Genomic DNA, 288,358 nt, shown 5'->3' with positions numbered 1-288,358 from the left:
AGGATGAGCCATTCCATCAACTTTCCTCACCTCCAGGGATAGAGATAAGGCTGGCTGGCCTGTAGTTTTCCTGGGTTCTCCTTCTTGCCCTTACTAAAGACTGGGGTGACACTGTCTTTCCTCCAGTCCTCAGGCACCTCTGCTGTTCTCCATGACCTTTCAAAGATGATCAGGAGTGGCCTAGCAGTGATGTCTGCCAGCTCCCTCAGCACTCATAGGTACATCCCTTCAGGGCCTGTGGGGTTGTGGGTTTTCTGTGAAGAATTTCAGTTGAGGAAAATTGTTTCATCTTTGGAGCTGTTGCAGAATTCTGCTTTTTTAATTTTCTTTCTTTTTTTTTTTTTTTGGACCTGTTTTTGAAAGAAAATCTGCAGGGAGAATCTTGCTTGATGACTGATTATTTGTTTGCTAATAATCTTCTAATTTCCTTTCATCAGCTAATTCCCTCCTGGTTAAATTTTCAAAGCCTCATCTACTAGGATCTTCTAGAAACCCCACTATCTCTTAATTACAGTTTATCTTTGAATCCCTGCAAAACAGCTGTAAAAGTAACATCTATTGAATGTCCTGGTGTTTTGGGATTTTTTTGAGTTTGTATATATGTTTTGATAGTACCTCCTAGATTTACTTAGGATTGGAAAAGTTAGCTTCAGATATTTGTGCAATTTACCATCACAGTTACTTGAAGAGACAGGACAGCTTACTGTAACTTCAGTAAGGTATCATTTAAGATTTTCCTCTCTGTTATTTCCTTATTTACAAATTTATTAATGTCGTGGTTTAAAACCAAAGTGCACAGCTTGTGCACTCATTCTTCCCCTTTCTCCCCCAACTCCCAGAGAGTTAGAAAGGAGAATCCAAAGAATGTAGCCACCATGGGTTGAGATAAGAACAGTTTAATAACTAAGGTATAACACAAATCACTACTGCTACTACTACTACAAATAATAATGATAGAGGAAATAACAATTGAAGAGAATACAACACCTCACCAGCCACCGACCCATAACTCACCCCACCCTGCCCGACTGAGCACCGACCGATACGTCCTCCATCCCCCCAGAGCTCCAGCCCTTCCGGGTCTCTCTCAGTTACCTCCTGGGCATGACGTGCTATGGTATTGAATACCTCTTTGGCTAGCCTGGGTCAGGTGTCCCGTCTCCACCTTCCTCCCAGCCTCCCTGTCTTCCCTGGCAGAGCATGAGGCTCAGTCCTTGGACAAACCAAACATTTGAGCAGTAACTCAAAACATAGGTGCTATCAGCAACCGTTCCCAGCCCAAGAGTCAAAACACAGCACTGCACCAGCTACTAAGAAGGAGAAAAAATGACTGCTAATGCTGAACCCAGGACAATTAAATAACTTACGAATATACTTAACTACATGACAGGAATTCCAGTAGTTGCATATCAGGCAAGTTGCTTGTAGGCAAGTAGGAAATCTAAAGATGCTTTCAAAGAAAGACAATCAGAAATGGGGCTTTTTGTATGCTAGGTTACTTTAGGTTTATATTTGCTGTCTCTAGCTAACATACCTAGGTACACATTCATGTTGTGGAAAGCTTTTTTGGTACCAGTCTATTTCTGTATATGAAATTAATTTCCTACAAACAAACACTGTTTCATCATTCTGATATAGGTATAAGGGATAGAGAGTAATAAACCTTTTCCTGGAGCTTAGGGATTAATACAGGCAATTCTATTGGAAATAGGTCTTTACTAAAGAATGATCTGGCTAACATTGTGTGTTTCAAAAAATGCAGCTGTCCCTTGCAGGAAATGCCAGTTTCATTTTAATCTGATTTGGTTTTATCATTCATTGTTTCTGTTCTGATTTAAAACTTTCTGTAGGCAAACCCCAAGAAAGCCCTCTCCATGAAAGGTTTTGCTACTACTTCCTTATAATTTTCTCAGAAGGTTTATGTAGGGTTTTATACCGTACTCATCACTATAGCTTCTCTGAATGCTTTCTGGAGGATGCTAAGTGATGTGTATAACATCTGTTGTCTTTCTGATTGTCTTTCCCAGAGGGAAAACTGTGAGTGCAATAGTATGTTTACTTTTGAAGGAGTTGGGGGATGAGAGACAAGTTTGTTTAGCCTTTGACTGAAATTCCTGGTAACATACTGACCCTTCAGCAATTCTTCCTGAATTACTAGGCAGTTTGTGGCTGCTATTTTTTGTTGTTAATTCTAGCAACAGTAGAAGGCAACAGCATTTCAGTATTTATTCATGTTCCTTTGAGGAGCCTTAAATGACAGCTGACTTCTCTGTTAACTGAGGAGCATTAAATGAAACAGTCAGACGATAAAATCCAACTTTCCAATATTTAATAGTTCACCTTAAGGTACTTACTGTTTATATCACCTCCTAGTTTCTGCTATATTTATAGTCTCACTGTATGACTGATGCCACATCTAACTTGTTTGCATCATATGTGGAGGGTATCTGATCCCAAGCAAGGAGAACCATGGCTCAGGGAAGCCATTGGTAGGACAAACTCTGCATACAGGCTTGTTTCACTCTCATTGCTCACACTTTTTGGCAGCAAAGATAGTTTAACTTAGCAGTATCGAACCCACACATCCTAAATATTTTCTTGCCTTTTAAAGATTGAATCACTGTTGTCAGTAATGGTCTGTCTAGATGCAGGGAGCTTTCTCTTTCAGCATGATGAATACTCAGCTATACCTGTTTTCGCATTGCAATGGCAGTTCTTGTTGATGACAATAACCTTTCTCTCCCTTCCCACATCAACTTTGACCTCATCATGGACCTCTAGCATGGACTCTACCTTTCAGAAAGGTAGGAACAAAACTAAGATCCAGACAATCTAAAGGTTAGCAAAAATTTCTTGTTAAATAGGTTTTCTTTGGTGTTAGTGTACATGTTAAGTTCCAGACTTAACATTCTTACACAGAGCTTGAATCCTTTTGCCTTTCTCAGTTTTACTTTTTTACTCTAAGCCTCTGGTATTCATTACTGTATGGTTTGGTGCAGAGCCAGGCTTTGGGATTCAAGAAGGCTATTTTGCAAGCTATTGAAGTAAGAATTAATGAACACATGCATTTTCTTCCTTTTTCATTTTTGTTTTCTAAATTAGTCTTGCAAATGGAGCATTGGGACTGTAATTGCCAAGATTTCTTCTTCCACACCTACTCCGAAGGCTGAAGATGAATCATAGTCTTTGCCAGAGTGGCTTGGGGCCTGGCAAACCTGGTGGTTTGAAGAGAAGTCTTCATAGGCATTATCAGTATTTTTAACCCCTGCTGTCTGTCACAGCTCTGGGTTGTTTTCTAGAAGTTTGTTGCTTTTTTGGGCTGCTTAACTGATCTCTGAGATGTGTCAGCTGATCAGGAGTTACAGCCTAGCTAGAAGTACCTAGCATGGGGCTGATTTTGGTACTGAAAAGGAGAGGAAGAGAGAAAATGAACCTGCTAAACAAGAAAAGATTGCACTTTTTGTAGGTGGAGATACTAAGAGATGCTGCATGGCAGTCAAGGATTAGAAACCACATAGGAGGAATAGAATTTTAAAGGCAAATGAAAGAAGGCATTTACAGAGAGTAAGGGGGTGATCATAGGATGACAGTATTAGTCAGAAAAGGGAAGAAATAGTTTGCACAATAAGGAGGAGGAAAACAGACATGACAATCTCAGGTATAGGTCATGCAGAACTATGGAAATAGGTCAAATGAAAAATCTGATTTACAATTATTAATTTATTAGGGAAAGCATATTGCACTTAATTCCTGCTATAAGCTTTAAAATATATTTGTAGTTCTATCAGTGTATCTATAGGTCTGTGTTTTAGTTTGATTGGGTTTTTTTATTTCATTAATATTCTAGGAAGCGCGTTCTGGTGACATACTGCTTATGTATGGAACCCCCTTTAGTCATTATAGGTGTCTTCTATCATGAGATGCTCTGGAAGACCTGAAGGGCTGGGTAGATAATCTTTACTTCAGGTAAACATTTATTATGTCTTTCTTTTCAATGAATGGGAGTACTTTTGCCTGCAATACATCCTTGCTGTATTTATTCCTCATATGCTCTGTTGTGAAAGGTCCTAATTTATTCATCTCATGATCGAATTTTATATCCTTTCTGTTAAAGTTATTCTGCAAGTGATGCAGTCCATTGGATTATGGAATTAAGAGTGCTGAATAGCATTTGTTACAGTATAGAATCATTGAATCATAGAATGGTTAGGGTTGGAAAGGACCTTAACATCATCTAGTTCCAGCCGCCCCCTGCCATGGACAGTGACTCCTCACACTAAACCATGTTGCCCAAGGCTCTCCAGCAAAATAGTTCTAGATGCCTCTTTTTAATACTGGATTCTTATCACTTACATGGCTGTATGCATGTAGAGCTCTTCTCAAAACAGGCATTTTTTTCCGGAAGGGTTTCATCTGACTTTGATTTGTACCAAGTAATACCTTACTGACAATTGATACCATACAGAATGTTGGCAGACTGGGTGTTAGATTAAGATGAGAACAAGAAAGGATTGCAGAAAAGAAAGAAGGATGGTTAAAAAAAAAAAAAAAAAAAAGAAAAAAAAGAAAAAAAAAAGAAAAAAAAAAGAAGGCAAGAACCAGACTTTAATATCACAGTCATTTGGGATTTCAGTCACCTTGAGTTACAAAATGTTCCTTTAGTCACACTGTTTTAATTGGAGTCTTAAACAGTTTAACAAGAACAGTTCATGCATAAGTCTTTTTAAAAAATGAATTTTGAAAGGAGAGGTAATGAAAGAGAATGTTGTGAGAATGCAAAATAAACTTTATGAACATGACACTATGGGAAGCATTGTGAGACATGTAAGTTGCTGTCTACCTGTCTAGGCAGTGGGTTTTTTTTTTTTAACCTTCTTGTATTATGACTTTATTTCTTAGTCATCGCTGTTCAGCTTCCTATGTGCAATTTTAGACCTTGGCTCCAGGATCCAGCTGTGCTGGTTTCCTACCATCAAAAAATAGTTTCAAGTCAGTGAATTCAGGTCTGGTATTGTATCCTAATGGTTATAAATGCACGACCCTTATACATTACTGTTCCTTATTGTTGAAAGCACTTAACACATCAGCCTTGAGGCTAGAAATTCTTCTACATGCCAGCAGTTGTGGGTATCACTGCTTGTTTTGTCACTGTGCTATAAGCCAGTAGTACTAACAGTTCCCCCTGGTTGTTCTTTTACTGTTTCTTGCCTGTTGATGCAATTTGCAAGTTAAAATCTGCATATCAAACAAACAAAAATCTTGCACATATTATATCCACTCTTTAATACTTTATCCTTCCTTTCTGGATTCTGGTTTCATGTTTATGAATTGCAGGTATTCCTAATGCTTCCATAGACAGATCTTTACCTGAAATGTGCTTGTGTTTTGCAGTTGGCATGCTTGGATCATTGCTTCCTTCTTGTTGTTTAATAATTTATAGTTCTGAAATATTTCTGATTATTTATCTTAGGGGAATTGGTGCAAACCTGTTATATAATATAAATAAATACAAAATATATATAATAGCACTGCAGAAAAGCTTCTGCCAAGGGAAGGCCTGTGTTTCCCTTGGTGAATGAGCACTTACCTCTGTAGCCAAAGGAATTCTGCAGTTGGACACCACATGGAGTGCCCTATACCCAACACAATTAGCTCTGCCCTGCGTTTAGGTGGTTCAAGTTGCCTATGTATTCTGACACCTAAATGTACTTGCTGTTGTACCTAAAATAAGAGACAAAAGCAAACAAAACAACCTACAAAAGTTTATCTGACCAGACCAGAGAACTCTGTTCAGAACATGGTCAACACAGGTAGGCAAATCAATCCCACTGTAATTTCACTGACTCAGCTGGAGTTGCAACAGAACTTAATTTAGGTATAGTTTGCTTCCTTTAAAAAGCAATAAAAGGAGAGAAGAGAGTGCAAGTGCAGCTTTTATTATTCCAAGTGGTCAAAGTAACACTTTTTTGTTTTTAACAAGACGCTGACCCTGATACTAGTGATGTAAGAAATTTAAGGCAAGAAAGATCTCCTAGTGTTTTCATGAGATGGCTTGTAGAGACTGGAAATCTTGTCATAAATTAAGGATACTCAGCTTTTGGGACATAGAAACTGTTTAATTACTTCCTAGACTTCTTTAGTTTTGCATCTTTGACAGTAACTGGAATCAGCTGCTTCCAAGAAGGTGCAAGGAGCTTCTTACTGTATGGTAGCTGTAGTTTCACCTGTTGGGTAGATGTTTTACATCAGTACTGAGAGGATCTAGAGGAGAGGGGCACAAAATAAGCAAGAGAGAGAAACAGACTATGAATGAAATAAGCTGACCACACACTGGCACAATCCTTTACTGGTTATAAGTTCCCACCTCTGAATTCACCTTACCTGAATTTCTTACCTTACTTTCCCAAAAGACATCTGGTGATCACTGTGGTTGATTGAAGTGAAAAAGTCCCATGAGCCTGTTAGGACATATCTTATATTAAAACTTTGCCAACTGTTAGAGAATGGATGGCACAGGTGTCCCTGGAGTACAAAGGTAACGGAAAGGGCTGGATGTGGTATGTGGTGTGAATGTTAAAAGAGGCTTGGAACTAGGAGAGCAAGGCGGACATGTTCACTTAGTCTGTCTGATGTAGCTCAAAACAGAATGCTTCATGTTGAAAAGCAGTTGAAAAGAAATATTCCATGGTAGATGAACAATAATCACATTTAGAGAAATGTCTACCAGCAAAATGGAAACATATATTGTTAATAAGAGCATCCTGCCATAATATTCTGGGTTTTTTTTCAAATTGTTTGTGGATGCTGCAGCTGCCATCGTGCCCAGAACTTACCTGGGCATAACATGTGAAGGCAGAAGTATCATTATTCTGATATTTATCACAGCCTTTACTGCTCAGTCCAAACCTTAGCTGACATTTCATTAATTTGGACAACTGTTGCGTGTATTATGTATCTGTGATACATGGTTAGGAAAAAAATCCATTTACTTTACATATTTCAAGACATTAAAATCAATATGCTATATTCAGTACTAAAATGAATCTATGAAGTGACATCAATACTCTTTGTTCTGTCTACAAGAACATAAGGAATTTTTAGAAGCTTGTGTGGTTTTTTTTTACAGAGGATAAGATATGAGCTGTAGGAACCTGCAATGACACAGTTTCATCAGAAGATTCAGTAATCTTTGGTTTATTTTGCCACCAAAGCCCCAGGATGAAATTAATTTTGTCTGACTTGTACTAGTCCACCTTATTGTTTCCATGCACTTTTGCATATGGATATGAAACAGGTTTTAATTTCCAAAGCATTTAAAACTAATAAAATATGTACTAGCACCACAAACATCTAAAATTATTACAATTAGTGTAACGATTCCCAAAAAAAATCCTACAAACTGTTGAAAAAGCATGACTTGGAGCCAATTGATAATGGCCTTCTGAAGAGTACAATGAAGGCAAGTGTTTTCTATCTTGACCATAGTATGGAAATTTAAGTGTATAACCAGAAAAGAACATTTATGATTTCTGACTCAAGAAATTTAGTTTCTGTTATGGGTCCCTGTTTATCTGACTTTGTTTGTTTCTTTGTTTTCCTTGGATCTGTCAAAGAGAAAGGTTATCTTCCTGGATAGGAAGGTTATTTTCCTCGAAAGGAATCTGGATAACTGTTTGGTGTGGCTTTTTGAGGATCTATACTGTATTATTCCTATGCAGCAGGACTTCCTGATGTTTTCCTGTGGACTGGGAGGGATTTTCCAGCCCCTTTCTCTTCTTGCCCTGTGCTGCACAGTGTTGTTGCAGTTGCTGGTTGTCTTGAGGCTTATTTTGTTTCCCTTCTGTTTTTTATCCCCTGAATCAGCTAGACTGTTTGCAACTAGAGAGAAGCTACAGTCAGGGTCTATGGGTGCTCCTTGAATTATCAGGTACCTTTTTGGTGTGCTTTTTTGGTTAGGTTGTCATTGTCTTACTCCAGCTCAGCAGGAAATTTGCTTGGAGAACTGTACAGCTGGTTTTGTTGCTTGATTTTTTTTCTGGGGTTTTTTGTTCTTTGGTTTGGGGCTTTTTTTTTTTTGCTGATTGATCTGATTTTTGCAATGCCCTGTAATGTGAGTCATGAGCCTTTTCAGATCTGCTCAAAAACTGTGTTATCTAAATAATCCAGTGCCATTCAGGGACCTGAGTCTCTTCTACTCTCTTCCTCTGGCACATTAAATTTCTGTGATTTTTTGTGTGTGTGTGTCTGTATGTTTTACTGAAAGACATGTTTAATGGTGCTGTGTGGAACAGATGTTGTGAATAAGACATCTGTAGTACTATTGCCTCTGATTGTGGGAATCTCGTCTAAGTGGCCTTAGGGATCGTTCTTTACCTGTGTTACAAGAGATTTATCTGAGTAAAATTTACATGCTGTAGACACTGAATGCTAGCACCTATCATTACCCTTGTGCAAGAAAGAAAGATGAGTGTCTTCTAATGGAGCTTGGAGATAAAAAGGTATTTCCTTCTACCGCCTACCCTCTTCCCCATCCTGTTAGTCCTCCCACAGGAATACTGTGTTTCTGAGATCTGTGGGGGGAAAAAAGGGTAGTAATTTAGAGGCAAACATAGGGTCACACTTTACCTTCTTCTCCTCTTTGATTTGTGTATGCAGAGAATCATTGAAGAAACCCTTACAAAGTTGTGCTGTGTTAATCTGGGGGGAGGCTCCATCACAGCCATAAGAGTCAGAGGTTATGGGGGAGCCGTGGCTTCCTTCTGGTTTGGGGGTTACCTTAGTATCTTACAGAATGCTTTGAGGAAGGCATGGGGAAAGAAGACTACAGGAGGGTTTTTCCAAACAGCTTCCAGCAGGTTTAGCTGTGATAGGGGATAATCAGTGGCTGTTCAAGTCTGAATACAGAAAAACTCCGGCTGAGATTTGACATCTTCTTTCTGAATGGGGGCTAAACAGGGAATATCAGCTTTGATCTTACAAAAATATGGAGGCTGGAGGCTGGCTTTTAACTGATGACATTCAAACTGTATAATTCCCCAAATGCTTGTCTATCAGACACTCATCACTTTATAAAAGTCATAAATAATCTATTATGTGCTATAGTTGAATTTATAAAGGCTGAGTTAGGGAACTAATTCAAACCTGTTTATTCAGAAAAACACAAACTGTGTTTTGAAATGATCTCTCCAGAAACTGGAATCTGAATCCATAGAAACAGATACTGCATACTGGAGTGAGCACAGCTTCTGTTGAATCATACTGTATCACATACTGAAGAAAATGCACTGTTTAAGGAGGTATACATTCAGTGGTTACCAATCAGCTTATAGCCCCATGAGGGGCTTCTTTGAAGTATGTGAACCTTGAGATACTTGTCTTTTCTTAGATTCAGAGTACAGCAAGAAGATTAATTTGTGACATAAAATACTTTGGAGGTTGTAAAATATTCTAGTCCTTCATAAAATTTCTAAAGTAGTTGTTCTGTTTCCTGTTTTCCAGTGATTGATGGTGGGTGGCATGGGGCTGTTTGATGATGGAGTTCTGAAATAGAGCACCAGACAACTTCAGATATACCTGACATTGGGAGGCAGGGCTTATCAGCAGTTCTGTCTTGTTTTGTGTTGAAAGGGCATAGGCAGTATAGGAATTATAGACATTAGGAAATTTCATTTTTTATGTGTGTTATCTGAACAAACTTAGCACAGACATGGCAATCCAGTCCCCATTGTTTAAACAAGAGACAGATGATAGTCTAATGTTATGTGTATAGTTAAAAATGTCCTGATAATTAAAGGCATGGGGTGCATACAGTATTGATTTACAAATTTGTTTTGGGCCATTCTTTTGTCTTTTTGATTAGTGACACTTTTTCTCTGTCCTTTCTTATGTTTTCGTGCTTTGCTTCAATTGTTATATGCGGGTGGACCTTCACGTCTTGTGGCTTTTTAATGTCTTGATAGGGTAACATAGCTCCATTATTTTCTGTCAGTTTTCACTTGTTGCCTGCCTTTGCGGTGACCGTCATGTCTCTCTTCTCTCCTGATTCTTCGCCATGCCACAAGTGACAGTTTTGACACAATATGGACTAAAATGGCAATGATGGACAAAAGATAACTTGTTTTCCAAAACAAAGAGCAGGTACTGCTAGCACCCATAGCACTTGAGATAAGCACTTGGCTGAAGAAAAACAGACTGATAGTGAATTCCAGAAAAGCTAAGATCATGAGAATAGAGAAAGGAAGTTACTCAGCTCTCACATATAGCATTTCCAACATTTCCACTTTCAATCTGAAGATAGTATATTAGACTGTCATTACCTGGACTTGTTGGGCTTTAGATTCTGTTCTTCTCCACAAATTGCTTTTCTTTTTCTTTCTTTTATTGTAGTTATAGTAGTTTTCATACTCATGACCAGGGCTTCAAAGCTTGCAGAAGATACGGTAAGTCCAAAATGCTGTGTGCCACCATTTTCATGATGTAGACTGCCAAAATCTCATACTGTATTAGTTTGTCTCTTAATGCCACTTCTGTTGAGTTATAGGTTGAATTCAAAGTTTTGGCCTTGCACTTAATTTACAATTAATCGGTTTCATAAGGAATGTCATGAACAGTATCATTATGTCAACTGTATTCCACCTGAAGAATGGAATTGATAAGTGTTGAAGTGAAAATAGTGTTTGCAGGAGATGGGTGTTTGCAGGAGATGGGTGAAGTCCTTTGGGGTGTGATCAGAGTACTTACAAAACTTTGTGTTTAAACCTATCTGCCTTTCCTGTGATACAAACACAGACTACTTAGCAATAGTGATAATGCTTTGCTTACACTTAGTCTTGTCCACACCAGTTCAATGTCCTGACCATGATTAGTTCTTTTTACATGTTATATTTATGCATGGAGGGTGGTTCTATTAATAATCACATTGCCAGGTAGGTTAGAGTTTTAGTAAAAACTACTGTGAAGTCTGCTGTGCTTTATAAAGGTGAATGGGTTTCAGTGATGGAACAACCCCTAAGGTAGAGCCAATTTCTGCATTGTTGTAGCTGAACAGAGCAATCATTCCTGGGGAGGATACTTTTTGTCTGCTTTCTGCAGTCAGTTGAACAGAGGTCATATTTGTTGGAAGCTGTTTAATTGTATAGGCAGCACTGCTCAGACCATGGAGCACAGCTTCACGCTGTTCTCTCAGCTGTCTGCTCCTTCTGCAATGATTGGCTCTGCTCCTTTTCAACTGCTAACATCTCACTACAGGCCTTCCTGTGAATATGCTGCCTTATGGCTTGAGACCAATGTGTGGGTACTAATCACCATCTGGAGAGAGAATGAGATTCAGGGCCAGCTGAACTTGCCTGTAAGTAGCATTTGAAGTGGGGCATAGGAGGCTATACATCAGGTCACTGCTTTTTTAGCCTGAAAAACTGCATTCCAACACTGTTCTCTGACAAGAAGTGGCTCTACAAGTTCCTGCAGGAGCTATGGGAGCCACTTGCTTGTACTGGGACAGGAGTAGCTTGTACTCAGCAACCGCTCCAAGTAGGGCAGCGTTTCCTGTTTCAGCTGATTCCCAGGAGTGTTGTGGAGCAAAGTGGAGTGGGGTGGGAGCAGCCGCCACACAGGGGAGCAAGATACCTTGAGTCAGCAAGACATTTTTGCCTCAGCAGGAGGCCTGATGGGCTATATTTTGCCATCACAAGAGACAGTGGTGCACCTGATGAGTTCTGGATTGTGTCCCCATCCAGAACTGTAGAATCACATAAAGGTTTGGGTTGAAAGGGACCTTAAAGATCATCCAGTTCCAAGCCCCTGACTGGGCAGGGACACCTTCTACTAGAACACGTTGCTCAAAGCCCCAGCCCGCCCGGCCTTGAACACTGCTAGGGATGGTGCATCCCCAACTTCTCTGGGCAGCCTGTTCCAGTACCTCACCACCCTAATGGTAAAGAACTTCCTTTTATCTAATATAAATATCCCCTTTTTCAGTTTAAAGCCATTCTCCCTTGCCCTGTCATTGCAGATTTCTTGTAGGCCCCCTTTAGGTACTGGGAGGCTGCTGTCGGGTCTCCCTGAGCCTTCTCTTATCCAGGCTGAACAATTCCAACTCTCTCTCTCAGTCTGTCTTCACAGGAGAGGTGCTCCAGCCCTCAGATCAAAATTCACGTATCTGTTGAATACAAGTTTCAGGGAACTTATTAATTCATGGCAGAATATCTTAGTGCCTTTGAGCAGAATGGTTAATTTCCCCATTGCTGTCAGCTGGGGATGAGGGCTAGTATCACATGCTTGTGATTTTTTTTAATCCTACTCTGGATGCTTCCATAACCTAGAAAGGAAAATAAAATTGTATCGAGTATCATACCAGTATTTTCCATTTGTTAAAGACATACTTCTACATCAGGAATAACTTACTGCCCCATGGCTTATCTTACAATCTGCCTCTGTCTTCCTTTGCTTAACTGGGTCTAAGAGTATTTGCAGGGGAGAGGCAGGGAAGGAATGCAACTGCTAAGCTCCTTATGGCCCACATCACTGCCTGGAAGCATTCTCCAGCTGTTAAGATGGATGTTTCATGTACGTGGAAATAGAGGTGGATTGTTTTCTGTGTGAGATGTATGGTTTTATAAGAAAATGCATGCACCTCCTTCTGTGGAGTTGTATGCATTTCTGAACAGAAGCATTTGAATTATGTTCTAACAACCCATCATATATCCTGTTTGTTCTGATTTCAGTTAAGTTGTGATAATCTAATAGGGTATTTTCCTGAGTACCAGAGTTATTGGCACCATCCATATTTTTCATACAGCCTAGATATATACCTGAAGAGTCATTTCTTTGCAAGAGTTAAGAATGTCTATATCCTTGATAAATCTGTTGTGAACAGCAGCAAAAAAACTGTGAAAGTTTTGATTTGTTCTGATATGGATGTTTTATTGGAAGATGGACAATCCTTGCCTGCTTTCTCATCCTCTTTCTTCTTAAAAAATTTGTTCTGCAGGGTAGTTCATTATTGCTACCTAGGTTTTATTCTAAGAGATAAGATGAAGTGCTTCTTCAGAAACAGAATTAAATCACTTGGATGAAAAGCAAAAGTACGTCATGTTGCCTTTGCTGAAATCCTGAAATGACTATATTTGGGATATATCAAAACACGCCTCCCTATTTCCTAGATTTGATTCTTAATTTTTGTTGATTAGGTACTATGTTCAATCTGTTGTAGGTAATACTGCTGACAAGATCTGTGATTATGTTTTATGTAGGTAGATCTGTATTCTAGCATTTTGAATTTTGTGAAACGTGCATAACTCAAGCTGAAATTAGCATAAGTTAAGTCTGCCCCTAATGTCCCTGAATATGTGTAGTCCCAGGAATACACTGATCAGAGCTCTCCTGCAATTGTTCCTTGCACATACCAGGAATCATACTAAGTGCAAAAGACTAAAAAGTACAGAAAGAAGTAATCTTTGAGAGCATATTTTCCCCAAAACTTGAGGCATTTGGAAAATGCTGAAGAATTCTTAATCTTAATAACCTCTACTACCAGCAAATGGCTTTGAAAACTACTTTGAAGCTCTGTGTTCCAAACACCCTTACTACCTGGTCACCCTGAGAAATAGTGGCTTGCTGTCTCTGTGGCTTCAGTAATTAAAGCATTAGAAGCTTGTATTAAATTGTATCTAGACTTCTCACTGTTACGTATTGTTCTGCCTAAAGAAATTTATATTAAAAGCCCAGGTACTTTAAAGTGTGATTTCGTATGTTAAAACAATGCTGATGTTGGAACAGTGAGGCTGTCAAAGTTAAGAAATACTGCAGTCAGTTTTCTCTGCAATCTTAAATTGATATTCGTGTACATAAATGCTACAGTACACTAATTTATTACATGTTTTTTTTTCCCCTCCAAAAGGCTCCAGCCACATGAAGTCCATGGAGTGGAAGTTGTATAGTTCATAGTTGCAGAAATGAGAGGGTGTATGGGGAAAGGATGAGGGGTGTGTTAGAAGAACAGTATCACAGATAAAGCAAATAAATGCCACTTGTAGCCCTTGTAGACTGTTCCTGCATCTGCCTCAAAATAACCCAGTGAAGTTTCTTAAATTCTGATAAGTAGTCACTTGGTGTAGGTCTTATTTTCTACAAACCTAATACTGTAAAAGTGCTGAGCTCCCACAACCACAGCTGATGTCTAGTTGAGCTTTGCTTTGACATACAAAGGCTGTGTAACCTGATAAATCAAATTTTGTGTTTCAGTTTAGGCCAGGAATTCTTGTGTGTTTCGCTTTGACACTCTGCATCAGTTCCGTTGTCTGAAAAATAGGGGACAGGAACAAAATTGACTGGAATAGCTGAGATGATCAAGGGGAGACTACTGTAGAAACAAACATGAGAAAATTAGCAGCTCTGTAGTTTGCATAGGAAAGTCTGTTGTGTAGTTAATGAGACCAAATGCCAAAATTTGAGTGAGCATAACCAAAAGGTTATAATGACTCACTCTGAGCTCTGTGTATCCTGGGTCCTGAAGGAGACAGGAGTCCAACTGAAAAAATGGATGCATATAATTAAAAACCATACCATAACCTCCCTGTACAGTGAAACTGAATTAAGGTTTTTGTTATTGCTTATTCTGAACTCTTGACTCTTCAAGTTGATGGCCTTTTCACCTTAGACATTTTATTTCCTGTAATGAAAACTTTATACTTAAAAAGAATGAGAGTATATGAGTAGGTATGTGTCTGGATATAAATTCCCCCAAATTTTTCTGGATAGCTCTTACATGTAAAGAATATGCAGTGCGGACATATAGATGGTCTTTCTTCCAAAGGAAGTCCCCATTTGATAGCTTTGTTACTGTTAATAACCAGGTTGCATCCGTGCTGAATGAGCAGCTGCAAAGAATCGGGATATTGGAGATGATGCTTCCCCCTGGGTTGCTACAATAAACTCTTGTTTTGGTGCTTTGATTTAAAGCACTGAAAATCTCCAAAGGAATGTGTCAGGACACTGGAGTATTCTTTTCCATTTGCAGTACAATGGAGAAAATATTCTTAGGCTCTCCAGAGAGATAAATATGAGATTGTAATGCATTTAACTGTATTTAAAATGAAAGCATGTTGAAAGCACTCTATTGAATATTAAGCAGATCCTATTATAATGTACTTCAGATCAGAGTATAGGATTTTTCCCGAATACTTTGCAAGCTACTGCTTATCTTAACTACAGAAGACACTCTATACTAAGGCTCATTTTGGCTATAGATTCAAGGATCCTGGGACTAATACAGCCTCTAGGATGACTGAGCTGCAGTAGTACTTGCTGAATGATTCATTGAGCAGTGGTCACGTCAGCTTCAAAGAAAAATACTTTTTCTTTCTGCTCACTGAACAGAAAGAGCTGCTGTGAATATGGGTATTGACAAGAGGCTAAAGGAATCAAATGGATAATGTGTAAAGGGAAGGGAAAACACATCCATCATGTTCATGCAGCTGGTGATAAGTAATATTGCTGTAATACTTTTCCAAATTAGAATGGTTTACATTTATATAAACCTCACACCCTGACTGAGCTCAAAATACTACTTTAATTCACAAACAGTACAAGAACTGTGTGTGTAAGCAAGGAAACATACACAGTGAAGTCAGGAACACAGGGATCCTAAATGCCAGGAATGGACTCTGCAAATTTATGTATCATGTAACAACCAAATGAAGCACTTTCCAAATAATTAAATACATATTGTTTTAGCAAGCCATTACAACAAGCAGCATGCAATACAGGCTTTGGACCTAAATCTTCAGTGCTAGATTTACAGCCTTTGTTATTCGGTGTTGATGCAGGTACCATCACACTGCAACCAGTATTGCTTTCCCTCACAGTAGGAGCAGTAAACTGTTACTCTGGGTGGAGAGTCACAATAGAGAGCCATGCAAGGAAGCCTGTGCTGCAGGTAGTATACAGAAGCATCTGGATTTGGGAACTGGAAAATAAAACAACTCAGATTTGAACCTGGCATGTTAGCATCAGTAGATGGGGAGCTGTGCAGTATAAATGGAATGTAGAAAAAATAAGTTCCTTAGTAAGAGCTTCAGCATATCTAAAGCCAGCCATTCCATGTGTTTGCATTGGGCCAAATTTGGGCAAATTTCAATGGGACCAGGAAATAAATATCATCTTGTCAGGATTGCTAAATGTTTAGGTCCTCCTCTGCCAACATTTCTAGAAAGACCAAGTCACTGACATTGCAGGTTTGCATGTCTTTGGGGTAGATTCATTAGACCAGGTGCTCCTGGCTGTCATCCAGAAGAGAGCTGGCATCATAACATCAATTACAGATAATCTTAACCAATATTCATTTTCTTCTTTGTGTTGGCTTCTGATTCTTCTCCATAGTAGCTCCTTCTACTGAGTGGAGGTAGGAAAGCTGCAACTTTTATGACCCCCAGCACTACCACCAGCATTAGCATTGAGCTGTAAAAGTGACAGACCTTTATCCAGGAATCAAGGCAGCTCAGTGTTTCAAGGCTCTGTAACTCTCTTTTCTATATTAGGCTTTTGAAGCATAGCTGGCTGTTGTTCACTAACCTTCTCTCAGACACACTCATTTTCACCCTTTAAATCGAGCCTTAGTGACCAACTCTGTGGAAGCTCATCCCCTTTATACAGTCTTCCAGCTATTATGCCTGAGGCCAGCGAAGTCAAATGATGTATGTCTCAGGCAGGCATCTAATCAGAGTGATTTGTAGCTGCTCTGAGAGGAACCAAAGTCCAACTGGTGCCCCAGTGATAAAAGCCCACTGATTAATCCCAAGGCTACACTTTGCTGTGATTTGCCATTTGTGCAGAATAAATAAAACATGACTATTTCATGGTCAACTACTGGAAAACGGTTGCTTGTTAAATTCTCTCACTCACAAAAATGAGAGAGAAAGAAAGAGAACTTGTCTCGGATTCTACTGTCCCTTTTTTTTTTTCTCAACTACGCTTGTTAATGGGTAGGTTTGGTGTTCCAGAGTGTTTCCTAATGACTACATGATTTAATACAGTAGGTGCTGGTGGGTTGATTTAATTTTTTTTTAAATTAGTTTAGACAGGACTATATACTCATCCATAAATCCCTTTAAATGCATGATAAGCATATCAAAGGACTGGCTGGCAAAGAGAAAGCAATCTTTCTGGAAGCCTGAAATTGAAGAAACTCAATGAGAACTGCTGCACAAGCTACTGCTCTGTGTCTGTGGATGTTTGACTCTTATGGAGCCTTTCTTTTTTTCTTGAGAGTTCTTTTGCCAGAACAGAAGCAAAATATTCATATTAATATTTTCTTGTCTTGCAAATTTATTTATAACCTCACTGTATTATAAATAGGGCTTACAAATTGTCTCTTAGGCATAGGTGCTTTTTTTAGGCATAGGCCCCCTTGCATTGCACAACATGGTTGTAGTCCTTTGGCCTAAGAACTGGAAGAGATTTTCTCTACCATAGCCACTAATGAAATTGAAGAGGGTAATTTGCATAAGTAATTGGAGAAAGAGACTAGTTTGCATCACTTTTCCTAATTATTGTGCCTGAACTTCACATGAAATTTTTTATATGGGTATAAAGGAACAGAACAGTATTTACTATATCCTGAGTGAGAAATATATTGTTGAGGGAAAGCAGTCCATTGCTTTTGTTTGGGTTTTTATGCAAACAGGTTTTCTTTTTTTCAGTATCTGGTTTGCTATTAAGCTGCCTTAATAGCAGCCAAATAGCAGCAACCCAGTTCATGGTTTGATGAGAGTTTACATCTTAAATCTGGGATGTTTGTGAGAGATTAGGGTGCTATCAGGATACCTTTAGAGCCAAATATGAGGTCTTTCGTTGCAAAGGAAACTGCATTTTCATGGACAGTAGAAAAGGTACAAAAAGGTTTTCTGTGGTGGGCAACTACATGACTGGATGATATGAAAGGTAATGTTATTTTTGGAGGAAAGAGTGCAGAGATGGGATGCCATTTTATGGCCTGAAACAAGAATGAGACTGTAGTAGAAGACAGGTAGTATTTCCCCTACAAGCTAGAGCTGCTGATGGGCATCATTGGCCAATGTAACTCTGACTGATGACTGCAAGCCATGGCTGGGTATGCCACAATGAAAGACGTGAGAAATAGGAAAGGGTGTTTTTTTCTGCAAAGTGATTTCATAGAAAGGAGAGAATACTTCAAAAGACCATTGTTCTAAGGACTGTAAGAAAATGGCCTTTACTTCTAGTGTACTCTGGATTCACTGTTTGTGTTTTCCTAAGTAGTACTGTGTTTGAGAAATAAATGTCTGTAACAGTTAGTTATGTTTGACACTATAGCTTAGTGCTGTAGCACGAAAGACTTGCCTGTTTAAGTGCCTAGAGCAGGTGGGTGTTCTATCCCCTTGGATTTCTGGTGTCTATTCAATCTACTTTTGTTCTGTAATTTTATTAAGGGCACCTAGGTTTCAATCAGTCATTTGTTCCTAACAACAACATGTGACAGAAGAGTTGGAAAGAAACAGCCTGATCTGGAAGGAGTCATTCTTAATTCTGAAGAGACGCTTCACTAATGCACCCATCTCCAGAAGATGTGAGCACCTCAGTCTCTGAATAAGCCCAGGGGAGTTCCAGATGCTCAGGTTGAAACTAAAGACTAAAGGACCCAAATCAATTTTCATGTCTGAAAGGATTTGCTTTCTGTGTGCCAGGGCAGACTATAGGATCGATTCAGAACTGTAGGGATCCTTTTTTCTCCCCTATTTTTCTCTCTGCTCAGTGGCTGAAACAGTAGGTAACACATCATTCAAAGCTGGCAGCATTGATGTTAATGGTGGCATGTCATTTTAGACAAAAGAAATGCTTTGTTGACAGTATAGTTTTTTGCTTTATGATTTGGGCATGTTACGTGCAAGAAGATGTATGTAGTGATGTCAGCTATGAAGGTATTACAAGAGCTTTACAGAGGTTTGTGACAGCTGGCAGAATTTGTCTGTCGTCAGACTCATACCCACATTTTATCTTTCTCAAGAGTGGTTCAGCCCAGTCTTTTAGAGATTTTTACATACTTTTGTAATACGGTGTTAATACTTCTCAGCGAGGAGTTTTGGAAAGTTAAAAACTCTGAGCCTTTCCCTCTTCGGTCATCTATAAATTCAGCAGTTCTTTGTCCCATACAAATGAAGAATATTATGGGGGGAAAAAAAAAAGTTTTTCATGGGTTTGAATTTTGGTTGTTAAAAAGATAAATCTGATTTTTCAGTTGATTCCTGGGGCTGTTTGAACACTTGCACATCAAATTACTGTTACTAAAACAGCTTTTACTGAAGATAAATCTTTGCTGTGTCCTGCAACACAATGTTAGTAATGCAAAGCCTCACTGGAAAGAATGAGTTTGGTAAGCATTAGTATTTTTTTTCTACTTATCCAGTTGACTGCCAACTGGAAAAGTAGAAAGAAATATTGTATTTCTTGTGATGGAACCTTTTCCTCTTCTAAAGAGCACAACTGTTGCAGTCTTCCCAGGATTTCCTCCTAGTGGGCTTAATGTCACTGAACTGTCCAGGAATGACAGGGCACTGCAGCCCCAGTCTGCCATCACAGAAGGAGCCAACATCATTTATTAAGAAAGAAAAAAACACTTTTCCTGAGGTCCTTGCTATTGACACACACAAATGAAATACTCTGTATAGAGAGGACAGAGAAAATGTCTAGCTTTTATCATTTAGACCTCATGCTTTTTTTTTATTTTCCTGCGTAGATTTGTGTTGACTCTCAGGTTAGAATATGTTAGGTTTCCTTAAGGCTTCTTGTCTCAGTTGCTAACAGCAGCCGTCAATTCACTAGAAAGGCTAAGCGATGTGACTGAGCAACTAAGATTTACAGAATGGTACTGTTAATCCACTGTAGTTCTTAATTACTAATTTAATCTGCAAATGAATAGGTTTCTCTTCTATTAGCTTGGAAACTAATTGGCAACTGTTTCTGCCCAGCATCCCCAAAAACATTATAAAAAATGTATTCCTACCTACAAGATTTTGAATGTTTAGTTAGCCTTCCTGTTTTCCCTCATCCCATATGCTTCTGCAATTATGCTGCATTTGGCAATAATATTGTTAGTGGGAAGAACCTTTGAATCTGTAGAAACATTTTCCTTTTTTGTTTGTCCATGAAAACATCTTTCTGAATAGCTATTAGCTGGGACAATCAACATAATTGAGCACTACCTGCACATTCTCTTAAACCTTTTGTAAGGACAAAATCAGACTCAGAAATAATTCTGAATTTTTGCTAAATGTAATGTCAGAGATTCTCCCAAGTGAAACTACTAATCTGCCTGTGTTTTCATTTGTTTTCTGAGGTACCCATCTCCATCTATGACTGCTCTGCATGTTTGAAATGCTTGCTTTGTCTGGTTTGTACTAGCAGAGCAAGATGCTTTAGGGAGACTTGTATTTTTGAGTTGGTTACCAACTGGTTAAAGAGCCATCTGTTCCAACATGGAGGGTTTCTCCCTGGATGACAAATTGTGTGAAAAGGCATTATGAGATTGCTGGAAGGAGCATCCTGCTCACTGAGCCAGAACTGAAGCATCACCAATGGCATCCTTGCAGAATGCACCCATACCTACCATGGGAGCTTTACTCATGCATCAATTGCACACAGTGCTCTTGCTGAAACTTTGCAGTAATGCTACTTCTGGGGGGTCAGGTCATCAGCTCCTCAATTTTTATTATTCCTAGGATCTCTGCCATCCTGTAGGTAAATGTTGGGGTGAATGCTGCTTGAGAATCAGACATAGTACAAATGTACATGTAGAAAAACATTTGAAGGAAAAAGATGTGCACTGGGGGGTTTTGTCATGGTGATGTGTCTAATTATATGCTCACTTCTTAAATGCTACTCCCTTTTATAGGATCAGAAACTCCATGCTTAATGAACCATGGCTTCAGATAAGCCATTGATACTGCTAGGGTAAGAAAATCTCTGGTATTCAGCATTTGCATTGTGATGCATCCATAATGTGAATACAATTGTAGGCAGTATACATCAAAGAAAATACAAACAAATTTAATAACTAGCTTTGTTCTAAAAGTGCTAAATCTGGGTTTTTCCATTTTGTAGGAACTTTCGTGTCTTTAAAGTCTTGTCTCAAAGCAAAAATAAGAAAGAAGAATTTTTTTTTGGGGGGGGAGGGGGGGGAAGTTTGTAAAATGCCTTCCCAAACCAGTGTTTATTAAAAAATAGTTGAATTTTAACAATAATGGTAGTGAAATTTTAAATTTTACTTTTACTTTATTTTGAGGAACTGTTTTGAAAACAGAACTGTTTGTAATGAATCCACCTATTTTTTTCCAAAATTAAGTACTATTTTTAAAATATGACATTTTGACAACCAGGCATTTTCTATTGGGGGGAAATAAAACCCAAATAAGCCCTTAGTTGGAAATTTTTTGGAAAAGCCTTAGTTTTATCCAGGTGGCTGTCTTGTAACTTATTCTTGGGCTCCACTAAGGGCTGATTACAAAATGTCAGCATGGCACATGGGGAGGTCTGGAATCCCCAGAGCAGCCAGTGGTGAGAACACACATAAATCACGCAGCTCCTAGGCTAGAGGGGAGTAGAAATGGCACCACTGGAATTACAAATGAGAAGTCTTAGCTAGGTTAAGTAAATGACATTCTAGTTTCTTCCTATCAATATAACAGTGTCAGAAGCAAAAAGAAAGGTTACTTACAGGCATTGGCACTAGCAAGGTGGAATTTCCTGAAGATTTGCATTAATTCATTACTATGTTTAAGACTTCCAAATTGGGCTTTTTTTATGTGACACCTTTTATCTTTTTAAGCTCCTTCAGTCTGTGTGATAATGTATTTTTTAACACAAGTAGTTAGCCTTTAACCCTTGAGAGAAATCAGATGAATCTGGTGAGCTGATTTAGAACTTATGCTTTTGGTTGTCTCATTTGCTACACAGAATTGTAGGCAGAGGCTTTTTTTAATCCTCCCAAACTCTATCTGTGTGTGTTCTAATGTCTCCTCTTATCTGCTTGAATGATCCTCTCTAGTGCTGCTTTATGCAAACCAGAGCACAGCCATATTCTTCTCAGAGTCTGAATGAGTGACAGTACATACTTTCAAGGTACACTAAATGATAAATGTGCAATTTAAGCAAAGCATTCACACATTTGAATGAAAGACTGCAACTGTTGAAACTGCAGCTGCTGACAGGAAATTGATGTACCAGATGCTATTTACCTAGCAGAAATTAGTTCTGTGTGATCAGTTTTATTAAACTGGATGGAAAAAGCAAGGATTCCCTCAAGAGGGTTAGAAAAATGTTCCCTTCAAAGTTACGAGTTAAACATGCTTCTTCCCCATGTCATTGCTATTTTCCCATCATGTCCCTTGTTTTTGGGTTGGTTTTTTTTTTTCTGGAAAATACCACTAAAAAATAAGCTTTCCTAGTTGGCATTTAACTCCGTCCAGAGCCTCCCCTTGGGCTTTGGGACCAACTGATCAGTGACAAGAGGAGTTTCTGCATTCAGAACATTCTCCTGTGGGGCACAGGCAAATGCACCAGGACTCCACCTTTTATTTGCTGAGCACACAGGCCAGACATCCTTCAGCAGAGCATAAAGTTATGTCTGACTAAAAAGGTTATTTTCTATTCCAAATCCGATAACTTTTTCCTAAAGCAGACAAGTCCCTTGGGAATCTCACTGTCATAATGTGGTTCAGGTGGTTTCACACTCAAATGCTTCAGGGCTGCTTGATCTGTTAGAGTTTTCCCTACTGTGGGGATGTAAATTAATTTTATTAATACAGCACTGCAGTGTGCAACATGTGCACAAACTTGTTATCTTTGTCATATTAATCTGTGTCTCAAAGCATTTGAAGCCTTTTTCTAGAAAGAAGAAAGTATGCATGTGTCAGATTTCTGGAACTGGAAGGGATAAAAGCAGCTTTTAAATCTGAGGCTAAGATAAGGTTTTTAGAAGAGTATTCTAGTAGCACAGACCTAGCGTATAGTACAAAGTAATGGAAACTACTCCCCTTCTTATTAAGTAATCAAGAACAGGGACTGGAGCCACAGTTTTGCCCAAAGGGAACCCAGCGGTCATAGCTTTTCCTAATTGTGCCTGAGCTTTCATACACACGTGAGAGTAGATACATGATACTTACATGATAGAAAGTGCCTCAGGTTAGTATGAAAGACCAGAGTGTATCTATTTTATTGAAGGCTAAAGTGGCTGTTACCTGGGTGATGTTCCAGAGTCCAGTGCTCTTGCAGAGTAGGGGCTCTTCAATAGCTCACTAATCCAGCCATATGTTACATGGCTACTTTCCTGGTAAAATGTAAAGCAGATGGATTGTGTTTTTTTATCTAGCTATGGTAAATCTATCTGGGAACTAACCTTGGAACTAATCACTTGTATTTTTCAAGTCTGCATGCCTAAAATTAAATGCCTGCATCCACATCAATCACTTCAGGTACTAGAAGATAAAAATGGGCCTTGCTTTTTAGAGCTGTTAATTCAGTGATGGGACTTGCAAAGTACCGATGTAACAATTAATGGCAGATGAAAGTACTCAGCACTTAAAAAATTCAGGATTTTAGGCAAACTTTCAACAGACGTGTTTGGATGTTGGGCCACTGTCTTTCTTTAATATAAAGATTTTCCTCCTCTTCTTTTTTTTTTTTTCTCCCATTTACTTCAGGGATTTTTTCCTTCCTTTCAGTCTCTATTTCAGTTGCCATGAATCTAGCTTATTGTTAGTAAATAGCAGGAGAACAGAATAATGGAAGTATGGTGGGAGTGTTATTGAGAGATTGTGTAGTTCATCAGTTCTTTCTAATGAGGAGCACCAATATTAAAGTCAAGACATGCAACAGAGCACAAAGTAAAAGCGGTACCTGCCTTGTTAGCTTGGGGTGTGTACCAGTGAGTGTACTACCAGGAAGGCAGTGCTATTAGGAGTAACAAAGGGATGCAGTCTGGAAAAAACCCAAGAAAACACCAAAAAAAACAAAAAGTTGAAGGCTGAAGCAGAAGGGCATCTCTTCCATTCTAAGGAGACCTCAGCATAAACACTAACTTACACTTGGCCTTGTTGAACTTCATGATGTTGTCATTGGCCCACCTCTTCCTAAGTGTGTCAAGTTTCCTCTGGATGGCATCCCTTCCCTCCAGCATGCTGACCACACCACACAGCTTGATGTTGCTGCAAACTTGCTGAAGGTGTACTTGATCCCACTGTCCCTGTCTCCAGCAAATACGTTGAACAGCACGGGTCCCAGTACTGACCCCTGAGGAGCACCACTTGTCACTGGTCTCCACTTGAACATTGAGCTGTTGACTGCAACTCTGGAAGTGCAGCCATCCAGCCAATACCTTATCCATTGAGTAGACCATCTGTCAAAACGGTATCTCTCCAATTTAGAGACAAGGATGTCTTGCGGTTCACTGACAAATGTCTTGCCTGCATCTACCTGAGAAGTCCAGGTAGATGATATTTGTCACTATGCCCTTATCCACTAATGTCATGGCCCCATCACAGAAGGCCACCAAATTCGTCAGGCCCAATTTGCCCTCAGTGAAGCCATGTTGGGTTTTTTTCCCCAGAAAAAGGCTGGAGATAGTCAGATTTATTATTTTTATCTCTGCTCCATAACAGGATCAGCTTTATTCAAGTATTCTTGAACGACATTTGCCTATGGAAATAGCATAGTAGTGTAGCCAGTTAAGAAGAGTTTAGGCAACCTATTCCTTAGTTTGCTATCCTTAGTATTCATCAAATTTTCTCAGATATGCCTGTCTGTCCACAGCCTCTCTCCTATTAGTGCCTTTGCCTTCTCAAAGAAGCATTTTATTTCTCTAATGGTAGTCAGAGCACAGCAGTCTCTCACTCTGTTTGCAGTGTTTCAGCATCTCACCCAAGTCATTCTTGTCTTTGACATGTATGGCCATGATTTTAATGGTCCGAGTTGTCTCTGGCATTGTGACAAATGAACCCACAAACCTCATTTTTCAAACCATTTCAGTTTCTAAAGGTTGATTTCAGGTTTCCAAGAACATATAGAATCTTAGAACAAATATGAATTTTATTAAGTCAAAGCAATAAACAGATGAAGAATACTTTAATATATCTGCTGTAAAGTATCACTAGGTAGATATGTGCACAGCTCATTCACAACTCATGGTTATGACATTTCAGCATTGCTTGAAACCTCATGAAATTAAAACATATAAATTTGAGCTACCACTACCACAGTAAAGGTAGGAATTGAGAGTGCAGGTGAGTTGCTGTTGTTATCTGATTGCCAACAAAAGTGGCAAAGCCATAAGTGTTGTCACAGTTAGTAACATGCTGGTCAGGTAGCTGAATTCCTTATGTTCAACTGCACTGCTGAATATGGGTCAAGGTTGATGATGTGAACGAGCAAGTGTAAACTGGTTTCTGAACGGATGTGTAAACAAGTAGTGACCTACCTGTTTCCTAAATGGCATTTTTTATTTACTGCACAGACCAATTACTCCAAAAGCACTTCATTCCATCTCTTCAAATAATGGTAAACATGCTGTTTTTAAACAGCAAAATGTGGTCAAAGCAAATGTGTCAAACCCTACTTTGGAAAACAGCTGTGAACTCCATCGTGCTGATATTACTGTTGGGAAAGTGCTGTTCTCTTAGTTCTGTTGCTGAAGACAGAAACAGGTATCTTTCAAAAATGCCATGGAGAGTGCCAGAAAAATGTGAAGATGTGCATGTTAGGAAAAATTTAGTATATGTTGTTGTCAGCTACCTGCAAGTGAAACTGAAGGTGAGGCCAATCAGACTAAGGCTGATAAAAGGCACTGCAGGCTTGCTTTCATTCAATTCTAGGATACAAAGAACATGAAACTAAGAAGTTTTAGTGCACAGCACTAAACCACTAAGTTTTAGTGCACAGCAGCAGAACAAAGGCATCTAGAGAGTATATCAAGCAGATACCCTCCCTAATGGTTTCCTCTGCCTTTTAAAGGAACCCAGAGACTCAGCCTAAAGAAACTCTGCTTAGGAGCAGCATCCTCATCTGTTGAATTTCTCCTGGATACTCTCGTGGGCAACCAACTTGAGCAGATCCATGGGTAAGATGGGGCTCTATGAAAACACGAAAAAACTGCAGCAGCTTTTGAACAGCAGCTACAACCTGACAAACTCACTCCAGGCAGATACGCCTTAGGTGAAAATCAATAAACACTGGGAAACAGTTGTGCCATAAGCATGCTTTAGTCCCTTGTATTTGTGAGTTGTCAATTCATATCTCTGATGGACTGTGGGAGAGAACACTAAATACAGTCTGGTACCCCAGGACACTGAGCTGTCTATAGGTGACAAACAGAGCTGAGGCTTAGTGAAGGAGTAAGACACCAGGGAGACGAAGTGGATGATGTAGATATGTATGTGTATCATATGAGGTTTGAAACACAAACCAGATGAATGTAATTCAGGTGGGTGCAAGAGAAAGTCCCAGGACAGACAGATGTGCACAAGCTCCCAACAGTGTTGGGCAGGGAACACTCAGCTTACCCACATGATTCTCTGGAAAGCGAAGAGGCAGTTGTCTCCTAGAGAGTAACATGATGGGTAAGCTATGCCATGTGCTTACTAACACCATGAATTAGGAGCATGAAGACTGTTTAGGAGAAGTGCTCATAGCAACTAAATGCAGAGCTGTTCCCTTTGAGGTGTTACTTCTGTTCTTTGTTTTGCTGCAAGTACTTTGTGAAGCTCAAGTGTATTTTTTATTGTTTTCCCTATCCATAATCCAAAGATTAATAGTATTCTATGCTTTAGGGAAATCTGCAGATACTAATGGATTAAATTGCTTAGCTGTCTGTAGGTTGGATGTGATCTAGAAGCAAAACATTTTGTTCTACAAAGCCTGAGAAAGTTTCTTTCACAGGAATAAGCTACTTATCCCACTGTAATATGTAAAAAAAGTATGAAAAAGGATGTTGTTTGCTAGCTATTGCTTCTCTAAAACTTGTCAGCCAGGTGAAACAGTGGAGAAAGAGGATTTGACCAGCCTTTTAAGAAAACTTTGAGTCAGTGATATAAATTAGATTTGGGAAATTACCAATTCTCATATAAATTCAATAATTCCTAAGTATTGCCAGGAGCATTAAAGTCAGAGCAGGTCACATGTGATACTCCCCCATACTTAAGTACCATTTTTATAAGTAACAACAATGGAAGATTAGATTTTCTTCAGTTTTATTCTTTTGGGCTGTAGAGGATATACATGTATTTGTATTGACTGGGTGTCTGAATTGGCAGACAACACATTAGAGGCTGGTTTCCTTGCTAACTAGTGCTTAAATGCACAAGAAAACACAGTGTGTGTGTTTAAAAAAATAAATAATCCAAACCTCATTTGTACTAAATGATTGGAACGTCCTTTGCTATTCTTAAGTCTTTAAAAACAAATCTGAAATAAAGAGCACAGTTCTTCTCTGCAGCATGCATTCTTAGACCTTTCCCCCAGTATTTTACTTTGATGACTTTGCAAGTGGCAGAAGGTAGACTTGCAGATCAAGCTTGAACTCAAGATCAGGCTATTGAGGGGTTTATTCTTTATTTATGGAATTGTGATATCATACAAATTATGTGGCAGTACTGACTCATCTTGCTGCCTATGGATGATCTCTTCTCCTCTCAGAGGCAAAGGGGGAGCATAAGAATAAATACATCCATATTGTAAAATACTTCTCAAAAGCATTCCGATGACAGGTGCTATATCAACACATTGAAATAAGGCTTTTCAGCTGTTTACAGGTTTAATGACTAGTATTTGCTTTGTTTTCTATCTGCATTGGTCCAATCACAGAAGAAAGCAAAGCAGATTGTGTGCAGCAACTCAGAGGGGTTGGTTCGTGGCTGCTCTTTCAGGTCAGGATTCTTTCCTCAATCCGTGCTACCTGGTCGAGCTCCCTGTTTCCAAACCGACAAAACAGGTACAGGTATCTCAGGTCACCCAGCTTCCTTATCATTTAGCATTTTCACCAAGCTGAAGCACAAATAACAGCTTTACTCCTGTGAGTAAATAAAAGCTAAGTCAGTGCCTGGTGATTCCTCTGAAACCTCAAGGTATCTTGTCACATGACTGATATATTTGATTAAACAGCACGCATAAGGCTGTTGTTGCAGAAGAATGATTAAGCCATTATCTGAAAGACTCTGACTCAGGATATAAACAATGCAAGACCAATTGAGAGACCCTGAATCATGAACTGTGACATGATATATCCTGAAGTTCAATAAGCTAATGGTGCTATTAATGACTAAGCTAAAGCAAGCAGAGGTTTTGTTTGCTTCTGATTTCATGTCTTACACCCTCAGTCTCTGCAGGTGGCTAAACATACAAAAGCCCTTCTGAAGCAGGGGGCAGGAGAGGGAGGAATACAGAAGAGAAGAAAGTAGAAGCAGAGAAGCAAAGGGATTTATGTTTTTGTTTACATCTGGAAATTTTCCTGGTGTCTCTAGGGGCAATGGCATTCACAAGGAAGGAGGGAGGGAGAAAGACCCACAAGCTCTTGTGGGGGAGGGGAATAAAGAATAGGGGGCAGATAAGGAAACAAAAGGCAGAATATAAAATACAGACAAGGGAAGGAAAAGGCATAAAGAAGAGACTGGGGGGGGGGGAGGAGTAGGGCGAGAAGAGATGTCCGAATGGTTGTCAGTTTTTTTTATTGTCTCTCCTAGAAATACTCTTAGCAGTACTGGCAGTAGTGCACAGAGGTTCCTATAGGGAAAAAATAAGGCAGTCAGTAGGTTGTTTACAAATTGTTCTCCTGAATAATATATTAAAAAAAAAAACAAGCTCACCTGAAATTTTCACATTAAATGGCACAAAAGAATTTATTGATCTAAAGTAGGCAATTCTCCCTCCCTTTTAGGATATGATGATGACAGGAGAAGCTGAATAGCTTGCTCCCTTTGGAAAACTATGTTATTTCATAATAAATAAACTGAAATTTTGGTGACAGACCTGACAGGGTTTTTATCTTATTTTCATCATATCTGAAAGAGAAGGGAAGAAGCAGTGTTAAATCTCTCTTATTGTTTTCCTTAAATTAAATGAAAGGAGTAGGGAGGGGGAGGGAGAAAAGAGCTCACTACTGAGCAACTAGATTATCCTTCCAGTCATTTCTATGGCAAATGAAAGTGCTTCTCAAGGATAAGTAACCTAATGAAACCTTATGCAGTGGTCATGGGGAATTGCTGCCAGAACCATGGAGAAGTGAGAACAAAAGACTGAATATTAATGGGAAATGTCATTAGGTGTTTCAGTGTAACAGGCAGGGTTTTTCCTGATACATAAATGGTAATTCTGTGGAACACACAGTAGTGACAGTTCATCTTTGCTTAATGCTGTGTCCTTTACATTGTGACAGAACTTAATACTAGGGGGAGAAGAATGCTCACTCAACTCTCAAAGAAAAATGCTAGTAGCCAAGGCCTTCTGTTTGCCTTCAAGTTGGCTATGAATATATAATAATGTTGGCTATGCGTGAAGTATGAGGAGATATTCATAATGTGGAGCTGTCTCTTTTTATTAGTATTTAAATTAAAGATAAAACTACCCTGCATGACCATGTGCAGACAAAATGAACAGTGAGAAAAAGAAGCTTTTTTAGTTCTTCCTCACATTATATTTACCTGAATAGAAGTTAACCAGCTATCAAAACTGTAAAGCACTGTCTACAGTTAAAACTCTTAATGGCTTCATTAATACTATGAATACCAAGCTTCAGGAACAGGGCTTTAGTGTACCTTGGCACCTAAGGAGGGGCTGTTTGGGGAGCAGAAAACCAAGGAGAGCTTGCTTCAGAACTGCTGTTGCTGTTGGTGTACTTAGTGTTGTAACATAGCAGGATATTACTGTCATAACTGATTGGGAGTATGGAAGTCTCTCCCCCTGAGTGGTGGAAAGCAGGGCTTTAGTTTGCTCACCCTTTTCAGTGCTGCTGCATGTAAGCGATAGCAATGACCAAAGCTCTGCTGTTGGCATGAGTTGTCTGACTGCCACCGGTTTGTTAGCATAATCTGTGCTGGAAGCCTCACCTTCAATAGAGCAGTCACTCCTGCAGTGAGCGGTGACTGTTTGCTTTTTTCATTAAGCTGTACAAAACTGGGAGTCTCTTTTACTCAATCTGTATATTTAGTGGGGTGGGCCTTAATCCAAACTGGATCTCGAGGAACTACAAAAAAAGGCAAATAATGTCTCATAGTCTTAACAGTTACTGATCAGAATCACCAACCTGCAGTAGTACTACCCTGGGTATCTCTGCAGAGGAAGATCAAAAGGAAGTTGAGAATTGGAAGTAGATCAGACTACTGTAGGAATGGAAAAAAGGCTGCTTTCAAAGTTCGGAGTGCATCCTAGGAAATGATGTTGCTAATTATCCTGCCAGTAGTATGATAGCTACTGGGAAATTGAATTAGTACATCAGATAATTTCGAAATCTCCATGGTTTTCAGAGAAGAGATACAAAATAAAGGAACTCTCATGGGATGAAGCTATGCTGGGCCAGCCAATATCCAACAGGCTTGAGAGCCAACCATATCGTCTGCCCTTGTGGTTTTCCTTTCAAGTGTTTTCAAGTTGGGTGTCCAGTAATTGATCTGGGGTGCCAGCTGCATCAAGGCAGAGTGTGTCAACATGCTTCAAACACAGCATGCACACAGGAAAACAGAGTTTGGAATACAAGAAAAAGGCACAGAATTCAAACTGAAATTTGAACTGGCAAATCTCCAAATCTGGTTTCGTTTTCTCAGCATGAGATGCACTGGCTGGGCAACAAACTCATCACAAGCATTCACCATCAGCATATCTCCCTGTGAATGCTATGTTTCCTTTATTAGTGGCTAAGTATAAAGTCCTCTCGGGTTGATGGGTTGAGGGCATATCTTTCTGTTCTCGGGTAAACGGTGCTCTTTTAGACCAGTGTCCTGCTGCTGACAAGGTCCCTTCATACTGTAAGGAGGCTAATTATATCTCTTGTTGTATTTAATTGTCTGGTTTGCTACCACACGTAAGTAGGCAGGTTTATATATGTAGCTGCTGTTTGGTTGAGTACTCTGGATGTGGTGTCTGTGTTTATGTGTGTATTTACAACAGCTAAGTATGTACAGGCCTCCCAGATCTCCGTGCCTAGCAACAGAATTTCTATTCATGGTAGGGAGGACCAACTTAGGGGCTATATTAAGTAAGTTGGATATATAAAATCCATCAGATAAAACAGATTACATCTAAGGATGCTGACGAAGCTTGCAAATGTTGAAAAGCTGAGTTCTTATCTTTGAGAGGTTGTGGCAATCGGGAAGCTTCTGTAGACCAGAAAGAATGAAATGGTGCACCCATTTTCAAAAAGGACATCTGGGAAACTGCAGGTTGGATAGCCTTACATCCGCTATGGCCTGAAAATTACAGATCACATTCTCATAAACAGTATTTCCTGGCATGTGAAGGATAAGAAGGGCATTGACAACAGCTAATGTCGGATTTGAAGGGCAAATTGCAGATGATCAGCCTGAATGCCTTCCATGTTAAAATGACTGGCTCTGTTGAATGAGGGGAGAGAAGCGGATTTACGTTAACAGGGGTTTCCAGTCCTTCTTGTGTAGCATCCCCATAGTGAACTTGAAAAAATACAGAGTAATAATGGATAGAATTACAGAATGGACAAAAAACTGGCTGGACTGTCAGGCTTAAAAGGACAGTGATTAGTACTTTGGCTGCAGGCTCATTGTAAGTGATGTTTCTCGTAAGTCACTTCTGGGACTGGTAAGACTTAACATCTGCAGCAACATTCTTATCAAAAGGACAAAGCGTGCCCTCAGGAGGTTCTCAGGGGATGCTGACATGGGGAGAGCTGTTGACATGCTGGAAGGTTACAGTCTTTCAGAAGGGCATCCTGACATCTCCCTCCTGGCATGCACAAGGCCCTTGTTGAGCTGGAGGGATGGCATGTCAAGAGCCTCAGGAAGCTCAAGGCACAGCTTTGGGCTGGCAGGCCAGTGGCAGACCTGCTGAGAAGGAGCTGAGTCCCAAGGGGGCAAGAAGGAGAATGTGAGTTAGGAGTGTGCCGTTGTGGTACTTCAGGCCACCCATGTCCTGAGAGAGAGTGTAGCTGCGAAGTACAGGGAAGGGACTATTACTCTGCTCAGCTGCTTTGGAGGCTTTATCTGGAATATCTTGTGTCTAGCTTTGGGACCCCCTGGCACAAAAGCAGTGTTGGTAGCCTGAAGAAAGTCCTGAAAGGCCACAAAGGTAGTTCAGTATGGCAAAAAGTGGACTGAGGAGGTGGAATTCTTCTCTTCAAATGCTGTCCAGAGGCCACAGAGAAGACAGAGGCAGACTCTTCTCAGAGGCATAGGCAGCAAAAGGACAGAAGCCATCAAGCTGGAGCAAGGGCAGAACTGGCTGCGTGTTAGGAAAAATGTTTCCCAAAGAGGGTGGTTAAGCCCTGAGCCAGTTGTCCCAACAGAGGCTGCAGGAAATCTGTCTCTGGAAACACTCGGGACTTTATGGGAAGAGGTCCTTTGCCACTTGATTGAGCTTTCATCATAGCCTTGCTTTGAGCAGGTAGTTGACCAGAGACTTTCAGTGGTCCCTACTGATCTGCATTCCTCTTTGAGTCTGTGTGGGGTTGGTTTGTTTGATTTTTCACAGGGTCCAAACATATGTGACGCATGCAGGCATACGTATGAACAAATGGACACACATTACAGAGTAGGTCTGTAAGTTCAGGCAGTAGTGTAATTGTTGTGTCCATGTATCTGGACTTCTAACTTTGTCTTTTGATATTTTCTAAAGGAACTTCCTTCCCCTTTTCAAGACCCTCCTCCTCCTTCCAGGGTTTCAGAAGCCATTCACAGAAGGGACCATTTATAGTCAGGACTGTGAAAGCAGTAAAGATGTGGGTAAGGGAAAATCTATTTGCTCATCAAAATTTCTCATCTTGGAGGTGAGCCATTTAGCTGATTACACATGCAGATGTGTATGCATACACACAGGGGTTATTTTACTTTGCCTTTAACATCTGCTGCTGTTATTTAAGTTGTGCCCACGTATCACTCTCAGGCTTATATATTAGATAAAGTTGTTTGTACAGCCATCCTATTTTCAAGCTTTTGTTAACCTTAAAACATTTTCAGTGGAGTTAGATGCAATGATGGTGCAGTATTTTGTATCCTTTTAATTCCTTGGGCATGAGTCTTTCCAGCCCTTTCATCATTCTCACTCCCATTTCCCTGATTTGTTGTTGAAAAGTTTGCTAAAAGCACTGTTCATTTCTATAACCCATACTGGAGTTTGACATTTCTCTTGTGGTGACAAGAAAAAAAAAGACAAAAAAAAGATTGTATAAACAATCTCCATTTAAAAAGGGAAAGCAAATGCACCAGCATGTTGTAATGAGAGCTATTAAAATAATTAGTCCCTATCCTAGGATGATTGCAAAAGAAAATAAGTAATAAAAGCGAAACATGTAACAACTGGATTATAAAATGAACAACCAGCATAAAAATTGAATGAGTCAAAAGTTTAAATCAGAATGTGACTGAGCTGAAGGATAGTGTAGGAGGAAATGTAATTGTGCTTTTTCTATGGCAGTTTACTTGAACTAAATGTCTCTGGAAGGCATCTGAGACTTGTGCATAGAGCTTGTACGTTCCACAATGTATCACCATGTTTGATTTCAGGACAGTCAATGGGTCAATCTTTGCTTAAGGCAATCACAGCAGGTTTGACAAATGCTTAGGGGAATAGGGTGAAATGTCTTAATTCCTGCTTTGCTTTGATTACATTACTATTGCCCACTGGAGAGGTCTGTGTTCACTCATGCTATGTTGTCCAGTACTGCCCACACTGGGAGAAGTAAGATAGATACTACAGGCTCACCTCCAGTATCAGCAGTTCCTTCAGTCTCATGGGCCTTGCCAAGCACCATCTCACTCTGATGATTTCAGTAAGCTGCTTTTTTGTTGCGCATATCTCCTTGTATAATTGTCATACTCTTGCCTTAGAATAGTATCAAACAAGAAAGATACTGTTCTGTTGATGCTGATGGCTCCATATTACTAATGCCAGCAATGTCACTTTTGCAGTAGCGTGTTGTCTGATGTTATAAGCTTCCATATGAATATTGTAATGAAAAAGCTCTAATCTTTGTTTACATGTGCTGAGAAAATGTTCCTGGTAATGCCGTGTGAAATTTCAAACATAAACTAAGCAGATGGATATCTTGTCCTTTGAAACATTAGCTATTTAAATATAAATATTATTACTATTTACTATACTTTATGAAACCATTACTTTAGAAATGACCACAACTTTTTTATTCCATCTCATGCTGCAGAAGCCTCTGTTCAGAGGCCATCTTTGCACTGTCGACGTGTAAAAGGGGTTGAGGTGTGCTTGGGCTGTAATCAGTAGGTCAAAGCAAACTAGACCAATCTAGGGCCCAAGATATCCGTCTGTAGCCAAATCTCCCCAAATACCTGTATTTGTGCAGCGTATTATGTTTTGTAGATAGCAATAGATTTGAAACAGTTCATTTAGAAAACTCTGTGTGTATATTTCTCAGCAAAGATGTGGGGGGGAAAAAAGTGAGATCAAGCTAAATAGTATTTCAAGAGTCACTAACCAAAATTCCTGAAGAGCTGAGACCTAAACCTAGAAGGAGCTCTATATGGCCTCTTATTTAGCCCACATTTTTAAAGGAAAAGTGTGCTTACACTATTCTTGGGGAAGCCATACTATTAAGAACAATATTTTCTGTGAGTTAAAGCAATCTAGCACCACTGCATGCTATAAATAATGGTTCTTAAACTTTTTGTTCCTAAAGATCGAAAGATTATATTCATGTAATAATCCTTATAGCTGAGTAGACTTGTCCTGCTTAGTTGACGTTGTCTTTGAAGTTTTAGAAAGCATTGATTAGTGTGCTTCAGTAAACTTTCATTTGTCTTGACTAGGGAAGCGAACCTACAGCAGCAGGTTTAATCGGAACTAAACCTTTGAGTCAAACGGAGGCTACAAAACTGAACGTGCAGGACAAGTTACAGCACACTTAAGGTCTGTTCTTTCAGCTGTTCCAGGGTGTGGTGTTTGGGGAGGGGAAGAGTGTCTATATACATACTTACATAGACTGTCTAAATTATCCCAAGTGCGTAGGAGGCTGGCAGTCGTCCTGTATGTACTTGCCTATGTGACCTTGCTCCCAGGAAGATTTACTTTGGGGATGTTCTGTTTAGCAAGGTAGACACCAAAGGGACAGGCAATGAAAACTCAGCAGTGGGCTGTTCTTAAGCTGGGTTGCAAATTGTGGGCTGTGATTAATCCAAAGATTTTCATGTTTCACATAGGGCAAATACTCATTGGTCTTCAGTGCCTGTTGCCCAGTTGCTTGGCAGAAAGCCAGAGAATCTTTCTTGGATCATAATTTATAAGATAAAATAAGAAGTTCTATTTAATTTAAATTGACATGTTTCTTTCAAAGTGCTGTACTTTCCCAATTATTTGAAATCAGTCTAATCCTGTGGCAAATCAGCTTTAGGGGAGGTAGCTACAACCACACTGACATTTACATTTCATTTGTATACTGGGTCTGAAGTTATGTCTGTGCATTTTACCAGTGGCTGCAGAAGATGAGAATAGCTTTAGGAAAGAGTCTGCACATTGATGAAAGAGTAGGATATGCACTTTTCATAACTGTATTCCTGACTCATTATTCACAGCTCAAAGAATTTTCTTGTGGTTTTTCATTTCTTATGTGGTTGGTGTACCACTCCCACCTTCCGAAAATCTCAGCAACTCAAACGCATAATTTTCTAAAGTACAGGCTGTAAAATTAAAGGTTACATTTCAGTTCCACAAGTGAACTAAGTTACCTGGCAGTTTTAGAAGAATGTACATATACGTAATGGTTCAGAAATTAGACACAGAAAAACCCAGCTTATAACAACCTAACAGTAAAGTTCAGATTTAAACCCGTTAACAACAGAGAATTAAGAAGCTGATACTCTAACCCATCATTCCACTCACTGTCCTGCAGTGTTTGTTTTACTGTATATAAAATCAGCTTGTACCCTAAGGGGCCTGCCCAGCTAGGGCAGTAGAAGGATGAAGTAAATATTATCAATCCTGTTAAAATTTTAGGTTTCTTGACCCTTATACCTTTTACACTTTTTTTAAGTGAATGTTTAATTTGTGAGTGGCCAGGGAGTGTTAAACCAAAACATTTTATTTGCCAAGATAATTTCTTCATGCAGTACTCCAGAGGACATTTATTATCCCTGTCACCTTGTAAGTAGGATACCCTGCAGTTCTGATTTTCACATTCCTATGAGTTAGGGAAATAACTTTTATCCTCATTTTACAACTGAAGAACTGAGGCACAGGGGTTCTGAAGGTTCAAGATGCTAAGCATGGTCACTTTCAAGGGCATCTAGTTTTCAGGCTAAGAGGCTTTCAGTATCTTTAAGTTATAATGGAAAAAATATGTAGGCTGAAGAAACAGACTCTGAGAAGTCTTTATCACTGGTATGAGGAGAGTGCTGTATTGCTAATTTTTCAGTAACATATATACAGGAGATGAGTGAAGGAAATCGGGCCCTACATCAGCCTGGGGCCCTGAGTGAGGCTTGCAAGTCTGTTGTGATGACAAAGCTGTGGTGCTCACAGCAGCTCTGCAGAGTGCCTCCCAGAGCACTCTACTGCGGTGAAGCTCCTGTTGCAAGCAGCATGGTGGAGAGGGCAGTCCTGTCTCCCTCCACAGGAAAAGACTGGATGCCTGGGAAGCTATTTTCTGAAACTGTGATACAAAACAGAGAGAGCTGATCTGATGGCCTGTAAGCAAGAGTAAATGGGATTCAATCCCATGCTTGTGTGTGGGATTTGTGAATGTCTGAATACTGATAAGATTTTTTTGATTGGTAGCCTGGTGCAAAATTGATGGTGCACTGTTGACAAAATGTTGGTGGTTATTCATAGGTATTAAGATTGAATCTGATGTGTCATCTTAATGGAACCTCTGTACTTTTTCTTTGATGTTTTAAAAATTTATCAGAAGCACATATATGCAACAAAAATACTTTGAAAAAAAAGCTAACAAAATGAAGGATTGAGTCCAACCACTAAACCAAAAAGGCTACTTTGAAGGTCTCTTCAAAGCGCCATTTACACTGATTCTGAAATTAGTCCTGTTTTGCCTGAGAGCTGATATGAGCTGATAGCAAGAAGTTTGATTGTCTAGAAAAGGGTAAGTACTGGTGTTTAAGGCCATTTGCAAATCAAGACTTTTGAGATGGCTTGTTAACTGGACTGTATTGGAAATAAAGTGGAAGTACATGAGATCAAAACAAATAATCTGTAGCCTGTAATCTGCCATGACCACCATTCTGCTTCCACTTTTATTGCAAATTAAAAATGCCCATAATGTTATTCTCTCACAGTTGTGTTGTGCATCTTCCCCTCGTTTAGACTAAACATGCATTTTGGTAAGTGGGAGAACACAGACTCTTCTCCCCAGGAGAGGGTATTTGAGCAAGGTGTTTGTGAGCAGGTCAGAAGCCAGGTTCACATGCTAACAGGGGCATAACAAGACAGTAGTGACAGAATTGCTGTGCTTGCAATCTGTTCTCTGAAGAGAACAGATCCTGCCCAAGGACAGCCACCAGTTTTGTGTCAGACTGAAATGCTGTTGGCAGTAGGCAGGCACATGCCCATTGTGGACTGTGTGTGGTCTGCAGGCTGTGAGTTGAAGCCCAGTAGTCATCTGGCTATTTTGGTAGACATAAGAGGTTGCAGCAGTTCCAAACTTAGCTGAAATTCAGACTTGACTGTTTTCCATACATACAGCAAGACTAGAGGGACTGCAGCTTAGTCCGGAGCCTGCCTACATAAGCAAAGCGGGCCTTGTGTAGCCTAGGAGAGTACAATAGGCTAATGTATGCTGAGTGTCTAAAGCTGCCTGAACAAAGGAGGCTGGAGTAGGGCAAACAGTGCTACCAAGCACATTCTTTAAATAAAATGGAGACAGAATAGACGGATGTTACTGTCAGTTCTGTAATGCACTCTTTTCTTTTCCTCCAGCTTTAGGGAGTGTGCTTCAAAATTGTGAGTTGAGTTTCACAAAGGCTATGTGGCCACAATTTGTCCCATAGTCTTTCCTTGCTCAGTGTCCTTGCCACTGATTCTCTGTCTGGCTGTCACTGTGCTAAAGAACTAAACTTCTGTGGTGATCTTTATACTCTTTTTTTTTTCTGTGAGAAAGTTATAAAGTACCTTTTTGAAGGGTAAAAATGCTGTTTCAACAAAGAAATAATAAATGTATGTACAGATGGGAGCTATGCATTGATGTATCTGTACATTTATTTTTGCCTGTAGGGCTTTTTTAAATCTATTTATTTTAATATTAGGCTGAAGTAGGAAAATAAATGGTAGTAGAAGAAAACTTGAATCCACAGAAGGTGTTTTTTTTAAGAGATTGATTTCTGGGCAGTGAATAAACATTTCTGACTTAAGGTGTATTTGATTAAAATATGGAATATAATTGCCTTCAAAACAATGTTTAAAATACAAGCATCCATTGATCTTTTATGCACAGAGCATGATATGCCGCATCTTATATACACACAATATAATAAATGTATAGCATTCATCAAGTTGTAACATGTTTAATCTCTGAAAACAGTTGTTATATTTAACACTAATGGGTGCTAGGACTATTGCCCAGACATATTTATAATTTAGAAGGCAGGTAAACCATGTAATATGTACACATAGTCCCATATTTAAAATTAACTTTATATTTTTGAAAGCGTGTATCAATTATTACGATTTCATTGGAAATGATGCAGCTTTAGAACACGTTTTAAAAAAAGAAGCATACAAACCCGCCAGGCTCTTCTCTTTCTAGGTCCTTGGAAGAACGTCATATAGACAAGACTGTAATGTGTGCTTATGGTTTTCTCTAAGAAACTATATATGTTGCGTTGTTTCCTGATGGCAATAATGAACTGGTGCGTTTCTGTGGGTAGCCTTCAGCATTAATCTGAGAAAGGTATATATTATATGCAAGTTGCATAAAAAAAAGATGTTTCTATGAAGCCTCTAAATGAAGTTCACTGGTTACATCATTCATTCACTCAACCACTTCTTCCCTTTGGTTTCCCCAGATTATTCAGAAAAAAATGTAGTTTTAGATACTGTAAGCTGTTGTTGCTCAGCTGCTTCGGCTTCTCCTTTGGAAGTCAGCTAACACACATTTTAGCTAGGTTAGAATCATAGAATCATAGAATAGTTAGGGTTGGAAAGGACTTCAAGATCATCTAGTTCCAACCCCCCTGCCATGGGCAGGGACACCTGACACTAAACCATATCACCCAAGGCTTCATCCAACCTGGTCTTGAACACTGCCAGGGATGGAGCATTCACTACCTCCCTGGGCAACCCATTCCAGTACCTCACCACCCTAACAGTAAATTTCCAATTTAGTAGTTATAATTTTGTTTGAATGAAGCTGTAAATACTGAGCTGCATAAGGTGTGTATATAGAGACTGTCAACTAATGTAAATCAACATAGCTAAAGTCAACAGAACTATGCCAGCTTGCATTAGCTGAAGAACTGGTCCCTGAAGTCTGCAATTTAAAAACTACTTTACCTGGTCTTGTGCTAATATAATGTAAAAACCTGTCAAAATGTGAAAAATGTTACAGGCTTCTAATTCCATTTTATTCTATGTGTTTGTCTCTCAAAGCCTTTGAGTATCAAATTGCAAAATGAATATCATAGTGGCCTAATTTAACTTCAGAACAAGGAAATATTTTGAATTCTTGGTCATGTGAGACATTTGTGACAAGTAATGTCTCTTTAACATTTCAGTGTGTACCCCATTCACAGCTGTTGCAAGGTACAAAATACATTGCATCCAGGCTCTGCCACCTGTTGTAGGCAATTTGGAATAGAACAAGTTAATGGAGATACAAGAACATGTTTTGCCTACTTGTAATGATATTATCTGTATTTCATTTAGCAGCCACTTTCACCCTTTCCTTCATGGCAGTGTTTTTCGAGATAAGCTCCTGTTTTTGTAGCAGTGAGACTAGGTTAGTAAATTGAAAATTCGTAGGTACGTTTTCCTCAGTCTTTTGTCCCTTTTTCTTTATCAGCAGCATTAGGTCCAGATCCAGATGAACGTCATTGCTTCTAAACTAAAAGTGAGCTCTGGCAGCATGCAAGCACCATCTCTAGTTTTGCCTCTGCAAGCATTCTCTTCTGGGAATGAGAGGAAAAGGGGCACTGATGACTACCTGCTTTCTATTCAGCTCTGCTCAGTTAGGTGCAAGACAAATAGATCTGTGTCACTTGGAGTATGTGACAATTGCTGATGTATGAGTAGTAACACACACCTGAATAAAATTCTCTCCCTTGAAATCTTTCCTATTCTTGAAAGTCTTCTAGAGTTCTGGCTAGTGTTTTGAGAGAGGCCAGAATGTCCTGCCTGTTTCACTTTGCTGAGTCTGTTACCCCTGTAAGTGTCAAACCCTTTGTCTCACAGACTTTCTTTTACACTAATTTACATCTTTTTCTTATTTTCAGACTCTTGAGGAGAGTGCTGGGAGTTGGTAATAGAGTTCAATGACTAAAGGTGGTCATGACCTGTGGCCTGTTACAGTAAGGCTGTTCCAGCTGATGGCCCAGCTTTGTCCTTTCCACCATGGTAAAGTTTTCCATCACAAAGTAGTTCTAATCTATACTGGCTTGCTAAGTATCAAAGTACAAAATATATCCAGAGCATCAAATAGAAGCTGTACATTGATGAGCAGATCAGCAGACTGTCCCAGTATCCCTGACCTTTTGTCACTGAAGCTTTTGTAGCCTGCAGATTGCCTCCAGCTCTTCCTTTTTCCTGTCCATGACATATAGACTGGTTCTAAATCTTAATGTGTCTCCAGCCCACTACCATGAGAATTAGGTTTTTTTCATTCTGTCCAGAGAGCTGTAACTTCTGTTCAAGCTCTTTTCTTTACTCACCTTGATTAATGAAATCTTGCTTTCTCTGACCTCCTGGATTTCTTTGTCATAGTTTTCTGAGCTACAGAAAGCACAACTGCTGAAGTCATGCTTCTGCAACAGTTAGATGTTATGGCAATGACAGTTAGAAAAAGTTGCTCTTCTACCTGATACAAATCTGTCTTACATGCAGAAAGGAAATATATTTGTTCATCTCGTCATCCCTTAAGTATTGCAGAGGACTGGGAAAGGAAGACCAAGGACACTAAAATGATTTCCCTTCCTCACTGTCTCCAGTTTCCCTTTCATTCTTATTGCATGGTATTCCGCCTTGAGTTTGAATTATAGCTGACACTAACACTGTAAAAGCCAGTCTGGGTTTGGAAATTACTTGTAACTCAGGTCAGTGGTTTATCTTTGAGGATTTCAGGTGTTGCTTGAATGAAAGCCTGGATTAACTTTATGGCAGAGACATGCTTACCAACTGCCAAAGGAGAAACAGTCCTGTCTTCTGAGCAATATCAGAAGTTGTGAAGCTTTTCAGGACTGATATGGTTTTTGTTGCCTGTGCATCCTGTAATTTGGTGCAAAGGACTGTGGGGAGTTTGAAATGAGATCTACTGAGCTAATTTTGGGAGACACCACACATCCATCAGATTACAGTAATTTTAATATCTACCCAGGTAGTCTGGATTTTAACTTGAAACCTGCAAAAGAAAATCTCACTTGGTTGTCTTTTGTCTTTTAAGAGCTGATACTATAATTCCAGGTGTGAGAGGCTTTTTTTTTGAAAGATAAATTTGCTAATTCAGGGTTTGACCTTTCTGCAGTTTATACCATCAAAATCTTTTATATGCTGAGCTTAAACAAATTGCAATTGTTGAGTTTGGTGACTTTTTCCCCTCAAAGTTATCATCACTGTCCTAGCTGATTCCCTGGGGAAAAACTTGAATTAAGCAAAATGCTACAATTCTACATTCTTAAAAGACTAAAAATCATTTACTAAAGCTAAATTTAAGTCAAAGAATAAATAGCTCTGCATTGTAGAAATACTTCCATAATGATTCATAGTTCTCGCACTGCTTTGCACTTCAGTTGAAGCTGAGCTGCAATCAAATTTTTAATGAAAAATAGCCAGTATAGAAAATGTAATACAGACTCAAAAATATCTCTCTCAATTGGATTGTGTACGGTTACTTTTTTCTCCTCTGCAAAAAGCAACACCCATCTGTACTCATGCTGTTATATCAATTATATAGTAGCGTTACTACTGACATGTAAATAGTTTTATAATTCATAGGGTGTATATGTGGGAAGTTTTCGTGTAGGGTCTAATTTATAAGGTGGCTTGCTATTACTTCCTGTACCTTGGACATCTCTGCACTTAGCTGATACGAGTGTACTGTACATGTTGGAAGCAACAAGCATAAACCAAGAGTGTAAGTAGTTGCAATAGCTCACCTAAGGATAACAGCATTGCCCAGAAACTGCAGAGTAATGTGATTTAATACAAGTGGTTCTCAAATACCCCATACCATGGTGTGCTCTCAGCTCTGGCATATTATATGGCACAGCTTTGGATAGGTACCTGGGAGGTTTACAGCTGTTTTTCACGTCACCCATAGCACAGGAATCACTGTCAATCCACAGAAGTGTTTTGAGATCTCAGAAATAGATAAACACAAAGATGAGAAAATATCCAGGATCTCTTCAAATTTATTTGTGATCCTACAAAGAAATTATGAATATTTAGCAATTGTGGGGATGAAATTTGACATCTACAAGAATGCTGCTCTGTGTGTAAGCATGTGTGACACTGACATAAGCATACTTATGATATGTTAGCCCAGTCTGTTGAGCTCTTACTTAGGATTTTAATAACTGCTGAATATTATAATTAATTACAGGACAGCAAATCCTTTGTTTCTGGGCCTTATATTTAAGAATGTATTTGTGTCGTAGTTTAAACCAAGTCCCCCAACTCCCTGAGAGTTAGGAAGGAGAATCCAAAGAATGTAGCCCCCACGGATTGAAATAAGAACAGTTTAATTGCTAAGGCATAACACAAAACCCCTACTGCCATTTACTACTACAAATAATAATGATACAGCAAACAGCAAGTGAAAAGAATACAACACCCCACCAGCCACCGACCCATAACTCACTCCACCCTGCCCGGCCGAGCACCATGTGCTCCCTCCTCCATTTTCCTCCAGAGCTCTACCCTCCAGCCTTCTCTTTCCCAGTATGCATCCTGGGCATCACGTGCTATGGTATGGAATACCTCATTGACTAGCCTGGGTCAGGTGTCCTGTCTCTCCTTCCTCCCGGACTCCCCTCCTCCACCTGGCTGGAAAAAACCTTGAACAAAAAACACCCTCAAAACATGCTCAAACCATGACAATTTGTCACCAGAAGAAGCAAGTTTCAGTCACAGAGAAATGAGTTCGGGTACAGAGCCAGTGGAAGGAATATGGTGATTTGATACCTGTCCTTGAGAAAAGCTGTTGGACTAAGGGCAGAAATATTTATACCGTTGTGAGCTATGAAGTGCAGGGCACATTAATAAAGGTGTCTCAGCATTCCATAGGTACTGAGAGGTGAAGGCTGAAGCTGAAAAAGTGTACATCTTGAGAGTGTGTGTGCAGTTACTTATCCTTATGAGCAGGATATCTTTGACATACCAAGGCAGGAGCTATGAATGCTAGTGTTTCCCAGACTTTGAACCTATGGACCACTGTCAGCCTACATTCTTAGGGACACAGGTGGAACCACATAGAACTGACAAACTAGTAAATGTTACTGTTCATAGGTTTTGTAAATCAGCTGCAGAGCACGTGATATGGCCGTACAGATTACAACTGGGACCTGATGTTTTAGAAGCCTGGCACATACCATGGTGCCCTGGCATAATAAAGAGTGTATATGAGCACACTGTACTTGATGTACATATACATAGATGGGTAAGAATGCTGGACTAGCAGGCAGCATCTGGGCAACTGGATCCTCTCCTTCTTGCTCTGGCAGACAATGATACAGTAGATACCAGTTGAGGAGAATCCAGGGATCATCCATATTCTCAACAATTTTCAATTGAAATGACAATTGAAATATCAATGAGATGTTCTCTCACCTGAAAGCTGCACCTGTAATGTGTCACATGCAGAAAGCAGGAAAGTGGAGGTTATTGCTAGCCTTCCAGGTCTGTGTGCTAGAAAAATATTTATAAAATTAACTTCTGTGTGATCCCAAGAAGCTGGTCATGCCCTGAATTATTGTTAGGGCAAATAAAACCCCTCTGATCCCTGCTAATCTGACTTGGAGGACAGATGTCCTCCTGATCCTAAATCTGATGAATGGCTTAATCCTTTGTGTGTGAGCAGGACACCATTCATCTGAGAATTTTACGTCACTAGGAACACAGCTGTACTCTGTTTACATCCTGGCTTTTGTGTCATCCCATTTCCAGAAGCCAAATGATAGACTAAGGAAGGAAAAGAATATTCCTTTCTGATGCACAAAAGTTAGAGTCTTGAACCATGAAGTTAATAGAAGTGGAGTGCAGACGTCCAGCAATCCAGATGGCTCTCAGAATTCTTTGCATATGCTTGAAGACTGGATTCCCTAGGTATCATACCACAGAATAACTTCCTGGGTTTAGAAGTTCTCTTAATTTATAATCCTGTCTTGTTTCCTACATTTCTTTCTCCCATGACCACATTTACAAGTCTTCTCCAGAATTTCATTCTCCAATAGATAAAACCTTTCATCTTCTTAGTTCAGATTTATCTGTGACCAGTTTATTGCAACAAATGGATCTGCCAGACCAAATGCTGAGAATTTCTGAGCTGAGATGCTAGGAGGTCAAAATAACCATGTAACTTTTTCCATATCTACCTGCGTCCAAGCTAAATTAGTAGTTCAGATATGTAAAATTTTACAAATTGTAAGCTCTCGGTGATATTAAAACACCTGAAATCTTGAATGGGAAGATTTTGAATGGAAAGCAAAAGAGAGGCCTTGCAGATCTGGTGTATCTGTTCCCACAGTGCTCAGCAAGTGCTGAGTTCCAGTAGTCTCTGTCATCTCATTGTTTTCCACAGTGCTGTGTCATGGCTATTTTATATAATGTCCTTAGACAATATCTGCCAGTAAATCTACTTCTTTTTTCTTCTGCTGTTTTTAACCATTTCTAATCTATTTATTAGTATTTCTCCCTGCTGTAATTGTTTCTTTTGTCCCTGAAATTGTCCAATGACTTTAATTAAATCCATGAGCCTAGAGAATTTGACAATTTAATTCTTTTAAATGCAGCCTTATTGCCAAGCAGTGTTTCCCTGCAGCCCTCCTAGCTGTTACTTTTATAGAGGAAACAGCTTTGGGTGTCATGCCATTAACTACATTCAGATACTTTTCTTCAATGGGCATGGCATTTAGCAATAATTGAAATGAACTAATTAAAATGTCCAGCTAGTGAAAAACAAATGCAAACTAAACCCAGTCTAAGTAAAACCACAGTCTTCAATGTAATTGTTTTTTAAAAAAAACCCTGATAATTAAGCAAGGCCTGTTATATCAAAAATATGATCTGTACATACCTGTATGGTCTGTAATTGCCACACTTGATAAGAGGCGGTTCTACAATTTAGGATTTTTATTTTCTTTTTTTTTTACACAGGATAAATATCATCTTTCATGGTCCAAATCCTTTATGTTTTCTGTAGAATACTTGAAGTGAAACAATGCATCTTTTACCACTGAAAACAGAATAAATGGGTCCCTGAAGGATTTATTTTAAGTCAGATGCATTTGTCATTCTATATTGATAATCTTTGCACTTCATTATCATATTCAACTCACCATTTATATGCAGATGACACAATCATTTATGGTAATAGATTATACTAGAAGGAAGCTTAATATTATCTTCAAGCTGATTTAAATGAGCTTTAAGATCATCTGGTATGATCTAAATTACTATTAAATATTAATGAAACAAAAATCATATTATTTGGCTCAAAACAGAAGTTGGGTAAACTGAACTGGCAATCAATGTGACCTTGTAGAGAGTTAGCAAATGTCAGTTGGGAAGAATATGGATACATCATTTTTCATTGTAAGAATAAACTATTGATTAGCTGTGAAGATTTGAAAGAAAGCCAAGAACTTTATTTGGGCTCAGAAAATCTGTTGACTTAGGGGAAAAGATTTCTTTTCTTGCATTTTCAGTTTGTATTATGTACTTTGGGTTTTGCTGATTGCCGTGTAATGTTTATTAGGAAAGATAAAGCATTTTTAACTTGGTTATGTAGGCAGATTTGCTTTGAATTATACATTTCATAAACATCACTGGTTGTCATTTTAGCAATAATTGGCAAAAAAATTGGAAAGTGTCAACATTGCATTGGTACATTATCCTTCTACGTTCTCTCTCCTCTCATGCCCTGTCTTTCTACAAGTTACAGTCTTCATTCTTCCATGTTTTCTGAAATAGAAAAAAATAATAAGAAAACTAGTATCTCTGCATCTTCATCTGGAACCTTACTGCTGTGAATTTGATAAAGCAAGTCAGGCGATTCAGGCAGATGCAGCAGTTTAATGTGTTTATTTTTACATAGGTCTGATCCTGTGATGTCCTGACCATGGGTCGGAGCAATCCCAGGCACAGCTACAGGTTGAGCAAAAAGGAAATTCAGAGCAGCCCTGCAGAGAAGGACTTGGGGGTGTTGGTCGATGAGAAAATGAACATGAGTCATCTTCAGTGTGTGCTTGCAGCCCAGAAAGCCAACCGTATCCTAGGCTGCATCAAAAGAAGCATGACCAGCAGGTTGAAGGAGGTGATCCTGCCCCTCTACTTTGCTCTTGTGAGACCTCCCTTGGAGTATTGTGTACAGTTCTGGTGTCCTCAACATAAAAAGGACATGGAACTGTTAGAACAAGTCCAGAGGAGGGCCACAAGATTATCAGGGGACTGGAGCACCTCCCATATGAAGACAGGCTGAGAAAGTTGGGGCTGTTCAGCCTGGAGAAGGCTGCGTGGAGACCTCATAGCAGCCTCCCAGTATCTGAAGGGGGCCTATAAGGATGCTGTTGAGGGACTCTTCATTAGGAACTGTAGTGATAGGACAAGGGGTAACGGGTTGAAACTGAAACAGCAGAGGTTTATATTGGATATAAGGAAGAAATTCTTTATTGTGAGGGTGGTGAGATACTGGAATGGGCTGCCCAGGGAGGTTGTGAATGCCCCATCCCTGGCAGTGTTCAAGGCCAGGTTGGACAGAGCCCTGGGTGATATGGTTTAGTGTGAGGTGTCCCTGCCCATGGCAGGGGGGTTGGAACTAGGTGATCTTGAAGTCCTTTCCAACCCTAACTATTCTTTGATTCTATGATTCTATGCAGGTGGATTCAGTGGCAGTTTATGTCAATTCCCAAGATGACAGATAAGGAACTTAATACTTTCTAGGAGATGTTCTTAGAGACACAAGTTTATAAACCCCCAGTGAAGAGACAAAAAACCACGACCTCTGTGTTGTTCAGTTTATTAAAAATGCAGATGACCTCCTGCATTTAAACACTGGAAATCCACCTCCTTTATGTGTAGCAAGATGTATCACACTAATATAGCCATTGTTCCAGAAATGCCAGCTCTTTTGACATTATAATGAATCTCATGGTATGAGGTATTGTTTCTTGTTACCCTCTTTCTCTGCTAGACATAATCAAGATCAATGTGGAAATGTTTTCTGTTCACGGCATCTACTGTTTCCTCTTAATATATTCCTAGGCTGTGTTGCATCAAGCTGGTTTCCTTTGGGCGTTTGCATTTAGGAAAGGGGTCACAGCCATTTATTTAACCTTCATCTGGGTCTTTGTTACTCCTGCTAAAGACCTTCCACATAGTGTCAGAAGATGGAGACTTTCTCTGACAGCAAGAAAATACACAGGGAAAAAGGAGAATGCAGACATTCAATTTGTATATTTGGGAATGAAGCAAGTTTAGAGTGGCAGAGCACCTGGGGAACTGTAGTCCAGGACAGAAAGCTGAGTTAAAAAGGACAGTGAAGGCTAAGATAATTTGCTGGGTCTGGGAAAGTCACTGTGGGAAAATATGTATAATTAGGAGGCAGAAGACTCTAGATGAGTGAAGGAATAAGTAGTAAAGAACTAAAGTAGAGGAGGAGAAAGCAACGAAGTAGATGATTAGTGTTGGAGAAAATGAGGCATGGGGAAGATAAAGTTTCTTGTCAAGATTGCCAGAAATTTGGGTCTAAAGGAAGCATTTCTTGAGTGATAAGTTGGGGCAGTGAATGCCAAATAAGACTATCTGATATCCAGTTCATTAGCTTACCTGGAGCAAAAGGTTTGGATAGGAGCTGCTGAAATTACAGATTGAAGAAAGAACAGGGGAGAGGAAAGAGTTTATATCTTCCCTGCTGCAGGCATTTGAAGAAATGTTGCTGGAATCTCTGTCAGAGCAAATACAGGGAAGAGGAGATTTGTGTTTTATTTAAAGATATTTTCTAAGTCAAAGTTAGTGTGTCACTTGTTTCAAGTACAGATGCCTTCCCAAGGAGATAACCAGACTTCTGTCAAAATAAAAGGTGAACTGTTTTTAGAATTATCCTTGCAACCAATTTCAAAACCTAATTCAGCAGATTTGGTCTTCGAATTTCTTGATTAGGCAACACCATTTTCCCAGTATACCTGGACCTGTCCTTGCAGAACACTCAGATGAATTTTCATGTCCCTGTGTGCCATCAACTTCTTGAGAAGGTGGGAGAATTCCCAAGGAGTCCTGCCCTAAACAATACACCTGTACTTTTGTATTGTCAGTAAAAGCATTGTTCTACACAATAATCACATAAGGAGGAGGTCCTTTTGAGCCTGTGCATGTTATCCAGTGATAGCATAAGGTTCCTAATGAATACAGATATTCTTCAGTGTGATTAATGTTTTTACTAGCTGCTTGCTCTGTAGGTAAGAAGCAGCCCCATGTTGAAGTCACAGGTGCTTGGGAGTGCAGCTGTGAGTTCAGTAGCTAATGAGCTCTCTTTTTTGCTGCTTGGATGCCCATTGCTTCCAGATGGGTATGGTTCTTCCAGCCAGAGAGTGATGATGCTGCATTGCATCCCTGGGCTTGTTCTGTATTCCCAGAGCTCCCTTCTTCTTCGACACATGAACCAAAAGCCCTCTTGCAGATAGGTTTTCTGTCTCACCCTTCTCTGATGATAGAAGACCATCTTTTTTTCACTGAAGGGATTCTTTTCCTCCTGAGTTTATTACTATTCTCTGATTTAAAAAAGATGCTCCCTTCACATCCCTGTGAAGCTGAGGTCACCTTCAATGTACATTTTCTTCTTGTTTGAGAAACCTTCTCCGTTACAGTCCAGTTAGAATTCCATTGTTTTATTAGTCAGTCAGCTGTGCTCTTACCCTATCCCTGTACCACTTCATCCCTGCTGGCCTTTCCATTATCTGACCTACCCCACATTTGTGTATTGCTGTCTCTAATTATTCCAAACTCTCTTATGTTTAACATTATACATGTTTGATTTTCCACTTTCATAACTCTTCCTCAAATGCTGTGCTTGATTTCCTCACTGGAGTTACTCTGGCCAAGGTTTCTGAAAGCATTTACTTACTATTGGCTTTCAGGGTTATTGACTTAACTACCTCCAGTCACTGTATCTGAAAGAAGCCCCCTTCCTGCATAGCCCAGCTACTCACAGAACAGTTGGATCCTTTCCTTGCTGTGTAACTGGGAAGCCTGAACTTCATGTGAAGAGGCAGCCCAGGTTCAGCATAGAGATAGTGAATCCATCAGGTTGTACCCCCAAGCTCAGCCTGGCTCACCATTGCATATGAGGAGGAGGCAGTCCCTCCATCGCTAGCCTGTTTTATAGTAAATGTTGAATGTTTCACATGTATCTAGAAATCAGGAACTTCTGTGGGAGAGGGGAAGATAGAGAGAGGGTGAGTGAGCATCTGTATAGAGTTTTGCTGGGGCTCACATTCCTACTCAAGCCATATGCTTTGACAGCACACTAATGCTGCTCACACTCCTTTATTATGGAGAAAATGGAAACCTTTTCAGACAGAGATGCTTAAAATAGGCTCCTAAATCGATGCTTAGGCATATAAATGGAAGCAGTTTGATTTTCAGCAGTGCTGAGTGTTGTGGTGATGCCAGTGTGGAAGAAAATGCTTTGTGTACAAAAGCCTATTATTAGAAAATGTGGAGGTTTGAGAATTGCTGTTTACAGACAGCTAGTTATAATCAGAGTTATCTTTTGGGGGGTCAGCTGGGCTTGGCTCATCATTGGCTTCCATCTTTCATGTTTTTATTGATGATCTGATGTAAAAGCAGTGCCTGTTATTATTAGATATTTATGCCTACTGTTTGAATTTAGCCTTATTGTGGGATTGGAACAAGAAAACGAAGGGTTCAAAGTTTCAAAGCATCACACTTCTGTTATGTCCTTTATAGAGATGAGAAGTCTGCTGCTATCACACTGATCCTGAGGCTGATTCCAGCTCTCCCAGAAGTTGATTCACAAGGCTTCTAGTTTTTACCATAGCAGCCCCCAAAATCCTTTCTTAAAAGAGCACAAGAGTGTAAGAAGAATGCAGGTAAAGTTACTGTAACCTTAGCCTTTGCATACCACTATCCATGTTTATGTCCAGAAGGACCTTTGGTTTGGTTTTGCTTTTCCTACATGGGTTCTTGGAGACCTCACAGTAGAGCAGTTGCTTTCGCTGATTTCCTTCTGCCTGCTCCTTGTCAATCTCTGTGAAGACTTCCCATAGAAATTACCCTACTATGAAATGAGCAGGCTGCTGTGAGGAAGCACTTGTTTTTCTATGCACACTTGAGGGATGGTGAATGGACCAGGATGCCAGATCTAAGCGCTGATACATTCACCCTCAGATGTAACTGATATTATGTGAGTTATTGCTATATCTGCCTAAATACATGGGTTTGCACCAAGATTTAGTCACTGAAATGGATTTTTGAGGTGTCCAGAAATGCTGTAAAATTAAAACTTTTTTTAAAAGTCAGTACCACTGAAATTGGAAATGTGAAATGCAGCAGAAAATTCAAACCACACCATAGAGGACTGTTTGCCCTGTCTGTGTGAAAGACACCCTAGTAAAATGGATACATTTCATAACGGCAATTAAAAATATGGTTGGGTTTTTTTTTTTATTTCCTTTGGAAAGTGAAAGAAACCTGAGGTAGGTACTGGCAAGTGTAAGTCCTAAGTTTTTTCCCCTCCAGACTTCTGTTTGCTTCTGATTAATTCCTCTTTTTGGATCATGAAGACTATTTCAGTTTGGTTTTCATTGCTTCTTAGAACAGATAATTTCATACTGCAGCTTTCACTCATGTAAGTAATTGAGTCCATGAGGTTATTTGTATTAGTATGGCCTGCAGGTTAGGGTCTTAGAATGTAACCAAATTAATCATAGTTTAAAATAATTGCGATTCTCATATAGTTAGCACACACTTTTACAGAAAAAGTTTGTTGTATTCTTTCTATTAATGCAAAACTTCAGTTTAGATACCAATCAGCTGACTCATACTCAGGAGCCAAGTTATTCTCTACGTAAAGATTCTTGTGCAATGTCACAGGAACTTATTTTCTTGATCACATATTGTAAACTGTAAACTTATTTAATTCCATGTTGTGCCAAAAATAATGGATCAGATTTCCTTCATATTTCCTTCATGTGTTTAAAATGTTTTTATATAGTAACATTCTGACTATGTTTTGTATTTTATTTGGAGGGGGTTTGGATTGTTTGCTTCTTGAATGTATAATAGCAAGTTGAAGATAACCTTTTTATGTTATAAAATTTGAAGAGATGACAAGGAAATCACCTTGAAAGTTCACAAAAAGGTTATAAAAAAGATACAAGGAATATAAAATGTTTTAATAAGATTTATAGTAATTTGCTGAAAGCATTTAAATATATTGACCCTTGTGTTACTATAGGCCTTTTATTATTAAGTGAATACATGCTTGATTTTAATTGCTTCTTTCATGTAAGAGTGATTTTATGAACTTGAGCTTATAATTATTAACTTTGAAATCTTAGATATCATGGGCTGTTGAGATAAAGTTAAATTCAGATGAAAGAAAGGTGAACCATTTGTGATTGAAACAGGGACATGAAACAGATGATACTGATTATAGCAGTGGGTATAGAGCTAAACTATATCCCGAGAATGACACCACACAGACTGCGGCAGGTTTTCTTCTAGCTCAGATCACTGAGATCCCAAACCAAATATTTACATCACACAAGGCAGCAGACCAATGGCCAGCATTAATGTAGATTATTCAAAAAATGTGAAGGGGACTTTGCAGGCATGGTCAGACAGCAAAGTCCAGATCCTGAACTCTGCCCCTGGCTCCGTGTTATTGAACGTCTCGGCGCTTCTGGTTTCCATTTATGAATTGAGACTAATATTTGCTTACTTTCTCAAACACTTCTGGATCCAAACTTGCTTGATATTAATATCCTGTTTTCAAGCCAAGTTCTGGCAAATCTCCTTTGTACTTCACTCTGGCAAGGAAGTGAGGCTGGGGTGACCTGACATACCCTTGTGTAGTACTGAGGGAGCTCAGGACTGCCTTACAGCTGATATATGCTGTCCACCAATATAGACATAGTACTTAATGCAGAGAAGACTTGAGACATCTGTGAGCAAAAATTAGAGCCTTTTAACACACTAGGGGCAGTATGATCTGTATGCCCTCCTTACTGCTTTATGCACAGCAGGGCCTTAGGTGGGCACTGGGGGACCTGCCCACCTGCTCTGCTTAGGAAAGGGCAACCCCCCAGGCCAAGGTGATGAAGAAGATGAAAGGTGGCAAATGTGGCCCATTAAATTGAGGCGAAATTCTGGAGACTGCCAGACAGACCCCTTTGGATGAGGCTGCCCTGCATGCAGGGCTTGTTTCAAAGCAGGCTTTGAGCAACCTGGTCTAGTGGAAGATGTCTCTGCCCATGGCAGGGGGTTTGGGACTAGATGATCTTTAAGGTCCCTTCCAATTCAAATCGTTTTATGATTCGATAACAAAGTGGGCTGCAGCCACACTGTGAAAGTAAATGCCTTTCCCCCACAAGAGTTTCATGCTCCCTTTAAGAAGCTTTTCATAGCACCAGTGGCCAGAGATGCTGAATGGCTTCCCAAGTTATGAGACTTGTCTTTTAAAGCTCATGGCTCTGAAGTGATTTGTTAAGCCCTTTCTTGTCTGGTATATTTTTAACCATACAGGGGCCCTGAAAAGGTTTCTTCATATGCATCACCCTTTAAAACCTCTCAGGGACTCTTATGGACTTTACATCCTGTTGTACCTTGGGGAAAAGCATGCAGAGATCATGACAGCAGGCAGTGTTCAACTTCATGAGGTCCCCTCCCCACTCTCAACTATTTTCTACTTTTGGGTTTCTTGGACCATAGCTGCTACTGAGTTGGAGCTCCCCTTTCTATTCCAGCATTGTTCAGTGGAGGCAGAGCAACTCAAGCAGCCCCTAACACAGATCCTTGGATAAAAGGCATTATGGAAATGCAAAAGGTGATACTATACTTAAGTATCAGTGCTGTTCCAAGTGTTACATGATAAATAAATTGATTTCTCATTCTTCTTTCTTTTTCACACAAAATAACAAAATTCTGTTACAGTAGAAGTATTAATTAAATCAAAGGTTAAATTGCTTTTGTTGGATAGCCCCATTTTCTAATTCGAAATCTTAAAATAGTGACATTAGGATCATTCTACAATAATAGGCCATAATGGTGTCAAAGGGAACAATTCTTTTCCTGGCTGATGTTCAGTAGTAAAGAAAAACAGCAAGAACTTGTTTACATGCTAATGTCATCTGTATGAAAATCAGGGAAATGCTCTAAAGAGAAGATATTATTACAAAGGCATAATTTTCCGGAGGCAAAAAAAAAAACACAGGAAACATTTTATGGTCATCACCAGTCTCTCCATAAATCTGTAACATCAGGCATGCTGTGAGGTTGGCATGTATGCTGATCTAAAAAAAGCCTGAGACCCTCAGCCTGGAGACTAAGAAGAAGGGGAAATGCAAGCAATGTGTCAAAGAATTTGCCGTCTGTACTGAGCAGAAACCAGATGTTTTTGCTAGTAATTATTATTATGATAATTCATTTAAGTAGGAATAAAATAGGGCATGATTGTTTACTGCAGCCTGTTTTCCCTAGACAGGCTGGGAAACGAGGAAAAAATCTCAGAGGTTTTACTCCTGGTTAAATGAATAATTTCTTCATTTAACCAGGAATAAATATGGCAACAAAAGTAGTTTTCATACATATTGCACAGTAGCTGTGCATAGAGATTGTGTTTTTTTTATTCAAGAAAGCCACTAGAGGCTGAAGAATGTTCAATTTTCAAACTTTCAATTTTGGGGGGGGGGGGGGTTAGACATTTTGCCTCCTGCTGAAATAGGAGCTGAGCAGTGGAAAAACTGGAATGACCAAAGACTGGCAAAGTGTTAGGAATAATCTACCTTGGTAAGAATAGGTGGTCATTTTGGGTGAAAATCATCTGTTGGGGATGGATAGTTCAGGAAAGCCTGTTATAGGTTACAGAAAGCTTCTGTAGGTTATTGCAGGGTATGTATTGGATTCTGCTCTAGTTTCTCTTAAAAATGTTGATTTCAGATGTACACAAAAAGTTTAGAATTATTAAATCCTTCTTGGTTCCTGGTATTTCATTAGGAACTCTTAGTAAGCAGAAAGTAATTTTTTTCCTCCTCCTCACTCCCACACAATATGAGTAGCTATCAGTGTGGGTTTTTATATAGGTTAGAAAATAGTGTCAAGCAAATGCTAGGCAAATATAAATCTGGTAGATCTGTTTAGTCTGAGAAGGAGAAGTATAGCTTTCAGCTGCTATCCCTTCTGCAAGCATTAAGTTAAAGCATTAGAGAGAGTTAAATAAGTCCTATAGAAAAATTAAAATCTAAACAGAGTCTGGAGGAGTTTAATCGAGCAAGTGCATTATTGGGAGTCTCTCTGATGGTGAAGGTTAGTTTATCACCCTGAATCCAATCACTTTATAAAAAGCCAGCGTGGGTTTCATTTACTTTGATGAGGTTTATTGCAAGATTCCAGAAAATCAATTTTACTGTGAGCCATATTAAACCCAGGGGAATATAAACACTATATGTACTACACATAACTTTTTGTTATTGCTTACTGGATCACTGGGGAAATTATATGTTTACCATGAAGAAGGGTTATGGCTATGTTCGTTGTCTTGGGTAACTCCCAGCCTGCCCATCATAGTGAAATAAAACAAAATGGTAGAGTTCAGAACCAGCACTTAACTTGTCTTCATACAGCCTGAGGTATAGAAACACTCAGCAGTAGTGACTTGATTTTCCAAAGGGCTTTAAATAACTGTTATGTTATATACTATCACTCTGTTCTTGTGCAAAGAGATGGTAAATGCAGTCAATACATATGCTGCTGCTGGTTGACCAAGACAAGGTAATTCTTGCTCCTAGAGCTTTTTGTGATACTAAGGCAGAACTGACAGGAAGTTAACATGGAAATAGTTAAGTTTGATCTGCTTGTTAGGGACTTTGAAGAACATTTGCAGTTTGCAGGAATTTCTATTGTGTGTTTACTCTCTTTCTATCTTCCCTCCCTCCCTGTTTTACATACTTGTTGAATTTTATATGAATTAAAAAATGTTAGGAAAGTAATTTTGCAGAAGATGATTATGTTCCCTCTGGCTATAGCAGGTCAAAAACTCGTTTGGGGTTGCACTGAATAGATGGTTTCCTCTTTTACAGTTTTGTGCATACCAGTAAGGTCATAACATCTTTCAGTTATTGGTAATTTTTTTTTCTCCTTATCAGGCTTTCCAGATTATGACTACTTATGCTGAAGCTGGCATAATGGACTAAAATTAGCGGTTTGACGTGAAGAAACTTAGTTTGCAAATAAATATGCAGAAGTAATTTCCCATATAAAAAGGTACCAGAATTCAAGAAAGTCTTTCAAAATCAGGGGGGTGTCTCCTATTTCATGATGATTTTCATTTTTTTTTTCCCCCGCAGTGTTAGGCATTACTGTACTGTGACAGGAAATGCACAGCTCTCCGTGCCTTCAATGGTTAAACTGAAAGAGCAGAGCAATGCATCTGTCTGTCAGTCCATCTAGCTATATTTTTCCATGTGAATTTCATAAGAACTAAATGGGCCATCTGAAAAGGTTGTTAAATACTCAGTTGGGTCTAGTTTTTAGGGGAAATGGAGAGCCTAACACCCTTAGTAACTTTTAATACTACTTCCATAAGATACAATGCATGTTAATGTTTGTAGTTTTATTTGTACATCATATTTGCTTGGGCCAAACTCCCTGTGAAATGTGTTTGGAATAAGAGAAGAAAGAAGTGAGATGTGGTCATTATTTAAAAATATAAAGTCTGTTATGGTTTATAGATGGTTGTAAAAATATTGTAACAATAAATATGGAAAAACAATCTCAAAAAATATTCATCCCAAAATTCCTTCTGATACCTACATATCTCTGTATTTTTATTTAGGTGTTTCCAAGGCACTGCATATGTATGAGTTGGAAGAATAATTGACAAAATTTGATCTACAGCAATATTGTCAGTTATCTTTTTGCCTCTGTGTATGAAAAGTTACTTTAGTTAATGATGTTTTATTAAAATTTCATATAATGACATTTTTTAAAAGCAGATGACAGACTCTAATACACAAGTTCAATAAAACATGGACACTCATTATCTTATTGCCACTTTCCCTTCCCTCTCTCTTGTACATTGTATTTTTAAATGTGAGTTCTTGAAGTGTCATCCCTTTCTTTCAATCCTATATTGCAATCATTTTTGTTATGACACTAAGTAGAAGTGTGAAAATGAGCAGGAGTGGTTAAAAAGGAATGAGCACTTCTTATTTTGTGGTGTTCTTTTGAATCTGGTCACTGCGACTTTGATATAGAGTGAATGTCAGAAAAAAGATGTGGGTTTGTCATGGGCAGCCTTAGATTTGGGTTTGATTTTGCAAATCCAGAATAGAGTTTATGGCTTTGTGTTTTGAACTGGCTGAGTTCATTTCAGATTAGATTTAGCTCAATGGTAAGGAAATCAGGCTGAAATACCAATAGCTTTGAATAGCCTATCCACAACATTTCTTGCGTTCTTTGTAGTTGTGTTTTCCCTTTGTATACAGAGCATTTAAGTGAGTACAAACTAGCCTAGGGCGGGTGAATACAGCAGAAGATGCTTTCTGAATCAGGAGCTTGACTGTGCCCAACTTGGATGTATTTCTGAGGGTACAGCATGTGGCTTGGGGGAAGTCAGTATCCTCAGTGAATGCGCAAAAGCATGAGAATCTAACACCTAACACATTAAAATGCTCTGGTATTGATATCTATACATATCTGTTGATGTGTAATATCTAAAGACAAGTTTGTATGCATGTGAATATCATACAACACATACAACAGAGTAGTAAAATCCCTTTATTTTTGGTAAAATGTTTTGTTCTTTCCTTCATTCTTTTCTTTATATCTGTGCACTAAGGATCTATATTATGCTTCAGTAGCTAAACAAATTATGCAAAATTATACACCATGAATATTTTATATTCCAGAACCCTGAAGCAAGGACTTTCAATGCCTTTATGTCTGTAGCAACCTGTGTCATACCCAGATGAATTCCACAACTGATAAGCCCCCATTCTTCCTAAAACTTTACTCAGGTCTCAATTTTATTTTTTTCTTTACATTTGTCAATGATTATTAATAGGAATGTCTCAGGGGGTTTATTGTATGTAAGAAAATGGAAGTTGCTGCAGTCAACCTTCCTTCTGCGTAAAGCAGGGAAGTTATTCCCTTTACAATTCTGAATTTATTTAAAATTTCATAGACTCATATAAAGAAAGTAATGTGGGAAAGGCAGGGCTACGTTTAAGAAAAAATAGCTAAGCCACACTTCAGCTGATGCTGGCCTGCATCCATTCTGGTATATCTCTTTCTTTTTTATTTTTTTGTATGCCAACTTTATTCCCTTAGAAGTATCTTTCCCCTTTTTCTGTAAAACTTTAATTACAAAACCACATAGGCTTGTGTAGCAGCTATGGCGCACTGGAACATGAGAGCAGTTCATAGAAAATAACTTGATTTTTTTTTCATTATTTAACTAGTTTTCGATAATGTTCTTGTCCTGTTTCCGTCTAATACTAAAGAGCTGGCATCTTGAGATCATATGCATCTGCCTCTGAAGTGGCTGGCAAAACAGAAATCTTGTAATTATAACTTAACAAGGATTCTTTGGCACTGCTTACTGGTTCCCGGGATGCAGTGCCTGTGAGTTAATGCCGTAATTTTGACTCCAAGTGGCACTGAAACAGGGTGTGGGCACTTTTCAGTGTGCTCATTAATCTTCAACGTGTTCCAATAACTGTATATCATATATTGACAAATTCTGGAGTGGGATTGATTTTTTTGGGGGGGGTGGGGGGTGTAAAGTGTGCTATTTACTTTTCATTTAATACCAATAACTTTTCAAAAACATGACTCATTAAAAGTCTTCACTAACTCATCCAAAGAATTGCAGCTTACTTACCCTTGGAAACAGTTTTGAGGGCAGATGTACCTGTTTTGTGTCTGTCCCATGCCTTTTGTTGATGCAAATGTAGTCCAACATAAAGTGAAATGTATCAGCTACAATAAAAATATTCACTGCCATAGGTAATGCTAACATATTAAAACATTTATGCTTTTATGCTTTTATATGCCTTTTATGTTTTTATATGCTTTATATGCTTTTATATTTGGAATGGAATGTGCCATTACAGACAATACAGTTGAGAGAGGTTTTGAAAGTTTTTTTATGGAATTTAGTTGATTTAGGTATATACTGAAACACCTTAGCTTGAGCTGTGAAGAGTAGCTGTATGCTGTGATGTCTCTGGCTTATATGTCTCATGTCTCATGCTCATATGCATGTTCACCACAGGTGTTTGCATGGCGGTCAGTTAGAAAACACTTCAGAGCTCCAATATTCCTTGATTTGGTCTCCTTATTTTGGCAAAATTTGCAAGGATTTTTACTCAAGTGAAATATATGTTGTTGTTACTGTCTGCTGGCCACCAGGACAGTACTATTCTAAATTTAGCCTGTGTTATTAGGTAAGCAATAAGCAATATATATAACTGTCTCTTACTGCCTGGCAGATTGTGTACATGTATCAATTTAGAATCCAGTATATTTATAGAAAGGAGGAATGACATATTTTGTTTTCATTTTACAAAATTAATCTGTGTTAACAAAAAAGTGTGTAGCTCAACAGTCTTCTCTAAAAATGGTTTGATTGTGCATTTTTCTTTGTGCATTTTAGTGGTGTTTTGGCTTAGGTTTGACTATACAGTGTTTCAGGGAAAGATAAAAACCAGAATTTATATTGTTCGTTATTTTTATAGCTCAGTGGAAAGTGCAAATGGCATTCATAAAATGTAGATAGCCAGATAAAATTATAAAATATTATTGAGGAATTAACTCGAGATCCAGATCATATGAAAGCAATGTTTCCATTTTTCTACAGGATGGGAATTTAGACTCAGAAAATACAATGCTAATATTAGTTTTCTGATGATTTTATAGTAATTTGTCTTTAAATAGTTTTTACACTGAAATATGGAATAGTCACTAGTGTCATAACTGATCCTGTATACAGGATACAAGATTGGAGAAATATTACCTGTAGACCCATGTAAAATACAAGGTCTCATGAAGAAAAGTACTAGTTAAGCAGTTCTAAATCCAACAGCTTTTTGGAGAAAGAAATGAAACGCAATGTTTTCAATGTTTTTAAGAGATGACCTCTGGCTTAGCTTGTAAGACAAAAGGTCTAAGGCTACTGTGTGACGGTTCTTATATAAGTGAGAAGTACTGAATGCTTCATGTACCTACTTGAAAAAGCAGATTGCAATGGTCTGTCCTTTGCATACTTACCAATGCAATATTTATAGTTTGAAAATTAAATATTTCAGGGGAAATAAAAATGTACACAACTTTATCCAGAAGACTTTTACAATAGAAAAGTGAGATTTTGGACAGCTTTTAATGAAATACTACATGTATTGGTTGCATTTTTGATGGGCTTTTTAAATAGCATTTACATGTGAGCCTGTTGGAATAGCACACACAGCTATAGGAAAATAGTGCACATTTTGATTGTTGAGGTTCAGTAAGTTGAAGCTTTTTTAACTTTTACACTAAAAAGCTAATATTTTGTTGTAAGCAAGCAGTGGAATGAAGAATCATAGAATAGAATCATAGAATAGTTAGGGTTGGAAAGGACCTTAAGATCATCTAGTTCCAACTCCCCTGCCAATGGCAGGAACACCTCACACTAAACCATGTCACCCAGGGCTCTGTCCAACCTGGCCTTGAACACTGCCAAGGATGGAGCATTCACCACTTCCCTGGGCAACTCATTCCAGTGCCTCACCACCCTCACAATAAAGAACTTCTTCCTTATATCCAATCTAAACTTCCCCTGTTTAAGTTTTAACCCATTACCCCTTGTCCTATCCCTACAGTCCCTAATGAAGAGTCCCCCTCCAGATACTGGAAGGCTGCTATGAGGTCTCCACACAATCTTCTCTTCTCCAGGCTGAACAGCCCCAACTTTCTCAGCCTGTCTTCATATGGGAGGTGCTCCAGTCCCCTGATCTTCCTCGTGGCCCTCCTCTGGACTTGTTCTAACAGTTCCATGTCCTTTTTATGTTGAGGACACCAGAACTGCACACAATACTGCAAGGGAGGTCTCACGAGAGCAGAGTAGAGGGGCAGGATCACCTCCTTCAACCTGCTGGTCAAGCTCCTTTTGATGCAGCCCAGAATATGGCTGGCTTTCTGGGTTGCAATCACACACTGAAGCCGGCTCATGTTCATTTTCTCATCGACCAACACCCCCAAGTCCTTCTCTGCAGGACTGCTCTGAATCTCTTATCTGCCCAACCTGTAGCTGTGCCTGGGATTGCTCCCACCCAGGTGTAGGACCTTGCACTTGCCATGGTTAAACTTCATGAGGTTGGCATCAGCCCACCTTACAAACATGTCAGGGTCCCTCTTGATGGCATTCCTTCCCTCCAGCGTATCAACTGAACCACACAGCTTGGTGTCATCGGCAAACTTGCTGAGGGCACACTCAATCCCACTGTCCATGCCACCAACAAAGATGTTAAACAAGACTGGTCCCAACACCAATCCCTGAGGGACACGACTTGTTACTGGTCTCCAGCTGGACATTGAGCCATTGATCACAACTCTTTGCATGCATCCATCCAGCCAGTTCTTTATCCACTGAGTGGTCCATCTATCAAATTGATGTCTCTCCAATTTAGAGACAAGGATGTCTTAGACTGGATATATGGAAGAAGTTCTTTACTATAAGGGTGGTGAGGCACTGGAATGGGTTGCCCAGGGAAGCTGTGAATGCTCCATCCCTGGCGGTGTTCAAGGCCAGGTTGGACAGAGCCTTGGGTGACATGGTTTAGTGGGAGGTGTCCCTGCCAATGGCAGGGGGGTTGGAACTAGATGATCTTAAGGTCCTTTCCAACCCTAACTATTCTATGATTCTATGTCATGCAGGACAGTGTTGAACGCTTTGCGCAAGTCCAAGTAGATGATGTCAGCTGCTCTGCCTCTGTCCATCAGTTCTGTAGCCCCATTATAGAAGGCCACCAAATTGGTCAGGCAGGATTTCCTCTTAGTGAAGCCATGCTGGCTGTCACCAAGCACCTGGTTGTTCTTCATGTCCCTTAGCATGCCTTCCAGGAGAATCTGCTCCCAGATTTTGCCAGACACAGAGGTGAGACTGACTGGTCTGTAATTCCCTGGGTCATCCATTTATCCCCTTTTTCCAGTCATCAGGAACTTCACGTGACTGCCACGATTTTTCAGATATGATGGCCAGTGCCTTAGCAACTTCATTCGCCAGCTCCTTCAGGACCTACGGATGGATTTCATCAGGTCCCTTGGACTTGTGCATGTTCAGGTTCTTAAGATGGTCTTGAACCAGATCCTCTCGTACAGTGGGCCCAAGGTCTTCATTCTCACAATCCCTGTGTCTGCCTTCCAAGACTTGGGTGGTGTGGTCAGAGCATTTGCCAGTGAAGACTGAGGCAAAGAAGTCATTAAGAACCTCAGCCTTCTCCAAATCCTGTGTAGGCAGTTTTCCCAATAGCTTCTGGAGTGGGCCTACATTGTCCTTATTCTGTCTTTGAAGAAGACTGTGCCCTGATCCTTAAAGTGAAGCAAGTCAGAAGATGTTTGGTTTTCCTAAAGGCTGAGCATTTAAGTCAACTGACAATTTCTTGCCCCTCTTCTGAAGAGAACTGCTATTCCCACATTTTTCAAAATTTTTCTTTCCCCTGTCTTTCTCACACTGTATCTTTGATACATTAGATCTGAGATATTCAGGGTCATGTAAAACAAATAGAAGCCCAACTAGCAGTAGAATCCAGTGGAAGTTCAATATCTTCCTCCTCAGAAATCCCAGCATACATGATTACTGTATCATTTTTCTTAAATCTTTGGCATTGCTATCGATTGTAACAAAAATCTTTAACAGTTGTGCTGTCAGGGAGTATAACTTGGGTGAGGAGGAGTTTAGATATTTGAAAGAGGATGATTAAATGGTCAGAATTAGATTGTGAAACAGATTCTAGCTGTGGGAGGATAGAATTTGGCAATAACAGATTGGCAGGACAGAGGAATTCGAAGCTTGATTCTGACTTCTCCTATGATTCAACTTTATACCAGAGCAGGGGGAAAAAACTTGAAGAATGCCTGTGAGGATCAGGAAGGAATGTATACCTGCTCAGGGAAAAGGATTTCAGTTTGTCACTGTCATTCACCTTTTTGACTTCATGTGGGAACAGGTGGGAAGATAGGAAGATAGGAAGATAATCATCTAGATGGATTTATTAACAGCTATAATACAGAGGTTCCAAATGGAGAGATTTGCTAAGATATACATCTTAAGGGAATTGAACGTGTAATAAAATCCTTTTGAATTTAGATCATTGGAACTTGGGTTCACTGATAAGTTACTAAGTTCAAACCAAAATCAGTGTATTCAGTGGTATTTATGCATTAGTACTATGTTCCAGGGAACTCGGGTATTCAAATAGTTATTTCAAGCCTCTTTCTTTTTGTTCTTGAGATAGCAGGGTTCGTTTTTAGACTACATTCTTTATGTTAACTCAGATTTAAATGGCCCCAGTTGACCCTAACATCAAAATAAACATTTGTATGTATTGGATACAGGTAAGAGCATTTCTTGTCTTTTAGGTGCTAATGTGTAGTTCTATGAATTACCTTTTCTAGCTCTAGGGACAGAGGTAAGGTATCGTGGAGTTTGAGATTTAGCACCAGTACTGTTTTTTAGCAACTGTACCAGTACACTGACCGGACATTTAAAACTGGCCAGATTCACCACCTGGAGTTTAATATGCTTTTTAAATGAGGTTTTTATTTGTAGTGAGAAATCAAACAAACATTTCTGAGAGATACGGAATGCCAAGATGGGTTTCTTTTTTTTTACCTTTTTCTTCCAAAGTTCTAATCAGGGATTGGTGAAGAGAGTGTGAGGAAGCATAGAAGAAGTGGAGGATCCCCTCGGTCAGTTAGTCCTTGTTTTAGATAGTTGCTAACCCATATGGTACACTTGGAATAGCTAAATTCCAGCACTTAAATGTGTGGAAGTGTATGAAGCATTTGCTTTTCAGTCTCTAAAGATGTGGCAATGCATAGAAGTCTCTAGATCTGTGACTCCCTTAGGTCATCCATTACCTATTGCAACTTATTTTAGAAGGCAATAGCTGAACTAAAATTCTTAGTAAAGAGGACATAAGATAAGATGCCTTCAAGTCATTTTAGAAAGTTTCCTCCCTCCCCATCTCCCACAGAAATTCAGCTCTGCAACCAGGTTGAATTTGTACTGGTTTTCAGCTAGGAGAGTTGGAAGGTCTGAGGGTGACTGATCAAGGCTGTTTCAGATAGATGAAGCAGATGTACTACGGGAGTTCCCTTATACTGTGAATCCAGTAATAAGCTTAATATAGTGAGACTTTGCTGTCCCTCACATGACATGTTGAAGGACGTGGTGTATCATAAAAGGTAGAAGCACTAGATTTCATTTCCTAATGTGTACATCCATATGTATATGGCGACAGAATTTTGCCTTTGAGGCACAAAACTTGTACAGAATTTAAATTAACTTCAAACTGAAATAATTCATGGTTCCAAGCAAAACTAACATAATGGTTATTATAACCATGTTTATGAAATGCTAAACTTTAACACACAGCAATCAGCCAAAGCTATAAGGCAGTGTAAAAGACTACACACTTAATAATTGTAAATGTTACATGAGTGCGAGTCGCTTGATTAAATTTATTAGAAATGTGTTAGGAGCATTTTAAGAAATAAAGCATTTATCACAAAATGATGATTTCTTCACTTAAGCTCATTAGGAAATCACACATCAATTCATGCATAATTACAGGGGAATTTCTGCCACTCACTACAAATCATTACCACATTAGCTAAAGTTGACTGAATTTATCTGTGATTTGGAAAAGGTGGTATCTAAATAGGAGAATTAGCTTATACAGAGGATGAAACTACCAACGTTATCGCAAAGGACTTAGCCTTTTCTTACTTATTTGACAAAGATGCACCTTTTAACTCCTTTATATGTAAAGCTCGTACTCCGAATGAGCTCTAAAGCTTTTCTTTCCATGTCAGAATCCCATATTATGGATCCAGTGCCAGGTACTTAATGAATCGTTGCTAGTCAAGGCACGTTTACTTGCACCAGACATACTCATTGTTTTTAATGATCATTGCAGTTTGAGATTGAATTGAAAAGGTTTGGGGGAGGCTGGGAGATGGGGAAGGAACAAGTTTTGCAAGCAGTGGTAAGCCAGTTCCACAGCAGCAGAGCAGAAAATGAGCATTCTGCCAAGACCCGCAGCATTTACACTGCACTGTTTACATTCCCACAGTGCTGACAGTGGACATAGCTCTCCTGTGGCATGTTGCACCTTCTTTATTTCACAAACTTTGCGTAAGTTTGAGGTCGATATGTAATTGGTAGCATCCAAGCTAAAGATGTGACTGGTCACAAGGTGTTTCTTTTACAGATAATTTGCATGTTTTCTGTTGGTTAGTTCACAAGCACTCTTGTGAAGGGGTAACTCAGGCTCAGAATAATTAGGCTGTGTGCTCCTCTGCCCAGGAGGTGCATAGAACTGTGGTCATTGACACTCAGGCCTGTAGATTTAGAGAGAAATTTCTCTGTAACTTTACAGCCTTTCGTTATGTGGTACATGACTTAGTTCAACCATTTCCCTATTCTGTATTCAAGTGCTGTATCATTCCTACTGTTGGAAAGTATTTATGTCACAGTTACTGAGTCTCATTAGAAGGTTTGGTTTTCTTTTGGTGGGGGTTGTCTTTTTTAATCTGGGACATTTCTGTGATATGCCTTACTCAGGCAATAACATTGGAACCTTGCAGGAAACAATGAGCTGTGCATGGAGAGGTGAAGTAAGGCAGTTGAAGAAGGGGTGAGGGAAATCAGGTCCTTTTTAAATTGGCTTCACTGTCAGAAATAATGTACCTGGAAATACAGTCTCAGTTTTGTAGTAAAGTACTGATACTTTGGTTTTGGCAGCCCTCCTGAGGGGTTCTTGTGTGTCCTTTTTTTGGAGTCTTTTGAATAAGCTTGGGATCTGCAAGTTGAAAGTTATGCCCCTCCTTCCACATTAGTACCTCACATTTAGAGACTGAAGCATTGTTTCCTGTTTCTTTCTGAGTTCATCTCCCTTGCAACATGTGAGCCACTTGTGATGCTTTTGCTACTAACTTTTTATTTCATGTACAGGTTCAAATACAATCTTAAGAGCTGTTATTTTCTGAATAAGATGTAATCTTGAATCATACATTATAAGTTGAGAATTTTCAGTGGTAGTAGTACTTTTTCATATGTTGTTTTTCACATTCTTTAGTAAGGTAAGATGTGAGGTTTCATGAGTTGGCTGTGTCAATGAAATGGCTTGCTGCTGCCAAAAGGGGTAGTCCTGCTCCCTCCTTCTTTCTGGTTCTTGTCTGACCCTTTGTTGAGCTGACTTGGCATACTAAATCACCAGAGAAATGTTCACTTTTTCAAAAACAGAAAAAGCTTTCCTACAAGTGTTGCAAGCTGAAAAGCTCATTGAAAAGTCCATCCATTTCAGTGCCTTTGAATTAATGATTGGTTCGGGTGTCTTAAGAAACCTCAGGTGTGTATTCACAATGTCTCTTGTGTGCATTTTAATAATAATTTTTATATTAATGTTCCTCATTTTATTACCATAAATGATAATTTCATATAAGAATTATCACTGCTATTGAAATGGATTAATATGTTATAAAAGTAAAGTAAATTTGACAAGAAATCTGAGATAGCTAATGCCAGTTCCACTTTTAAGAACTATAAGGTATCCAACTACATCCTAAATTTGAAAGTAAATATATATTTTATATCTTGTTAATACACACATTGTCTATCCTTTTAAAATGAAGGTTAGAGAAGGACTTCTTAATTTGTGCAATTCTTAGGCTTTTAGAGAATTTTCTTTCTTCAATCTTGGAAGAGTCATTTGTAACCAAATTAATGATTTGATATGCTGAATTTGATGTAATGAATTAGGTTCTTAATCTCATTGCATGTAAAACTCATGATATACGCAGAATTCATGTTTTCAGCTTTCATTGCTACTGGAATTTCAGGTTGGTTTTTATTAATCTTGAAGTGAGCACTGCATCCTAGGTAGGCAACAGTATATTTGACAAAGAATGCCAACTTTGGCAGTGGATGAAAACATTGTAATGATAAAAAAGAAGGGTGGGGGGAGGAACCCAAGAAACCAATCTTCAGCAGGCATTCTACTGCGGTGACAGCAGCAGTTTAGTACATTGTATCAAAATGAATGGGCTTTGCATAATTGATTTCAACATAGTAGTAGCCTGAGGTCTAAGCTGCTCTAACCCAGAACTTATTAGCCATGCTACAAAGACGAGAGAAAACTCTGCAATCTGCTACAGGGGAGGCAGAGAATAGCATTGCTATTAGAGTGAAAGCTTTAAAAGTAGGACAGAGCTACTAAGAGAAACCCCTTTTGTATATTTATTGGGGTTATTCTGTTCATCTAATTCAAATTTCATAAAAAGCTATTTAAAGGTCTTTGTGCAATACCGAATACTAAGAATTAAAATCTTACTACTCAGTAGGTTTTATTGCATAATTCTAATGGTATCCCTGCACAAGTGTAATAGCTGTATTGTGAGATCTCTTGTAACCAGGATGCATTTTGAATAATCTCAGCAAAAGTACAGATGCACAGATAAGATGCTCTTTTGAGATCCACTTTGCTTGCTTTTTATAGCACATTCACACACTTAAGAATGCTACTTTTTAGTTAATAACATTACATTCTGGTGTGATCAACAAGTGTGTTTCCTGGAGCTTCCTAAAGAGAAGAGGATTATGTGCATCACAGAAGGACATATAACTGTATTACAGAATGAGAAAACACTAGTAGTTGGATGTAAATTTAATGTGTTGACCAAAGGAGAATACGTAATTTTAATGTCCTATTTCCTTGCAGCACTGTAAAAGTATGTTACTGTTTCTTCTCTGCTTTGCTTTGCCTCTTCCGGATAGGTACTCATGAGTGTATGGAGAGTCTGGTTTCATGCAGCAGGCACCTGAGAATACAGTGATATATTTGGCAGGGGAAAAAATAGCTTAACTTTTCTGACTAGAATCAAAGATTTCAGGTGAAGGACTAGGAAACAAGATTGGAATTAACTGATATGTTCAGTGTCAGGATTCCCAGGCTATTAGACTTCTTCTTTAGAAGACCATGACAAAGCTCTTCATTAGTGTTCATTACGCTTCATCCAGCAGTGTAAAATATTGACAGTGGCTCCTTTAAACTTGAGTATTCTGCCTAGATCAGCATCAAGCACCTTAATTATGCCCTTGCATATATGAGGAGCTAAATGATATTAAGAAGAATATTGTACATTTATCGGTAGTGGTAGTGTTTAATCTGAGTGAATCCAATGCTGTGACTGACTGAATGAGGTTCAGTACTCTATAATTAGCAGACTTTATAACCTATTTTTTAAAAGTTTGACTAAGGAAAGTTTGAGTAAAGAGAATTCCATGTTACTGGAAATGTTTTATTCATTTATTTTTTTATTTGCACTACTTTCACAGAGTTTTTGTAACTTTTGCAAAACTGTAGAGGTTGCTGAAATATCTTGCAGGTTTGGTGGATAGTTGGAGAAATTAATAATAATAATAGTAATAAGCTCCTGGAAGAGTGGTTGCAAGCAGTTACAGGCCTGCCGACTCTGGTTTTGCTTGTTTGCAAAGAAACCTAAGACAGATTTAATACTTTTTTACATTAAAATAAACACTAATGGAAATTTTGGGTTAGTGTAACATGCCTTTTCCATCAGAGAAGCCTTACCCAATGTTGGTGAAAAACCTCACAATTCCAGTAATTCTTGATGTGGAATTTTTGCTCTGCCTGGCAGAACAAAATAATGCTGACATAAAATGATGACTAAATTTTCGAGGGTGAGGTTTACAGTAGCTGCAATGGCAGGAACTTGGAAAAAGCAATTAAAAAGCTGAGTGTGTATGTGCTAATTATGAATGAAGATACTGAAATCTGGTGCTTTCTGTTAGAGAGACCTATTTTAAATTGTATGCAACTTTTCAAATTATAAGCATTTGGGATGAACTTCTTTAAGCCAAGCATCTGCCTCAGGCTGCGTTGTGGGACAGTTTCAAGTAAGTTAGTCCTTTTCTGAGAACAAGGTTAAGAAGTAAAGATGTTTTGTCTATCTTGAAATAAATGCATACCTGTTTTGCTTTTGAAGCTGTAGTCTGTTTACAAGCCGAAACTTGAAATTTCTCGGGGCAGCCATCCAAGTCTACATTTAGCTATGTTAAGTTCTCCATTTTTGGTCAATCTGTGAGCCTCTGAAAATCTACGCTAGCTCGCACAGCAGGCAGACTTGTCAGAACCTAATGGCTCAGTTCAAGATTCTCAGAGGTCTTCAGTCTTCTGACAAGCTGTAGGTTTGGAGGGGGGCAGGAAATTAGACATTTAGGTAGGAGCTGTAAGCCTAAATATGTTTGTGCATATTTCTGTAGGGCTCTGAAGACTCTGTTTCCACACAGCATGTTCTGTCCCTTCGGGTATTTTTGATGCCCACTCTGAATATGCTTTATCTTAGGGCTTTGGGGTCTGAGTTGATTGCTCTCAATGTTTAATCTTTTCCTGCTGCAGCAGTGTGCAGTGCCAGGACTGATTTTCCCCTTGTCTTCTAAGAGCTCCTGCCATTGCAGCCTGAAGGAAAGCTGGCATGGCTGCATGTAGAGAGGGGGAGGTTGGGTGCAGGATGCCCAGGAGGGGCCTTTGGGAACTGAGGAGAGCAAGGAGGGAGACAGGAACTGGAATGGGGAGTAAGAGAGTGGGAGCAGGTGGAAGAGAAAGTGATGAGGGTCTTTGGAGGGGCAGAAGAGGGGGGAATGGTGACTGGTGTGTGGGAGAAAATATAGCACATAGGGTGAGGGCCAGCAGAATGGAGATTGAACAGGGTCAAGGGCATGGGAGAGCAGAAGCAAGCAAGATGGATGGAATAAAGAAAAAGGGACAGGAGCTGAAGTGAGTGTGAATGGAAATAGAGGGAAAGAACAGGAATTGTAGCCTTGAGTATGAGTTTTTTTCTCAGCAAGTAAATACTCGAGAATGAAAGAAAGCCAGAATTAAGCTTGCTTGGGTGGTATCTCTCATGTGCAGGTTAAATATTTGGTTTAATGATATATTTGTAAATATGTGCTTCTGCTACAGTGTAGGATCTCTGGGGCTCTGATCCTGCCTGACTGTGATTGCTAAAACACAGTGTATGTTTCCAGCAGGCTAATCGTTTTGTTCTGTGAGAATAAATATGCAGTCGCTACTGTTTCCTAGTTGCATTACAATATTTACTTGTTAGCATTTGTACTGAATCCCTCTCCCGTTCATTATTTTGGTATTTAGGTGTGAGGCTCTTTGTGTAGACCTGCAACAGGGGGCTTCCATAGCTGTTTTTCTCTCTGCTAAAAATGATAGCTGTAATGAAAAGCTCTTTCTCCCATGAAACCATCTTTGCTTTTCTTCTACTCTACCCTAGCTGCAGAGATATTCAGTACAAAGAAAATTAGTTTAGCAAAAACATATGTATACACCCAGATTAAATCTACTTCTAGTCTATGATCAGCAGCAAACTGGTGCATTAGTAATAAAGTGGGCCTCTGCCATGGGGCAGAACTGAACCCACAGGCAGGCTCATCCTCCTCACTAGTGCCAGCACTGCTAATTGAATAGCTGCCATGGAGGGTTGTTTAGGGAGTGGAGCTGTGTTAGTGGGAGGGGAAAAAATCTTCCTGTTTGCTGAATACACGAGTAGATTTGGTTACCTCATCAGCTGTTTCTCCAGCATTTTATATTATTTGTTCTCTTATCATTATTTCCTTCTTATCCACAGCTAACTCCCAATAAAGGCACCTTACCTATAGCTAAGAAAGAAAAAAGGAACAGATACTCTGCCCTGAGAGTGGTCTGATAAGGATTAATGTAAAAGCTGTGTGACTGGCATTCCCGTTCTCCCCCTCCAGCCTTCCTGTGCTCACTCATGATTTAACATTATTTCCTTAGGCAGAAAGTGGTCTTGTGACCTGGAATACTGAATTTACATCTAAACAGGCAGAAGATAGTTTATCAGTGTATATTCCCACTCATTCAACTCTCCTTGGTTTTCTGACTAGTCTCTTATTGAGTCATTTCAGAAGGCAAAGAATCAGCCTGCTTGAGGAATACCTGTGGCCTTCTGTTGTCTTTGTCATGATACAAATGGAATTCTTTTCCTGGAAAATAAAATTACTTACAACTGAAATAAACTCATTTTGTGAAGAATGTTTAGGTGATGATCCCCTGGATGTTAAATGATTTTCCTCTTCAGGCTTGTTATTAATTAAAAGAGAAAGATTCCTCCTCATGGCTTCTCTCAGCATAACAATAAGTTTGGCTCTGCCATGGATGACTTTCAACTAGAAATTGTCTGTTTGTTGTTGGCACATTTTGCATATTGTATGGCATATAAATGCCATATGTGGCATATACCAACATATGTGCCATATTAATGGCGTATAAAAATTAATTATTTTAGCGTGCTTACTTTGAGCTATGTTGCTTTCAGGTATTCATAAACAGAGTTGGCTTAAGGCATCTCAGAGGTGAAGTCAAAGGTGTGATTCTCTGCTCTAAGGATGAAGGCCAGGACAGGAATGCCATTGCTGCTGTAGGTAGATGAGAAGCACTGATGTGAGGTACCCTTCCTTCCCTCTCCAGGTAACTGTTGCCTAAATACTGCAGTCCCTTCCTTGCTCGGTGAGACAGAAGCAGTTGCTAGCATAGCTGTTCTTGCCAGAAGTGAGGTATAGTAGGAGCTGGAGCTATAGTGCTCTTCCCAACAGTATGGTAACCTGTATGGAATGGCTTGCTTTTCCATGGGTAGAAACGGCCCTCCATAAGCAAACCTTTACACAGCAGTTGGTAGGGAAAAAAAAATTGTTGTAAAGTAATAGCAAATAAGAATAAATGACCTGAATTTTTTTAGTGTAGTGGTTTGGCTTAGTTTTACCCAAAGTTTCCGAAGAATCAAGCTAATGGAGCCCTTTAAAGTTCTTGATGTCATGGTTCAGAACAGCTAGTAATTGGTGAGTGGCAGACAGGATTTTTTTTTTCTACCTAAATCTCCCTACTAAATATTTATTTCTGCCTGTTGTTGTCTGTATGCTCGTTGATCAAGAGGGCTGACTAAAGAAGACATAGAATCATCATCTGCTAGAGAAGGTGGCTTCCTTAGAAGCTGTGGAAGTCTCCACATAGTTTAGTTGATACCTAAACTTTGGCTTCCAAGTCTGTACACAAGATCCTGATTTTTCCAGGGTTCTGAGCAGCTGTTGGTCCTTGGTAGTTCTGATATCCAGACCAGCTACATGCATGCCTAAGTAGGAGCATGTTGACCTTTTGTGGTCAGTGATACTACTGTTGTTTCAGAGTGTACCTTACCTGCTTATGTTCTTAGGTGCACATGTATTGAGTTTAGGAACTGAAAAAGAAAGTGATTTTATAGCTGTCTCTGGGTTGTACTCTTTGAGTACATACTTTTGGAAGTAGAAGAAGAGCATGTAGCCCTGCTTATTTGCACTTGGTTTTGCTAATTTAAAGGAAGAAAAACTCTGAAGAAGCACAAACGAGGGAGGATAAGTGATTTTCTGAACTTTTGCATATTCAGTTACCAGTAGGTAATTATTCTGAGAATTTCTTAGTCATATACCTACTTGTGTATCTTGAACTCCAGATGTTAATTCAGAAGTGTACTAATTAAACAATGACTAGCCTTCCAAACTGCCCCTCTAGAGAGATTTCAAATCCAAAGCTGCACAAAGAAAGCACCAATGTGTTAATTTCCTGAACAAAAATGTTGCACAAAGCTGCCTTAAACCTCTAGTCCCCACTTTGCTATAAATGTGGTTTATTTGAAGAAAAAAAGTTGTTGAATACGAGACAGTACTGAGGATTACATGGTAGTCTGTTACTAATGCTACAGAATAATCTCTGTAACTTCATAGAGGCTTGCCTTTCCCAAACAATGATTTAACATCTTGAAATCAAGTTTATATAATTGAGTTTCCCCATATAATGGATGTGGTTTTAGGAAAAGCACTGGTAAAAGCTATGCATTGATTGAAATGAAAATTCTAACCCACCTTCAGCAAAAGTGTAGATATAGGACGTAAAACCAATTTGTCCCTGTGGAATGCAGTAAAATGCAAGCCAGCCATTAAAACTCTTAGTTCACTTATTTCCTCTGTAGGTTTTATGGCTATTAAAAAGACCATCTTTAGGGCTAAGTGCTAAAGAGGCTCTTACCCCAAACACTATTCAATCCTGCTTATAAGAGGTATGGAGACCATTTCTGAACATGTAGAGAACAGGTGCATGGTCAGTACTCTTCCCCTCTCTGACTACCAGGAAGTTCTATAAAAAATCTTTGTCTAAATAGAAAAACCATGAAAGAAGTGCCATGCTAAAATAGTAAATTTACAGATAGCAATGGCTACTTTGTTCAAAGAATTTATTTTTAAGGATAGGTATTAGTAAAGGACTACATAGTTAGCTGCAATCAGCTAGTGATTCATTGAACAGAACTATCTACTGCTCTTACAGCTAACTCTCAACAGTCCATTGCTAAATGCTGGTATTTTGGAAGGACTTCTTGACCTCAGCAACCATGTTTCTGTAGTTAATGGCATATATTCAGCTGGAGCTGCTGCTGGCCCAGAGCAGGGATTCCAAAGTGCAGCGAAGAATTGCCTGCGGAAGTCATGGGAAAAAGTGAGAAGTTTATGTTGTTAGAAACTGCAGCAGTGTTTTGAGGGTATCATAATACTCACCTGGAGCTTATAGAAACCCTTGTCCTTTGATTTTCCTGAGGACATATGGAAGAAGGTGAACCAGATAGAAGCATGTGTATGTCAATTTCCCTTATTCAGCAGGGATCCTTGTTTCTGATGACCAGATTTTTCCCCACACCTGGATAAAAATGGGTGTTCAAGAGAACAGCTGTATCATCTTCTTCCCTGACAAGATGAGCAGGTCAGTGTGGTTCAACTGAGAGTCCATGGGATGATTTTGCCCCATTGACTACTTTATTCTCCCTAGAGGAGAAAGGGATCTATCCTATCAAGAAATGCAGCTGAAGGGGTGGCATGCTCCCTCTTTTGCTTGCTCAGCTTAACAAGGAGCATTGGGTGGTGACAGGGAAGGCAGGAGGAGAGCAATGAGGAAGGGGCTGTTGCTGGAAAGGGAAGATTCACTGCAGCAGCACCTACTCCCCCTATCAGCAGCAGTAGCAGCACCCTGAATCTCGAGTTGCAGCAGCAATCCCACCATTTCTTAATGTGCTGCGCCTAGAAAAGACCCATCACAGGTGACAGTGAACATGTCTGATCAATCACAAGTCTTTCAGACACATTCACAGTAAGCACACCTGTGTTGTATCTGGTGGAATGGTTTTGTGAGCATTGTGCATTTCTGGGTTTTGCATCTGGCATCCACTTTGTCCCTGAGAGGCAGCAGCAGTTCTGTCCTAGTACAGGCAACCTACAAATCCCATCTGGCCTTAAAACAGGAATGTCAGAGACTTCTTAAGAGAACCCTGAAGACTGTAAGTACCTGCTTGATAGATTGTATACAATAAGTGCAGAGTGACAGTGCTGTTTATGGTACACTGGTGTTTGCAAACATCTTTTGGTCATTTTAGCAATGTGTGATAGTAATATAGCCTAGCAATATTTCCAGATCGTGTGCAGGTATGTGCTAGATCAATGATGTGTACAGAAGAGAACTTTCTTCTGCCCAGAAGAGGATGGTCAGGTATCTGCAGGGTTTTTTTCTGTATTGGTTTGCTTCCGGACTGGCAAGAGCCTAAAAGATGTGTTTTCATGCTAGGGGAAAACAATTTGACTGCAGTTCTGTATCTAGTTTAGCACTGAGACTGTAATTGCCAGGTTAGATTTTCCTTACCAATTAACAATTTCTCTGTACTGTGAACATTTTGGATGAATTCTTACAAGTGATTCCTGTTGATAAATGTTGGTAAGGACTTACCCACTATGCATAGTAGCTATTTTTATTTTTTACATTACATAGACTTACATAGTGCCAGTGTTGTGCCTTATTTGGAAAGCTCTACCTAGCAAGGGAGCCAGTGGGTAGTCCAGTAGATAGTATGCTAAAAGTAATGTTGCTAATGCAGAAATTTAAGATGTTTTGATGTAGTTGCTATGGATCTCCTGAGTCGCTATGTGCAGAGCTTGAGCTTTTGCTGTCTTGCATGTTGTTTATACCCTGTAAAGATGGTAGTCCTAACTGCTACCAAATCAGAGTGGAAGCATTTTGCACTTGGGTTTGTTCAGGTGTGAAGTAGTGCTGGAGGGGAGAGGCTCTAGAGAATATAGCCATCAAATTCAGTCATTATCTGCAAGAAGAACAGACGCTGCAGTCTAGAGGCAGGCAGGAGTGTGAACTGCTGTGGTGCACATTCATCACAGTATGCTGCTGATGCTACTTAAAATACTGACTTACAGACACACTATTCCTCAGTGCTCCTGAACAGTGCAGTGCTGCTTAAACTCTGTGGCGGGCAAATGGTTTCAGGTGTGGACAAGAATATTCATGCACTCAGGTCTCACACCTGCAGGCTTTTGAGTGTAGCCCCCCAGAGAGGAAAAATTAGTCTATTAGCTAATTTCATCACAGAATACCAAGCATTTCATAGCCATTAAAATCCTTGTATACTGTGGCTTTCTGGCTGTGTTCCAACTTTTACTGGCAAACACTTCCTTCAAATTAGCTGTCTTTTAATACATCACTTTTGCAAGAGCCAGGTGATGCAAAATTTCAACTTAAAAGAATCTATGTTGTTGGATTTTACACTTCTTTGCTATATATATTGAAAATATTCCTGACAGCCTGATTTAGCTGGAAAGAGTTGGAAGGGAGTAATCCAACAAAAATAAAATGGTTATTTTGATTGTTAAGCACTTTGTGCCAGAAAGGACTGAATCCTCTTCTCATTTTGTACGAAGTTAGTTGCTGGTGCTGGGCTACTATGTAGGCAACCCTTGTGCACACACAACAGTAGCTTGCACAGCCAGCCTTGAGGATTGTAGTTGTCTTTACTAAGAAGAGGGGAGTTGCACTGTGTATGGTGGATTTATCTACAAAATCTTGCAGAAATATGCTGGAAAGGTTTGAATGTCTTGTGAGCAGTGTGGCACTCGTGATAGTGATCAGAGCTTATCTGAAGTGACGCTTTATCTATAGTACCGCTTATTCAGAGAAATTAAGCTCAAGACATGGTGCAGACTGCTTATGGTACAACTAACTGCATCTGTGTCTTTCTCATAGAGACCACTGAATCATATCCCAAATTCAGATTGAATCATTAGATCTGTACAAAAAGGTTAGAGGAAAATAGGTACAGAACATGAACAAAATAATCATCATAGCAGAATGGGAACATGAGCTCATCTTCCTGTTTAGCTGTGTTTTTCAGGAGCTTTGTTAAATATAGGCTTACATTTCAGATGACGCAGATCATCCTCTATGAAAAATCAAGGCTTTGTAAATTTGCCTCAGGTTAGACATTCCAAATCAAGACTTTCAGATACCAATGTTCCTCTTATTTTTCAGGGCTGGGAGAGATGGGATAAGGCCTCCACTTACACACATTACTATCACATCAACCTCTGTGGGCCTTTGCACTGATCAGAGATTTCTCAGGCATCAGTCCATCCTGGACAGATCTTTTTCCATGTCTATCACCCTATTTTTAACCTTCCTCTGACAAGACAACTGCCTAGAATCTTCTTTGCAGGGTATAGTTTTCAATCCTTCTGATTCTAGGTAAGTAAATTGGGAAAAAAAACCCAAACTCCTAAGGTCAAAAAATGTCCTGAATTATAGAAGTTAGATAGAAGGTTTGATTAAGATGTTCTATTTCCACATTTGGTAGAAACACTTTCTTGGTAGCAAAGTGTATTTCACAACATGGAGTGGTTTGAGGATTGCTGTTTGTACTTGGTATAACTAGACACATGCAAAATTGCATAATACTGGAGCTGTTCTCTACTTAGCTGAGACTAATGTTATTAAAAGAAATGGTGGATAAATTAGGAAATGAACATCCTGTTGCCAGGTCAACCACATTCCTTTTTTGTAAGTATCAGTGTGTATATGAGAAGTATAATACATAGTGAAGACAGACAAGAGCTGCACACTCTCCATAGCACCATGGGAGGCAAAGGTTGTAGAAAATGCCTCTAGCAACAGTGACCTAAACCCTTCATTGTCTTATCACTCTGTGTATAGTGAGAATGAGGGTGAGTTATTAGAAGGATCAAAAGGCAAAATTCTGTTTCTTAATTAACTGTATTTCAGTTTCCTGGGGAAATACAATGTATTTCTCTGTGTTTTCTCAGATTTCATTGGTGATGAGAGACAGTGGATCAAAGTTATTGCCTCAATTTTCAACTGCCCTCAGTTTCTTTGTGTTTACAGTAAATGATTTACTGCCTTTCCAGGCTTTGACTTTAATCCTATAAATGTTGTTTTAGGGTTTCATTACAACTAACCTTCTTGTGAAATCTACTTGATATGCAAAAAAAACCCAAACAAACAAACCCCCCCCCAAACAATCAAGCAAACAAAAAACCCAAAAGAGAAAAAACCAAACAATAAACCCTCACAAACTTACTTTTCTTAACTTTTGTACCACCAAGCGAAAGGTTGTGTTGTTATGATGAAAAAGTGTAGTGCTCAGTCTTTCCTCTTTCTAGCCTGACTGTATTGAAAGTGTGAAGAACAGTGGCTCATCTGTGTAAGAAATACTGATGTTTTAAATAGAAGATTTAAAGCAAGTCAGTTGCACCATTAAACCTATGAAGTGCTTATTTGGAGTGTGCCCTATATCCTATTGGTACTGACTTCCAGAAAACTAGGTATGATTCTAGCTGTGGTCTCTTGTTTCCCATATGCACAAGGGCTTGCAATACTGCACTGGGGAGCATATGCTTATGCTTGAAACAGAGGCAGTGCCTGTCTCTCTTCAGCAGGTATTCTTGCAGTCTATTAAGAGTGGCACAGATGGACTCCAAAGGGAGTCTTTTTCAGTCCTTTAACCATAATGATACAAACCAAGATTTTTTTTAGAAGTGAGGCTTAAAAGTTAAGCTTCCAAACCACTGCAGTCTTTTTTTTTTCTGCTGAGTACCCAGCAGTTCTTGTTTTAATCTGCAGAGGACTAGTAGGTGCTTAGCATTTAAGAGAGTCAGAGTACTTACCTAAGTACCTAGGTACAAACACAAGTCTGACAGGCACCAAGTTTTGAAACTGTTGCCTACTGGGTGTAGTGTGGGTGGTCAAGAAATTTTAGGTAGGTTCCTTGGGGCTGCGAGAGGGAACCATCGATATAAACCACTTTTTTCCTTGCTGACAGTAACTTTATGAAAAGTAGCTGTTGATCTGTTCTACTCTGGTGTGTTTCCTTTTCCCCTCACTTGTTTCATAAGACATTCTTCATTTGACTGTGGGGAAATCAAGCCTAAGGTATTGTTGTATCATGTGTTACAGCTGCTCCCTATCATTTTCTTTTCTATTTGCATAAATCAGAACAGCATTGAAGTACTTTTCTTTCCACTGAAGATTTCTGTTTTGGTGAGAAGGAAAAGAAAACCAACAACTTGTCTCATAGGTTTAGAAACCTGTAGTTTCATCTTTACAAAAATGCTTTACAAAACAAAGGGAAACAATGGCTTTTGCAGAGGTTGTAAAAGAACCTGGGGGAACCCAGGATATTTTATTATTTCAGAAATGCAAATTGTAGTGAAGAAGGAACATTTTTCTACATGTGAAAGATCTTTTTTCTTTCACCCAGCTCTGAAAGTAGTGATACATTATTTGTCTTCTGTTTAGGATAAGCACATGATTGGCATTAAGTGTTCAAGTGTGTGTCTTTTATCTCCCACAAGTACTGTTTTCCCTCTTTCTTCTCAGTCAAGTCATGTTCTGTATTTTATGCAACCTAGGAAAGGCTCTGTGTTCTTAATCTTGTTATCTGCTTTCTCAGCATTTTCCAATTTTTCAATTGCCTATGGAAGTGGAAAGGTTAAGATACTGTAACTGGGATCTGTGGTGGCAGAATCCTTCTTTGCAAAACTGCTTCTTGCATTTTATTCTCAATTTGCCTTTTGTTCTATACACTTCAGCTGCAAGATAATTACATCTTATCTTAGATACATGTCTTCTTCTGTAGATGAACATAGTGTGTTCGTGGAACTGAATATAATTCAAATGTATGTAGACAAGATACAACAGATGTGCTAACCTGTGAAATATATGATGTAATGTTACTAGTTGGAAAATATGAACTAGCATGAATTATTCAACACAAAATGTGTCCTAAAATTATCCGTATCCTCTTTACTGAGTTTATGTATACACAACAGCATGTTACTGAAGCTTCAAGGTCTTTGTTTTGATACCCAGAAGTGTTGTTTGGGCTTGGATTTGCTTCTCTGTGTTCGGTCACACCCTGATATAAAGCTTGGAGTAGAGAATGTTCCCAGTAAAACAAATTAAGTCTGCAGACTGTGTGCTTTTACTAATTATTTTCCATATTCTCTGTTAGATAGATACTCTTCAGGTTGGTCTTATTGTTATGGAAAATTGTCTTGATAAATGAGTAGCTCAGAGCAACATCTGCAATTTATGGATATAGAAAATGCATGTAGTCTTTCACTGTCTTTACAGATGTGCTTTAGGGCAAGTGAGATGTTCAGATAATGGGAAGGGGGAGTGTTAATAAATCTCAGTCAGGAAGACAATACTTACATATTTTCTTTAAAATAAATTCAAAGCTGAATTCTAAATTACTTTTTTAGGTATCATTGATGCCTTTTCTTCATGCTATTGCTACTGTTAAATTGAATGCTAGATAATACACTTGATGTGTAATTTAAAAATACAAGTAATTAGATGGTGAGATTTGTTTTTCAAAACAGTATATCACTCAGACCCCGTAGAAACGCAGACTAGTGCTTTTGATTAGTTTAAGTTGCTGCAAGAATTAGAGAAACTATTAATGTATATTGGGAAAATGACTGCTGCAGTATTAATAACATTATTGTAATCTGTAAGGACTGTGAAGAAAATGAGCAACATAGAAATTGCTGCTGTGGAAGAGACTAGTGATCCGTAGAGTCCTGTATCCTGTCTCTGACAGTAGCCAGTATGCGATGATTCAGAGGAAGAAATACACACAGCCAATCGCATTATAGTGTACCACAGAGGGAAATTTCTTTCTGGCCCCAGATGGTGCTCAGTTTATGCCTTAAAGCATGAGGATTGATAGCTGTTGTAAATTTTACCTTAGCTAGTGTAACCAAATTGGATTGCTCCTTGTTGTCTATAACCTGCCCTTCACCTGGCCTTCATAGAATTACAGTCCTGTCCCTTATTGCTGAATTCATAGCTTTTACATTTGCCTGTTTAAGCAGATGCAGTAGTGCAATCCAAGGACTTGTGCCGCTATTCAACATGATGTCACACGCCATTGTAGTTTTCATTTGATAACAGCCTCTTCAGTGCTTTTGGTTAAACTGAAAATGATTTTCCATGGGGCAGAGCAGACACTGCACTTGCTCTTTGTCAAGTCTCTGCCAGCTTGATAGCAGCTGTTTCCTATTCTGAACACAGGAGTCTAAGTCATGGAAAAGGTTGAAGAGTATGCCTAGATCTGACACCATAAGACTTTTGTGTAATTTCAGGGGCTTGCGGGGATTAAAATTGGGTTCAAAGCATTACCACACCTTGCAAATGTTGACCTCAGCAACCTCTGAAGGGAAAGTTAGTGCTGATCATTCTGTTCTTTCACTTTCTGCCTCCTGCAAAACTGACATTGTATATCCTCAGCTGAAGACACTTGAGTGCTAGGTGCTGTTAGAGGAACAAGCATCGTTTTATTGACATGCATATGTGATGTTTGGACCAGAACTTATATGAAAGGTCCCTGGATTCACCTATCACAAAAGCATAGACCAACGCCTTTGTATTAAGACTTGGTAGATTTCATTTGTTGCACACCCACCTGATAAAACCCTGTAGTCTGAGAGAGGCTTGTAACCTCTGACAGTTTACTAAATAGTTATTTATTGCAGACAAAAACTGACCTGATTTTAGGCGGGCATTCGTAATGCAAGGCAGTGCAGGCTTTTGAAACTGCTTGAACTGATATGTTGGTCTTGTCGGGTTCAGGCCAGTTTGATGGATAGCAGCACAGCATACCTTACTGGTTTGTGTGTTGCCTTTTATCAAGTCTTTCCCTGTGTCCAGTGTAAAGAGAATCTGCAGCAGTACTTCTGCAATTACTGTCCATCTTGTCTTCGCCTCTGTGAGTGAAGATCAGTCTCCAACTTCACAGATAGTGTTCAAAAAGCAGCAAGCAGTTATCACAGGAGGCAGATTTTGCTCAGCAGCCTATAGACTTGTCATTAGGTGCTGCCTTTTAGCCTTCCAAAAGCATGCTCCACTACCATTTTGCTGCTTCTTAGGAGATAATTAAACAATTTATGTCTTCTTGCCAAATGACCGGTCAAAGCCAGGGAATCTGAGTTTCCTGAATGACAGTGGACCATTGTAGCATTCTTGTGAGAAAAAATTCCCTTTCTCATGGAAGAGGGAGGTCCAGCTTTGTTTTAGACTCCTTCATTATTACTGCTGTTGGATGTTCCAGAGAGATCATCTAGGTTTTAAATCAACAGGAAGAAATAAACTTTTTGTTGGTTGGTAAGTGGCAATGTGTCACATGGCCCATCTGCAAACCTCAGCTGATCACATCCAGCAGAAATTGTCCTTGAGTCAAACTGTATGTGCTGGCACATTGCCTCTTTCTTTATAGCTGATTCCAGTTCTACCAGCACTGCATAGTTGAATGCTTGCTTGAAGTTGTGGCATTTTGTAGGTTAGTGAGGAAGTCTGTCTTTGTCCTGTGAGGGAAGGGAATTCTGGTGGTGATACACTGCTGCCTAAACTTTGGAAAAGGCTTATGTTGTCCTGGACTTCCACATGCAGTGATGGTCCTCAAGGACTTGCATGGTCATGTCCACTCACTATGGTTTCCTTTTCTCAGCTGAGAAACAGGACTGTAGCCAGAGAAGCTACTTCAGTTGAAATTCCTTCTGAAGCAACCTTAAGCTTTCCCCTGTAATACTCCTCCCTTCTATCAGCTTGTATTGGTTCAGCAATGGGGCAGCTCACTCGGGGTCATCTGGCTATGCAACTAGGAATCTGGATGCAGGAGTCCTTGTGACCAAGGACTGCAGAGAGACAGCATTCATTTGCAGCCGTGCTATCTGACAAGGGGAACGTAGTAGGGTTTTGCAGAAGATAAATGAAGTTTTATATAACAGCAGATGGACTGGAAAATTCTGCTGGCTTAACCTCAAGTCCCAGATTTCCTCACACCTCTTGAGTTTTCAATATAGGTCCACAAAACACTTTCTCATAGTGTATAGGTACGATTCCAAAGTAGTTGTAGTCAGTGGACTGAGTACCTTGGGGTAAGAAAATCAGTTCAATGTGGTTTAAAGATGAGATGCACCGATTTAAAGACAAGAAATAAGAGAAACCAGCTCTGTATATTAGACTAACATTACATAAACACAAGAAAAACACTTCTAAGCTTTCAGTGTGCAAATTGTTCACTAAGTAAATGCAACATTTCTGTAAAGGCCTGGCTCTCTCGCTTCCTCTATGATACACTGTACCATGGTCTTAACTGCTTCACATTCCTCCTCAGTTTAATTACCTTTTCTTATGTTAATTTACAAATTTTGAAATTCAGAAATCTCCAGGCCATAGTTTTAAGAAGAAGGCATATTTTTATATTGAATAATGGGGTTAAGCCTGAGGAGGTTAATGTGAATTCAGGACCTTCTCCAAAGTCTTGCAGTTCAGTTTTGTCCCCTAGGCCTGGCTGGGCTTTTGTGACACTGATGAACGAGTGCTCAGACAAAAAAGGTGGGGGAGGGTTGTTGAACTCTCAGGACCCATCATGGGTTGGAGGCATGTCCTGCAGTGGCAGTTATACAGCTAGAATAAGATGTGCATGTCCCTGCTTACCACCCAGCAGTGCTGCATTTCTTTTGCTTTGAAGGAGCTGGGGAGAAGCTGCTGTGCCCTGGAGCACCCTAGACTGTGGGAACTGCCAGCAATGTGCTCAACGGACAAGGGAAAGGATTTAAAACTCTGAGCTCCCCTTGGTAAATCCCTGCCTACTTCAGGCAGGTGAACACAAAATCTTCCTTTCCCGTTCCATGCAGTCTTTTAGCTGCTGTTGACCTCTGCATCTTGTTAGGGTTGCTTTGGCCCAACAGCCCCTCCTTGTCACAGAGGCAAATTCTTGCTTCTGGGATTAGGAAGTCTCCTGGTTCCCATTGACCTAGTGGTTAATCTCTGCCATAAGAGTGAGATGCTGCAAGTCAGCTGTGTGATGGCATCCTTCAGTTGTCTGAAGCAGCAGCCTCCTGGCCCACCTGTTCTGCAATTCTGCAAGAATCCCAGGGCAACAGCAGCTCTCGCTGCATTTCGGAACATTTCTGAGCAATACCTCACATGGCTTTGCTAGCTTCAGAATAAAATGATGGAGTGGCATAACTGCACCATTCAGGCAGAGCTCGGAAAAGGGGCCCTAGTGCAATGATGCTGAAAGAGTTAAGATACGCTCACAGCATGGTTTTTCAAAGCGATGTGGTGAACTTTCCTGCTAGCTAAGGTAAGAGAGCTGCTGTTTTGCATCATGTCCCAGCCAGAGCTGTGAGAAAAAAAAAAAAAAAAGCATATCCTTTCTCCCAGTGGTGTGTATTATCATCCCTTTGCAGGGAAGGGACTCATGCAGTGGCAGTGTCTTGGATGCTGCAGGTTACCCAGGAGAATGTGTATTATGCAAGTATCAAGTTTCAGCATTGCTGGATTTTGTTTGGGATTTTTTTTTCTGCAGCATAAGAGCCATGTTAAATTGATTTACATGAGCCATGGAAGTTGTTCAATGGGAATAAAGCTAATTTTCCCTTCATTACACTCTTCTCCTGTCTCTGCATGCATCCAGGGAATCTCAGACCTCCTGGTAATCCCAGAAATGCATTCACGCAGAGAGGTGTGGTTTTGTGTTTGATGTGCAAAATGATGGTTCACTGTAATCTTCCTTTCTTGTGTACTCACGAGGCCAAACTTCATTTTTGTTCAGCTTGTCCCTGAGTGCTATTGGAATGGACTTATTGTGTGAAATAACCATGAGTGTCGATCTGTGGTATTTCAGCTCAGAAGCTAATAGTACTTTCTTGAGACAGTCTCCCTCAACTGTCAAAGCCATAATACTGCTGAGCAGTCTCGCCTGGGGGCATTTGGGGAGTGAGCTGCTCTGCATAGGTGTGATCCTGATGTCAAGCCCAGACAAACTGAACTAAATACACATTGAAATTTGCTGTCAATGGTAAACATCCTTTCAGAAAATTACTTGCTTATTTTCTTTTCTTTCCTTTCGTTTTTCCTTTGTCTTTTTTTAATCCTATATGGCAAATCTAAAAATCTACATTCATGTGAGTAGTTACCAGCTGTCAGAAACTTCCATTCAAGAGAAACAAAGTAAACCCACTTGCCCCCGGCCCGTTCACTTGTGTGCTAATAGAGTCAACCTAGATTTGAAGCCATTTGATAGTAAGAAGTGCTGTATGACTCCGAAGTACTTCTTGTTAACACTAAGTAGAGGGGAGACAGACATGTCTGTGCTATATTTAATACTGAAGTATGGACTGCATGAAGTTATTTTCCTTAACAAAGTTTAACTCATGAAAATATTTAATGTTAATGTCCAGATGTATGTTATTAAGACTGATAGTTTATTAATTTGTTTGCTCTAATACTTTTAAACCATGCGTTGTGTGTACTGTGTTTAGTCAACTGTACTGATAGGGGAAGGTCTGTTACATCTAGTCTCATTAGTGCCCTTGATTTTATAGAAATAAGCACACTTTGGAAAAAAAAACACTTCAGGCATTATACACAGAATGTTTCACCATCCTGGAATGCTTCTGGAGAATGTCTGCATGTTCATTCGCTATTCTGTCTTTATTTATCAGTATTATGCACTAAGACACCATGTCAGTGTTCCTATGAGAAGGTCACCTAATGAAGTGAAAGCATTAGCACCCACTAGTCTCTTCTGAACTGCTTTTTACTGCTTTTGATTCCTGAAATATTATAAAGAAAATAAAATTGCAGGCTTTGCTTGCTTTTTTGGTATTCCATGGATATTATTACTATTTATATATTATAAACAAAATGCAGGCCAGCATATTCACACACATAAAATTGAAAGTGTCATCTTGAGACTCTTACGGGTGCAGGCTATATTATATCAAGCACCACTGTTGATGTAGAGACTGTTTTCTTTTGAATAGGACACTTTGAGCACTTTTCTACCTTTGCTCCCTGTCACTGCAACCCTGGTGGGCATCATTAGTGCATAAAATGCATTTAATCTTAGTCCTCCTTGGTGGTGTGGAGAGATAGAGAGTACTGCATCTTGCACCTAGCAGCATGGGTTCGGTTTCTTAGCTTCAGATGCTCTGATTGGCTCCTCTGCAACCAAATGCTTCTAACACCTGGGAAACTGATGCTGATTTTCAGCCTAATGTCCAGTTTATACCATTTTGTTCTTGTGTCATCTTGTTTTCCTGCCTGTTTTACCCCATTGTAATTATATATAACATCACAGTTGTCTGTCAAGCTAAACATCTCAGCTTCTCTGCCCTTCTCTTGTAAGATACGTATTTTTGGATTGTTGTGGCAGCACTTCTTTATCCTGTTCTGGTTTGTGAATCTCTGTCTTGAATGTCGAAGGCATTATCACACGCAGTTTTTGAAAGAAAGCCCTTGTACAGTGGCATTAATACTTTTCTATCTACTAAAAATGCCTTGATTGATGCTTCCTAACATTACATTTGTCTCTTTCATAGCTGACTCTTACAGACCATACATTCTCCACCTTAATAATGTCTTATTGATGAGCTCTCAGCTTCTTGCAGGAGTTTTTGCAGTTAGCTCCCAAGTGCAGAATCACAACATTTTTTTGTTCATGTGGGACTCATTTCACGTTTCTATTGTTCTTGTCACCAAAGAAATCCGTTTCTTTTGGGGTAGTTATTGAAATTCTCCTCTGTGTTGGCAATGACACCCCACATCGCTGACTCTCATTAGTCCATGTGTTCTTACCAAGGTTATTAAAGAAAATCCTAAACTAGATTTACCTTTGGAAAGCTCCAGTAGCCAAGCTCCCTGCTGCCTGGCATTCTTCCCCTTAATACTTCTTGTTGCTGTTTTTCCTTCACACAGCTGCCTACCCACTAGCTACTACTTTTTAAATTGACAGATGGTTTCCACTGGAAATGCTTTACTGAAGTCCAGCTGTAGGAGACTGAATTTCTTTTGTCTTTGTCTAAAATATGGATTATCTTTCCATGTCAGCCTGGAGAACTCTTTGAATTTTATTCCATTTTGTCTTTATGTTCATGTCACTTGTTAACCTTCCTTTCAGAATTTGTTCTAAATTATTCCATACTCATGAAGTCAGACTTGCAGGACTATTCATTTGTATTACTTTCCTATTCTTACTACAGGCATTACATATACTTGTTCTCCAGTCAAATGGTAACACTTCTCACTGGATAGACTATTATAAAAATACTTGCTACAAGACCATAGCAGACTATTATTTCTATGGCATATCATTATTACAGAGCTGTGAAAATGAAAAGTGTAGTTCTGTTCAGCTTTATTTTCTGAAAAGAACTTCTAGCCATGGTGAGATGGAGACAGCTCAGTTGTATGCTATATGGGTGAGAAATCCTAGGCTGGCTTATTATTTAGCCTTTAGTCTTTTAAATGTATGTATTGGTTTTCATTTCAGTGGCTGTTTACAAAGACAGATCTTGGAATAAGAATGGAAACAAAATGAGTACAGTGGGTACCATTAATAAAGAAGAAAAAATCTACTGTTTTCATTATATACAAGAAAGGGAAATTACTTTGGTATCTCACTTCTCACCAGCTGAGTTGGTAATAGAAATTGAGAAGCACTGAAATAACATTCTTAAAAGGCTGTTTTCATTTTGATAGGACTGTCTTTTTCTTGAGCGGTCATCAGCTATCTTGAATGTGACCTGACATGGCAGTAAATGTTATAATCTTTTATTAACATAGGCGTATGATGATAAATTATGCCAGCTATATATTCATTCATGAATTGTGGCCAGCAGAATGTAGTCACCGTATCAGTCTAGTTTAAAGTCTTTCATGGGAAATACTTTCTTTTATTTTTTTTTCTTTTCTCTTTAACTTTTCTGCTTGAACTTAATCTTAGAAAGGTAGAATGCCATCTTCTAAATTGAGATTTGGACAGTGTTTAGACAAGACCTGTTCTCTTCTTAAGAAAAATGCTGTGAACTATGAAACAGCCTCAAGTGATGGGAGGAACACTGTTTTACATTGTGTCGTTTGTGTCACAACATAGTACTTTGGTGTCTCCTAGTATTAGGTGGAAATTGCTGTTCACGCACTCATGCCCAAAGCAGAACATGTAGTCTTGAGTCACTGGTAGTCCATCCATGAAGGTAACTGGTAAAAAGCTGACATCAGGGATGTTGCCACCAGATGGTCCAACTATGGACCAAAGGATGTTCTTTGTTTCCACTCCTTCCACTTTAGTTTTCTGCACATGAATTTCATGGATGATGGGATCTGTTTAAGAGGCAGTCTTACTCGTTTCAGCTTAACTATAGCAAGCAAAATGAACATAGTTATCAAAATTTAGTCCATTTTGGTTCATCTTCTGCCTTCTAGAGACAGAGATTTTGGACATCTAAAAAAATGCCAACATGAGTATTTGTTTGTTTTTCCTTTTTCAGAGCTTTGAAAATGGGGGGGAAGAAACCGCAATGAAATCCTAAGTAAGGTTATTACCTGGATTGGATTATGTGATCAACTCTGGAATAATAAACATTACTAAAGGAAATATATAGGCTTGTTTAGAAACTCAGTGAAAAAATATGATTTGTAATAACACCTCAGCCTCCAATTTTGTGTTGATGGCAGATAACAAATAGTAGAAGAATGTTTCTCAGCTTTGTTGCCACTGTATAATGCAGATCTCATGCACATATTTGATACATTTTTAAATAAAAGAGGCCGTTTGATAAACGGGTAGCTCACTATTGCAGTCACACACAGAATGGACAGCTGTACTATCATTTCCCCATCAGTAACACAGGGTTTACATTCACGTCAGATGCTAATGTAAATGTCTTTACATTTTCCATTTGCTTAGGTATAAAATGATTTGGGTAATGGATTCTTTATTGCACTATGCCTTGTGTCTGTGCAGCTGATGTTATCTGGTACCTTACCTACCATTTTCTGTGGTAGATAAGAAGATTGTATAGCGTAGAAAGCTGTAATCTAATAAAATTTTTTGAGACCTTGAAAAGGTGTTTTCCCTTTCAGATTTCTAACTCAGTTTAAAAGTTTGCATGGCTTTGCAGCTAAGTGTTGACAGGGATCTGTAGCTTCTCATCCATTGGGGTATTGCACCTGAAGAGGTAAAGAATAAGAAACTATGTAAAACTTTTTTTCTTCAATTATTTTTGAAAGATTTCTGATTCTCTTAAGGCAACACCGAGATATTTGCGCTCTTATTCCCACTCACAGGAGACCAATCATTACATGCTTCTTGGCTGGATCCCATACTTCATTTATGGATATTCACAATTTATATAATAATATGCAGGATAGAGACGAATTTCCTATAGATCTTGTCACCTTTGTGTAGAACCTGAAAAAACTGTGAAGTGCAAGGAAGTGTTAGCACTAAAGATACCCAAAATATACTGTGCTGTTGCACTTTGGCAAGTACCTAATGGTCCAGATAAGCTTCATATTGTCATGTTAGACTTGTTGTGCTTCTCTCAGGACTAGAGCTGTCAATGGGTTGCAATTCCTTTTGGTATTATGTTGTTACAAAATAAAATCTGGTAAGTGTAAGTGAACTCTGTTGCATGTAGAGATAAACTTAGCCTTCTATATTTATTAATCTTTCTCTGAAAGTGTTGTTTCAGACTTGTTAGAGGAGGAAAGGATTTTCTAAATTACTTAAGTGACACAAGGTCACAGATTTCATTCAGAATCAATTTATAAATCTGAGTTTTTATTAAAAAAATATAAAAAATTCCCCGTGTACTTAGATGAAAGTCATGAGAGTTGGTTCCATATCTCCTTAGCCTTTTAGGGGCAGTATGGTGAGTTGTCATTTTCCCCAAATCCCAGGTTCTTTGTTTGCACACCAACCATTTGGCAGCTGAAACTTCTACATTTCTGACTTGTGACACCTCATGAGACTGAATTCCTGGAGCTGCTAAGCCCGCAGCTCCTTAGTGCTTCAGTTCCCACACTCCTCAGCTATACAGCAATCTAGCCGCTTTGACTTACTTGAAAGGAAATCCTGAAATTCTTGTTTGGTAGGAAACACAGATAATTTAAATTTTTATTCCTTTAGGGAACAAATGTTCCCTAGCTATATTCCAAAGGTTGATATTGTTTGTGGAGAAGAAACATGAGAGTTCCTGCCCAGCTATGCTCTGGAGTCCCTTAGATGACTTTTGGAAATCCCACGCTGAGTCTTTGGCTGCATTCATAAAGGATCACAAGCAGGGAGCAGTTATTGCCAAGTTTTTTGTGGTAAGGAGGAGAGTGATGTATTGATGAGTTAAATTTGAACTTTTCCTTCATTTTACCATTTATGATCATTATTATTGCCTACACTAGAATAATTCTCACAGTTTGGCCTGCAGCAACAACTATTCTGTTCCATCTGTTGGAGAGATGTAAATTTAAACAGGCAGAAAAATACCATCCCAACTCAGTCCATGTATTACTATATGAAAACAAAATTTGCCATTTTTCAGTATAAAAAAAATTTACTTTGGAAAAAAAGTTTTCTATATCTGCTCATCTCAGGTGATTTCATAGCTCGTTCTCATAACACATCCGTTCAGTGCTTCCAAAGAAACAAAAGAGTGGCAGGTGGTGTAGTGCAGAGAAGGCTCTTATGCCTGCTGATGCATTATCTGTATCAAATAAACCTCTACTGATTTTACTAATACAGTGGTGAAACACCAGAAACTGCCTGAGGCGCCCCCTCTGTTCCTTTGGAGCAATGGTAGCATTGGTGGCACCTTGCAACAGGAGAGCAGTAGGGGGAAAATGATAGGCAGATAAGGTAGTAGCTGCTGCCTAGTAAGTAAAATAGCAAAAGGCAGCAAGTGCCTTGTGTTCTGTGTTCCCACTATGGTAACTGCAGCAGTTCAAGTGTTGTGGCTGCATGAGTAAAACGTTAGCATCAATTTGAAGGATGTTTTAGATCATACCTCTTCAATGTTCAGTGTAAAAGCTGAAGTGACAAAATCCACATCCTTCCAATTCTGTGTGCCCTTTTTTCTTTCCCTGTCCTTATTAACAATTTCCCTATCTGCCCTGCCCTCTCTTTTTAAGCAGCCTGTCATGCAGAGATTGTTTCTTCTGTTCCTTCCTGGTAAGGATATTATATTCTCTTCCTATGGCTGTTAAAGTGATGCACCTTAAATCTTCCTTACAGTGTTGCTCTGCCTGTTGGAAAGCAGGCTGTGGATATAAGGCAGTTTTGTTTGAAGTGATAATTAAATAAGAAGCAGTATATTGGGAGGCAGAGCTGCCAAGTACCTAAGAAGGGAGTGGAAATTTTAATCTTTTCATGGTCTTTTGCCACCATTTGCTTAGGAAAGTAGAAGGCATGGAGTATCTACCATGGGGAAGGAAATCCTAAACAAAGTGTTGGTTTTCATCTAAGCTCTTATTTGCGGCCCATTACAAAAAGTACAAACCTCAAAAGCCACTCTTCAGTTCCCAGTGAAGTTGACATTTGATTATTTTTGGTTTCCACTTTCTTTGACAGCTCAGCATCAGTCCCACCTCCACCTCACACAATTTTAAGATCCTGTTCAGTAAGCAGAACAAGTATAAACATGGTTCTCTACTCTGGTTATCCTGGGAGAGAGAGGAAGAGAGGAAAAAAGGCACAACAGCCTACTCAGTGGAGTTGTAGTAAGACAGTTCACTTTTCTTTAAATTTGGAGTGTTGCCTTTGAAATTCTTTACGCTCTGGTCAGTTCTGGCTACTTTGGAGTCCATTCCTTTAATTTTTCTCTTCCCAGCCTACATTCCCTTCCCTCCACAAGCACTGCTGGCACTGTTCCCTCCTGTTTCTCCCTTGCCTACGCTCTCAGAGTATCATTGGCTCCATGCCTTACTCAGCCAGGATAGTGTCATGAATACTGCATACTGTTCAAATGTGCATGTCTGATGTGCAAAGTTCTAAAGTAAATGCTTCTGTAGATAGAAACTGTGTGGGGAATATCACAAACCAGAGTCAAGAAAATTGCGGTGTTTTCTAAAGAGAGAAAACGCATTGAAAATAGTAATTTGTAAATGACATATATGCCTAGTGAGTGAATCATAAGTGTTCTAAAAGCTAGGGTTTATCATGAAAATCATGTAAAATAGGGACCTCACATTTATATGTTTAGCCCCCATCTCCAGGGCAGTTCATCTGTACCTCAAACATTATTATCGATGTTTATCTAACCTTTTCCAAGAGATTTCCATTATGGAAATTGAGCAATATCCCTAAGCAGCATATTTAATACGCTGGTGGTTTCTTGTATCACTGAATGTGGAGGATATTTTACTTCATTGTCTTTGTAGCAACACTTCATATACGTGTTACATGTTAACTGACTTCTCAGTCTCTCTTCCTCAGATGGAGCACCTTTCATTCTTTCAGTGTTTGCTCAGAGAGCCTTCTATGCAGACATTGCTCATCGTTGTCTTCTTGCTTCTAAATTCTAAGTGGTGTACACAGAGTGGATTTGTTGAAATGTAGAGTCCTAAACTGAACAAACCACTTCAGAGGAGGCTTTATTAGCTCTTAGTGCCATAGTGTTTGGGGGGAGTATTTTCTTCTCTCTGCAGTATGACAGTGTTGATTGATGCTTGATTTCTGAGGCGTTTTAACCCCTTAGGCTGTCTTCTGTGTCCTAGCTGGTCATTTTGCATTCAGTATTTGTGCAGTTGATTGTTGTGACCTTCAGCTGGCTGACAAGATCTGAAGTATAACACTTAGTGTTTGTCTTTATTGAGGCATATCCTATTTATTTCAGAACACTTTTCCACTTTCTTAGGATTGTTTGGGATTCTAATCCTGTTCTCCAGCAGTTTTTGCCCTTTGCAGTTTCATGTAGTCTGCAAACGCAGCAAGTGTATTACATCACCCAAGGCGCTGATGAAATAACTGTATGTTACAAGTCTCAGACAACAAGCTGGTGATAGCTGTCCTTCAAATACAGTTTTTCAACTAGGAATGTGCCTGCTTTATATTTCTCATATTCCCTTTGGTTCACTATGAAAGTGTTGCATGAGGTAGGTCAGGGCATCGTTGGTAGGTTTTCTAGTAATGTCATATGGGTTTGAATTCATGTCATTTGTTTTGACTGCTACTGATCACCTTGCTGTCTTCCCCATGTCTGTAGATAAAATCTTTGTTGTTCTCTAACCTTGTCAGCAAATACAGGTAGGTGTACTGAAATCTGATTCTCTCTGTTCTTCATTTCCTGTTCTGTGTATATACCTCTTTCCAGTCTTTAAGTATCTTTTTGTCTTCCACAAGTTCTTGAAGACTTTTATGGAAAACTTTTCTTGCCTACAAGATTGTTGTCATTGCTTATATCGTGCTGACACTTTCTATTTGGGCTTCCTTGTAATTATTTGCTTGTAGGTGTCAGTGTGCAAGAAAATGTCAACCTTTCAATTAATATACTTTTTAATTACTATTACTGCCCACTCTTATTTGGCAAAGCTGTTCTTTGATAGCTTTTTGGGATGAAGGCTGTTCTTTTCAGCTGCTTGTGATGTGCTTTTCTACATTATTCTGGAGTCTTGGGGCTAGGTTTTGACCTAACCTGAGTGCCTCGGTACCTTTGGCTGTCAGGAGATGTGATCTTCAGTTAGAATAAGCCAAGAGCATTTAAACTGGCTTAAGGTAAATCATCCTCACTGTGCCCCAGGCCACATTTAGGAGGTGAAGCCATCTTTGCTTTTACCCTTTAAGGCAAACTCAGCAGATATCTGGCTCATCTGGGAAATGAGCTCACTGAGTTTACATGAAATACTTCATTTACTTAACTTTTCTCTCCTTCGAATATAGTACTTCTTTAAAGCGCCTTTACAAAGTGATCTTTCTTCCCTTTTACCGCACACTATAGGGTGAAAACCTTGCCCCACTGAATTCAGTATGAGCTTCAGTTAGGTCAGAAATTTTACCCTTCAATTTAAAGTATGGTTATATTGTGCAAGTCTTAAGTAATGTGCTTCACTTTGCTAAGCTCACTTTTTCTTTCTAACCACTCTTCAGTCAAAAGTAAGTAGAGAATAAGGAGAGCATATAATCTTGATTTTTGTACAGGCAAAAACCATGTTGTAAGATTTTTTATGTTTTCAGATCAAGGCCAAATCCTCTGCAGTCTATTTCATTCAGTGTTAAATAAATCTGGATAAAGAATGGATTTGCGTCTCAGTGAACAATCCCAAGAAATCTGAGTTGAGTTGATGACCCTGACATTGGCATTAGCTATCATCTTTCCATCTGTAAAGTGACGATAATGATACCAATATTTCTTTAAAGCCCTTGGAGATCTTTGTCTAAGAACTTTTGGCTATATTCTGTAAGTGACACTTCTTTACTTTCCAGAAACCTTTTCAGGCCTCCATTAAAAAAATAAATGTGTTCAGCTTTTTGTACTGGCACTTAGAGACCTCAGTGTCACTAGACCTGTGAGATCTCTTCCAGAAACTAGTCCTTTTGCAGCCCTTCATCTTCCTGCTGAGCTAGAGAAGCTCGATATTTTTGCCTTCCAGCAGAAACATCTACCAGTATTGATGCTTCCAGGGAGTGGGTGTGACAGTTGTCTTGCACTTAGAAAGTAAAGCGTGTATAGGACTCTCTTAATAGAGCAGTTGTTTTGGAGTCCCAGTAGAAAGCCAAGTGCCTTTTAGAATATATTTAAATTAATGAAGGGATTAATGGATGTTGGTGCTTAACAATAGCAGAGAGCTGCTCTTAATGACATAGAACGGTGGTTCAGAAGGGAACAGGTCTGACTATGCCATTACATAAGAAACAATGAGAACAGAAACCAAATTTGCTTGAAGATAAAAAATTCTGTGTTTGTAGGAGAGAAAACTCAGCTGAGAAATCTTGCTATGTTGTGACAGCTTCTGGACCATCAGAGTGAGGATTTTCTAATTATCAGGAGGGTTTTATTTGGAGGGCTTTTCTGGTAACAACTGAGGGTTTTAAATGAGAAAAGCAGCTGTTACATAATATTTAGCCCTGGAACACCCCGAGGTTTTTGTGCAACTCCCTTGGCATGGAGTCAAGTAGGGATAAAGTACTTGTGTTTCTGTGTTTCTTAAAATTACTTTTCAACACATTGAATGGGTCTGGAGTCTCAGGAGAGCAGTCTAGGCCAGACTGACAGTAGAGTTGCATCATAGGCTGCCATCCCAATGGAAACGGGAAAAAGCAGACAACTTCCATTAGAGGCTACCGCTGAGATTTCAGCAGCATGTCGAAAGTTCTGTTTGTGTTCCAAAGAGTAATTGCACATCACTAGAACATGGCCCACTTTGCTGCATGGTAGAAGTAGTCAATATGGACATGGTGGGGGAAGGAAAGAGAATTGCATACTGCAAGGGGGAAAGGCTCTAGATCCATATTCCTATCTCATGCAATACTCTGTGAGATACTTCCTTGTGGAGGACTTTAAAAAACATGTATGCTTCTATTCTAAGTGATTTACAGCCTTATATGTTTTCCAAGTTTCTAATGTAAATTGCTATTCTGATATCTTTTCTGATGCACTTTTAAAGCCAAAGTTTTTTCAAACTGTAGTTGCTTGTTTTGAGAAACCATTCCATTCCCTTGAAATTTTTACTGTGAAACATTTTCATCTCAGTTGTCTGATTTTTTTTCTTGATTTTTTTCTTGTTATGCTTAGATCTTTGTCATTATTTTAATCCACAAAATTCCTAGCTTCACATCTGCAAATACATGTAGATTTTATGTAATCTAGTTTTATGTCCTTTTCCTTTTAGGCCTCTTGGGGTCATTGGATGTCTGCCCTGTGAATCTTTATATTGTTTTCCCACATTAAGATGCTTAGCCCTGAATGCATAGTCCTAAAATGATCCATTACATGTACCTTTATGTACATCTTCCACTTATGCCTCCCCTTGTGCAGCCTAATCTCTTATTTGTTAGTTTGCTTGCCAATTTGTGTTTCACAAGTATCTTTCCCAGGTAATTCCTGAAAGTTTTTTTACCTTACTCTGGTGCCAAAAAGCAAGTTAGCTAATTTAAGCTCTTAAGACATTAGCACAGAGAAATGATTGAAACATTTATTGTGTAGCAGAAAGCTTTTAGATTAACTGTTGTTCAATTCAAACATGGTTGCAGGGAAAAGAAGGTGGGAAGAAAAGAATATCTGGGTAATCTCTGCACTGAGGAAAACCTATGGCAGCCTGTGACTGCTGTAATGAGCCCTGGGGCCACTGGCAGTTGGCATCTTTCAGCTGCTCTGCCTTGTGCTGGAAGGCTGGACCACCACGAAGCAGCTCCAAGGTGGGTAGCAGAGTGCAAAGGCTAATTTAAAACTACAGCTGCATTTTGCTCCTTGTCTTTGCCAAGTATTCTGTGGTGAGAGCTAAATATTGCTATTGCTGCCCCACCGAGTGTTCCTTCTTAGGAGAGTGTAGGCCTCAGCTCAAGGGCATGCACTTCATGCAGCCCTTTATAAGTGTACAAGCACTTCTAGCATTACTACAACTTATGTTTGCTTTGCTCTTTTTGTACAAGCATGAATGATCCTGCAGAATACAAGATGATAGAGAAACGTGGCTGCTTTCATTTGCTTACATTTTTCAAGATGTAACCTTTTATCTCTAGTGGAGTTTGCTGCCTCCCTAAAGCCTGGTGTGGCATTTTTCTTTTCTCTTAGGCATTCAGGATATTTTCCCAGTCCACATTTCCTTAGCCTGTTCCTCATAGTATTTTCCAGTGAGATCATTAGTGAGATATATAAAGGGGGCTTATAAGAAAGAAAGACTTCTTACCAAAGCCTATGGTGACAGATCAAGAGACAAGGGTTTTAACTGAGGGTAGATTGAGACTGGACACAAGAAGTTTTTTTATGATGAGAGTGGTGAGACACTGGAACAGGTTGCACAGAGAAGTTGTGGATGCCCCTGCATTTGAAGTGTTCAAGTCCCTACTTATCACAGGAGGATTGGACTAGATGATATTTAAAGGTCCCCTCAAATCCAAACTCTTCTGTGATTCAGTCCTGGAAATAATTTGAGCTATTTGACAGTTATTTGGATGTTGGAACTGATGCCTGTTCTTTGTTTACTGTTGTAATGTTTAATATCCAGTGCTAGTTACCTGAATTCAGTTCTTCCTTCTTTTTCTCAGCCCAGCCAGACCTTGGCTGAAACTGTTTTCTTTCTGGGTACTAATGCTTGATTCAGTTGTACAGGTTCTCTCTGCCTCTCTTGTCAGCCTAAGAGGAAGCTTTCAGGAAAGTGCTCGTGGGACCTTGGGTTTCTGTCATATGCTGCTGGTTCAGAGGAATGCTTTGTGTGTGTTTGCCTAGCTAGAAGAAGAAAGTATTTTGATTTCAAACCATTGGAGAGAGTGTGTTCTGCAAACCAAACTTCTTTTTACCTTGCTGCATTACTCTCCTTGATGGCATATTGATTTACTTTACTCAGCCAAATTGGGCCAGGCCCAGCTTTTTGCCCAATTACATGTCTCAGCGTCTTGCACTTTCACATCTTAAGCAGGATTCAGACTTGTTCCTCCATGCTGGGATCAAGCTCTGTAACTGCTCTTCATAATGAGCAAACACGGTACAGATATACCTGGAGGCAAAAACAGTGGGTTCCACCCCAGACATTGAACACCTTCTCAGCAGCGTGTGGGTTTTCTACTCCTACGGCAGCTTCCTGCTTTCCCATGCGGCATCATGCAAATGAACAGGTCTGGGAACAGAGATGAGTTTGAAAGTTGTAGCTGTACAGGTGCTTGAATCTTTTTCTCTGCAGAGATTGTGTTGAGGATGTGCTAGCTAAGGCATCTTGAGCATAGGTCTCTCCAGCCATTGCATTACCTTCAGAAGGTTTCTTTATATAAGAGCAGCAGGTGGTCTTGGTGTTCAGAGTCTGTGCTGGTTGCCTAGCCACGGATGTTAAGTTGGGGCAAAATTTCAGATCACTTTTCTAAGAAAACCAGTTCAGTCTGGTCCAGTGTTATGGTGATGTTTGCTGAGATGGTTAAGCTTCTTAGAGGATGTGCTTTGAGCTCCGAAGCTGATCTTGGTGCTAACTGTTGCCAGAGGGATTTAGCTATCTGAATGGGTCTGTGTGGCAGATGAACATGAGAATAAGTAAGACAACAGATGCAGGAATAAAAGGAGTTGAGATGAGTGCAGCACCCCCACTTCCCTGGTGGGTTTTAATTTGAGATACTAGCCTGGCTCAGTGTCTCCTGAGGTTTAGCATCTCTCTGATGCTGGGAGGGGCAAACCTGTCTTGCTCCTGGCCACTTGCTTCCCATGTGTTGGAAGGTAACTGACTGCCTTGAGCCAACTCAGCTCACTAACCCTGCAGTAAATGAGCTGTTTATAAAACTGTGAGTTCTCCAACTGTCTCAGCAGATCAGCTTGGCACCAGAGCTGGTTCTAGAGGGTAGCAGGGTGTGTCTTTTAGGAGCGAGACTCTGACTGACTGCAGCCCTGTGAAACAGCCACCTGTCCTAACTCCTTCTCCCAGACTGAGGCTTGGTGCTTGACCAATGACTTTAGACTGCCTCCAAACCTAATAGCATCATCACTGATTTAGCTGTGCTGCAGGTGAAACTCCAGGGGTGTATTACAAAAGCTGCTTTGATGATCATGCTTTATTTTTGACAGAATAGTTACTGTACTTTAAAGTAACATTTACAATACATATGGCTGTATAATTTACAAATTGCATATTGCTAGCCTAGATCAACTAATTTTGTATTCAGATACAAAATGATAGTTGTGCTGATTTGTTAGAGCATGGACTTCCTGTCTGAGAAATAGTGATGTTTTCCTAATTTCTCTTGCTGGAGGTTGGTCATACCACATTGTCCTCAGCAGAAGACAACACTTCCAGCAGTTTATTTTCTTATAATTATTGCTTGCAGCTTTTATGCAAGTAATAATTATAAGAAAAAAGTTTCTTTACTGGCCAATTATCCAATTTTTTAATTCTTGGTCTTTGCTGGAAGATAAAATGAAGAGAAATGCAAAAGGAAAAAGGAGTCATTAATGTACTCTTTGCTTCTAGCTTTCATTTCATTTGATTGTAAATTGTTTGCAGTAAAATTGCAAATTAGTAGCTTAGATAAAGCTGTATAAATTCCTTCAATATCAGATTTAAATGAGGAGGAATTGGGCCTCTAACCTTCATAGGGTGTAACTGTAGCTGGATATGTTCCTAGGGGCTAATTCCTCCCTATCATTTGCTTGAACTCTCAATTGCTCACTGTTTAATGCATAATAGGTGAATGCTGGGAAATGCCTAAGAAGATGTGAGATGGAAACTTAGGCACTCTCATTACTAAACACGGATGTCAGAGGACATCCCACAGCAGGCTTCTGAACAGAAGTGCCTCTCAAAACCCCACACTGCTTTCCCACAGTAGTGCAACATTTATATCCTGTGTTGGCAGAAGGCGAGACAAGGGTTACACTGAAAGTAGATTTTCTACATTTTGTAATAGGAGCAAGTTGGAATAGCCATCCCTTCTGGAAAAGAAAAACACCACAAGAACTTCATGATTGTCTCCCTATGTCTTACCTAGGTACAGGAAAAGTGTCCTACAGTGTAGGTAAGGTAAATTTGGTTTAGTGTGAGGTATTACTACTGTCACTTTATTTATTTTATGACTGAGATAACTTCTTCCTGTTTATCACACAGCTAAAAGAACAATTCTTCAATTCTCAGGCCTGTGGAACAGTGTTTTGTTTCACCTGACTTGCTTTTACCAAAAGCCAAAGTCATAGGAAGTATAATCTTTGCAGGCAATAGTCTGAACTTTTAGAGAACAGCCATGGAGAGACAGAGATCCTTTTATAGAGGGTCTGTTTGGTGTTTGGTGGCTATGGGCAGCCTAGAGGAAATGGTCAAGGGCTGGAGGTACATCTGCATGTGCTTGTTCTAGCTGGGTGTATGGGAAGAGGGCACTTCTGTGATGCAGAAAATTTAAGCCCTGATTTGTGTGCATATAAATAACTGGATTCAGGTATTAATTAGCTTCATTTGGAGAATTGCAAATTAAAGGAACTCATACCTTCCTGTCAGAACAATTTTGTCTGCCTTGTGCTGTCTAATAAATCAGGTTGCATAAAGGGAATATTGTGCGGGTTTTCCAAGAGCGAATCAGAATATTCTAATATTAAACCTGTGTGTTTCTTTTCTTCTCTGGTGCGCTCCTTATGTCTATGGAAGAGTTTCTGCTCCCTTTAATGGCAGTTTGAACTGCCTTTGTATGATATGTGGTGACTCTTGTTAGCTGTGTGGGGCATTAGTCTGGTTGTCAGTGGGGAAGGCTTCTTTACCTCAGGCATTTGAGATACAATGCTAGCCACATGTCGCGCTTTTTTGGACTTTGAACGTCTGTCTAATTCTAACTCATTTTCCCTGATCCAATGATCCTTCAGCCTGGAAAGGCTGGGCTGCAACACTCATCTGTCATCAGCTTTGTTCAAGCCGTGGGGAAGTAGGGTAGTTACTGTTCTGTTTGTAAAACAACAAGCAAGAGCAAAATTCTTGACTAGAATGAGCAAAACTAAAAACAGAACCATGAGGCAAATCCTGTTTATCTTTCTGACTGGGTAAATGCAGTCATACAGTCTATGTGGATGGTATACGCAGAGCTGGGGTGGGAATATGTTTACAAGGAGATCCTCTCACCTGCAGTTGTTAGTAGTATCATTAAGCTGAACTGAAACAAACAGGGAGATAAAAGATACTGGGGTTTAGGTTTGAGTTTTGGTGGTTTGGGTTGATGTTGTGTGGTTTTTGTTTATTTTTACTGCTTTTTGTTCTGCAAAGATGAGAATGTCTTATCTGTGGCTTTGTTTCTTTGGACATTTTGTGTCCTTAATAGTTGCTTATCTTTCTGAATTAACTTATGCTGGTTTAACACTGTGCAGAAACCAAGCATCAGAGAAGTGCTGGATGTCCCTGGCCTTTTTTCAATTATATAGAGATATATTGTGTCACTAGAAGAGTTAAATTTCACCAGTGCCAGTGTAGTATACCTGGTATGCAGTCACCTCATATGCTGGCTCTGCAGCCTTTATTGCTTATGCTGTCAGCGCATATTAAGAATTAGTGAGCAGTGCACACTAGATTGTTTTAGACACGGTTTATATTCTATTCCTAACATACCCTGACAGACTGTGCTATCCCAGCTGTGCCGTGTTGGTAGTACCAGAAGGAATATCAGCCACTGATGTTAAGTTTGGAACACAGGTTCATTTACAGCCTCAAATTCTTATTTATACTTCTACAGAGCTTTATGAAATCAGCGTCTGCTGGGATGATAACTTCTGTCCGGAGGTGAATCTGTCTAGAGGCTTGTTGCCAAAAGTAAATTCCAAATTCTGCACCGATTTAGCAAACCATGTATCACCCATGTTTTGTAATGAGGAATATTTTCAAACTTGCCTTTTTCCTAAGGAGCAAGAAAACTGTATTTTTAAAGAAAACACTATCTTTTTGCAGGCAGCATAAGAGAGAAGGCTTCTTCCTGCTTCCTGAATTAGGCAATGGTTTTTGCTCAGTTGTTTGTGAAATTGGTGGTAGACCAGTCTGTGCTTAGAGGGCCTGATCCTAGTGCTGTTAGACCATTTGGATCATTTGTGGCTGTGGATAGACTAACGTTAGATCTTTCATGTTCAAGCAGACAAATAAATTATTTTTTTCGGAGTGCTCTGTATTTGTTTCTCATCTGTCTTACATTTCTCTTGTATTTATAGAGTGATGTGAAAAAGGCTCCAGCTTGCCAACTCAGAGGGAAGAGAGAGAAGCTGGCTGTGACAGTTTCAAGTGGAGAAGTCTGCAAATAGGGAAAGATGGGGAGGATTAAAAAAAATGTGAAAAATAGGGACAGGATTGGTAAAACATGAAAAGAAAAACATAGGGAACAGGACAAAGGAGGAAATGAAACTGAAGGAGAAAGGAAACTGAAGTGTGAGTGTCAAAGAAAAGAGAAAATGAGGGAAGCAAATAGAGGAAAACAAAGATTATGTAGTTATCAAGTCTTTTTAAAATATGTAAAACCAGAAGTGTTTCAAGATGTGAATATGTATATATAGAAATGAATATGTAGTTTGAGCCTTTTAAAATACAGACTGTAATCTTAAATTTTTCAACTCAAATTGAAGACCTGTGGCTTAGTGGAGCCATATCCCGTTTAGTTATACTGACAGATGGACACATTAGTGATACCACACATAGAGCTTCCCTCTGTCTTACTGCTCCTGTGCCCTGGGTTGTCCCTATTCTGCTATATGGCCAACAGTGATAAATGGTGAGGTCTCAAGAGCTGGTTCTGCTGATAAATGACTGCGGGTGAACAGGTGAATGGACTGAACAGTTATCTGCTTTTGAAATGTAAAAATGCATGTGAGACTGAAGGGTGGAGACAAGTACCATCATGCTTACCACATTGTTCTGGATGAAACTGGGGTGTTTGAAGTGGGGCAGTAGTCAGCAGAATGGTAAAGACAGCATCCAGTACATGCCTAAAGCATGTGCTAAATAGGCAATAGAAACATCAACAGAAACAATCAAGAAACTTTTCCCCTGGGGACAACATCATAACACGTTTCTATAAAACTTGTTTGTTTGGGAAAATGTGTATGCTAGTTAATTGAAACATTCACTCCTGTCAAGTGAGAACTGACGGGAGGAACACCAAAACAGACAAATAGCAGCAAACTGTCTGCAGGCGCATTTTTGGAGCCCTGTCTAGTCTACAGCATTTAAGTTCTTCCTTTTTACCAACCTATAATGTGAAAATTTCAAACCAGCTATGAAATATATCAAGAACTTAAAAGCAAATAACAGTTTGAAAAGAGAGGGAAATGTGGTACTCAGATCTTCTGTGTATCAGGGTAAAGGAAACATGTTTTGTATTGTTTGTGTGTTTGCAAAGCTGTGGTATTATTAGAAATTAATCTCAAACTGAGGAGCTCAAAATAAAACTCCCTTTTAGGAACAGTTGTACTGCTCAGTTCACCACACTGATATTTATGGCCAACTAATCTAAATTTCTCTATTCCTTAGAAACCATCAGTCCTCTTGAAGGTGGGAAGCATCTTCCTACACTGTCAGATTTGAATATTTAATCTAGAGAGTGAACTTGAGTTGAAATGCAATTCCTTTGGCAATGGAAACTGCCTTTGAAGTTTTTGGATCCTTCTGCATTCCATGTTTCCTGTTTTAAATTGAAAGAACAAAGCACTCTGGAATAGTGCACTGTAAGCACCCTGTGAAACCTGCATGTCAGACATCTGGCCAGCTGACATGAGGAGCCAGACAGAAGGAGGAGGTCCAGGGGCATTTCATTCATCTTCCCATCAAACAACCTGCCTGAGGTAAGAGAAGTTCATGCGACTCAGAGCTAACACGATCGGTCGTATACTCAATTACAGGGCAGCCAGTCTAAAGGGTTCATTAAAGAAAGCTTACTCCTGTGCTTTGTTGGCCAAGATGATGAAATATCCCATACTAGCTGTTTTAGGACTTAAAACTATGATCTCTTGGACAGAAAAATCCCCAAATTCATTTCACCTCCCTTTCCTTTAATTCCGTAGGTCATTTCTCATCGAGCTCACATAGGCTTTCCTGTTTTTCACTGTCCATATAGATCATGACCTCTCTCAGCTTCTAGGCGACAAGATTCATGATCCTACTTAAAATGTGAAGCATCTTAGGATGTGCCTATTTTACAGGCTTGAAGAAACCCAGGCTGGATGAAGTTTGTGACATTTAAATCTTCATGTGTGAAAAAATAAATAATTAAAATCAACTTGAAACTCATTTCATTACACTGGGTCTAGAATATTATTTTCAGTCTAGACTGAGGGTGGAAATAATTTTAGCAATACTGATGATAAATGTGTCATACTGGGCTGAATCACGTCTTCTACCTTGGAACATTAAGTGTTAAGACTTGAGGTTGTGTTGTCCCTGTGCAGAAAGTGGCAAAAAGTACAGAATAGATTCCAGCAGAACAGAGATGCAGAAGACGAATCAGGCAGCTTATCTTTCATCAGAACTATTGCTGCCATGTAGGGTTGAACAAAATCAACTTGTGAGTAGGGATCAGGCAGTTGAAGTTGGATCTAAGCAAGGCAGAGGTAAGGATACAGGAGAGCTGGAGGATGCCTTTGGCCAAGTCTCAGTTGTCCTGTACAGCGAGTACACTTGGGTGCTGCCAGATCTTGAGTGGCAACCTCTGTGATTAATGATTTCTGCCATCTCTAGTTGGTGGGGAGAGTCTGTCCTAGCTTAGTTACGATTTTATAGGACTCATGTCCCATCCAGGCTGGAGCAATGCGGTGTACATGGGCTTAAAGCCATTGGTCCTTAGGCAGCTGCACTCACAGAATGCTGCAGCATTTCTCCTCATCAGTGTGTACTCATGGCAGCACAATGCACCATTTCTTTTCTCTGAAGTGCCGCTACAGCTGCTGGGCTGTTTGGCAATCTGAACAGGGAGCAGGAGCCTGTAGTAGCTGCTGACTTTTTGGTGACACCTGTTTTGTCAGACTATCTCAGAAGGGATCTGGAACAGTTTTTATGTTAAAACATCTATTGTATTTACAAACCTGCGCTGATGCTTGAAGAGGGGTTTGAAAAATTGTATATGTCATTTTTAGGTGAAGTTTGAAAAGCCTGGTATATATCATATAGATCATAGACTTCATGTATAATCTTAAACGTCATATATCATTGTAAAAGACGAAACATCACATAGCATGTGTATCTGAACACTGTCAGGGATCAAGGTTATAGATAAAATGGCAGGAGATGTGGAAAAATTCCCATTTTATTAAAGATTCATATAAAGATCATTATGGATATTGCCCTTCAAGTAACTAACAGTTGTTTGGTCAGAGTGACTCAGGTAATTACTGGCAAGTTTTGTTTGTTTTGTTATTAGAATCTGGTTCTTTCACCTACCTAATTATAGAATTCCATTATTTCTTTTTTGAATGATTCAGGTATTGACTTGCTGGTAGGAAATCTTGGCTAGACTGATGCTGAGAGGTATGTATTTCTTTTAAACTGGATTCCACAAGCCAATCAGAAGGAACATGTCCATAAGCATGCTGAAAGAGTTTTTCTCTGGCAAAACCTCTATAGCACTATCAGGCAGGTTCTGTTTTTCTGCTGCTATCTGGATGGGAGCTGAGTGCTGCTTATGAACCAGGAGCCAGGGGTGCTGTGGGAGAAGGTTTGTTGAAGGTTATGCTTGCACTAGCCCTTAGCGCTGTGCAGTAGAGACAGAGCTGTACTGCCAGTTTTGCTGGTCCTGAGGACCTAATGTCCACCTGCATGTATTTTTGAGGTGTTGGACTAGCTCTGGTTTGGTCCCACATGTTCATGCAGTGGTTCAAGTGCCTGGGGTGCACTCTTGGAGAGCTGCTTCTGATTTAGTTACACCCCAAAGGAATCCTGTCTCTGGGCTCCAGGGCAGCACTGTGCTCTACTGGGAGAGCTGCTGGTCTGAACTACAAATTGGCATAGACACAGCTGGCCTTTCTGAGTACCTAAATTGAGACCATAGGAACAGGCTCTTGAAGGCAGTGGCAACACTAGCTCTTACTTACTGTTAGCTAAAATCAAGGTCCACTAAGAATAATACTGATTAAAAAATTTCTTTTAATGTTGTTCACTTGGCTTCAGATACAGGAGAAAATGAGGAAGCTCTTTCTGCTTTCTGGGGCTAAATCAAGAATTAGAAAGGGGATCCATGTTAAAACAAGAGGGTAAGATGACAGAAACACCACCGCAGTTATCTCTCTGGGATAGCTGTGGTTATTTTGACATAGCTTACCATGACTAAGCCATTAGATGCAAGAAGTGCCTGTGCATTGAAAGCATAAAGCAGTAAGTCTTCTACTAGCATTATTGAATGTTTTATATTTAAAACACCACCACCCGCCTTAAAATCCAAATCTAATTAATTACACAAAAGGAAGATGCTTCCTGAACAGTCATGGTTGGAGCATGTGCTGCCAGAACGGACTTTGTCTGAAGTGAACTGTGTTAGGGTGAGTGCTTCAACATAAAGCAGGTAATAAGGAGATGGTAAAGTGAAAGTGCTTCAATAGTTTCTTACACATGATGTGTTTGCTATAGGCCCATTTTTGAAATGCCGTTACTTAAATGAATAGATGAACAAATTTGTGCTTATTGAGCTATGTTGCTGAGATGTCCCATCAGCAACATCAAATCCTACAAACCTAACCAGACTTCTCACAAAATAGAAGTCTGCAGAGTGCTACACCATTAACTTTGTGAAGTTATTTTACTGAAGGAGAAAAAAAGACTCCAAAATTACTTTTTTAAAAGTACTGTGTTGGGCTTTGTATTTAGTCTGTTGTATCTACACTTTGCAGCCACTGTTTTTTTCTTTTAACCTAAATCTGGGATGAAGGGAGCTGTATAGACGCTGTTTGCTTAGCAGGTTCAAGTTATTCTGCATGAATGTGAACTTAAGATAGTGCTGAAACTACACTAACAACGGGAAAACTTCTCAATTCTGGTTAAAGCATGTTTTGCTCCTGGTCATATTGGCTGCTTAAACACACCTTGAACTGATGTGGCTTTGTTAAGTTTTCTGTCATTTTTCTCCAGCGCAGTGTTACTCAGAAATCTCTCCTCCTGCAATGTCAGGCCAGCACCGTAGCTCTTTGAATACATGTTGTTGCAATTTCTACAAATCATGAAAGAGAATTACATAATCTTAAAAGCTACGGCTCTGCTCTCTGCATTCAGTTATTCGTAGTTTTACCCTTGTATTTCCATCCCCTCCCACCGTAAGTTCAGTGCAGCCTGACATACCTTCTGTCATCCGGCGGGCTGAGTCCTGGCCCATGTTCTCATCAGAACAATGTGACGTCCTGGCAATCCTTCACTGTCATTTTAGGAGAGGATTAGTTCTTGCATTGTTTTCACATAAATACTGAGCTGATCATAGCTTTTATTTGTCAGTGATCGCCGCATTTTTTTCCCCTTAAATGCCAATTCAGTGAACAGATTTTTATGATTTGTAGCTCCTCAGTCATCCTCTATGGCTTTTTAATCTCTAGGGCCAGATGGAAGCGTCATCCTTCAGCACTGCTTGTTTTGCATAACACTGGGATTGGAGCTACATTTGAATAGCACATAGTCATAGATGTGGAAGTATATAAATATTTGGCTTTTCTATCCATGTATTTTCTCTTCTAATGTTTTGGTTTGGTTTTCTTCAATGCAAGTTTTCTACAGGGAAAACTGTGACAAACAAGTAAATATTCTGCCCTGACAGAAGAGTCTTACACAGGAAAAAATGGTGATTTTGGTCAAGGAGATTTGAGAGAAAATGACACTCAAGTGGTAAGTTTCTAAGACAGCTGATGATTTGACTTACCTTGGTTACAGGGCACTGATAACACTGCTGTAGGACTGATCCAGAATGATGTGGGGTTTTTTTTACTTCTTCTTCAGAAGCTTTATTTTAAGCTCTCCTACAACCTGAACTTTGATTTTAGTTGTATTTATGGATTTGTTCTCTGCTGTCAGACTGCAATCAATTGATTGAAATCCATAAATAATAAACATCAAGTTTCAATTTAATGCAGTAACAAGATGCTATCGGAAGAAGTTTTACGTACTTGAACAGCTTTTTATAGCCAAATCCTGACACGTTCTTAACGATAGGAAGCTAATGGCTTTCCCGCATGTTTGTGAAGCCCATGTGACAAATCCTACACGGTAATTGAAGGAGAGGACACTCGCACACCTGTTTGTGGAAGGGTTACATAAAAAGTCCTGCGACATATTTTAGCATCTACCAGTAAGCTGAGCAACTTGACCTGCTTTACCCTTCGCAGGAGAGATGATATTGAATTAACAACGAGGAGAATGGAGGGGGGAGAAAAAAAAAGACATACTAACATGAAAAAACACATTTTATTGCACTTAAGTTATAAGAAAATAAAATTTCTAAGTGAATCAAACCATAGACACAATCCCTTTAAAGGTTGTTTTCCTCCATCATGTCAGGTTGTTACATAACTAAAATTAACCAACTGGAATCTGATTGTTTTAAATCAGACTATAAATAAAACAAAAACAAAACAAAAAAAAGGAGGAAAAAAAAGATCGCCTAGGATACAGTGTTAAACCACTTTCACAGTTCAGCTTGAGTTGTGGCTCTTGGAGAATGAGGCAAACCATTTGACTCTTTCGTTTCTCATTTCGTTTGCATGTGACATCTTTACAAAAACATGAAGTTTTTGCTCTGTCAGTTCCTCCCAGCAATAACTGTAACAGTTGTTTCTTTTTTTTCTCAAATACTGTAAAACACTAAGACTGACCAGCAACTTTATTTCCATTTTTGTATTTTATCCTATTTTTTAAAAATTTTGTCAGTTTTTTTTTTACTGTATGTTCATTCCATTCACCACAGCCCTCACAAAGAAAAATTTCCCCACAGAACAGGCTGCAATAGCTTTGTTCTAAGGAATGTGTTTTTAATTTTTGCCCAGAAAAAAGAAAATAAGCTTTGCACACACACTCAATTCTTTATTTGCAGGCAAACTTCACTCTTAATTGTCTGAAACTCTTCCACTCTCAGCCTCTTAGAGGCACAGTTGGCTCAAGTTTCAGTGGCAAAAAGTCTTTTTCTGTAACCAAACTAGAGCAAATTTGGAATTCAGTCTGGGACTAAAACGTCACAGCAGAAACAAAAATAAAAAAAAATAATTTGCTTTTCTTTCTTTCATTTAGCAGCATAAATAAGTTTGGCCACTGGGAATACAGTACAGGGGTGGGACAACAATCCCATAATTGAAGACCTACTTCTAGCACCAGCATTGCGAATTAAATCCATCAGAGGACTCTCAAAACCCAGGACAACTTGCCACCTCAGAGCAACTTATGTGTTGAAGAGTGTAGATGGAAGCAACAGTAAATAGATTAAACAGAGGCTAATACTGTGATTGACATTGGCAATGGTTGGCAAAATAAGGGAAAAAAAAAAGAGGAATCAAAGGAAACAAAAGAAAAAGCTCTGATAAAACTGTACAAAACAATTCACAGTAATATTTTAGCTTTTCCACACCAGGAATGGACTCTTTGTTTTTGTTTTGTTTCACTGCAGATGCTCTCTAGTTTTTGAAAGTCAACCAGTGACTGCTCGTCGAGGTTGGAAGGGACCTCTGGAGGTTGTCCGGTCCAACCCCCTGCTCAGGGCAGGGCTAAAGGACAGCGTGTTGCTCAGAGGGGCTGCCGGGACCCAGGGTGGCCCAGGGGGGCACGAGCAGGCTCGCCTGTGCAGCTTCTTTCGAGATCTTTGTGGTAAAATAACCTTTTAATAAGAACTGTAACAATATTTTTTTCACCTCCAAACTGCTCAAGGAGCAGATGGAGGAAAGTAAAGAAATAATTGCACCTGGTTTCATTTCAAAAGTCGCATTTTTGCAAAGCTGCCCCGGTCAAAAGTGTAACCTTTTTATGTGACGAGACAGCAAATGCCTCTCTTGTCAGTTAGAGTTTGTCATCTTTGTCTTCTCCTTCGTAGTCTGTAGGTCTTTAGGATCTGCTGCCCCAAGGCAACATCCTGCACCACCAAGGACAAGGGATATTTTTTTCTTTTTTTTTCTTTTTTCCTTTTTTTTTCTTTTTTTTTTTTTTTTTTTTTCCAGGGGGAGGGACAGGAGAACATCGTCTGCACGTTTGGACAAATTCATCTTTCTGCCCTTCACTTCATATCCACGTCAAAGTCCAACACCAGCAGCTTTGTTTCCTCAGTCCCATTGCGGCTCCCAACCGCACACACCAGCTTTGTGTTAGAAGCTCTGATCCGCCACACGACGCCTCCACTTCCCCCGCTCTCCAATGTGACTAGATTTCGGATAAATTCACCCGTTTTCAAGTCCCAGAGTTTTACAGTCCCATCATCTGAGCTGGTAATTACAAAGTTCTTGTTGAACTGTAAACAGGTCACAGCACTCTGATGCTTGTTGGGACCTGTAACGGTAAAACAAAACATTTTCATGTATAATTAGCAAGCAAGGTCAGACAGCACTGCCTATAGAATAAATACCTAGCTATTTGCATACAGCTGTTTCTATCTATTAGATGTGCTAACTCAATTTTTGTGCATCTAGAGGTACAGAAGCCTTGCTATGCTTTAAATAAGTGAATGCAGGTATAGAAAAGTTGCCCAGGATTTCCTTCTTTGTTACAGTGATCTCATTGTGTTGTGTACAAGCAGGAGGGCAAGCGTGCACTTGGACGATGATGAAAATGAACTTAACCATCCATAATGAGGTGACTGCTGTAAGCGTTTGTCTCCAAGTCCCTCTGAAGTGTTACTACGAGATTATCAGTAAATATTGACAGTTATATATCGACATATAGACTGTTAAATCAGCAGAATCTGCTTTACAGGGAAATTTAATTTTCTGTTTCAACCAGCAATGCTGCATATGGTATATGGGAATGATATAAGGACCTTTTTTGTGGGGAGCAACAAACCAGTGTGTTCACGTTCATGATGCCTGAGTGGCAACTGTCAAAATAGCAACAATAATCTTTCTTCTTTACTGAAATAAAGAAAACATCTTCCACTCATTTGATTTATTGCAACAGACAGTGTACTTTGCCTCCCGATTCAATTAATCAGTGAGCTTTGAAAAATCCAAGTGACCCCTAAATAAATACGATGACTGTTTTGAGATGTCACTTCCTACATATTTCTGTGGCTTATTAGGCTAATACACCCATAGCAAATTGCTATCAGTCCAGACCATCTGCCTTTCATAATAGGCAAGTGATCTGAATAGATTAAATTAAATACATTTTGTTCTTCTAATTCAGGGGAAGCTTATACTGCTGTCATCAGAAAAATATCTAAGATATAAGTGGTCTGTGCTTGTTTATTTGTATGTAATTATTTTCAAGTTGTTTTTTTTTTATAGAGAATCTGCAGCATAGATTACTGCAGACAGCTTGACTGAAGGCCAGGTTTGATGAAGCCTTGGGTGACATGGGTTAGTGTGAGGTGTCCCTGCCCATGGCAGGGGGGTTGGAACTAGATGATCTTAAGGTCCTTTCCAACCCTAACTATTCTATGATTCTATGACATGAAGGTAGTTTAGGCTCACCTTGCAATGTCTGTAAACATTGTCCTGTTTTAATGTCCCAGATTTTGACTGTAGAATCGGCATTCCCAGACACGAGTATATTGTCCTTGAGTTCCATTCCACTTGTGAGAGACTGGTGGCCTGTTAGCGTGTGAATGCAGTTGCCCGTCTCCACATCCCAAACTCGGATGGAAGTATCAAGAGATCCACTCACAACATGGGTACCATCAAACTACAAGAAAGGTAAATCTATTACAAACAATTACATTAGGATCTTACAAAGAAGGTTATTAAGCATTTAACTCACTAAGTGCAACATTAGATACTATATATACACTATGGAAACTGAAGGATAATGTAAGAATTCAGGCTAAGTAGTTAGGTATCAGAGCAGGTGTTTAATGGTCAGTGTGATTTCCTGTAATAGACATGGGCTATTGTGGTACCCAGTTGGAGGAGAAAACTCTGAACCACTGGTCTTTTAGCTGTAATACAACTCCTTTAAGCACAACAGAATCCTGACTGGACCACAGCATACAACAGTAAGAGAATGTAGTTTTCCTAATAAAGATATTAACAAGCCAAAACTGCTTTCCACAAATAAGAGGGACTTTAAGCTGGAGAAGGGCAAAAGCATTAATGCAGGATCATCTACAGAAAAGCAGAAGTGTAGGAAAGTAGAAGGAATATAATTGAAAAATGCTGAGTTTAGCCATTTTATAATCATAATTGTGTGCAGTAAGGAACTTTAACTTCCAAATCATTGTAAGAAAAGGCAAACAGGCCAATGTGGGTGTCCAAATACTTGGATTTTTCTGAGCATGTAGTATATATAAAATAATGTAGAATGTGAACTTGTAGAGAAATCAGCTAAGAGATGAGAGACACTTTTGACCAAGAGGACTGAACATGCAGAGAATACAAAGGTGGAAAGTAACTTGAGTGATTGTGACAATAACATAAGAGTCCAGAATTCTCAAAGAAGGAAAAGAGCAGTAGAATAAAACCAGTGGGCTTCAAGGAGGAATACTTCAATAAATTGAGACTTCCTTCCCATGAGGTTTTTATCTATATTCTCTGAGGGGAAGAAGAGTTCAGGAGAGTTGGCACTTCTTAAAGACACAAACTATCCTTGTGTGAAGGGAAGATAGGAAATGTAGTAAATTACCAAGACCCACTTGGCTAAAGCACAAGGAATTGTACAAAAAGTAGAAAGTAGATCAATAGATGTGTTTAAAAGAGCACACTGGGACAAAATCAGAAAGGCAGGGCATAAACCAAGATAAAACTAGCAAAAGCTGCTTTACTATTCTGTAGATAAAACCAAACCAAAACCAAACAAGAGGACAGCCAAAATAAAAAATAGCTCACTTATGCTCAGTGGGAAGGAAACAGCACGTGAGGCCAGCTATTTGACTTGTTTTTTGCTTCAGTCCTCAGCCATCTGAGTGTAGGCTCACAGCCTTGACACCACTGACAACTGAGTACAAGCTTTTGCTAGAATGGGGAAAAAAAATCCACATAAGGCAAGTTGTTTTAAGACAATCTCAGAGACATCTGCTGCTATCTTTGAGAACCCATGGAAAACAGACAAGTTTCAGATGGCAAATACAGTTCCTTTCTTTATTGAAGGAGATGATGATGGGAGATGGGAAATTATGGATCGGTCAGCCTAAGCTCAATTTTCACAAGGAACTAACAAATTGATCTGGTTGCAAGCCCTTAGCAATGCAGTAAGTAGCAGCAAACATAGATTTGTGGGGAAATGATCTTAACCAGTATGATTTATTTTTTTCTGTGGCAGAGTAAAAAAGCCATGTGAAATGGCTGATGTCTTGGCTGTATTTTCAGAAAGAGGCAGGCAGATCTGAGGCAGGGATACTATCCTGCTCAGAACTTTGTTCACAGCATTATTAGAGATAGCAGAAAGAGTTGCAGGTGGGCTCTGGCATTTAGTATTTTCATTAGGATTTGGGTGACATTTGAAAGAGTAGAACTGACCCAAAGCAAAGAGTGTAAGAGTCAAGAGAAAACTGTGAGGATCTCAGCTTGGCAGGGTATGAATGTACAGCTGCAGCCCAGGAGAATGGAGGCTGGGCAGGAGCCTTTGTTGTAACGAGGGCAATATGACACGCGTAGGCCAGGTGGACTGACTGGTATCTAATAATGGCAGAGAAAGAACCCAGTTAAGGGAACTAAACTATCTGAGACTGCTTCTTTTTATAAGACCTGCAGAAAACTCCCATCTTGGACCTTGACGGTCAAAAATGGTTGAGCATGGCACCAGTGTTCCAAAGAATGCAGAGAGCAACTGGCACACACACAGACTGCTTATCTGCTGCATGCACTGCATTTCTGGTGAAAATAAACCAAAAAAAAGACACTTTGGTATCTGAAATAGGGGTATGCTATGTAAGGCACATAAAATAATTTTTTCGCTTCTAGTATGTGTTGGTAAGACTTTGGCTGGAATTTTGCATCCTGTTTTGAGTACCCTGAGTTCAGATAAAAGGATGAGGAGTGTTAAGCAGCCCAGCAGACTCACTGGGTGGAAGCACTAGAGAATGTTCTTCTCCCCTAAATGGAACTAAACCAGATTTATGTAACATTCTGAATTCTTTCCCCTTTCCCTTGCAAATTAATTGTATTCCATGTACATAAGGTATTCGGAAAAGGGCTTTAAGGCTGGGCATCAAGACAAACTTTGTCTGATACTACCACAGTCAAACAGAGAACTGTTTGGATCAGTGGCTGAGCTGTATCTATGAACCCAGAGAGTCTGGGGGTTACTTCAAAGGCAGCTAAGGAAGAGTAAGAAAACACAATGCGGTCAGTAGTCTTCAACCTCTGTGCAAGGAGCTCTGGAAAATGGTAGGGGGTGTACAGTTGGGGAAATACTGAGGTGTAACAGAACCTGCCATTGCACAGGGCCAGGGAGGACAGGCTGGTTATTCAGCCTGTTCATTCTATTTATGGGAGTTATGATGTTTGGGGCTATTCAGGCCAAAGGGCAGGGGCTCACCCTGCGATTTTAAAGAGTCTTTCTGTCCTTAAAACTGAAAGCACCTGCAGCCTCTTGCCCCTCTCCAATTTGTTTCAGAATGCCAAGCATGAACTGTATGACTGTGTAACATAACCCAATTATTTGATCCGTTATTGCTAGAGTATCAGAGCAAGATATGAATATTCATAAGGCAAAACGAGCCACTGGTGAAGATAAGGCAGAATGACATAAACTGTTCCCAAACTGCCCTAGCTGAAACACAACCTTTGGAATACTTTTAAGAGATAGGTAGGTAGTACAGCATTTTTAACTTGCTTGCTGCTTGTCTACAGAGTACTCCTCAGCATATGAATGTAAGAGAATTGCTGGAGATGTTTGATAAATTTTACTACATATTTAGAGAAAGGAAACCAATTATGTATTTTGTTCATATTTTATCTATGATGGTGAGATACACCTTATGAAAGACAAACTTTATGAAAAATGTCTCCAGCACCACGCTTCACTTTCTGAGCCACAGACTAGTTACATGCTGAATGCAATTTCCCCATTTTGAACTGTCTTTGTTGATTTGTTTTTCAAGTCCTGCCAGATTGTGGTGAGAACAGGCACAAGCATGAAATTAATTTCTTTCGCCTTTCAACGCCTGGAAGTGATGCTCTGACTCTATGAATGAGCAAGACAACCCTTTGGGTTAGTAAAGGTAAGGAAAGTCTACATGAGGGCTCTGTGCATCTTTGCCAGCTTTGTTCTGATGAGCAGTCTGGGTGAGTGGAAGGCAATAGAGCCATGCCACAGAGCACTACCACAATAACCGACATCTACAGTAATATGTCGCTGTTGACAAAGCCTCACAGTTGTAGATCTGGCCTCTACTCAGAGAAGAGGAATTAGAAGGCTGGAGATTTAAACTGGAACATTAAAATTTTAGGTTCAGTCTTACTGTGAATTATAGCTTGGAACTGGAAGATGGGACTACAAAATAAGGATAAACAGATCTGCATAATTCAGAACATTAATCCAATGACGGTTTTGGCACATTTTCAGTTACTGTATCATCTGATTTATTTAAAACAGTAAGTTTAGAATTTCTTTGGGGAAAGCAAAAACCATAGCTCCAAAACACACGCAGGATTTTAAAAAATACCCAACCAAACAACCCAGCAACCACAAAACTATTTAATTTGCTGGTACAGAGATTTGGGCTTTATTGTACTGGGTGCTTTAGAAAATGCTCCTCTGAAAAAAAGTATCTGTTTCTAAATAAAGACAACAAATAACTGCTGTAACAAAATGAAAGAGGGCACTATCGCAGATGCCTCTGTGTTCTTGTGGCTTGTGTCATTCTGGAGTAGGTACCCACAACTTAATAAACAAGGTGAAATAAACTGACTTCAAATGTTACTTAAGGAAACTAAAGCAGCAGATGAAAATCACATACCTGTAATGAGTAGACTCTGTTAGTATGCCCTTGCAGTGTGTGCAGACAGGTCTCTGTCTCTGGATCCCACACTTTGACCATAAAATCATATGCACCACTTACAACCCTTCTGCCATCATACTGAACGCACCGAACTGCAGCTACGTGGCCCATCAGAACGTGTAAACACTGGCCCGTCTCTATGTCCCAGACTCTCAGGGTAGCATCTCGAGACCCACTGACCACTCTGAAGGAACAAGAAAACCCCTCCTGTACTTAGCATTGGACATAAAAGTATTACAATAAGTCAGTTACGTGTTTTATTTTGAGACGTGAGATAGCATTAGTCCACTACCCACCAAAGATCCAGTCTGGCATTTTATTAGGGTCAAAAATTACTTCAGGGTTTTTTCCTTCTGCACTTTGCTCACCTCCTCAGGATCTATTTGATATAATTAGCAATCAGTATTTAAAAAGGCATTTAATTCCTGAACAGCAAAATGATGATGCCATGAGAAATTATGTGGGCTCTTGTATCTGTCTGTGAAAGCTTATGAATATGCTGAGCTCCAGTCAGTGCTAGGAGCATTCTGTTTTAAAGACTAAGTTAACTAATTATAACAATTAAACAAGATCTTCAGAAGTTTCAGTAAAGTAACAGTTATTCTGCTTGATTCTTTTCAGTTTAAACTTTTTAAGGCTTCTTTTTAGGCAAGTATTAATGGAACTGATAAAGATAAAACTTCATCCTTCTTTGACAAAGAAGGAAAGCAACCAACAGGCACTCTGTCAGCAGCTCCGTACCACAGCCAAGTAAAGGAGTTTTGCCAGCAGTCGCTGCCTGGATCAAGACATGGTTTACTATTGCAGGAATTATGATATAATCAGCTAAAATGTACAGAAAAGACTGCAGTGACAATACTTAAACAGTCATTCTGTAAAATGAGTACAAGTTTGGGGCACTGACAAAAAGGGGAAATTATTTAGAGTGTGGGAGACTGGTTCACAGCGTAACAAAGAACTAGTTTTGAAATAACACAGAATGTGACTTTTATAAAGTACATAACTCAATTTCTGTTCTTTAATTAGCACTCTTGTGCTTTTGCTCCTGTTAATCATCTCCTCCCTTGTGTTATTTATGTAGTATAGTTTGAATGGTTCACCTGGTTTGTATTTCACCCCATCTTGGATGAGCTACCCAAGTTTAACAAGCATTTGCTGTGAACACAAGTGTAAATTATATGCTGAACAGTGACTGTAGCATTGGACAAAGCCTTACCTTTTCTCATGAAGATGCATGCAGCGCACAGTGGAGGTGTGTCCGTATAAGGTGTGTATGCATTCTCCAGTCTCAGCATTCCAGACTTTCAGCGTTCTGTCTGTAGATCCACTGATGATGATATTGTCCCTCATCTGTGATGACCATACTCCGCCTGTGTGCCCAACCAGCGTTCTCAAACACTGAAAAGAGATATTATGCTTAGTTACCCTTTTTGACAAGAGTTGAATGGAAACTTAAGAAAAAGCAGTCTAGGAGGTAACAGCAGTCTCTCATAGCAAGAGCCAAAAGAACCCCTGGAGACTGCTTTGTGACTGAACAAAAAAAATCCTACCTTTTATAAATACTCATCAAATTTCTCTCTGTGTTGTCAGTACTTCGACTAGAAGGAATTTTCCCTATAATTTTCCCCTTGATTAACTAAACTGTCTTCCCAAATTTCTCAACACAGGGCATGTTTTACAGCCCTGAGTCATTTTCCTGGCATTCTTCTGAGTCACTGCAGGTTTTCTAATAGCTTTTTGAAGCATAAGCATTACAACTGGAGAGAGCATTCACCTTGTAGTTTTACCACCCATCCATAAACCATATACTTACTGTGTTTTTCTGTTTAGCTGAGAAACATGGCATTCTATAACCCTTAGCTGCAGCATCAATACTGCCAAGTCCTGTTTCAGACCTTTTTCAGACTTTACTTTTGGCCTGGAGAGAATCCCACACGACTTGAGCACAGCCTACCTCCTTTGATGTATGACACGATTTCTCACCACGCACAGACAGTGTTTGCTCACACCTACTTCTAGAAAACCTCCGTCACTCTGGAACAATGACTTGTCTCCATGTCTCAGCCTGTATTGCTCACAAGTCATGACTCTATATGCTCTCGCACCAGGCTGCAATAAGTGCTAATTAGCACAGACAAGAAGAGATCCTTGCAAGACCCCTCTAGAAAGCTACTCCATGAAGATTCTGCATTTAAATTAACAACATGAGCTCTATAATTACTCACTTTCTAACCCACTTAAGTATGTGCCATGCTGATTTTTGCATTGTTCTATTTTCTTCAATCTGTCATGGGGATACAGTCTTGCAGTGTACATAGCCATCTACTGCTACACTATGATTTTTATCACTCAAACCTGTAACTACATGAGAAAAGAGGTCAAGACGGTTTGATGATCTCTTTTTCTGTAATCTAATGCTAAGTGGTATTAATTGCTGTGGCCTCCCTTTAACTGTTAGTTGACTCCTCTTGACGTAGTCCAGTATATTTTTATCTGAGATAATGTATCCTAAATACCCCATCTTTCAGTCACTGACATATTTCAGCTTTCTGCCATCCTTTGGATCTTCTCCTCATGCTCACACCTCTTGAAAAAACACCAATTTTGCCCCACAAGTAACTTCACAAAAAATTATGGAATTCAGACTATCTGGATCTACTGTACTATGCAAAACTGTAACTCTGGTAGCTGTTGCTTAACATCCTTGTGAGTTCGTGCTGAAATGACGTGTTCTATTATCATTGCATGCTGTATTTCCATCACATGAAGCTTCTCCCAAAATAAATATTTTTCTGCATCAGTGATAGTATACTAATTTCTGTAGTTAATATCCTGTTCTAACATCCTTGAAAATGCCTTACTCTTTTGCTATACATAGATTTCCTGGTCCTTAACATTTTTACCAGTCTTCTGCAATTCCTGGCTCTAGCTTAATTCACTGCTATCAAATCCATCTTGCTCAGTTCATAGCTGTTATTCACTTTTACAGCTCCTGGATTTTTTTAAATCTCATCCGATTTGCTCATATTTTAAGAAATCATCCTTCAGCAAGAACACAGAATCCTTATTTTGGGCTTTACATCTGTCAAGGGAATTATTTAGTCGTGTTTATTTGCACAAACCAACCTTTAGGGTTTTTTGTTTTATTAATTCTTCAGCACCAGTAAGCACAAGGGCTGATACAGCATTCTTCCATCCCTCATATACAACTTCTGGTTCTCTTAAAAGTTTGGGGTAAATGCTCACACTAGGATTTGTAATTACTTTCACTAAATTACTGAACAGGAATTGTGAAGTCATGCTACTATGATCAGTGTGATTTATTTAAAGGAACATTTTGCTTTTGAGAGGGTGTTGTGTAAAAAGAAGTGTTTTTCAGTTGGGTTTAAGCTGCCTTTTTCAATTAAAAAATGTAAATTTCAGTAGGGGTTCCTTCATTAGACAAGTTTGTTGTAGGGAAGCCAGCAGAGGCAGGGTGAGCCTGCCCATGGCTTTTAATTTTATTCTTCTCCACAACAGTATTTACAGTCCTGTCAAGGATCTTCTAGGCATGCAAAGACAAGTGCTTAACATATTCAGCTTCCAACGTTATAAAGTGGATACCTTTTACATCTTAAACATGTTATATCCTCAATAGCTGTCCTGTTGTTCCCCTAACTATAGCATTAAAACAAAGCTAAGTACATACAATACTAGTCCAGAGAGAAAAAGCACTGTTTCCCGGAGGCCTTTTCTGTATCCTTGGAGCACGGTCAGGCAGTCACCTTAAACCGAAAATTCTGTGTGCTGAGTAGCTGACTGCAATGTTCTAACATGAGTGAAATGTTCAGTACTGTCTTTTTGATTGCACATATTGTTTTGCTTCCCTGAGCCAAAATTAAATTATTGAAGCTTATTAAATTCCTGCCTGAGCTGGATCTAATTTAATAGGAAATATTTAAACCTAAAGCAAGTTACTATTTTTTTTTGGTGGCTCAGCAATATAGTAGCTCAGAAAGAAAAATACAAACTCTGTGTTTGAAATCAGAGCCAGTAAGTTGAACACCCCATTTCAGTCACTTGAAAACAACAGAAAGCATGCTGGAAGACAAGTAAGAAAGGGAGATCCGGAAGGGGAAAAGCAAGCTAAATTAAGCTTTAAAGGAGATGAAGTAACGTATCTGTCGGAATTCTTTAGAATCCATGTCACAAACGACTCGGCAAGAATAGCAGAATTGCCAGGAGAACAAGGATCTATGCCAACAGTAACATGAGCAGCATTGCAATTTCACATCAAGGTGACTTTTTTCAAACTAGACTATTTCTGTGTAGGAAAAGATGACCCAAACGTTTACTGGTGTTTTTTCCAATCCTTGCACCAGACAGCACTGAAGACCACCCTGGAGCACACTCTGATGGAACAACAGCAGCAGTTTTGCCATACTGGTGGTCTACCTGTATCTCCCTTCCTGAGGAATTCAGCAAAATAACCGGTTTACCTTGCCTGTGACCGCTGACCACACTTTCAGTGTGTTGTCATCAGAGCCGCTCACTATTCGGTTCCCGCAGAACTGAAGGCATGTGATCACGTGGTCATCATGGCCCTTGAGCACCTGATGATAAAGAACATGAAATGTACAGTCACAACTTAACATAGGAGATTAGAAAGAGCACAAGGAACAAAGTGCTCTCCCCATTCATGAATTATAAAATGCTAGTTGCTTCAGTAATAGTAAGGCCCCTTGGTCCCGTGTGTCAAGTCTAATTTGCCACCAGCTGGAACCAAAGGAGGTATTTTCCTTCTCTCATGCAGTGATGCTGCATTGTTTAGCAAGCACACCACCATTACTGCAAGTCTCCTAAGAGTACTAGGAAAAATCGCTAATAAACGCAGGCTGAATTAGTACCTGGACATTGCTCAATTCCCCTGCAGTTATTCCATCTCTTTATTTTTCAGCCGAGTTACTTTTACCTTTGAAGAGTTGTTTGAGTCTTGGAACAAAAAGGATGGGGTTGTGGTATTTGCTGCATACTTTTATTGCACTGGTCAAGGGCTGACTATATCTATTTTTTTCTTTCCCAGCCAAGCATTGTAATCTATTAAATGACAGGCAGCACTAAGTCAAAAACTAGAAAACCATTAACTCAATTAAACACAAACAAAAGCAATAATTTAATGTGCTGGCAGTGGGGATTGGAATGTTGTTTTAGAGAGGTGTGATTTTCATTGCTTGATTTGGGAGAAATGGCAATTCACAGTGTATTTTATTGCAATACAGCAAAAAGAACCCTTTATCAGAACACAGAAGATGAGGAATTTTTTATTTAAGTTCTCGGAACACTTTTCAAGACGTTCATCGAAGTGAAATGGGCATTTGGATAATGCCCGAGGCTGTAATTTTCATAGTAATTCCAAGATAACTTGACGTGGCATATCAAGGCAAGAAACACAGAGCCATTGCCAGAGATGTACATAAGTCACAGCCAAATAAGCAGCAGGCGAGAGCCATGGGTTTTCCATGGGAATCTTTTGTTCTGATTTTTGTTATTCTGTTATACAGTCCTCAAGAAAACAGGCAAATTGATTTAAAACCTTAAGAGGTGAGGAATGTGGGTTTCCTTTGTGGTTCTCAGTGCTTCCTCAATACCATGTTTGCTTAGATACTTCAAAATCTTAACATGGAATGAAGTTATTGTCTTGTACTGCTCAATTTAGAGTATGTCTAAAAATAAAGCACAAAACGATCACATATATCACATATGGAGTATTTCTGTGTTGTGACATGGCCCAGCTCTACAACTACATACATAAATATATATGTATTTATATATATATTGTATATGTGTGTGCATGTTTAAATATAAGTATTTCCAATAGAGTTTCTGAGATTGTCTGTCTCAGAGACTGGCGTATTTATAGGAATTCACTGCATTGTACAGGAATTTTTCAAACAGCAGCAAAAGAATTCTGCTGTATTAAGAAAGAGTCACATTTCAATTTGCTAATGTGGTGCCCAGAAATTAATTTAAACCCAGGGTAAGCTGAAATACAAAGTAGGGTTTGTTTCTGTACCAAAAGTTGCTTTTTGTGCATGGTCAGTCTGGCTTGTCTGAAAGAAACAAAACAAAAAACCCCAAAGAAAACCTACGAGTTGATCCCACTTTGTTTGTGGCACCACACATACAGCTCAGAAACTCACCTTAGGAGATTTAAGCTCCCCTCGTCGCCAGTTGGTATCAATCCTGTGCTGCCTAATGTAGGCGCTTTTCCATGGACTGTGTATGAAGCCTGGTTTTATGACTTTCCTCCTCTTGATATGTAATGGTTCATCAATACCTAAAATGAATTTTAAAAAAGGGGGAGAGAGGGAGAGATGAGGCCACCCCAAAGAAAACAACTTCTCTCTCTCCTAAGGCTTCAATCCATACTGCACTGACATACCAACCTCCTGTACACTGATATTTGCACTGTGTGTCAGCAACACCACCCTGCTCCTCAGCCCTTCATACTATGTCTTTCCTTCTTGTTTAAGCTAAATCATTACTGTACTCATGGCTGGAAATGCTCCAGTTCATCATTCCTTGCTGGCAACCTACCAGCATGGTTCTGGATCCCCCATTCTGAGGCAGCGTAGCAGGATATTGCCTTTTTCAAATGGGTGTTGTCCAACAAACACCAGAACCACTTGTACGCTCATTTTGAAACCCTTCTGAAAGTAAACCTTTCTGTCTGTGGCCACCCATCTTCACTGCCTTTGAGTTCACCATGAGCCTTGGTATGAGTGAGCTTTTAATTCTTTTCTTGATTTGAAAGGCTGTGTGCTTTTGGCAATGTCCTCTCCTAGCTGGAATGTAAGTCCAGCTCTGTCCTTTCTGAACTGACACATGGGCAGCAGTGCTTTCTTTCAGCCTTGCTACTACAGAGACATTTTTTTCTTACAGTTCTCTCACCCATCTCTCTCTTTTCTCCACCACAGAGCAACTCTCTCCACCACATCTCGTTACTACCAAGAGCCTTGTCTCCTGCCAGTATGTGGATTTCACTCTTCTGCCTTTGGCCTCTTCTCTGGTGTCCCCATCTGCAAGCCTGGAATTAACTGCTCCTTCATACGACTGAGCACCTCGCTAAGTCTAACCAGTCTACCATACTGTGGTGTTGGCCTGGGCTCTCATGCCTGCCCATATTTCTTTTTACTTGTAAGATCACAAATGCAGGCTCGTTCCCCTTTCAAAACTTCTCCTTTTTCCTCACTCTGACCTCCTAATGCATTTTCACTGAAGTGTTAAGAGAATAATCTTTAGAGACTTAAGGTTAGATACCTGGTTTCCATTGCAGAGTAAAATTAGTTGGTTTAGATACCTTTACAAATAACCAGGTATATTCATACTGTCATGGTCTTTTAAAGCCTTTGCACTGACCTCTCACAAGTTCTTGTCCCTATACTCTGATGCAGCCTGGGCAGACCCTAAATTTGCCTTTGTCCAAGAAGGATACTGCTGTGCAATCCCATGCCTGTGCTCTGCTCCCAGAACAGACTCCTTGTTCATGTAATTAATTCTCCTTTAAAAATAAAAGCTTATGTACTTCTTGTGCTCAAATACCTGGTTACTGTCCTGGGAGCCTTTTCTTGCCCATTCCTACTACTGCTGAACCACCGTTACCTTCTTAATTTGGCATGAGCAGGCAATACTGAGCAGGCTTCTGGACTGTGTGTCCCTTGCTAAGCTGTCAAGTTAACACCTTTTTCGCCCACTATGTGCCATTTCTCTGTTCATTTTCCTACAAATAACATGAAAATCGCAGCATCCCAACCACCAAAATAGTTTGTCCTCCATGTTATTTACAAAGTGCAAGACCGTACTCCTGGCATTTTTTACATCTCAGCTCTTGCTTGCTTTGGTTACATTTTAAATAAAAATAACCCTTAAAAAGCAAAAATAATTCTATTTTAAAAACATGCACCTAATATACTTTATAAATAGGATGCTCAAAATTACTTTCACGTCTAGTACTCCATGGATTATTTCTGCTTCCTACTTTCAACAGCGATACGTACCAGGTAGCTCAAAGCATCCCAGCAGTAAATTTAAAATCACACCAATTGCCTTCATACAACTTTAAGATTATGTAAATGAACTTTCTACAACAGCAACACTTTGACCATTACATCCATCTTTTTGCACAGCCTTACCCTCCTCTTTGCATTTCTCTCTCCAGAGAAGATTATCTTCAGCCAGAATTCTCCAGTAACGACATGTCTGGGCTGCCTGCAGAAGGTCCCTGGGTTCCAGGAATGACAGCACATACAGTGCCAGCTGTAAAAAAAGAGAAAGAAAGTGTATTTTCTGCATTTCTTTTGGAAGGAAAAGTGAACTGACTCCAAGTATGATCACACATCAGGGGCTGAAATACAGAAAATTGAAATGATAAATTATTAACCAGTCTCAGAACCGTAACAGAGCTACAGTTTATTCTGGTGGGCACAAGGAAGTCTAACACGGAATGCAGGAAGACTGAAACATCACTTTGGTACTGTACTCAGTACACTACTAAAAACATATGGGAGATGCAGTGAGCCCCAGAAGACAAACAGAAGATGAACTTTTTCTGTGTGACAGGATTAAAGCTTATTGGGAGAGCTGACTAAGGTAAGCCATGTAATGCCCATGATAAACCCCCCAGAATCTTCACATCTCCAGGTGTACTGAAGTCTTAAACAGGGCAGGAACATCTAAAACACAATCCAAAACAGAAGGACAGCTGTCATTAAGGATAGGATGACCAAGTACAGCCTTTCTACTTGACAGCAACAATGTGTGTCCCCAGTCATGAAGAATGAAAGTGTATAATCAGGGAAGGCCCTTCCATGGCTAAAAAACTCTGCAGAAATACCAATATTGATAAAAAGGGATGCAGAGAACTACCTGCATGCTGAAACAGTGGGGTCTTTGTCAGTAACTAACAGGATGTAAAACTGGATGATCTGATTTCACTGACAGGTTTTGCTTCTGCTTGACGTATCTTTTTGTGTTTAGGATTTTGTATTTAGTTTTTAGCTCAAGTTATGATGCATATAAATAGACTCTGCCCTTCAAAGCAGCACACACTGAAATTCAGTAAGGAAGCCATAACGATAAGCTCTTGACCTCAGCAGATTTTTGACCTTATTATGTGAGAAACATTTACTTTCAGTAACCTAGACCAGCCAGTGACGGAGCAGGAAATAAAAATGCAGTATGCCAGAACTGTTTGCATTCTGACCACACACATACCTTGTTTGCAGGTCATCACCTGCAGCTCATGTTGAGCACGTAGGACTTCAGATTGAGGGGCCTGTGCTTTAAATTATGCATTAGGTCCCATATACACCCCAGGTCATAAAGCAGAGGAATCTTTCTTCTGTCCCTACTCAGGGAGTCAGCATTTAGGATTGGGTATAAAGCTCTGTTACAAGAGCAACAACCGTACCCATCCTTTTAGACTTTCTGTCGTAACTCCTAATATGTATAATTATTTAACAAGTGCTGTTTCCTAACACACATCAGACAGGCCGTCCCATTTCTGCTGGATGTTCCTTAACTGACAGCAGAAGTTGTTTGAATATCACATGTCCTGTCTATACAGATGCGGACGCTTGCTAAGATTGTGTTAATTAAAACCTGCGAGCCAACTGGTTCTTTAACAAGTTACATATGGGTGACATTTATTTTAGACTGTATTTATCTAAACAGTCATCAAGGGCCAAGACAGCCTGCAGCTGACTTTAAGATTAGCAGTGCATGGAAGATGATGTCCCTTTGTCTCAGCTCGTGGACCTAGTTCCAAGAAAAATTCAGGTGGCAAAGATCTGACCTTTGACTCCACTGTATTTAGGACTACTCTCCACTGGAGCGTTAATAACACCTAATAATAAGCAGTCTCTTTCCTTTTCCTTCATGCACACACAGAGCACCAACAGAAATGGCTGATTTCAGCTAAACTCCTAATCTGTTGGTTTCTAGACCTGGTTTCACAAACAAGTAATTTCAATAATTATTTCTAAGGTCTCAGCAAGAAAGCAGGAGTATTAATTTCAGATTAATTGTTTAGATTGCATGTTTCCTCAGGAGGAAAGCAAACATCTCCTTGGTTATTCAGCTATTAAGTTACTGTCTTTGCATTGCCGAAAACATTCTTGAAGGAAAGCCCTCCTGTCCAAATCATCTCCTCATCCCGGTTTGCACCCAACAGCACTAGAGATAACTACAGATGTTAATGCGTAGCGACAACTCAAAGGAGCATGGTCTCCCAGGATACTGGCTTTGACAGGGAAGCCTGTTTACAGAATTACTGACCCCAACAACTTGTTCTTGCCCCCACAGCTCAATTCGTCACCCCCTGCTGCAGCCGGCATCTGCAGCTGGGGCAGCATCACTTAGGAGATAAGGGTGAAGAAAGAGCTTCAAAAAGGAGAGGAGATGGTGGAGTTACCTCAGTGGGTTTTTTTGTCTAACTCAGTTCGTTTTGGTGACAGTGATGGAGGTTTGGGAAGCAAAGATTATTTAAGACAGCTTCACTGGTGAAGTCAGCCTTTCGTGCAGCTACTATGCATCTGAAGATATTCTGGTGTCAAGTAAAAACAATAAAACAAACTAAACACAAGCAGCTTACAATGGAGTCAAGAAACATAAATGAGAATGAAGGTTTTACAGCTAAATAGCTTATCTCTTCTGTGAAGAAATTACTAAAACTGAACTAAATACATGGTCATCAGTTATAGCATAACTAGATCACTGCTTGTTCTTTAATTAGTTTTGCCACTAAATCATGCAAAGACAACTGAGCTGTGAGTTACAGTTATCAATTCTGTATTAAATGTCCAGCCTTCATAGATGCAGAAGTGGCAAAGCATCTTCTGTCTTCTCAAAGTATGAAGGAAAAGTTCTTCTACCTTTAAACTAAGGCTGCTTTGGGCAGCTTCTCTAGAAACATGGCAACCATGCAGAGGTCCTCCTGAACTCTTCTCCTCCTCCAGCATCCTTCCCATTTATGAAGGAGGCTGCAAGACCAAGTGCTTCTGTAAATACTAATCTCATGTCATGTGTCCTATGTTAATACTTGTTATATAAATTGCTTCCAACCATTACAAATGCTAACCAGAAAGGGAAGGCTGTGATGCTCCCTGACTTGTGAAGATATGACAGTGTATAAAAGGAAAGAAGGATCTTACACATCTAAGCATTCAAAAATAGGATAAATAACAGAAAAAAATGTCAAGAAACGAGATACAGAACAGTCTTCTGGTAATAAGACTATGTCGAACACAGTAACCAAATACTAGTACCAGAACTTGCTTTATAATCTGTTAGCAACTGAACGCTTACAAAGACTTCAGCCCTTATGAAAATTTCCATGTGGAAAACCCAGCATGCAGTACATCTGGAAAAAGAAAATGGACTTTCTCCTACTTCAAATAGCAAACCAATTTGCTATTCCCTAAAATCAATCAAAGCCAGAAGTGCCATGTCAAAATTCACTAAAACACATTCATCTAACAGCAAACTGAGTTTGCAATCTTTCATATCCACCCTTCTGTTCTATTACTATTCTGTGGACATTATTTAGTGACACGCTGAAAAGCACACACGCTGAAATCTAAATCTTAGTTTCTCTAACCTGATACAACATGACCTGATTTGCAGCAATGGATTTACTGTAATACATCTGCTTAATTAGGGTTTGCCTTCATCCTTGGTGAGAAGTGCTCTTCTGGGTTTACTTTTTGGGTTTTTGTAGAGATTTCAGGGCTCAGTTTGTTTAAAATAAATTTAAAGATAATATTAACACCCCCCCCCCCATCACTTAAAGCATTAAACAGTAACACATACACTTACAGAACAATGTGCAAAAGGCCTTGCATCCAGAGGAAATGTTTGTGTGTGCATGCACTAACAGATTTAGTTCTGTCAGCCCAATTAAGGTACAGAGGTATTTTTAAAGCTACTGAGATTTTGTTCAAAGGTATTTCCAGGTTATTTTATATTTCCAGGTATCTGAATGCCTATCAAGAGGTAAAGGTATGGTCATCTGAACTTACAGTAACCATGTTACGACAGTGTACCAAACTGTGGATCTGTAACACCAGTTTACATCACTACATGGGCAAATCTGAGTGCTGTATTTAGCAAGGAAGTTTTTAAAAGGTGGCAGCTGATGCACGGTATTGTCCAGCATGAAACTGTATTTCTCACCTCTTTTGGGAGCAAGGAAATGAAGTCTCTTTGAAACTGGGGCTCTATTACTTGCATCATGTGTTTTACTTGTGTTGGTTCACAACTATCAATGAGTTCATCTAAAGCAAGTAATTTCTCTGGTCCACTCCAGCTCTGCAAAGAAAAAGTAAGAAAGAAACAGTAAGGTCAGTTTAACACACTGATTTGGTTTATATCAGTAAGTGCTGTCGCTTGCCAATAAGGCAAGTTAAGTTTCCTCATCGACCTATAGACAAGCATATAAAAAGCCAGGAAGATAAATGCTCATGTTAATTACATAAAAATGAGAAGCTCATCAACACAGAATATTCAAAATTACTACATTGATTCATAAGCTAAGACAGGATTTGTTACACACACACATACAGATTAGCAATTAAACAGATAATAATATTTAATAATAATAATTAAATTAATTAAGCTTCTTTTGAAGTTGATGAAATCTACACACATTACTGACAGTGAAGGGGTTGCAACAGAACGCGTTCCCCTTCCATCTCTCCACTGTGCATTGAGTGAGACGACAACTTCTAACCTTTCTGTTTCATCTGGCAGACCAAAAACTTTAAATGAAATGAGCGGAAAAGGAAACTTTCTGTAGAAGTGCATTAGCTTACTGCCTGCTCATTACTATGCTATGTCCCTAAGTGACAATGCTGTTATTTCAGAATCCTGGCTATAAACCAACGTGTATTTTGCAAGTATCAATTTACACTTGAATAAACAGGGAATTTCGATTGGTAATTTTCTTACTTCACATTTTTACTAATGGGCACCATAAAACACAAAGATGTTAATAAGGCACTCATCTGAGAGCAGAGCAGATCAGCAGCAGCATTTGTAGAAAAGAATTAATAACTAAATATACTGCATATATGAAAAGCAAGTCTTAAACTCATCTGGGCTCATCAAAGAGTTTTGATTTGCTATGTGAAAGCAATTTAAAGAAAAAAACAATTTCTACAGGAAAAAACAACAGCCACCACTAAGTGATGGAGCAACAGAATTAGAGCATGAATAAAGCTTCAGAGAGAAAATGAGACATAACAATGAGACATAACATTTTCTGAGAGCAGATTCACATTCATACTCTTGCATGTCTCCTAGAGTGACATTTACAAGTAAATTAGCACATACAAATGATATTGTAGTTATGGTAAGAGGCTAACTGAAATGAAAAAGAAAAAACGTAAGATACCTTATAATTAAGAGTTCTGTATTAATATGCCATGTATTTCAGGACCTTTGTTGCTTATGCTCTAAATTTCTGTTCTCTGGCTTTGATTCTGACAATCAAATCCGGTCTCCACAATACTACAATGTTTGTATATTGTGAAGTTTCTGCAGAACACGAGGCAAGGAGAAGGTGGAATTTTTGAAAGCAAACACGAAGCAGATAAATACCCACCTTTGCTTATATAGAAACATCATCATGTTGCATCCTTTCTCTCTAATTAGAATGACAAAATCCTCTGAATATCAGGAAAAGTGTCATTTACACACATGATGATCCACCTGACTTTCACAGAATCATAGAATGGTTAGAGTTGGAATGCGCCTTAAAGCTCTTCCAGTCCCAACCCCCTGCGGTGGGCAGGGTCACCTTCCACTAGACCAGGTTGCCTAAAGGCCCATCCAACCTGGCCTTGAACACTGGCAGGGATGGGGCAGCCACAGCTTCTCTGGGCAACCTGTGCCAGGGCCTCACCACCATCACAGGGAAGAACTTCTTCCTTATATCTAATGTAGATCTCTCCTCTGTCAATTTAAAGTCATTCCCCCTTGTCCTGTCACTCCATGGCCCTTGTACAAAGTCTCTCTCCAGCATTCTTACAGGCCCCCTTTAGGTACTGGAAGCTGCTCAAAGGTCTCTCAGAAGCCTCTTCTTCTCCAGGCTGAACAAGCCCAACTCTCTCAGCCCGTCTTCATGGAAGAGGCTGCAGCCCTTGGATCAGCTGCACAGCCCTTCTCTGGACTTGCTCAAGCAGGTGACCCCATTCCACCAGGGCAGTGAAAGCAGCTTTGAGCTACCCTAATGACAGAGCAAGCACCTGCTGGGATGGCTGCGAGCAAGAAGGGAGTGCATAGCTACGTGCTCTACGTTCTACAGCAAAAGCGTGGCAGATGTAGCCACCCTATAGCCCACCCTAACAGAGGAATGGAGGGGGAAGGAAGTTCCTATGGCCCGAGCCTTTCTGCACACTGTTGGCAACTGGCAAATGGTCTAAGTGGGCAAGCAAATGTTCCCCATCCGTGTGTGTGTGCAGACTGTCACCATCTGAGATGAGGGTTTTCCTTCATCATATCCAGTACCTCAGAATATTAAAAAGAAACAAGAATGTCTCAGCAGAGATTGCAGCAGTGCTGTTATAAACAGCTTTTATTATAAATTTCTTTCAACAGAAACATTTGCCTCACAAGCGGCTCTCCATAAATCATGCACTGAGGAACTGTTTATCTCACCAACTTTCCCACTGCTGTTTGTTTCATTAACCCAGAGCTTAGCCGGTGCTCGGTACAAACGTTTGCCATCTATAATCTCATCTGTCAGCTCTGCTTGAATTTAAGAGAATTAAAAAAAAGGGAAAGTAATACCTGTGCTACTTCCTTATAATATAAATTTCCAAGGTCAGTCTTCCCTTAATTTATAAACAGCGACATTTATTAAATTAGAACAACTCAACCTGAAGAGCATTGTTTTTTGCTGTGGTGAATACTGCTCACAGTTATGAGCACGTTATTGATTAATAATTTCACTGTGTGCTGTCTTCATCTGTAGCTCCCGTAAACAGACATTTCTGGGTTTAACATAAAAAACAGATCTGAACAGAAAAAGATTAAAAAATGGGCAAGAGATGCTAATGAATAAAAGCAGTATCCTCATTCATCTGTCCATTCATCATTAGGGGAGGGCTACAGGCAGCTTCCTAAGGCCCTTTTTAAACAATCAGCTGCTACAAAATGTTTTCTCTAGGACATTGTCCCCTTAGTCTTTCAGTTAAGCAAACAAACCTCCAGCTACAGTCAGTAAGGGGTCTCTGAGGGATATGCTTGGCATGGAAAACTGGGATGAAGCCTTGCCAGATGAACACAACTGTTTGTGTTAACGAAGGCAGGACTAGTAAATTACTGTTTCTGGGCCCCATGGCTTGATCTGTCTGCAGAAGAAAATATGCATCTAGCACATGGAGCAGAGGGGGCAAGAAACAGCTTTGTGGCTTCGATGAGAAACAACACTGAATGAAGGCTGTGGAAGAGGAAAAAAAGAAAACAAATGTGTGCCAAGCAGTCTGCAAAGTTTCAAACATTGTAGATGACGAGACACTTCTGAGGCACGTATTCCTCTTCCCTCACGTTTATTCAGGGAGGTGTTTACTTTACAAGGCTCTTTGGCTTGTTCATACCACTTCTTGGTTCCATTGTGCAGTTGCTGCAACCATGGCACTACCCATCCCTTTCTTTTATCCTTTGCTATTTGGTTAAAAAATCCTTCTTTTCCTTTCAGGCATGCAAAACTTTATTATCAATACGGACAACTTTGCTGCTTCTACAACTTCCACCTCATCCCTCCTGTCTGACGTGCCATCTATCCCTTCATTACCTCCTCTTTCTGCACCTCCACTCTTCCATGACCTACGCGTTCCTATCACACATCTCTCATTTGCTAGCTCCAGTTTGCAGAATTACAGTTTGTAGCAATTACATGCTTTTTCTACAATAGGTATATTTAGAACACCTATTTTAAAGGGTTTCATTGCAGGGTGCTGTTCTCCATTACTGAGTTCTGTCAATGGAGGTCTGTCATTACACGTTTCCTCTTCTGAAGGCTGCCTCTGCCCAACTCTTGGATCAGTTACTGAGAACCCTACCATCCTCCACCTTAAAGGTATCTCAGTCCAGATAGAAACAGCACACAAGCAAAACCCACTGAAAGGAACATCATTTACATCAGCAAGCAGTCTGTCACAACAGGGGAGGTTTGGGAGCAGCAGGTGCTGAAGCCCCCACATCAACCCATCTCTATGACCTTAGTCTAGCCCCTGGGGCTTAACACCAGCACCACATGCAACTTGAACCTGTCTTCAGGAGGTAGTGACTGGTTCAGATCCATTTGTCCAAACTATGGGTTGGACGACATAGTTTTTCTTCTCGAAGTCTAGTTTGTGTGTATGAAAACAGCCCTGAGACCTGAAGCAATGAGAAATAAGCAGGAGTGATCAGAAGATCTGTTTTAAGTCTGCACTGCTCCTCTGAAATAAACTGTTAATGGTGATACAGCCACAAGAGGTATGTAGTTGTAGTGTGGATCTCTCCCATTCTACGCAGGGAGGCTGTGCAGAAACATCAAACCCTTGACCTGGCCCCACCATGAGATACCGAACAGCAAATGTGGCAATGCCAGTTAAGACAAAATCTTTCTGCCTGCTTCACATAAGAGGTGGACTCCTCAGTTGCACATTTATGCATTGATGAGCATCTTTGGAAGAGTAAGAAATGGAGAATGGGAAGCAATTGGAATTCAGGTGGCTTAACCAACTCCTTATGTAGAAGCAAGGAATGGTACTCTTGCCAGCAGCCAGAAATAGCAAAAGCATTTTGCACACTATCTAAACTGGTAAGAAAAGAATGCTTCCAATTGTAGGTAAAATAATAGCATTCACCAGTTACTCAAAGTGATTGCCTGTAGTTGCTGTGTATGGAACAGCTTTTCAACATCAATATTCCAAGAAACACATTTTTTTATCACATTACTTAAATAAAACCCAGCACTCTAAGTATGTGAAGTAGGAAGAATGAAGAGAGAACTTATTATATTTAAAGCAGTACTATCTCTGACTGAGCTTAGCATGCAGCTGAGGTTTTTTTCCCCTTATGGCAAGCAAATTGGTGATTTAAAAAAAAAAAACAAAAACAACCTATCCTGCTTCAAATAAAATAAAATTCCTTGTAAAAGAAGACCTCTTGTTAAAGATACACTTGGGCACTGAGTTTAAAAGATCTTTTAGTGGCTATTAAAAAGACCTGAAGCCAAAAGCCACTGCGAAACAGAAAAAATAAATAGGCCTTTAAGAAATTAAATGGTTTGAACCTATTAAAATGCTTTTCTATTTTTCTTTCCAGACTGACATTTCACTGAAATCAACAGACGTCTTCATTTTTAAAGGGAAGGCTCAACTATGCTTTCAAGTGTTTCTGCATTAGTTTTCTGTCACTTTAAAAATGAAAATCTTAGAACAGCAAAAGATAAATTTAACACATGAAAGATGAATTTTTAAAACCCCCTTTAAGGCCATCTGATGTTTTCTTAATATTTGAACAGTGGTCTTGCTTTTTAATTTCAAAAGGTAACACAGAACGACTGAAGGCCAAGGTACAGGTAGGAGACCTCCAAATAACTGAGTATCACTTGTTCCTGACAGCTTCTATGCCAGAGGACAGTTCTGCCTTGACACAGCGCATGTCCAGCCACCATGCCCCTGGAAATTTAACTTTAAGATTAATTGGAAATATACTTTCACATAAAATTGGATGGTGCTATAAAGCAGCCTTAGCTGGCATACAGTACGTAATGAAGAAAGTGCTCCCGTTTCTGTTTCTCTACAGGAAAAACTTTGTATTGCAAGGAAGATTCTACATTTGCTATTTAATTCTGCCCTTTGGGCAGAGTAACCTCCCTTACTTTAAGAATGTGCTTTTATCTTTTGACTGTTTAAGACTTGCCCCTTTCATAAAACTCACGGGGAAAATAAGCACACAGAAAATGAGCTGCCTTGGCATTAGCCAAGGAGATATAACACTGAGGTACAGCTACGTGACTCTGAAAGCTTTTGGTTCTGAAGTAAGGGACTCTCTTCTGCGAATACAATAGAAACTGCCAGTGACAGAAGTGATCAGTAAGTGCTACTCAGTGATCTCCAGTTATGAGAAAGGCCTCTCCCTCTAGTACAGATCAGCATTTAGGCACATAGTACTGCAACCAAGTATTTTGAAAAGTCAAAAGTATCTAACCATGTATTTATTAAAGCATGGTTTCTACATTACAAACCCCAAGTTTAGGACCCTAAAGCAATAATAACTGAACTATAGGCAGAATTTCCATGGGCTTATAGACTTCTTTTCCTTATCCTGACCAAACAGCCAATAGCGTTGCTTTTACTGTTGAGCACGTTGGCACCATTCTCTCAAAACATTTCAACCTTTCATAATCTTTGTTTAAAAAATATGAATCTATTGATAACTAGCAGTCTTATGCAAGAAAATACACATTGTAAATTGAAGATAATTGCTACAGCTAAAAATAGCTTTTGCTAGTGCAAAGGCTGTAATGCTACAAAATGTTAAAATACAATGTAGTATTAACATCATATATACAAAATACTATTCAAATAGGATTCTTAGGGGTTAAAGAGACATATTTATATGAACAGTCTCAAAAAAGATACAGCATAATAATTATATGTGAATATTTTAAAGAAACTGAATGATGGGTACAAGAATATCTTAATTCCAAACTTCTACTGTTTTAAGAAGCATGTAAAAATAAAGAGTGAAGGAGTTCTGCATTATTATTTTAATGTTCAGAACTGACAGTGATTGAGATCAGTGGTATTCTGTGGCAGCATAAGTCAAGCCAAAAGCACACTTCTGCCTGCTAAATTGTATGCTCGCTACTGTATCTACAATATTGCTTCTATCTTTACCTGATAAAGTAACTGAAACAATGCCTGTATTAGTCCTTCTGAAAACGTTTTTAGAAGTAACAGTTTATTAATCATGATAGGAAGACATAATATTTCCATTTCTCAAATCAATGACTAGGACTTATCCCTGCTTTTTAAAAACACAAGAGCAAAACTGTGCAGTAAAGAGAGCTCCACAGTACAGGTTACAGAACAGAAGCAGAGGCCTGCTCCAAGCTGTGTTTGTATTAACACACACAAAAGTGGCTTGGGTGCTATAAGATCGGTGTCCACACAGATTTCAGTTTCAACCTGTGCAAGTGGTCTATAGCACTGTCCTTCACACCTTTTCTTTTGTCAGATTATGTTTTAGGCATTGCTGAAGGCTGTTGGCAAGATACAGAAAACCTCTTTTGCTGCTCCCTTCAGCTGCGTATGCGTGTACTGGCTGACACTGTGTTCCATATACAAAGATCAGTAAAAATACACACTGAGTTTCCTTTTCATCTGTTTTTGCTAAAGTTTTATTTCTATCCTTAGAAGGTATCAGATTTATGACAAATTTAGTGCTATACCTGCACTGAAGCAAACCATGTGCTAAAGCTTAGCTTGAGGCCATGGAGGCAGCTATTACATGCTGGATAGACTTTGCAGAAGATGCAAAAGCATCAAACAGGAAGGGTTATTTTATTAAGAAACCAGGAAAAGCAGTTATTTTTTGTGTGTCTCTGCAGTAACTACCTGAAACAGGGAACAACAATTCCTCAAAAGTTGGTGCCCATTTGTTTTTGCAAGAGTCCACAAAACCAATGACAGAGATATTCGGGAATGGATGAGGAATCTAGCTTATTAAAGCAACCTCTCACTTAAACCATGGAGACAAGCTGCTCCAGGTGTTTATTTCTCTAAGCATGGGTTACCTGAAACATTTTCAGCCATTCCTGAAGACCCGTCGGTGGCTGCACAGATGTAATGCGACGACGTTGCTGCCCCTGGCCATTGGCTGCTCTCAGGTCCCCAAAAGTAGTAGGTGTGGCAGAGCACGGCACCAGCCCCGTAGTACTACAATACAAACAAACAGTGACAGTCACATGTGAAAAGTTACTGAAGATTTGTAAGTCTACTGAAGAACAAAAAACTCCAGCACAGAATTTGCAACTATTACTTAAGACTCTTTTAAATTCATGCAAAAGGAACAACATGAAAAATAGTTCTGCTGGTCACTCATGAGGTCAGATCCCTCACCTTCATAAATCAGTTTCTACCACTGCAGTGCTAATCCTCCAGCTAGGGGGGAAATGGGGACCACCTCTCAAGGCAGAAAAATTACCATTCTGTTAACTGGTCAGTGGGTTGCCTTGGAAGATGCAGATCTGCATATTCCTTTCCTTGCCAGAGTATTCCCTTTTCTTTTGAGCTCTGCTGATGCCTTCTGATGTTTATGGTGATGTAGCAAAGCCAGAGCTCAGTTTCACCTGTATGTAAAATGTGCTAGTGCTGCTTCATAACCAAACAGGAAAAAAAAAAGGTTATCTGTTTTTAGCTCTTAATTTGTTGACAAAGAACTAGTAATATCAAGCAGTTCTAATGGCTCAGTGGTTTGGAGTTCGGCTTTGAAACACTCTATGCAGTCTTTTAAAGTTTGCATGTTGATGGACTGACACAGGAATTAAGGGGGGGCGGGTGAGGTGAAAAGGGAAAAGGAGCCAAAGGTGCTCTCTGAATTACAGTCTGATGTTTTCACTCTGACATGTTAAAAACCAGCTCATTCAGACAGGATGGAGCTTTCAGAAGAGCTGGGATTAAGCTGCTATTGTAGGAGTCTAAAGAAACACAGCTGACTGGGTTTTCTATATTTTTTTACATAACGTAAAGCACTCCATTCACAGCCTATCAAAGTTGTGCTCCCTCGCAGGAGATGGGGAAACTCCAGTGGCATTTGCACAAGCATGAAAATTTTAAATACAATGTGGGACTCCAAAATACCTTTTGCTTTTGTGTACGATAAATCCAGCTTTTAAGCAGATGTGAGCTTCAGGGTTTTACTGACTTCTCAGGGGCTACAGAAATAGCTTCAAACGATGCAAGGCAAGTTCATTTTAATATTTATCTCAGCATACTCTAGGAATATTTTGCTCTACTCTTCCTTGTTCTGAAGGACAATCACAGCATGTCCTAGCCTTTACCCAAAGTGGTAAAGCAAAGATTGGTTTGAACAGGCTTATTTTTAGCTGCTGATTTTCTGAGTAATAACAGAAACAGGAGCCAATATAAAAATACTGTTTCTCAGATGAAGGATCCTCTCAATGACATTTGTTTACCGGCTTTCCCTGTTACATGCAAAGAAAGTTCATCAGGCTTGCCATAAAGAGTGTCTGATCCTAGGGAATATAGAAAATAAGCAGGTACAAGAACTGCATCGTTTGCCTAAATGCCATTTAAATAAAACATAACCAAACAGTTTAAAAGAGAGAGGACTGGATGTTATTTAAAGACTCTTTTATGCCAATAATGGCTCAAAATCCAAACCACATTAATTTGAAAGTATTCTTAAAATAAAATCTGGGTTTCCAGCTTACTCATTCTCAGCACCTGTACAGAGATGCTGTATCTTTGTGCAGGTGCTATCACTTAAGGTCCAAAATAAGGCTCTTAAAATTGACTTACACTGGATCAGTGCAGTATGTAGCCTTAAGCCTGCCCCAGCAGAACAGTTACATTTCAATTTCTGTTGTTTTCAGTCAAAACCAGGATCTAAAAGCCCCTTTCCTTTGCCCTGAGATTAAACCACAAGATTTTCTGTTTGTACTTTGTTTTTTCTGTCTCTTTATTTTCATGTCTCTGAAACAATCACCCAGGTTTCTGTGGAAGCTAGACAAGTCCAGTGGTTCCTCTGAATCTGACAGACACACCTGACAAAACACATACTTCCTTTGTTGCTGAACTGTTTATTCTTGTGGGAGTGCCTGAAGAACTGCTGGCCAACAAGAGTGTTCTTCCATTAGACTGATTTAGAAACTCAGAGAAGCTACCAACTTGAGACTCGAGGGGGACATGGAAGCTGCAGCACGTGCTTCTCAGCAGCAAGACATCACCTCTACTGCAGCATTTACATATGTGAAAAGCAACCCTGGAACCTGTTTACCCACAGTCCTGACTTTTCACTCATCACCTGATAAATCTCTTAAAGGAAGAGAAATAAAATACAAACTACTTTTGAAGAGCCATCAGTGACTGAGCACTACTACTGCATGTTCAGAAGAAGTAACATCCCCAGACAGTTTGTGTAATGCTTGTGGGAGGGCTGATGCTTCTTACAGGTTAAAAACGTAAGATGGTGTGAACTCAAACAGGCTGGGAAGCAGCGTCACACCCGAGCATGATTGTTATGGCAACTCTACAGTCAGAACTGCAGTTTTAAGGTGTGCACCCACGGCCCTGTTCTACCACTGCTGCTCACGTTTAGGAGAGCTTTACCCCACAAAGTATCTGACCGGAACAGCAGCAGTTGTGTGTGTGATCTGGTACCATTCAGGAGTAGTAAGGAAGCAAACTAGAACCCCTAATGCTTTAATACTGTGGATAACAAGTACGTGTGTGTTCCTGTTAAGATCAGATGGTCTGCTCTGCCTACATAAATTTCCATTCTCTCATTCCCGTTACCATAGCAAAGTGATACATTTGATCACAGTTTGTAATAGTCTAAGGGTTTATCATTATGTGCCTTTTTAAAAATCTGATTGATTTTATTCCCAGGAATGCTTCAGCCCTCAAAAAAGTCTCCGAGTAAATGGGTATGCTATATTTAGAATGAAACACAAACCTCAACTGAAGAAATGCAAGTCTGGCTACTTCATTAAAACTCATCTTCAGTTCATGTCATTTAAATTAACTAAGCAATATATGAATGCTGATACCACCACTTCTTTGCTGTACAGTGCTTTAACATTAAGAGAGCCATGAATCAGGCTTAGCAATTGGAAAGACAGGATATATGCAAGAATCAGGATCCAGTGATCTCGTGTTGCATTTAATTACCTTGTGTATTCTGAGACTTTGCAGGGTTTCTTTCCCAGAGAGAAAGAACGGACCTCGGAGCCATGGTCCAACTTTCTCTTCATCTGTAAGGTGAAGGAAAAGAGTAACAACATGGATTTAGCGACATGACCAGCTTTACTTACAAGTACTTCTGTAAAATTAATACATTTTTACCTTTTACTTCAATACTGAATTTCAACAAAGTTGACACTCAGAAGATGATTTAAAGCAACACTGTAGTTCCTGGCTTCAACAGTATTTGATACATCTTCTATACAGTACACGTACATGTTATTGCTGGTTTAGTGTCCATAATGTATTGGAATTACATTTATATCTAAATTTCAAATGTGAGAACATGTGCAGAACTCTGTGCTGGTTTATTTACTAAGCTGTTCTCCTGGGAAGGGATGGAAAGAACTAAACCAAACTCCATTCTTTGTGTTCAGGTTCACTGCTAAGTCTCTCATGGAAATGGTTAAATTTTAGGCAGCCTGTCTGCATTATAAACCAAATATTCATTCTGGGGCCTGAAACAAACAAACACACAAAAAAAAATCAAATCAATTTTTTTTTCTTGTCTCTCTTAAAGTTGTATCTTGAGAACATTTCTAAACCTGCCTGACGGATTAACCGACATTTCTACAAGAAGGGTAAGAATGAAACCCACTGCGCCTCAGTCCTGAATGTCACCCGCAATTAGACCTGATCAAACCGAAATAATGAGCAGGGCAGCTGCTAGAAGGGAAAGCCAGTCTGCAAAAATTACCAAAGAGATGGAGAGCAGTGAAAGCCGCATTTATCCAGTCAGACACATAAAGATTACTTTCTACATATTTGGGTAATCTTTAACCACAGGCTCTTGGACTCGGCGAGACATACGTGTGCCAAATGCGATTCTTGAGGGTTTGTTGGTTTTCTTTTTTTAAGATGGGATACGCCAAAACACTTCAGCCAGCAGAAGAATGCCTGCTGCTGTTTACAACTGTGAGCTGCAGAATACATGAAGCACTCGTACAACAATTCAGACTTCAGTGTGACCATTTGCTCCCTTTTTCAGATATCTTTAAGACACAGTTTAAAAGTTGGCATCCTTCTGACACGACTGATTTGATCTTTTTTAATGCTATGTTATACCATAGCTCTTTAACCATTTACTATACCGATCTACCTACCTAAAAACAAACCCCCAACAGGATTCACTAAAGCTTATCGTCCATATACTTCTGTTGTGGGGTTTTTTTTCTTTTTTACTTTTAAAACCCCTTTATGGTTTTCCCAAGAAACAGACGCTGAAGATCTCGTGCTTTGCCTCATTAGTGATTACAAAGGAAAGCTAACTACGACTAACTGGTCTCATTTTTACCGTAGCAGCTACAGGGCAGCCAGAGGAGCTTGCCTTGTGGCTGTGTCTCCTTGCCCATGCCTCGCATGGGACACTCCACAGCATTTCACCGGAGCAGCATTCAGCCAGAACCGCCCTGAGAGCTGCTGAACCACCACCAACCTCACCCTCCCCGCTTCCCACGCCCCGGGAAGAGCAGCCCCTGGTGCTTCCCCCAAGAAAACCAGATGTGAGCATCCCTGAAAAATATTTGGATATCATCTTTCATTGCTGGGCTAAGCAAGTGAGCCACCAACATTACTGGGAGCATAAATATGATGTTTGAGCATTAATTTCAGATTTCGTGATAGACTTCTCAGAAAGGATTTTTCTTGTTCAAGGGAAATATTTATTTCCAGCCTGCCTTCCCGAGAGGTTATCATCATCACATCCCTCTTCTGCTTCTCACAAGAGGGAGATGTAGTTTCCCAAAAGCACACCTTAAAATAAGAAGTAGGAAGCCTGCAGCAAGCAGAGTGAGCAGCTGTAGGGATTTACTCTTGTGCGGTAGCAGAATAAACAATATGCAGTTTCCTATTTCACTGCCTAACAATGATTTCACCATTTTCTTGCGGTTGGTCTGGGGCTTTTTTCAGGTATTTCAGGGAACTTTCTCATGGGATCCACTGCACCGCCAGACTTCCAGCATCTCAGAACGTGCTAAGTAAATACACGGTCAAAAATGCCGTTTACCACAAGGAGAAGATAAAACTTTCTCTACAGCAGAGACGTCTGGTGACAAGATTCAGACATTGCTAAGGTGTCTGTGGAACCGAAAAACAGAAACCGCAGAGCAAACACCCCCGTCACTATTTAATCTGTCTCTGGGAAACACCGCTCCTTTAGACAGCGTTTATTTATCCAAATAACTGAGATTGCAGCATATCAAAAAAACACTGAGAGGGGCAGCGAACTGTATTCCGTATTCCGCATCGCCACCCGCCGCCGAGCGCTGGCAGCTCTCCCCGGCTGCACACCGCAGCCTCAGCCCCGCGCCTGCCGCACGTCTCCGCCGGCGCGGAGTGACACCGCGGGAGATGCGCGCCCCCCGCAGCCCCCGCCCCTCTCTCCTTCTCTGTCTGCCTCCCTGCTTCCGCGGGCGCGCAGCCGGGGCGGATGGGTGGGCAGCCACTCACTTTGTAGAAGATCATCTTGAGGGTGCCGTAGAAGCCCATGGTGTCGGCGCGCTTCCCCTTGCGCGGCTGCGGTGCACCGCGGACCCGGCGGCCGGGCAGGCGCTGGCAGTACAGCCCCTTCTCCGGCAGGTAGGTCACCGCCTCCCGCGCCGACATGCTCGGGCACGGCGGGCGGCGGCGGCGCGGCTCGGCCCGGCTCTGCTCGGCCCTGCCCTGCCTGCGCCGTGCGGAGCCCGGCTCCCCCTGCCCGCCCGTCCTCCCTCCCTCGCTGCCCGCCTCCCTCCCGCCCCCCGTCCGTCCCTCCCTCCCTCCCCTCCGCCTCCCTCCGCAGCGGCGGCGCGGCACTGCGGGCTCCGCGGCCGGGAGGGAGCCGCGGGCCCCGGCGGCGACTGCCCGCCCCACCCCGGGGAACGGGTGGTGAAGATCGGGGGTGGGGGATAAAAATAGCGCCCAGTGAGTTGGGGTTACCCTTCCCTCCCTTTATTTCCCCCCCTATTTTCCCGTCGGAGACCGGGACCTCCCCCCCCCCATTCCCCCGGTGCCGCACAAGCTTCACGGTTTTCCAAGCGGGAGCAAAACAAGCTCATTTCCACTAATTATAATTATACCATCTACCATCGCCCTCAAGCGTGCCTGGCTGGACTCGTACGTGAATGCGTTCCGTGAACGGACCCAAATCAGTCCTTCAAAAGTGCGGTTCGTGTGGAATAATTTGAAATACAGTTCCACCAGGGGAGGGTGTGTGCATGTGGGGAGATGCTGAAATACCCTCTGTTGGCTACACAATGGCATAAACGGGGCTGAGGGACCGCAGAGTTGTAAGAACCGCATCCAACAATTACATAATACGCGTTAAAAGACTAAAGGCACAGCAAAGCGGCGGTGGAGCGGGTTCCCCTCGGGTTTCCCAGGCAGGGAGGCAGGCTGCCCGCCTTCCCTCCCCTTCCCCTCCTCTCCCCGAGCACCTGGATCGGGCTGCGCGCACACTGGCTCCCCTCTCCGTTAAAGCCAACCCTCCGCCGACACCAAGCCATTTTAGCTCGGCTCTTCAAATTCCGTGTGAAGGGTTCTCACCTGTGTTTCAGTGCAAGCATAAGGAAAGCCTCGGGTAATTACTTGCTAAAGTAACGCTCCTTTTTCGGTCTCCTACTCTGTGCGCACCAACAAACCCGTTCAATTCACCCTTACGGTTTGATTCAAGGGCACTGTGGTTCCTGACATATGGTTGGGCTCTCAGACAGATACCTGCGATCAGCACAGCAGCCTGGCAGCTTGTTTGGGTATGGTTTTTTTTAACTCAGAGGGACTCCTGTTTCTGCAAATTTCCTCGGTTTGCATTTTTTTCCCCTTCCACAAAGTTTTGAGCCTTTGAGCCCAAGTGAGGAGCAGAGCAGAGCACAGCACTCCCATACACATACTCAGCACATGATGTGGAGGTGCCACATTCCCCACTGATTTTCCCCAGTTGCAGTGAGAACTGGAGTGGCTCAGCAGCCCTTGAGACCGATGTGCTCAAGCAGAAGCAAACATGTAGTCAGCTCCCGTCAACCTGAGGGGAAACCATCTTTATCACCCAGAGCATTACAACAAAAGTAGGAAAAGGAACATACATCTAAAGGAGTGGAATTACTTTCTGTAAAACCTGTCAGCTTCCCATTTTGTGCTTAAAAAGCCCAACTCATATGTATTATTACCCTATAACAGCTAAGCATGCCCAGTGTTAGCACACTCAGGTAAAGCAAAATCACCACCCCTGTAGTACGCAAGATCTGCTTAAATATGGGTTTACAGATCTCCCTCCAACACTGAGTGCTCATAGTCTCTCTTGTCTCCCAGTGAAAATGGTTCTGCCCATCAAATCTTGGCATTTATGCCATTACCCATTAAACTGCAGTGCTGTATATTTTATGAGAACAAAATGGTCTTGGGTTGACTTCATACCTCAGAAATGAACAGAGCTGCACATCCCTGGAGACTATTACTGTCTTCCTTTGCTAGCGCATCACATGCAAAAGGGAACGAAAAAACCTACATGGGCTGCATATACACATTAAATAATCACAGGAAGGAAATTAATACGCAAATCATCAGAAAGAATTGAACATTACTGCTGGGGGGATTTCAAAATGCTTCATACACATGCATGCATAATGCAATGTAATGTTCATAGTTCTCGCTGCCCCTTCACCAGCCTGTGAACACACTCAGTGCAGAGGGGAAACACCCTTTCTCCAGCACCACATTGGGCACTGTCAGGAAATCCTCAGGGATCATCCTCTCCCCAGCCCAAAGGCAAGTGGAACCTGACAGCATAGTGAGATACAGCTTTTGAACAAAATGTGCTTTGGAGTAAGCAGTCAATGAGTTGAATAATAATTAGAAATTACTGTTTTCCTCTCTTTCAGAGTACTACTAATGCTGATCCCTTCTCTTTTGATAATGATTGGCAGATAATCTCTCATGGTAGAAAAACACTGACTTAACTGTTAATCTCTTTGCCTCAGTCAGGACCCATGCAGTAACCCAAATGATCATTAGCTAGTAGTAGAAACTTGGCATATCAGGTACTTATTTGGCACAAAAGGTTTTGGAGTTTACCTTATTTTAGAAACAGATACCACAGACAGATTTTGACATTTGAATGGTGGCCATCTTTTATCTAGCAGTCTGCCTTTCTCACAGCAAGAGACAAACATTCCATACGGATACAGATATGGCTCTCACTTACTTAGTATTTTTCCTCTATCGTGGTACCACTTTTGTTTCTCTACAAAGAAGCATCCTCTCTACCTCAAACTAAGTTCAACGGTATCTGGGTAGTTGCAAGACCACTCTAGTTGGGTGTCTGCTCTTCCCCAAAATGCCTAACCACAGCTTGGGCCCTCCACAGTTGACAGAGAGGAACCTGCTCCAGTAGAGTTTGAGGGCACCTACTGTTATGTTACTGTCACTGTCCAGAAAGGGCTTTCTCTGTTTCTCCTTTCATTTTCAGGACTTCCCTGTCCTCAGGTAAGTTGCATCATGAATACACCAAACACTCAATTGTAAGAAATTACTTAAGTAGTGGGAAACTGGCAAACGTGGGAAGACTGAGCACCTTTACTCTGTGCCTTCCAGGAAAATACAGTGGTAGGGGAATAAGACCCCAACCCTTCAGATGCTTTTGAGGGCCTCACAACAAGTAGCAGAGATGATAATTTATATCGCTACTGACATTTGCAACAATCCTTATTGCAGTAACTTAATATGGTCTAAGAATACTTAATGGTATGAAGTAAATCAAGGTACACTGAGGAAGGCTACAGTTGATAACACAATGCCAAGAGGAAAAAAAAAATAAATCCAAAGTTGCTGTATTTCTTTCCCTATTTGACACATTCAGCTTCAAAGCTTGGTTTTATTTTAAGCTGAAGATGATTTTTCAAGTTTCTCAAACCATAACCAGCATAAAATTCATGACATTTACAAAAACGCCTGTACCAAAATGACACTTTCCAGTGGACAGGAGTCCAATCCTATTTCCTGTCAGTTCTGCCAGCTCTTAATTAAAAAAAATTCACACCATCCAATTCTTACCCTGTTGGCACCATTTCTAGCACCTTTACCAGTTTGTCATGTGGCCTGCTGTAATTAAGACCGTCTATTACTTCTAATGAAAGACTAGAATGAATTACAGAAATCACCCGCAGAGCTGTATAATCCCCAGAAGAACAGAGATTACAGTGCAACAGACCAAAAAACAACATTTTTCTTGGGTTTTTTTTAGTTGGAGAAACATTTTTGAGAGACCACAGGATGGGCTGGCCGTGGTAATGGCCAGTCAGCATTCTGGAAGTACACTGGTGGTTAAACCGTAGAATGCAAAAACCGTATTTGGCATTTCACATACACATATGCGTGTTAGGAGCATAATGTGTGCAGGAGGAACTGCGGAGCAATATGGTTTGGTATCTCCATTAATATTGGTAAATGCATCATTCACGACAGTGCCAGAAGGGATTCTGTGTACTCTGCACATTTAGCAGACGTTTAGCAGACTGACTCATTTAGAAACATTTCAGAGGGATTTTTGTGTGTTGTCTAATAGGATTGCATTTTTTCCCACCAGGGAAACCAAACACTCTAATCAAGTGGGGCCAAATCCTTATCTGTGCAAGCCTTACCCTGGAGAGAGTGAAGATGACCGGAGAAGGATAGTCACACTTCTTTTTCCCTTTCTGAAGTATAGACCCACTTAGGTTTTAAACACTTCCCTTCTGCTTGGTAATCTAGTTTGGGCAGCTGCAGCAGCCAACGCTTTGTCTTCTACATTTGACCTCTTCATCCAACCACATACTTCATTTAATTTGCCAAATGCTCCCATTCAAGCAAGAATCTGGGCCCACAGAGAGGTACTTCTGCCATCTGCTTTAGACATTTAACTACAGCTTAGCTTAGCACACCTACATTTAAAAGCCTAAGTTCCTCATTCAGTCGATGAGAAAAGCAGATGCTAGAGTCTAACTTGTATAGAAAGTCTTAGAAGAGGAGAAAAAATGCCATACAACAGCAAGTGCTAAACATGTTCCAAAGTAATGCAGGGCAGGCCTTTCTGCTACAAAAGGGCACCACTATTATTGTCAGATCTTTCTTTTTCTTTCTGAATGGATGATGAAATGAAACAAGTGACCCACTGGGATCTTAGAAATCCCACGTTCTCATGGTTTCCCCTGGTTCAGCTTGGGCTAGGCACTGACATTAAGGCTGTTATATCACAGAGGTGTAACTGTGTTTGTGTAGAACATAGAGTTAGTACTGACGTAACAGAACAGACTGGAAGAAATGAATTTAAGTGCACCAGTTTGTGACCATTAGCTGCTACGTTCTGAGCATGAAGGAAGATCTACTCTTTGGAAGCAGTTTAGATGGAGAAATTTCTACTCAATTGGCTTGCACTGCCTGCAGCAGGCTTACAAAGGACCACGCCAGCATGTTTCCCTCAACATCGTTAGAGAAAGAAATACAGGCTTATGATCTTGTGCAGTCCAAGTCAAACACAATCCTCCACATTACAGTGTACACTGATCAGCAGCTTCCTGATCAAGGACACATTTTTGCAGTATTGATAAACTTAAGGTTTGGGATGGAGTAGGGAAAGTCACAGGAACTACTATGGAAGGACGGACACGCTGGCACTACAGTAAATTGGAATAAGTCTTCTAAAGCTTACCTGAGTGGAGAATAAGTGCTACAAAGCATGATAGGTATTACTGCATTGTTTTATTAATTGCATAATGCTTCTTGGCAAAGCATTTGAAGACTGCTTTCAAACTGGAATTTCCCACACGTTACTATTATTTCCATGCAAAGTAAGGTAATGTAGTTAAACAATATTCTAAATACCCCTAAGATTTGCTTTTGCAGGGAAGGTAACGGCATAGACAGCAACTGAAAAATCAGATTAATATTTCTTAATAAAGCCTGATTTTATTAAAATAGTATGAACTCTGATTACAAACAGTTTTTAAAATTATATATCTGTAGCAGAGATTTACATTAAACAACTTCCTTTTAACATTTGCCTTTAAAAAATATTAAGTTTTAAAATATATTAAAAGTGTGCTAGTTAATGGCTGCAAAAATAGGTTTGAAAAGGATTTATACATGAAGTGTATGTTACAGATTTCAGCACTAGATATTAAGAATAAGCTTCAAATTGTTTTAAGAGCAGGGAGACTGCAAAGACAGGCTTAATATAACATGGCATCACCATGTCTCCAGCAGAGCAGAACTCCCCTCTGAAGGTCATACTTCCTGTCCTCTTTGTTGGTTGCCTGTAGTTGGGCACAGAACTTGCAACATATGCTTTGATGCGTAGGCTATTTTGAAGTACAGCCAAAGCTGTCACACACCCATTTATATGAAGAGGACAGTTCCACACACTGTTTCTCGGTGGCAACACCAGCTTAAAGATGTCCTAGTCTCACCTGCTCATTCCCACCCCTGAATGGCTCTTGCCCTTATTTCTACAGGAACAAACATCCATAGAAATGCTCTGTGAACCTGATTCATTAAGTGAGGTGAGGAGAAATGGTTTTAAGTTTTTCCCTTTGGGTTATTTTTTTTTAGAACCAGTTAGTGGCTTAATTTTCCACCATGCCGTCACAAACAACTGAGCCAGAAGCAAATGAGCAATTCACAGGCAGGGCACTAACTTCCTGGGCCAGCTACACCACTGAGAAAAAGGTATGAAGAGCTGTGACCTGAGCGTCCCATGCAGAGAGCATAAGCCTATTATTTACACCTAGAGGCATCATTCTCTCCACTACAGTTTGATGTGCATTTAAGTCAGCACAACTACTAGAGGGAGGGGGAATGGCAGTCCCTGCACCTGTGGCTGCCCTTGGCCATTCATTTCTATGACTATGTCACCTTCTCAGGTGTGCTACCACAGTCTTCACTGTATGGCTGTGTGGTCAACCAGGGCTGGCAATTGACTTTTTCGCCAGGCTATTTGTCAGCCACTTCAGATTCCCCATCTCACCCATTGAAGAGCCATGCAGATGTCCATCCCAGCATAGCAAAAGGTACAGCCTGCTTGCCTTTGTAACCTCCTCAAGCCCCCAGAAGAGCTACCTTGATTGCTTGCCAAACTACAGCCTCAGTTGAAATGGCAAGGAACTGGGGTTTAGGCTTTGTTCACCCAACCTCTGGGGCTGTATTACTACCACAGAGAGACTTATTTGCATTGACAAACATACTTAAGTCTCTGTCAAATGGAAATGGATGCTCAAATATTAAAGTTTTAACATAAAACAAGCACAACAAGGTGAACCACAGGCAGGGGGTATAATGTCAACCTTCCTTAAACATGTCATGTTAAAACTCCAGGGAGCTTGTCTCATTAGAACTGTATATTATTTCACTGAAAGAAATCCCTAAACCCAATCAAAAATATTTTCTTCCCAAAGCATTTTTTTTCCTTGTTAAAGAAAATTGAAAATAAAAATATTAGTGGAGCTAGGCTTCACGTCGCTTTTAATTCCCTGTGACAGTAACCACATGCAAGCTTCCTACAGAGAAATCCTGTATGGTTTGTTTCAAAACTAGCAATGTTATCATATAATAAACATTTTTCATAATGCATATTCATAAGGAGCAGAGTTAAAGTTGCTAATGCAACCCGCACTTTCATGTACTTGACCATTTTCCATGCAACAGGAACATTACAAGTTGCTTTTTTGTTTTGTTTCTCCTCAATATTGTTAGATTATTCATTTTTCAAAGGAAGAAGGTGGTATTACATATAATGCATCTTGCAAAACATTCACTAATGGCAGCAGATCTTCATAAGGACTGCATCTCCATTCATTGTGCTCCCATTAAAGTTAACTGTAATCTATTTATTATATCATTAAACTTAATATATTGTAAGATGAATTCTATTTATAGATACAGTAATGGCCGTGCTAATCACTCAAGTTCACATTGAACAGGGCTGTGCTTCCGAGACACAGCAGCAGTTGCTTCAGACACCAAAGCACCTCCCCAAGTTTCCCCAAAGAGATGACCTTGCATACTGCATCCTGCACAAGCCCAAGTGATACTGTACAGGTGGCTGTGGCCAGCCAGCCTGGTGTCACTTTACCCCATGGAACAGCCCCTCCAACCAGTTGGCACCCACCCTTGCTCTGTGGAGGCAGATGGCACCATGCATCCCTTGGTCAGCTCTTTTGGATATCCTTATACACCACTGAAGCCAAGGGCAGGGGCTGCTGCACCAGCAACCAGATACCACTTGGGCACAGAGTATTCAGTCTGGGACAATACAAAGACAGAAGTCCACACCTTACTCTTTAGGTGCTTACATGTTGCTTTCCAAAATACCATTTTTAGTAATTTTATCTTATGTTCCTATTATAGTAACTTCACAGATCCTGCCTGCGATATAGTCTGTAAAATCAGAAAACCATGCACCCGAGACTCATTAAATCCTGCCACAGCAGCACAAAGCACAAGCCCTTCTTGCTGCCCAACAGATATTGACCACAACATCAAAAAAAGAAACAAAACCGAAACCAAACCTAACAAGGATCAGTTCTTTTCTACAGTATTTCAACCATAAAGCTGAGTTGGTTTTGTTTATATTGACAAGAATGTTTCCAAATTGGTGAAGCGTGCATTTCCGCCTTTGAACACCAGTGGTCAAACTGTTTTCACTTAAATATAAGCAGGTTGGGAAATCACCTTTGTATAGAAAAAGAAAAGTCTATTTGGACTTGGAAGGCTTTCTAAAACATCCATCCTTCGCACTGAATACAAATAGAGCACTGGTATCTACTGCCTGGTTGCTGTCAAGTTTTCCATTTTTACTGTCTTTGGAGATAGTTTAATTTTGATTGCCAAGAGAAGTGCTTACTTATCTGGCATAGTCTACAGAAACCTATTTACAAAATAGCTGTTGTCCCTCACTTGTGGTATATGAGAATGATAAGGGGTTAGTGGTGAGCCTTTAGGCTACAGACAGAAGAATTCCTGGAATTACAGACTATACCAGAAGGAATTAGGAACAATATGAAGAAAAAAAAAACTGTTAAAAATGTCAAATCTCTTTCCCCACCTGCGTTACCTAAAGAGAGTATTAAAGGTTACAAACCCAAGCATTCAAAGGAGTTTGAAATGACAGGTGTAAGATGCTTTTGCTCCTGAAAAGCTGCTTACTAAGACAGCCCTGTGCATGGTGCACACTAAGTAAGAGACAGATTCTGTGGAAAAAGAGTGTCTGAGGTTGTCATTTAAGATACATCTTTACCCGTTTGTGCACATGCATCAAGTTTGCAAAGGCAAACCTGTGAACACTTTAGGCACGGCAACCTAGCAGAATTTTATAATGTCAAGGAAATTTAGTTCCAACCCCGTCCCCATCATCTGGCAACACAGCGACTCCCTGTTCAGCATGCCAGTGGCATGGTACAGCCTAAGTCCCCGCTGCTGCAGGTAACCAGTGGTGAGGAATACAGCAGAATGCCATCCTTGGTGCAACAGCACTAGAAAATGAAACAGGATGTTCTGATGAATATGCATCAATCTCCTGGTCTCCCCCCATCACTTCCTTATTCCTCACTTCTCTGTAATTACCAGCTACAGGGTCTTCCATTCCTCTACCCACTGCTTCCTGTATCAATCTTCTGGCCCAGCAATTCTCCATTTAGTTTCCTTCCTCCTGTCCTCTCCATGGTATCTCAGTCTAACAAGACTTACTGTCCCACCTTACTACCTTTCTTCTCCATCCTCTTTCACGTTGTCTCCTTCCCTTGAATTCAGGGGAAGCCGTTTTCTATACTATGTCCAAGCATCAGCAAGGGGGGTGTGTGTCTGGACTGCAGGTCATAGAGAATATTAGCTTTTCTCCTCCCACACCAGGCCATATCTGCAGTGCAGCTGGAAGCAGCCAATATGGCGAAGATGCAGCTCTGCCAACATTGCCTTTGGCTACAGCATGCTCCAGTGCAGGTCAGTGTGCTCAGCACCTGGTGGGACATATTCTTCACTGCCCCAAGTGTTTCTGGTACACACAAATGGTCATTTTTTCCATGACACACACACTGCCCTATTGGTAAATGACAGCAGTGGTTATAAAGGGGACAATGACACTTTATACCTGCTTGATCCAGCTTCCTTTTCTCACCACAACCCATGCCTAGAGTAGAGCACAAAGAAAGGGATTTACTCATGTTCCACAAATCCTCATGACTTACTGCCATGACAACTCTACCCTCTCCAGAGGCCTGGGAGAGCCGCATGAGCTGGTTTCTCCTGAAAACATTCTTTCCGCCACAGGGGAATTGATGCCAAACCTTTGCACAGCAGAAAGGAATGCTAGGCATGCCAGGGTCACGCCAGATGCTTCGAAGCCATGCTAACCCACTGTCATTAACCTTATGCTGTGCAATTTCATGTCAAAAGGGGCTACGGGCAGAGTAAGCAGGTCGGTAAACCTGCTCCATCTAAACAAAACTCTTCCCTGAACAGGTGCTTCCAGTCTAGAAACTGTACAACAGCTTGCCTGCCTCTACGAGAAACACAGCACTGCATAATTTAGGGTAAGTAGTCCCTCATCCAAATTGCAAATCCATTTTTTCACACTGAATATAGCATCATTTAGGTAAGATTAGGGATAAATACCTCTAATACATTCGAGCCCAGAGCAGACATTTCTAACAGAGATCGCCCATCAAATGCAAAAAGTATGAAATAAGGTGGCACATTTCATAGTGTGTCAGAGAGATTTTCAAACACAGTGCTACCTGTATGAAACCTAAACACTACACTGTAAAAAAGGAAATGGCCATACCTGTCCACTGCTGTGTCTAAGCTTTTTGGAAAGCATTTTATTCAGTAAAATCTTATGCTCCTTTTATCATAGTGTAATATTTATAATCGAATTAAAAGATTACAAGTCAAAAAATCCCATTTCTACCCTCAAGGAAACCTGCATTGTGCAACCTTGACATAACCTCAGCCATCACATATTATAACCATTTCTGCAAAACTTCTGTCAACTTGCCAGTTCAGTGTGAGGCAACTGATGTGCTCCTTAAACCAATCCATTTGCTGCGGGATAAAGAGCAAGTCAGTTATCTAAATTCCTGGATTTTGAAACTCACAATTTCATTATTTATAGACAGGATGGAGTAAATTAGAGATTTCAGAAAATTTTGGCTTGCTGTTCAATTCACTTGTAACCACAAAATTAGATGGCAACCATGGTTTTAAAGTCTGTAACGTTATGGAGACTCTTAGTATTTCACAAATCCAATTACTGAAGGAAGCGTAGCCCATCTAATGTTACTGATTTAGCAAAAAAAAAAAAATGAAGCCAACAAAATGTACAAAGAAGGAATGTCTAGGAATAGTCCAAGTCACCAACGTGGTCGGCTGTATGGGGACATAACTTAAACTATTTTAATACCCTAGAAAGATGCCAAACTATTATTTGACATTAGCGCATGAAAAGAGGGATTAAAGATGCTGCAATAAAGCCTGTGTAAATATATGTCCTAATTCCTATTCCTTCTCTTTCACTGAAAGAAACTGCTAAAGCATGTTCTTAGTTATAACATTCCTAAAGTGATGCCAGTGATGTTCTGACAAATCCCTAGGGTTGTTTTTTTGCCCACTTTCCTTTTATTATCATATTCCATCTCTAATATTTAATCAGTGCCAAACCAGTTTATGTATGCCAATCTTTCTCACAGAAATGGAAAAAGAAATCCTGCTATACATCGTAGGCCTGCTGATGCGACAGGGAGAGACTGAATGAAGTGGGAAAGGGGAGTGGGAGGGAGGAGTACAAGAGCACCAGTCTGCAGTGTGGTATTTAGCAGAAGTCTCAGTTTTCTGATCAGAAAGTTGGCAAAAATCGAAGTGCAGACTACCATTAGGTTCCTTGTAATTTAACCTTCAACGCAAGCTTTGCCTATTGTGTGGTCTCTTCCCTTTAGTCTAATTCTATATGCAGAACAAACTAGTGCGTTGAAAACTGGCCAGATCCGAACAATCCCCATTTTACTATCTACCTCCAACAAACGTGCTACAAGCCACTGACCAGATCATCCGCTTATCCACCAAAATTCCTATCTCTATGCAGTTATTTAAATCCAGTCCCAGTTGTTCACTGAATTCCCCCCTTGGGACAAATTGGAAAATGTTCATTTTTGTCCCTTGTTTAATCATAGACAACATTTAGGAATATTTGATTATAAAGAAAATACTGGGAAGAGCTCATTTGCTGCTTGTATAAATATATTTCCTCATTAAAGTTTGATTAGAACAGTCTTAATGGAATACTACTACCTCATTCATGCTTTTGAATAAAGTGATTTAAATTGGCAAGAACTAAGTTTAAATACACTTCTTCCCAGCTAACTGTCGACAGCAGTTCTGCAGCCTGCAGGGACAGGTATGACTCATGCCTACCCTGTTCTTCAAAAACTGTTTTAAAATGCGGATTTTTTTCCCACTGGTTTATTGTGCTTTACAAGTAACTGCAGACTGAAAGAGACTAAAATTAGAAGGCAGACCACTATCACCAGAGGGATTAGAAACTCCTAGGCTATGTCAATTCAAAAAGCTGAACTGGTTGACCAATACAAGGGTTTCTTTTATGTTGGTTACTACTAGATTTCTGGAAAGCTTCATTCAAAGTCTCTCCTGGTTACAAATTATTTGAAATCACCTTATTTAGGAACAGCGGGTGGTCTCTGGATTTGCATGCAACATTACACTGAGCAACCCTCTTCTTCTCTGGTACACAAGCCTGAGAAAATGAAGGTGTTCACACTAGCTTGATTAAGTCAGCACGAGAATGTACCTGGTCACAAGTCATCTGCCCAGTTTGGGGTTATTTTTAACCACAACTACAGCAACAGTCTTTTCATGTGCCTTATGAAAAGCATGCTAATATTTACTGATTCCGATTAACACAAAGCAAGACAGCTTTTTGGTAGAAAGCTAATTTAAGGAGGAATCCAACAGCCTCAAGTTTATACTGAGCAGTCAATGTGTCACAGAAAATACTGAAGATACAAACCTCCCCTGTAATTCAGAGCGGCATTTTAGGTACTAGAGACTACTGGGTCAAAAGCTGAAATAATAAGATATATTTCAGCTTAACATTTGGATGTCAGTCTCCTTATAAGCACAATCCTTCAAAGAATTCTCTGAAACCCTGCTCCTTTCAGACACACAACCCTCAAATCTGTGGCAAGATGTGTGGGCTACTAAGTAGTGAAGAGCACACTAGGTGCTCTCAGAGTAATATCTCATTAACCAGACAATCTGAATGCACTTTATGCTTTTTTATGCAAAATACAGAGGGGGGAAAAATGCTAAGTACTTAATTTGCCATATCACTGAGAAAAGTTAAATGTTTCTCAGCAGGTGAGGATACCAAGAAGCAGGAACATTTACTCTAACTGGGATTCGTTCACTTTCCCGTTCATGACAACTAGTTACATTACTGTATTACATGCGTCTAGTTTAAGAATGGATTTCTTTTTCTTTTACAGAAGGTAGACAGCTGGCTGCACTGTGCTGCACTCTGAAAAGAGCTAGAGAAATGCGAATAGTGAGCTGAGTTAGCTGTACATAGACTAAATGTGAGAAAGAGAAAAGAGGAAGACTCAGCCAAAGCCTGCATTGATCTGAAACATGGGTCAACAGTTCCAAGACACAAAAAATCCAATTCATTTCCCATTTCCAAGCTCCAGGGAACATCTATTACAATCTAAAAAGTATCTGTTTTGAGGAGCTGTGATCCTAAAGCTGTTCTCCAAGCAGAGGCAATGCACACCAAGGTTAAAGAGATACTTGTAGCAAAAGAAATCTCACCTCAGAAGAGAAGGAAAAAAAAAAGCTAGAAAAACAAATTATAATGCCCCCTCCAACTCCACAAAAACTGTACTTTTCTGTTGCAAAAGGAAGTGGAGCTCTAACTTAGAAGTTTAGCAGATGCCCAAGTATGAAAATGGGAGTACCAGGTTGAAGAGCAGTCAAAGACTCTGAGAATAACCAGCAGGCTGAATCCAATCCTCATTATCTTTTGGAAGACTATTTTTTTTATCTACATCTGGCAATTTAGTTTTTTTATCTACCTAAACATGCAAATAAGTAAGCAAAGTGTCTTCAGCTCCAGAGAAGAATTTGTGCTCAAGGACATGTTATACCTACAGAGATCTCGACTGAGGTACTGTCAGACTTAGCATTTGATAAAACAATCTATAACTGGTCTCCAGGCAAGACCCCACCATTTAACCAGCCAGCTGATGGTGTCAAGAAGTTTTCTGAGGGTAGGTTGAAATTAGATGGACAAAGGGTGCTGCAGTATCATCTAGCGGGGCTTCTCTCATGTATCATGTACTCTCTAACCTCAGTTTGAACAGCAACACCTATATCTGAACAAGTCCCATCCTGCCCAACAGAAACCTTGGCCTGAAAGAAATTATCAACTGATTCCTTCCAGACAACACAAGAATTTCAGGAATGCAAATTAACCACTCTATGCCCCCAACAGGTCTTTCTAAGCCTTCATCCAGTTCTTCTGTCTTTTCATCTCCCCAAAATAAAACCACAGTTCCACACTCTGGAAGAGCGCACAACCAAGAAAAAAATTCCCAATGCTCAGATGTCAAGTCCCCTTCCCCCCAGCATTAGCATCTTCAAAATGTTTTTAAATGAAAGGAAAAAGAGGAGCAGCTTGCAGTAGTTTCCATGTAATGCAATTATACAACCTTTTATCTGTGTGGATGCCAGCACAGAATTGCATTATTCCTTTCAAGGCCTTTGGGAATGAGGTGAGAATATTATCTTGATCTGCATTAAACCAGTAACAGTATTGAGCATATTTGCTTCTTCATGTTAAACTAATTTTAAGGAGCTCCTAATACATTTGTTAGTACTTTTTGGGAGTGATCTTGAAGCTGGAAAGGAAGAGAACAGATAACTCAATGAGCATAATAACAGCTTGTCAAATAACATCACTATTCCTTATAATAAAATCACCCATTCAAAGCAAGAACTACTGAGAGATATGGTAGAGACCCCAGGTCAGTGGGACCAAGTGGAGGAAGGGACCCACCACCTTAGGGCTTAACTAACCTAAAGGAGGAAAGGGCTGAAAACCTGGCTACAAATCAGACTGTTTCTTCAAGTTGCCATTTCCACCTTTTGATTGTAAAGAAACCCTGAGGCAATGGCTGGGAACAGCAAGTTTACAAGTGTACACTCACTATAAAAATGCTCCTATACAGACCAGAGAGGATGACTTCAGACTACATCAGTAGAAAACTGTAACCAACAAGGAAATAAATCTTTGAGAAAAGGAGAATACCGTAATTTTCCCAGTTCAAAACCCATTTTCAGCTCTATGGGAAGATGACCACTGACAAACATGTTTTACATGAAGAACAATCCTATACCGAAGGTCTGTCTACTCCAGAAACATGCTTCATGCCTGCTGCTATCTCCTCCTACTGACAATCCCACAGCCATCCATAGATTTTTGTCTTGTAAGACAGTCTACCTTTCATAAGCTTTTCTGAAACAAGTTAGTTAAAACCAACTCTTGACTTGGAAAGCCATGGGCATATCCTCTTCCAGATATAGCTGTACCAGAATAAGTGGTTACTCTTCCCTCCTTAATTTCAGTCAATGAGCTAAACTGGCTTATACAACTATATATAGGAGCAGATTTTTGGCAATAAATGCACTTTTTTTCCCTTAAACAGGCTAAGAAGTAATGACATGAGCAGCTTAAGTGGAAGATCTGAAACAGCAGAAGTCTGCTGGCAGGATGCATAACAAATACCTGCAAGTAGCCTGAAGGGTAGCAGTTTATTCAGCCAACATAGCTGAGTTGGAAGATGACACGTTCACAGTACCAACTGGTCAGACTCACAGAAGCCAAATTACACTGGATTCTTTATTGGTAGAATGAGTGATCCCAATTCATTGGGAACTCACAGTACTGCCAGAATTTGAACTGAGATCTCTTAAACCACCACTACTGCTACTTTAACCATTAAAACCTCCTGATTCCAATTCTGCAGAGTGGCATACTGGACTTTCGAGAGTGTCTTTCTTTGAGGAATACTAGAGGTAAATGACTTAATCCCATATCAAGAGACCCATTGTAAAATTCGGTTGTGTTTTGTATCCCCTGCTATCCACAGTCACAGTACCTTCTCCTGTACTGGCAGTCCCACCTCATTCACACACACACACACAAAACCACACCTATTGTACAATGGGTCAGATCAAGTAATCTGCAGCTGCTTTGAACAGATAGATATATAGTACTGCTACAGTGCATTTCACTTACTCAGTTCAAAAGACAACAAAGTCTTTGGTCTAATTTATTCTTTTCTTTTTTAAAAGGAGTCCTGAGTTCTGTTTCTAGTGCTGCTACATGCGACTTTGTGCAACATCCCTTGACTCTCTGAAGGGGAAACAACAGTCACCTACTCACAAGGTAGATATACAAGAGGCCTAACTTCTGCAAGAATTACATGCTAGTAAATATACATGGGTCACCTCATAGAGAGCTAAGAGCATCCAGCTGCAGTGAAGACTTGCTTTCTCAGTTTATGAGATAGGTTAGAGGAGCAGTGAGAAACAAAAGTACGAGATTTAATTAGTACTAGCAGACAAAGGGTAAACTTTTCAGGGACCCTGGATATGTGCTCTGAAGCTCACCCCACAATAATTCCCTTACTATTGCTCAGGCCAACTAAATGAAATTGCACTTTGATTCTGCAAGCACAAAATGATATATCAGAGAGGCAAACTCTAGTAACTTTTTATTGATGGGGTTTGGAAGCATTTCTTGTTTCACCAGATGGAAAGGTTTTCCAGTGAAATCAAAGTCATTCTGCTAGATATTACTCATAGCATGCATTTGCACCCACATAAAAGTGTAAGTTTCAGAACTAACTAGTTTTTATTAAGGATGTTACGTACTCTATGTACTCTAAACCCACTGCCACAATATCTACAATATCTTCAAATGCTTCCTTCACCACCTTCCCCATACTGTGCACTGCCATGACAATTCACAAGATGATTTTACTTTAGAGCCCTAGCTCCTGCTATACCAATTCCAACAGAGCCTCCCTAAAATAGCGACAACCCTCCATCCTGACATGGTTACATTACTGGTGCTGTACCTGTGGAAGCAGTGCCCACTGTGCCCCAGGTGGTAGCATGCTTCCTCAGTCCTCTGTCACGCATCCTTTTCGCCTGCCAGCAAAGCAGTGCTTGTGCAAACAGCCCAACCTAATCCACTCCAATCAAAAAAGCCAGATTGGCACAGCCTTACTATTTAAAATATCCATTTCATTTTGACAAACAACTTCGCCAGCATATTTCAGAGGGCATTCCCTTTAAACAGAGGACTTGTGCTGAGCTTACCCAGGCAAACAATCTATGAGACTTAGACATGTGTTTATCAATGACTGCAACCGTGTAAACTAAGCCCCTGGATTTTGCAGAGATATGGCTGTGGAGCATTAGCATATTTCTTCTACCAGTTGTGCTGTGGGATTAGAGCAGCCAAACAGCTGGACAAAACAGTATCTTAAGCTGCTACAGCTTCTTGTTAAGACTGAGATCTTTGCCAGCAACAGTGCTCTTAGCCCAGCTTTGCTATAACCAAATGAAGAATTTGGTTAGCTGAGAAACAGCAGGTAAAAACTGGGATATTTCAAGGCATAAGACTTTATGGCTACATCAGCAAAGCTATTATGCAAATAATCATCAGTTCTATGAAAAGGACTCTGGCAAAGCATCTGCATCACTTTTTCTTTAACCAGAAAATCTCTGTATGCTATCATGAAGGCATATTCATGATCCATGTGATTTGTCTGTAAAAGTATACACTGTCACAGATGACCTCTGAATGGATATGAAGAAACAACATGATAGGCTATAACTTGGACCATACTTTGCCAACAAAGATTACACACACACACACACAAAACAAAAATGGCAAAAAAAACTCAGCCTAATCTGTTTACAGAAGTTTAGGACATCTACTGACTTGAAGAACACCTTTAAGGTTGTACCTGCATGCTCTTTAAGAAACCCCTCATGTACAGATATCTGAAATATGAAATAAATCCTGGGAGGGAGAGTTCAAATATACAAAAAAGTACAAAGTCAAAGACAGTACAAAGAATTCATGACCTTTTCTCTCTGCATGTCTTTTTTTGAAAACTCCCATTTGAATACCCGATCTTCAGTTTGGTGGTTTGGGGGTGGATTTTTTCCTCCGTTTTTAAAAACATCTGTTCACTGTCACGTAAACAGAACAGGCAATTCCTCTCGCAGCTACTTTAGTGAAGTCATCATCATAAACTAGTTTTTCTTAAAATTGCAGCAGACATGAGATGAGAGATCGTTACTTACCTGAATGCAGTGGTTTATTTGAATAATTCTTTCATCAATAAATCACGGATATCTTTAAATACAGTATACATCTTGAGATGAGAGAGCTCCTCTTACTCCATAAACAATTTTCCTTTCATTTTTGCTAGGATCAGTTTCTTGTGCCAAAATGTGTACTGAAAAGCAACTTAATACGATTTTTCTTTTTTTATGTAAAATCCTCAAGACAGTAATTACAGAAGTACCTTACTGAAAGAAAGCAACTCTCACCCTAACTTTACCACAAAGAAATATAGCACAAGAGCTACTGAACCTCAGATAATGGTCAGATACAGCTAACTTGTACATTTGGAAAAGAAAACAAAAGAAAATAGGAAAATACATTGGCTTTGCTTTTGAGAGCTACGAGCAAAGAATTTCTATACTTACTGTTAACCTGTGTCATATCTGAATTCAGCCATTATTATTTATGTCCTTTTAGTTCCAAAAATGAATAGGAACTTTACTCTCAGAACACCAGAAGCCATAAAGACAACACACAAAGAACTGGGAATGTGATGGACCAAGTAACAAGAGCATAAGCCTGAAGTTCAGTACATGCTTCTTTCCATTATCAGTGTATGGTAATTTTCTGCTATTTTCTGCAGAGGCTTCTTTGAAGAGAACACTGAAGAGTGATTATACGTCCAAAGCTTAATAAAATGTCAAAATCCACTGCTTCATTGTATCTGCAAATTATGATGGTTTCCCTCCTACACATGGGATAGGAAAGGATGCAATTTTGCATTCATGGTGTTCCAAGTACTGTGTTTTAATTTGCAGCTTGTTGCATATAAGTTATTTGCCAACCAGAAAGGAGTTATTATAACATCACATTTTAATAAAAATGGCATTTTTGTTCTTAAAAATACTGCTTCAGATCTTGAATATACTTCTAGAAACTGAAGATTTTTCATGAATTAGTGGCTCTTACTGCAAAAGAAACACCATGGCAAACAGCTTATGTCACCGCTATGACAGGGACAAGAGACAGCAGACTGTGTTCTTCCCTGTAGTTTCAATTCTGCTCAAGTTGAAATGAGAGAAAAGCCCTTAGGGAAAGAAACTGCAAAATCTCTGCTTTGGCCTCAAAGCTTCTCCCCTTTGACAGGGCCAAAGCTCATGCCTCCAAAGTCTGTGGTCTGTCTAATGCCAATGGAAAAAGCAGCTGTACCCAACTGAGGTGGTCCTGCCTCCACCTCCCACCTCAGGTGCTGCTTTCCATGCTAGATGGGAATTACAGGCAAACCAGACCTGCCAATCACTGGCACCAAAGCAATGTTCATCCTGCTCTCTGTAACTCCCACTATGTGACAGTTTTCACAGTCAAGGTGAAATATGTCCTAACATATAGGCTGATATTCCCTCACTTATTTTCTATAGCACAGATAACATCTTTTGACAATATAGAACCAAACTTTTAATATTGATTTCTCTGTATTCTGGATAGACCCTTTTTCCAATGTGGCCCACCACTTGCAAACTCATTACTCAAAAGAAATAAGCTCCTCAGTTAAGATGAAGTAGGTTTCTCTTCCTTTTTTAATCATGCTACTATGTAGAGATCGTTATAATAGCATTCATTCCTCTCTGCTGTAGAAAAAAGAATCACTCTTTGCACTTAAACAACCAAAAGCATTGTAAAGATTCTACACAGTTTATGCAGTTCTTCTTGTAGAAGGAACACATCAAACGGAAAACTTCTGTCAAGAATGCACAGCTAAATGTTGATGGCCAATCCAAAGGTATTTAGCCAGCTTTTGTGCACTGGCTGCTGCATAGCTGAATAGAAAGTCTTACCACAACCTTCTTGCCAGGAGATTTAGCCCTCCTATGAGTTGGGCTTTGATGCATCAGAGGAAAGGATAATTCTTGTATTTTCTTTGGAAACAATGCAATTGTGATTGTGAGACATACTTCTCTGAATTACATGTATAATACCAGGTCTCATAAGAGACGCTCTAAACTTCTAAAGCTTGCCTGACTGTGACAGGAGCTATTAAGAAGTCTGCTTTAATGGATAAGAAATATGATAACTCCCACAGAGAATCAACTGGTGCTGTGCTGGAAGGACTGAAAGTGCAGTTCTACCACTGTGCTTGTCCTCACAAAGGAAAAAGAAAACATGGTTCACTAAGATTTCCAAAAGTGTCTGTCCTGACTTTCGTTGAGACATAGATGAGTGAAGACCTTCAACTACTCATATCCCTTCAGAAAGAATTTACTCCCATTAAATTGACAACTTGTTGATATTCTCAAGTACAGGTAAAAGAGCATTTGTAGTGCAAATGTTAACCACAATTTATAACCTGATGACACTGAAAAGATCCTTGAAGTAACAGATCTTCCTGGTGGAGGCAGAAGCATCAAGTAATTCACTACCAACTTGACCAGCCCGAGAACCATTGCTCAATCAGCCAGTACAACATTTGTCTGTGTTAGTCCTGCTTTGAAAAATGACATACTGCACCTAGGTTATTGTCAGCTTTGTGAGATGGTTTGTTTTCTCTCAAATCCTGACAAGCAGGGAGACCAAATAATAATAATAACAATAATCTTACTGCTGTCCCATGCCCATTTTCCCCTCAAGGCAAAAAAAATAACTAGCAGCTTATTCAGTAGATTACCAGGGAGCAAGGATACCCATGGACAGGGTTTCACACCAAAATCCAATTTCTGCCTGGTAAACTCTGCTGCCTTATGTACATTTTTCATCTGATTTATAGCATCTACTGCAATAGGAAATTTCTATAACCAAGCGGATGGTGATTATCTTTCTGCTTTGGAAATAGCTGAATTCCTGATGGCTATTACTTATAAATTCCTCATCAGATGACATTTTCAGCTAACCAGAATAAATCTATTAGCTCTAGTTTCAAGATCTCAGTGAATCACTGCACTACAGACAATGGAGACTGTACTCTGTACTCTCTATTCTTCCTGGTACACACTGTCTAAAGCACTGTGGACCAGAGTAAGTCCTTTCCATTATTTGCAAGTGACATCTGTCATAATGATTTGTCTGTTTCACAAATGGGGGATATCTTTTTATTTCTCACATTGTTTTCAGAGGGGACAGCATGTTTGTTTTGTTGTACTTCATATTTTGAATTAAGATCATTTTCAAGTCTTTTATCAACATTATTCTCAGAAGACTTGTTCCCCACAGTATTCTCTTTCATTACAGGCCTTCAGGCTGACTTCTCTGACACTGTGTATCCATCCTGTGCTTACTGGAAATCATGATATGCTGAAGTAAGTGTGTCAATCTGATTCAGCTTTCCATCCATCCATCTGCAAAACTAATGTGAATTAGGATGGTACTTCCTTCTCTCCTAAAGACAATTAAAGGATGTAGGAACAGAAGTGACTGAAACAGTCACTAGTCATATGCAAACTGAGAGAACAGGAGATGCATTAGTATTATGCTAATAATACTAATCTTGAAGAGACTTGATTAAGAACAGGTTGCATAATTCCATTCTGAATTTTTATAAAAGATCCTTCATAACCCAAAGGTACTTCCCGAGATTGCTCAATACCTGAAGCAGGATAAAAATACAGCACCTCTGACTTCTGTGCAGCTTCACAGAACGTATTTACAGGACAACATCTAATAATTTTATTGAACCAAAGTTACAGACAGCTAGTTGGGGACTGACTCAATGAAGAGAGCAGCATCAGTGTAAAACTAGTCAGCAAAGTGGATTACAGCAAGGCTGGTGAATAAGGCTACTAATCATCTTCCTTCAGGACTCTTGCACTGTTGCAGGTATACCTTGCCTAGTGGCATTTCCACCTGCCGTACATCTGGGTACACTTCTGCCTCAACAATACACATCAAGGGCCAACAATGTAACAATTTTCCAATTAATTTAATTTGCCTCATTTTTTTGAGAAGGTTTTCTAACTGAATACTAAGCATCGAAAAATGAGTCATCACTGAAGCAACACGGAACTCTTGAGTTTAAAGTACAGCTGTTAACAGTCTCCTGAGGTGCAGGACTCAAATTTTATTTATGTATTTAACTAGGCAGCTTCACTGTGCTGGACTATCTGTCCAAACCCCAACAATAATCCCAACAGGAAAACTAAGCTAAAAGCTACAGAAGCAGACAACCTTTTCACAAAAGTGAAAACTTCAAGAAGACATTTCTCTGCTGTCAGCGACTGACAACTGTGGTTTTTCCCATGGATTGCAAACAAAAAGAAGCATCCACTGCAGAAGATACAGGACCTCAGTGTAACAAAGACAGAACTACACTTATAAACACTTAAGTTTCAGTAATTTCCATCCTTTCACTGAAAACTGATGTGTTCTCATTCCCAGTCAGCTGCTTCAGATGTCGATTACTCATTCCACTGATTTCTCCACTGTTTTCAGTTCCCATAGGTAACTACACGATTGTTCTCTCTCCGACAGTTTTATCATGAGCTCTGAAACAAATCAGTATAAAATACCTTTAGTGGCACAAGGTTCTGGATGGAACTTCATGCCACTTCATCTACAGCAATGCCTGCTATCTGACTGCTTGTTAGGAATATTTCTTTTAAGTCTTTAACACAAGCTCATCTATTATCTTGAGGCACATAAGATCCTACCACAAGCTTCATCACAAAACTCACACGTAAGCAGAGTTACAGGCTAAGCCAGATAACCCAAGATCTCTGAATCTGTTCATATCTGTACGTCTATCAGTTCTGAGCACCAAAGGTTAAATGGACATTAAGAAACATTAGTAGTCCCATGCATTATCTTTTAAACAATGTGGAACAGACAAACTATACACCTGTAAAAATTATACTAATGCAAAGGAATTATGTTCATTTTTCAAAATATTTAAAATAGGAACATGCAAAAGGCTTTCCAAAAGATGGCTCTTAGATATTTGTTTCAGTCATTTGAGATGCCCTACCACAAATACAAGTACGACATCATAGATCTGGAAGATTCTAACTTGTACAACTAATGTAATGGTTTTGTGAAAAACCTTACAGGCACTCTGACTTCTTTTATAGCAAAAGCTTAAATTATTTACTGGCCAAATACTCCCACTGAGTTAGTTTTATACATGAACTGAATTTAAATTAACATTGAAATTACAGCATGCTTATAAACATCCCGACTTTGATGATAAAGTTCCTTGTTACCACCTACCCACAGCCTGCAAAGTACCTAGTGCTTTCTGCGATGCAAGAACAAACCACCAAGTTAATTTACAGTTGCCCTTCTTAGTTTACTTCAAAGAACTTCTGAAATACGCATCTCTACTCATCAAGCCACTTCACAGGAAACTTTAACATTTCCTTAACTTTAAGCCACAAGTGCTGAGTAGACTCCTTTACTCAGCATGCTGCCCATTTGTCACACCTACCCCAGGCAGCTTTTGTATCACATCCTCCCCCGTGTTCTCTGGTGCCAACAGAAGATGCTACTGTCCCACTGCCGAACCAAAGGAATGATCCATAAGGAGAGTTTTTAAATCCACTTTAAGCAAAATTAGCTGGGTTAGCGCAAATCACCCATTTAAACTGGCTAAGCTTTTCTGGCTGATTGCCCCACAGCCAGTGTGGGAGCTTTGCTGGCTCCAGTGAGGCCATAACTGCTAGCAAAGGGGCAATAGCAACTAACTAGGGGAAGATGAAGGTTTTCAGCAGCATGGATTTTAGCCAAGTGAATGTCTGTCTGCAACCTCTAGCATGTGATTTTTAATCAAAGTAGCAATACTAGCACAAGCAGTTGTTGGAGGGCACTTACAGCAGCAGAACTGTTTGCATCCACTCTACATGTGCCACAGACAGATGTTCACTCTGAACAACTTGGCCAGTTAATGATGTTTTACTCCCAGGTATTCTATCACCTTTCTGCAAGACGTCACTGACCTTAGAGCTCTGCTGCTCTTTCATCTCCTTCATGCAAAAGATTTTCCAGGTAGCTTAAATCACTTCTGATAGCCTCTTAAACTTAACTAACTTTGCCTAAAGCAAATTAGAGCATTTACAAGATCCATTTACCAGCAAACAGAAGGGAGGAAACAACTTCTGGCAGAGCAGCAGTACTGGAAAAAGAGGAAAAAAGGAGGAGGGTTGGTTGAAGACAGACGTGCAAATGGAGCCCCCAGTCAGCAAAACTGGATGGAGAAGATGTCAGATGTTGATAACCTCTTCTTGTACTTTGGTATAATTGCATTTTAAGAGAGAAGTGCAAAAGCAAAGCACTAGAGCTTATAAACTCAGAGAGTGGAGGGGAACTACCCCTGATGCAGCAGCTTTCATAACAAGGTCTTAGTTTGGCCATCATTTTTTGCTGCACTGCAATACACAAAGCATTCTAATAAATTATATTTGATTTAAAGAATTTTAAGAAGTTGCAGTTAGTGAATTCTGCACTTAACTCTTGACAAACACAGAGTGAACGTGCTTAAATTCTGAAAGCTAGTCAGTGAACAGCATTTAAAATGCAACTCAAAACACATATAAAGCCACACCTCAACCTTCAATTTTATCAATGTAACTTTAAACATGATTACTTTAACTCATTTAAAGCAAAAGTCTTTGCATCACATTATCCACATGTATAGCTCATGTTATAAAGCAGCAATAGTTATCTGCAATTGAGCAGTGTTGTTCTTGAAAATCTCTACATCTACGTTGTATCTATTCCTGCAATAAAACTCTGGGCAAACAGTTAAGTAGCTAAGAAGCATCTCAACTGATTTCTTCTCCCCAAAACATAAAAATCTGGCCTATGCTGTACAAATACCCATCAGCTCATCTTCTGACTTCCAGACATTGGTTTTAGGAACTACAAGTTTACTGTGCTGCAGGACCAACATTCACAGATACAGTATGTCCCTTTATTACCAGTAAAGCAAGGTTTATGGGTAGAGGCAGTATCTTTCACTACTGCAAGTAATATAGTTGGGGTTGGGGAAAGGGGAAGAGAGCGAGAAGTTGAGCTGACAAGGTTTTGGATATGCTTCTGAGACCACCTGGCCTGCTTTTAGGTATGTATCTGAGACTTTCTGGTTCCCCCTGAGCAGAAAGGGTAGTGTTAGTAATGGAGAAGGAGTTTGTTTCCAATGGGAAAAAAAGGGTGAATCAAGGGAAGAAAACCCAAGACTATTCTATGATTCTAAGATTACAACATGCCATGAAATCAATAGCTCTATTGAGTCTATGGTTTTATTGTCCCATGCTCAATGCTTTGGAAAGAATTTTGCAGCTCTTTCTGGAGGGTTAAGACTAAGAAGGCCAGAGACAGTCTGGGTACTCTGAGAAACATTAACCCACTGGTGTTTCCGTCCTTTATCAGCTGTCACAGCACTCAGTCTCCTCAAGGTGACTGCTTAGTCACCCCTGGGTGTCCCAAAGGCCCCAGAGCACTGCAAGAAATGCACCAAATTCCAGGAGGAAGACAGGAATTTGATGAACCTGTTACATGGGTCATGCATCAGACCCATGACAATACCAATTACCTGTATTTCAGCCAGTAAACGATTAACATGTATGTCTCAATGCAAAACACCTGTTCTCAGCTTGCATTTAGCCTCAAAATTTCCTGCTTCCATTTCAGGCCTGGAAGAGCAGCCCATATGCCCAAAGCTTGCTCCCCCTTCCCAGCTACAGTAATAGATCCAGCAGAACACGTACCACCTCCAGACACAAACTTTCTTCAATTATCTGTTCAGATCATCTCAGCCAGTACAGTACTATCCATATTGCTAGCAAGAGAATCAGTTTCCATGTATATGCAAAGAGTTGGCTGCTGGCAAAGATTTATAAAATTGTACATAATGTGAAGTTCAATCACAACATTAAAAGGGAAATTATTTTTCCTTTCATGAGATCTAGGATTTTACCGTTTGTTCATTCATCTGCTTTGGCAAAAGCTCCAATCACGAACACAGTATATAACCCTATGGTTTTTTAAAACCTCCCACAAACCAAATCAGGAGATGCTAAAGGAAATCAACCATAAAGTGGGAGCATCAGGCTAGTATCTAACATTCTGCAAACAATCCATTTGTCACTTTCATGGACCGGGGTTAATTAATATTCTATAAAGGTCTTCCAAAAGCTGAATACCTCTCAAGTTCTGAATTCATGGGGCTGACCTTAGACTTTCTCAGAATGATTTTTAATGCAGTCTGTTATCAGCAAAACCCGTTTAAACACATGTCCCATCTGCCAGTGCCCCATTTGCAAAAGAGCTTCTTATACTTGCAGACAGTAAAGCTTCTGCCTGCTTCCCTCTCTCCTCTAAATACCAGCTGTATGGTAATGAGCACAAACAGCTGAAAAATACTGCACAGTAACAAAGCTGGTACGAAGCGGGCAGAACAACGCTTCCACTCAATGAAGCAGTTGTAGCATGAATTTAGCAGATTAGCTATTGAACAGGGGTGGGGGGAGGTTTGGAAAAATGTAAAGGGTCTGCACAGATAGCAAGAAAATGAAAAGAGACCAAAGGGCCACAAGCTACCAAAGAAAAGCCCAGATTCTAAAGTACTTTTGTTGAACTGTATGAACCAATTCTTTAAATTTTCTAAGGCTTATTCCTTGCTTACTAATGATATGCCAAATGCTATTCTGATCATTTGCAAGTTCAGTTAGTTTTTAAAGGAGGCAACTTGTTAATGAAAGTTTTCCATTCATTAACAAATCTCTTCATTGGCTGGGGGCAGGGGAAGTCTTTAAGAACAGGAACACGCTCTCCTACTTCAGTTTCTGGTACTATCAGCATGTGTGACCAACAAGCACCGTATTAACTTTCTGCATAATAGCCCTCTCAGCCTACCCATTTTTGCAAAGCCATTTTTTAAGACGCTGATAACATCCTCACTACCCTCCAGACACTGACAAGCTTTTTAAAGCAGTGAGCATAAAAGACACTCACTTTTAAGAAAATCTGTGCATCACTGCATCCAGCTGATGTGAATGCAAGGCACACAGTTGAGTATTTGTTTATGCAAGTAGCTAATTAGATATACGCTGTTTGCGTAAAAACTAAATACTGCACATGCACTTTTGCACTTGAAACTGCATGCATCTATCTACTAGCAGTTGTGAAAGATGCATGCAGTTCTGAGACATACAGCTGATGTGAAAATACATTACTTTTTTCTTGTTTGCAATTTCCCTATGGCATCCAGAGTGTTGTGGCTACTTTTGAAGACTTGGAGCCTAATGCTTTCTAAGAAAAACATGGGAAAAGATGGTGTATTGACTCTGCCTAAACACGTGCTCTGTCAAGAGTTTGATATGTAGGGCTTTGGGTTTTTGAATTCCTAATTGAAAAGCCTTACTGTTTCAATCCCTTAGCATCCTAACATTTGTCTTGTGTGACAAGCAAGGCTAGTAAGATATTTTTCAAAAATTCATCTAATAAGACATACTGCAATAAAAACACTGTACTGCTTCTAAAAGCAGTGAAGAGTGAAACCCCCCCATTTGGACAAATCCCAAATACATTTACCTCTAAGGTCATCATAATGCAGCTCCTAAGAAAGCACACAATCTTTTAACCTTTATACATTGCACTTGGAGAGTTAAACAGAACACACAGAGAACTGGCTGTGTTACTGGCTTCTTCTCACTGGTGATCATAGAATACACAAAAAAGAGAAAGCAATTTTCTCAGGGCATGAAAGAGCTTGTCACACGGCTATACAATGGCATTCTCAGATGATGTTTTTATTGCTCATGCCTATCATAAGCCTATAATAAATAGAAGAAAAAAATCACTACCATTGGAAATTTCCACCTAATTTCAAATTTTAATGTAGGTCAAATCTACTGAATTTGAGTTAAAGAACATGTACTTCGATCTTTTCTGGAGAATCCTAGCACACATTTGAAATGTTTTTTTGTATTTTAAGCACCCTTAAGGAACTGATAGAGAATTTATCAAAAGAAAAACAGGTAAGAGACATTTGAACAGAGGTGCATAAAATAACTAATGATTAATCATAAACCATTTATTGGCTTAAAAAGTGTTAATATTAAGTCTATATATTCATTTTCAGTCATTAATTTATCAATGATTCCCATAATTTTGGGTACTTAAAAATTATACTATTCTTAGTTCTTATTTTTCAATCTGTTCTCTGAACTCTTTAATAAGCACGAGGATGAAAACTGTTTGCTTAAAAACACTAAGTAAATGAAAGTATTTCATTATCATTATGAGTGAAGTTACAGTAATTTCACAATGGAAAATCTATCTGCCAAAATGACTGATTCTTCCCAGATACATTCAGCCCATCAGGACATCAGGAGGAAGGAATATGATCCTACAGAAATGCTGTATCTAGATGGTATTTGCTACGCTACTGACTCAGGTTTGCCTTGCTTGTTATCTTCAAAGGAGCCTGAGCTCCTAGTGATACTTTACTCCTGAGGTAAAATATCATTATTTACCTCTTCAGGCTATGGTCCTGCTATAGAGACTGGAAGGCTAAAGCAAAGCCAATGAACATGGAAAGCCCCACTTATTCTGGAAGATTTAAATTCTAAAAGTGCAAGACTTTTGCATATTCCATATTATGAAATCTTCTAAAATTCAATGTTTTACTACTTAGAAACAAAATTAGATATTTGCAGAAATAAAAAATTGTCTACAAAAAGCCTACAACTTAAAAACATTCAAAAGTATGACACAGACGGCAAGAAAAAGCTTGCCACTGCAACTGGCAGAGCTACACTCACACATTCCTAAAGTTTAACCTCTGTCTTCATTATTTGGACAGTATAACAACCATACCAACCAGAACACTGTCATGAGAAAAGATAGGAGTGAATGTTGGCTTTGTTGCTAAAACAGTGGCATCATAAATAATCATGGAATCATAGAATAGTTAGGGTTGGAAAGGACCTTAAGATCATCTAGTTCCAACCCCCCTGCCATGGGCAGGGACACCTCACACTAAACCATATCACCCAAGGCTTCATCCAACCTGGTCTTGAACACTGCCAGGGATGGAGCACTCACAAATTCCCTGGGCAACCCATTCCAGTGCCTCACCACCCTAACAGTAAAGAATTTCTTTCTTAGATCCAATCTAAACCTCCCCTGTTTAAATTTTAACCCATTATCCCTTGTCCTATCACTATAGTCCCTAATGAAGGGTCCTTCCCCAGCATCCCTATAGGCCCCCTTCAGATACTGGAAGGCTGCTACGAGGTCTCCATGCAGCCTTCTCTTCTCCAGGCTGAACAGCCCCAACTTTCTCAGCCTGTCTCCATATGGGAGGTGCTCCAACCCCTTGATCATCCTTGTGTCCTCCTCTGGACTTGTTCCAACAGTTCCATGTCCTTTTTATGTTGAGGACACCAGAACTGCACACAATACTGCAAGTGAGGTCTGACGAGAGCAGAGTAGAGGGGCAGGATCACCTCTTTTGACCTGCTGGTCACACTTCCTTTTGATGCAGCCCAGAATACGGTTGGCTTTCTGGGCTAACAGAAAGGCTTGTATTGAAAGGAACCTTTAAAGATCATCTAGTCTATACCACTGCCATGGACAAGGATGTCTTTCACTAGACTGGGTTGTTCAAAGCCCCACCCAACCTGGCCTTGAACATTTCAGGGATGGGGCATCCACAGCTTCTCTGGGAAACCTGTGCTTGTGTCTCACCACCCTCATTAAAAAAAAAAAAAAAAAAGCTTTGTCCTCCTATCTTTTCTTTCTTATACCTAAGGCTTTTATCTATCCTGTTTCAGACCATACATCCCAAGATGATGGATTACCCTTCTGTTTGTGATGGTGGTTTCAAGAGACACTGACACAGTGCTTTTTTTGGATACCAACTTATTCGACTTGAGTAAAATGTATCAGACATCTCTAGGAGTTCATTTCTGCAGGGTCTCACGTAATGCATATGCAATAGCTGCCATTAACAAGGAAAACGTACTTCAAATGTACTTTAATATCCAAAGTTTTAAAACAAACAAACAAATGAATCACCATTATTTTGTCAATACCCTTTTATATTTCAACCCTAGCTGTACTTTGCAAGCACTTGTCCATACTCTTCACGTGTTTCTAGCACATGGAAACCTTTAAACACTACCAATCTTGAAAAAAATACTGAATATTATCTATATTCATGAGTATAAACAGTATCAAGGAGGAAACTGACTCATTTTAAACAAGAATAATCTTAAGTGTATTGACATTTCTAGGATATTTCTTTAACTTAAAAGGATTAACATACTTCAAACTGTGATCTTTCAGAACAGATTGAAAAAATGAAAACAGCACATTTATAGACAGCACTACACTGCCCCTTCACGTCCACTACAGAAACAACACCACAAGTTTCATGATGTGAAAGAATTCACTGAAAATTAACATGGTGACCAAGTTAAACTGTAAATTTCTTAAATTTGTATAGTTGACAGCCCCCCCTCCAGGCATACAGACAATCAAAGAGAATTGGAATAAGTTGAACTTGTACTTCAGCGGGAAAAACACTTTGGTTTTGGTTTACATTGATATTCAGTTAGTCCTTTCTCTTAAAAAAAAAAGGTATCAATTTTCCACCTTGATTACATGGTGGATTACAATTTAAGAACAAAACCAATTCAGATACTAACATTTCTCTAGGGAGAAAAAAATGCCCACTAAAATGGATATACTTAGCCATGACAAAGTTTTAAGAATGGAACAAAACAGCTTCCATCAAAATCAACTCCTAACAGCAAGAGAAATTATTTATTGGCATCTAAGCTATTTCACACTTCTTAGAAATTCACTCAACTTTTTAAATAATATGATTTTTTCCCCAAGTGTCCTGTTGCTTCTGATTTGGAATTCAATTAATATTCACCTTGTAATTTAATGTTAAATTTGTTGTTCTGATTTATGTATGCATTTTTGTTTCAGGTAGCATTAAATAGAGCATCAGACAGAAACTTCAGATTGGATAAAAAAACGGTATCTTGTATCTCCACAGGGCACAACCCTCTGAGTAACATCAGCAGACAGCAGGCATCATCAGGCAGACATATAAAAGCACTTATATAAAAAGCGTTAAGACTTTCATCCAGTCAGGAATAATGTCTTCCCCAGAGTAATTTAATAGTTATTAATTTTTCACTGCCCTTTTGACTTAACCTTCCCCTAAAGGGTATGCTTCAAGAACAATTTAAAATAAATAAAAAAGTAAAAATAATAATAATTAAAAAAAAAATCAATGTATATTTACACCCTGTGGCCAAGAGATGAATGTAAAGTCATGGATCATTTCTAAAAGCTTTGGTAGGATACTAAAACGTTTTCTGTGAAAACATAACTAGAGAATTGCAAAGAAAATGAGGCATCTGGCATCTTCATTTGGTTTGCAAGTAGATATCTAATAATTGCAAGCACACAGTATTTCACAAGTACATGGCACACCCACACAACTTGAAAACCTTTACTATGGGGAAGGTGAACTTTATTCATAAATAATTCAATCACCTCATGCATAAACGCTTATCCCGCTCTCCCCTTTCTTTCCCTCTCCATTACTAATGATATTAGTTTTGGATAACCTTCTCGCTGGTTTAATCTCTCGGCCTTTTCAAAAGTAAGGACTTAGATACAAACATGAGAAATGTATTAGAATTTATGTTCTAGTGTGAGTAAAGCTGTAATTTCTACCTTTTCAATGCAGCAGAGCTATTCAGTTTCAAACTGAATATTAAACTTGAGAAATCACAGTACACTCCAAACCGTTCCTAAATTACATAAAAGACAACAAGACTTTTGTGATTCTGTTCTGAAGAAAAAATAAAGGAATAACAGAAGAGATTACTTTTCTGTATGTTCTACAGCCATGTGAGCAAGACAGAAGAAGATATTTTTGATTTCAATACCTGTGGCTTGCTTGCACTTGAAAAACTGTTAGAAACCAAAACCATAAGAGGAGCAAAGCAGGGTGAGTAAATTTATTATATTTATTAAAAAGTCTTAGTTTTTATTAAAATTAACAGTATCTAGTTGTAAGACTATAAGTTAATAGTTAGCATTTCTATCCAGACTTTCAAGAATAAGCCTCTTGCTATTTTAGAATAAAACATATTACTCATTCACGTCAATAGGAAAAAATATGTACTTCATGCCATTTGTTCAGATAAACTACCTAATACATTTTCATCTCCAGAAATTCATAATGACTTATCTGTAGAAAAATTTAAAAAAAAAGGCAGAAATCAACTTATAGCTTTTTTCAGTTTAGATTTCATTATTAGAAAATAGAGAAATTCAGCTTCTTTTTCCTTAAGAACTGATTGTTGCAGAGAAGATTATTACAGAAACTTGAGGATTTTGCCAGTATCATGAAATACTTCTCAAGCCAGAATAAAAACTTGCAGTTCCCCCTAGCCCTTCCTACAATACGATTAATTGGCATAAGAGAGGTGCAAGATGACAAGAAGCATACTGAATGTTACTGTGATCCAAAACTGTATTTTTTGTTCTGAAAACAAAATGGGGTACACAGTGACACCACAAACCAAACCATTATATTGCAGAGACAAATACGTATTTTTAAAAGACTAGAATGGCACAATTTGCATTTAAAAAAAAAATATGCTCAAAATATTTAACATGCTACAAATGTTCATATGGTACATAAGGTAAGCATAGCCTTAAGCAGAAAATGTGCTTTAGAAATCTTTGCTTATAAAATAACCTAAATCTGCTCTGTCCATTTCATTGGTATAGTAAATTTAAATAAATGGTACACGAGAGTTCTTCATAAAGATCATATCCAAAGGACTCTCTACCAACAATGGAAAAAGAAATTCAAGCTTTTTCCTCAGACTACACTGAAATAGAAATGAGGCCACTTAAAAGACAAGATAAAAGATCTTGAAAAAAAGCTATTACAGTTATTTCACTGACAATATCTGAGCCATTATGTATTTTATATTCTCCTCTACCTAGTCATATGATTTTCTTCACATAAAGTGTCAATCTCTATTACTATATGGGATCTTCCCCTTAAAACACACATTCTGAGCTTTGAAATGAAGCTGACACTCAAGGGAACCAGTACAATCTCTTCAGGGGTTTCTCCTGTAGGACAGAGGCTACTATTTGCAGCTTCAGAATTAGGTTAATGGAAAGGGTTTTGATTAAGAACAGGGGCTTGTAGTTCTACCATACTGGTGGCATCTTGAGGTTAGATCTCTGCAACTTCAACCAATCCAGCTTCGACTCTCTGAGCAAGGTATAAAACAAGATTTAAAAAGGATCTATGGCATAGTTTGGCTGTCCAGCACTCAGTATCCGGTCTTCTTTATATGAGATTAATAGATTCTCAAACAAGTAATGGTATTTTCTTTCTTAAGAATATATTCTTGTTTGAGAGACTTCACTGTGTAATATATAGCATCATGTTTTTTAAATGATGTAAAGTTCTTGTCAACTGAGACTGCCACCCTGGGAGCACTAAGAAAATACTTCAATACCTTCTACCACTACAAAAATTTTCTATTTTGCTGACACACATACACAGAAACAGCCACAGTTTTAGCAACACAGTTCTGGCTACTTGCTACTATAGCAACTCATTTTTCTGTTCACACTTTCTCTGTATCTCATGTCATTTGTAGCCAGTGAAACAATGCTGTATCTACAACACAAGCCTGGGATTGGAGGGGCACTGCCCGGTTTTCTCTACCCTGTGATAACTGCAACAGTATTGTTAAACAGTCTCCGAATTTGAAGCATCCACTAGAGAAGCACAGAAAACCATTTCCCTTCAAGCAACTGCTGTAAATGAACTGAATCATTGCATTAAAACCACACAAAATGCAGCTCAAATTGCACCTGCAGATGAGCCAAATCTCTCAAATTTTTAGAGTAATCTATTGCATGCTCCTGCCCAATTCCAGTTTTGCTTTCAGGCAAGGATGAGATTTTGGGATTTTTATTAAAATAAGCACAGCTGTCAACTGAAGCTCAAGCATTCTCATTTATAAACAAAGTCAAGTACTTTTTACACTTTAAATGTAGCAACAATTTTTCAACACCTAATAAACTTTGTAAAAAAAGTAGTGCTGGGAGAATTTTTTGTTTCATTATTTTTAAGATATAAGGGGGAAAAGACTGAAGAAAGAAAAGTTTCCTAAAGGAAAAAGTTTATTTATGATCCATTAAAAGAGAATATGCAAGGCTTTTCTTATTTGGTATGTTTGCTATTGAAAACTGACCTCTTGTTTACACTGGAAAAAAAAAAGTTATTACTTTCAAGTTAAGAATGTAATATAAAGGGAAATAAAAATTAAAAGATAATTAGAATAAAAGAGCTTAGGTTTTTTTTTCTAGATAATAGTAGTAAATTTGCTTATTTGTCTATTTGTGAAAGCCCTTAATGAAAGCACACCTAAAATGGGCCAGATGAAGCCTTTGTGTTTGATACAGTTTTTGACACATCTGTGATAGATACACATCATTAACGCAGAGTCTTACAGAGCAGCACTGCCACTACCTATTGGCAAGAAGCTAGAAGGTACTCTTAAACCTCTCCCTGAAAGAACAGCATGTGTATCTGTGTATGTATTCTGAGGATTGTTATTAAGATAACAAGATACTATGAATCCCCAGTTCTGAATAGAAGAAGAAAGGGAGCAATTACCTACTAGCTTTAATACTGCATACTATGGAATGAAAATTATATATTGTATTTTTAAAATAAACCATGAAGTTCACAAGCACTGTCAAAGGAATACAGAAGCGCAGAAAGGTTTTCAGCATATTTATAAGAAGCAACTGACATTCTTTTAGAAATACAAAGATGTTTCCATATATTAGGATTTTAATAGGGCAACGGCTTTGTGATCTGTGTCATCACATGCTATTGAATGTCACATCCAATACCTGGCACTCTGATTCTTCAAAGACAATGTACATTTGTATGTCCTCTCTACTGGAATGCCTACTGGGTTTTTTTTTTTTGTTCTTTGAGACAAAAATGTTTATTGGTAATGCTGAGCTAATTTAAATCTTAGAATGAAATAGACAATACTCTCAAGGTACATATAATGCAAAGAGGGGCACATTTGAGATAAAAAGGTGATTTATTCAGTTGCTTTCATTATGTTGGCAACTTTGTAGCAGTAACTTTTTTCCCTTAATTTCAGCATTTGTTTTGGAAAATTAAATTGGAAGCATCTGTAAGGGAATACAGTGCCTTTGAAGCCCCAGTGTTTGCATTTAATTCCCCTTGTCCACCACCTCACTTCCTCTTTTCTCCCAAATTTTTCTCCTGGTAAGCTTAAAAAACACAAAGAAAAAAACAACAATAAAAAAACCCCAACACAATACTTCAGGTTTTCAACAGTTTTGTCTTGAGACTCCAGAGAAGATTCACTTCCCACAACAACATACCATCAAAACATGAACTATTTCTCAAGACTCCGTAAAGAAGTTAAAGCTCCTAGTAAAGATCAACCAAAGCTTCAAATTTGTGCTATAGAATACAGAAGAAAAAGGCTGAGAGCAAAGCATGTCTCCTATGCGGCCTCACAGCAAGGAATCTCTTGCATGAAAATGCACAAATAGGTGTCCTGACTTCATAGTTCTGAAGGCTAAACAAAACAGGTAGAACAACTCTAAGATACAGGCGATCAGAAATTAAAACTAGAGAAACAGTGGAAAAATTACATTTTACACTACTACTTAGTATGCTACCTTATTTTCCAATAATTCTTCCATTTCACTGCACTGAGGTTTGGTTTGTGTCAATGCAAGTACCTTCCATTCACCTTCTGGAAAAAACATGCAAATGCAAATACAATACTGTACTTCACATGTACACTCATTAAACTGCAAATAAAATAAACATTTTGGTGCTTCTATCAAAGATTACAGTTATCTCTTCATGGAGAAGACTTGCAATTTAAAGGTTTTTTGCTCCCTAACATTCATGCTTAAGCAGTGTAAATCTGAATTACAAATCTTAAAATCAACAAGAAAATAGAAGGCCTTAGGGCCAATTATAAAATATCATGTCTCAATTTCTGTATCAACATACACATGCAAAAACCAGACAACGCTAAGAGCAAACAAACACAGATGTATCTTGAAAGACTAGTTTTATTAGGCTTGCAGTACCTATTGTGACTGGGGAACTATGTCTGAATAACCCTCAGGGGACATAAATTGTCTACTGAAGCTCCAAAAATATGCTGAAAATTTTTAGCAATTATGTATTCATATGGTCTATGTGTCCACTGCAAGGAGCTACCAGTGATACCTGTTTCTGTAAATTAGGTCCCCCAAGTAGGAAAGGCACTCCATATTAGTGGAGAGAGGTACAGCTTACAGGTTTTAATATCCTGCACTTTAGTGACTAGTGAGATTTTTTAGTGCAGGTTTCCCTCTGTATCAGGAAGAGAGAAAGAGAAAAATTGGGGGGAAGAGGGAAATAAGGTATTTGCACCCACCTCACCTCACTGCCATGTTTTCAGGAATTAATTAATTCCCTGAGGATGCCTTAGACATCTTCAAACATTTACTTTCTCCACAGATGAGGAAGAATAGGTCATTTCTGACACAAACTCTTCCTAAATTGAGAAAAGAAATGCTGGACCTCCTGAACACAGCCATAAAAAGACAAATATGCAGTATTTCTGGACATCTAAAACATTCATTTGTGTGCTCAAATTAAAATGGGCCAGCACTTCAGAACAGGAAACTATTTCCTCTTGACCCTCTCAGAAGTTTGGATGCCTTCCCAGAAATCTCAAGACTGGCGCAGGGCTTAGTACTGTGCCTGGAAGACAGCTGCATCTGGATACAACCCTTCATGGGAATGCACAGGACAAACCAAGGAAGACAGGTTGAACAGATGTAATAAACTGAGGTGGTGCCAGGTTCAGAACGTGATCCATGTTAATCAGATGCTCCAAAGAAATTTCTCTCATTAAGGCAGTGTAATACGCAGGGCATTTGGAAACCCTACTTTAGTTATACCAACAGATCTCATGGAAACTCACACAGCTTGTTACCAGGCAGCTCAAGCTGCCTCCTCTTTTTCTTCTGGGAGGAAATGGCAACAACTCATTAAGGTTTCCCTCCATGATGACCAGTTCTTTATGCAACAAAAAAAAGATAAGCAGAGAAGAAACTAAAAGAAATACACAGCAAGCTAATTTGACAATTAAATGGAATAATTCCAACAGAATTATAATAACCTTTCTCTAACCCATGAGGGGAGAGACACAAACAAACCCTAAAATGATTCTACTTTTGCAAGTTTAATTACATACGGATTAGGCACCGACCACAATAGCTGCTATTATTATTCTAACACATTTTCTGTCTGAGGTACTGCTACAGACACATGCCGTTAATAAATCTAGTAATTAATTTCAACCTTCATGTTAACTGCAATCAATGTCAAATTTTTATAGTGCAAAGTGACCTCAACACAGTAATATTTCAAATGATGAGAAAACTAACAATTTCTATCAGAAGCAATTTTATACCATTAGATAAATCTCAGTCAGAAACAGCACAAACACTATAGATCTTCCCATAAGCTAAAGGGATGATGTAGCCTAGCTTCCTTGAATTTGTATAATTAGTTTTTTGCCATGTAGTGTCTGTTAGATAATCTTACAAATTATTTCTTCCATCAGTGTGAATGGGAATTGCAAGTAAGTGTTAATCTTACATATCTAACACATGAAATAAACAGAAAATTATTATTGTTTTGAACAAACACATTCCTCCCAAAAACTGAAAGGTGCACAGGCATATATTCTTCTGGATCCCATTCAACAGAAGACAGTGGGTAGCAACTGTAAGTTTATTATCTGCCTAGTGACCGATTAATGCTTAAACCTAAATGCGTGTATTTTTAAAATTAATTACTAGATGGTGCAGCAGCTGCATTCTTATATTTCTTTAAGCTGATGGCTTATCTGGTTCAATTAGAAATTATTAGACTAGCCAGCTACAGATAATTCTTCATTTCATTAAGGGAGGTGTGTGGGCAGGAAGGGCCTTCACAGAAGTGCATGCAGCATAACCAGAGAGGCAAAGGACAGGAACACTGTGGCTGTAAAAAGGCAGGAAAGGTAAAAAGAAAGATGCTTTTTTCGTAGCTTGGTATCTAGACAGGATTTGGAGAAGCGGAGGCAAAGGAAGAGAAGACAGTGAGGACATGAAGAAATTCATTGTAAGAATTCAGTCTGAAATTTTACTGACAATGAACCACAGGAGAAATGCGAGACGGAATGTGGTAGTGCTGCAAATATGTTAAAATTGCAAACATTCTTACCAGCTGCTGCTGTTATCATGAGAAGTAATCTTGTGTTAGGGTTTATTAATAGCAACATGCTTTGAAAGAGACTGCCATTTGCACTTACAGAACACTGTATCATGCAGATTGACTTAGAGCAATAAAATCTTAACTGTTTAAGTATAGTAGTAAATCTACCTAAACACGGGGTAAGTAGGAAAAAATGGTGCTAAAAACATACCAAAAATACCTTCGTAGCACATCCTTTGCTGTTCTTTTTCACTTTTCAGAAAGTAAAATTCTGTTGGAAAAGTATCCTTAGAAAGAGAGCAGTATAGTGTCACCTACAGATTCCTGGCCTGTGAGCCAAGGAACAATTTTCTGCTTCTAGCAGCTAACAACACATTATGCTTCCATTCCCATTTTGCCTTCTCTTTCATCTCTACAAGAAGTGCTCTGTGCAGAGACAATTTTCCATACAGCATTTAGTACAATATTATTATAGTAATATTCGGAAATAAAAGTATGCTTTCTAAAACCATGTCTGTACATATAAATGGGAGCATCTAAATCATGAGAAAAGATCCCACATGATACCATGAAAGAGCTCTAAGCCGCAACTGGTTACCTTCATTATGCACTAGCTACATTAATAAACTTAAATACATGCTGACTACAGAAACTGGAGTCAAATGCAATTTTAGAAATTCCACAAGAAGGTACACATATTAAAATACCTGGTCCCAAAGTTGCGTGTATTTACATATCATGGATTTCTAAAATAAATCACCCACCTAAGTCTTCTACATACAAGTTGCCTTTTTCACAAATAAAATTCTATCTACTACCTTGCATATGCAAAGCAATGCAGCATACAGAAGCTTAATAAACAATCTGAAATAATGAACCATTTGAAACAGAAGAAATAAGCATGTTTTCCTAATTACAACACAAAACATTTGCTGTCTTTGACACATGATTATACTGTTCCCTGTAAATATAACCCAAACATTTCCTTAGCTCACAAATAAGTTTAATATATTAACATTTACCAAGTGTTATGAGTCCTTTGACACTAAGTATAAAATGAGTTGGGTTAAGGAAGTATTGCTAATGTCAGATAATTCATAAGGGAAGAACACACATAGAAGAATATATTTAGACTTCTAGTATAATTCATGCAATTCTTCTGTTTCATCAGTCAGTTTAGGGTCAGTGGATCTTTGGTGGTCTTGCAGTATATTAGAATGTGATCTACAAAATAAATGAAAATCACCACACACAAAACTTACAATGTTCTGCCCCCTACTTCAAAATGTTACAGAAGCAGCAAAGTTATTAAAACTAGATTTACTGTATCACCTGCTTGCACAGGATCAACATTTCGTATGACATATATAACCAGCACTTCTCTCTCATAAGCATATGTTTGCAGCATATTAAAAATATAGTACAGTTTGCAATTATCATCTGCACATTTAAAGAAAAATCATTGTCCTACTGCATGGATTGGATATTTTATTATTAAATCATGTCCATTTAAAAGGCAAGTAACCAGAGAAGTTTTTCTGAAATGTGATCAAACTGCATGTGACTACACATATGATCTGCAGCCATCTTGATCCTCTTATCAAGAAACCTTACAATTAGTTACTCAAAAAACTTAAGGTACCACAACAAATCAGAAGTACAGACTTCCTTGACTAAAAACAAAGAAAAGGGAAAAGTCATGTCAACTCTACTCTTGCCTTTTCAAACAACTGAGTATCATTGTAAAATACCAGAAGAGAGTTTAGAAAGATACTGCTGCTGTCCCTATGCAGCCTGTATTTTCCAAGCACTTTTGTCCTCATATGAAGATACGTAAGTGTACCAAGAGCTGTAAAGAGAGCAAAGGAAGAACAGGAAAAAGAGGCCCACGTTTAACAGACAACAGCAATGAGATGCTGTGGAGAGAAAGCAGAATTAGAAATCCAAAACCAGGTAAAGGGCAAATGAAATAGAGCAGATCAGGGCCTAATATTTTGGAAGCTGAACACAAGCCCAGCAGTGAAACTAGGGATGAGGTGGGATCTTCACTCTGAGGAGTGGAGATACTTGAACTGGCAAAACCATCATTTTCTGACAGTAACAGTTTAAGACAAAGAACAACAGTCGGTTGTGATAAGTGGCAAAGATCCGAGAGAAGGATGCAAATGCAACAGCCCTGCTTCTGACTTGTCTGGGTGTCATTTTAGTTCTGTTCAACTTCCATTCAAAACCTGGGGAATGCCACGACAAAGACTGACAGTTAAAATTAATTTGCCCTCTTTGTGTTTCTGTATTAAGAGACAGTCATGACACAGCAGAGCATTTTTTGCCTCACAAAGGATCCTTTGCCCATACCTGAAAAAAATTATCTCATGTTCAGGAAAATAAAATGGCTTCATTTGTTGTAGAAGGACAAAAAGTGTTTACTTGGTGATACAAGGGACTGCAAAAAGAGAAAAAGGAGATTCAGGGTTAAGGCAATTAAGTTTCAAAGCAATAAATTAAGTATTTAATTACACATTTCATAAGTCCCCATCCAGCATGATCAATCAGCAAAGAGGCAGCTGGGTCAGTTTATGGCACCACTGCTTTCTCCCATTCTCTATTTTCTTCTGCTGGATGCTATAACCTCCACAGCTTGAGACAATAAATGACAGACTTTTAAGCAGGTAAAGAGCTTTCACAGAGTCAATCCAGCATGTTTTAATAGCTCAACATGAATTACAATAAAGGTTTCTAAAGACATCTAAACAATTGGACACAAAGGAGTAAAATTGCCCAGGCAACCTTCTTTCTGACACCTCCTGAAGGGAAGCGACTGACTGCAGACCTCTCATAACATGCTTTTAGCATCTGCACTCAGGCATCAGTCTGTAACAGACAGCATTGCTCACCGCACAAGAAATGGAAGTTTTAAATGCATCAAAACCACAAAGAAAAACATTTTAGCTAGAGTTAAATATAAATGACTTTTCGATTGCTGCTTTTATCTTGGTCAGAAATAGGTAGAACAATTTAAATACAAAAGTATTTCTCAAGAGTCAGTACAGTGACAGAGGTTCACCAAATATTCTGAAAAAGCAGTCTGGGAGTGCTATCACACGTGTTGCAGTGGGTAACAACAAAACCTTACCAACTCCTCCACCACACCTCACCCCCCAAAAAAATGAAGTTTTCAGAGGTTGTCTAAGTGTTTTTGAGTCAATACAGCAGTTTAGACTACATATGCATGGTTTAGGCTAGCAACTTTCTTTTTTCCAGGGGACACAGGGAACAGCTGCATGAACAGCAGACTAAGTGCTCCCTCCTACAAATGGCTATCTTAAGCCCACAGTTTCTGTAACATCCCACAGAAGGGGAGGGGTAGACGGAAGCATACTTCTGCCTGTATCTAGTTCTACAGAGCCATAAACACTGGCTAAAACTGACTGTTATCCATAGTTTAGAAGATGGATTTTGGTATGGCTTGACAAACGTCTTGTAAGCATAGCCTGGGAGACCACAGAGCTCTTCAGTCAGGTTGAACCACACCACCTTGAGTTGACCAGATAACTGAGGATCTGCCCATTCCTTTTTCCACTTTTGTAATTCCTATTTTAGTCCCATACAGTACAGAGTCAACTGGTTTGCAAGCAAAATGAAAGAGATAAATTCCAGAAAAAAAAAAAAAAAAACAAAAAATATGGGGAAAATGTTAATTTTTAGACTGCCTCTGCTCCACATTGAGAAAATAAGTAATATATTGCTTTTCTTCAAGGCTATCACCTAACACAGGAAAATCTTTCATTCCCCTTGTGAAAGGAGATGGAAAAAAGCATAGGAATAGCAGATTCAGCATGGAGATAATTCATATAGTTTTAAAAATAGAAAAAAAAGAGGAAACAGTTCATTATTCAAGATTATTTATCTTCTAAAAGGAGTTATCCTCTAGGCAGAGTGTTACACAAGACTTAACTTTGCTCATTTCTGTAGCTTTTCGGTACTCCTTTCTTTGCACTTAAAATATCTGCCTTCGCAATTAAATTCCTTCTGCTGGACCTCTCTATTATTCCTGTTTCATTACAAAAATCTCAAAAAATTGAAAACCCAAAAATAATAAAAGCAAGAAATCAAACACTAAGTTTAACCACAAAAAGTAAAACATCTGTAAGGCTGACTTTATTGTGAATATTTGGATATCCAGAGCAATGGACACACTCACTTATGAAAAGCACAGGGACAACAACAAACTTCATTTCATGTAGATATCTATTGATCAGTCCACAGCCTGTACTTCCATTTGGGTGACAAATTCTAACACAAACAAGAGAACTTAAAGTCAAGGCTAAACCATCTTTGAAAGAAAGTTATTTCTGACACTCCAAGAGGCTTCTTACTCCCAGTGGCCATAGCACAAGTTCCCCACCATAAAGCCCAGAACCAGAAAGTCTGCTGTAGAATATGCAGGCATGTGGGAGTGCTCTGATTTATCCAGTGACAGACTCTTAAAACTCCCTTAAGTTATAAATTAAAAAATTATACACATGTACATATATATGTACGCATATGCATATTTTCACACATTTTTCTTTATGCTCTTCTGACAGTCTCTTCTTACCAAACGGCAAGAAATTCCAAGGCAAAGGGAATTTTTTTCATGTTGTGTTTAAGGGGCAAATAGTTATGGGTTTTTTCATATTATTCAGGACCTGATACAAAGTCAGCTGACATACAGGGACATATGACATACATATTGACATGAGACAATATACTATTTCAGAGAAAGCTAAATAATTTCTTGCCCATTAAGTAACTTCTTACTGTCGTCCATGAAATAACACGCTGTACTCAAGCATGAAATATGATTTGTCGCAGAAAAAATCAGGACTTCATTTCCCTCAGAAACTGAAGGGATGGACTACTTGGTTACACTACTGCCACAAGCATTTACATGGATCAGATTGACAATGAAAAGGGTGTTTTGGTTATTTTAACACAGAAATGAAGGGATAAAAAAAACCCAAGTCCAAATAAGTGAAGTCACTCAAGCATAAGATGCATTAGTATTTCAAATACATTATTAGCATACTAGTCAACCAGAGGAAGGAAAAGGAACTGGAGTCTAGCTCCAAGTGCTTTTCTGTAGTAACAAAATGGAATCATAGAATAGTTCATGGACTAGTTAGGGTTGGAAGGGACATTAAGATCGTCTAGTTCCAACCCCCAACATATGGACCGATACCATATGTAATTTATATAAAAGAGCATCCACTGGTGTTATACATTAATGCTTAAATGCATTACCCTATGTTCACCTAACAAGTACACCCTACAGACAGAAGCATTTCACTCAGGAACTAAGTTTATAAATTGCCTAAGCTTGGTCAGGTACATTTCAAAGGCAAAACATATGCACATACAACAAAACTATTCTCACAAAACAGTACAGTGTAACAGAATCTTTGGAGTTTCTGAGGGTAGGGGCATTGAAAATGGATACATTTATTACCTTGACTTTTCTAGCTTGGCATATCACCTTGTGCACACTAAAACCCCTGATATGTAGCAATACAGTTCTACTTCAAGCCACTTGCAATTAAGAAATGCCGCAAGTGAATACGATACTTTCACAAATTCTCCAGCTTATTAGCACTTCTTAAAAACATATATTCAATATGGTGAAACTGTTGCTCCAAGGGCAACAAGTACAGGAAATTTTAGGAAAACACATGGAAAACTAAAGAGGGAAGAAATTTATTTTTGAAGTACAGTGTCCTGGGTTCAGCAGTAATGACTGCTACTGCTGAACTCAGGACATACAGCCTTTGAAACAGTTACAAATTATAATAATTGAGAAGTAAAAACACCACCACTGTTAGTGGTTTAGGAGCAGCCTAAGGGAGTAATCACATAGTTAACTAAAAGACCAATTTTTTGTCAACTGAAATTATTTGCCATGGCAAACAAAATACAGTAGTTGATTTTGGAACATACGTGACATGCGTGACTATCTTGTTAAGTATGTTCGATGATCAGCTGCAATTACATCGCACTGAAGAGCTAAATGATATCTGATACCTGAAGTGTGTACTAGTTGAAAGGTACTCATTGCTTCTTCACATTGTACTGCAAAATCTACTTCAGTGCCTACAAAAGATATGCTAAGGACTGAGAGGATCTACATTAAATGATACTGCATCAACGTTTTCAGTGAGCTTTGAAGGAATAGACGCATTTATTGTCTAACTACAGCACATTTAAAGCTATGTGCTAAAGTTACTCTCAAGTACTACACAAAGAATGCTAAGTAATACTATTTTTAACTGGATTCAGATTAGTAGTACTGCAGAAAAGTGTTTTAGCTACATGTGTAAACTGACAAAACACATAAGGACAAACTGTTAACTCCTGTGACCATTTATAGTGTACTTCTTGACAGAAGCCCAGTATAACCAATGCAGAGGATGCAGAAGCTATGAATTGCCAGCTCTCATAACGGAAGTATTTTTACTCCCAAGGATCATAGCACACATTTTAAAGATGTTTGCTTAGTTTAATGGACAATTAAGGAGGGGAAGAAATGAGTTCAAACAAGGAGAAGGTTGGTAATCTTTAAGTCACGTCAGTGTTTGAATGGTCCAACCATACATTTGCCAGAAAAAAATTGGTATTGACGTATTACCAATCCAATACCTAGAAGCAAACTGTAGCTCACATTATAAAGCCCATCAGGTTTAGGTATAAACATTGAATGCTAAAAAACTCAGTATCTTTGTTAAATGAAAAGCAGAATTAATAAAATAAAACAAAATAAAATCTAAGAGTTGCGTATTGGTGAAGACTTAATGTCAGAACTATTTTACATGTAAAATACTTCTTTTATTCTTGCTATGTTTAATAAAGTGCTGAGACTATGTAACAAATGTATCAATTCTCTCATCTGTGGATATCTAAAATTAGGTTTGGTAGTTTGGGATTTTTTTGTTAATATATGGATCCTAAATGCAAGTTACACATGTTGGGAAGGAACCCAATATGGTAACGTTATGAGCTATGTGCAGGCTTTGAGTGTTGCAAGGCATGAGACTAAAGGCGGAGCTATAATCTTTCCCACTATGAGCAGCCATCATACTGAGAACTATTAGTTTTAGAAGACAAGAAATAGATTGATGATAGTTTTCCTGTTAAAGCAAACATTTACAGTGTTCCTTAATTTCCTCTTTAGTCCTAATCCTACAAGAAAAATAAATGCTGAACAGCTTCTTAAACCCTCCTCGACCAAAAACCACTGAGTCATTGATTTGACTGCTTGGACAAGACAGGACAACTGAGATAGATTGCAATTTTTGGGGGACAAAGTCTTCAGAGAACTGATGTAGAAATTAATTTTTTGTTATGTTTATGTGTGACCACGCTTCTCATTACAGAAAATATACACATAAAACATCAGCACACATTGAAGTTCCAACAGTATATTGTATTAAAACAGCCACAGAAAGACTTGTGAAATATATCTGCTAAACTTCTACCAGGATAAAGGAACCAAAACTATCCAAACATATTCCAAACACTTATATTCAAGCAAACAGTTCTCAAATCAGATAAAATTTGGAAGCACGTCTGTTACAATAAAAAGGGTCACTTTAACACTTTTGACCTTACTAAATGTTCCTATTCAGTGTTCAAAACATATGTGCAGTACTGAAAAAATACTGTTCTGAAATGCACATGATCCAATACTAGTCATGTGTATATGTACATATGTCCCAATTTTTGCACTGCTGCAGGTTGATACTAAGTTGCTAGCTTTCAACACATGCCATCCACCTTTTACACAAAAAAAACATTCTCAGACATTCAAAGCAACACAAAGTAAAAAGAAGTCAAGCTTACAAGGGTGGTGATCTCAAATGCAAATTTCATCTGTGATTTAAGTAAGTTTACTGAAAAGAAGCATGCTGACATTCAAGGAAAGCCAGCACATTTACAACAGCTGAGCTAGATTTTAATATTTGCATCAATAAATGGAAATAGTATTTCTTCAGTAGTAACAGAAAACCCAAAGTAGTGTTGGGAAAATTCATTATGAAGAACAAGTTGATTTATCATTTTACTGAAAGAGTAACAAAGGAGAAAAATTACTTCTAAAGAATACAAGTTCAGCAATATGCAACTGAGCAACAAAATCATGACATAAGTTGCTTTGAAAGTACTCACTTTTTATTGAAAATGGTGTATTACAAACAGAACAAAATTTAAAAGATACTTTTTAAAAAACTTATATAATGTGCTTTAAGAGTCACTTTATCCATATAGGTCCTGAAGCTGTAGCATAAGACCCATGATAGTTTGTCAGGCTAGGATTGTCTATATATAAACTATATCGCAACCACCACATAGTAACATGCTATTTTTATTTTCTGTAACAGCAAAAATGTTATCTCTATTACTGCGTTACAAAAGCATTAAAATTGTATTTTAAGAATTCCTACTTAAAATGTTTAAGTATTAAATAGTTTAACATCTCTAAGTTCTCTCATTTTTTATCCAGCAAGTCACATGTACCAATATAATTCAGAACTGCATTCAATGGATTTACTCCAAACTATCTACATCATCTATAAGAGTGAATAAAAGTAAAACACATATTTCTGAATGCATTTATTTGTACAGCCATTTGGGTTCATCTAATTGGCTTGCAACCGTAAGAGAATCTCTGGCATGTCCCTTTAAATGAGTAATAGCTAAGACAACATGTACAGATTTTAATTAAAGCACAAGAATTATTGAAATAAATGACCCAAGGGCTCCTCTACAGGCCCCTGAGTGAAGAGATAATACAGATATAAGTATTTCTTAATGGAATGAATGCACTATGACAAAGCACTGAGCTACAAGCCAAGTGATCAAAATCCAGGTTTTAAAGACTTTTACACTTACCCGCCTACGGCAGAAGGGCAGGCCCTGTGCAATGATGCTGATGCTAAATATCTTCATTACCGTTTGGTGTGGTAGGGGGTCTTTGGCACTTTTAAGATCAACAGGAACCAAGCCATGGTCGATGGCAGTTTTCCCAGGTTTGGACATTTTATCGCTCTCACTTTGTCAAGCCTACCAGTAATTCAAGAACATTGCTAAAAACTTTGCTTCTAAAGTTGCATGATTTCTTTTTATCGTTTCTTGAAGTTTCAGACTGGTGATTCAGCTCCCCACAGCCTGCTGCCTTTGTCTCTCAACCTTCTCCTGCCAAGTGTCCTGACCTGTCTGCTGCTCAGTGAAGTGCAAGCTATCCTAGTATAGACAGGAATTAAACTACCAAGGGGCAGGCAGACTGCTCCTGCCAGTCAAACAGCTGGTGGACCTCCCCTGCAATGTCAGAAGAGCCCTTCTCCAAAAAGGGATCCTCTGATTAAAAAAGAATAAAATCAAGACTAGCAGGAGTTTTAATAACCACAGCCATTTTACACCTGGTCTTTAAAGGAAAATAATAATATATATAAAAAAAAGAAGAAATCTATCTATGATTTGGAGTTGTGCTTTCAGAAGGAGAATCCAAGGAGACTGCAACCTTCAAACAGTAGCAGTGTTACTGCAGGATCAACTCTACAGCTCTCTAGGCACACTTCTGGACTTTCAATAGAATTTGACAGCTAGGGACTCAAACTGACCTGGACTTCACTGTTTCTTAACCACTGTCTTCACAAACAGAATATACTGCTAAGTCCAAAAGTTACAAAGGAAAAATAGTTAAAATAAGAATAAAAAAAAATAAAAAAGTGGGAGTATCCTAAAATGAAGATACTGGCTCGAAATTTGTTCATTTAATATAAGTAGAGGCTAGAGTTCTATTTTCACCTACACTGTGATTTTTTACCTCCTTCTTCCCGGTCCTCCTTACTTACGAACTGGTACTACAGCCTGCATCTCCTCCCCTTTCCCTGCTGCTGTGGGGAGCAGCATCCAGGGAGCTCTGGCTCTAGGGATACAATGTTCCTGAAACAGTCTTCTCTTCCAGCCATCAGGAATTTGGGTACCAGCTTGCTCAGGCCCATTCATCACACTGATGAAAAGGAGAAGGGCTTTTCCTCCAAGAGCAACATTTCCTGTGGATGTGGGGAGAGGCCTCCCTGTCCTTAGCAACAAGTCTAAAAGAGGGCTGTTTTTCAGGAAAAAAGTTCTTACTCTACTGAACAAAGCTAGCACAGCCATGTCTATTACTCAAATTATCTGCAATTAATTTATTTCCATTTTAAATAATTTCTTGATCAAATTAGTTTTCCATTGCTTACAAGGCCTCTAGGTTCCCATAATCCCTTTCCAATCCCTATACGTGGACATGTTTCTTCAAAATACATTCAAATTTTGAAAACCTTTTACAGCAAAATTAAGTAGAGACAAAAGACAGTGAAAATGTCTTATGAAATTGCTGATAAGACACAGAAAGCCATTAAAGCCCTCGTATGAACAGAGTCAGTACAGTCTGTAGCACAGTGAATAAATGACCACTAAGAAATATTCCAAGTCCTTTTATGCACAACTCAGCAAAGATAATTAACTGTATAATTATGTGAGGGCAAAAGAGGGAGCGTAGCAATGCTTTAATGCTTGAAGCACAACACTGCAACTTAACAAAAGACAGCATTAAAATATGGCTGTATTAGCATCTCCATTTAGCCCTTTGTTTCCCCTTCAAAAAGCCAAGCTGTAAGTATGGCTCACTCGTGTGTAGAGCCTCTTCTGACCAAACATTTGCTTGTTGAATGCTTTATACAAAGAAATCTGTAAAACTCCTTAATTTTTCATTGAGTATGTATACACTAGAGTAAGCATTCATTTATAACAAATTCTCTGTCAGACAAAAAAAATCTTATTTCTTTACAGATGTTGCATACAGAAATTCTGCACTAGAATGTTGGGTAACACAGTATCTTCATGCACTGGTTATTTTATTTTCTTCTTTTCTAGCATTCCATTCAAATGCCATTCTAAAGTGCATTTAAACAGATATTGTCTTCTAATTACATTTCCTTCTTGATATTTCATCCTATAAATGCCAAAAAATAGTTTACTATTATATTAGCCTGTACTCAACAGCGATATCACTAGGCCACAGTTTATGGTTTCATTCTGAATTACTTTATAGTTTCTATCACAAAAATAGGACTTTCAGTTGGCTGGTGTCTTGGGACCTCAGTTTCACTCAAATTAGAAAAGTTTACTGAAATACTCCAAAGAGGAAGAAAGAATAGCCTTTTATTTCTACTTTGAATAAAGTGAAGAGCAGAGCCAAAATACCAGGAGGTCAGCTCACACACCTCTATGATGCATCATAAAAAAAAAAAAGCAAAAGGCCAAAGCTTTCCATTTTTGGTGTACCAGTTACGTCTAAATCAGCCCAACAAAGGGGGAAGTTTACCAAAATGTATTTGTACTAATAGAATTTGAGATCTGAATAGTAGATATGTAGCATAACAATATCAGATACAGTATTTAATACAAAGAAAACCTTGGATTCTAGTTTAATAAGTACTCAATGTTTTATTTCATGCAGAAATGCCTACATATGTGCCAAGAGGAACTACTGAAATAAGCTCAGTTTTAAAAGATTATTTCACTGTGTAATTGCCGAAGAGAATTTGACAGTGTGTCAAGGTGGAGTGGTAGTATTTTAGTACCAGACCTTAATAGTTGATATCAGAGCCTAGTATCTTACTAATTTACAGCCTTACTTTTCTGATCCCCCTTTGTTTTTGCAATATTAACTCACAGCCGAAGTGCAAAACAGGAACATGACTTGTCCCATTTACAGATTTACACACAACTGGGGAGCAAAAGTATGGCATTTTTCAAGCACCACTCATAGCCTAAGTGTCCAGTAGCAGGTTATTCTCACACCTTCAAAAAAGACAAAACTCTTGATTTTCAGCCTTTCTTCTTCTGTGGTTTGAGTTAGAAATCCCAACACTACATTAGTTTTACCTCAGGAACTTCCAAACTATTCTAAAGTAATTCCACAGGGACAGTTTTCCAGATGCAAATAAAGTTCACATTTAGCATAGACCCCCTTTCTAAGCAGATAAGTACAAATCAGAATAAAGCACTTGTTTCCCTCCATATGAAATTACAGTACTAGATTTCAGACTTTACCATAGCAACAAGAGCTTCAGTTTTTACCTCTGCCTGGTTCTTTCCCATTTTTTATCATCATCTCACAGAAAAAAAAAAAAAAAACCACTTGCACTGTGACTTGAGATATTGTTGGCCAAATTTTATTTCCATGTATCGTCACTTCATTTTAGAGTTGCCACACATTACTGATTGCGGGTATTATTGTCTTACACTAATGTTTAAAGGCCCCAAGCTATGCTGGACAGCTATGTATGTTTAATAAATGAAAGTCCTTAGCCTGAAAATACAACAGTCTAATTTAAGCAGTAAGAGAGTGTAACAGGAAGACAAAACTAGACGGCTGGCTATCTTAGAAGTGTCAGGAATATATTGCATATAGTAGGTATCACTCATTTTTGTATTTATTAAGCATATAATTCTAATTTAAGCTCTAAATGTAAACTTTAAAGAGTCACTCTTGCTTTTATCTTGAAAAGTGTGTAATTGTTACATTATACACTGTGAGAACATGTGTAACCTTGACAAATGTGAAACTGAAAATCTGAGCTTTAATCTTTGTAATATTTTCTCCAACATCCTGTTTCTAAATGAAGTGGGGCTGATTTCCAATTACGCAGTTTTAAGTGCCTGCCTATCAAATTAATCAGAAGATCACATTTGAAATCACTTTGTTTAGATACATAAAAATGCCTGGAAACTGGAGTCTGACAATACTAGTTTGAGATACTTACGAGCTATTAACTGTAAACTTAAGAATCCAGAGGACTTCTCTTTGTTTTTTAGCTGAGCCGGTTAAGAGACGTCTTTGTAAAGCTAAAGCACATAGCAAGCAGCAATAACTTTTCTACCCTCCAGTCACAGTAATTCAAAGTGATCCTGTAGCAGAGCCTTTTAGGAACTGTTTACCAGTAAGCAAATGTTAAAAGAATTAACTAGCTCATTCAGTATACTTAACTCAGGAAGGCCGTGGTTTTAAGACATGGATCTAGGAATTTATCACAACAATGAAAACCAGCTTACTCAAACTTTGATGGAATCTTCTCCTAGAGCTGATAACTGGTTTGCATATTAACTTTACTGGGGAAAAAAAAATAAACTCACAATTTTTGTTTAGCTTGAAGAGAAAGCTCTGGGGAGACCTTAAAGCAGTCTTCCAGTACATAGGGGGGGCCTAAAAGAAATCTAGAGAGGGACTTTTTACAAAGGCATGTAATGACAGGACAAGTGGGAATGGCTTTAAACTGAAAGAGGGGAGATTTAGATGAGATATTAGAAATAAGTTCTTCCCCATGAGGTTGGTTAGGTGCTGGCACCGGCTGCCCAGAGAAGCTGTGGCTGCCCCATCCCTGGCAGTGTTCAAAGACAGGCTGGATGAAGCTTTGAACAACCTGGTCTAGTGAAAGGTGTCCCTGCTCATGGCAGAGGGGGGTTGGAACTAGATGATCTTTAAGGTCCCTTCCAACCTAAACCATTCTATGATTCTATGATTTTAATATGGTGATGGAACAGTACAAGACCTTGAGAGACCTAAATGAAGCATTTGCAAATACAGAAATATTATTAAGGCAGAAAGCAGAACCCTAGGCAGTTTTTCCAGAGTTCTTAAAATCGGTGAACAGCTGCCCTCAAATGGATAAAGCAGAGCACTGCAACATTTTAAAAGTCACTTTCTCAAAATACCAGTATTACAATAATCCTTTGAAAATATTTGATAAATTACTTCCTAAAAAATATTTTAGTAAGCTCTGCACAGCTGTAGCATACAGAATGCACTGTAATTTACATTATACACCATCCTTATTGCTCCCTTGATATTCATGCTGGTCCCTACCCAGCATGATACAAAGAGCAAGAACCATTTTGTTAGCGAAGAAAGAAAGTCTTTATTACACTAGTAGCTACTCATATGAAGTAACTATGGTCCCAAGTTAATTTATGTGAGGGGTTTCTGATACTAGTATATAAATAGTTCCTAAATGATACAATGCACATTAGCCTGCTGTGTACAGGCAAACAAATAAGCTGTATAGAAAAAAGGCACTGCTGTACAAAACTAGCTACAACTGTATTAGTAATGCTGCACAGAAAATATATTGCTCTGAAGAATCTATCATATTCAAGTTTACCTAAAACAAAAATCTTCATGCATAAGAAAACATGACCTAGACACCTGAAAAAAGGTATGGAAGGAATTAAAGGAGAGGATCATTTTGACCTCACAAGATCAGAACTTCCTAAGAAATGTACACTTGAATAGTACACAGAAAGAGGAAAAACTACTAGTAATATATGTGAACTGATGGCTTTCTCAGTCCTTCACAAAAAACCTCCAAAACCACAAATGCAGACCAGGTGAGATTGTCATGCCAGTTCAAATTGCGCTTGAATTACACTATGGCCTCTCCAAGCCCTTAATGATCCCAAAACATCAGGGGACCTACAAGGAGTCATTCTGACCATTCCAGCTATAGCAGAGCTTTCATTTCAGGCTGATGCCTTACTGTGAGTTTTGATGAATAAATGGCTTCTATAGTATAAACTAAGGAACAAATGACAATTGAATCTTTTTACATGGTCAGAGCAAACCCCAATTCCACATGGTTTCAATAGTGTCTAACCAGGTGATGGTCATCTGGTAGACTCACCTCTCAGCAGATGCACTAACAAATCCCTCCATTTCCTACCTACCCTCTAGTCACCTTGAAATTTGTATAATATTAATATCTCTTTGTAAAATTGTGTGAAAACTTGTCAAGAGATTATAAACTCTAGAAAGGAAGAAACACAATGACAGGCATACTTCTCAACTGCACAAGCTTTGTTTTCTTTGGCAACAAATCTTAACAACACAGTTAAGAAGAATTCAGATTTTCTTAACTTGGGATTCACACAGATATTTCCTGATCATAATTCTGGCTCTGGAATCATACTGAGGCATGGTCACTGATAACTACTGTGGTGAAAGAAGTTTGTATCTAATACAAAACAGACTCTTTAAACTTCTTGCCATGAAAAGGCAAGGAGGAATATGCCTTTTACAGCTGCTGGTGGAAGACGTACAACTTGTATGCCATTCATATATTGAAAAAAAAATATAAAAATTCAAACAAATAAGACAAGGATAATGGTAAAGCTGCTGTCTAGAAACATACTTCACATTCCACAAGACAGCTTTCCACAGAAATCTACTAGTAGAGGTCAAAGAAGATATGAAATATCATGTATAGCATCAAAGGGGAAATCATCAGATTAACATACCTACCTGACATTTTTCATGACTATGTGCATACTCATTTTTCATGACTATGTGCATACTCATACCTCTTTAAGCATCCTGGTATCTAAGTGTGGGCAAATGGAGAAATTAAATCATATCCAAATTTGACCATTTAACAAATTTGATTTGCTCTAATACTTGTGTACAGCATTTAACTACACTAGCCTTGCCTGCTGGGAAACCCAAGCAGTAGGCCAGACTTATCAACAGCAAGGGTTCATTAGTTACAGCTTCTAACTGTAACCACCAACATAAGTGAGTTTGAATGACCCTCAGTAAAAATATAACAGTCTCCACCGGATTTGTTCGATCCCACAGCTGATCTTCTTTGAAGCTGAAACAGGCAAAACAGGCCTGGAGATTCTAGAGGCAAAAAGTAGAGTAGCACCTCCCCTCCTTACTCCAGCCATATTATTTCAAACTCTTCCTTAAACTAGCTGTGGAATGTGTCACACCTGTGAGCTCTGAATTACTCCAGTATGTAGGATACCTGAAAATCCTTCATTTTTGTGGTTACTCAGTTATTTTTTCACTAGATTAGGAAATGTAAACAGCTCACAAAGTGGACAGATACATGATGAGACAAACAAGACAATTAGCAAAAGTATGTGGAAGTGGGAAGTAGTCAAGACCTTCATCTTTGGGCAAAAAATGAGCTATGAGATCACCTCTCTTTGTCCATGGATCCCTTCGCATGCAATACTGGTCCCACAGAGACATCAATGATAAGTGCTTCCTAGGCATTTAAACAAATAGAGAATTTCATTTTGAAAGAATGGGAAGGGAATATGCAAGTACAAGCAGCTATAGGCATGAGATCTGCCCTAAGTCATGACAAATTACAGGGGCCCACTTGCACAAACTAACTTTTTCTGAAGTCACATTAAATGTTTATGCAAGAAAGACTTTATAATATCAATACTAATGATACTACCATATTGTTAAAACATACACGTAGCCATGTGTTAATTCCAACCATATTTAGACATCCCTGTAAGTGCACACTACCATTTGTAACTAGAGGGCTATATTACTTGTGTTTACTCCACAAGCCCCATGACTTTATTTACTGTACTATGAGCTCTTGTTGTCATTGTCCGTTCTGTTGGAGTTTGTTGGGTTTTTTAAATTATTCTCTTTAAAGCATGTGTCTTCATTTCTTCATTAAACATTTCAGAAAATATCCCAGGTATGCAGCAAGAAATCCAGCTGCATCATTTTGTGTTTTACAAACATTCCAGAAATGCCTGTTTAGCCCTCACTGACTATAATATAACTTGTTGGATAAGCAAGTTTAACTCTTTGGTCTAGGCAGAATTGTACCAGCTGTTAAAAAGTATTGCTACAGCTGTTCTACAGGAATTTATTTGCTGACCACTTATTCATGCTGTTGTTGCACCTTTAAATAAAGCTGAGACAAGAATTAAGAACTACAACAACAGGTAGGGAAGTCTTGCAATACTTAACGCTGGATTAAAATGCAAGTCAAATTCCCAACTGAGGATAAGCTGGGGGAAGGGAAAGCAGGTGCTTTACCAGTGAAGCTGCTTTTATGAGAAAGGAATATAGGAAACTAAAAAATCAGTTTTCCATACAGTAAATCAGCTTATCACTGTATCACCTTTCATGCAAAATTCAAGACTTTAAAAGAGAAATTCTCTACTTATGTACATATATATGCAAAATATACACAAGGCTGTACCAAAATATTTAAATGATTACTAGTTCCTGAATAGTGTCCAAAAAGTACTGCCAAAAATTAATTTTAGATTTCAAATTTTCTTCCTTCCTACATACTAAATGGGAAAAGAAGCAATTTCCAAACTTCAGAAAGGTGCTGTCACCTATTCTGTCACCAATACACCTTAAAAAAAATATATATATATATTCTTTTCCTTCCATAGCAAAAAACACATCTGTCCAGATACCATTTATTCAGCATTTTTGAAAATTCCTCTTGTATAAAGCCTTACAACACAGTAATGCTGTTCATATTAGCAATATTATCCACTGCCAAAGTAAAAAGCTGAACAATGCCAAGTATTACATTTTGTACATTTAAAGCAATACAGAGGAAGGTTTATTTTGATACAAGATGGCATTTTTCTTACTAGAACTGTAAAATACACATATCCAACAAATGCAACAACTGACTGTTTCACTGGCATTCATTTGATACCACCAAATTAAGCTATATAATCCTTTTCAGCTGGTTAATAGCATACTGTAAAGGGGTGTGAAGCTATTTATAAAGCTCAAGGTATGTGAAGTAAAGAATGCCCAGACTACAAAAAAAAAAAACAGGTAGCCTATGGAAGGGCTTGCACTGTTGGGTGGTAGGGTTGCCACCTTGATCTTTTATTTGTCCATTCTTTCCCTTCCTCTCCCCCTTTTCTTTCCTTTGGAGAGGGAGGGGGAGCCTTGCCTGTATTTTTAACAGACATTGGCTTTATCTGATTTGTTCTAACATCACTTATTATTTAAAATGCTTATAAGTATTTAATAGAAATAGACTTTTCATATATGGACAACCAACTCGAACTTTGAGTTTACTGCTTGTCTGATACTCTGATTTCAAATCCTACCAGCAGAGAAATGCAGTGCAACAGTACCAAATTCTGACTGGCACAGTGTAGAAAGTTTCAAAAGTCTGTCACCCAAAACAGATACACAAGCATATATATGTAATCACACCATTTAACGTACTTGCTGTAGGTCATGTAATACCAGTAGTTTACACCAAAGCCAAAAATTGTGCTGATGGGTGAATGCCTCAGGGTACCAACTGAAAGTGTCCTTGCTTTGGGTGAAGTCCAGCTTAAAGAAAAGGAACAATGTTATTATATTTGGCATAAACAAGGGATTCATAACAAATTATTTTAAGTCTCATTTCTTCCATTTAGCTGTGTCACTGCCAGTTTCTTAATTTCATTTGTACTTATTCATGTTAATTCAGTTAATTATTATCAGTGTGTTTTAGAATATCTGACCAAGAGATTAGAACTGAAGGAATAATGACATTGGTAAAAAGAATGTTCATTATTTGTTATCTTTTAATTTTTTTTTAGTACTTAACATATTTGGGTCAATAATGATCGTGGTAACTGCCATCCCTAAGGGACACTCCATAATTTTAGTGAGTAGAACAAAGGGTCTCCTACTCACTTTCAAACACAGATAACCAGTGGCTGGATGACATAAGAATAAGAATGTGATTTGGACTTACATGAAACATTGCTCATACTTAATAATAGTAGTGACTTCTGATGATGAATAAGGTGGAATTTATCCCTCTGCTAGCAATCTGTGGTAGCAGTAGGTACATTTTCCACTTCAGCAAAGACACCAGGGATTGAACAAATTTATTAAAATTTTATAAGCATTAACAGAGTAATATTTCATGACACAGCTGAAAAGCATTGCCACTCTTTCCCAAGACTGACTGACACTGAATATTACTAAAACTTAATAATTTGCTCCTTTCATATTTTGCAAGATATGATCAGGTAGTAAAGTCAGTAGAGAACATCAGCTTCCAGTAAAAACAAACATAAAAAGAAGACTCTATACAGAAGTAGTTGGTTTGGACCACCTTGACTTGGGATAGAAAACTCTGCACTCCTTTAGTAATTGTGTCCTTCTCAGATCCTCTCCTTCTTCCCAATTCTTGTTGTTACAAACTAAAGAAACAAAACTTAAAATCAGCAAGAAAGGGAGAACAGAAAAATAAGACAGAAGTAAGAACAGATGCCTGATAGCAATGTTTTCCAATTGTATTTCAGTGACTATTATAGATATCCAACCTACACACAAGAACTCATGATCTTCACCTTTAAAATCTCAATACCAATTAACTATATGCAAAATTACATCATAAGTTGTACTCGACAGAGTCAATGCACACAAAATTTCATAGAGAGTTTTGGGGGTTTTCTGGGTTCTTGGTTTGTTGGGGTTTTTTTAACATAACATTTACAGTAATTTGGTGAATCCTGAACTTGTTTGAATAGGAGAGAATGGGTGGAACTCTGGCAAAATCTGCATGAAGTTGAAGTTCACACAGTGTTTCCTTAACTATGCTATGGACAAGAAGGGAGAAGACGCTTGCAATGAAGAGAACAGCTTATAGAAACACTGGTTCTAGGTTTTATAGGGATTTTTCCAAGAGAAGTTTCACCAATGAAAAAAACTGTAAAACATTCACACATGACCTAAACAAAACAGCAGACTAATAAATCACACAAAATGCATGTAATATCATTACTACATAAGCATAGCTTCATCTGCGGATCAGACATGACATACTACCAAACAAAACCAGTTCATGTGTCAAAAATCATTCTTTGGTAATAGTCATAAGATGTTGTCTGTTCAAACATTCTGCTAAAACAGCTTGGAAATTTGTTTTTAAGCACTCTGCCTGTTCAGAAATTATTAAACTAGCAATGAAATTCGCATTGTCTAGTTTTCCTCTTGATAATCAAGAATTTGTAAAAATATGTAAATTATTTTACTGTGCAGTTTGCTGAATAGCAACATGTTCTGCAGATAATAAAAAGCCTGCCATAGAAAGGCCATGCTGCTATTTCACAGATTATAGTAAGCAAGAAATGTGTCAGGAAAAAATGTTAGTCCTGCAGCAGCTGTTACACATGATTCTGGTCCTCAGATCACCTTCTTTTCCTCTGATCCTCTAAGCTAATTTCAGATCTCATAATTTTGTAAGTATGAGCCACCAGTAAATACAAGAAATGCACTGACAGTATCTTATATTTTTAAACATACACTTCAAATTCTTAGCCAAAAGAGTATTTAACATCAGTCATTTGGGAAGTTTGGGAAGGGGAGGGAGGGAGGAAGGGTACTGAGGGTGTCATCAAAACTGAAAACTAACTCACCAGAAGAAGTTTTACTTTCTTCACATTTTGATTCACCATTTGCATACTATTTTTCATAACCAGTAATATCAACTTCAGTTAAGCCCCAAAAGGTGAAGCAGCTTAAAACTGACACTTGGAGCAACAGCATCGACTGATAAAATGCTCAGTAAATACAGCTGTATCACTACAATCTGGAGACATTTGGCTAACAATCACATCAGGCAACAGCACCTGCCACATAGTTGAGAACAACATAAGGAACAAATGGAATATTTAAGTGGGGTAGAGCCCCCAAATGTATTTCTTAGACAAGCCATGTATGCCAACAGGGTAAGCATATTCAAAGTATTCCAAGCACATTTTCATAATTTTTACTTCATAATGTTTGGGTTTTTTTCTTCTTTTGGTGGATTTTAGTTTTTGTGTTGCTTTTTAAAAAAAAAAAAAAAGCTCATTTTCATTTTGAGAACAAAGGTGTAAAGACCACGTACATGCCTAACTTACACAGACCTGAAATCCTGTGAAAAAGTGTGCAATGAGACACACTGCTGCAGACAGTTATCCTGAAAGTATCAATTTAGCTTATTCTATACCAAGTAAACTGATATTGCAGTTTGAATAACACAGGCAAGTTCCTTTCCAATATTTACCTTTAAGGAGCTTCATAGGCCAAGGAACTAAAAACGAAAATTCAATACAACCTTGTGGCCAACACATCAATTCTGGGAAAATCTAAACCAAGAAGCTATTTCCCTGACCCACATATTACACGTGTTCAGGAAAAACTACTGGACATATCTGTAAGAACCACCAGGAAATAAAAGAGAGGCATACACTCTGCGATGCGTGCTTCACTGCAAAGAAGGTGGAACTGTTCATTAAGTCAGATAATGCACAGACAAATTTGGCACCACCAAAACCTCTGTAGGTTTATTTTCCAGTGTGGCTAGTTGAGATTAATTTCATGACTGGAGTTGAGTAACTGACCTCAGTTATCGGTACATAAACAGAAAATTGCTTGTGTTTTATTCAGCTAGGTCTTCAGTCTAGTAAGCAATCTCTGTAATAGGAAAATAAAAGAATAACTAAATCAGAACTACCGATTTCCACATTAAAAAATGTTCATCTTTCTGTAATTAGGATGGATGTAAATGAAAATCTACTTATTAAATATGATACCTTACTCAAAACTAAGACTGAAATGATCATCAACAATGTTTTCTGTTGAACTACTTTTCTTCCTTCCCAGGCACGGAGATTCTTGACTTTCCTTTCTATACATGATTATTTGCTTCAAAAATTACACATTAGCACTGTCACTTATTTCTGTAGTAGTATTTGTAAAACTTACTGAAAGGTAAGACATCCTTCACTAAGGGAAAGAAAAGAGGATTTATTATGGAAGATTTCCTGTCCTTTGACTGCAAGTAACATTTTAACATAACCGTTAATTACTGGGTATTTCAAGAACTTGGCATGAGAAAGCTGAACTAGATATCTAAGTTTTTAGATAAGTCACTTACTACAAGCAGAGCTCCCATATCAATTAGCGAGCTTCATGTTCCATTTGCAGAGTAGGGAAAATTAGCAGAGCAGCAATTATTTAACACCAGTTTTACCGGCAAATGATGGTGCAGGAGCAATTCTGCTTACCAAAGCCAGAAGTACCAGCTATACCTCTGCAAACCTCACACATTACTTAACACAAGTAAAAGTAGAGCAAGTGAGAAGTACTCTTCAAAAGAAGTTTTGATATTTGTAGTAAAGCAGCATGGTGCAGGTTAGTACAGATGGGGAAGAATCTTGCTATCCAGAGAATTTGAGAATCTGTATTCCTTCCATGGATGCTTTAATATTTAACAAACTACATCCTAATGATAGTTTCATAACCTTTCCAAATGATCCAGCATGTTTGGAACCATCATGAACTAGGTTGTGTAATATATAAATGAGAAAGAAGTCAAAGGTTAAACATGTTGATTGATATTAATCTCAGAGTATAAATATTTCTAATGTTATTACAGTCCAATATAAAAATAAGATTCCTTAACTGAAGGATAAAAACAAAAAAAAAAAAACCAAAAAAACCCCCAAAACACAAAACCCCCCACAAAACAAAAAACCTAACATAAGAATATTCTATAAAACTACAAAACTCCAAAATAACTGTTAAGTAATGCATACGTAATTATGACTGGCAGCTGTAAAGACCATTTATTGCATATACTAGAGTCATGTACTTATCCCAGGGAGAAGTAAGAGGTAAAAAAAGATCCTGCTGAAGGCTTTTTGATTTAGTTCTTTTGGGAGAGTGGGTGTTATTGAGGTTATTGGTTTGTTTGCGGCTGTACAGTTGGGTTGTTTTTTTTTTTGGGGGGGGGAGGTTGTTTGGTTTTGTTGTTGTTTTGTTGGTTTTTACAATCAGAGCTATTCTTAGCATGTATTCTTTTTGACATGGCTTTAGCCATACTGTTACTTAATTTAAAAACTCCTTAAAGCATTAACTGTTAGCAAACTCAGAAAATGAACGGCATGAAGAATCTACACATCCTATGCATGATTCCTGCAGAAAATAAAAATGGGGGAAAAAATTAGAAAAAAATAGGCTTTCTGTAGGATAACGTTTTTCTCTTATGCATGCAGAGCAGCGAACTATACACTGCATTCTTATCACACAAGCCATTTGAAAATGTTTAATACTTACTTTTAAAGGAAACAATCCTACATCATTTCATATACTGGAAACGTATTTCTTCTCAAATAAAAAATACTGAATCCTTCTGTTCCAGTTCTACTTATTCCCCAGACTTAAAAAATACGCTTCAATTTTTTAGCTGCAAGAGCAAGAAAAATCTTTGCAAAGGAACTCTTCACAGGTCTCTACAGGGCTGCAGAAAAGCAATAGCAGCTCCCTCTGCTGCTCAGAAGAGAAAAACGTTGACATGCACTGCTCCAAAACCACAGCCCTATCTACACGGAGCTTTCTAACCTTCACTCAATTACATGTACTGTCTGTACACAAAACAAAAAGGACCAGCACTCCTCTAATCATCCTTTATTCCTCTTACCCCTACAAAGCCTTTCGCTTATTAACATCCTGAGAATAACAGCAGACTTTCATACAGGAGTCCCTTCTCACTTCCCTCTATGCACAAGTGCAAGGTCCTACACCTGGGTCGGAGCAATCCCAGGCACAGCTACAGGTTGGGCAAAAAGGAAATTCATGGTAGTCCTGCAGAGAAGAACTTGGGGGTGTTGGTCGATGAGAAAATGAACATGAGCCGGCTTCAGTGTGTGCTCGCAGCCCAGAAAGCCAACTGTATCCTGGGCTGCATCAAGAGGAGCGTGACCAGCATGTCAAAGGAGGTGATCCTGCCCCTCTACTCTGCTCTCATCAGACCTCAGTTGCAGTATTGTGTGCAGTTCTGGTGTCCTCAACAGAAAAAGGACATGGAACTGTTGGAACAAGTCCAGAGGAGGGCCACGAGGATGATCAGGGGACTGGAGCACCTCCCATATGAAGACAGGCTGAGAAAGTTGGGGCTGTTCAGCCTGGAGAAGAGAAGGCTGCGTGGAGACCTCATAGCAGCCTTCCAGTATCTGAAGGGGGCCTACAGGGATGCTGGAGAGGGACTCTTCATTAGTGACTGTAGCGATAGGACAAGGGGTAATGGGTTGAAACTTAAACAGCAGGGGTTTAGACTGGATCTAAGGAAGAAATTCTTTACTGTTAGGGTGGTGAGGTACTGGAATGGGTTGCCCAGGGAGGTTGTGAATGCTCCATCCCTGGCAGTGTTCAAGACCAGGTTGGATGAAGCCTTGGGTGATATGGTTTAGCGTGAGGTGTCCCTGCTCATGGCAGGGGGGTTGGAACTAGATGATCTTAAGGTCCTTTCCAACCCTAACTATTCTATGATTCTATGATTCTCATCCTTGCAATGCTACAGAATCCCACATGCACTGAGCGATAAGAGCATTTAAGGGCAGTTACTGTGAGATACATGATTTACTGTAAATATATTCATATGCTTATGATGTGGTTAATTGTTATATGACCATTCCTAAGGGGTTCAAGTAATACAAAGTCATCACAGAGCACTGAAAATGGATGCCACAAATACAATGCGATCAGTGAAGAATCAGCATCAAGCTTTCTTCTGTTAGTCCTGCACATATTATTTACTTTGCCCTCCTGTGCTATATAATATTTTTATATTAAAGGCATGGCAACAACTGGAACAAAAATTAACAAACAATAAAGGCTCTGATGAAGTACATGCATGTGAGAAAACTCTAGTCAATTTAATACAACAAAGCATCAATTCTTATCTCTAAGTACAGAAGACACAGGTCATACTTACAGAAAGGAAGGCTCTCAGAAAAAGGCTTGCACATGTAAGACAAATCATTCAAACATGAAATCCCAATGGAATGCTACTGTCAAGACTGATAGTGGCACAGTTTTGTTACAGACACAAGTAAATATAAAGCATGAACAAATTTTATTTGTCCTTGCTACAGTTGCTACTGGAGTTTAATCTCAGTTCTAGTATCTATGATTCAAGATGGATGTTCAAAAATCAGAACATTCAGAGAAATATCATAATGAGAATTAAAAAAACTAAAAATTATATGCCCAGCAGACACAGTGTCCTTATTTACATTTAAGAGACCTTTCAGGAATGAAGTTGATACTGTACTTGGGGAAAGAAGCCCTGCTTATTAAACAGCTCTTTGGTACAACACGAAAATAATAAATTACAATGGTCAAAAAACCCCTCAGGTAACAGGAAGAAAGTAAAGGTGCAGAAATCTCAACCCAGATGATAACTAGCGAACTATTAACCCAAGCTTGAGTTAGATGCACTTTGCTGGACTCTTTCCTGGTTACAAATGGTGAAATTTCTCTAGTTTGTGCAGAAATCAAGACAGAGCAGGACACTTCAAGATTCCTGGGTGAATACAACAAAGGATCTCCTGAATCATCAACCTTCTCATTTCAAGCTGATACTTCAGGTACAGAGTTAAAACTACCTAAAATAAAGCTGCACCATGAATCAAGAATAAGTCCCAAATATGATTTGCTACATATTCCCCAACAGCTCTTGCATGAGCACAGACTGGAGACAAAGGACAACAATGGCTAGCACTGCACCAAAACAATATGCAGAGGAACTATCAGACCACACAGAAATTATGCATCTATAAAAAAAATCTTTCAGACAACTTCCTTCAGGCCAGCCCAGCTTGTTTCAGTTTATGTCAAATACTACTTAAAAAATTAAAGAAAAAATCCTTCATTCATTATTGGGGATGATGATGAAAGCTTCAGAACTGATCATCACTGAAAACTCTGCTCTGCTCTGTCTGTATATAATTTGATTATGGTTATTTACAAAGTAATCCAAAGTTTCTAATTCAGAGACTTAAAAATATATTTTTGAGTGTAAGGATTTCCCACATTAAATATCAAGTCCATACTGGATGCAAGGTGTTACAGAATACTCAGTATGTCATACTAAAACAGGGAAAACAAACACACTGGAATAAAACCAAGAATTTGAGTTGTAAAAAGCCAAGTGAATGACACGAATGTGACAGCATTTCACTCCAAATTAGAAAGCACATATTCGATACCTTGAACAGTAGAATTATCAATGGAAAATATATAATTTACTATAAAATTATGTGATAACCTTGACTTTTAAAAAAATCAAAGATGGGTGTCTAAAATATCTCAACTGACAAGTGAATTACACATTAATCGCTATTAACAAAACCATATTTCTGCAGCTTCCAGAAGCAAGCATTCATCCTATTTACATGTTCTAGTGCATCTTCAAGACTGATTCTCCATCTCTGTACATTTATGTTAACACTTGAACACATAGGGAACCCTGTCAAATTACATTACCATATTTTTGTGGGTTTGTTTTTCATCAGGTGTTCTGGGTGTGATTTTTTTTTTTAAGTGCATTGTAAAAATTTGAGAGGGTTTTGCCATTTTGTTTCTTGAAAGGTGAGAAAAAGCTAGGTGTTCTACTACCAATTAATGATTAAGGAAAAGAAATCAGTACACAGGCTTAGGAATACCATTCTTCCACAAGAGCACCTCCTGCCCTTCTTGTTTATTACTCAGGATCAGTGTTTTGATTCTTTCATTTTTCACTACTGCTGAGTTAACACAATTCATCCTTCCTGAAAAATTTTGAACATACGGTGAACTACTAAACTACACTGGAGCTAATACTCCATAACCATTTATTTTATTTTTTTAATCTGTATTTTGTCAATGAACTCATTATTACCATATCTAAATGAACAGGATATTCTCAAAGACCACCACAAACGCACAATTGCTTACCTTCCTTCTTGCCTGCTTTGAGAAGGAAAATATCATAAATAATGTTGAGGGTCTTAAGTGTATGAATTGACATGAATTGATATTTATAAAGAAGCACCTTGTTCTTTTGAACACACTCATTAGATCCCTATTCCTTAAAATATATATGAGTATTTGCTCATGTCAAATGCATGCAAATAATTTTATTAACGGTTAAACCAGCATAATTTTTGTGGACTACATAAATTCTTCATACTGAGCTCTAAGTAGTAAAACCTTTGCTTCATTGTAAAACATTAAGTTAAACATGCAAATAGCTAACCAAAATCTTGAATTAACAAGGACTAAGAAACAAAAAAGCAGTTTCTCACCTTTGTCTTTGCGTAGAATGGCGATGACTGGTGAATGGGCAAGTCCATGAGGCTATTGGAATTTGTGACACTGTTACTGTTAGCGTGTTCATCTTCTCTACTGCTGTCGTCAGACTGATCAAAATCATCACTCTCCTGGTCCATTTCCTCCTCCTCTTCCACCTCCTCCTCTTGATCACCAGTATGTTCATCATCATCTTCTTCTTGGTTACAAGTGGATTCTTCATCCACTGTAATAAGTCTATTGTTATTTTCTTCTAACTGTTCCTGCTGAGACTCGTGCCTGTCATCAAATCCAGGTTCTTCTCCTCCTATCTCCCCATTCCTCCCAATGTGCTGCTCTTCTTGTTGTCGTCTTTGCTGCTGCTCCTCCTCTTCTACAACCCGATTCATCTGCTCCTCATCTACTTGGCTTGAGGAAGCATTACCTCGAAGAGATCCACCAGTTCGTCGCCTCTTGCTGCCCACAGAGAGCAGTTCCTGATTCATTTCCAAAAGCCAGCTTGCTACTTCTTGGACCTTGGCTAGGCTATCTGAAGATGCAAATGCTTTCACATTCTAAGGAGACAAAAAAATAAAAGGTGGGAAATTAGAAAAGCTGTATTATATTAATTAGATAAAGCATTGAAAACTTATTTCAATGTATTACTCCTAGTTTCAAATTCCAAGAAACCAGGAATAATTTGAATGTGACACACAACTGGAGAAACCCATACTGCAGACAACTTGCTAGCAAGTTATTTCTTCTATCAAATAGTCTAATCATGAACTCTGTAAGCACCATATTCTGCAAATTCAGGAGAACTGCTTGCCCTCCCAGAGAATCCACAAGAACCATTAATATTAATGTTAACAAAAGATCCAAGTATGTTATCTGCTAATAATTGGACAAAGATAATATAATTTTCAAATGGCATTTTATTTTTCCTCTTATTTGATTAAAGACATAACATGTATCTCAAAAATTATTAACTGCTTCTGGCCTTATGCCTTAAGAGCAAGCATATTTTCAGGTATAATTTTTAGTTTTAATTCTTGTTACTATGGTATTCTTTCAGATAAATGAAAAAGAGAACAACCACTAAAGCATACAGCCATACCACTCCCAAATCTTAAACTGGCCACACTGATGCCCAGTGGTCTAAAATAGACATCCCTAGGCAGCCTGTGCAGGCCAGAATCAGCTTGTACCTTGCCTGGCAAAAATCACTGCTAGGAATGAAGTTCTCCAAACTCGAAGAAGTGATAAAAATTGTTAAATGAGGCTCAGAGAAGTTAAAAAAAAATACGCCAAAGTTAGGTGCATATTAATAGAAATAAAAAAAAATTAACACAACTTCCAGATTATCCACACATTCGGCTACACATGCACATGCAAACAATACACAAGAACATTGGAATATAACATATTCTAGCTAGATCTTAAATTTGGTATTAGGTTTCTGGCTATATAACCTTTAAGGCTGGCATATCCTGACTCCAGTGCCCCTAGATTAAAGTTATATGCTGATCAAGTCAGACATGAACAACATGTAGTCAAGATTCACATGCACATGAAAACATATGCAAGGAGAAAATAACTAGATTTTTTAATATTTATAGAACCACTGTCCTCTGGTAGCCGTAGACCACACCAAACACTCAGCAGGCTACACTGAGAGAGGGATTCAGATAGCACAACAATACAACACTGGAAAAGAGCATGACTTCTCAGTCTCCTTGGAGCAGGAGCAGTAAAAAAAATTGTGTTTCCGTGAGTACAGGAAGATAAGTCTCCTAACCTCTCCTCCCCTGTCTTCCCCCTCACCCTCCACCCCCTTCTTTATTTAGAAAGTCCTCTATCTTTTATTGTTTAAAAAAACTAATAATAACAATCTCACAACAAAAAACATAGAGCCTTGAATGATGGAGGTGTGGAAGAGAAAAACTCCAACTTTATTCATGACACTTGTGAAAACATTGAACTTATAGATGAAGTGAGAAGAAAGTACCAGAAACCATAGTTCTAAGGTAATTTTCATTGTATGGTACCATGAAAGCCACAGAAACACATTTACAGAGGTTTTTCAAGACCTGCATCGAAAAGGATTTGTAGATTCTGCACATGTGTCCCCAGTTCCTCAAGGAAACGTTATGTAAATACCAAATACATGGTTTTCAAGTTTTCACATATGTACACCTGGATGACAACTGCCCCAAATAAAAACTTACAAGCTCAAAAGCTAAAATCTGTGTTCCAACAAATGCGTCCACCAGCAATTAGCTCCAATCAATGAAGAGGAAGCTAATACTAAAAAGACAATTAAACTCCACACATCAAGGCAAGCACATGATGGAAGCAAGCAGAGCCTGTGCTGACTCCTGCTTTTATGAGTGGAAAAAACACATTAGGACACTGGGGTGCACATGACCCAAACCAAAAGCTAATGACTTCAACCTTGAGAGCAAGGGGCATCAAAAGCAAATGTGTTTGATTTTCTATATATAGTAAGTAGCACTTGAAAAAGAGTGAACTCTTCGTAACATCACAGAGAAATATTTTCACTTAACATTTTTTCCCAAAGCCTGGAAACCTTAGCATTTTGAAGTGATGTTTCATAACTCCATTACATCAAACATCAAATTTCATTACATATGTAATCTGACATTAGTGCAACCTATTTATCAGGTTTGCTACATAGTTTGGGCATTATGAGCTTGACAACACTACATCTTGCTTTCTCATTAAAAATATTTGGGTTTTTTTTAAGTATTAAATAATATGAAAAAATGAGCAATAATAATAAAGACAAAAAAAAAGATATTTATATCTTCACAATCTAAAGAGTTTAGCTTCCACCATGAATGATTCTGTAAATAGCCATGAATAAAGCTTAAAAAGTTTTCATCCACTTTTCCACTACCGACAGCATTGTTCAAATAACATGCCTCAGTTATCAGTTTAGGATAATATAATTTACTTCATAAAACTTCAAATGCTGCATTTGTTTTATTAATTTAATACATAATTTCAATTTGTATCTGTAAGCAACTGATGTGACAGGTCAGCACTGAAATACAGAAGTAATAAAATGCATAATTCTGCTAAGTGCTTAAGTGACAAAAATAACACTATTGTTACTGTTAATGTACCCAAATGAAATTCCAACCAGTTAAGAAAATGAACACACACTAGTACTATTATATCTTTTTAATTATTCCTACATTTTTGTAGTGATTATCAATTCACAAGATTAGCTTCAGTCATAAATGATTTGAGTTTTACTCTGTATTTGCAGAAATAAGCTCAACCTGGGTTTTCCACAAGCCTGTAAAACACATTATCAAAACTTAATTACATCAGAAATCATCAATATGCAAAGAGGTGATGCATTCACTAAAGAACAGATGGATGTACATTATCTGAGAGATTTGAAACATTAAAGCTGCTTTCTGTCATCTAAGTGCTTTCAGAATTAACTACTGTAAGCTAATTCACAAAATGCAGTCATTTTCATATATAAGGTACGTAACAAATAAGACAGGATTATGACTGCAGGAAGAAGTTATTTACAAATCAGCTACCCGAGAACTAAAATGCTGTGTTTTCAGTTAGTACAGTGCCTCCTTCATTTACACCCTCAGAGCCCAAAATGACTCAAAACAGCTAAACTCCAGCAGTTCCATAGAGGTAAGCTGTTGCTTTCCTACCCACCTTAGACCGCAAAGAGATATTTTTAGAAGGACACCAAAACATTGCAGTGCAGTGTCAAGGCTTTGCATAAACATGTAATACTCATTAAACTTGGTCAACAACTCCTAGGTAAGTTTCTTAACACTTGCAGTGGGTCATATGGAAAAGCAAAATGCATGGAATCCCCAAGGAAAATGGAAGTCCCTGGACTCATACAACTGTAAAATCAGAGTTGATGAATGCATCCCCCATACATATACAGAAGATTAAATGCCGCTTAAGCAGAATTCTTTATCCACTAAATTTGCACACAAGACACTTTATAAAAATACCAGAACAGCTGCTCAAAACCACCTGTAAGAAATGCCGAGCAACACTGAGAAACTATAGAGAAAATGCCTCAGATTTATCTACAATAGGTTACATTTTGTACTGAGAGAGGAAAATGACAACTTCACTTCTTGCTTTATTACTGAAATATCTCTGTCCCTCTAGCAGATACAAAAGTTGTTAAACATTTTCTACCTATGAAAACATACTAGTAAGTTAAAATTGTTAAACTGCTGGTTTGTATAATTCCTTTTTTAGCACTTGAAACTGTAAAGAGGAGGGAAATGAGGTGGGGAGGAGGGTAAAGGGTGGGGGCTTTTGTTGTTTTCACAAAGTATACCAGAACTTGAAAAGGTTTTAAAGAATTAGTTTTTAAATTTGAAAGGTAGACTGATTTGAAAACTAATCTAAGTCTATATAAATAACTTGATAAAAAGCTGACATACATTAAATTGAGTAATATGGAACTGAGGTAAATAGAAAGCAAAAAACAAACATCCCACCCAAGCTAAGGATCTCCTATGATTTCATTTTAATATCCCAACCTACCTTCTAAAAGAAAAAATAAAATCCTTACAAGCACACTGGGCCCAAGACTGACCCTGGTGTGTTGGCAACTTAAAGTTAGCTCGTCTTTAGCCAACAGTGCAGTAGGAACAGATGTGCCAAGCTGAGACTCAGCACTCCCATAATAAGGCTCTAGGAAGAGGAAAGAGTTATTTACAGCTATGACCGGTGGGACCTAAACTGACTCTCACAGCTGGAGCACATTATTCATTTTAGTTTTACCCAGAAGGTGCTTGGGCCAGCTGTGCTTTACCTCTCTCTATTGGGGAGCAGGCATGGACAATCAGCAGCTACACTTTAAAGTGTGCTCTGGATCCAAATCCAGACTAAAACATACAGTGCTAATGCACCTAACAATAGCCATACACCTAAGTTACAAGAGAAGAATTTTGCTGTGTTGCACAGGATGGGAAACTCTATAATAGTAATGGACTCAAGTCATACAATTCTGAGTTGAATACATTGTACAAGGAAAATAATAATGCTTTCCATATTTCACTAGCATAAAATGTTGATTAGAGCAAGATTAACATACAGCTGTAAAAAAAGTAATTTTTCATCAAAACAAAGTGCATCATTCATAATACATCTCATTCTACAAGCATGCACGCTTTTCCTAAGAACGCTACTTCTTCCAAGTGTATACACATCTCAGATCTCTCTGTCAGCTCCATTATTCGCACCTCCAAGCTCCAGAACATATCAGCAAATAAAAAGATTCTCCATTTCACCCTGCCCAGCAAAGATCTGCTAACACTTTGTGGAGCAGCACACATTAACTTTTCTGTTGGATTAGTTGTCCTGCTCCCTTTTCCACTCTCCCTAAATACACTTTAACAATCAATTCATGTTGTTTATTCAGTCCAAAACGGCTGAAGTAACCAACATTAAATGAAACTGCCACTCCAATTACTTATGTCAAAAATAAACCTGACAGCACACAAAAACCTAGATTTAGTATTCATTAAGAAAAAACAAGAAATATCACAATTAAAGTTTCCTGTGCAAATTTAGTGAAGCACAGCTGCCTCTAACCTTCTTGTGTGGCCAGTTTTAATTATCCCCATCTCCACCATAACCTGGCTCCAACGCTGTATCTACCTTCTGATGCTTTGTATCAAGCCCTTGGGCCCTGACCTCCTAAATATTTATGAGAAAAGACAATTCCAATTTTCCCACCACACAGAGCCTACTATAAGGTGTCTCTCCCTTCTGTTCACCTAACTTCTACCAACCCCACTATCCTGCTTCAACAGACTTTAGTCCTTCTTTCCTTACTTCATCATCCAAACTTACATTTTTCCCCCAGGATTTCCTCTTAACACAGCTCCCTCTCTAATCCCATGCTTCATTTTTCCAGTTCCTCTTAGCCCACAGTGCTAACTTACAGTCCCAGACACTTTGCTCCATTCTGATCCATTCCCTGCAGACAGTGAAGGGATTCGGATGAGAGACAACAGCTGACAACACCTGGGTAGTAAGAGCGTGGCAGAGCAATGTCCCCCGCTATCAATTTATGGAACAAACACGCAGAACGCATTATAAAGGAAACTTTATTTTAACTCTGGGCTGGAAAGACAAAAGGGTAGGGAGGACCTATCACATAATCCTATCTGTTTTGGTAAACACAGGCAAAATATTTAATAAAGGATAAAATATGTAATAGCACACAAAACCCACCAGAAAACAAGAATACAAAAAGTAGTTCAGGAAATGAGTAATTGCTGCATTAATTTACATATATTTAGCAGGTTTTGAGATGAGTGACATGGAAACATTAGAGGTAGCAGAGAGATTAATAGACCTTCCATGAGCAAGTTTAGAAGAAACCTTGAGCTACAAGCACTCAACATGCTTATTTTTTAGATTATGGTAGGTATTATCACATCAGGACAATCCCAAGCACAACTACACGCTGGGTGGAGAATGGGCTGAGAGCAGCCCTGAGAAGGACTTGGGGGAATGAGTTGATAAGAAGCTCAAGATGACTAGGCCCAGTCTCTTCAATACAGACTCACTTAGCCTTCACAGATAATGAGTGTGGGAAAAGCTGCAAAATGATGCAATATGCTTCCTTTGCTGTGTACAGGCAGGGCACACACAGATTCATCCCATTCCTGTAGGCAACACAACCATCTGCAGGGTTCATGGACATACAAACACCAAATCTGAATGCATTACAGGTAAAATGGATTCCACAGAGTCGCCTTACAAAAGCATGGAATGTCAAGTCTTAATGTTCTAAATCAAAAGCACTTTTCTTCCTCCTTGTGTGTTTTCCACAAGAACAGGACTGCTTGGCTAAAATTTTACACGGAAGAGATAAGCCACACAGAATTCTCGAAGGGGGGGATCAATCTGAGTTAAAGTTGTACAAGTTTTTATCACTCTAGCACAGAGAATCATGCTATAAAATGTATTAATAGAGACCTGGTGACAAAATTAAAGCAATCAATGCACAGCGAGAAGACAGAAAACCACTGATTTTTTCCTGGTAACGTATTTTCTTAATTCATTACTATAATTCTTGTATTTGAAGTGTTAAAAAAGCCTGGATATTCCTTGATTTAAAAAGAAGAAAAATATCAGTGCAATCAGTGCAAACCATTAGTGAACAGTCTGTTACACCAGTTATGTTTTACCTTAAAATCTAATACTTAAGAAGATGAGAATTATTGTGAGATACCATGGTAAGGATGGGGTGGAGGTCAGAGGGAAATGTGAAAGTGACCCATGAAGAAATTGCTGAAAATCTCAATCTTCCACTAGTAAGAAAACTGTATAAAAATAAATTAAAAGTCCCCTTCCTCAAAACCATATTCCAAGTGATAAGTTAGCATCAATACAGTGTTACAGAAGAAGTGGGGAGCTCATATCTGTTTACCAAGAACACTGTTCACACCTTTTAAGCCCCTGAAACCTAAGATCAGCAGCAGAAGTACATACATTACTCCTTATTTTTAATTCTGCATTATTAAGTTTTCATCAGGAAGAGTGAATAGATATAATTTAGAACAAAATCATTTAAATTCCTTGAAAGATATCATGGGAGGCAACAATCCACATTAGGAGGAGATCAGTATTATGACTGATCTTACTGTGTTCATATAAATAATTGTGTTATTTTTAGTAGCTTTATTAATAATGACTGTTATACAGAAGATGGCTGGTTTGTGTTTTCACTAAAAACTCTTTAAAGAAAAAGGATTAAGCTGTAAAATGTGACAAGTTAACTATCATGTGTGACTAATGAAAGGCTTCTCTCCCCTTTTAGCAGAAAAGGGAAAGTAGTAAAAAAAGCTTTGGGTTATTTAAAGCGTGCCAAGTTTTCCAGCAACTATTGAAAACAAAACAGGCAAGTCATCTGCACACAATTTTCAGTTACTTCGTCTTATCCTTTCTGCTTTGGCAACGGTATCATTACTTGGATTCCTGTAATAAATTTTTTATTTCTCTAGATAAGACCTTACCTTGCATAATGATTCTGTTGGGGGGTGGGTGTGTGATTTTGTTGGGGTTTTTGGGTGTTCCTCCCCATCAAATTAGAAGCCTGTACTACTACTGGTAGTGATATAACACAAGCACTTGTTTGCTCAATTTAGAACTGCAAGTTTCTATCTGTTAGCATTTCAGTCTCATGTAAACTATGCCTTCTGTGCATACTAACAAGGAAGAGCTTCCTGCCAAAAGCAAACATTAGATCATACTTATAGCAACACAGAGTATCTTTAGCTACATTAGTTGAGAAGCACATGGGCTGAAAAATTCTCAGATTAGAAAACTAGGCATGCAATTTACTACACTCCCTTCAAAATTAAAGACACTACTGCATGCCTACTTAGCAAAGGGTGGAAATAAACAGATTCACCCCAACTCTTGACACACACTTGTAGTACAGAATCCCTTAAAAAAATCACAAATCCACTTACAGTACAACAGGAGACTAAGCAGTCCCTAAAATTTAACAGGTTTGGTTAATCTATGGGTTGGATTCATGCCTCTTCCCAAAAAGTAAGAAGTAATTGAGGCCTGTGGGTCTGTGGTAGTTGCAATAGCTTTCCAATCTGGCTCGAAAATCTCCACAGCACCAAGTATTGTGTTTCACTTTCTATATGTTTTCTGTCCCCAGATCAGACCACCCATATTCCCTTTAACAGAAGTGCTCATGGTCAGTTTTACAGCATCATCAAGAGCACTGCATATAGGGACCTCCCCAGCTGCCTGGAGCAACACCTGCTTAGGATGGGTTTATCCATAGCAAAGGAGCATGAGGACCTGTACGGATGACACTAATAGTCTTGCAGAAGTAGCAAACTTGGGTTAAGCTGTGCTGGAGAAAATTGTGTCACAGGAAAACTACTGTGTTAACACACATTAACCTATAGAGCTATAGGTACCAACAAAAGGAGCTAGAAATCTCAGCACTGACATCCTGAAAAACGTGATTACTACACAGGAACAACTTTCTTTCCAACTATATAGGCAAACAGATTTTTCTCCTAGATTAAAAGGAAGATCCAATCACTGAATGCTGAAATGAGAAAAATCCAAATGGAATTAACTATGAGGATAATTATTCACTGCAATAGCTAACTAGGAAGATAGTAAATTCATCACCACCCTAAGTCTTAAAATAAAAATACCTTCCATCTTGGTTTAACACACACGTTCAACAGCTGAAGAACATGCAGCACATGCACAGCTACCCAGGATTGGTTAGCTGACCACCTCTCCATGGGAATGCACAAAATCTAGAACTGCTGTTGACCTCCTCTCTACTCCCAAAGTGACATGGAGGCAGAACGTATTACCAAAATGCTGACTAAAACCTGCCCAGTTCCAGTGCAGATTTATTTCACAGCCAGATTTAACACACAGGCTAGCATGGCATGGCCAAAGTGGCCTTAATGTAATTTTTCCTTCAGTATTCACAACACTGCTGAATGTGGTAAGGGGGCTGGGATGCATTTTCAATGGGAAAACCTGTAGACCTTAGGAGTACAATATGCTAAATTGCTTTCTGAATTCATTCAATGTTACCTAGCCTGGTGCTGCTTTGCAAAGGTGCATCATAGAAGCATAAATAACTTGCAAGCAGAATTGCTCATTATTAATGCAAATATTCTGAAGGCAAAAAGCAAAACAGCATTTGGCAGCAAGAACACTGCCATTAAGATTCCTGGTCTGAAAACCTCAAAGTGATTTATAGAGTACTCAACTGACTTCTCTGTCTCAGTTTCTTTCCTGTCCACTAATCACAGAAGTCATTTTTGGTTCATTCCCCAGATTATGGGGTTTACTGATACTGAATTTTAATTCTACCAGATGGCTGGTGTCAGCTTCTGGCAAAACGGCAGCATGATTTCTTGGACTGAAGCTCCAATTCAAATACTGCAGAAGTGCAGCACAAACAGGCATACAAGCAGAACAGCGGAGATGGCCAAAACCAAAGGGCAAATTCAAACACAGAGCAGAAAAGATGGACTAAAAAAGGTCATCTTTAAATGAAGTGGGGGAATAGACCTTGAAGACAAACAGCAACTAAGTTTAGTTTAATTTAAACTAACTTCAGTTAAATTTAAATGGAAGTGGAGGAAATTAATGTGAAGTACTTAACTCTCCCCTATCTCAGAGATGCTTGAAGGAGAAGTCTAGTAATGAATGACACACACAGTGATGGAAACACATGCACCCTTTACACTAAAAAACATTTTAGTGGTTAAAAAATAGCAGGATTGAAGTTGAGGAAAGTGAGAATCAAGAGCAGTGACTACTATTTAAGAATATTTGTATTTAAATTATTAAAAGTTTAAAATAAATACCCCCTTTCCAAGGAGCTCTTATACAACCTCTAATCGCCAAGAATAATCACTCCTTTTACTCCCAAGCTTCAAGGCACAGAACAGTATTTTCAAGCCTCTGAATAAAGACAAATGAAGTAAAGAAGCAGCAATGCACACTTTGCCATGAAAAATGAAAACTCTTTATTCTGCCGGGACACAGACTTGTGCAACAGGCTACCCTTCTAGAAAGGGTTATTGTAAAAATAAAGAATACCCTACCAGAGATTAAATAGCTACCTAGATATCCAAACACTACTTTTTTTTAAAAAAAAGTATTTATTTTTAATTCCCAGTTCTTCTATGTTATTCCAAGCATCACAAGAAGATGACGGGCAAAGGAGAAGAACAAACCCCTCCAAGTCCTGCCAAGCTATCAGGAAGAACATTTTCTGCCTCAAGATCCATAGTGGAAAATGCTTACTCCAGGCTACTACCAAAAATGTCTCATTTAATCTTCTGTTTTCAGTTGCCTATTCTTTACAAAAAGCCTGAAGGACAATTATCTATAACAGTCAGCTGTCATATAGTCCTAATTGCTAGGGGAAATAAATTAAGTCATTCTATAAGTACTGTTAAAACAGCTGGGAGTACAAGATGTAATATATTCTGGACAAAGATAATTTCTTGTTCGTGTTTAGTTCAGAGTTATAAACTGACTTTCTGAAATAAGAAAAACGTAGCTGGGGATCAGGTTGGGTTAGAAAACATGCTTCATATGCGAGCAATGCAAGATATTGGCACTGGTGTATGTTACCATTTTGGTGGGAGAAAAATACAGCTCAGCCTTATCCCTGTAAGGTTACCCGAAAAGGAGTAATATATATTTTATGAAGAACACCTATCTGTTCACAGTCTTAATTCATATCTTAAGAAATGCTCAGCTGTGTACATTCAATCAGATTTTGTGCAGTATCTGCTGGGCAATACTGTCTCCATTCTGAATACTGCATTTTCAAAGATGAACCACAAATTATATTCTTTCTTCCAGAGCTAGTTAATGAACTTGTTAAATGCCTTTTCATCAACAAGAAGCCTTTGACCTGCACTTTTTTCCTTTAATAAAAGCAAGAAATACAAAGAGAAACAGAATGGCAGTGTTTACCAGACTTGCTGAAATTTGTTAATACTTTGTATTTTCAGCATCTTCAGCAGTAGAAAGACATAAATAAAACAAGGTCACGTACTACTTCTAAAAGGACACAACTGAAGAAATTCCCCTTCCTGGTGTCTCACTTAAAAGCAAAACCACACAATTTCAGTCTCCACATGGTATTAAAAGAAAAAAAAAAAAGCAAATGCCTTCTCGTTAACCTTACATCTCCAGAACACTGTCTACCACACATTGGTTCTTAAGTGTTATGTTGTCTCTGTCATGGGGAAGCTTTCCGGCAGTAGATCTAAAATCTGACCTTGCACAACAACAAGGCACTTGCTGACAAACAGCATGTGAGATTGCCAGGTTTGAAGGGAGATAATATCTCAACCTGTCTAAAAGAATTTGGCCCTAGCCCAAATAGACTCTTAGCAGGCTCCAGTGGACAAATGGAAATGGTTGCAATTATTGTTATTGATTTAATGTCCTTAAAATGGCTGAGAATCTTATTTCAGTAACTGATTAAGCAGTATGGTTCAGCAGCAGGGCATTTGCCTAATAACCTACAGAAACCTAAATTTGCTTAGCTAAACTACTTTTGGAAACAAGAAAGTAATTTTTTGTTTCTGCATGACTGAAGGTGAAAGTAGGTGCCTAGGCAAGAATGTAAGGTGGCTTATGATATTGAAGCCAGGCAGGTAGTCCAACTTTCTTTGAAATCCTATGAAGTCCTTCACTCTAAATATTCTGTTTCTGTTCTACAGCACTTTCCTACTACAGAAAGGAGGTGTGACTGCAAGCAGTAAAAACAGCTCAGTCCAATGCAGGAAAACTCAGACCACAGGTACAGCGAACAAATAAATGCTTTACCTGGACTACCAACTAAAAGATGTACTGATACAGCCTCAATCTTTAAATTTGGATTATAATTTGACTGAAAGCAAAACAAAACAAAACAAAAACAACAAAACAAAACCAAAACCACACACACACAAAAAATAAAAAACACCACCACAAAAAACCAACAGATGCTTTTCATGATGTCATGTAAGATGCTGATACTGCTCTGTCACAGGATATTTTCAGTGGAGCTTCACTGAAAGGGCAGCTGCTATGCTGCACTGAACTTCACTGAAGTCAACGGAGTGCCCCCTAACCTATTCCAGACAAAATCAGGCAAGTCAATTTTAACTCACCAGTTCCCTCTAACTCACATGATGTTGCTGGCACTGGATTAAGAATGGCTAATATAAGCTGTTGTAAGGACAACAGACCTTACGCTCTTCCAGTGGAGAGCAGGTAATAGCTAAGGACTACCTAACATCACTACAAAACAAACATCTACCTGTAAACTTGAAGCTATGCTCTTCAATAAAAGCAAGCCATACTTCATTGCTAGCATCATGGATCTAAACTTGACTGTTGTCAGAAATCTCACCACATCACTGGTGTGCAGGAACTGGAGTGCATGAGCCACCGTTTTTCAAGCCTACGTGGAAAGGCACGCAGAGCTAGGAGAGTTTCTTGGCAACAGTGAACCTGTCACACAATGGCGGCTGCAAAGAGGAAGAGGCCCCAGTGTCATTGCACCTTCACTGCAGGGCAACTCATGTTCCTGACTTTTCAAGGGCATTGTCAGTACAAATTCATGGAGGTGAAGAGTAATGACTGTCCTTCCCAGACAGCAGTGCTAAGCAGCATCAACTGTATTGATCAAACACAGACTGCATTACTCCCAGTCCAAACCCCGTGCCTGTCCTTGCTGCTACATCAGGCACACAGCGTTCCACAGAGGTCAGTTGCTACACTGCACAGCTACCCGCACAGCTACCCTGCAGATCTTTGAGATCAGCGCGTTTCTGAAGAAAGTAAATGAAATTGCTCAAGCCCTAGTGAAGTGTGTGTTGATGTGCAGAGGGAGAGACCTGCCTTCTGTCTTGCCTCCTGTGTGCCACAGGGACCCACAACACAATAGGGAAGGGAGCCTGAAGAGTCAAACGCTGCTGACACAAGGGAACAGAGCTCTTGATTCACCTGGCAGACAAGGCACAGCTCCAGGCTGGTAGCGTATTTTCTAACAAAACAAAACAAAAAGAAAAAAGCTGTTCAAGAAAAAAACTTGTAAAATAACTGATTTAAACCAAATCTTGAGGCCTCAGAACATCGTTTTATCGCTACAATGTGAGTGACATGTGGAACAATGCAGCTGCAAAAGGTGGCATTTTACTACAACTGTTCCTATTGACAGAAAGCCAAATTGGAGACTTTCTGAATAATACACTGGTTGTTGATTAGCAACAGCACACTCAAACCCAGGGCATCTGTCTTTGTCCTTACTGCAAAACCTGGCCGATTAGGTTGTGTCCTATGACAGGCATAGCTTGAAGCCAACAAAATGGACCTTACAGTAACCATTTTCACTGAGGCAATCCAAAAGGCTTTTAGGAACAATAAGAATCTCACTAAATAACTCAATTTTTCAAGAGGCTCAGTCCTCCACTGAGGAAAACAGAATATAGTACAAACCAAGCTGGCAATGTGAAGTCCAAGTCATTCATTATGGCCTTCTGTGTTTATCTTAATTTTTCTTACAATCTACATGTGGACTTCCACGTTCTCAGATGCGAGGCTGATTAACAAATCTCCAAAGTTCAGACATCACTTTCTGGACCCCAGGAGTCAGCTATTTGATGACTAGGTGTAATGATTAGGTATAAACTGTAAAATGGTACAAAAAATAAAATAGAATTTTCTAAGGTATTTGCATTTCCATTCCTATCATCTTGATGCCTGAGAAATATTTAGCACACAAATTTTCTTTTTCCGATACGTATCCTAGAAAGAAACCAGGCTCTGTGAAATGTTTTAATTTCCTGGTGACATTAATCAGATTTTTATCAAAGCCTGGCAAGAACATATTTTCTACTTGTAGTAGCACACTGCTCATGTACTGAAATCCATTCCCATGATGATCATGCCATTGTCAAAGGTTTTGTAGTTAACCTGAGGTAACAGCACCAATCAGATCCACAGATCTGCACTGACTCCTCAGATACTAATGAGATCAAGCATACATTTCTAAGATACTTCATCTTCATAGATGGGCACTGACCTGAAATCCCCAAGCTCCTTTGGGTGCTTCTGCTGTCTTATTTCAAGATGTGAAACGACTACATTGACACTGAGGGTATCAACTGTTTCTGGACCACAGCTGTTCACAGCAGCTCCTACACTCAATGTTCTCTTCTCTTTTGAGGAACTGTTTTAAAAGTACTGGTCCATGTAAATGTAGGTAGTTGTGGTTCTTTTTGGAACTTCTGGCCCAAAGCCACTCTGCATAGGCTGCTCAACTACAGCCTAGCATTACTTGACTTCTGAGTGGGGAAAAAAAAGAAGCAGGCCACTGGACACCTAGGTTGGGAAGTAGAATTGCCCCAAAGACCAGTATCTGCCAGACTTGGCACTGAGACTCACCAGAGAGAAGTCTTAGTTCAGTAGATTCAGAGCTGTCTGCTTTAAAAGGACTTGTTACAAGTGGACAGGAGAAAGCAACTTTTTAGAGCAAGAGGAATACTAGGACTAAAACAAGCATGATAAGGAAATCCTAGCTCACTGAATTAAGAGACAAAACTGCAACAGAACACACATATCAAGGAAAAATAAAGTTTAGGTATAGGAATAGGTAAGGACTAGCAGCTAATAAAAAGCAAGTGCTTAGCAACCTCCCCAGCACACTTCTTCTGCACAAGATTTATTTTGCTTTCAAAATAGACTTCCTGACACATGAAAATAGGCTATTTAAAGAAACTTCCAGAAAGAACAGGAGTGTAGACGGACATGCATACACTATTCCCAAGGCAGAGCTCAGCCTCACACCCAACCCGGTTATCACTGCATCCAACCAGATCTCCTGGTGTACCTGCGCATACAAGCATCACTAATCTGCTTCAGTCAGAATGAGCCAGGTTAGCTTACAAGTTAAAATTCTCAGCTAAGCAGATTCGTTTTGCCTGAAATAGATTAGGAAGCACTCACACGAGCAGTTCCACAGATTAGAGGTGCAAACAATCTCGTTTAGCAGGGGGACAAGACAGGTGGCACATGGCTGTAACCTGCAATCAGCCCAGCTACACCTGAACTGAACATCCACAGCAGCCAAGCAATGAAAATTAGTAATAGTTCACTTAAGATTCATAGTCTTTTCTGGTTCACAGTCTTCCCTATGTTAATAAGACCCATGAGAAGTGAACCAAGGATATCAGCCCTAGTCTTACAAAGTAGCTGGCATCTCCAGCCTACAAAGTTCAAGACACAGAATCATAGAATAGTTAAGGTTGGAAAGCACCTTAAGATCATCTAGTTCCAACCCCCATGCCATGGGCAGGGACACCTCACACCAAACCATGTCACCCAAAGCTCTGTCCAACCTGGCCTTGAACACCACCAGGGATGGAGCATTCACAGCTTCGTTGGGCAACCCATTCCAGTGCCTCACCACCCTTACAGTAAAGAACTTCTTCCCTTATATCCAATCTAAACTTCCCCTGTTTAAGTTTTAACACATCCCAGAAATCCTAAGAACTTTACAAATGATATTTAGAGACAAACTGCTACCACTTCTCTTATTTAATCACAGAACAAGCTGCAAATGCAGTTAAAATATTGAATATTTTCCAAGAGGTAAAATAATTTTATTCTATTTTTTGTTTGATAAATGAGGAAGAGTACTGGTCAACTGAAATCACCAGAAAGATCTTATCTCACTACCTCACTACCCTAATGTGCGAGCATCCTGCTTCTTTGGCAGTCACTTTCAGAACTGAACATCCTGAGAAAGCTCATGAAGACAGATAATTTCAAGGTGGGGTGGGGTGGGAGAAGTAAGATACTTCAGGAAGATGCAACAGATTGAAGAACTAGGAATTTCTAGCTATAAAATATGGTGCCAGTGTTAAGTACATGGTGCTACTTACTAAATCCTCATCAGTAAGTAGCAAAGGGAAAGACCACAACTGAAAGCAGAAACAGCTTCTGCCTTTTGATATTCACAGATGTTATTACAGTAGAAGAAATAAAACACAGGTCATTTACATCACCTGAAAGTCTTCTGCTCTGGCAGCAGCAGTGCCATAAACGATTTCAAAAGTTAACACAAAACCCTAAAAAATTAAAACTTATAGATCATGCATTCGTTCGCATTTTATAAAGGACTTGCTTACAAGATGCAGCAAGAAGTCCAAAATGTCTGATGAGAAGATTCTTTGTTATTTCTGAAAAGTACCTGCAGTTGGTTTTGAGCATTCATTTATTTGCTCATGTAATTACCACACATTTGGGACTGCATGCTTCAGTAGTAATGAGAGACAGTAGGGATAGCAAAAGATAGTAACAAAGTGGCCTGTAAAACCTCTGCTCTCTTTTGAAAGAAATCCTGAGTGGGAAGAAAGACTGTCATACCTTTACATTTTCCATTTCCACTATACAGTATCCCACAGCTGAAATGCTCAGTGCTGCTCCACAGCCTCAGTTAATTTTGGAAAAGTCTGTTGACATCCTTAGTATCTGCAGGAGTAGAACCACCACAGGGCTTGCTTCTCAATACTTAATTACTTAAATTACTTACCAGTAATTATTTACTTAAATTACTTACCAGTAAGCTTCACAGCCAGTACATTAACGTGAAATCCAAAAATCTAAATGCAAGTGCTTTCACTTGCCCTTCACAGGGCAAATTCTTTTTCTAACTACAGGCTCAAAATATAACAATTAGGATTTCCCACTGTTGATACACACGTACCTTTCCAGAGAGAATGAGCCAAGTGGCTCTTGTACAACAGAGGCCGTCATCTGTACTGTCTAAAGGACAGTATATGCTCAAGACCAAGAAGAGAAGGAATATGTAAAATCAAGATACGCAATTAGTTGCTTGCAATGGCACAGATATGCTGCTTTTAAGTTGCTCCACTGCTGTTTAAGGAAATTAAAAGTCGTAACACAAGAAAGAGGGGCTTGACATCACAGAAAAACTGTATTTTGAGAAAAAAATTGGAAGGTGAAGTTAGAAGCTGTGTGCCATAACAGGGAATATTCCAGGCACATGTGACAGCTTGCAACTAGAATTGAAGTAAGTATAAGGGATAGCAAGAAAAAAATGTGAAGAGTAGAATAAATTATACAATATAAGGTCTCAGACGAATTATAGATAATTCATTACTAGATACAGAGCAAACAGGATCAGATCTGTTCAATGCCCATAGCCATGAAAGTGCATTATTGATCTACTGTATTATGCAGGGCTTCGAAAGAGACAACAACTCAGGAGTAAGTGTTCCAGCATATCAATTTTTATATTTAGTAACAGCTGAAACAAGCAGAAATATACACTTCATAACATTAGTACTCAATTGCTTATTTTGTGCTTCAAAATAAATTGTCTTTGTACACCAAGAAGAGGAACACTGTCACAAAGGCCAAGAACTCAATTCCTTAACTCAATATTTAAAGTTTACCTAACAATAGAGATGAAGGGAGTCCAGGCAGCATTGTCCTTTCAGAGTATTATTGATGCTGTTAGAACAAAACTTTCAAAATGGAAACTAACAATAAGTTAAACTAGTTCACCAACTACACTAATGTCTAAAGTAGCTACAATGCTTAGAAGCATTTTCAAAATATCTTCATCTCTCTGAACTCCCTTTTATTTTACATACCCAACATATGTAAAATTCTGTACAATCCTGAACCTTAAAGGCTGCTAAAGCACAACCCAAGCTTCACATCGTGTGAAAGCAGCAAAAAAAAAAATCTAATCATCTTTGCATGGGACTCTCAGCAAGAGCAGAGTTACTTAGAGCTGGTATGACAGATCTACAACAGAATCCAATGAAAGTCATGGACCAAATGCCTTCTTGGATTCTGCCTGAGCAAATGAAAGACTGTACTACAATACTTGCACGAAAATTAATCAAATGCTCTGTTTGCAATAGACTTTACCCAATACCAGAAGCCATTTACCAGTCATCAGTACAATCATTAATATAAACCAACTAAAGAGAAAAGTCTTCATGTATTAGCAGTACTTGACTGTATTTACATTTCTTTAGCAAGTTTTACAGTGGAAAATAGTGGACTCATGGTTCACAGAACCCCAAGGGTTGGAAGGGACCTCAAAAGATCATCTAGTCCAACCCCCCCTGCAAGAGCAGGGTAACCTAGAGTACGTCACACAGGAACTTGTCCAGACGGGCCTTGAATATCTCCAACGTAGGAGACTCCACAACCTCCCTGGGCAACCTGTTCCAATGCTCTGTCACTCTCACAGTAAAGAAGTTCTTCCTGATGTTAACGTGGAACCTCCTATGCTCCAGTTTACACCCATTGCCCCTTGTCCTACCACTGGATATCACTGAAAAAAGCCTAGCTCCATCATCCTGACACCTACCCTTTACATACTTGTAAACACTGATGAGGTCACCCCTCAGTCTCCTCTTCTCCAAGCTAAAGAGACCCAGCTCCCTCAGCCTCTCCTCATAAGGGAGATGTTCCACTCCCTTCATCATCTTTGTGGCTCTGCGCTGGACTCTTTCAAGCAATTCCCTGTCCTTCTTGAACAGAGGGGCCCAGAACTGGACGCAATATTCCAGATGCGGCCTCACCAAGGCAGAGTAGAGGGGAGGAGAACCTCTCTTGCCCTACTAACCACACCCTTTCTAATGCACCCTAGGATGCCATTTGCCTTCTTGGCCACAAGGGCACATTGCTGGCTCATGGTCATCCTCCTATCCACCAGGACCCCCAGGTCCCTTTCCCCTTCACTCCTTTCCAGCAGGTCAACCCCCAACCTGTACTGGTACATGGGGTTGTTCTTCCCCAGATGCAAGACTCTACACTTGCTCTTGTTGAATTTCATCAAGTTTCTCCCTGCCCAACTCTCCAGCCTGTCCAGGTCTCACTGAATGGCAACACAGCCTTCTGGTGTGTCAGCCACTCCTCCCAGTTTAGTGTCATCAGCGAACTTGCTGAGGGTACACTCAGTTCCCTCATCCAGGTCATTGATGAAAATATTAAACAGCACTGGTCCCAGCACCGACCCCTGAGGGACTCCACTAGTCACAGACCTCCAGCTAGATTCTGTCCCACTGATCACAACTCTCTGCCTTCTTCCTTTCAACCAGTTCTTGATCCACCTCACTACCTGATCGTCAAGCCCACACTTTCTTAGCTTATCTATGAGGATGCTATGGGAGATGGTTCTAGGGATATCAATCCTGCTACTGTGGTAAGAAGAGCTGTCAAGATACAGTAACCACTGTATATTCACACATTAAAAAAGCCTGAAGTTATACAGCAGTAGTACCTGCCTTCCTCAGCATCAAGGATATCTTAACTGGCCATCTGAGAACTTGCATTTTAGAACCAAAAGTATAATTGCATTCAAACAGCATGAGTAAATGCACAAAATCTGCTACTTGTGATTAGAAGTGGCTAAATAAAGTACAAAAATACCAGTGTGTCCTTACCGTTCCCTCCTCAAAAAACTATGCCAACTACAATTGCAAGTGAAGTTTGACACCATCTGTCAACTAATTATACCTTATATAATATATGTCATCAGGACATTTACCATAGCCATCACTCTGCAAGTGATAGCACAAGGTTTAAGTATTCAAGTACCTACATTTTCCTGCTCATGGAACCAAAGCCACAAACATCTGTAAAGCTGCATGTGCCAATCCAAGACCTTTCCAGATGCAACAGCTAAAATAAACTGGTAACAGTTAGACAGTCAATAAACTGCCATCACCTTTTTATTTCTCAGCTATTCCCACAAGCAGGCACTTGTTATATGCATTATTTTCTATGGTTTCCACACTTAGAATTTTAATTCTGAAAGTCAAAGGTCAACTACACAGATTTCAACAGCATCCACTTCATTCAGTATGCAGAGATCTAGTTTGAAAGTGTGCTTCTCTCATCAGTAGACAAGAGAGGACATTAAGAGTCTGTTCCCAAAGTTACAAGAATCTGATGCCACTGTCTTTTAGCACTTCTGCAACCCACTATTCCACAAATAGCCACTTTGTGCACTAACAGTGTTATAGCCTCTCCTACTGACCTGTAAAGAAATCAAATCCTGTGCCCACTTATTCCTACTGACACAGTACATCAGATGACATCTGAAGTGCTTAGTACCTATTAAGACTTTATTGTGAAAACTTCAGCATTCTGAATTCAGCTGGATCTATACAGCAAAGTTTACACTGACTTAAAAGCAGACAAAATCCCTGAAAATTTTCAGATTAAATTCTTTTCAGAGGCTCTACTCTCCCTTATGGCTGTGTTAAAAAGCTAGGAATTGGATTTGGTTTTTATCCCAACTCTAGGTGTGATAATTTAGGTGAGTCACTATCTTCCTCATGCCCTATTTCTCCAGCTATATGAAGGGGAAGTCACCTTTTTAAGGTACTTGGAACACCCTGTGGGTCTTTCCCCACCTTTCAGTCACTCGAGACTTAACTGTACTTGGTGCTTTTCCCACAAAGGAATAGCTATAAAAAGAAAATGTAATCCAGTGGGAAAACAGCTGAAAACAATCTGAGGATTGGTTTCCATGCTCAGATTTGCCAGGAGCCAGAAGAGGGACCTTTAGCCTCTTGACTTTCAGAGTCTGTTTCCCCATTTATAAAGTGAGGTTTATTAAATATTCTTTCCTGCAAAAAGTCTTTGAAAAAGTGAAAAGTAAACAAAGGATCAAGAACATGGTCGCCTTGTCAGTCCAACTTCTTCCTGCACCTGCATTACAACAACCTTTCACATACCAGTTTTTGCCCTCAGGGCCTATAAACCTGCCCACAGAATGCAAACAAGATGTATTCAGTGAGGTACTTTCCACCTTCATTATTCAGTGGAAATTTCCAGGTTATATTATATATATTTTCTAGAATGCTTAATGTTATGGTGTGTATATATGCTTTGTAGCTGGAGTGATTTTTGTCTCCCTTCTGCAGCAAACAGGCCTGCACAGACTTCACCAAGGTCAGCTATGCTGAACTTAACAGTGATACCAAGTTCCTCTGAAATTCAGACTTGTATTTATAACAACATCAGAGTTCAAAGCACAGTTATACTACAACTCCAGCTCTTCACTCAAACTCAATTTCCTGAGCACTATACCTTTTCCCTCTCCTTTTACCTTGTTGAAGCCATCAAAAACTGATTATGCTCTCTTTTCCTCTAGCATTTCCCCATCACAGAAAGGCCTGATGACCAAGCTAACACCTGGGCCTAAAGCAAAAATTAAGCAAAAATGTCAGAAGATTTTAGTTGTATGTTAGGCTGAGTTAGATGAGCAATGAAGAAACACACACATGAACATTATCAGAGTGAAATTTGATGGAGATTTAAACCAGCATTTCTTTCCCTTCAGTACAGCATTCTAACAAGACAGCATAGAATAACAAAAGGAATGAGGACTCTAAGCAGTTGTTAGGGTGTCAGCTAGGAGGGAAAGCTATATTTTAGTCCTTTCTATACTGTTAGCGAGTTTTCAAGGCAGACCTGGAAATAACAGAGGGAGCAGATTCTGATAGTTGGACATCTCTTCCCCAAACTAAGGCAAAGTACTGTCTTGACACCAAGTCTGCAAAATCTTTCTCTCTTCTTGCTTTCTTTTTCCCTCATCCTTGATCACACAGTGGCTAACACACCACAACAGATGCCCCCACCCAATCAATTTCTCAGCACTCTTCTAGAAAAAGTGACTTGCTTACACCCTTGCAGAATAAAGAAGAAACAGAAACTGGCATTCAGCGCTCTTGCCATCATCCTTTCATGCAAAGGGTAGACATTACCACTGACACCATTCCAGAAAAGTCCTGTTCATTTAGGCTCTCATCCCTAGGGACCAGCTCTTGTGCTCTGCATCTTGAGCCTGCACAGGGATCTAATGCACAGCATTTCCAACAGCCTCAGTCTGCATTATGAGAAACATTCTTTTACAGTAGTAGCTTTATGTTTGTAAAATAAGGAGAAAGTACCTCATTGCACACATACTTTCTTATGTGCGATTAAACATTTGGTAGGAATACATATAGCAAACAACACAACAGAGACTGACATCCTTCATTGTTATTAGTCACCTCCTCAGACCAACTGCAGGTTTGCATGGAGAGAAAGGAAAGGAAGGAGCCAAGACAAAGACACACACAGGCTCAGGAGCTACTGGTGATCCTTTAGAGGTGCCCAGAGAAAAGGAGTAATGAAACTGTATTGCTTTTTAGGTGCTGAATGACAGTACCTCAAATAAGAAAAGAGACTTAAAAAAACCCAACCCAACCAAAAACCAAACAAAACATTAGCTGTAGGCATACAGAGTGTGTGCATAAAAGAGAAGGTTATAACCTTTCATTAACTCAGATTCATCTGAATAGTTTTTAATATAGTGAACTCTTACTCACCCTGAAGGCTAAGATCTTGCTATGATTTACCTCAAAGTAATTTTTGACTGTAAATACTAAGTTGCTGATAAAAATGAGAGATTTAAAATGTAAGTGCTGACACAACCCTAACTACAGAGTTCTGCACAGCACAGTGGCATAGCTATAATTAAAAAGACAGCCTACATCAAGTAAAAAGCTTCACTGAAAACCTTTTTAGCAGATCAATACAGAAATCATCAGTAACATCTCAACAGGGAAGATAAAGGAAAAAAGAGGTTTCTTACGGAATTTAGAAAAATTACATCTATTAATAAAATTTCTTTTGAAGTCCATGGAGAACAAGTTGTTAACCTTACAGTCTGATTCTAACATTATCTATAAAGCATAACATATCATGGTCAGGGGCGCCTCACACTAGACCATGCTGCAAAAGGCTCTAGCCAACCTGGCTTTGAACACGGCCAGGGATGGAGAATTCACAACTTCTTTTGGGAAACCCATTCCAGTGCCTCACCACCCTCACAGTGAAAAACTTCCTTATATCTAACCTGAACTTTCCCTGTTTAAGTTTAAACCCATTAACCCTTTTCCTATCACTACAGTCCCTGATGAAGAGTCCCTCTCCAGCATCTTTGCAGGCCTCCATCAGATATTTGTTTCTCTGTTTTTCTTACATTGCAGTATTACTTGCAAAGACAGCTAAGGTTGCAGATAAAACACTACTAGAACAGGAATAAAAACAGTACTGAGAAAAGTATTTTTTGAAAGCTTCAGAACAGAAGCTTTCAAAAAAAAGTGTAAGAAAAAAGTCTTTGCAATCACTTTACTAAAACACTGAGCCGAGTATAGCATTTAGCTTATGAGGATGTAACAGGTTTTTAAGCAACTCAGTGTTGAAAGAATGGCCAGAACAGTTCTTACTGCATCAGCTTTATTCCTGTGCCCCTGAATACCACCTACTAAGGCTGGAAGTGAGCAGGCTCTGAGTCACAGCACAAAGTCCTAAACAGAAAAGTCTGGCAATCTACAAAATAAAAACGCATTCACAGGAACATTAAGCTATCAGTAGGTAGGAAGTTTCTTGGAGGGCCTTGCAAACCAGTCACACAAAGCAGGCATATTCATTCTTGCTCCAAGAATGTGAATCTCTTTATTGCTGTGATGACATTTCACTCCCTATGGCTCATTGCTGTCTTGTGTAATTTAATGAGTAAAAAGCAACCTTTGGGGGGGGGGGGGGGGGAGGAAGGGAAGAGGAGTTATTGATATTGTATACAAAGTTGGTTTTATTAAAATTGGCAATATTTAATTTGAACCCCAGAATATCACAGTCTTTAATATTACTAAGAGGGCTCCCTGTGTTGTAGCACTTAAAATACTATTTTTTAAGAGTTAGTCTACTAAAAATCAGGATTTGCAATGTCAGCCTGCTGGGATGAAGAAAAGCTCTACTATTCTGGTAAACTGTCCCAATTAGGACTTTTCGGGAAATCTCATTTATTTCTGAAATCGATTTCTCCCCTCCCTACATTCAGCTTTGAGCAAAAGGATATTGCAATGGTTTTGCTACCTCTTACATTGCTGTTATCTTGATAATGACAATATTGATGACAGTAATAGCATTTTACCACAAAATGTTACTGTTTGCTGGGTTGCCATCATTTTTCCTGTTTTGCCAACAGCAGGAAAGAAATTATGTGATGTGGTTTAAAAAAAAACAAAAAAAAAGTAAGAGAGAAACCACTTAGGCTTGATAAAGACCAAGGAAATTTGAAATACTAACATAGGAAGAAGGAATCTTTAAAGAGTTATAGATGACAATGCAACAAAAGCTGGATTAGGTCTTTGTGTTACAGAACAGCCTGCATCAAGAGAACAAGTGGTATGATTTAACTCTGAACACGATTACTGTTGAGCCTCAAACTCGGGGTTACGGCACAAGTGGAATCCTGTGCTGCGCTATGCAGATGGTCTGGCTACAGAATCAGAGTGGTTCCCCTGATCTTAGAAATGTCTCCTGCTTAGTTCCTCAGCATAGTCTGTTGTCTCCCACACACAGAAGGCTTCCTCCCTTCTTGATTCTGCACCCTCGCCACCATCTCCTCATTCAAACACCACCAAGCAAGGTTCTTACTTCCAGATTATTTCAAAGAAAATGTCTAATGCTATTTAATGTTAAGCTCATACCTTGAGGTATTCACAGTCCATTTTACGCTCTCCACCCTTATGATTATGCTAACCTCTCAACCCAGAAAGTAGATATAAGATGGTACAAACAACGACGTTCCCAAAAACACCTATCAACTCACTCAGGTGAAATACTTCATGCCATTGTTGCGTGTTACTTGGTTTTGTTCTACCACAAACAAAATATGCAAAGTAGGCATCTCCACAGGATAGAGAAGCTGGGAACTTTTAGTCTTCAGCATCTGTATGACAGAGCATTTATATATGAAAATCCATTTACAAAAAGAATTAAATTTACCAAGGGTCTTGACCTAAAAAAGCATAATTGTACTTTTTTAATAAGATATATCTAGAGTTGAATTTTCTCTTCAGTTTACTTACAGCTTTGATATTTTTCTTTAATATACATATATATATTCTATATATTCAGGGAAACATTGCTAAGAATATATATGTATATTCTCTGTAGTGCTAAGTTTAGCCATGTGGGAGTTACCAAGTTTCTTTTAGAAACATCAGGGCGCTATCTAAAATGCAGAATTATGATCACAAATTTCATTGCTTAGAGGATGAAGCCTGACATTCATATCCCAGGTAAGTTTCCAATGATACCAATTTGGAAGCCTGCAGGAAGCAAACAAGAAAACACAAATCCCAACTATAACTCGTGTGTGCGCATTTTTATATACATACACTGCATGCCATTTGCAAATGAAAGAAAAATAAATCCCTGTAATTCAGCACCTATTCAAGATTCATATATACACAGAATATAAGCGCAGTGGCTCACAGCAAGGTTTTTCACCTTCTGATAAAGTTCCTGCCTGCTTCTAGTTCTTAATTCCTTATAAGTTACTGATTCTCCCCTTAGTAATCCATTTTTAGCTTCCTCAAGTCTTCCACCAATTTGATGCAGGACTTTTTGATTTTTTTCCCTTCTTTTTCAAAGCATTTCTTCCACTAGTGGTACTTTTCCACTTTGAAATGAAAACTAAATATATAAGAAGGCAGTAATAGCCATTCTTATAAAATGAGCATGTCTGACAAATTTTGAGGTGCAAGATATACCATGCATCTTTAATTCAAGGTAGGTTTAGAATAGGCCCTAAAATGACCTGCAATTGCCAGTGAACTACTATTTGTTCCTACTGAAAATACAAGGGAGGGAAGCAATCAATCAATCTGATCAATTCCTCATTAAGTAATCAGGTACAGAAGCCTTCAGCTCATCTGGAAGGTCAGAGAGAGCGAAAAATCCAGTTTACAAAATCATTACCTTTTGTCTTTAGCTACACAGGTGTTCACAAATAGCTAAGAGCTTACTTTCACTCCACAACTCTGCATTAGAAACAGACTTTGCTTACTGCCAATATCCCAAGCCTACTATATCAGTTAAGAACCCTAGAAACAGCTTTTAACCTAGCTTTGCTGCTTCCACAGTCATGCAGAAACTCTCATTCTCTAGCCTCACTTCTTCAAACACCCCCCAGTATAATGCAAACAGGAAACATTACAGCCCGACCCCCAGAACTGCTTCCCTGCTCAGCCATCTCTTTCCCCGGAAGCATCTGCTCCCCAGAGCAAGCACTGGCCAAGTGAAAGAGGAGACCCTGCTTGCCCTGCCACACACCAGCTGGGGAGAGAGAGCTACTTCTGCTTTCCATGGAGACTGATGATGCCATTACAATGTATGTTGTCCATGTCCAACTCTTCATCCAGTGCTACCTGTAACACTGTAATTCTAAATCAGAAGGGAATGTAGGTCTGTGCTCCATTTCCAGAATGGAGAGAAAATGTAAGAACTTCTCAAACAAAAGACTGAAATATTTCAAAAGGGATTTTTTTCACTTAATCGTAGAATTATAGAATGGTTAGGGTTGGAAGGGACCTTAAAGATCATCTGATTTTTACAAAGAGAGCACTAAACAGAAGTACAAGACTTTTATTGGTAGCAAGCATTCACAATGTGGTAACACTTCCAGTTTCCCCAGAAGCTAGCATGGCTACATTAAACAGCACAAAAACATAATACTACCACATTTCAGCAAAAAAAAACCTAGACTGGTTAAAAATGGTGGTTTTCTTCCAAGAAACAGCATTTTGTCAGTGTTTCTCTGGAAAACACCTCTAAGGCTTCTGCTAAGGCATGTAGAAGGTATATTAGCAATGTTGGCTTTTATAAAATCAATGTAATTTTCTCATATGCTTCTTTAAAGTAAAAAATAAAGCAATCTAATTTGTTGAAACATTTCTTCAGCGTTCATTTTGGGAAAATTTTAAACATGCAACATTTTAAGCCTGCAAAATCATCCACTAAATCAATTGCACAATTCAACCAATTCTGGCAAATGCTAAGGCCTAATTAACAAGGTTAATTTTCAGCAATGAATATACAATTTAAGATAAAGGCAGTTTCTCTGCAACTTTAATAAAGGCTTTTATTATAATGTTTAGCCTAATGTTTTACACACTCAGTTTTGTTCCTTGACAATTTCTTTAGAAAACAAGTCCTTTCCAGGCATACTGTAGCAGCTCCCACTGCAAATATCTTATGGCTGAATAAGAAAACAGCTACCCTCATTTTATATCTGGCAAAGAGCTGGCTTTTGTTAATTATAGCTCCACTTAGGTGCCTGTACCTGAAGTAACATGCTGTTCATAAGGTATACCTGCATATCTGCCCCAGACGTGACTGTGCAGTGGGAGCTGGGAGCCCACAGTAAGGGTGCAGTGTGTGGCCATGGGCACCTTGGACCCAACATGCACTAGAGGCACTTTGACAAGTCTCCAGCTGACCTTTCAGACTGCTAAATCCAATTTCAATGATTCTGATACTACTGTTCCATTAGTTCCATTACTCCTGCTCCATTAGCGTAACAGTACTCCCACAGCACATATTCCGGTATTTACTATCACTTCAGTAACATTTCACTCTTAACAGAAAGGCCCTTTTCTCCTCTCTGCCTTAGCTATGTTTCATGGAGCTGCATGTTTTGCATTGCAGTTTTGTACACAAAATGCTACTATTTTACAAAACAAGCCTATTTTCTCTGAAACAAAAAAATTGTAATTCTTTCCAACTACTTCCCTTAATAATTTTAAAAGCTTTTTCTCTTGAACTTCAGAACACATTTCATTAGCTCTTTTCTCATTGTGTTTAGAATCACAAAATACAACAGATGACATCAACTTTCTCAAATACTTTTATAATAATACATCATCATGGTGGCAAAATTCCCATGTACTTATAAACTACTCTTAAAATGTATAAAAAATAGAAACAAACTATTTAAGCTTATTTTTCCTCATCAAGTTAACTCCTTTAAATGGAAGTGATTTTTAATTGATCTCTCTCTCTACAGCTAATAGTTGCATTTCCTAATATGTTTTAAGACAATTTTAAGTAAACAGGTGAAACACTGTAAGACTGTTGCTTCCACACACAGCTTTTTTAAAGTCAAATCACTGAACTCAATAATCACTAAGTAAATGCTGCAACCGGAGCTCAGTGAAGTGCTACCCCCATACCATCATCACCACCCTAGAACAGTACTCCTCTTCAGGTTCAGAAAACATGCTTGGACTCATTCTGCTACTCCAAAACAATGCCCAGTTCTTTCAGACTGAAAACACATATTGTATGCTGGTAAAATAGGAATTTGGGTTTCTTTTCACACGTATAAATTGGTGAGATAGAAACCTATTCCTACAAAGGCACTCAGACCCATTTCACAACACCAAACAAGCCACACTACAACAAAAACCCAAACCAAACAGCTGAGAAGAAACTGAACTACATGAACAAATGCAAGTATCTTCTCCTCATTAAGATAAAGGTGTAAAAAATTCAAGAAAAGAAACCATTTTCTTTTAGTTGGCTTGTCTGAGGTATAAATGGAAAACCAAAGTTGAAACCTATTGGTTTAAATCAAATATTTCTTGCTCTTTGGTTTTTATCAAGTGAGAACTTGTTGAAAGATAGTAACTTTTCAGTTTAGTTTAATCATGACTAGTTTGAACAATTTCAAATCCAGCCACCTTGATTTACTTCAGGCCATTTAAATCACTGCATATATATGACAACTTGAGAAATCTTGGCTGTTAGTTATTCAATCACTTATAGTACACAGCATATCAATGTCCTCAGGACAACGTGAGTGCCATTCCCTAAATTTCTGTATGCTGAAGTTATCTTTTGACTGCTTCTTATTTTGAGGTCCAATTGAGACACTTCTACTTCCTGCTGCAAGTTTTTCCTCATTCAGTTTTCACTTCAAAATTGAAAGAACAACAATTAAAAGCTACTTTTCATAACTCCATGGGTTTTTCTGGTTTTACATTTTCATTCTTGTGTGATATGACACATAACAGCAAAAAAACATTGAGAAGGGCATGTTTATTCTTGCACAATAACTGGTAAGAACTAAGACTTTATTGAAAATGAAAAGAATTAGGTATATACAATTAATGACTACTGTAATGCACTCTGTGGTCATATAACTCTCCAATTAACCTGGAAATTAATGGTGTACTACATTTCTTAAAAGCTCTAAGAGTTTAAGACAATTCAATTTTATCAGCCTAAGACAGCTTGGTCCAAAAGGTAGACCCAATTAAGCTCCCCAATTTCATTCACTGGATTAAATCTCCTAGTGACTTCTTCTACAGTAAAATCTATATACTGATACAGAGTGGGTTTTGTTTAGTTCAGTTTGGTTTGTTTTTTAATTAGAGACAGATTTCTGTTTCCAAAGCATAATATATGAAAATTATGACATTTAATAGCGATCCACAAATAATTGTCGCATACTCTGCTCTAGGCACTGACCTGGAATACATTTAGCACAGACAAAATTCTCAGGAAAACCATAAAGCACATGCATTAATGTGTTTCAAGTGGCTATCAGAAAAGGGGATAAGTTGATATGCATGAAGTTGACAAAGACAATTTTGACTTCTACACAGAAAGGATTTTACAAAGAATCCCAAATCTGAAGAGTCAATATTTAAAAAATTCAATGAATTTTCAATGATACTGCTATTCTGACAAATGAGATGTTACATCTTTGAGCATACAGCAGTTTCAGAGGAACTCGAGGCTGCAATCAAAACATCCATTAGAGTGCTCCACGTTTCAGAACAAGCAAGCAAGTGGTTGTCAGTGCAGCCAGTAAATCACCTGATCCTATTACAAAATCAATTACTGCAGCACATTTCTATTGCTACACAACCTGATAATGGCAAAATGATATTGGATAGTTACTGCAAGGTCAAAAAAACTGCTAAGAACATCTGAAATTTGTCTTTTTATCATGTAAGTCCAAATTATACATCACCCTTTTAATGTATAGTGAAAATTTAAAATATAGTTACCTTCTTTGGCCGATTGAGACATTCAATGGATAGTCTCTGCAACTGCTCTGATGTATGACTGCAAGATAGAAGATTGGAGCAGCAGGTTGAACAGCCCAGCCTCTTCATTAAAGAAGAAATAATGCTGCAGCCACAGCCACACATTGACTTGCTCATCAGATGAGTTTATTCTTAAAGAAATTAGGACTCGTACTGTCCCATAAACACTCAGAATTGGCCAGCTGCCTCATTCTGCAGCTCCCTGGCTGAAATTATGACTGCTAAACAGAAAGGGAAAAGGAAAAAAAAAAGTTTCAAAAAAAAAAATGTCAGCCAGTCTCCTCAGCAAGTAATACTTCCCATTTAAAAAACATGTTCATTCTTCCCTCTACTCCTCTGTGCAAAGTAAGCTCCGTTGAAAAGAGGGGCAGCTGTTTAACAGAGGAGTGAATTCCGGGGTGGCAGCCTCTCCAACCTGCTTGCTGACTACTTCTTCTGTGGCTCTTGTCACTTCCAGCCTGTTTCACGCTGCCCACAGCGCAGCCTGCCCAGCCTGGGTCCCGGCCAGGAGGCTACGCCAGCAGCCCACAGCCGGGAGCCCCACCCCGCGCGGCCCCACGCTCGCCCACAGCATCCTCCGCGCCGGCGAGGGCCTCCGTTCTGCACGGCTGCGGCACTCAGCACACGTCCGGAGCTGCCAACCCATTGTAATGCCTCTGCTTCAAAAAGACCTTCTAATTACACAGGAGAACGACGGGACCTGTCTGACTGCTACACTCCCAGGCCATTCGCAGCGTCTGAGAGGAACAAAAAATAAACAGAAACTCTTCCTGAAAAGTCAGAATGTGTGAGAAAAATACTGCCCAGGTGCACCAGCCATAAGAATGGCTGCTACAAAGCTACGTGAGTGAGAACAACACTAGGAAAAGCCAACAGAAATTTAAACCTGGGAAGAAACAAGCACGAGAGAATTTATAGTAAAATGTCCAAAGGTACCACAACCAACTCTCCAAGTAAGTTAAGAGGCAGGTCATATTAAGCTTTAATAAAGTCCTCGAGGACCCCTTAGCTCTGAGAAAAGGAAAAAAAAAATAGCAAAACTAAATCAAATGAGCAGTCAGACATAAACAGGTCTTCTAACCTTTAAAAAGAGGTATACTCTGCTCAAAATATAATCTTGACTGCCCCTCTAGTTTAACATATGAAAGTAACTTACTCCTGGAACTGTTTTCTCACTTGCAAGAGATACTAATACAATAACTATATGCTTCTTTTTCCTTTCCATAGTGGGAGGGGAAAAAAAAAAAAAGAAAAAGCAAGTCATATTGTAAAAAGCTCACTTTAATTGGTTTAAGATGGTATGTGATACTACTTCTGAAAGCAGAAGGTCTCACATTAACAAAACTGCTTACAGGATAATCTGACTTGAAATAATTGTCACACTCATAGAGCCATCAGCCCTTGTTCAACAGCATACTCTCTAGCAAAAGGTTAAACAAAAATGCAAGTGATGTGAGAGCAGCTGAAATGAATAGTCACAAAACAACTTCTCATTTTCACACTGCACTGAAAGCTAAATTTCGCTGCTGCTCTCTCTCCCTCCCCTTTACTCTCCCTCTTTCACCCTCCCCTTTCCTTGGTTTAAAGCTGAACTGAGCCTCTCCCTTCACCTTGCTCTGCCCTTTTGATATTCATGTTTCTATCCGATCCATTTCCAGTGGTATCTATATACAAGCATGCACAACAAATTGAACATTAATTAAAAAAAAATCCCTTTTGGTAGATAAAGACTACAGATGCAAACAAGCAAAATAATGCAGTAACCTTTTACTTGCCTGCTGGAGGTACTGCCTGCTGCATAGAATTTTAAATCCTCATCTGCAGATGCAATTGAGCTGGTATTGCCAAGGACTTTGCTCTTCCTGTGCTGATTCTACACAACTATTCATCGAAAGAGCACATTATATTGAAATTTAAAGTAATATCAGGTGAAATTATTTGAATGGCTAGAAAGGAAGCAACTTCCAAGAAAAGCAGCCATAGCTCTGAGCAGCCACATTTCACAGATCTGTCAGACACATTAGTGAAGAAATTCTTATTGCTGATGCGTGCTTGCCAGCAATATGCAGGATGTGGAAGCAGAGAGCTAATGAAAAAAAATTAATACATGGATTTAAAGTGCAAGGATCATGCTCCAATGCTCAACATTTCACATGTCCTGCATACCACAAAAATCTCTTTTCAGAAGCATATACTGTTCATAGAGCTAAGAAAACACTGTTAAAAGCAAGCCTTGCATCTCCCTACTTCAAACCCTGGTCTCTCTGTAGACTGCAGATCAGTTCTCCTATAAATACTCTTACTGTACCTGTATATCTGATAAATAGAAATACTAGCTTTTTCCTTTGCCAGCATGTAGTTAAGGTTAACACAGATATATAAGAAACAGCCTAAAGGAAAGCATCAATATTCAGGATAATGGTTTTGAGTAACAGGGTTAGGAAGTACAGGAGGACCTCACTAGAATTTGTATTATTCTTGGAAGAGCCAGCAGCAAAGCCTGCTATTCATTATTTATGAATTTTTCCCCTCCTCATGTCAGCTTCCTTAATGTACTATTGATCTCAGGGCACATGCAGATAAAGCCAGTGGCTGACAGACGCACTTTCAGAGATTAAGTATCTGTAATATATATTAATATTTTTAAGAATATCAAAGTCATTTCACTGTGGGATTAGTTTTTGTTATTGACGGAGAGCAAAACTGAAGTCCCACTCACAGTGACATAGGCAGAGATGAGCAAATTTCTCACACACACCCCAAAGCATGCTGTAGTATCATTTAAAACATGAAGTCAAACTTGCTTAAAGTTTACATTGGTGTTGCCACTGTATTTTGTTTCTTTTACTTTTCTAGTGCCTTCTCAGCAAAACCTTCCCAACAATGTTTCACCTGAAATTGAACTTGCTTCCTATGTATCTTTTTTGTTACTTCCCCGTTTCTAATTAAAGCATTAAATGCATGGTGTTTTCCATAAAATTCGTTAACAGGGCAAAGCCATGAAGACAACATCCTCACAACCAGCTCCCTTTCAGAGTAGCAGCTATTTTTAGCATTATATTAGTTCACGTGACTCCCACAAACTTAGTCAAATCCAAACTTAAAAACATGGCAGGATTGTTTATAATTCTAAAGGAACATTTACCATACTAACAAAGATTTCTGGCAATATTCTTCATTATATGCCACAGACTGTTTTTATTTATATATATATACGCATACATATATGTATGCGTATATATATATATACCTATAAAGGCAAAGGAAAAATTAATTCTCACTAAGCTAAGGCCATACTCTCCTGTATGCAAAAATCTCAATGGGCAAACAGCCAGACACACTCTTAGTTAAAGAGCCTGAATGAAATATCACTTTGATGTAGGAAGTAGAAAAGACAATAGACGTGCAGAACATATACCTCACCTAGATGTTTGCAAGGATATACATATGGAAACAGTATATAAATTATGAAACAGTTACTGAACAAATAATTAAGTACATACAAATTTCAACTGAGGAACTCATTGCTACAAAAAAATTCTTGCCAATTCAGAGCAGCCCTGTGGAGAAGAACTTGGGAGTGTTGGTCGATGAGAAAATGAACGTGAGCCAGCTTCAGTGTGCGCTCAAAGCCCAGAAAGCCAACTGTATCCTGAGCTGTATCAAAAGGAGCATGACCAGCAGGTCAAAGGAGGTGATCCTGTCCCTCTGCTCTACTCTTGTGAGACCTCACTTGCAGTACTGTGTGCAGTTCTGGTGTCCTCAACATAAAAAGGACATAGAACTGTTAGAACAAGTCCAGAGGAGGGCCACGAGGATGATCAGGGGACTGGAGCACCTCCTGTATGAAGATAGGCTGAGGAAGTTGGGGCTGTTCAGCCTGGAGGAGAGAAGGCTGCGTGGAGACCTCATAGCAGCCTTCCAGTATATGAAGGGGGCCTATACGGATGCTGGGGAGGGACTGTTCATTAGGGACTATAGTGACAGAACAAGGGGTAATGGGTTAAAACTGAAAGAGGGGAAGTTTAGATTGGATATAAGGAAGAAGTCCTTTACTGTGAGGGTGGTGAGGCACTGGAATGGGTTGCCCAGGGAATTTGTGAATGCTCCTACCCTGTCAGTGTTCAAGGCCAGGCTGGATGGAGGTGTGAGGTGTCCCTGCCCATGGCAGGGGGGTTGGGACTAGATGATCTTAAGGTCCTTTCCAACCCTAACTATTCTATGGCTCTACAAAATCAGTGTAGCACATGCTTAGTAATACATCATTAGGGCAAACCCACTACACTACATGCAATTCATTGTAAAGTTTGAATGTCTAAGCATATTGCTAAGATCTAAATACAACACGCAATATACAGTAAGACTCTCAAACTGAAAAAAAAAGAAAAAAAACCACACAAAAGCAACAGGCTTGTTACATATCTAGAAAACTGCAAGAGAATGCAGCAGAAGCTACAACTCTCAAGTGTTTAGGAGGGAAGATACTTTCCACAACAGATGAACAAGTTTTAAGACAACTCTCTGAAAGACAGTTGGAAACACCAGAGACCCACATGGCTTGCAACACTGCCGGCCAGGTACCCTGTTTTATCTGAACCCAGCTTCACAGTCTCAGAAAATAAATCCAACATGCAGAACCACCACCAACATTATGCTTTTCAAGTACAAGAAAGCAGGCTTTTTGAAATTATTTTTCAAGTAATGATGATAGCAATCAGAATGAAATTCTATAGATCTCATTAAAATAAGAAAAACTTGTAGTTCCATGAACTAAACCTAAGTTAAGTATTTCTTCATAATCTCAACAGCTACTTTACTGGTACATACAAAGGACTAAGAATTCTTTCACATACCAGTACACTAGGTAAATAGGTAAAAGATAGCTTCTAATTGAAGGTTTGCTACTGGTAATAAAAACTTCTAAAAACTCTCCACTGGGAGAAGCAGCTTTAAAAATTAATCATCTGCTGTGCTTGAGATGTGAAAATGGTCTTTGGCTGTTTGCGTTCTCATCTCAAAGACAATAAAACAAAACAAAGATTCAAAATTTAAGGAGAAAAAAAACCCTCCACAACAGACAAGTACACTGTCCTCTGCAACAGACAGATTTCAAAGCAGCTGATGGAAGGATATAAGCAGCAATGTCTAATTTCACCCAAGACACAATGTGACAGAAGTCGTGTTTTTTAGGTTGTGCAGCTTTTCTCAAGGCCCCTTCCTTCTGTTTGGGGTGGGGAGAGATGAATGGGTAATCAAACTTAGGCTCATTCTTTCCCCCCTTGCACAAGAGGCTTCACCAAAGGAGAGAAAAAATGGGAGACTTTCTGCTCCAGAATTGTGCAGTTTGCACAAGCTTATGCAGGACAATCATGGCACTGGCTGCACCTCCTAAGGCCCCCATCTCCTACCTGACCCCTTTTATTGATGACTAATTTTCTAATTTGCATAACAAACCAGAGCAATAGCACCTCTGGCAAGAAACCAAATGGTGGTACTTGCCATCCTCCTCCTGTGCAGCACAGGCACACGACCCAAACCCTGGTTTCCAAGAGCACGAAAGCACTGCAGTGCTGGGAAGTTTGGGGCCTGTGTTTCACACATCTGCTCCAAGTTAACAGTCCACGTAACTGCTGTTCTAATTTCTTATCGCCATTCACTGCAGGAAATGCTGTGACATACCCAACTAACTGAATCCGCAAACATCTCAGTATAGATACATGATCATTAGCCTTCCAAATTAGAGGCTCCCTTTGCCTAAAGTACATGCACACTGCCTTCTCATTAACTCCATGCTGTGCTCATATTTTCAGTATTCATCTTGCATGCTGTCTGTCTACCTGGACTCTCTGTTGGAGAGGAAAAAAGGTGATGGGATATCAACTTGTTCTCTGTAATTTTGTAAGAGCCACTCCATCACCTAACCAGATACAAGATGTGCCTATTCACATCACATTTTACCTGAGACACATACAAGCTGCATTTCTTTGTCTTAACTTTGTTACGGCACTCCTTCAGGATGAAACATTGTTTGATATTTATTGCAAGTTGATGCAACAAGAAGAAAAAGTTGTTCCTGTGTATGATTGAAGTGTTCTCTGCCTTTATTGCAGGCAAGCAAAGAAACAAGGCCTGGGGGAGAAAGAGGGTAGGGTAGGGTAAGTATGGATAGCATTTTTTTGACTTGGGGGATGTCCTCCAGCCACTGTTCTTGTCTCCCTAGCTAACTCCCTCATACTTCACTCCTCAGAAAAAGCATGCTTCATCTAGGCTGACCACCTCAGTAAAAGTCACTCACCTTCAACAATTCCAAGCATCTGCTAAAACAGAAGTCTAGGGAGTTTTTACAAGGGCATGTAGTGACAGGACAAGGGGGGGTGACTTTAAACCAAATGAGGGTAGAATTAGGTGAGACATTGGAACAGAGTGCCCAGAGACATTGTGGATGCCCCATCTCTGGCAGTGTTTAAGGCCAGGCTGGATGGGTTTTTGACAACCTCGTCTACTGGAAGCTGTCCATGGCAGGGGAGTTGGAACTGGATGAGCTTTAAGATCCCTTCCAACCCAAACTATTCTATGATTCTAAATCCTTTCTACCATCTTCTAGCTGTATGAGAGGAAAAACAAACAAACAAACAAAAAAAAAACTGTTTAGCCCACTCATTGAGTATAGCTTAAGAAGGGTAATCAGTATGGGGCTCATGAGGAATGTCTCCTGAATAAGCAGGAGATGGACCAGCAGCAGATTTCTGGATACCTTTTATAGTGGGCTTAAGGACAACAGATTTCATAATTTGGCTTGGGAGCTAAAAATCACTTAGCTTAAGTAGTGCTGTTGACAGATATGTAGTTCTTGGCATTAGACCTGAAGCCTACATTTGAGTCATGAACACAGGCACCAAACTACTCGCACCAAATTAGGTATGGAGCTATTACAGCTAAACACTGGGAAATCTGCACAGGAGTTGTTCCTCTCCTCCAGTCCTCCCAAATGTATTTACAGCTTTACTGAGTAGTCTCTACTTCCCCTTCTCACCTCTTCCCTAAAAAGCATCTGCACAAGACAGTTTCTGACATCACAGGAAAACAGCTGGAGATTATGAACTAACTGAACAGTCAGTAATCCTTCAAGTAAACAATAATTCATTCTACTGTATATTACCTACTCATTTTCAGTATGCTGAAGTATTACCTCATAAGTTTTGAGTTTTAAAAGATATCTACATGTGCCTGTTTCTAAAAGCTAGTGATTTTCCTCCCTCCTTTGCAGCTTTGGGAAGCAGTTTGAGATAAGCACTTAGCTGACTGCCAACTTACAATCAAGCAGTGAAAGAGTTAATAGTTTCCCCAGAGGTAACCCTCCTGTGGAAACACTGAATGTTTCCCTCTTTCACAGCTCTTGTTTCAGGCTATCTGCTGATTTAAGAAGGAAACACTATCAATTTATGCCTGGTACTTCTTTTTAAAGGTACCAAGTGACAAGGAAGGAGAGACCACACTCCCTTCACCAGCTGCTGCAAGCACCACATCATCCAGCCAGGCGCATTTCTGGGAACAGGCAAAACGTGAGAAAGGCTCCCTGACAAAACAGCCAAACTTAGGTACAGAAATTATCATGTCCCCATGTCAAATCACACCATAAAGCAAAACCTGTAATGCTTTCTGTTTGTCATTTCAAGCATTATTCAGAATTACTAAATTCTTTTAAAAATGTAACTTACTCTTATCCATAATCTAGGTCCTCATATAGAACCACAGATAGAAGTCAGCTTTATGAAATTCAGTTTTTCAGCAATATTTTTTTGAAAATACCAAACCAAACAAAAAATAACACACCAAACCAAAATCAAGAAATATGAGATTTATTCATGTGTGAGTATAGAGGAAAGCAGACCTTTGCTTTATGGTTAACCAATCCTAATATTTCAAAAAAGAAACTTTACAAGCCAATTTCAAAGTTCAAAAGAGGACAAGAGCCTTATAAAGATCAATGTTCCCACTATATTTCATGTTAAATCCAGAAATCCAACAACAATGAATTTATTATAATCCTCTATACACTTCAGGCTTCAGGAAACAAGTGGATTGGCCTTTATTATGTTTAAGATGTAGAAAACTCAGTTGAGTGGCTGCTTCAAATAAAACTTTACATCATTAACATAACCATTATCAAGTTGGGGGTTTTTTTTTGCCCCATTTCCCCACTGAAGCCTCACCCTCCACCTACAGGCTTACAGTAAGACAAAATATTTACTATAAACATTACCTTCTGCAATAGTCTGAAGTCATTCACTGCCAAATGCGCTTTCATTGCCCCTGTGGAAGTCACAGTCCAACTCTTTCTGCACAGCCTTACCCACGGCTACAGTTAATACAATCTCTATGAGTGAGTCATATGTAAAAATGCTAGCTTAACACCAGGAGGTTATGAAAGTTTAAAAAGCTATTTTTAATTTAGATAGAAGTTCATCACAACACACAATTATGCTCTATGCCCCTGTTGACTTTCTGGAGAAAAGCTGTGGCTTCTTAAATAGGAAAAGCTGGCTCCATTTAACAGCAGAAAACATTAGCAGATGTTGATGTAACAGTATGAAAAAAATACCTTGCCTGTTCACTTTTTTCATATGAGATCATCAAGTCTGGTAATCCTAGAAGAGAAACTGCATCCTCCAGCTACAGAAGTGCAGGTAATCCAAAACTATCAGTCACAGAAAGTTGGCATTTTGCAAAACTGTACTTCCTAAAGGATACTTCACACTGCCTTAACAAAGACTCAGTGAACTTCAACTCCTAAAGCAAAACAGATAAACGCAAGGTAAACAGAAATCACATTCTTTCATTAACCTCCTCCTAACAAAATGAGACAGCAAAAAAAAAAATCTACATACATACAGATGCAGTGCAAAATTTGTTCACAAAAATATACAGCATGTCAGTTCTTGAACTGGGTTAAGTAGTAAGGAACAACCTACAAGGACGTTCCATATATAAGATGGCTATATACTGAATTTCTTAATATATCTTACAATAATATCATGCCTTCAAAAATCAGAGACATACAAAAAGAATGAAGAAATAGTTAAATCTTTTCTAAATTATCAAATATATTTGTATTTCTCAACTTATCTACAGGACAGAAAACAAAAGATAATTAGCTTTTCCCTACCTCTTTATGCCATACCATCTATTATCTACACAGAAAAATCAAAGTATTATCATGTATGAGCTTAATCTGGCAACACAGGTAACAGTAGAAGTACAGATGCTTCAATACAAGCCTTAAGTGTGTGTCAAGAGTGCAAAACTGAAGCACTCTCCATCATTAAAGTCACTAGCTAAATACACAGTACCACAGGTGTATTAACTCCCACTACTATCACATCCTAGACTTCTGGTGAGCTGGAGTAATCTAGTGTCAGTACTCACCACAGGGAAGTTCACCTGAGGCTGCTGTAGTCCAACAAGCACTGGCAACAGAATCACTTAGCTAGCATCAGAAACATACTTCACTCCGCTCTCAGGCATTTCCCTCCGATGTCATCTCTGGCCTTCTGCTGGCACAAGAATCTGTGCAGACTGCACAGACATTTGAGATGTTCTCTAAATAATTAGTTTTAACCTGCAATAGTTCTGAAATCTAGTTTGCTGCACACATACTCCAAAACTTCTAGAAGTCAAGCCATAAACTGATGTTAGTAATTTATTTCAGTAGCACAGCCTTCTTTAAAGTTCTCAAAAACTATAGCCTAACACAAGTTTCAATCTTAGTACTAGTGGTGCTTATGTCAGGTTACACAGCTTTTGATCCCTTGTTTCAAACCCCTCTCCCTCCCATACAGAGGGGAATACAGAGGTGTAATTATTCATTTAGTTGGACAGGGAAGAATAGAAAATAGATTTGGATGGAAACAACCCAGGAAAAGAAAAAGGTCACACTTCATAAAATGGCCAATCTATAGCACTGTGCTATGCTACCTGCAACTTAACATGGAGGTGGATGCTGAGATAGAGGGTAGAGGAGGACAGGAGAGATGAAGGCTACCAGGGAAGGCTGGAGGTATTGCTGTTTGAGCCAGCATGGTTACCACTGGCATTCAAACACAACTGAATCCATCTATGTCATTTGTCATACTGACAAAATCATTTGTTGCTCCGTTCCTCACTTCCTTGTCTATAAAATGGAATTAATGCTTACTATACTTAGGGTACTCCTTAGGGTAAAGGAGCTAAGGAATAAGTTATTTACTTACTTTATTGGTAATGAGGGGATAGAAAAGGAGGAATGCAATTCTTCTTGAAGACAGTGCGAGAAAAGACAGCTAATGAGAGAAGTAAGCAGTTTTCCTTCTTTTTCCTGTAACAAAAGTATAGGAGAAATAAATGTCAAGTGTTTTGACATAACAGAACCAGCTTGCCAGAGAGAAAGAAATGCTCAAATATAACAGCGGAGCTGCAGCAAGAAACATTCTGAACCCTGCGCAGGGGGAGCTTGAGCTGGATGCACTCTGATGTGCTGCACAAAGCTCTCCAGCCCGTTAATTGTCCATGGTTGCCTTTGCATTTGAGCAGCAAGTGGACCCACCACATTACAAGGGAAGAAAACTGACTTGGAACCAGCACCCTAGGTGTACAGGAGTATTAGCCATCAATCTAACACCCTAAACAGATTTTCATTATGTAGTATCAAAATAAGATTTTACTTCTAAATGATGACTAGTTCTTACACTCTAAGGCTCATTATTTTCTTGGACAAGCTTCAATTAATACCAAGATGTGAAAGACCAATTAAGTAGTGAGGTCACAGTGAGGTCACCTGTGCACATCCTGGAAGCCAAGCTTTACACATCTCCATGTAATCACTTTGCAGTGAGCAGCTAGTGCAGATAAAGCAAGCCATACGAAGTCATGTAAGGTTTAAGTTAAAATTATTAACTGGAAGCAGAAATAAGTACAAAATGATCTTGCAAAATTCACATACGATTACATGCCTTTTACCAGTTTTTATAAGTATTCAGTTTCTCTACAGTTCTGAACATCTTTGGTCCCTGAATCTCCAATTTACAAGCTTTCTTTAGAATATATATGACTTACTGGTTTTCAAACTTCAGGAAGTAGTTTCACCCTACAGCAACACCAAATGAACTGGTAAGTGTACAAGTATATGCAAGAACCCTGAATGACAACCACTTCATATTCTAGCTTGATAAGCAGAAAAAGTAGCAAAGGATAATTGAGCCAGATTCTAAAGAACAAGCAGTTTCTCATGAGATCATGACATTCTTTGCTCCAGACTTCAGAACCAGGCTTGACCTGACTTCAGAAATAACATTTCCCTTGATATACAGAAAAGTTAACATGCTCTGTAAAGCTCCAGCAATCATATTTGACCTAATTAACAGGACATCCATTTACCATTAAAAATACCACTGAAAAAAAGATAGAAAACGGTATTATAACATTACTATTATCCTCACCTACTAACTAAAGAATAGTACAAGTGGAGCTTTTCCCAACACAATTCTAAGGTGTTTACCTGCAACACAATGTTTTTCTTCAAGATCCCATTAGGTGAAGAATCTTTATATCATCTCAAGAGATGCAATATACTTAGTGCAATCCATTCCCTGCTCAGTTTTCTAAGGGTCATACTGAAGAATGTAAAACCTACAGAACCAGAACCTTAGACCAGCTGGTTTTTGTTGTTGGTCAGTTTATTTTTCAATATTCAGGAGTTGGGTTTTTTACCTCTTTTGTTGGGTGTAGGTGATAGGGAAACAATGACACCAAGACCTTTTGGGATAGTTGCCATTTAAACACAAACCTCATTTCATTTGTTGTAGCACTGTAAATAGAGTGCTTAAGGACACAGTGAAGGTGAAGTCTCAGTTTGCTCATGCTTGGTTTTGTCTCCCATAATGCAACTAAATCAATTTCAATTAAATTAAATGCTTTCGTTAATTAATCAGTATAACTAATTTATCATTTGCCATTCACACCTAAGAACTCATACACTAGAAAATTCCACCCCTCCCTTTGCAACAGCTGGTATAATAAGGGATATTACCCTTCTTCCTTCTGCTGCCCCTCACTGCAGAACAAGTTTGGCCTTACTTTCATCCTTCTACCCCATCATATTGTCAATGATGTTATGATTTGCTATATCCACTCCTCAGGATGCTCCCGTGCCTCACAAACATTCCACAACACACAAATTTTAAGTAATTTTAAAACTCTTATGCACTAAGCTTTTAAACTGGCATAAAAGAATGTATATATAATCTGGCACAAACTTTGAATTTTTCAGCGACTAAGATTTCAATCAACAAGCCATGAGGAAGAGTTCTCCCACATTGTTTCTTGAAGGTTTTAATTGATTTATCTTCAATTCAGTTTTACATAAACACTACAATAGGACTGACTTTGTCAAAACACACTATGATATTTATTTGCATTCTATGTTATATTTACTTAGTCAATAACCTTTCCCATGAAGGAGTGCCATTGTCCCTCCCAGTATTGTATTCTAACACCTAGATACGTCAGCTGGGTCCATGGCCTTGGCTCACCACAGTCCAGTTCCCAAACTCTTAACAACCTGATTTGGAATATTCCTGTTTTCAACAGTCAGCCTGTCTTTTATCACAATACTCTTCAGAAATGCCACTCCTGAATTCAACGTGGACCTTTCAGAGCACATACCTCTAACCATTTTATACACTCATTTCAAGACAGTCTGTGAGTATTAGTCCTGTGAATATTATGGCTAAGCAGCAGTGATTATGGAGCATGTCAGATAACTTGGAGCTCTTCAGGAACTCTTCATATCATCTTTAGGATCACAAAAATCACATTTTCTTAGTTTTCTGCAAATAGCTTCTAATCCTATTCACTGATTTTGCTACTTGGTTATTGTAATGAAATATATGCAATGTAAATAAGGCTTCAAGGACCAATGGACTATGTCAATCAGTAACCTATTGCACCCATTAGCCCAGACATTGTGTCAGTGAGGAGCAGAAAACACTGTATAATCACGTCTAGGTATGAACAATTCTCATAACTATTTCAAACACTTCCTGTCACAGCATTCACATGCAAGGCTTTTATTCTAGCACTTCATACAAGTTTAAAAGTTCACACAAATTTAAAGAAGCATTTCCCTTATTTTTTTTCCCAAAATAGTAATATTCTACTGAAGTTTATATTCAGCTAAATATTTCATCATCCTCCAATAGCTGGCAAATCAAAATATACTTCAAAACTTCAGTTAAAGAAACAACTGCAAGTATGTTATTAAATATTCATGTTATCTGCAATTGAAACTGAATTATAAAAGTAGTTTTCTGACCCAAACTAAATTGGTGCTTGTTTACCTTAAAAATGCTTGAATGTAGATTGCAGCAGTTGAGGAGCTGCTTCATAAGCAGCTCAGTTCACAATGCAGACAGAGATATGCTGTAATATCATTAGCAGTCTCAATTAAGACCATCCTAGCAGGGAGTGTCAGGACGAGCTTAATCCATGAACTATCCTGCAAGAGGTCATCTTTTGCCATCCCTGCAAGCCAGCAGGTCATTTTGCACTGGGGCAATGACGGCTGCTCTTCAAGTTTATCTCACTGGATGCAAGATATCCTCCGAAAGGCCATTCAAGGAAAAGGCCTAATAGCAACATTCTCCTCACCAACATTAAAGAATGAAGGGCTGGCTATCATACTAAATCAGTAGCTGCAATGTCCTCTTACACAGAGACTTTGGCAGCTAAAGAGCATTTTGCATTACGTTCAAAGTGGAGTAGTATGCATGAAGAGCCCCCCTGGAAACGTTCTTGCTGTTTTCCAAAGCAAAAAGAAAAATAGCACGTAAAGTTACTAATTTGCGTTGTTTGAAGTGTTAAGGGACAGAATTTTAAATTCAATTTGCAATTGATATCTAATTAATTAGCTAGAAAACACCCCAAATCTTTCTGTGGAGAAGTCTAATAAAAGCACAGTTTCATTTAATTATCCAAAATGCATCTAGCTCAAGATGTGAGCAATAGAAAACATCACACAAAAACATAAAAAGATTTTTTTAAAGGGAACTCCAAATAGGGAAAAAAACCCAAACCAAAACAACAACAAAAACCAACCACTATACTGATTAATCAAGTGTTACTACATCTACTTAAAAGAATCATTAACAAAAAGGCATTTTTTGAACGACTGTCCAAGGAGATCCTATTTCTAGGAAGATGTTAGCTTTCTTTCAAGAATTTACTTTTCAAGTTAAACCACAGACAACTGGAACTTGATGGGCAACTCCAACTTTGCACCTTTTTAATTAAATGTGTCAAAAATTTATTTTTATGAAATACCTTTTGGAAATAATTAGTGCATCATTTTAAGTTATCTTCATTTTACTGCAAAGTATTATTGCTGACAAAGTTTACAATGCACACAATTAATGTACCAAATAACACAAGCAGGCAAAAGGTCCAAAGGAGGATCAGAGTTGATGGATGGATGAAAGCACAGCAGTAGCAAGGAGGGATGGCATTCCTAAAGTGAGAGGGACCCTTAGCCAAACCCACCAAGAGCAGCTCCCTTTCAAAACCTCATTCATTAACTACTAAGGGCTAATGATTCATGTATCTTCCAGGAAAGCAGGTAAGAGTTTTGCAAGCCTGGTAACTGCTGACTGGCAGCTGAAGGAAAGGATGGGAAGTGTCTGTCTGTGCTCCCTTCCACAACTTTGATCTCCTGTAGGACCAAAAATCAAAGGCTTTAGAGCCCAGCCTGCTTTGTACTAGGTAGCACAGACCAACTAAGAATCTCACATAGATTCTAAAATTATACAAGACTAGTATTAACAGCAGATAGAAAAATGAACAAATAATATTTCGCAATTTTACCCTACCCTTGGCTTTACTGAGGACAATCTTCTTTCCCTATACCAAAAATCCTAAATAAGTTTATTTTTGAAAGCCACAACTCCAGTGAAGACAACATACTTCCTACAACACTATTAGCAGACAGAGCAGCTTCTACCATACCAGTGCTCAAATTTATGTGCTTGCTACGGAGATTATCAAGGTTTGAAGCACACATCAGTAATGATGCTCAAACCACTTCAGAGTTGTACATCCTCCACAGAGCATGGAGTATGTACATACTCTGAGCTGCTTGCTCTGCAGCTGTGCACACGCACTGAAGCACATCCCAGCATTCTACCCAAGGCAGAGAGACAGGAAAATGCATGGTATTTCTGATATATTCAGTGCTACAGTAGACTGACACAAGCCAGTAGAAGCTGAACCCTTGCATTAGTCCTTGAGCACTCACACTTCAGCCTTTACTACTGACTATGGTGCCAGGTTTTCATTCTGCCCACTAAAAGAAAAAATGTCAGGCAAGTTTAGACTTAAGAGATCTCAGGAGAGATCTGATACAACCTTCTATTCAAATGAGGGTTCAACATTGAATGCAGACCAAGTTGCTCAGGGTTTTGTGAAGTCTTGAAAACCTTCAAGAATGTGGCGGAGGGTTTGTACTTTGCAGTCCAAGTCTGTCGATGTACACACTTGCTTACCAATTAAGAATGGAAGAAAAAGGGAATACTGTAAGCAGAACTGAAATGGAACTCAATATGTACAACAGTCTGTGCAATTAGAAATGCAAGAGAAAGTCTAATGAGTAATGATTTTCAAAAATCCTATGCGATTTTAAACAATAAAGTCTTATATATTCACATAGTGGGTGTCCATATGCACACACAGAGAGGCTTTACATATACAACAGCAACATAGAAAAGATGTCAGAATTATATGGATTGGCACAGAGCCTACAGCAGTTGGTTTCAGCAGTCATGGTGTCTCCTCCAATGCCTCCTGGAAGCACTGGCCAAACACTTTTGAAACAGCTTGTTATACAAGAATAAAATTCACCTGCAGCAATAGTCTGAGCTAATACAGCAACAGCAAGACTGCATTTGTAAAGGTCTGATATGAAGGATGCTGCAGCAATCATGATGCCAAATGATGAGAGGTTTAACTATGTGGATAGAATATGAAACTCACAGATTTTCTGCAGGAAGAATCACGGTGATTGCATGTGGAAAACAACAGCAGCAAGTTTTTTTCTTTGTGGAGATACACTGGTTTTAAAACCTGTATTGAGACAACATGAAGTGATGTTGAATGAGAAATCACATGTATGTTTCTGGCAGTCTTTCTGTGCAGTGGGCTGCTACAGACACACAATCAATTTCTTATTGCCGATCCTACCAGTCAAACATAAAATGACTCCTTCCCACGTGTGTAAAAATGCAGCAGGGTAGCGTTTCTCTAAACACCACTTGGTCTGACATTGCTGTACCAGCAAACAGAAGCAGAGAACGACCTGCCACTGGGAGGAGCTGCAGTCATACTCGATTTTAAATCCTTGCCCTCCACTCTGGAGAATGAAAATCTGACAAGAGTTTCCATTCCTGCACACTAGGTTCTGTCAAGCAGCCAGAAACTGCCTGCTTCAGCACACGAAGCAGTGACTGAACAAGCACGGAGAGCTAATTCTACCTTTTATAAAACAGAAGTCAGACTTCTGTTAGAACAGCCTATCATTTGTGGTTTTCCCTACATGAGTCCAAAGTTTCATCTGAAGCTATACTGCCCAAAGCAACTGTAGAGAAACAAGTAAGCTAAGTACAAAAGATATACCAGCTTCCTTGAATACACATGTATGAAAAATAAGTTTCTCCATAACACCATATTTTTACACACTTTTGTACTTGGTTTACAAAAAAAAACCCAACCAAATTCTATTGATGCCTATTTTCTGAACACATCTTCACAAACTAGAGACAAGAAACACTTCAGTCTTCACCATGTTACCTATAGGAAACAAAAATCAAAAGCCTGGAATGGCACTTCACAACAAACACTGAAGACAGTGGAGTTCACTTGGAAGCTGTGCTTCTCCACCTCTTCTTGTCTCTGAGTATAGCACAGCAAAGCAAACCTACCAAGGTTCAGCAGGACTCCTTCCACAGCGCACCCTCGACCATAACCATTCTCTCTGCTGCTGCCATCTCCTCAGCCTCTAGCACAGGAGTGCTCCCAAGACCTACAGTGTCCATGAGGCCAGGCTTCCTGTGGGCACAGTCCCTCCTCAGCAACACGTAAGTTATAAAGCATGAACTCGAAAGCACTGGCAATGCACCACAGCTGATACACAAGCCACCTCAGAGCATTATATGGCCCAGCAGAGCCAGAAAATGCTACTGGTAAAGACTTTAGATGCAGCTGTCTCACTGCTGGATGCCTGCACCCATCACTGCAAACGATGCTACAGTGTCACATGGATGTGTTAACCTCTGGCTTAGATGACAAGAGTGAGGAAAATAGCACACTTTAAAAGCAAAAAGCATGTGTGTATGGAGGAAATAAGCTATATACTATTTATCGTATCTACAGCAAACACAGAGGAAGAAAAATGGAACAGCATTGCAGGAAAGGTGACACCAAGAAGGGGGCAAAGCAGTATGGCAACTCTATAGATCACAGTGGCAGAAAAAAAAATGGCTAGGGAAAGTATGGACTTTCCTTCACCAAAGACTTTAAAAAAGATCAAAACCCTCCTGACAGACACCAGTCTAGACGCAGTAGATTTTTGTCTTGAGGAAGAAGGGTCTCAAATGATCTCCCAAAGTCCCTTTCTGGGCCTAGTTTATCTTAATGAACACATGCGACAAGATAACAGGAGGCTAACACAATTTCTAGTGACATTTTATACAGGACCAACCATCACATCACAATCAGCATTTTGATAAATACATGAGAGGCCGTAGCTGTGCAGCTGGTAGTGCTCTCTAGTGGAGGTAAGGAGGAAACACTTGAGAGCCATAATGGAGACCCGAAACAGAAAAACAAACTCATTTTGCTGTGTTCCAATTATCTAACGTAAATAACCACAACCCAGTACATCAATACTGCTATTTGGAGCTGAAGAGAAGAATCAGAGTGAACACCTTCACAACACAGGTTTTCTAAATATCTACAAAAGAAAAACATTTGGGGTTTTTTTCTTCATCAGCTCAGTACATTGCTTTTTACCAATGCTTCACTGTTGGCATATGATAGAACAAGCAAGAGGCTGGAAAACATCATTATGCAATACATAAAGTGTTCTTTACTATCCATACCCAAAAGCAATAGATGCTACACATAATTATTACAAAGCTTTAAGGTAAATGGATGATGAACACAGATGAAGTGGAGCTCCTCTAGTGTACTCCTCCTTTATTAATGTCACAGCTGACACTGCTTCAGAAAGATCACACCATACAAACACAGCACAGTACTTAACTCTAAATAGAACAACAATAAGTGCAACCACAGGCAAGGCTTTACATTGCAAAAATTTTTATCAGGAATAAAAGAAGATAAAAAGCTTGCTAAGATCTCTGTCAAATGTGCATTTTGAGTGCAGCAGTTCAGCAACAGACTATCCTTATCACACTGCCATGGGCATGTCAGTTACATACTTTTGAGACTTTTCTGATCCCCAATCTGTGCACACTGCAAAATATCTTAGTGGTATGCCAAGATTACTTTCTTCGCAGTACAGTTATACATCCCAGGTACCAGGAATGGAACAATCTGCTTCAGATTGTCTGTCAAGATGACCTGGGATTCAGCTAGAGATTCAGAGCTAAACTTTTGAGTTATTGGTGTTGCCTGTTGGAGGAAATTAGACTGGTGAGTAACTCCTGTGGGCTGACTGAAATTCTGGATCAAAGTGGATGCTAATTATCAGAGCTGCCAGCAGATATTAGAATGTCACTGTCAAGATGATCCTTTCTGATTGCATATACAGCAGTAGAAATTCTAAACGCCAGTTAGGTCCTCAGTTATATCTGTGCAGCCCTTCAACTCTGAACTTACTCTTTATTGTTACCTAGGATTAGTTCTACTAAACAGAACTGAACAAAAGCCTGAAACTGCTGGACAAGGAGGAAGTTATTTCAGCAATTTAGCTGTAAGACAAAGAGAACAAACGTGCACCACAGGATACACATGAAGCCAAGTAAGAATAATTTACATTTACAAAGACACCTAAGCTTAAGCTATGTCTGTCACTGTGAAAGATAAACAGTTATTGTGGATTTTTTCTTATCAACTGTCCAAACAGACAATCATAAAGAGGTGAGACATTGTCCCATTTGAAATATGGAGATGATTTAACAGATTTGTGAGTGTTAGCACATGCTTGCAGATGTTAATGTGATTAGGATGACTCTAGTGGAAACATTAAGCAACAAAACAGCCTACACATCAAATGAGTTTTTCCTCAGTTTTCTATAAGAAAGTTGAAATAGCCTCCCTAAGGTCCCCGCTTAATCAGTTAACAGAGGGAGAAGGAAGAAGCAATCTTAGCAATCTCACACAAAGAAATATGAAACATTAATAGGCCATTAACAGAGCATTTAACATTGGTCTTCTGGTCCATCAAGAGCTCATTATCCTAGAATGTCTGAAACTACCACCAATGATAATTTGGCTGTAAAGGATTCTAATTTTTTATGAGCATTGGAATAACCAACTTTTCAGGATGCAATAGTTCCCATGAGTAATCCATGATAACCTCAAATAGTTCCAACACGGTGAATCAAGCTCTCACACAATAATTCTTCTTTGCAACTGGAAGACAGAGTAAACACAAATGCAAAGACATTTTTCCACTATGCTTTCAGGGACTGCAGCTCACCTCTTCTGGTAGGGGTAATAAATGCAATGTAACATCATCTTCCCTCAGTCTAAAAAATTACTGTGTAGGCAAAAACTTATTACTGACCTTGCACATCAATCTTCTAATGGCTTACGTGCCACTAAATTAGGTACATGAGGTTAGATAAGCTTATTCTCTGCTATTGTTCTGAGGTAGTACTTTCCCTACCTATTTTCAAACCATGATTTATAAAGAAAAAACCTTAGAGAGCAACACAGAAGCAGATGTCTGCAGAAAGGCAGGTAAAATTACAATAATGGAAATTTGCAATGTCAAAAGAGATAGGATGCCAAGTTTTCTAGTAAAACTGCTGAAAAGCCTAGCAATCAGTCTGTGATATTAAGGAGGGTTTGAAATTTTATTTTCCGTTCAGTTTAGTTTGCATAAGATTAAGGAATGGTGTGTCAAACCAACTCTTAGCAGTCCCTAGGGTCTTTCAAATTCTTTGAACTGTCAATCTGATTTTAGCACCAGGTATGGAAAACTATCAATTCTATTAATATGTACTAGCAGACAGAAGAAATTTTGTTTTCTAGAAAACAGAACACCACTGAAGTGAATAAAGACCAAGAAATTCCCCAGCATGGACGTGGATAAGAGCCTTTACCAAAGGCATCTAACATTTCTCCATGCTAATATGGAAGTGTTTGTAACTGTGAGATATCTGGTCTGGAAAGCACTACACCTGTTAACTCTACTGTATACCCAGAATTCAGTGGACCCCTTTGAAGCAGTTGGTCCACTCATATATATATATATATATATACACACACATATATATATAGTGTACCTATATAGGTGTATACATATATATGTTTGTATATATAATATATAATTATAATATATATAATACTTTATATAATATGTAAGAAAAATATATATGAAATTTATAAAGGTATAATACAATAATATATTATATATTATATATAAATATTTGCAATATATAGCTATATTATATAGCTATATAATCTATAAATATATAATTTATATAAAATGTGAAAATATTATATATTTGTTTTATACTCTGTATTATATGTCATGTTATATGTAATGCCTTATATGCAATATCATATGATAATTATGATATTATTGATACATACGTATTTTATATATACACATACATACCTATATATGAATATATGATTTCCCACACATGCTCATGTTCAGCCAATGCAGGCCTTTGTTATTTTAAGAGTGAATTACCACAAGGTGCTGGACAGACAGGCAATTCTTGGAACAACTTTTAAACTACTCTCAATGAGCACATCTCTCAAGTCCTCAGTAGCTTGCATATGGCCACCGATTTTTTTGTTCAATATTCTAGTAAATTGAGATATTCAGATCAACAGTTAAATCTGCATCTGCATTCAGCTTCATATGCAGTATTGTTAAATTATCATGCAAGATCTTTCGGTTCTGTGGCCATCTAAATATTTTTATATTTGTATTTAAACAGGAAAATAAATATTGCATTCATTACACGTATCCTCCTATTTTAAGTAGATACAACTGAATTCCTATAGGCCATGCCAACTACTTCCAACAGTCTGAGGTATCATTACTGGTATAATAATAAAGTCCAACCTCACAAAAAAAAAGAAAGAAAAAAAGTATGAGAGTCAGCAAAGCCAGTAAGTCTAAACTAAGAAAAGACAAAAGACCCTCAAGAAGACACCAGTCACCTTTCAAATAAGAAGTTTATCAGTAACCTTATCCGTTTCCCACAACTGAGACATTATTATCATTTCCAGCTTAACTATCAATTCAAGTTTGGCCCATGACATTAAACTCTATCTAACCAATAAGAAAGAATAATAGAAGCATTTATTAGAGAAGGAAGGGCTGTTTGCTTTCTACTTCCCATTTGTTAGCTAACAAAACATTCTGTCTGACTTTATAAAACAGCAGCACTCAGAATGAACAAAGAGAAACGAATTAAAACCCAAATGCGATACAGTACTCTCTCCTAGTAACTACCACTTCAATAGCAAAGCACAAAAAGGTAAGGGTAAAAATGAAGCTGTCTTTAAATTGATCAGTGACATTAAAAAAGAAAAGAAAAAAGAAAAAAGGATGACTGTCTCTGAAAAAAGAATTCTACTTTAACAATCTAATTTGGGGAGCATTTCCTTCCAAAAATATGGATGCTCTATATATAAATTCCCACACTAGAAATAAATGGAAGAAAAGAGTCAGTACTTCCTAATGGCACATTGTGTGCCTGATCCTTCTGCGGGCTGCTGTTTAAATTAGCATGACAGCATTCAAAGACCTGCAAAACCTGCGCTTTGAAGAAACAACATACAAGCAAGCTGATGAGCACCAGAAGCAGATTCAGGTGCTCCAGACACCAGTGCCCACTACAAGACATGGGCTCCTGCAGCTCTGATTCTGTTTGTGTTCAGGGACTGCAATTCTACCCACACAAAGCAGAAGGATCCCATTCCTTCATGCAATGGTAACAGGAGCATCTGTAACATGCGCTATTTTTAGAAACAACTAGTCCACTGCCAGCTGAGAGAAGAATGAGGAACTGCAGGCCAGAACACCGGATCTGCTGTCTAGCTACAGCTGTATCTGACCAGAGGGATGTGTCAAGCTGCCCCTGCCCTTCACTACTGCCTAGAACATGGACTCAAACTGAGACAAGCTTGCTAGAGCAGTTTTTTGCATCTCCTCACCTTGCAGCCCACTGGCTCAAGCATTTTGACAACAGCTCAAGGCTTTGATTGTATCACATAATGGCAGGTGTCAAAACCAAAATTTAGGCCTATAATTCATATGCCTTCACTTAATCCTGGTCAAAACTTCTTTGACCCACAGGAAGATACATTTGTATTGATTTACAAGATCCAGATAGGACATTTAACAGTTCTTATAAGTCAACCCATATTCAAAAGAACAGGTAAGCACTAACATGTTTTCTCAGAAGTCTGAGTATTTTGATAAAGTTCCTTCAGAGTTCTTCACAAATTGCATTAAAATTTATAGGCAAAGCCTTCACATCAGAAGAGGGGGGAAAGGAATGAAAATTATTGTACCTGACATTTAGAGTTGAAAACTCCACAGAGCTCAGTTTCCAGAGACTGAGTCACGTAATTGCACCTTTCAAACTCTAGCAAAAACAACTAATGCTGTTCAAAGATCCGGCATTCAGTCATTAAGAAGATCCAAACTCAAAGAACAATATATCAAGGTCTTAGCTTCCCTTGAGGAAAAAGAAAAAATATGCAATTCTAGCAATAAGGTATCAACATGAAAACTTGCAGCAATGCCTGTCAGCCTGCCCTTGGAGGAATCAGACTGTCACTGATCAGATTGTCATTACTGATGAGTAAACACTCATCCGTGTTGATAAATATTGATGCATTACTTCTTCAATTTTGTCTTTAAAGATTTAAAAGTCCACATACAGAAGCTGCCAGCTTTGTATGCTTTAGCTACAGTTACCAGCCATCCATTTGCATTCTCTGCAATCACGAATGGCTTTAATTCAAGCACTTTACTACACATAAGTTACATAGAAGCTTCAACATTGCACCTATATAATGTTTAATTTCTGAATAGTCTTGAGGTTATGTATTTGTGCATATATGCCACTAGAAGTGTGCTAGGTATAACACAGTGGACCTGTACACTGAACTGACATTGTTCTTACCAAAGCTGGAGGGTCAGCACTCATTTAATATCATATGATATTTAACGCAGGCCAATTGTATGGATTCAAGTAATGGCCAAGTTAGCCCTGCATTTGTGGCAGCTGAAATAACAGGAAGAACAACTTGGGCCTGAGAAGTTGATTGTTTGGTTTGCTGGTGTGGTCTTTTTCCTTGAGGAGAAGGAGAAAGGATATAATCACACCTTCAAATCTTGCTGTGAAACTTCAGTGTGTGTGTCTCGCACACTGAGACACTGAGAAAGGCAAACATGAAGCCATTCAAGAACTCTATCTTATTTTTAGCTTAACTATTGCCCACAGTGTACTACAGACACAATCTTTTTCTTCTCTCTGCCTTCGACCCTTAAATCCCCTTTATTGGATTATGGATTAATGTAGCAACTATAGCAGTAAGCTCTTCCCATAAGAGTGAAAAAACATAAGATGTAGACCATTAAGCAGAGCAACTTCCCATTTGTGGGTCTGTCTTGAATATTACATGTATTACAGGAAAACAGTACTTATGATTCATTAAATGTGTTCTGAACAATACCAACAGGGCAGATATTTAGCATCTCCTAAAACAGTTCCACAAATGCTGAAGTAACTAATACAAACCCATTTTCCTTAAAACATCTCATGCCCAGTAAAACTAACAGTAACTCATTTTAAGTCACTGCTCCCATTAAACAATGAATAGTTACACATATGTTAAAGACCACATTAACTTCAGAATATTACAGAAGCTACAGACTGCCATTTGAATGCAGAATGGTGAACTACTGGTGCTGCTTCTTTTCCACAGAGAAATAAAACTGTATTATTGTATTACTGTCAGCGACTCTGATCCTCTGAAACAAATATGAATACTCAGAATAGTGTTTACCCAAAGATCTCAAAATATTTTCTGAATGTGGCAAGCACTCTTATTTTGTAAAGGATGAGGCCCCAAAAATAATAGCATGTACTTAAATAAGAGTCTCTGACAAAGTCAGCGGCAGAATCTAGGAACAGAAACCCCAGTTTTTCAAACTATTGTGCCACTGCTCTGGCTACATCTCCACCCCCAAAGGACTGATGAAAAACGCAGCTACAGGAGTTAAAAATAACTCCTGATTAGCGAGGCACTCATGAAGACAGAAGCCCTATGGAAACCGTATGAGCCAGAGACTCACTGAAGGTAGAACTAGACTCAAAGCTGGCGAAATTGAACATTGTAATGCCAGGTTAACATTCTCCTCAAATTAAGTGAAATTGAGTTTTATAAGACAATTTTGTTCTGGAGAACTGTTAGAAGCAATGATACTAACTGAGGTGGCTGAAAACCTGTAGAATAGAGAGAGATTTTTCAAGGAAGATGGGAAAAGTTAAAATGCCTTTGTCATTCAATGAGGCTAAAATAGACAATTACAATTTACCTGTGATATACCAAAGATTTAAAGGAGTGAGAAAATTTATGCCATTCCACAAAACCCCTTTCTTGAGACCATGACAGGCTGCATATGCCCATACTTAGAAGATCCAGATTTGTTTTCTAAAGGTTTCTTTAGGCCCATGTTGGTTAAACCCCAACTAGGCAGTTCCTCTTGAGGCCTTACTTGCCTGAAAGAATAGTGTCTGAGTCTTTCCTCAATTATAGATGCGAGTTCTTTTCGGTGCTTAGCAGTTGTTTGCTTTCCTTCCCTTTACTCCCATTAAGAACATTTCATGAACTGTATTGAGTTCATTAAATTCTAGTATATGAATATGCAAGACCCACTGATTTTGTTGATTTTAGTTGGGGGGAAGAGCAAATATTTACCATGAGATGGTGAAGATTCATTGGCAAGCCTTGTATTTGTTGTTCTGCAGGCCTGGTATTATTGGAGGCAAATTTACCTACAAAATGCTTGGCTCTGATCATGAACTAGATGGTAAGGGATTATTAGAAAGCTAGGGAAGACAGTCAGAACGAAATTTCTTCCATATACATTTTCCACTATGGCTGGTAATGTTTAACCATTTTCTGTATAGATTTCAAGGCACAATACTAAGCCACTACAGGAACTTGTATTGCAGCAAGATCTTGCGTGATATGGAAAGATTTTACTGTTTCTCTAGAGGAACAGTGCTCTGAGGTATATCTTTTGAACTACCAATAACATGCACTCTCCTTGTTTCAGATGCAATTATACCCTAGGGCTAAACAGTACATGTTTTATTGCATGTTGCAGACAGTTGCTGGTTTTAAAAGTAATAGATGTTAGTTGTGTCTTCTTCAATACATCCAGTTTGTGGGCTCCCATTTGTTATCGAGATGGATGCTTAGGAATTTGCTATTGATGAAGAAACAGGTAATGAAAAGCTAACTGCAGCAGAGCTCTGGACAGTAGAATTCTACAGTTCAGAGCACTTCTTTATCTTTACTAGATCTATCTTTTCAATGAAAACTGCACCAAAATTACCACTTTTGACATGTACAGCTGGCATCAGTTGCTATACATACATACATACTCAAGTTACAGGTGACATAAAGTCATTACAGTATCACCACAACCTCAAAACCAGTTCCCCTACAGAGCTCTGTTAAAACACAAGTTTCCATACAGTAGGACAAAGGGTTAAAAAGTATTATTCAAAGCAACACAACCTCTTCCATTCTATTACTCGGAACAATACATTGGACATTAAGAATTTACAAATATGAATCCTGTTTAGCCAAACTGCTACCTCTGAACTAAATTTCAATGTTGACTGCTTTCACAGTATTTCTGTAGTTACTATTACAATGTCAAAAACCTCAGACCCCTGAATTGATTCTACACTAATCTAAACACGTAAGTTACCTTTTATCTGGGAACTGAGGTAGAAACATAGTGGCAGGCAGAGTTGTTGAGGAACATCTGTGAATATCTGGCAGAAGGGGGTGCCAACGTGGCCTCTGGAAGAGGTGGCTCCATCAAAAAACCAGGGCTGACTCATATAACCTTTTTAGGCTCACAAAGAAAACCCAAGTATTTTGATGACATATACAAATGAAACATTAAAATGCAAAGCAAGCAAGGGCAGAACTGGAGAAGCAAACAGGGGGGAGTTAAAAAAAACAACTGCAGCCAGAAGGAGAGAGGGAGATAGCACCAAAAGAATGCACTAGAGAGCAAAACAAACCTCCTAGCACATCGTGAAAGACCACAGAAAGATGGAAAGCAGGGCAGGCAGTAACCAGAAGAGCTAGGAAAAAGGGCACTGCATACAGCGGCAACAAAAAACTCCAACCCCTGTCTTCATGGGAAGAAGATATGAAAAAAAAAATGTTTTCTTGCTTTGGTTCCTCCATGCAAATTTTACATTAGTGACATTGTGATGCTCTAAGATTCAGAAGAAAAGTGAAGTTGAAAGGCACTTACTCTAAATAGTATGGCTAAGCTATAGCAGCAAACCAGACAAGAGGATGACAGCAAATCAGCCGGCCTCTGAGCAAGACTGGCAATGCACTGTCTGAACACATACTCAGGGCACTGCTTCTCCTCAATGTATTCAGATACAAGCTCACCCAACCTCATGCCTCACTTTAAAAGTTTATAGGGAACAATCATCCCAACAGAGAAATACAGGTAAATCTATTCAAGGACAACTTTACTGCATCTCATAAGCTTGCGCAAGAAATGGTCTCAGGGAAAAGTTGCTTTCCCATGGAATTAGGTAAGCATCAGGGCACAACACTGCTCCACAAGAAAAACAATTCAAACACTTTATTGTAATACAAATAGAGATGCCACTATGAGCTAGGCTCATCATTACCTTCAAGCATACAACATAATCCTTACAGAAAACTCGACATGTAACTGAAATGTAATACATATTCCAGCAGCTGCTCCCACCAAATGACATGTGTTTCAGTGCAAATGTGCAAACCAGAAACCAGTCAGATACAGAATGTCTGAGCTGCACTGTATTTCCTCCCCCCAGAAAAAATAAAAAAGGTATTTGCAAAAAAATGGTAAATTGTTCTTGTACAGTGCTTTCATTAAAAAGAAATTTCCTAATCCTTTTAATCATGATTATAACTTCACGTGCTATGTAATATAAATACATTTGGCAAACCCATATGAATGTCCAGCTTATTCAATGGCAACACTATTATTCTAGTTACAGGAAGATGCTCATCTTTTACAAGTAAAATAGTTTTTTAAGTACTCTGATAACATCAAGAAAGAGCTGGGGGACCTGATTTTAGCATTGTTATTATTACAGAAACAACAACTTTGAGAATTAATTATTATCATTAAACAAAAGTCTAAAACACTGAACTAATTGTCTTAACCATACAGCCAGGGGAAAAAAGACATATATATGTATTTGCTCATTTAAACAAATTCTCATGAAGTAATTAAAGAAACAAAATACTGTCACTTAATTCATTCATGGCTAAGTCCTGTATGTTAATTACTTAATAAAACAAGCCAGACAATCAGGAATAAAAAAAAAGACATTTGTTTTGACTACTAGCACAGTTCCCATTCCGAACTATATGAGCACTCAATATGCTTCCTTACAGCTACAGTACAAATATTTTCTTACTTTACACACATGTTCCTTGAAAAACAGCCTTCAGAAAGTCAGTCTTGCCTTTTCTTGTTTCAGGTGGTTCGCCACACTGAGCCACTTAGGAAGAAAATCAACAGGAGAGGTACATGGTCTCTTAATTTTTAAGTTGCTGAACTCAACTCAGAACTACATTGCTCTTTTCTCCGCACACTTTCCTTCTTCACAAAAAACTTTTTCTTGTGCTTTAACAGAAGGTCAATGGCTATCACTTCTCTACTCTAGCACAATGGTGAATTGAAACAAGAACCCATAGCTGTTTGGGCCGACAAAGCAACCAGTATGTCTAAGCCAATAAAGCGATTTGTTCATTAAAGCTACTAATAAAGCAACCTTTTGTTAGTCTATGAAACATCAGAAACCTCATAGAATGCATTTAACTATGCTTTCTTAAAAATCACGAACTCGAAAGTTCCAAAATCTGTTAACTTCTCCACTTCCTTAAACTGACAATAAAAATCCTTAGCATTAACTTTTTAAAAGATAGTAAATTCAGTGTGAACTTTCATGCCTATTCTGCAAAAGAAAGTTTAGGGTTCTTGGTTAAGGTATCCCTTCCTGCCAAAAGCTCAAATTTAACAGATTTAATAACTTATGCAAAGCTTCCTATGCAACACTAACAATCTGTAATAAAAAGAGAACCATACTTCTGTACAACAACAAAATTACCCAATGGATGCACTCTGATTCATTTGGATTTAATGTGAAATCATTTTGCTACCATTTCTCACTGCCTCTTTTTGTCAAGCATAGTGCTAACTACTGGGGAGCTTTTACATGCACAACTATCAATGCAAAAATAAATAAGCATGTTTCATCCTTATTACCGAAATTTTTCAGTGCCAAGATTCCCATTTGTTACAATGGATGTAGCATTTGAATTCTCAGCAGAAGTTCTTGTAACGGAATGACGGTAAGATATTTGTCCCCACTCAAAGATATTTACAATTAGCCAAGGTTTTGACTTTGCTATTCAGAAAAATAATGTATATTTATAAAATAAACAAGTCTGCTATCTGGGACAGTGATAGCGACAGTGATAACATCCCTCCCCCTACACTGTGACTCTCACTATCTAGCCATGAGATTATATCCTCCTTCTGGAATTAAGTGCTTATTCTAACAGCAACACTGCAATAGCACATGGAACTTTTCAATTAAACAGTTATCAAGCAGTCTGATAAGGCATAGAAAGACAACTGATAGCTGAAACAAGAGTCATACAACAAGTTTTGCAGTCTTCCTAGCTACTTCCAAACTAACAGTTAACCAATGAGTAGTCAAGTAACCAAACTATTATCATATTTCATAGCAAAAACAGGCAGGTGATTTTGCTTATTTGTGAAGTTTCAACCATCTTCTAAGCTTATCACTTAAAGGTTTTCTTGGACTTTTAAACTTGGACTTTTTTTGGACTTTTCTTTGGCCTACCACTGCACCACTGACATGTGCTGGCAAAGAAAACAGCAGAACAATAACTATTGCAAAGACATCAATTAAAAAGAGAAAGTTACACAAAATTTTCCTTTTGCCTATATCCTCCTTGAAAGCAAAAAAATATTAAATTTTATTAATGAGTTAAAATTATTGATAAAATTAATAAAATTAATTAATGAATTGATTATTAAGAATTAAACATTATGCCTTCCTAATAAAGTTCTGAATTCACATTTTTCTAATTCTCTCTGCCCATACCTTACCAAGTCTTTCTACAATTTTACAGTCAAATGGCCGTTTAGGCTTAAGAAGCTTCACACAAGAATAAGACCTCCATAAAACAATACGCTGCCTGATATTCATGATTAACTGCTATTTCAGTTTGCTTAACTTCCAAAATTAATCCTCTGCTTCAGTCCCATTCTACTCCTCTCACAGTATAAAGTCAATGGAATTTATGCCCCTAAGTGACTTTACTGTAATTTACAAATCCTGCTCTTCAGATTATCTTACAGCTTTTTCACTAATGAAAAGTTCACAGTACTTTTTAGATTGTGTTATTAATGACAAACTGACAATCAGTTTTGTTCTGAAGCAAAAGTATATCACTGATACAGCAAACATTCATGCAGACTTGGCTTTCTACAGGTATTCTTTTTACTACATTTAAGTGTATACTCCAATGACTGCAGGATCAGACCTGGGTTTCAGTTATCCACCTTCACCTCTACTCAACAACAACAAAAAAATGACAGCCTATACCAGTAGCAGCAACAGAAAATTAATAACAGAGGTAAAATGCATAACAAGTGTCTTCAGATTTGTCTCAGTAATGGGGATCAATCTGACAAAAATAAATAATAAACACAACACCCTATTATTCTTACGAAGTTGATTTTAAAGAAACATTTTAAGTAGCAAGCCATTAACACATTAAGGCCTCAAAATTTAGCTTGCAGAATCAATTTCTTCTACATTACCTTCTCCAAATTACCCAGTTAAATAAAAGACTTCAGAGGTTTACAGAAAACCTAGCAGCATCTAATTTACTGTTCTTCACAAAAGTAATCATATATATGGGGTAATTAAAAAATGGAAGTCGACAATGTACTATCAACAAAGCAGACCAAAAGACAACTTCAATTACAAGAGCTGAACTTTTGTTTGTTTTGCCTGGTTGCAACAGTTGTAATACTAACATAGGAAACTTGCTATTTATCCTTCCAAAAAGAGCCTATTTTTTGGGGGTTTTTGTTTTGGTTTTTTTTTCCTTAGAATCCATATTATCAAGACACTGAAACTTCAGAGCTGCTAAGCTGATGTTCTAACCACATTAGAAGGCGGCCACAGGAACAGCTACACAGGAATTGCCATTTCCTGGAGACACAGATGAGAATTCCTCATCCTTACTTTAGTACCCGTCATTTCCACTGGGTCAAGCAATTCTCCAGGAAATATCCCCTGATAGCTTAAACTTCAGTTGCAGTTGCTATTCTGAGGGTTGACTTTAATCCTGAAATATTAGTAAGCACTGGTGCCCAAACAACACCTCTCCTTTTTAGTAAAAAAACATCAAGCAGGTAGCAAAGAAATATCTGTCCTCTTACAGATCTGCATTGTTTCAGCAAAAATTACTTCAGTATATAAGAACTGGTATGTGAAAAATTGTCCCTTTCAGACCAAAGAGCCCAATTTCAAGGGGCTGTTCCAGAGACAGGTGACATTAAGAGCAAAGGATAATACCTGACTGACTGGTCATTGCCCTTTCCAGCACAAACACTAGACAGCAGTTAATGAAGGTAGTAGGAGCCAACTTGAAAATATAAGTGACTCTTCAAGCAATAGCTAGTATACCTATGGAATTTGTTAAGAAAGTGTACAACGCAGATGAAAAATTTACATGGGTTTAAGGAGAAATTGGACAAATTCTGAGATAAATCAGTTAAGAGTTTCTAGATAAACACAAGATTGTTTATCGCTGGCTCAGAGATTCCATGAACTGAAAGTAGCTGGAGAGCAAGCATAAAAAGAAAAATATTTAACCCTTATCTTGTTCTCAGTGCTCCCAAGCATCCACTTACGGAGGTTTTTGAGATGGGTCATGTGAAGAATTGGGGAACTTCTGGGTTCCTGTACATGATTTTCTCCCTTATGGCTGCTTTCAGACACAGGATACTAGGCTAGAAAGAACATCAGTGTGACCCAATAGAATGGTCTACCACCAAAAAGTCCTTGCTGCCATTTGTCCCCTCAGAAAAGCTAATGACTCACTCTGGGTTTATATGCAGTTTTCCTTCCTGAAAAGGGATACAAAAAATAGATGGAAGATCAAGTCACAGGCATCATCAGCTTGTTCGCTAATTAAGGACACATCTACACTCCTTAGTTCCCTCTCCACTGCATGTCTCAGTGTTTCTGCCATCTGAATTCAAGACCTCCTAGATCTTAAATTAAAAGTCTAAGAAAGACTACCTGAACACTCCACTACACAATCTGGGGGACTGGAACAGAGCTTTCAAACCTAAATGATTAAAACCTCATTTGGAGAAAATCTGATACTTTTGCATTTAATTTTACGAGCAGCAATCAGAACTGGGTTATGTCAGAGGAGAGAAAAAAAATCATTTGTAACTATTAAAAAAATTACATTAACATCCTACAAACAATATCTGATATTAGAATGTGAGAAAACACAGTACTTAGCTACATTTAAAAGAGCCAGTAAATATGATTTGGCATGTTACAAGCAAACAAGCCTTTCACGCATCAGCAAGCTAGCTGAAACAATTGTTTAGAGAATACTGTTGTAAACCATACGCAGGTTGGTACCAGAGAACATACACAGCACGGTTTCTGGAAAGGAAACTATGCTTTTTTTAGGCTAGGAGAATTTTGTAACAACAATGGTAAACTTAGGAGAAATTGCTGAAAAACTGACTTTCAGAAAGCCTCCCCTAAAGTCTCAAGGGAGCATAAAACAAAATTAATCCTGGTATTAGAGGAAAATATCATTTGCCTTTAGACATAAGGAATAAAGCATCAAAACAAAAAGCAGTAAGTGGTCTGTTGCAGAAAAAGGTTAACAGCAGAAGACCTGGTTCTGCACCAGAACTACATTGCTCAATGGTCCAAGAAAGCAAAATGTAGCAAAACTCCCATCAAAATGATTAAGGTTAAGACATCAGAAGGAGCTGAGAGAACTTCAGACAGTCTAATCAGCTAGATAAACAGAAACACATGAAAGACAAAAAGAACTATTGACAAAGTACTGTGTGTCAAGGTGAACATTCTACTCACCAACTTTCTGGATTTTAACAATAAATTCAGAGACACATTTACTCTGGATAGTCCATTGACAAATTATTAAAAAAAGGTTAGGATGTATATATCAAGTTTTGGAGAGTATTATAATTGGCACATTATAAACTGAACATAGCACTCAAAGTAGGCACTCCGTAAATATCCAGCACTCCAGGTAGGCACACGACGCAAACAAAAAAACCTAAAATGGTTTGAAATGCTAATTAAACTAAATCAGTTTAAAAAAAAAAAAACAGATGGAAGTTGACAACAGTCATCTTAAACGGAATGCCAAAAAGCATCAGAAGGATCAGGTACATCCACTGCAACCAAGAGATGCAGAGTAACACAGGAAAAAGTATAGGAAAAAAAAAACCCTAAAGACTTTGAGTGAATATGGGTTAAATCATCACAAATAACATAAGACATTACTATGAAATTCGCTATTAATATGACATAATACATTTCCATAGAGCAAGTGATCAGATCCTCAAACTTGGTTAGGAAAAAAATAAAAAAAAAAAAAAAATCACTTAAACTACAACCCTAACATAATTTTATAAAGCACTACATGTCTTATTAAACAGCATAATAAGCTGTAACAACAATTAAGATGGATCGTGAAGAACAGTGAACTACTCAAAGTTTTATACTTGAAACTTTTCAGTGGCACTACACACCTTTCCAGAAGTGATTTGAAAAGGAAAGACAAAAAGATATATGTGCTATAATGAAATCCTAACTGTTTTCTGGAGATGGTAACTAATAAGCAGAAACAACAACACAAAAGTTAAGTTCTCAGCTCTCCAATCCGCAGAATTCTTGAACATGATAGTTTTTTTGTGCTTTCGCAGCAGCTAGCAAGCATACACATGGCTGTGCAATAGTTACAGCACATACTGCCTTTAGCCCAGCTAGCAATTAAAAAAGGTTGGTAGGTTTTATGTGGCATACTAGTCAGGCTTCAGGATTCAAATATATTGTGATATGGGAGGTCACAGGACAGCAATGAGGATTCTGCTACTGCAGTGGTGCGATACAGCAGCAGGCAGTGGATACAAATCCACAGGAAATTAGGTTTTGTCAGCTCTGCTGCTCATAGAACAATTTGTCTCCCTTGTGTTTTACAGATTTGAATACTAATATTTCTGCACACTGTAACTTTGATCACTGTATTAAATGTAGCTCTACTGAATAAAAGGATTAGTTTGTGTCGATTGGCACAGTTATGACTGCTATGAGAGAACACTAGGGGAAAACCTTTGAAGATCAAGTGCATGCTCAAGTTTGTAGCTTGAACTGGCAGTAGTAGCTAAAGGTGTTTTGTGTCATACATATACAGTATGATACACAAGACAATACTTCTGCAGTTCAGCATACAGATTACAAACATTTTAGATTACTTATATTTGTCTTGCTAAAAAGGGCAATTCCACTCTCCTCTTACCCAAGAGGCTAAGATGGCAGGCAGCAGTAGCACTCACATTGGTTCATAGCCAGCTAGATGTGAGAAGTGGACAGCACAACAACAAAAGCCAAAAAGGGGCGAGGGAGAGCAAGATCAGCCGGCTGCAGGCATATGCCACACCAGCTTCATCACATCATCGAACCACAACCATGAGGTTTCAGAAAACAGCTAAGCTGATCTAATGGCCTGCCTGTACCATTCAGGGGATTCACTACTAGCTGCACATTCTCCAGCATGCCAGCTTCAGCACACATTCCATGTCACATTGAGCCAACTCAGTTTGATTTCGTTCTCTTCTCACCTAAATTCAGGGACCTAAAATGGTAAAAAACAAACAGCACAAAAGTAATTACCAAAAAGTCATATTAAACCAGTAGCTAGCACAGGAAATGGTTGAGGGTGAGAGAAATTCTTTGGAACCGTTCTTTCAGCAGCAACTAAGGAAGTAAAATGCAATATGAAATTACATTATGATAATGAACAAGTGAATATAACATCTTGGGAACCCTCGATCTCTATAAAGTTTGAAAAGATTTCATTAAGAGGGTAAATTGTTACAATTTTAAGTTTCTCTTTTTTAATCTTTGCTAGGTCATGTCTAACCTAGGCAATCAATTTTTCCCACCTCACTGCAATGTAAACAAACAGTAGGAATGAGAAGGACCAAAACATTAACATTTCTTTTGTGACTCCAAACAAGCTTTTGTTTTTCCAGTCATTCCCAGCACCCTTTTGAAAGGTTCCCACAGCCCATGTAAACAACACGCAAGCAGAGAGGGATGACTGTATGTACCTCCTACATAGGCAGCCAACAACCACGGCGTGTAGCTCAACTAACTAGACAGCCACACATCCACCCCACCACATGGGAACCCACCCACCTCTACACTTCAAACAAAAACCCTGCCTGTGCTCCTGAGTCATGCTGAGTGTTATCTAGTGCTCCCACCAGGCACAGCCAAACATCAGTAATGGCTGAGCTAAGTTTGACCCTGGGTTATTTCAGTATCAGCCCACTTCTTTTCTGTTATCACGAATTACTTGATTTCAAAACAGCCAAGCGTAACAGTATTCAAAGGACAAATAATAATAAAAAATTTGCAGGATTTATCATGGCAATAAGCTATAAAGCTGGGAATACAACACAAAACCTGAAATCATAGAATGGTTTGGACTGGAAGGGCCCTTAAAGATCAGTTAGTTCCAATCCCCATGCCACAGGCAGGGACACCTTCCACTAGACCAGGCTGCTCAATGCCCTGTCCAACCTGGCCTTGAAGTTGAAATGAAGAAAGACCTGGAAACAAACCAAATATAACTACCAGTGTCAAAGATGTTCTACTATAGCAAGTCATGCCTAAGAATCACCCTAGATCTAGTGCACTCTCAGGTATGTAAAGGTTTCAAAATTAAGTTAAACTTCTAGACAAGCTAAGAAACTGACATTTTGGAGATAATCAGGGTTAACACAAACATACTTTGGTATTACAGGTTTGAAAATTTCAGACACCTGTCTATTAGAACCCACCTAAGCTTAGAGCCCACGTAAGATATTCTTAGTAGGACCTATTTCACACATATCACTTCCCTGAAAGCATATAATGTCAAAACACAGGTAAAATTACTACTGCATTACTAAACGACCACCCAAGCCCTCATGGTACTCATGCCATGTTTCATGAACATGAAGCAGCCATTCAGGACTGTGTGCTGCATAGCTGGTAGTGCAGATCAGATCCACAGCAGGATGAAGTCCAGCAAGCTGGGAGTGAAGTAGTGACTATGTCTAGCTCTTAATTGGATGAGGGACAGCACAGTCAGAATCCACTTGCTATCACAGATAACACAACTAACACATCATGAAAGTGGAGGGGTACAATTGCCCCCTTCCACCAGAGGCTTGTCACAAGGGTATGTACATCTGCCCCTCTCCTGGATATACAGATATAAGTTTAAACATGCATGAGTTGGGCAGTCTGAGGTAGAGGGAAGTATAGCAGTTTGAATCACTATCTCCCCCCACCAAGGACTCTTGAAACAAGTCCCACGTTACCAGAAAAGCAATTCCCAAACATGGTGCTTCAAACAAACTTAATATTTAAAATTCCATCTTGCTGGAATATCCAGTGGGGCCTGCTATCTAGGTACATGTAGAAGCAGTGTTAAAAGTTTCCTGGGGAGGGTAGGGAGGGGAAACCCACAAAGCAGCTTTGCCTTAACATGATTTAAAAGATGCTAAAGATGCCCTCAAGATCCATAAAATCTGTCACTATTGTACTCTGCAGTGAAGAAAAAAAGAAGTTACCTGTCATCGCAGTGATCCACCTACTCATAGAAATGCCACAGATCTAAAGACATATTCATCAGCTCTGGCAACAACAGATGAAACTGCCACAAGGCAACTCAGAAATGAATGTTACAAGTAACTTCCATGAGGGTATCTCCAGGATCACAGTTTAAGGACCCTTTCCTACCCTTGCTAGGAGATCTCTTGCTTCGAGCACCACTGCATTAATTAAAACAAAGAGACAAGATATAAACAGTCAGAGAAGTAGGCACTCCTGGCAAACCGCAGGTTTACTGACTACCTGACCTGAGCTCAGAGCCACAAGTTACACTGCTTGGCAAATGCACAGCACATGGTAAAGCAAAGGTATAGACACCCAATCTTCCACAGATTCAAAACCATGTCAAGCTATGTGGCACCACACTTGCCACAAAAGATGACATTTCTTCAGAGAAGCCAGAATCCAAAGTTGTAGTTTTGGTCATCATTACTAAGTAGTTATGGCATTGAACACTGAAGAAAATATTCTTTAAAAAAACAAGCCTTATTAGGCAATGAAGTCAACAAAAGCATGTACCCACTATTGTCAGGTCTAGCAAAATGCTGTATTTTGCGGCTGCAATTGCTAGTGAGCAACTTCTCAAGCATGAACTATGCCACAATGCTGAAAGGCTTGCAATCGCCAGTGAACACACTGAGTAGCTTACCCTCCTAAAAAGGGAAGTTGGGAAAAAGCTTGAAACCTTTTCTTCCCCATTGGCTTTAGCTTGTGGTGTTTTGGGCTTGTCAGTCACTTAGTGAGACAAGTAGCTTGTCCTGAAGTAGCCTGTTCACTTCTGAAAACATTGTGACTATTTTCACTCCTTCAGATAGGTAAGAACACACATTCTATCCTATAAAAGATATCACATTTTACATGAAGAGAACAATATTCTTTCATATGCAGTTTGTAATACAGCAAACTCCCTAAGAGCGTAGGCAGATCTTGCATGCTACAGCAGATCTAAATGTAAAGTTTCACCTTAAAGAAAACATGATAGACTTTACCCTGAAAAGCACACACTCCAAAAGTATTCACCAACATCTGTGAGAACACAGAGCCAATGCATGCAATAAACACATTATGCCAGTAAAAGAGGGCAGAGTTAAGCAGATACTGTCCATAACACACACCCTGGGTTAGCACTTCCTGTCCTTCAGAAATTCAAAGCTATTGCCACAACCTACAACAACAGACACAGCTGAGTAACCCTGACTCCGCATGACCAAGTTCAGGAGTACTTCAATCCATCAAAAATAATCCAAACACTCTATGTGCAGTCAGCTTTCCACCCTCACCCATAAACTCTTTGATAATCCCAACAAGAGAACACAGAAGGGAAGTGTAACCTGCATCCTGTCAAGGTCTCCTCCCACCTTCCTAGCCACCCAGAGCAACATTTCTAAAGGAAGAAGTGCTGAAGACTGAGAGCAACTTGCTCTGATATCAGATCAAAAGGCTCAGAAACTGCAGAAGGGAATATAGGAACAAGCATAGCAACTACCCCAAAATCAGTTCAGGTTTCTAATTTTCAAGAATAACACCGTGAGTTAAGAAGGGGCACCAGAGAAGAGAAAGAAAGAATCCACTGTTATAACCCAGCATACTGCAGTGACAAGACTCTCTGATCGAAGTTTATGAAGATTTTAAAGGAAATTATTGCAACTCCACCTCCCCCAGTGTTCCCCCTCTCCACAGCTCCAGCTCCACAAGGCCAGGTCTCACCACAGCACACCCACACCTCTCGGCTCCACCTGTCTTTGTAAGAAGGCAAATGCTGTGCTTAGAAAGCCTTGCTTCAGCAGCATGCCCTGCCCTCTGAGTACACCACACCTCAGCCTGCCCATGCTGAAGAGCTCAGACTTCTCAGTGCTGCTTCTCCAGAGAAACAGCAGGCAGCTGACGCCATCCATATTATCACAAGGTTTTCAAGAAAGCAAGCATTTCAAAACATTCACATTTTGGGCAAGTTAGAACAGTCAGTATTTAAACAGGAAGCATTACTTCAGATTACCTTAGAGCTGTCCTTTTGCTATAAGCAGCCTTCCAATTTCGGGTCACAAGACAAACTATATTCACCTAGGCCAGTTTAGCCATTTAGTTACTACAGGCTTCCATGATGCTGTAGCTGCTACAAAACAGTCTGGCATTCTGCATGGCCAATCAGAAACACTGATCAAGCAGTTTCAAGAAATGCATTACTTTTTCCTCCAACATTCAAATGATTCCATGCCCACATGACACCTAAGGCATATTAATCTATGTATTAACAACGTATTTGGGTTACAAAACCTGAACAGCACTAGGAAATTGTTTTTCTTCTCTCAGTACAATCTGAAGTAAATATTGTAAAATGCATCGTAGTGGTACAACTCTCAATTACAGCCAAAACTGAAGACAGCGCATATAATTAACATATCCCCTGCTTCTCCATTTTAGGGCCCTATTTGTGTTTGGTAAAAAAAAAAAAAAAGGCAAATTTTACTGGTTACTGCAACAGCCACCACTGATCATGTTGGAAGGATTCACGGGAGGATAAAAGAGCTGCTTGAGAGCAAATCTTGCTCTTGTAGCTACTTATGAGCATGCACCTGCTGAAACCATTGTATCAGAATTGTGCCAGCAAAACAGCACACATCAACACTCCTCATACTCTAGGACAAAGCCAACCCTCTCGGCTCAAGATACAGGCGAAGCTTATCTGAGCTAAGCGAGCTCATTCTGGACAATGAGGACTATCTCACACATCTCCTCTTCCCAGCCAAGCTGTGGGTGCTGTATTCTCCAGCCTATGGTAAGCATGTTCAAGTGTCCCAAAATCTGTGCTCATAGGTTAAGATACAACAGTATGGAAAAAAATAGTTTCACCCTTGTAAAAATAACTGCAATTGTTTCAGAGAACACTGAGAAAACAAAATATTGAAGAGCTACGGAATAACAAAGACCTGTCTACTTTGCAAAGATGAGCAGTCTTCAAGAGACAACCACATAATTTTTGTCACGGAAAGCGTGAACAAGACTGAATGCAGTTGCTCCTTTTTATTCTGATGTTCACTACTTTTGAAGTACTTGACTTTACAAACTAAATTATAATATTCATGCATTATGTTTCAAATTTAAATGATTTTTAACAAGCTTTGGACAGAAATCTGCTATTTCAAAATAAATGGGGACACACATACACAGAACAACACACAGTTATTAACCATTTTTAAGCACAAATTTCGGGAATATGGGCTGCATGTGGAAGTGCTTAGAGATAAAAATCATATCAACATCACTGACAAAAGAACCTGGCAAGAATCTATTAGAAAACACTTAACTGCAATGTATGCCTTGATACAGGATGAACTCTGGAGTGGCTGATCAGAACCACTGGTGGAATGAACTAGGGAGTATCCACAACATCGCAACAGAACAATTCCTCCCATTCCTTGCCCAAGAAATGTTCCCTCAGAAGTGAGCTGCAACACCTCATTTGTTCACTACAGCCAAAAAGTATCTTGCATATGCAGAGCTCTCAAAGAAGAAAGGCAAATGTGTACTTGAATATTTAAGTGCTTATTTAAACCATTATGCTTCTTTACTAATTCCAGCTTATCAGAGAATGGAGCTAAAAAAATACTTTTTTATTTTACACATAATCTTTATAAAGTGAAAGCATGATTCTCCAAACCATGTTTCATTTTCTATTAAACATGAAACTGTGACAGGTTAGGGGTGGACAGGGATCAAGTGTTCCTCCTCTCTCCTCCCACAGGAATTAGAAGGTATCTAACATAGCAGGCTTCTATATTCAAAACAAGTCACTAAGCTGTGATTTGTCCAGTCTTCCCTCAAAGGCACCAAACATGTCCACCCAGGCGGAAGCCACTAAAGGTTTGCCAAACACAGAAATGAATGTACTAGGAACAAGCAAAAGGGTGTTCTGCAACAAGGACTTCCAGCACATAGTGCTGCCTACAGCTTTTCGCAGACATCCACTGGTGACCACTGGGAAACAGGGCGAAAATGACCTTTGATTTAAGCTAAAACAGGCTGTGTAATAATCAGTGGCTATACCACCACAAAGCAAGATCATGAAATGTGTTAACAGTAAATTAAGTTGTATGCTTACATGTTCTAGGTCTCCATCAGACAAATATCTGAAGTCTTTGTAGTCTCTTGCAACAGCAAAGGCTATCTTAAAGCTTGTAGAAAAGATCCTGCTAAACAGATTTTGCCTATCCTGTGAATATATGGGGCATTTCAATACAGAACCATCCCTTAGTTTCCATCAAATTCACTAAATTGCAATACTTTGTCACAGGAGAACATTTTCAGAAGTACACATAATCCTCATCGTCTCTTTCAAGAATTATCTGATATACACAGTCTCCATAAGAGAAGGCTGAAGCAACTCTGCAGATAGGGTCTACACATAACGTTTATTTCAAATGCAATGCACATACAGTCAGTTAACAAGCATGTGTTCTTCAGAAAAAGATCCAGAAGATGAAGTGTGTTTGTTAAGAACAGCCTGATTTAAAACACGTTGACCAAAAGAGACTTAAGTTTACTTTAAAGAGACAGAAGAGCATTCCTCTCTGTTTAATAACATTCAGCCTTAAATCATCACACCCCATTCCTTTCTTTTACTGATTCAGAGACAATAAATTCCACTGAAGTAATTAACAAAACTTTTGCAAAGTACATAATGAGGCGAAGTCGAGTTAATTTGTCAGTCTAAAAATTATTCCTTTCCCTGAACTTAAAAGCTACTTATTACAAAAGCTTCTCTAATAGTTAATGCAAATGAAAATCACATACTTTCTGATAAACATTTATGTTTACAAACAAACACCACTGTAATAGTAAATTATTCAGGTTGAAGAAAGGAACTACACTGATTAAATGTTAAGCTGTGATAGGAGAAAAAAAACCTGAAACATGGGCAAAAAACATTTTAATAACAACGTAATGTATCTGCTGGAGATACTTAGGTACTTAGAACAACAACCAGAATGCATAAGTGCCATCAAGAGACAGACCCAACTGCCATTAGCAATCAGACGATGATAAGAGTGAGGAAAGGGCAGATTTCAGTTTGGAACCAGGAAGTGATACAAAAGTGTCCACACCATGTCCAAAAAAGGATGTAACACCTTTTAGCTCCTACAGATATTACATACAGCATAATACTGCCCATCTCTTTAACACTATGGCCTGAAGAAAAATCCAACTTCCTTTCCTGACCTCCTAGTTCCAGGGCCTAGAAGAGCAAAAAGCAAACCAAATGGAGCATTGAACTTCTTTTAAGCCCCTTTTTAAAACAGTGAACTTAAGATACAGAGATATTTTGGTCTCAAAAAGAAATAAGTCTTATCTGTCAGAATACTTGGTATCTAAAAGAAACTGGGAAATGCCAGGTGCCTCATCTACCTTTGAACTTCTTACTGATGTCTAGGTTTTCCCCTGAGTTTTTAGAGGCTGCCCCTTTCTCACTGGAACAGACAAGTACACAGCTGGGAAACAGACCATACCCATTCTCAAGTGCGTATCACAAACTAAAGCACAGAGCAAGCACACACTGCTGGAACTCTGGAGTATCACTTTCCCTTCACACATATGTTCTGGACCTTCAGCCACTATGCACTTCTGCTACTTCTTACTTTTCTCTACTTTCAATTCCACCTGGTAAAGAAAACACAGAGGAGCAGGACCCCAGCTACTAACGCACAGGAAGTTCACAAGCTGTTTGTTCTTTTAATGAAGATCTAGACAACCACAGAATGGTTTGAGTTAGAAGGGACCTTAAAGACTACATGGTTCCAAGCCCCCTGCCACGGGCAGGGACACCTTCAAATCCTACTTTTCCCTTCAAAGTCTTTCTAGAATCCTTCCAGGGAAACGTGAAGAGGAGTCACGCAGAGCACAGGTTTTGCAGTTATGATGTCAGGATCTATGCTAGAACACTATCAAATAAATGACATTCAACCTACTCTCTTCACTTTTTAGTGCATACTCTTCATATCATATTGTATAATCACAGAATGATTTGGGTTGGAAGCTACCTTAAAGATCATCTACTTCCAACACCTCTGTCATGGGCAAGGGCACCTCCTACTAGACCAGGTTGCTCAAAGCCCTGTTTAACCTCGCCTAGAACTTGTAACAAACTATTGTATAAATTTTAACTCCTGAAGAGAACAACTTACTGCTGACAAACATAAACCTTCCTTCCCCAACCAACTACTGTGGTGGTGTTCTCTTCACTTAAAGAGTAAGTTAAGACAGTCTATTAAAATAACCTCAGTTCTGCTGCAGTTTTTGCTCAGTTCTGCATGCTGCAGAAGCAAAAGCTAAAAAGCCAAGCAAACCAAAACCCAGACAAACACAGCCCCAGTCCTAAACGAGACCCTTTACTCCCCTGCCACAGAATAAGGTTTGGAGTGAGAGCAAGAGCACTTGCTCGTGCTTCGTGAAGACGCAACTTCTTCGACAAACAGGAAGAGCCAACACTACTTCTGGCTTTGAAACCGCACTAGAGAAACGTTTTACTTGAAAAAGCAACTCCTCAATAACGTTTTCCCGTGACAACTGCAGCAGCGTTTTCCACACGGGCGTTATGTAAATGAGCAGACGGAAGGCAGCCGTAGGGTCTGTTAGGAGCCATTCAACCCTTTAAAACAGAAAAAAACCCAGCACGGGGGGGTGTGGGGGGCCGTGTTTGAGAACCTCACGGCTCACAGACCGCCGCCGTGCTCTCCGCTCCCAGCCTGCCACAACTTTCCGCCCCGGCGGTTCCGCTGAGCTCCCACGGGCGGGGACCGGGGGATCCCGAGCCCTCCAGCGGCCCGCCGCCTTTGTTCGCAGGGGCCGGCGCTCCCGGCCCGCGCCGCGGCAGGCACAAAGGGGCTGCAGAAGTTGTGGAGGGGACCTCAGCCCTTCCCAGAGCGCCCCCCGCCCCATCCTCTCAACCCGCGGGGCGGGGGCCGCCCGCCCGCCTGCGGGGCACCAGACCGTGCGCAGCCGGCAACGTGAGCCGCATGGGAAGCGGCGGCGCGCCCCCCCGCCCCGGCCCCGCATGCTCCACCGGCGGCGCCGGGGCACCCAGCCGCCCTCCCGCTCACACTCACTTTTCGGAACGCGCTCGGCTGAGCTCTTCCTCCGCTCGCGACGCGCAAGTCTTCCCGCCGGCGGGGCGATGCCGGCGGTGAGGCGGAGCCCCTCTCCCCGGCAGGAGGGGGCACGCTGCCCCCTACCCCGGGGCTGCCGCCGGGGGCCGGGCGGCTTCAAGAGGGCAGGCGTGTCCAGGCCCCCGCCGGGCGGGCTGTGGGCAGGTGGTCCTCAGGGTCGGGCGCTGGGCCCGCTCCCCCCACCGCCCCGCCGGCTGCGGCTGTCCCGGCGGCTCAGGTGCGCCGCCGTCTCCTCTCACATGGAGCCGCCACCTCGCCGCCCCTCGCTGCCCCCCGGGCCGGTCCCCGCGCCGCCGCCGGCCGGGAGGCGAGTGGCTCGGGCCGCGGCCCCCGCCCAACTCTTCCCTCTCATGCACTGCGGGGGCCGCCGGGCCTCGGCTCCAGCGGCGGGTGGGTCGCTAGGGCCCCAGCCGGGAGGCGCAGGGCAGCCGGGCAGCGGGGCTCGGCGCCGCGGCCGCTCCGCTCTTCGGCATGTGGGAGCGGCGGCGCGGGGCGCTGGTCGGCGCGGCGGGGCAGGGCCGGGCCGGGGCCGGGCGCAGGAGGGGGGCGGCGGGCGGCAGCGCCCCGGGATCCGCTCGTTTCCTGCGGCGCCGGGAGGGGGCGGGGAGGGCGGGCGAGGGAGAGGGCGAGAGAGAGGGAGAGAGAGAGGGAGAGAGAGAGAGCGCGAGCACGGCGGCGGCGCGCACGGATGACAGCCGTAACCCAGCAACAGGCCCCGCCCCCGTGCCGGCGCGGGGCGATGACGCCACAGGAGGGCTAAGTGGAGCCGAGCAGGTACCGCCGGGGCGGCATGGTTCAGCCCGGGACAAGGGGGCGGGGCTCGGCATGTGCGCAGCCGCAGTTGGCGGTCTCAGCGAGGCCCGCCCCTTCCCGCCGGCTCTCGGGGTCGGCGCGCCGCGAGGAACCGGGCTCGCTCGCTCCTTCTCTCCCCTGACGTCACGGCGGCGGGGAGGGCGCGAAGCCGTCGGCCGCACACACGTGCGGCGGCGGGCGTTAGCGCTGCCATGGGAACGGCTCGCGGCAGCCGGAGGGCGCCCGCCTTGCGCCGCTTTACGGCAGGAGCGGCGCGTTGCTCGCGGACTGCAGGGAAGGGCGTCCGGAGCGCAGCGGCCGCTGCTGTGCGGCGGGTGCCTGCAGAGCCTGTGCCCGGCAGCACACCGGGTCTCTGCTCGGGCTTCCACAGCGGCTCCAGGCGCCTCAGCTCAGCACTGAGGGCGGCGGTCGTACAGGCCCTGCACTCCTGGAGATGTACATAGCAATTATAGGAGCCTCTGACACTGCAGAGTTGTGGCCGTTACAGCAGAACTCTGCTGGGTTCCTTCAGTACGCAGGGCAGAAGATGCAACACCGTTCGTTTAACGTGAGGGGAAAAAATACTTAATTGCCGCTCATTAAGTGTGTAGGACGGCTGCTCACAGCATCCAGCCTGTGCAGCAAGAAAAGCTGGGGCCCTGTGGAAATAAAACACCGAAAAATAAGTGCTCTTTGATGGTGTTGCTGTCATAAAATGCATACACGAGAGCAAAACTGAAACTACTCCTTTAACTTCGGCCTGGCATTCCCTACCTTTTGCATGCTATTCTTTGTCATGTCACTGTATGTGGCAGGCAGACCACACAGGCAGGCGGTGGCTACCCTGCCCAGACGCCATGCCAGCCCTGCACCGCGGCTATGCTGAAAGCCACCTGATTGCCCACTGGCTTTTTCCCATCTGCTGTTCAACTTTAATACCGCCTCTTATTCTGCCCCATCTTACACTTGATGATTTTTTACCCTTTCTCATAACCTCCTTTACCTGATTGTTCTCTTCCTCTGTATTAAAAACAGATGTTTGGGCTTACATGCATCTGTAAACCTTCCCTTGTCCCCATGTGGATGACAGAAGAGAGGAGTTGGTCTCCAGAGCTACAGCCAGGCCCCTTCCTCAACTGCTGAAGCTCCACACCACAGCCACCGCCTCACAAATTGGCAGGGGGTGCTTTTTTGCAGACAGCAACCGCCTTCACCAGTGAGCCCCAGTCCCTCACAGAGCATCACTTACCTTTCCCACAGAATGACAAAGCAGGCCTCTAATGAATGTGTAAGTAAATATGTAGTCAGGTAATTAATGTAAGCAGTCGGGAGTTAAGTTTGCATAAGTAATCCTAATATTTTCGTTTTGGTAAGTGTTTTTTCCTCAAAGTTGACAAAAATGCATGTGCATGTTTTGCCCTCTACAAGGGAAATAGAAGTGCTAAAACTTTCACATGTACAGGATGGATCTCTTAAGGATCACATCTACAGGATAGATCTTCCCCTTCAGCTAAGAGAATGGAAGTCTCTCCCTTCAGACTTTATCCACATCAAGGGGTTATAAGTTCCTGTTTCTGGACATTCTGCTTATTCTTCTGGCTTTCCATTGTACTATGGTGTTCTCTCTCTGCAAGTTGAATAATAGATTTACATATAGATCAAACATCTGGGACACTAATACTGAGTACATACTACTTGGGAGTGAAAGAAAGAGCTGGCTGTCTAATCAGAGCAGATCACTGACAATGGCAGATGCATCACTCAAGAAACAGAAAATCACTACTCTGCCAGCAGCAATGATAGCGCTGAGACTGTATGTGGATTTAATGAAAATGTTAAGGTTTTTTATTAGTCACAGATTAAAATGGTTCAGAGCCTAGTCATTAATGGAAATGTGGTCATGACTGACTGTACTTCAAACATTAGGAATAAAAATAGGATCGTACTGCAGATCAATGCATTGGCAGAACTAAACTAAGCAGGGAGATTAACACTGTCATATGCCAGACTTCAATGCCGCCGCACATATCGTTTCAATAAAACTTCATTTTAAAATAAAACACAGAACAATTTTAAGCAGAAATGTATTGTTTTCAGCATTCAATCCAGTGAGAAGGGAAATAAAACTTGCCAGAGATTATTAGTGTGCATGAAATAGTGACAGTGCTAGGGAAACACTGGGGTTTTTTAAACACACTGTCTAGAGACTGAAGGGATATCTGCTGGCTGTCTGGATGTATTTTCTTCCCGTGGTGTTTGTAATCTTGATGAACTACCATCTGTTCCAGAAGTTGGTATTAAGCTTAATGGCAAGACTGCAATCTATCATCTTTTTTATTAACGCTTAAAATGTACGTAGAAGAAGAACTGCACTGAAATACATTAAAACTTCCCTATGACCTTGGCAACTGAAGAGATTCATGCTAAAAAGCATAGAAAAATTAGATGATGAATCAAAAATGTGAGTTAGCCGGAAGAGGGAGGGCATATGCATTAGCGACAAATCTACAACCAAATTGTTATTATAGAGGGAAGCTGACCCTGTATTGTCCTATGTTGTCTTTAAAATTCCATAAATAATAAGTTGAAATAACCAAATGAAAGGAGCAAATTAAAATACTAAACCACTATTTTTTAAATCTGATTAATTTGACGATATTCTGGTTTTATTAGATGCCTATGATAAATTTTGTAAGCTTGAAGTGCTGCTTGGAGATCAGGGGAGTCATAAAGGATTTCTCTGTGTGGGGAAAAACATTAACATAAATGAAATTAATGCTGAAGGAGGCCTGTACAAGGTTTAGTCCATTTTGACTAATGCAGTTTAAAATCTTTTTTCAAGCCTATTTGCCCCAAATGTTTACAGATAGATATATCCTAATGACTTACAGTTCTGTGGATCACACTGCCTGCAGAAATGAAAATGGAAACGGAGTGCTGTCTCAGATCTTTAACCTGCCCATATCCGAGGCAGTTCCATGTGCCAGGGTTTGGGGTGGCAGAGGCAGGCAGCCCATATATTTGGGTCACAGTAGTGCACATGTGTTGGGGTCCTGGACTGGGGAGGGTTTCTGAGGCAGGGTTGTTGCCCGAGAAACAAGCCCTTTAGCAAGGCTCCTACGAGGAGCAAGTCCCACTAGACACAAAGGCCGGGCTTGCAATGAGTTGCTGATCCATGTTTTAGCTCCCTCCTGTCAAACGCAGGCCAGAGCTGTGAAGAAGCTATGCTGTTGCGCTTCAGGTGTAGGAGGAGGCAGGCAATGGAGCGGGGGATGCCAGATCAACAGCTGTCTTAATCACAGCATGTTCTGATGAGTGAGAAAAATCTCAGGAGCAGACAAAAGGTAGCAAAAAGGGCAAGATAAGCAAGGGACAAGGGAGTAGAACCACACCTTTTGTTGTCAGTGAAATACAGATTGGTTCATCTGTCTAAAACTTCACCCCACTAGCTGCAGTGCATATGCCGCACATAGGCTGTCAAAACCTTCATGTTAAATCTAATAATCCCGACCTCCTGCTGCCACTTCCTAAGTGGTATGAAATGTCCTGTCTGCCTGCTTCATGTAAGGGTATGACAGACTTAAAATAAAGAAGCAATGAGCTACTTTTCTTATAGAGAACCTTTCCACCAAATTCACAGTTAGCTCTACTTTTAATTCCCAACAAATGAAACTGTTGTCCTTGCTGACCCTGGGAAGTTCATTTTAAATAACCCTTCATGATGGAACTGAAACCTCCTTCCTCCCAGCAGCTAGACCTTTGGTTCATTTCTGGTTTTTTATTACTCTTTTCAAGACTGTTTTTAGAGTAACTGGTTTCTCCCATGGTTTTACTGAGTACTGTAAAGCTGTGTGCAGGTAAGTTGCACCAGGCTGAGAAAATAAAATCATGATTGTAGATAGAACCTATTCTATTCAAACAAAATATGGAAGATACAAAAGAAGTGACAACAAGAAAACAAGAATGAAAATTTTCTTTCATCTTCATTCCATTAGGAAGCAGGGCCTCACAGACCTACAGAGCCTAGGCAGAGTTATAATGTAATTTTTCTGTTCCAATGAAAGGAGCAGTTAAAGAAAAAGGAGCTAGCCAATATATCATTTTCAAGAGACGTAACAACCTAACACTTCCAGTTACAGACCTAAAGTCTGGGAAAGAGAGAAGAAATTTCCAAGATAAGACAAATTTTCATGGGTGCAGTCAAATTAATGGAGCCTATATCCCAACCCTCCTCCCTGCTTGGGGGATAAATGGAGTAATTTACTGCAACCAGTATCAATGAAAGGTTAGCCACACATAACTCCAGCAGAGCCAGGATGAGACTGCAAATTAGGATAAAGAACAGTGCTGTGACAGCACCAGCTTGGGAAGCTGGTAGCACAGATGTCTCATCAACAAGTAATTTCAACCTCAAACCATAGCCCTTAATGACAACATTTCGCCATTTTACTTACTTTTTTTATTTTGCCTTTTTACTTAAAATTCTGTAGCAGAGAGGGTTTGCAAATTCTTAACCCTGACTCAAGAAAATGGCCACATTTTTGGCCGTTTGGCTGCAGAGATAATACAGAACAAGACTTTTTGTTCCCTCCTCCCCACCCCATGTCCATTCAGTTTCTCCATTTCTGCTCATTCTGTTGCAGGTACTGCAATGATTTTGGCAAGAGCAACGTATACAATAAAAGAAACAGTGCAATCAGTGAGAAGATTGGCTAAATATTGTCTATATAAATATATTAGTTTTTTAATTGTTAATTACCTTTGCATGTCTAGCTATAGTTTAATGCAAATACAACTTGAGTTAAACACATCTGGCCTAAGTGTGCTACATACTGATATTTTAGTTTGCTTTCAATACAAGAGTTTTTCTGGGGGTTTTCTTTACTGTTGAGCAATGCATGCAAAATGTATTTTTAAACGGTACAGCTTTAAATAAAAACACTGCATTTTGTGAAGTGTTTGGAACCAAGCCCCAGTTCCATCCCTACTACCAGCACACCTGATAATGCAGTGATTTCTGAATGTTCTCCAAATCTGCATGAGAACATGAGTTTGTCAGGTCCACCAAGGCCATGATTACAGCAGGACTAAACCAACCCTAGAACCTTATTTAAAAGTAACTGTACCCAGAAAGATCAGGGCAGACATAACAAGAGTAGTGCAAATCGACATATCAGCAAAACTACATTGGGAAGCTTGCCTGAAAGCTCACTGCTAGCAAACTTCATCAGTCTCTTGCTGCTCTTTGACCTGAAATTAATAGTAATTAAAAGAATGTTCAGATATCTAAGAGCAGCTACTTGTCCCATAAATGCCATAGATGGAACACAGAAAATCCCCACAGGAGAGCATCTATTCTGTGCCTCTGTCAAGTACTAGTTTATGAAACATCAACCTATTTATAGTATTTGTCTAAGTGTGTAGTTGATGTTGAAAGTGTTAGCACCTTTCTTCTATAAACTATATTTAGTCGTGGTAGTCTAACTGTCATGGTAAGCAAAGCAGGTTTGGTGGAAGCAAATCCTAATAAGGTATCCCCCAGTACTGAAAATAATTGAGTCACAGTTGTAATATTTAAGCTATTTATAATACCATTAAAGAACAATTCAAAGGAAACCACTGTGGAAACCTGTTTTCAGTAACATTACTCTTCTCTGCTATACACTGATCTCAGTGCTGAATAACCCCAAGCCCTAGCAGAGCCTTCCTCCTTCCCTAGCCACCCCCAAAATTTCATTAATTTCTTGTCCACATTTTCAGGCGTAGTGCTGCAAAACTTAAGATTCATGTTTTGACTTAATTTTGAATCCTGTATTTGATCTTTATTTCAAATACTATCTAAGACTGCCCTGTTCACTGGCATAGTTAACATTTTGTGCAGCCATCTCCCTGTGGCCATCAGCACCCACCCCCCAGATACATTTTATAAAACAATTATTCAATACATCAGCTCTTGCAAAAAGGTTTGCACAGGTGTAAAAAAAAAAAACAACCTTACGAAGAAAACTACATTGGACTCATGTATTCAGCTAACTTGGAGAATAATCATGAGCTGCACAGTCAATACAGCATTCTCATCAGTTAAAGTTTCTGAAGCCATTTCCACTTTTGATTTTAATTATGTGGCTACAAAATGTGATACTAAAGTTTTAGGCAGTCAGCACCTGGTTCTCCAAGCTAATAAAGTGAGAGGAATGGGGATAAAGACACTTTCCCAAAGCTATTTGAGAGAGACAGCTCTCAATTTATCTGAATTAGGCTATTAGCATTGCCATGGAGTAGCAACAGTATCTCATCAAATCCTAGGCTTTGAGGCCTTCCTGAAATTGTTTTTCCCTATCAAAAACACTGGCAAATGGATAAAAGCCTGGAACTTTATTTCAATTAGTTTGCATTCTTTCCAGTTAATAGCTTGTTTCCTGTGTTGTTTTCTTTTACTTGGTAGTTCATCCTTACTTCTCCCATGTCTAAACAAATCAACCCCTCCTGTAACTGAATAGACTAGAATCAAGTTTCTGTAGTTGTGCTGCTCCAGAATAAACTTTAACTACTTACATTTAGTTACATTAAAATGATATTTTAATTATATATAGAGACATACAGAAAGAGAGTGAGCAAGAACAACTTTTTTTTTTTTTTTTTTTTTTACTTAGCTGCATACTAAAATATCAAGACATATCTGTACAATACAATCTGATTTGGCAAGACATGTGAAAAAGGAATATTCTTTCTATCTCTTTTTGATGCAATCCAAGATAATGGTTATAGTTAACCAGTCATGCTGCTATCCTTTTTTATTTAGCATCAGCTAAATAAATCCAGGTGCCTAAGAAGAATGGAAACAAAGTGAGGTTTAACATTTTACTCTCCCTCGGTGCTCTTTGGGATAATTTCTCAATAAATTAGCAACAATTTAACAGGAAGTTATTAAACTACATAATGAAGAGTGGCTTCTACACAGCGGGTTTAAAGAACAGTGCTACAGTCTATGGCTTCCTTTAGAAAATGCCTTTTCCCATCAGATAAACCTATGTCATGTCAAGTCTGAAGGCAGCCAAACGCATTGAGAAATAGACACATTCATGTCATAGGGAGCACTAAACATTTAAAGTACCTACATCCAAGAGCCCAGCTTGACAGAGAGAAGGAAAGATGGTCTTGACATAATGAAAAAATGCCCTGAGTGTTTTCATGGGCTTATTCTGAGGGTTATCATCACTCTCAGATACGGAGCTTCTGTACAGACTGTAACATGCAATGTGAAGTGCTTCAAAATAAGAGCTATAAAATAATAAACCGGCCTCAAAGCAATTGCTTATTAGAAGTAAGTAGTCTTAGCTGCCTGAGAGGTAAAGCTGAAGGCAATTCCAGGATGTTCAGAGGCTGTCCAAATAAGTTTCCAAAAATGTACAGTATTCTTACATAGTTGGACCCTCTCACTGACCCTGTCATTGTAAAAGCAATTATTATTTTTTAATGAATGTGTTTATGGTAATCAAACTGTTATTCTGAGTATCCCCAAATATGGTTCTCATTAGCAAGGTGTTACCGCAGCTCTCTTGACTAGTAGCTAATATTCCTTTGGGTAATATTAA

General features: G+C 39.3%; 1 protein-coding gene across 4 annotated transcripts; it reads right to left on the bottom strand.

Annotated features, from left to right (window-relative positions):
- Positions 1-107,344: 107,344 nt before the first annotated feature.
- On the bottom strand, positions 107,345-280,152 carry FBXW7 (F-box and WD repeat domain containing 7). Of its 4 annotated transcripts, none has more exons than XM_005148949.4 (12): positions 236,216-236,309; positions 205,712-206,269; positions 137,979-138,061; positions 134,861-135,002; positions 127,240-127,374; positions 123,201-123,324; positions 121,209-121,345; positions 119,508-119,621; positions 116,246-116,427; positions 114,988-115,213; positions 110,564-110,774; positions 107,345-109,424 (listed from the first exon to the last, which is right to left on the bottom strand). In XM_005148949.4, the coding sequence occupies exons 2-12, from the start codon at positions 206,198-206,200 to the stop codon at positions 109,156-109,158; spliced, it is 2,112 nt and encodes a 703-aa protein (XP_005149006.4). In that variant the 5' UTR covers positions 206,201-206,269; positions 236,216-236,309; the 3' UTR covers positions 107,345-109,155. The 4 variants fall into 4 exon arrangements, with proteins under 4 accessions (XP_005149006.4, XP_005149007.2, XP_033920440.1 ...); XM_034064549.1 differs by lacking the exon at positions 236,216-236,309 and adding an exon at positions 279,912-280,152 and having other exon boundaries at positions 107,353-109,424; XM_005148950.4 differs by lacking the exons at positions 205,712-206,269; positions 236,216-236,309 and adding an exon at positions 140,499-140,710.
- Positions 280,153-288,358: the final 8,206 nt, after the last annotated feature.

Source organism: Melopsittacus undulatus, chromosome 7 (genome assembly GCF_012275295.1).
Source record: "Melopsittacus undulatus isolate bMelUnd1 chromosome 7, bMelUnd1.mat.Z, whole genome shotgun sequence".
In the NCBI taxonomy this organism is placed as follows: domain Eukaryota; kingdom Metazoa; phylum Chordata; class Aves; order Psittaciformes; family Psittaculidae; genus Melopsittacus; species Melopsittacus undulatus.
Note: the sequence above shows the minus strand (reverse complement) of the source record. Positions and strands in the feature narration are given on the sequence as shown.

Excerpts from the sequence above, each read along its gene's own strand:
- FBXW7 (XM_034064549.1), bottom strand. The coding sequence starts at position 206,200 with ATGAATCAGGAACTGCTCTCTGTGGGCAGCAAGAGGCGACGAACTGGT. Across the intron at positions 127,375-134,860 it reads AATGGCTGAAAATGTTTCAG|AGCTGGAGTGGACCAGAGAA; the intron begins GTAACCCATGCT and ends TTTTCTTTGCAG. Across the intron at positions 116,428-119,507 it reads GGTCAGCGGTCACAGGCAAG|TGTTTGAGAACGCTGGTTGG; the intron begins GTAAACCGGTTA and ends ATCTCTTTTCAG.